This window comes from Sinohyriopsis cumingii, unplaced genomic scaffold, assembly GCF_028554795.1.
Source record: "Sinohyriopsis cumingii isolate HCF-2022 unplaced genomic scaffold, ASM2855479v2 utg000229l, whole genome shotgun sequence".
NCBI classification, from domain to species: Eukaryota; Metazoa; Mollusca; class Bivalvia; order Unionida; family Unionidae; genus Sinohyriopsis; species Sinohyriopsis cumingii.
Window position 1 is genome coordinate 3,656,019 of NW_028315879.1, and position 288,358 is coordinate 3,944,376.

At 36.9% G+C, this 288,358-nt stretch overlaps 4 protein-coding genes and 1 long non-coding RNA gene across 10 annotated transcripts; all 5 read right to left on the minus strand.

Moving 5' to 3' along the window:
• Positions 1-20,972: 20,972 nt before the first annotated feature.
• Positions 20,973-32,158, minus strand: LOC149774455 (uncharacterized). 3 transcript variants are annotated; one of them, XR_016416828.1, is made up of 6 exons: positions 31,556-32,158; positions 29,823-29,998; positions 27,125-27,308; positions 25,392-25,567; positions 22,699-22,882; positions 20,973-21,142 (listed from the first exon to the last, which is right to left on the minus strand). It is a non-coding gene; the product is annotated as an uncharacterized LOC149774455 (long non-coding RNA). The 3 variants fall into 3 exon arrangements; XR_016416830.1 differs by lacking the exon at positions 27,125-27,308; XR_016416829.1 differs by lacking the exon at positions 22,699-22,882.
• Positions 32,159-69,127: 36,969 nt separating this feature from the next.
• On the minus strand, positions 69,128-114,518 carry LOC149774456 (uncharacterized). Of its 2 annotated transcripts, XM_089945310.1 has the most exons (17): positions 114,423-114,518; positions 111,653-111,847; positions 110,803-110,949; positions 108,906-109,074; positions 106,135-106,448; positions 105,222-105,419; positions 103,502-103,648; positions 83,290-83,461; positions 82,307-82,617; positions 80,690-80,887; positions 78,870-79,016; positions 77,685-77,856; positions 76,911-77,224; positions 76,143-76,340; positions 74,465-74,611; positions 73,531-73,702; positions 69,128-71,544 (listed from the first exon to the last, which is right to left on the minus strand). In XM_089945310.1, exons 1-17 carry the CDS (start codon positions 114,513-114,515, stop codon positions 71,108-71,110), a joined length of 3,531 nt encoding a protein of 1,176 aa, XP_089801436.1. In that variant the 5' UTR covers positions 114,516-114,518; the 3' UTR covers positions 69,128-71,107. The 2 variants fall into 2 exon arrangements, with proteins under 2 accessions (XP_089801436.1, XP_089801437.1); XM_089945311.1 differs by lacking the exon at positions 80,690-80,887.
• A 14,035-nt stretch (positions 114,519-128,553) lies between these two features.
• Positions 128,554-145,276, minus strand: LOC149774457 (interferon-induced protein 44-like). Its single transcript, XM_089945291.1, has 4 exons — positions 145,229-145,276; positions 135,649-135,795; positions 134,677-134,848; positions 128,554-130,768 (listed from the first exon to the last, which is right to left on the minus strand). The coding sequence occupies exons 1-4, from the start codon at positions 145,274-145,276 to the stop codon at positions 130,335-130,337; spliced, it is 801 nt and encodes a 266-aa protein (XP_089801417.1). The 3' UTR covers positions 128,554-130,334.
• On the minus strand, positions 144,307-202,309 carry LOC149774458 (uncharacterized). Of its 2 annotated transcripts, XM_089945145.1 has the most exons (18): positions 202,169-202,309; positions 185,952-186,028; positions 179,233-179,427; positions 178,219-178,365; positions 176,081-176,249; positions 173,607-173,920; positions 172,739-172,936; positions 170,903-171,049; positions 170,308-170,479; positions 169,119-169,429; positions 167,478-167,675; positions 164,863-165,009; positions 163,668-163,839; positions 162,864-163,177; positions 162,037-162,234; positions 151,903-152,049; positions 150,977-151,148; positions 144,307-147,031 (listed from the first exon to the last, which is right to left on the minus strand). In XM_089945145.1, the coding sequence occupies exons 1-18, from the start codon at positions 202,191-202,193 to the stop codon at positions 146,598-146,600; spliced, it is 3,537 nt and encodes a 1,178-aa protein (XP_089801271.1). In that variant the 5' UTR covers positions 202,194-202,309; the 3' UTR covers positions 144,307-146,597. The 2 variants fall into 2 exon arrangements, with proteins under 2 accessions (XP_089801271.1, XP_089801272.1); XM_089945146.1 differs by lacking the exon at positions 185,952-186,028 and having other exon boundaries at positions 202,169-202,295.
• A 30,389-nt stretch (positions 202,310-232,698) lies between these two features.
• LOC149774459 (uncharacterized) lies at positions 232,699-277,484 on the minus strand. 2 transcript variants are annotated; one of them, XM_089945173.1, is made up of 14 exons: positions 277,357-277,484; positions 264,407-264,516; positions 257,220-257,417; positions 255,151-255,297; positions 254,570-254,741; positions 253,376-253,686; positions 251,736-251,933; positions 249,121-249,267; positions 247,929-248,100; positions 247,125-247,438; positions 246,297-246,494; positions 244,321-244,467; positions 239,347-239,518; positions 232,699-235,366 (listed from the first exon to the last, which is right to left on the minus strand). In XM_089945173.1, exons 1-14 carry the CDS (start codon positions 277,379-277,381, stop codon positions 234,933-234,935), a joined length of 2,745 nt encoding a protein of 914 aa, XP_089801299.1. In that variant the 5' UTR covers positions 277,382-277,484; the 3' UTR covers positions 232,699-234,932. The 2 variants fall into 2 exon arrangements, with proteins under 2 accessions (XP_089801299.1, XP_089801300.1); XM_089945174.1 differs by lacking the exon at positions 251,736-251,933.
• Positions 277,485-288,358: the final 10,874 nt, after the last annotated feature.

Below are 288,358 nucleotides of genomic sequence, written 5' to 3' on the forward strand. Positions count from 1 at the left end.
GGTCCGACGAGAGGCTGTTCAACCTGGCACGACTGCGTTCGAAGTGCAAAGTGAGGTTGGTGCTCATCAGGGAGATGCTTTTTTGCAGATGACGCGGCTCTTATGACCCACACCGAGGACGCCCTCCAGAGACTGGGAGACCGTTTCGCTGATGCCTGCAATCAGTTTGGGCTCACCATCAGCCTGGAAAAGACAAAAGTCAGCGTGCAAGATACCACCATTACCTCTTCCATCAAAATTGACAGTGGCATCTGGAAGCAGTCAACACCTTTACTTACCTGGGGTCAACCATCAGCAACACTCTCTCGCTTGACGTGGAGCTGGACAGAAGGCTTGGAAAGGCAAACACCATCATGACACAACTAACAAAGAGGGTGTGGGAAAACAATAAACGTTATGCGGGACCTTATCTAAGACAAATGCCAATGTTTAGCTTGCGGACCTAGATATTGCATTAATTTTGGTACATTGATAACAAGAAAAATATATTACTATACATATAACTTATGGTATTTAATTCAAATACTCTTTTGAGTTACCCAGTTTATTTGCCTTTGGCGCCAATGAGGTAATCAGACAGTACCCATATCACAAGGGCCAACACACATGATTTATAACAGATAATTGATGTAACCTGTTATATCCTAAGTGGCCTCATTATTAGTGTACAGGAGTCATTATCCGAAGAATGTAGGCTTTAAAACTACTCTGACCAGGCCATTTAATCCAATTATCTCGACCCGATATATTCTTTGATGTTTAGTTGTGTCGTAAACGTAAACTATCGATCAAACTAAGACATCACGACGAATGACTCAGTTTGAAATGTGTGTGTGTATGTGTCTGTGTGTGATTTGGATCTTTGACGCAGCTTTAATAGTGTTTCAGTCATATCGCTACAATGTCTGCAGTGTGGCAGTTTATAGTGATGTCGAGCACTGGGTCATCATGTCGCAGACATGTATCATGATGTCCCACCCAGTCACATTATCCTGACACCATTCCGACCCTTCCTAACACTAACCTCTTAATGGTGAGCGCCAAACGAGTCAGCTATTAGTACCAATTTTGTAAGTCTTTGGCATGGCTCGGCCAGTCAGTTTGAAATCAAAACTCCTATATGTGATTAACACTAATAAGAGCTGAGACAAGTAATTACTTTGTTGCTTTTTCTGGAGACAATGTTGCTTAGCGAAATATTAGAGATAAAGAAGACCTCGCTTATGATATTTATTTCATGGTTACTGCGACGAAATTGAAGTAAGGTATGGTCAGTAAACCTGTTAGTATACGCAAACTATGACGCTTACCACTAAGACAAAATTAGTAGCATTTAATGATCAAATGCAACAAAACTCAGAACATTCAACACGCACTTGACATAAGTTGTCGAAATTTGTGACTGAAACTCAAAGAAGTTTATCTGTGTAATCAGGGTTGGTGGCAATTAATCAGTTAATCCGTATAAGAGCAAACAATGCGTAGAACGGAGATATAATATTGATTACCGATCTATGAGAAAGGAGATGTAAGATTAAACAAACAACGTGTAAAAACGAATGTAACATAAACGAGAAACTGTTAGGGTCTTGGTAAAGTTGACGGATTTCTATTTTTCATTGAAGCAAAGCGAATAAAATATATGTACTGTGATTCATATCTTTAATATTCTGAAAATCTCCAGGGATCCGGTATAACAGGAGAAATGTTATATACATTGCTACTAATTTGGTGTCATTTGCAAGCTACAACGTTGTCTAAAACGGTTAGGTTCCTGGCAATACCTTTCCTGAATTAGGTAGAGCAACAATTAGATACATGTCATGTGCGAGGTGGAATATTTCTCTAATCTTCCCCCTAAGCATTGTATCCAAAGTGAACATAATATACCCTTTATAAGTGTTGAACATCAGTGGAAGTGAGTCAGCCTAGAGTTTACGTTATAATGTAAGTAGTGACGTGATTGCAATCACTGGAAATCATCGTTTGCATCAATTTTCACCTAAACCGACTTGCGATCGCCCTGATTTGCAATGTTTTTTGATCAAATGTTACTTGTTACTGTTATAACTGAAAGTATTCTTTTCTAATACGTCATCTGTTGTTTTGATCAGTGATCTGGACTCTTATATTTGCAAGCACCAGAAATGTATGACATCATCATGACGTCAATAGTAGGAGAAAATATAACTTAGAATATAGGTCATGGTGTTGCTGTAAACAGTTTTTAAATAAGTTAGTGGCCAATGAACTACTGGGCTAGAAATAGACAAAACTCTCTTTAGTCGTTATCACATCTATCCTTTCAAAATCTCCTCTCACTATTAACACGTGATTGAAACACACACACACACACACACACACACAGAGGTAGGTAAAGTTTGAAACGGTATGTGTGATGTGGAAAATGGTACTGAGCTGCCCTGCTAGTATATGGTGGCAACACAGCGAAGACATCACGTGCGCCCGAACTTTACAGGAAAACCCCGGACACTTGCCGTCGAAATATCATGACGGAGCAATATGGGCCAGTTATTTCCAAACTCATAAAATCAAAACCATCTTGGACACCTAGGTCATATGCACTGAAATATTGTCAAAATCTCTAGCCCAGCGGTCATAAAAATTGAAACTACCGAGAATTTGATATTATGATATATATATATATATATATATATATATATATATATATATATATATATATATATATATATATATATATATATATATATATATATATATATATATATAAGGTAACAAAAATATTTTAAACAATATTAAACAAGTCGTTATACCAACCACAGTTTCAGAAATTACTCTGTTTTGGAGTATATGGATCGTTAGGTCTATTGGTTCATGATAGACTGTCAAATGACACTGGAAGCGTGAATCAAATTGGGAAGGTTGAGTGGAAAGCAACAGGATGTAGAATATCCGAATAACATTACTATTCAATTCGCAAAAGTATATTCTCTCTCCAATTTATTCCGTTATCGCAAATGTTTGCTTTGTTCGCATTTTTCTATTCTTCTTTACCAATGTTCAGTGAGATTCTGATGTATTTCTCTTGTGTTCTGTTTACTTTCTTCCTTTTTGCACTATGTTTGTAAATATTTGTATATGTTTCTTTCTGCTTCTAAAATAAACTCTTCACGGCTGATTGTGTTATCATTTGTACACAGTACAAATAAACCCAAACTTCGATATTAAAATTAACCAATATTCAAAATGTACCATGTGATTTGATATATTTAATACAAAAAAACTATCTTACAGGTTTAGAAAATGTTTAATTTGTACTCTACAGAGATTCGAACCCACATCTGTGGGTAATCGGCACCCATCGACTAGCCTGCACGCACCAGTACATATTCCATCATGACTACATCACCCACGTTTGATGATACTGGGTCGGTATTATATGCACCAGTGCATAGCAGACACACTCTCATAGCGACCTAGTAATTAATTCTCATCTATCTACACATTCATTCCGGACTTGATCAGATTGGATAGATTTGGGATGGCTAAATTGAGTAAAGATATTATCACTGCTTTTACTATTGTTTCCTAAAGCGCTCACCGTCCGGATCACTGCCATCTCACCTCTGTCTGCGTGGGTTCGAGTCCAAGGCTCGGCTAGCGTGGGCATGTGGGAAAGCCTGCCAGTAGCTTCTCGTGGCTCGGTGGTTCTTCCCTGGGTTTTCCAGGGTTCTCCCTCCACCAGTTATACTGGCCGCCATGTATAGCCTATCTTGTGCTGAAAAATGGCGTTAAACCCTACAACAACAACAACAACAACAACTATTGTTTCAGATTTCATATTACTCAAAGGAACTGCCGCTGGACACCTTGTTGACGCCCATATATGGGTCAACAAGAATTGGTTATCTGACTTGGTCTTAGGTAAGAGACCAAGACAATCTACTATAATTCTAATAAATTGTTCGTCAAATGGAGGAATAGGCTGCAGATGAGCCTAATGTATCTTCTGATTGGGTTTTCCTACTATTTGACAAGTATGACAAGATCTGCACTATTTACAAACATCACGTTTGATTTGTGGCTTATAGAGGTGAGTAAAGATCTTGAGATAAGCCTTAATAATCCCTAAATGACCAGACAAAGGAGTTTCATGGGCCAGACTAAGTATTTCGTGTCTGTAAGATTTTTGAACTACAATTTGATTGTTCACTGACCACTCGTCACCAGCGGGTACCCCGGAAGGTCTCCATTTTATAATAAAAAGTCCATTTGTAATGAAATAAAAGAAAGGAACTTCAGTGGCTTCAATTGCACTAATGGGCCTTTGAAACAAACAGGAGATCTCAGGATCTTTTTCCTGTTCAACGACACGTGATTACCCTGATTAGAATAAAGAAAATGGGTATTTAGAAGAGGATCACTGTGATCATTATTGTCTGATTGATCCAAACAAGGAGTGCAAAAGCCTGACCGATACATGTGTCAGCTCAAGGAATACTTTCCTTATCAACATCATTCTCACGAGCTTTCTTTGCCATAGCTCGGGTGACTGCACCAGCTGGGTATACATCAGGAATTTTTTCAATAGGATCGACTTTCTGATCCAAACAAGGCTTGTCAGTTACAAGTGTATTAACCACAACCTTGTCCCCAGCTAGGACGTAGCCTAGTAATAAATGATTGTCCTCAACGGGTAAAGAAGGCACTGTTCGGACCGTCACGGGTCCTGAGACTAAGTCTGATGATAAATTAACACAATGGAGAGGAACAAAGCCGCAATCTACTCCCTGAATAAGAACACTCTCATTAGAATAAGTCTTCTCATAAAAGGGCAAAGTACCTGACAGTAAAAGACTCTGAGAAACTCCTGTGTCCCTTACAATTTTAATCGGGATGGGACTGGCCGAATTACCCAAAAGTGATATATAACCCTTCGATAAGAAAGGTTCATAATTCTCCATAATAAAAACAGAATGGGGTTTAATAGTCCCACTAAATGTATTGCTTTCAATGCGTGAATTTGACACTGACCTCTTAGAAATAATAGCATTTGGAATAGCTCTGTCTTGATTCTGATGCCTAGTTTTCAATTTGTGGCAATCAGAAATAAAGTGTCCTTTCTTCTTGCAAAAGGTATACGTAGGAAGAGACAAGGATCTTTGATCAAGCTTATCTGAAGCTTGATTGTTAAATATTGTGCCTTATTAAGATTAGGAAGGTCTTGTATTAGGCTGAAATAATTTTCCGCCAGAAGACTGCTGAGTGGAAGACTTGCCTACAAAAGGAACTTTACGAATTAAAGAATACTCATCAGCAGCACGAGCAGCATTTCCGAGGTTTCGATCTTATGCTCCTCAGGATAAATTTTAAATGTTACTATGGACACAGTTCTTCAACTCTTCAAGTAATACATGTTGTTTGAGACTTTCATAATCTGGGTCAACTTTCTTGGCTAAGCACTATCTATCAAATAACTGCTTATCTTCTCTTGAAAATTCGATATGAATTAGACCAGCGTCTTTTTTATAGTTCCAGAACATTTGCCAATAAGCCTCAGGTACTAAGACATAACCTTTTGAGATGCATTCCTTAACCAATAGTCAGCAATTTGATGAACTGACATAGAACGGTAAATATCACTAACTTTACCAGTGAGTACACTTTATAATAATTGAGTCTAATGCTCCCCGGGCCATTTCATATTTTCAGCAACTTTTTCAAAAACGAGTAAAATATTTGTCAACGTCTCTTTCTCTGATAGGTCGCACTAAGTGGGAATGTGCTTTACCCTTGCCAGCTCCATTTCTTTTATTCTACAATGATATTCCCTCTCTTCCTTCTTCCTTTGCATTCTCATCTCTCTCTCTCTCTCTCTCTCTCTCCGATTGTAACTGCATTTGTTCTTTGTGTAACTGCATTTGTTCTTTCTCTTTCTCAAATTGAATTTCTCTCTCTGAAACTGCATTTTTCTTACTTCCCTCTCTTTTTCCACTTTATTTTTTCTATCTGTAACTGAACCTGTTTTATCACCGATTCCAACTTTATTAGCTATACTTCCAGTTTCAAAATTGTTCAACCACTCCTAGATAAAATTAAGAAATTCTCTGATTTTGATGATATTGCAGAAAAAGCTTGCCGATTTCACTAAAGATTTCAAATTGTAAAATAATACTTGGAATTTAAAAAAAATAAAAAACTTTGAAAATGCAAATTTTTCTGAAATATTTTAGCCACAATTCATAAATACAAGGACGAGCAACCCGAGTTTCTTTTTTACGTGTTTAGGCTCTCATAAACAGTAACAATAACAAATAATGTAGAAAACAAGCTTTGCAAATTTGACAAATAATCTATTTCACTAGAAAAACAAAATAAAAATGAGGAAAAGAGTTTACGGTTTTCAGAATCAAATCCAAATATTATGCAAGAATACTCAAAGAATTAAAAATTTGAAGTCTTAGTAATACAATGTTCTAATGAATTTGAGTTCGAGTCCCGACGAAAATCCAAAATGGAAGGCGACGAGGTATGCAATAGCCAGTATAGTATTGACGTTTCGTCAGCTCTTTGTTTAACCATAATATTACGGTGTTTGAATTCCGAATAAAGTTTCAATAAATGTCTTTGTCCAAGAATTCTGTAATGGCACTTAAATATGATCAGGGAAAAGAATTAATCTCTTAGAATCCATATAAATCCATAAAATAGAATTTCAAATCATACAGGTCGCAACAAAATACCTTTAAGTGTCTAAGGTAAAAAGCCGAACTGGCTGGTTCATTTCAAGAAAACGGTTATATATTCTAAGTAAGACGCAAAATAGATTCCCGTATGTGTCGACGTCATCACTTTCCAGAACAAGATCAAAACGCTTGGAATGCTTAATATGACGTACTCCCAGTCAGCCTTGATTTCACTCTATCAATCCCACAATAAAAATAAATTAAAGAAGAAGTTGTTTACTCCGACTCTTACTATTTCTGTATCAAGGTCAGGAACTATGTCAGCATTAAGATCCAAATTTCTAATATTAGGTGTTTACGAAAAACAGTCAAGTCAAACCCTATTCTGGAAAACGTAAAGTTGCAATAAATAAAGTTACACTACTATAACATGTAATGGAATAAAACAAATGTAAAACTACAAATCAATCAATTAATCTAAATCAAATAGAAATCAAATCAAATATACATAACAATATTTAAACCACATACATTAAGAATAACATGGCATTCCAAGTTTTTGTAAAAAAAACCATTAGTTATACCAATACTATTGTTATAACAAATTGTGATCTGCCCTTGTCGCAAAATTACGAATATATAAACAATCTAGCGAACGTCTGCAGTTGAATCTAGATTAATTATCAGTTTCCACACATTAATAATTAGTTACGTATGAAAATAGCGAATAAAGTATTAACAATTCTTGTTTTCTAAATGAATTTAATATGGTACAAATTTTTATCACAATCCTTTCTGATATTTGTTCCCCCTCTCTACGCAGAAAAAATGTTTTAGCTTATGTACTTTATGCTGTGCAAACGTTTTTGTGGTAATTTCTTAGACAATAAATAGAAATCAGAGGTTTGTGTCAGACAAATTGTTGACAAAGTCTGTAGAACTACAACTGAAAAGATCGATACAGACAAGTTTGGGCAGACTTCACCAATACATCATCTCAATGTTTTAATTACAGGTTATTTAAAACTAATTTGGATTTACAATAAATCTATTTCTCATTACTATAACATATATCTAAAAACATAATTAAATTAGAACTTGAAATCTCAGGTTTCGTGTTGAAGCCGGTTGATGGGCTAATAAAAGATATTGTACACTCTGTCAGCCGCAAGACATGCGTCATGAATATCTTTATCTTCTGTCGTGATATTATTAATATGCTGAAAAAGTATATCTCATTTTTACATATCCAGCAGAAAAGTTTTTAAATATAATCAAATAATGAATACCGGTAACACACGACTCTTGAAAATATTCGCAAGTTTTTAAATCATATTTTCCGAATTTTGTAATCACTGTTAAGCAATTTATTAAATCACACGCTATACCAAATGTGTTGTACACATTACAACCAAAATGTAATAATTTATAAAGTGCTATATATACCTAAAACACAAATCAAGTTCTCTTTGGTGTTTATGTCTAGTTCTCTATAACTAATTATATATGCTTCTTGATATCGCTCTTAGGAATCCGGATTGACTGTGTATTTAAATGAGAATTAATTACTAGTTCGACGTGCGGGTGTATCTGCTTTGCACGCATGCTATTACCATCTAAAACAGCAATGAAGTTCTGTTAACGCATATTTGCAATTCATTAAAATTTGTTATGTATGCCTTGATTTCTGCCTAAGGATTGGCTGTGTATTTAAATGTCTTCATGCAGGTGTGTATTGTTACGGACGAATGCCAGTACCACCGACTGTGTCGCATCATATTTTGGTGATGCGTGCATGGTCGAGATGGTACGGTCGTTGGTGCGAACATGCATATCTATCTATCTATCTATCTATCTATCTATCTATCTATCTATCTATCTATCTATCTATCTATCTGTTTAGCACTGGGGCATCATGCCACATACATGTAGCATGATGTCCCACCCAATGACATTATCCTGAAACCGGCCGACCAGTCCAAACACTAATCTCTTAATGCTGAGCGATTAGCGAGGCAGCTGTAAGTGCCATTTTTATAAGTCATTGATATGACTCGGCCGGGGTTCGAACATACTCCGTCCCGCTTTTGAGGTGGACTTTCTCACTACAAACCCACCGGAGCGGTCTCCCTTGAAAGGTACTGAGGACCTTATGAGAAATGTATAATTCGGTTAGTCAACCCGAAACAAAAGGTAGAACAGCAAGCAATTATTATCTCACTTTACCAATAAACATGGTTCCATTCCATGACAGAGACCAATGTGTGTGTGTGTGTGTGTGTGTGTGTGTGTGTATGTGTGAGAGAGAGAGAGAGAGAGAGAGAGAGAGAGAGAATCTTTAGGTATGACGGAAAATGTTATGACATGTCGAGAAAGTAAAAAGGTCTGTTATTTTCAAAGTTTTTCAACCTTCTTACAAAGGAATCTTCGATACCAAACGTTTGATGCGTATGGAGGGTTGTTTGGTTTTAAAGACAATTCCTGGCCAGGGCGGGTATAGGCTCCCTGATCATCAGATTACAAATCCGCAATTCTTACTTTTGTTTATTGGTATGCTTGTACATTTATATTGGAATGTTACTAAAGAACTGCAATAGCTTCGATGTGCTACTTCTAAGTTAAGACGTTTCCGTTGTTTGTGCAAGAGTTGCACGTATGTCTTAAAGGATAAAGGTTTATACAATTTACGGCATTTAGTGTTCTTCGCACCGGCGAACAGTAACATATATGTTTGTATCAGTGAATAGTAGCAGGTGTACCTGTACCAGTGAAAAGTAGCAGGTGTGCCTGTACCACTGAATAGTAGCAGATGTACCTGCACCTTTGAATATTAGCAGGTGTAACTGTACCAGTGAATTCTACCATATGTACCTGCAGCATTGAACAGTAGCATGTGTGCCTCTACCAGTGAATAGTAGCAGGTGAACCTATTTTAGTAAATATTAGCTAGTGTGCCTGTACCAGTGAACAGTACCAGGTAAGCCTGTGCCAGTCAATAGTAGCAGGTGCACCTGTACTATTGAATATTAGCAGATACACCTCTACATGTAAGTGGTTATGATTATGGCTGCATTTTTTAACATAAGTCATCGTGTCTTTAATTATGACACATACCCAAGTTCATATGGAACACCTAATCTTTCTCTGTATGTATGTATGTATGTATGTATGTATGTATGTATGTATGTATGTGTGTTTATACGTGTGTGAGCGTGCGTGTGTGCGTGCGTATGTATGTATGTATGTATGTGTTTGTGTGTGGGTATGTATGTATGTATGTATGTATGTATGTATGTATGTATGTGTTTGTGTGTGGGTATGTATGTATGTATGTGTTTGTGTGTGGGTATGTATGTATGTATGTATGTATGTAGTATGTATGTATGTATGTATGTGTTTGTGTGTCTGTGTATGTATGTATGCATGTAGTATGTATGTATGTATGTATGTATGTATGTATGTATGTATGTGTTTGTGTGTGGGTATGTATGTATGTATGTATGTGTTTGTGTGTGGGTATGTATGTATGTATGTATGTGTGTTTATACGTGTGTGAGCGTGCGTATGTGCGTGCGTGCGTATGTATGTGTGTATTGTATGTACGTACATACGTACGTATGTATGTATGTATGTATGTATGTATGTGCGTACGTACGTATGTATGTATGTATGTATGTATGCATGTATGTGTGTATGTATGTATGTATGTATGTATGTATGTATGTATGTGTGTATGTATGTATGTATGTAGTATGTATGTATGTATGTGTTTGTGTGTGGGTATGTATGTATGTATGTACTTACGTACGTACGTACGTATGTATGTATGTTAGAAAGGAGAATTACTGCATGTAGTCTTCATGCTTTCGTCTTTCTCTGTATTATCCCCAGATCCATTCCTGCTATTAAGGTAAGACCAGCATTTTTCTCATAAAGTGGTGACTACTTATAATAAACAACTAATGCCTGTGATTCACAATGTATTTTTTGTTTTCGTTGTTAAAAACAAACTTAAAACTTTGTGACATTTAGTATAATTTATTAGATGGGACCAGATCTACGACACGCTAGCAGATTTTCTACTGCAGCAATACTATTTGATTTTGTACATTTCCTTCTGTTCCGAAGAAAAGAAATATGACTTTGCTTGCTAATAATGTATTTAATGAACTAAATAGGACATTACCTTGGCGCGCAGTTTGACCGTTAAGTTTATTGTGTGAAGATTGAGATTTAAGATAAGGATGAATCAAACTCAAACTTTAATAAACTTTTGTTTGATTGGAATTGATCGAGCATTAATAATTCTTTTGTAAATGAATAGTTTGATATGGGAATGGACATAAAAATAGTTTGCTACCCTTTGTGATTCTTTTAATTGATTTTTATTTGAAAACTGAGAGACTGATGTCATTCACTTCCATTCTTTGAGAAGAATCAGAATAATACAACATTTAATTAATAAGACTTAGAGTGAAATTGTAATCGTTTAAACATATTCTCAGTTTAACATGACAAGGACAATGTTACATAGAAGAGTGTAGCCATCCATAAAGTCAGCTTGCTTCGGCTGTTTCAGTGTTGCCGAAAGGCAACTCCTTACAATACTGCCATGTCCCTTTCTCATCTACAAAGCACCAAGGGGCTTCATATGTGTGAAACTTCCCATGCCAGCCACAGGGATGACTAGGAATACACGTGCGTCCCAGTCGAGTTATTTTTTCCGCTTCACTACAATGTTCCCATTCGGTTCCAGACGAACACCAATAACTGACGCATACGCCAGTACAGCAACGCTCCCAGTGTTTTTTGTTGTTATCTGTGTAGCACCAACTGAATTCTGAGTTTTCGTGTTTTCCGCACAGCATTCAATCCCGACACTTGGTGTTACCAGCGGTATATGAACTCATAATCCATGCGTCATTTCCAATACCATTTGAATGAACAAGGGGCACTAGGCCTAGTAGGATAAACGTGCAGAGCATAATGCTTCGAGTAAGACCTAGAATAGAACATCAATCAATTGATCAATTATTCACAGGTAATATTATTTAAGTCTATTTGAAATTTCTGTTGTCATGGGGCATGTGAATCACATTTGGATACGTGCATATTTATTTGGTGAATTCTCTATTATACTAATCCAGTGATACATAATGTAATGTTTGCTATTTCCCAAGTGATTATTTGAAGTAAACATTTACTTGACTGTGTTTAAATAAACATGCTTTTTACAACAGGGATTTTAAAAGCCTAATCAATAACTTATCACCTGATATGTAAATATTTTTTTTATGTATTATCATATATGTTAGGTAGTTACATGAGTCTCTTACTTGCTAGAAAAAAAGAGTTCTCCTTCTATGCATCTAATCCATTGAAAGAGTTTTGTGATATGTTTATAAGAATTCTGTATCATTTACCTTTATACTTTGTGTTGTGATAGCTATGAAACTGGTTGTGACTTGAGGACATCTTTATGGTTGTGAAAGTCACATTCGTTTTTTTTTTTTTGTTTTGGTTACAACATTCTTCATGTTTGTTCATGACCTCTTTACGTTAAGGTAAACATTGTATACCTACCTTTCTTCAATCATTGTAATTCCCCAATCGTAGACATTATACAATCTGACAGTGTAACTGGGTGTAGAAAATTATAATTTTAATAACCAAAACATTGTTAGGTCACTCGATCATGTTGTTGTTGAGTTTAATTATAGTGGCGTGCGCACAATTGTGCATGTGCCACTTTTTTCTGACTGCACCGCAGCCTGCTAGTTGTTCCTGGGGAAAGGTAATGGTGCCACCTCCCCCAGGCTTTTATGGGTTGAAGGAACCCTGATAGCTGGGTCTCGATATGTGGGTTCATAAAGGTTCTTTACAGTTGAATGGTTGGTTGTTATTAGTGGGAAAGAGAGCTCGGGAACAGTCCTGGTTGCTTCACATCACTGGTTTCTTGCGTATATGGTTTTTTTTTTTGTTTTTTTTTGTGTGTGTGTGTGTGTTCTTTTTGTCTTTTTCTTCTTCAAAATGTTCTAAAACGGGGGGTCTTCTATGCTGATTATAGAGATTGTTAGTAGAAATCGTATGAAGAGAGATTTTCAAGGTTATTATGGTCTAGGTGTTTAGGGTGTGCTTCCTACGTTATGTTATTTATAACGTTTTAGATATTGCCTCTTTAAGTTATTCATTTATTAATGTTGTTAGAGATTGAATGTTATTTATACTTTATTTAGCAAGAGACCGGAGTCCAAACCGATCACAGGGTTCGTTAAGGACATCTAGGACATCCGATTTTGTGGTTTCCTTAGTTTCTGATAGGTGCTTCGTACGTGAATTATTTATTAATATTTTTATAAAATTAAATGATATGTTATGGGTTTTTATGTGGGGGCTTCTAAATTTATTTAGCTAGTTACTGGGTCTTTTGGGTTTTTGTGGATAGTAATTATATTTTGTTCCTAAGTCCTGCTGAGTCTATGAATTTATTTATATTTTTATATGCTGATTGTTTATTTTTATTAGAGCCCGTACGTAACTCTAGGTATGTGTGTAACACTAACCCTAACCCTCTCTCGATCATGATACAAAGTCAAAGCATTACAAATAATCCCATAACTGATTTGGCTGGTTTGAAAGATTGATATCAAGAAAAATATATTACTATGGATATGCCTTACTGATAATTAATTCAAATACTCTCTTGAGTTAGGATATTCGCCTATGGCGCTAGTTAGGTAATCAGACAGTACCCATATCACTAGAGCCAACACACATTATCTATAATAGATAAATGATGTAAGCTGTTATATCCTCAACGGCCTCGTTGTTAGTGTACTAGAGTCATTATCAAAAGGATGTAGATTTTAACACTACGCTGACCAGGCCCTTCGATTCAATCATGTCGACCCCATATATTCTTCGGTGTGTAGTTGTGTCGTTAACAAAAAAGAGCTATCAAACTAAGACATCACGACGAATGTCTCAATTTTAAATCGAAATTCCTTTATGTGGTTAACATTAATAAGAACTGAGACAAGTAATTACTTTGATGCTTTTAGAGGGGATAATGCTACTTAGTGAAATATTAAAGATAAAGAAGACCTCGCTTATGGTATTTATTTCATGGTTACCGTGACCAAATTCAAGTAAGGTATGGTTAGTAACGCTGTTAGTATACGCAAACTATGAAGCTTACGACTGAGACCAAAGTAGTAGCATTTAAAGATCCAATTAATGCAACATGGAAATTGAACATTATATAGCCTTTTTAAGTGTTTAACATCAATCAAGGTGATTTAGCGTTGATTTTACATTATAAAGAAAGTGGTGACATGATTCCTTGACAATCATAGTGATGAACGTTTATGCTCCTAAGATCACTTCAGACTCCACTGATTGACAATGGACTTTGAGCAGATGTTATTTGCTACTGTTATAACTGAAAGTATGCACTTACCTTAATTCTAATGATTTATCCTGCCTTCTGTTATTCAGTTGGGACAAGTGTCTGTTCCAATACGTTATCTGCAGTTTTGATCAGTGATCAGGGCTCTTATATTTGCTAGCGCCAGTGTATGACGTCAACATTAAGTCACCCATGAGAGAAAGTATGACGTAGAACATAGGTCAAGTTGTTGACGTATGCAGGTTGTAAATAAGGTAATGGCCAATGAACTACTTGAGCTCACCGAAAACAGGTTAATCTCTATCCTTACTCATTGTAGTGTACAGAGTCTCATTAAAATGCTTTCAGTTTTAACATCTGATTGAAAGACAACACACAAACATATTCATACATGCATGTTTACATACATACATACATACATACATACATACATACATCGTATATAACTAAACAAAGTCGCATTGTCTTCCCTGTTATTCATTAATTTAACAATCTATCCTATATTCAGTCACTCCATCCACAGGCACAGTTATGTGTCTCTATTTCTGCAGCATGTATGCAGCAGGTTACCGAAGCATTGTCAATAAGGTAAAATAATTGCTCTTATTATACTGTAGAGTATATGTTGAGCAATTCAATCAAGATTTCAGACCTGCAGGAACATGTTTATATCAACATATTTTGTGATTTGATCAAAAATTGTCCAATTTTCGCAATAATTAAAAGAGGATATTCATGTTCAAAGTATCCCACTTTTTAAATTATAACTTTGCACTTTAGCTATAGCATGTATTCCCCACTAACAAGACTTCAATTAATTGAATTAGATTAAAAAGAAAATGCATTCCAAGGAATGTAGCTCGTTTGTACATTGCATGTACAAAGCACAAACAATATAGTTGTTCATTCATCGAATTAATGGAACAATGGGCGGAACAAGAGAAAATATAATAGTTTAGAACCATAGAAATAGTGTCTGTGCATGAACACCTTAATGCATAGAAATAGTGGTGAAATCCTAAACAATGTAATGTGAATATACAAAGCAATCGGTGATATTCATTATTATTTTCTAGATACTGCATACGTCGCGTTAAGGCTTCACAATGTATGAGTGTTTTTCTAAATTACACACTTAGAATTAGAAAATAAAGTTGTTTTAAAATGGCATATTAACCTATTATGAGAGTAATATATTTCATATCAAATGCGAGCCGTTGCTCCGTCATCGATTTAGTGTTGTTACATTTGTACTGGCTTACATGTGATGAATCGTGTAGCGAAATATCTACAAATATATGTAATATGTTTATCTCAACATTATAAAATTATGAAGCTAATAACAAAGTGTACTGTGACAACTATTGTTAGATACCATTGTCGTACTAGTACTGAACTGAAATGAGATAGTTTACTGTTAGTTATGTTTAAAATATGCGTCATGCTCAATGTTATCCATAACTCACGATAGGAAGTGATTATTATCTCTGTGCGCTTTGTGAAAATTTTAACCCACTAAGGTTTGAAGGAACGTTAACTACGAGGTAACCTATCTAGCAGGACGGTTTGCTGTGTAATATCAACATGCTCGCCAATCACTACGTCTGGATGAGAGACTACTAAAAAATATGTACCTTAGAAACCTGCCCAAAATCGAAAAAAATTAAATAGGCTAAGTCTAAAAAGAGTAAAGCTGTTAGAAGTCCCGTGAAATGATTGAGTTTTATTTTTGCCGTAACATTATGTAGATATGTTGTAATGCGACACATGCCCATTATGCACTTAACAAATTAATAGGTATTACATTGCACTGTATATGTTCAGAACGTTTGTATATTGCATATTTGATATACCAAGGTGCTCCGCTGCTTTATATCATTTTGAATAGTATGCATTTTTAATGAGTAGCTATCGAAATATTCTAATCAGCTGGAGATATCTGACCTTTCTACAACGTTAAATGTTCATATTTTATGTAATTTGCATCTCTCTAACACGTGCAAGGACACGACTAGAGGCGCGACTAGTGGCGCGATAAAATAACAACTTTACTCTTTAATTGCACAACACGAGCATACATTTTTGTGTCCTATTATATTAGTATATATTTTGAAATAAAATGTAGGAATATTTACAATATGTGTTAACAATGTTGCTGAGCTTGGCTGACTTTTTTTTTCTTCCTACAATCACGATAAGAATTACATATTTAGGTGGTGTATCAAGTGTACTTCGTGCAAATTAGATTAAATTAAAATTTGAAAGATTATGTGCGATGCAAACTTTTACTGAGCTGCCCTACTATTATATTGTGGCAACACAGCGAAGAAGTCAAGTGAGCCCAAACTTTACTAGAAAATCATCGACAGTAGCCATGGAAATATCATGATGTAGCAATATTGGCCAGTTATCTCCAAACTAATACAACCAAAATCACCTGGGACACATAGGTCATATGCACTGAAATTGTATCAAAATAACTGGTTCAGCGGTCTTCAAAATTCAACCTTCCGAGAATTTGATATTGTTATTATTTTTAAGGAAACGGATTTCTATGAAAGAAAGTAAGATATGTAGGAATAATTATAAAGAATTACAAATATACACAAAACTGAACGGATAGTGCTCTCACACTCTTCTAATGAAGAAAGCTTGGCAAAAAAAATATTTAATACAGGTCTATATTTCATCATTTGTAGGAATTAACACTGTCGCAGCTGCTGCTGCCAATGCAGCCACCGCAATTGCCGCATGGAAATACTTTTGTAAAATTTGCTGCTGTTAAGAAAAGAAACCCATTCTGAACGTTTTAGAGGATTTCTGAAAAATGATGTTAATAATACTATATTTTAAGGTGGTGGATTATTCCCGACGGATACACATGCATACTACCCTTGTCCCATCGTCACTGTTAAGCCCTGCTCTCAAAGGACATTGTAGGTTTTATATGTAACTTGAGCGTCGTCTACGATGGTATCGATTTACAACTCTTTATTTGAGAAAGTGTTACGACTAATATGGTTGTTTATATCAGCTCTTTTCACCTTCTAAGCGCCTCCTGGATAATATTCGATATGCATGTCCACTTGTCAAATTATATCCACTGGCATTATGAACAACAATTGTATACTTCAGGCTATCGGAAGAAATCATATTTAAAACATGTTTAAGAGTAAAACGTTCCGTTTGTCGCACCACTTACTGTATTCTGGCATGTGCTGGAGCGATGTAAATTAGATACATATACTAATTTTGGTTACAGGTCAAACATTTCCAATGTACTGCAGGTTGACAATATTTGAAAACCTTAATATGAATAGCATAGTGGGTAGGGTAGATGACTCTGCTAAGGCTAAGAATGGTCATTTGCCATTTTCCAAGCGTTGCGCCAAATATAACTTATCGACAACAAAAGCAATATTTCAGTTGTCATCTTCTGAGGCTTTGCCTTTTTCACATTATTTTAATTTTCCCTTACGGTTCAGCAGCAAAATGAAGCATCTCTCTTTATTAAATTCGCATCCACGCATATCAAATGCAACGATATACATTCTAGACCTAAACTTCACCCCATTCAGCATGTTGATCGTACACAGGAAGTGTTCAGGTGAATAGATCACCTTGCGTTGAAACATGAGCTGTTTCAACGATTCATTGAGGGGACACTGGAAGCTACGCAGGTGGATAAACAAATCCGCACTACACTATATTTTGTCAATTTGCTTGACTGAGTTTTGTATATGGCCGACATTGTATCACTCAATAGTGATACATTATTTTCGTCTGCCAGTTCTTAATAACAGTTAAGATGCAGATCATTCAAAATCACTCTGGAATACGCTTTGGTTAAACCAAGTTATTTTGCTGTTTTAAACTGACAATTTATATGTAATTTAATATGAGTAAAGATGCATAAATGACCAGGATAACGTTTTCTTAAGATAAACCTAAACAATATAATGGGATTACACAAAGCAGTCTGTAATATTTATTATTTTTTTCTAACTACAGGTGGAAATGCCGCCCCCGCCGTTGCCGCTTTGAAAAACCTTTGTAAAATTTGATATTGTTAAGCCAGGTCAGAACATAATGCCGTATTTGGTCTTTTTCTTACGTTTTGCATTTTGTACTCCAAGGGCAGGTAAATGACAATCTTCCGAATAGTCGTGGAATATGTTGGTACTTCATAGTCTACTGCTAGAACATTTGTTCTATTGCTTAGTCGTCTCAAAATGAAATTTTCTAAAAGTCATGGGTTACGACATGGTCCTAAAACAATCTTTGTTTCATTGAATGTATCTTTCATGAACCATAACATCGCGCTGTAATAAGACAGATAATAGAGATCTAATTATGTTACATTATTCACTGCAGTTCGTTGAAAGTATATAATCAAAATGATGCTAATTTTGCTTTAAGCCAGGAAGTAATTATACCTTTTTGGTGTCAAAGTTGTATGTAAAAGATAATTCCTGCCCAGCAGCTTAGCTCACTAAAATGTCCTTTTATATCAATATTATTACTTCGATTTATTTTTCTCTTCTGCGTGAAGAAGTTATTATTCTGTTTGTATTTATTCACAAACAAATCCTCCTCACATACTAAACAGCAGTTTTTAACTTGGGTGTCAGTAATTATATAAGTTATATTGACTACCGGACATTCTGCTGGGATATAGGGGTAGTCGAATATGAAGTTGAGGTCCATAACACTATTCGAGGTAGTTAACTGTATTATCGGTTGATTGGTTGGATGGGCAATCACATGGTTTGACAAAGGACATACCCGAACACCTAAGCTGGTATCAACATACATGTGCGTTTTAAAAATGGTTTAGGAGATACGGCTAAGAAAAATATTTTGTTTCGAAATACCCAAACATATAAAAGAAACCTATTCTGAAATTATTAGAGGTTTTCTGAAAGGTGATGTTAACAATACTATATTTCAAAGTGGTGGATTATTCCCAACGACTACACATCGTAATCACACTGCTGATCCCCGCTCTCAATTGTCATTGCAGGGTTTATATGTAACGTAAGTGTAGTCTGTGTTGAGATTTGCACCCAGTAAAGTTCGCATGAATGCCAACAATACGTTTCACATCTCTCTTATTGAGATAGTGTTACCTCTGATATGGTTGTTTATATCAGCTCTTTTCACCTTTTAAGCGCCTTCTGGATAATATTCGAGATGCAGCGCCAAGTATCAAATTGTATCCACTGGCATTACGAACGACAATTGTGTATTGCTGGCTATATGAAGATATTATGGTTAAAAGAAAAGTCTATCTCCCTGCACATGTTGTGATGTTTAAGAGTAAAACGTCGCTTTTGTCGCATCACCTGTTGTATTCTGGCATGTGTTGCAGCGATGTAAATTAGGTACATATATTAAGTTTGGTTACAGGCCAAACATTTCCAATGCACTCCAGGTTGACAATATTTGAAAACATCAAGGTGAATAGCATGGTGAGTAGGGTAGATAACTTTGCTAAGGCTAAGAATGGTCATTTGCCATATTCATAATGTTGCGCCAAATAGAACGTATCGACAACTAGATCAACATGACAGATGTCCTCTTCTGAGGCTTTGCCTATATTATGACAGGACATAGGACACAATTAATTTTACTATATGTTATCTACATTGGTTTCTCAGTACTGACCTTTCCACTGTGTGACAATCAATACAAATCATATGCTAATCTAAACTACCTTCAAAGATGACTTCACGGTGAAGTTCTCGTCAAAGGTTGACCTGCTCTTTTTTTAGATGCTGAACTGTCAACACATCACCATGTACACAGAACACACATTTCACTTCCGGAGCATCACCAAGGCCTTATTACTCACTGTGCACTGTCGCCGAAATACACACATACAACAACACCCTGAGCTCATATTATGAAGAATAAACAGTTACCTTTAAATCCCTACCAAAAATGCATAAATAAAACTCTTCTATCACCACCAAAATGAGAGAGGAAAAAATGTTCTAAAAATAGACTAGAACTACATTCGTGGGTACTGAACTGGAAGTATTAATTGTGAACCGATTCCTGACAGGGTTAGACAATTTCACCTCCATGGATAAAACTTCCATCCATGATCAAATCAATGTCTGTTAAATGCTGCTGCAAAGTTTTAAGGACTTTCATCCATGAATAGGACAGATACAGGCTTTTAGCTGACACCACTGTAACACAGACACAACTCAATTCCAAATGGCCGAATTTCAAAAATGCACAAAACTTAAAGTTTAATTGTGATTTTGCTAATCAAGATAAACACTTCAAATAAACTGTAATTAGTTTTTAGTTCTAACACCAATCTGGAAATTACTAGAAATTAAACTAGACTGTTTAACTTTCTTAGAAAATTCAATTTTAAAAAATCATACATATTTTGATATGAAAATTTAAATTTAACTTAAATTTTAATGAAATTTTAAAACCTGAAGTTGACAAATTTTGTTCTATGGCAAAGTCTCTCCAATCCTTTGTCATAAACATCAATGGTTTTCCTTATCAGGTGTGAAGCAATTAAACCAAAGCTTGTCAATGAAAGGTAACACCTGAAATCTGGTAGCATCTAAATACGCAAGCTAGGTCTAACCAAGTACATGACATCATTTCCACCCATGAAGGGGAGGAGTCTTCAGATGTCAGGCTTCCAGTAGTATTGAAGAGTTGGTGAAGTTCTCTGAAACCAAGCTAGCATGCCTTCTCCTAACTATATAAGTGAGAGAGAGAGGATGATTCTTGTATTTTACATGCAGTTATCGTAAATGAAACCATGAAAGGGTACAAGAAGAGGAAGACAACTTTTTTTAAACCTGGATATATTCCACATAACAAAGGAGTCACATATCTGACTGATAATACTCTACCAAGTTCCAGTGCTGCATCTGTTCCAGTGACAAGAAGAATGGATGCAGACAAGTTCTCTCTCACAGCAGTGACAAAGCCGACAAATGGGGGTCTCAAGTCAGTTCAGGCACCAGACTGTAATGGCACACCTGGGACTGCAAACATTCTACAACCATCATCCAAAGCAAAACTGGACCTGAAAGAGACAAATTTGAATGAGCATGATGGGACACGTATGATCTGTATGAAAAAAAATGTTGAAATGTGGAATGATATCATTCATCGCCATGGCAATCAAGTCAACATATGTGGTAGACCAGAGTTCCAAATTGCTAATGAAATAAAATGGGGACTTGCTTGGAAGCATACTATGATGTGTAAAAACTGCAGCTTTAAGTCACCAGAGTATAAGTTGTATGATGAGATAAAAACAAATAAACCTGGGCCAAATCCTGCTGCTGTAAATATGATGTTTCAAGCTGGATTACAAGATACACCAATGGGCAACACCAGGGCTAGATACTTGCTTGCAGCCACTGACATTCCGCCACCTAGCAGAACATCTATGCAAAGGGCCTCCAACCTTGTAGGCAAAGCAACTGTGGAGCTGAATGAAATGGACATGACAGAGAAGCTGAAACTAGTCAGACAAGTTAATGTTATGCGTGGTGTTCAGCATCCTGAGCAAATAAATGTTGCTTTTGATGCGAGATACAATGCCATTAGCTTTGGACATGAAAAGAAACCTGGTCAAAGTTCATCACAAGCTGTTGGAATTGCCTGCGAAACTGTTACAGAGAAGCAATACATTGTGGGAACTACAATAGAAAACAAGCTGTGTTGGACTGGAGCATGGCTGAAGGGAAAAGGTTTTGATGTGAAATGTCCAGGAGGCCATGTTGACTGCACAGCAAATCTGTCACCAGTTGCACCACATTCAGAGTATGAAATGGCAAGAGAAATGGGACAAAAATTTGTTCTGCAAGAGATTCTCATCAGACATGCAACAACAGATGGAGATGCACAGGCTGCTGCTGGCTTCCAAAATGCTTATACCATTCTGCATCCAATGTGGAAAGTAGAAAGACTGTCGGATCCCATCCATTTGGGTCGTTTACAGTTCAAACGGTGTAATTCTGCAATATTTAGTGAAAACATGTTTCCAGGAATAAGAACAAGAGAAGGAAAAAGGCTCAAACAGAAAATTTTCAGCCAAGACATTAAAGCACGTTGCGGTTTAATCTTCAAACAAATGATGGAGGACAATAGTGGTGATGTTAAAAAATTAAATGTCAACTTCCCCAAGTATTGGATGCCACTCTGCGCTGTTATTCAGGGGACTGCTCCATATGCCGGCATTATTCAAAGGTCTGTGGGGGAGGAAGTACTAACAGCTGGTGGATGCGATCAGCATACCTGGGCCCTCATCAAATGACTCATCTCAACATGACAGAAAATGATAAGAACATCCTGCTAGAAGTTCTGAAAATGAAACTCTCCTGTGATGTTGTAGAAAGATTGCGACTGAACACAAACACACAGAAATGTGAGGCAGTGAACAGATCAATCAGTGTTTCATTACCTAAGAATGTGAACTATTCCAGAAACTTTGAGGCAAGAGTGCATTCAACAATACACAGACTCAATAACAGCCTGGGATCATCACTGAAAAAAAAAGTGACACACTTGGGAGGTAAACTTTCAACAAGGACTCTGAGATCACTGGAGACAATGGATAAAGACTGCACTTACCAGCAGTTGTATCAAAAGCATCCCAAAACCAGGAAACGTATTCTAACAAGACGAGGAAATATGATACAGGCCCATCTGAGGTACAGGACACAGCAAGGCAATAGGAAGTCTGACTACTGCAAAGGACTGCTAGATACCAAGGGCGATCACTCCTATGCAAAGGTTTAGCAGGAGCCAATGGACACTGCAGACAGAAAAAGTTATGTTAATTCCATGTGCAAAATGAAAGCGCTCAAATACACCATGAATAACACATTGTACAGAAGGGAAAACTGTAGTGGGGAAATCCGTAGGTAACACAACGCATGTTATGTGCAGTTGTGTTACTTACTACCACCTGATGAGACCTATGGAGAGGTCGAAACAGTTTTCTCTGAATATGAAGACACAAATAAAGAAATTAAAAAGCAAAATAAATAAAGATTAAAAAAATCAAAATTAAAATAACATGACATGACAAGACATGACTTACTAGACTAGCTGAATGAATGAATGAATGAATGAATGAATGAATAAAAGGAAGGAAAGAAGGAAGGAAGGAAGGAAGGAATGTATTTAAGAAAGCACTGTCATACCAGCATGGTCTACTAAAATAAAGACCACACTCTTTCCTTTCTCCTTGTTACTCAACACATACATACATACATACATCCATCCATCCATCCATCCTTCCTTCCTTCCATCCATGCCAGACATACATTGATATGGATGTGGGTGGGTGTAAAGGATATATCATGATACCTGAATTTATTCCATATTACAATTTCAACTTTAACATGCAGTCAGGATAGTCACCATGGCCAATGCAATGACCATAACCTTTGCAATACTGTCTATTATTATTAATGGAATGACGCTCTAGAACCAGATGATCCACATTCACACACAGACTATTATGGCATAAATGGGATGCATCTAGCTCCTTTGGTATAGTCAGACTTCTCAACTTCACCATCAGTGCCAGTCTGTGAACATGTTTTTTCTTCCACGTGTTTGTTGTGGGATCCTTATATGACAATAGGCCATATAATCCATTGGCTGTTACATTTCCTGTCCATATTTTACAAACACTATTATGTGCTATTACAGAATTCAATGAAATTTTTGCTGACAGGCTTTCAAAAAAATCCTCCATTGCAACTTCAATATGGTGTAGGAATACATTGCTGCTAATAATAATGAGTGTCATCTCCAACAGATACCATTTCTGTGAATTTATAGGGAATTTTTTTTTTTTAATTTTTAAATTTTTTAAAATTAATTAAAAAAAAAATTAATTAATTTTTTAAAATTTTAATTATATTTTCGGATTGCTACAGTCAATATACACAAGGTGTGAAAATCTCATGTGTCTATCATTAATAATAAAAATATTATAGCAATTTAAAGTTGAATCAATGCTTCCCTGACAGGACATAGGACACAATTAATTTTACTATATGTTATCTACATTGGTTTCTCAGTACTGACCTTTCCACTGTGTGACAATCAATACAAATCATATGCTAATCTAAACTACCTTCAAAGATGACTTCACGGTGAAGTTCTCGTCAAAGGTTGACCTGCTCTTTTTTTAGATGCTGAACTGTCAACACATCACCATGTACACAGAACACACATTTCACTTCCGGAGCATCACCAAGGCCTTATTACTCACTGTGCACTGTCGCCGAAATACACACATACAACAACACCCTGAGCTCATATTATGAAGAATAAACAGTTACCTTTAAATCCCTACCAAAAATGCATAAATAAAACTCTTCTATCACCACCAAAATGAGAGAGGAAAAAATGTTCTAAAAATAGACTAGAACTACATTCGTGGGTACTGAACTGGAAGTATTAATTGTGAACCGATTCCTGACAGGGTTAGACAATTTCACCTCCATGGATAAAACTTCCATCCATGATCAAATCAATGTCTCTTAAATGCTGCTGCAAAGTTTTAAGGACTTTCATCCATGAATAGGACAGATACAGGCTTTTAGCTGACACCACTGTAACACAGACACAACTCAATTCCAAATGGCCGAATTTCAAAAATGCACAAAACTTAAAGTTTAATTGTGATTTTGCTAATCAAGATAAACACTTCAAATAAACTGTAATTAGTTTTTAGTTCTAACACCAATCTGGAAATTACTAGAAATTAAACTAGACTGTTTAACTTTCTTAGAAAATTCAATTTTAAAAAATCATACATATTTTGATATGAAAATTTAAATTTAACTTAAATTTTAATGAAATTTTAAAACCTGAAGTTGACAAATTTTGTTCTATGGCAAAGTCTCTCCAATCCTTTGTCATAAACATCAATGGTTTTCCTTATCAGGTGTGAAGCAATTAAACCAAAGCTTGTCAATGAAAGGTAACACCTGAAATCTGGTAGCATCTAAATACGCAAGCTAGGTCTAACCAAGTACATGACATCATTTCCACCCATGAAGGGGAGGAGTCTTCAGATGTCAGGCTTCCAGTAGTATTGAAGAGTTGGTGAAGTTCTCTGAAACCAAGCTAGCATGCCTTCTCCTAACTATATAAGTGAGAGAGAGAGGATGATTCTTGTATTTTACATGCAGTTATCGTAAATGAAACCATGAAAGGGTACAAGAAGAGGAAGACAACTTTTTTTAAACCTGGATATATTCCACATAACAAAGGAGTCACATATCTGACTGATAATACTCTACCAAGTTCCAGTGCTGCATCTGTTCCAGTGACAAGAAGAATGGATGCAGACAAGTTCTCTCTCACAGCAGTGACAAAGCCGACAAATGGGGGTCTCAAGTCAGTTCAGGCACCAGACTGTAATGGCACACCTGGGACTGCAAACATTCTACAACCATCATCCAAAGCAAAACTGGACCTGAAAGAGACAAATTTGAATGAGCATGATGGGACACGTATGATCTGTATGAAAAAAAATGTTGAAATGTGGAATGATATCATTCATCGCCATGGCAATCAAGTCAACATATGTGGTAGACCAGAGTTCCAAATTGCTAATGAAATAAAATGGGGACTTGCTTGGAAGCATACTATGATGTGTAAAAACTGCAGCTTTAAGTCACCAGAGTATAAGTTGTATGATGAGATAAAAACAAATAAACCTGGGCCAAATCCTGCTGCTGTAAATATGATGTTTCAAGCTGGATTACAAGATACACCAATGGGCAACACCAGGGCTAGATACTTGCTTGCAGCCACTGACATTCCGCCACCTAGCAGAACATCTATGCAAAGGGCCTCCAACCTTGTAGGCAAAGCAACTGTGGAGCTGAATGAAATGGACATGACAGAGAAGCTGAAACTAGTCAGACAAGTTAATGTTATGCGTGGTGTTCAGCATCCTGAGCAAATAAATGTTGCTTTTGATGCGAGATACAATGCCATTAGCTTTGGACATGAAAAGAAACCTGGTCAAAGTTCATCACAAGCTGTTGGAATTGCCTGCGAAACTGTTACAGAGAAGCAATACATTGTGGGAACTACAATAGAAAACAAGCTGTGTTGGACTGGAGCATGGCTGAAGGGAAAAGGTTTTGATGTGAAATGTCCAGGAGGCCATGTTGACTGCACAGCAAATCTGTCACCAGTTGCACCACATTCAGAGTATGAAATGGCAAGAGAAATGGGACAAAAATTTGTTCTGCAAGAGATTCTCATCAGACATGCAACAACAGATGGAGATGCACAGGCTGCTGCTGGCTTCCAAAATGCTTATACCATTCTGCATCCAATGTGGAAAGTAGAAAGACTGTCGGATCCCATCCATTTGGGTCGTTTACAGTTCAAACGGTGTAATTCTGCAATATTTAGTGAAAACATGTTTCCAGGAATAAGAACAAGAGAAGGAAAAAGGCTCAAACAGAAAATTTTCAGCCAAGACATTAAAGCACGTTGCGGTTTAATCTTCAAACAAATGATGGAGGACAATAGTGGTGATGTTAAAAAAATTAAATGTCAACTTCCCCAAGTATTGGATGCCACTCTGCGCTGTTATTCAGGGGACTGCTCCATATGCCGGCATTATTCAAAGGTCTGTGGGGGAGGAAGTACTAACAGCTGGTGGATGCGATCAGCATACCTGGGCCCTCATCAAATGACTCATCTCAACATGACAGAAAATGATAAGAACATCCTGCTAGAAGTTCTGAAAATGAAACTCTCCTGTGATGTTGTAGAAAGATTGCGACTGAACACAAACACACAGAAATGTGAGGCAGTGAACAGATCAATCAGTGTTTCATTACCTAAGAATGTGAACTATTCCAGAAACTTTGAGGCAAGAGTGCATTCAACAATACACAGACTCAATAACAGCCTGGGATCATCACTGAAAAAAAAAGTGACACACTTGGGAGGTAAACTTTCAACAAGGACTCTGAGATCACTGGAGACAATGGATAAAGACTGCACTTACCAGCAGTTGTATCAAAAGCATCCCAAAACCAGGAAACGTATTCTAACAAGACGAGGAAATATGATACAGGCCCATCTGAGGTACAGGACACAGCAAGGCAATAGGAAGTCTGACTACTGCAAAGGACTGCTAGATACCAAGGGCGATCACTCCTATGCAAAGGTTTAGCAGGAGCCAATGGACACTGCAGACAGAAAAAGTTATGTTAATTCCATGTGCAAAATGAAAGCGCTCAAATACACCATGAATAACACATTGTACAGAAGGGAAAACTGTAGTGGGGAAATCCGTAGGTAACACAACGCATGTTATGTGCAGTTGTGTTACTTACTACCACCTGATGAGACCTATGGAGAGGTCGAAACAGTTTTCTCTGAATATGAAGACACAAATAAAGAAATTAAAAAGCAAAATAAATAAAGATTAAAAAAATCAAAATTAAAATAACATGACATGACAAGACATGACTTACTAGACTAGCTGAATGAATGAATGAATGAATGAATGAATGAATAAAAGGAAGGAAAGAAGGAAGGAAGGAAGGAAGGAATGTATTTAAGAAAGCACTGTCATACCAGCATGGTCTACTAAAATAAAGACCACACTCTTTCCTTTCTCCTTGTTACTCAACACATACATACATACATACATACATCCATCCATCCATCCATCCTTCCTTCCTTCCATCCATGCCAGACATACATTGATATGGATGTGGGTGGGTGTAAAGGATATATCATGATACCTGAATTTATTCCATATTACAATTTCAACTTTAACATGCAGTCAGGATAGTCACCATGGCCAATGCAATGACCATAACCTTTGCAATACTGTCTATTATTATTAATGGAATGACGCTCTAGAACCAGATGATCCACATTCACACACAGACTATTATGGCATAAATGGGATGCATCTAGCTCCTTTGGTATAGTCAGACTTCTCAACTTCACCATCAGTGCCAGTCTGTGAACATGTTTTTTCTTCCACGTGTTTGTTGTGGGATCCTTATATGACAATAGGCCATATAATCCATTGGCTGTTACATTTCCTGTCCATATTTTACAAACACTATTATGTGCTATTACAGAATTCAATGAAATTTTTGCTGACAGGCTTTCAAAAAAATCCTCCATTGCAACTTCAATATGGTGTAGGAATACATTGCTGCTAATAATAATGAGTGTCATCTCCAACAGATACCATTTCTGTGAATTTATAGGGAATTTTTTTTTTTTAATTTTTAAATTTTTTAAAATTAATTTAAAAAAAAAATTAATTAATTTTTTAAAATTTTAATTATATTTTCGGATTGCTACAGTCAATATACACAAGGTGTGAAAATCTCATGTGTCTATCATTAATAATAAAAATATTATAGCAATTTAAAGTTGAATCAATGCTTCCCTGACAGGACATAGGACACAATTAATTTTACTATATGTTATCTACATTGGTTTCTCAGTACTGACCTTTCCACTGTGTGACAATCAATACAAATCATATGCTAATCTAAACTACCTTCAAAGATGACTTCACGGTGAAGTTCTCGTCAAAGGTTGACCTGCTCTTTTTTTAGATGCTGAACTGTCAACACATCACCATGTACACAGAACACACATTTCACTTCCGGAGCATCACCAAGGCCTTATTACTCACTGTGCACTGTCGCCGAAATACACACATACAACAACACCCTGAGCTCATATTATGAAGAATAAACAGTTACCTTTAAATCCCTACCAAAAATGCATAAATAAAACTCTTCTATCACCACCAAAATGAGAGAGGAAAAAATGTTCTAAAAATAGACTAGAACTACATTCGTGGGTACTGAACTGGAAGTATTAATTGTGAACCGATTCCTGACAGGGTTAGACAATTTCACCTCCATGGATAAAACTTCCATCCATGATCAAATCAATGTCTCTTAAATGCTGCTGCAAAGTTTTAAGGACTTTCATCCATGAATAGGACAGATACAGGCTTTTAGCTGACACCACTGTAACACAGACACAACTCAATTCCAAATGGCCGAATTTCAAAAATGCACAAAACTTAAAGTTTAATTGTGATTTTGCTAATCAAGATAAACACTTCAAATAAACTGTAATTAGTTTTTAGTTCTAACACCAATCTGGAAATTACTAGAAATTAAACTAGACTGTTTAACTTTCTTAGAAAATTCAATTTTAAAAAATCATACATATTTTGATATGAAAATTTAAATTTAACTTAAATTTTAATGAAATTTTAAAACCTGAAGTTGACAAATTTTGTTCTATCGCAAAGTCTCTCCAATCCTTTGTCATAAACATCAATGGTTTTCCTTATCAGGTGTGAAGCAATTAAACCAAAGCTTGTCAATGAAAGGTAACACCTGAAATCTGGTAGCATCTAAATACGCAAGCTAGGTCTAACCAAGTACATGACATCATTTCCACCCATGAAGGGGAGGAGTCTTCAGATGTCAGGCTTCCAGTAGTATTGAAGAGTTGGTGAAGTTCTCTGAAACCAAGCTAGCATGCCTTCTCCTAACTATATAAGTGAGAGAGAGAGGATGATTCTTGTATTTTACATGCAGTTATCGTAAATGAAACCATGAAAGGGTACAAGAAGAGGAAGACAACTTTTTTTAAACCTGGATATATTCCACATAACAAAGGAGTCACATATCTGACTGATAATACTCTACCAAGTTCCAGTGCTGCATCTGTTCCAGTGACAAGAAGAATGGATGCAGACAAGTTCTCTCTCACAGCAGTGACAAAGCCGACAAATGGGGGTCTCAAGTCAGTTCAGGCACCAGACTGTAATGGCACACCTGGGACTGCAAACATTCTACAACCATCATCCAAAGCAAAACTGGACCTGAAAGAGACAAATTTGAATGAGCATGATGGGACACGTATGATCTGTATGAAAAAAAATGTTGAAATGTGGAATGATATCATTCATCGCCATGGCAATCAAGTCAACATATGTGGTAGACCAGAGTTCCAAATTGCTAATGAAATAAAATGGGGACTTGCTTGGAAGCATACTATGATGTGTAAAAACTGCAGCTTTAAGTCACCAGAGTATAAGTTGTATGATGAGATAAAAACAAATAAACCTGGGCCAAATCCTGCTGCTGTAAATATGATGTTTCAAGCTGGATTACAAGATACACCAATGGGCAACACCAGGGCTAGATACTTGCTTGCAGCCACTGACATTCCGCCACCTAGCAGAACATCTATGCAAAGGGCCTCCAACCTTGTAGGCAAAGCAACTGTGGAGCTGAATGAAATGGACATGACAGAGAAGCTGAAACTAGTCAGACAAGTTAATGTTATGCGTGGTGTTCAGCATCCTGAGCAAATAAATGTTGCTTTTGATGCGAGATACAATGCCATTAGCTTTGGACATGAAAAGAAACCTGGTCAAAGTTCATCACAAGCTGTTGGAATTGCCTGCGAAACTGTTACAGAGAAGCAATACATTGTGGGAACTACAATAGAAAACAAGCTGTGTTGGACTGGAGCATGGCTGAAGGGAAAAGGTTTTGATGTGAAATGTCCAGGAGGCCATGTTGACTGCACAGCAAATCTGTCACCAGTTGCACCACATTCAGAGTATGAAATGGCAAGAGAAATGGGACAAAAATTTGTTCTGCAAGAGATTCTCATCAGACATGCAACAACAGATGGAGATGCACAGGCTGCTGCTGGCTTCCAAAATGCTTATACCATTCTGCATCCAATGTGGAAAGTAGAAAGACTGTCGGATCCCATCCATTTGGGTCGTTTACAGTTCAAACGGTGTAATTCTGCAATATTTAGTGAAAACATGTTTCCAGGAATAAGAACAAGAGAAGGAAAAAGGCTCAAACAGAAAATTTTCAGCCAAGACATTAAAGCACGTTGCGGTTTAATCTTCAAACAAATGATGGAGGACAATAGTGGTGATGTTAAAAAAATTAAATGTCAACTTCCCCAAGTATTGGATGCCACTCTGCGCTGTTATTCAGGGGACTGCTCCATATGCCGGCATTATTCAAAGGTCTGTGGGGGAGGAAGTACTAACAGCTGGTGGATGCGATCAGCATACCTGGGCCCTCATCAAATGACTCATCTCAACATGACAGAAAATGATAAGAACATCCTGCTAGAAGTTCTGAAAATGAAACTCTCCTGTGATGTTGTAGAAAGATTGCGACTGAACACAAACACACAGAAATGTGAGGCAGTGAACAGATCAATCAGTGTTTCATTACCTAAGAATGTGAACTATTCCAGAAACTTTGAGGCAAGAGTGCATTCAACAATACACAGACTCAATAACAGCCTGGGATCATCACTGAAAAAAAAAGTGACACACTTGGGAGGTAAACTTTCAACAAGGACTCTGAGATCACTGGAGACAATGGATAAAGACTGCACTTACCAGCAGTTGTATCAAAAGCATCCCAAAACCAGGAAACGTATTCTAACAAGACGAGGAAATATGATACAGGCCCATCTGAGGTACAGGACACAGCAAGGCAATAGGAAGTCTGACTACTGCAAAGGACTGCTAGATACCAAGGGCGATCACTCCTATGCAAAGGTTTAGCAGGAGCCAATGGACACTGCAGACAGAAAAAGTTATGTTAATTCCATGTGCAAAATGAAAGCGCTCAAATACACCATGAATAACACATTGTACAGAAGGGAAAACTGTAGTGGGGAAATCCGTAGGTAACACAACGCATGTTATGTGCAGTTGTGTTACTTACTACCACCTGATGAGACCTATGGAGAGGTCGAAACAGTTTTCTCTGAATATGAAGACACAAATAAAGAAATTAAAAAGCAAAATAAATAAAGATTAAAAAAATCAAAATTAAAATAACATGACATGACAAGACATGACTTACTAGACTAGCTGAATGAATGAATGAATGAATGAATGAATGAATAAAAGGAAGGAAAGAAGGAAGGAAGGAAGGAAGGAATGTATTTAAGAAAGCACTGTCATACCAGCATGGTCTACTAAAATAAAGACCACACTCTTTCCTTTCTCCTTGTTACTCAACACATACATACATACATACATACATCCATCCATCCATCCTTCCTTCCTTCCATCCATGCCAGACATACATTGATATGGATGTGGGTGGGTGTAAAGGATATATCATGATACCTGAATTTATTCCATATTACAATTTCAACTTTAACATGCAGTCAAGATAGTCACCATGGCCAATGCAATGACCATAACCTTTGCAATACTGTCTATTATTATTAATGGAATGACGCTCTAGAACCAGATGATCCACATTCACACACAGACTATTATGGCATAAATGGGATGCATCTAGCTCCTTTGGTATAGTCAGACTTCTCAACTTCACCATCAGTGCCAGTCTGTGAACATGTTTTTTCTTCCACGTGTTTGTTGTGGGATCCTTATATGACAATAGACCATATAATCCATTGGCTGTTACATTTCCTGTCCATATTTTACAAACACTATTATGTGCTATTACAGAATTCAATGAAATTTTTGCTGACAGGCTTTCAAAAAAATCCTCCATTGCAACTTCAATATGGTGTAGGAATACATTGCTGCTAATAATAATGAGTGTCATCTCCAACAGATACCATTTCTGTGAATTTATAGGGAATTTTTTTTTTTTAATTTTTAAATTTTTTAAAATTAATTTAAAAAAAAAATTAATTAATTTTTTAAAATTTTAATTATATTTTCGGATTGCTACAGTCAATATACACAAGGTGTGAAAATCTCATGTGTCTATCATTAATAATAAAAATATTATAGCAATTTAAAGTTGAATCAATGCTTCCCTGACAGGACATAGGACACAATTAATTTTACTATATGTTATCTACATTGGTTTCTCAGTACTGACCTTTCCACTGTGTGACAATCAATACAAATCATATGCTAATCTAAACTACCTTCAAAGATGACTTCACGGTGAAGTTCTCGTCAAAGGTTGACCTGCTCTTTTTTTAGATGCTGAACTGTCAACACATCACCATGTACACAGAACACACATTTCACTTCCGGAGCATCACCAAGGCCTTATTACTCACTGTGCACTGTCGCCGAAATACACACATACAACAACACCCTGAGCTCATATTATGAAGAATAAACAGTTACCTTTAAATCCCTACCAAAAATGCATAAATAAAACTCTTCTATCACCACCAAAATGAGAGAGGAAAAAATGTTCTAAAAATAGACTAGAACTACATTCGTGGGTACTGAACTGGAAGTATTAATTGTGAACCGATTCCATATTGTTTTAATTTTCCGTTACGGTTCAGCAGCAAAATGAAGCATCTCTCTTGATTAATTTTGCATCCACGGATATTGAGTGCAGCGATATAAATTTGAGACCTAAACTTCACCCGATTTAGCATGTTGATCGTATACAGCAAGGTGTTGAGGTGAATATTTCACCTTGTGATGAAGCAATAACTGGTTGAACGATTCAGTGAGTGGACACTGAAAGTTACGCATGTGGATAAACACATACGCACTACACTATAATGTGTCGATTATACTCGACTATCTCTTTGCTTGACTGAGTTTTGTATATGGCCGACATTGTAAAACTCAATAGTGATAGATAATTTTAGTCTGAAAGTTCATAATAACAGTTAAGATGCAGATCATTCAATAATCAGGACGGAATAGACTTTGATTAAACAAAATTAGTTTGATATTTTAAACTGAAACTTTATATTTAATTTAAAATGATTAAAAATGCATAAATGACCAGTATAACCTTTTCTTAACTTAAACTCATATATCATGATGTTTAAATATTCTGCTGTTTTAGTCTGAAATTAATATTAAATATTAACATTTTTGATGAATTCATGTTTCATTACACGCGTTATGTTTACACCAGTGTTTCGATGCAATAATAGCATGATGAATATATACTATTGGCATAAATCGTTTGTTTTTTCTGTTTATTGGACGTACGAACAAGTACAGCGTTCGCACCTCATACACTTAGCAATATATGAAATTTCCATGGACATCGTGACGTTGTTCTGCATTTGACTTAAAAAAATTGCTAAAGCCCGATTATGTGAAGAAAACACCGAGTACCGTACACATTCAGCAGCTATAACGTAAAGTTACAGCATGTTAAACTTATAACATGAACGTGAATGTCCTCCATTAAATAATAGTGAACCTTTTCATAATAACAACTTCCTGCAAGTCCAACATTTAGGCCGAATTGATCAGCATATACTGTGAAGTCTCGAATCTTATTTAACTAGGCTAAGACTGCCTTGTCTCTCTTACCATTCATTAATTTAACAATATGTTCTATATCTAATCCATCCATCGATTGGCACGAACATTTATTTCTATTATTCAGGCATGTATCCAACAGTCATTCGGTCTGAAAGCGTCGAATATTCTATAATTAATACAGGATATTCACGTTTACGTTCTCCGTTTTGTTAATTATTAGTTTACACTTTATCTATTGCCTATACTCACTGTACATAAACTCGGTTTTAGTCTCCAAAGAATCAGACTTTAGTTATTTTGCTGAAGTTAAAAGGAAACCGCAGTCACTTTAGCATTACTCATTTTTATATATTATTACATGTACGAGGAATTAACACCATATTCGTTCATCCATAGAATTGACGGAAAAATAGACAAAACGAGAGATAATACAATAGTTCAGAATTGTTTCTGTGCATGAACGCTTTAGTATCTGGAAACAGTTCGAAAAGGTGTGTATTGTGATTGAACACTGCTCTCTATAAAATTTGTTTCTATTTTTCTATTTACGACATCAGAGGAGTTAAACTTTCATAATATAAGGAAGTTTATGTAAATCATACGTTTAGAATTTGACAATACTGTTATGTTCACAAGCAATATTCACGCATGATCAAAGTAATATAATTCACATGAAATGTAATGCACCGTTCTCTAGTAGAAGAAAGCTAGAGGAAGGCTTACGCAAGCTGCAGAAACATCGACATGGTCTTGTGTCAATTGAATCGACTTATAAGTGATGATTCTTGCAGATATATGTCTTTAATATGTATGTAAGACATTTATCTCGAAGTTATAAAATTACAGAACTGATAACCAAGTATTCTCGAACAATTATTATTACGTACATTGTCGTAACACTACTGAATGATAGAGTTCGCAGGTAGTTCAATTTAAAGTATAATTCATATTAAATGTTGGCCATTAATGATAATTGGGAGTGATTATTATCTTCTTGCACCCTTTATTGAACATCTAAACCTTGAGTTCTCGTTGAGTAAGAGGTAACCTATTCAGTAGAAAGGGTTTCCGTGTACGACGAACATGCTTGCTTTGGTGAACTTTTGAACTTTAGGACGAACATACCTGCTTAGGTGAACTTTTAACCGACATTGTTTACCTCATCAATCACTATGCGTGGATGCGAGAAGAGAAAAATATTTTACTTCAAAACTTGCCGAAAAAAACACAAAAATATTAAACATTTAAAATGTAAGACGACCGAAGTTCTCAAATGTCTTGTGACGTAAGTGTCTTATAGTTGGCATAACGCTATGGAATGTGACGCAGGGCCATTATACTCTTATCCTACATTACACGGTATATGCTTCAGACGTTTACCTAGTACCTAGTACTTAATACATAATGCTTAGCTGCCTTTTAACATGTTGACACACACGCTTTGTTAGTGAATAGAGATCGGTATAGTTTAATAGGTTGATTGTTGTTGTTGTAGCGTTCAACGTCATTTTTCATCACAAAATATGCTATACATGGCGGCCAGTTTGACTTTTGGAGGAAGAAACCTGGAAAACCACTTGAAGAACCACCGACCCACGAGCAGCTACTGGCAAGCTTTCTCACGTACCAACGTTAGCCGAGCCTAAGACTCGAACCAACGCAAACAGGAACGAGATGGCAGTGATCCAAAGCGGTGAGCGCTCTAGACCACTCGGCCACTCAGGGCCCCTTTATTCGATTGGAAATCATTTACTATTTCCCAACGTTCAATTTGGTTATTGTATAATATGGCATTTAAAGTGTTGGCATAAAGCCATTTAATGTACCAAATTATATTGGTATATAAAATTGTGAAAAATATGAATATAAATACATTCTAGCTAACGTCTACAGTTGATTATAGATCAATGATGAATTTTCACACATTATCTATTAGTGACGTATGAAAATGACTATGAAAAGTACTAATTATCCTCGTTTTCTAAATGAGTTTAATATCGTACACATTTTGATCACAATCCTTTCTGATCGCTATTCCCCCTTCTCAAGCATAACGGACAAACTACGCATAATTGAGGGCTGAAAGAGAAAAGTAATTTGGAATGGACTTAAACCTTAAAATATAATTTACACCAAGTAACCTACAAGAATATGGTTCGTCGAAACGATCCATATGCCCTCACCTTGGGATTTTTCTACAGTGTTTATCAATGATACATAGTTGTAAACCACGTCGATATTATACAGTAAATTTCTCGGTTACGCGTTAAACAGACTAAGAGATATTTAATGTTTAGCTCTTGTTGTTATTTCATGAACATCCTAAAATGTTCAAATATCGATTAGAATTAGTTAAATATGGAAATGTCCAAACGCCTATCCCTCTCTCTCTCGACCATTGTAGCAAGATACGGGCTAAAATCAATGAAAGGAGATACTTAGGGGATTCTAGTTTGTGTCATCCCACGATACCTCTGGACTTATGAATGATGGTAAAAGTTAAGACAAACCGACCAAAGGATAAGAGAGAGAGAGAGAGAGAGAGAGAGAGATGGAGAGTTTACTGTCGGTAGTGCTGTTACTAAAGCAGAAAAATGACTTAAATCAACTGTAAATATATTAAAATATTTTTAATTAACTCTTGCTGGTCCCTTAGTTTCTATTCCACTTTAATTTCCATGAGCCGTTATTGAATGGCTCAGCGTTCATGTACATGGTGTAGATAACCAAGTGTATGTATTGCTCTAATTTTATTACTGAAGACATGTTTCGTGTTTAAATCATAAGTGTGTATAATATTGATTTTGTGAAGGTGAAGAAAAATAGAAACTAAACAAAGAAAACAATCTCAACTTATCAATACGCAAATGTGATTGTGAACAGCAACAAAAGGTATAGAACTACATTTGTAGCAGACACACTCGGGGGTTTGAGTTCATTCACTAGATCCATACACAGCTGAGTGTAACAACTGTTCAGTGGGCAACTTTTAATGAAATATTTATACATCTCGTCGTATATCGTTTACAGCGTACGTTCTATATATATATATATATATATATATATATATATATATATATATATATATATATATATATATATATATATATATATATAATAGTTACAGTATATTGGTTGTTGGTAGTTGAAAACAAGTTCGCTATGAATTATATATTAGGTGATAGGTTGATTTCGAGTAAATTATAGCATTTTCGCGCGTGAGTTACCGTTCATTGGAAGATTCCATGCGTTAGTACCAATAATATATAAAGGGCCTTTGGGTTTATGTTAATGTATCCATTAACATAAGGGGCACCCCATTGGTCTTCTTCTTGTCCTTGGGCTGCGTCTCACTGTAGGACCGTAAATCAGGACTCTTTTGAGGCATCCTTGTCTTTCTACGTAGATCCTACGTATCCATAGACTCGTGTCTGTCCTGTGGACAACTGTCCACTTGGATCGGACATGCATGGGTATGTCAGTCCAGAACATCATCGTTGACACAAGCGTAGAAGATTGCACATCGGTCCACATCTTGAGGCGCCGAGAACAGGTGAATCAATGCAGTAAACTGCGCTTATTTATAGGTAGAGGTAGGATTGAAACGGATTGAGTTTGTTGACCAATCCAAACGCGCGTTACAAAATTCAGTCAGCCCGCATCCAATCCGAAGAGAGTAGTCTGTGACGTCACGTGGTCTATATAGATTCGCTAGTGCCTGTGTGCAGTCAATCTATGCGACAGTTATTCAACATGACGGAAACTCAGAAAACGATCAATTGGGGTGCACCAGCAGTGGAGACCGCCCAAGGGAACCCCGACTTACTTTCAGAAGAGGTAAATTGGGATTTTGTGGATTTTCTTACCTCGCAAGAATTTGTTCCGGAACCTTCGTCACCTTCATTACCACACGTGGAGAATTTTAGACAGAGACAGAAAGAAGAATTGGAGAAATTTATACAGCGGCATAAGGAAGCAGAACAAGCTTTTCTCCTACAGCAACAGCAACAAGAAGAAGAGGTAAGAAAAAAAAACAAGAAGAAGAATCAGCAAAGAAACAAGAGGGTGAAAGTCAAATCGTCACGGAACTGTTGGACATTTTAGCGGAGTTAAGAAGTCTGAAACAAATGTATCAGACTTCTTTATCACGACCGAAGAGAATACGACCTTCCCGAGCTAAACACGCCAACCCTGTGACTAAGCCTACCGTACCACCCTTAGTGATTTCAACCAAATCATCATCAGAAGTAGGCCTCGGCCGTGGCAAAGGCTTAAGGCAGTTAAAGTTGATTGCTTAAACTCACCCCTACACCAAAAAAGGCCCTTTTCAGGGCCACCCACGTCTCTCGAAAAGAGATACACTTTCAATTGCCAATAACTAAAAAAAAAAACAAAAAACAACAACCCATTTTAGCCCTATAGTACGTGTCTGTGTATGAGTGCGTGAGTCTAGGTTCTTATTTTAAAATCAAAACCCGAAGACACTTACGTTATATATTTAATTTATTCTTTTATCAATATTTACAATTCAATTCACAATTCACAACCAAACACTCTAAAAAGTTCATAGACTTCTTCTGTTTCTTTGTTTACTCTCTCTGTTTTTTGAATTTCTTCACCATCACAGTCTTTTCCTCCTCTTCCTCCTCACTTTCTTCCCTTCTTCTTTTCTTCTCCTGTTTCTTTTTCTTCACCTGTCTGCTTCCTTCCTCCTCTTCTTCCTCTTCTACTTCCTCTGAAGAATCCCTCCCTTCTTCTGACTCCTCTTGTTTCTTTTTTGGGCAATCTGGAGACCAATGTCCTTTTTCTTGACAATAATAACAGGTATCTTGACTTTTGTCTCTTTTAACCCCTGTTTTTCTTTTTTGACGGCCTGGACACTCTGAAGACCAATGCCCTTTCTTCTGACAGATATAGCAAGTATCTTCACTTTTATCTCGAAAGGAAGGAGAGTAGTCCGTCGGCTGGTCTGAAGAAAATTTTCTAATGACCCCTCGCAAAACTCTGATGAAACGTTCGATTTGGCTAGTCTCTTCCATCGTTGTGCTCGGTTAGAGAGTGAAATGAATAGTGAAAGGACAAGACACACACCCTTTTATACACGCTGGTCTGCCATGACTATAAATTAGTCCATGGTGTTTAAACTTTAGTCATTTGACGTCTTTCACTCAAGATGAAACGATGCTATTCATTCAAGAAGAAAGAAGAAGAAAGTAAGAGGCAGAAACGTGATCTATCGCCTCGTACCAGGGCTGAAGTCTTGGCACAAATTCATGCCAGTGATTTTGAAGAGGACATGAGTGAACCAGAATCCAAACCCTCTAAACAAAGTTCACCACCCTTAGTCAACCCTGAAAAGTACTATTCCATTCAAGAGACGGAAAAGCGACCCTCTAGAAAATTTAGAACCACGGCTTACAAATACACGGTGAAGTTTAAAGATTTCAAGTCCGAAGTACCGTTGGAGAAAGCAGAAGGGTTCATCACCGAGATGTGGGATTCTTTACTCACCACACTCAAGCGACAATGTCAACCCAAAGAAGACGATCGCTTGAGACTTTCCATACAACACGACGGTTTGAAATCCCCTGTTTGGATCGAGTTTAGCAGCCCTGCAGAATTGACCGCTTCCAAAGTCATGGACAAGATTCAACACGTACAACAATCCAATGACCAGTTTGACATCACCGATGGAAAAGCCACACTGGACATGACCCACGTCTCTCCTCCTCAAGGGACTGGACGCAAAAGGATGTTATTGGTGGACGAGCTTCGCAGCACTAAAACAAATCTCGTCCGAATTAACAACCCTCAAGACCAGATGTGTTTAGCCAGGGCCATCGTGGTGGGACGAACCTATGTCAACAAGAACGACACGGTAGATGGAAAAGAGCCTGGGAGAACATTCGAAAATCGGACTGATCCAAACAACGAAACGAAGCAGACCTCCTGTTACAACAAGTTGGCTTGCCCAAAGACAAACCCTGTGGCATTCCTGAAATGCAAACATCGCAAGATGCCCTAGCTCCACGATACACCTTGAAAGTGCACCCTCAAGAAGTGCGTGGGCCTCTGTTGTTTCGAGGGAAAGGCTTTAAGGAGGGAAAATACATTCATGTCTATTATCACGATGACCATTTCGATACCATTACCAGTATCACTGGATTCCTGGGATACAGATATTATTCTGAGAAATGTGACTATGGCTATAACAATCGAGAGCAACACAAGCATTGTGGATCGAAATGCTCAGGATGTTTGGCCTCTCCACCCTGTCAGAGCGAAGGACAAGAACCAGTGCATTGTCCAGCTTGTCAGCGCACGTTTGTCAGCCCTGCCTGTTACCAACAACATCTGAAGACGCAAGGTTCACAGAAGAAATGTGCTTGTCAACTGCTGAGATTGTGCCCTACGTGTGGACAAGGCATATGTACCAACAGTGCCAAGGCACACGTATGTTCAGGAAAGAAAAAAATGTCACATTTGTCACCACATCGTGGACTTGGAACACCAATGCTACGTGCAAAAATATCAATCCCCACCAGAGAAAGAGGATGGACACAAGAAGAAAGGCAATTCATCTTTTTCGATTTCGAATGCATGCAAGAGACGGGTATTCACATTCCTAATTTCTGCTTAGCTCATCGAGCGTGCGAGAAGTGCATTCAAGAACCTATCTTCAGTCATTGCCCTCACTGCAGCAAGATTCCTGGAGGACGGGAAAAAATCTTTCGGGGACCAAAGAAGCTAGCCGATTTCGCCCGATGGGTCTTAGACCCCATCGACAAGACGTGGAGCCAAGAGGACATCGAACGTTATGGAGATTGTCATCGTCATGCCACGGTGATGGCTCACAATTTCTCCGGATACGATGGACAGTTTCTTCTCAGATACTATACGGAACATGGCACCGAACGTCCTAAAGTCACTTTGAACGGAGCCAAAATCATTTTCATGCAAGTGGGACAAGTACAGTTTAAAGATTCGATGAGTTACTTGGCCATGCCTTTGAGTCGAATGCCTAAAACGTTTGGAATGACAGAAATGGCTAAAGGGTACTTTCCACACTTTTTCAATACGGAAGCCAATAAACATGCTGTTCTACCCCCTTTGTCTGAGGCTCACTATTACGACCCTGACAACATGCTTACCGAACAACGAGACGCTTTCTACGCTTGGTACCAGGTCCATGCCTCCGACCCTTTCGACTTTCAGGAAGAAATGTTAAAGTATTGTCGTTCCGACGTGGACATTTTACGACGTTGCTGTGGAAAATTTCGAGAACTGTTCATGGAACACGGAGGGGTCGATCCTTTGAAAGAAGCTTGCACCATTGCCAAAGCGTGTTCCTTAGTGTACCGCCAACGATTCATGCCTGAAAACACCGTAGCTGTCATCAGTCCTCAAACGACCAACTATGTCAAACGTCAATACTCGGTCAAAGCCCTACGCTGGTTACATTACTTGTGCGACAAGAAAGACAAGTGGATTCAGCATGCCCGCAACGGAGGAGGCGAAAAGACCATCGGAACGCATTCGGTCGATGGTTGGGACTTAGAAAACCCCAAGATCGTGTACGAGTTTAACGGTTGCTTATTTCATGGATGTCCCGTTTGTTACCCTGATCGCGGCACTAAAAATCAGTTTTGACAACGAACCATGGAAGACTTGTACCAGGCCACTTGTCAGCGACGCCTAAAGTTAGAACAGGAAGGATACCAAGTGGTGGAAATGTGGGAACACGAATACGATCACCGTTTGAAAACCGATCCCGAATTTAAACGCCTCGTGGAAAGTTACCAGTTCATGGACCCCCTGAACCCGAGGGATAGTTTGTACGGAGGAAGGACCAATGCCACCTGTTTGCTGTACGCTGTACCAAGCCGACGAAGAGAAAGGAGAAGAAATCAAACACTTGGTCGTGTGTTCGCTGTATCCCTACGTGTGCAAATATTGTCGCTTTCCTGCAGGGCACCCACAATTGTTCACCGAATACATCGACCTGAAAAACATTCGACAATACGAAGGCTTGATCAAGTGCAAAGTTTTGCCTCCCACGAACATATACCATCCCGTCTTACCTCACCATTACCAAGGCAAACTGATGTTTCCATTGTGCCGTACTTGTGCCGAAACGTGCAACCAAGATCAGCCTTGTCATCACACCCAGGAAGAACGGGCTTTGACGGGAACCTGGGTCAGCGTAGAATTGTTCAAAGCTCTGGACATGGGATATCAACTGTTAGAAGTGTACGAAATTTGTCACTTTCCCAAGACACAACAATACCACAAGGGTGACCCCAGTCAGAAAGACATTTTCGCCGATTACGTGGATGCCTTTTTGAAACTGAAACAAGAAGCCCGTGGCTATCCTTCATGGTGTCACACTCCCGAAGACCAAAAGACATTCAAAGAGAAATACTGGGGACAAGAAGGCATTACTTTAGATCACATCGAGAAAAACGAAGGCAGGCGATCGTTTGCCAAAGTGATGTTAAATTGCTTGTGGGGTAAAATGGCACAACGTCCGTGTTTACCCAAGACGGAGTATGTGACAGAACCTTCCCGCTACTTTCAGATGATTGACGACAAAACCAAATTCATGAAACACGTGGACGTCGTTCGCGAGGATTTGATCTTGGTCAATTACGAAGAAGATCTGGACTTTGTACAAGACGACCCTTTTGGAAATGTCATCATTGCGGCTTACGTGACAGCTCATGCTCGCTTAAAATTGTACGAAGCTTTAGAACTGTTAGGGGAACGTGTCCTGTACTTTGACACGGACAGTTGCATTTACATCCATCACCTGAGTCAACAGCACCATGACATCGAAGGAAACCGTTTAGGAGCCTGGACAGACGAGCATCCCGACGACAAGATTCTAAGTTTCGTCAGTGGCGGTCCAAAAAAATACGGCTACGAATACCTGGACCCACAAGGAGTAGTGCACACGAAGTGTAAAGTGAAAGGATTGACTCTGAATTATCGTACCAGTCGTGTGGTCAACTTTGGGGTATTGAAAGAAGCCTTGCAATCTGGTGAGGATGAACACTTTAAAGTGATCACCTATCAACCCAACAAGATTGTACGTTTACCCACTCACCACATCGTCAGTCGACCGTTGGAAAAAGTCTATCAAATCGTGTACCAGAAGCGAGTGCGACTACCCAACCACTTTACTTTGCCGTATGGACATGTTGGTATAAAACATTGGTTGTAAGAGGATAGCCACTCACCAGAAGGATGACTTCGCCACAGCAAGAATCGAGTGAGAAACCCGATGTGAACTCCAAGTTCAAACCCTACCATTTTCCTGTTTTCTTGCCTGACTATTGTGATTGTGTTCATCGATTGGACACGTTTCAAGCATGGCCTACGGATAGGAAAGGATTACCTTCTTCTACCTTTAGCTAGAACAGGATTTGTCTACTTGGGACCTGAGTCAGGATTGGGATACGAAGTACAGTGTTTCGCTTGCGGACTGAAGTTACGAATGGATCTATGTATCTATAAAGATTCAGCTATTCTGGAAACATACTCGATGGTCTCCGCACTACCCTTACCTTTCTATAGCCTTTCCACCCATGACATTACGGTACAATGATGACGGTACCTTAGAAACGGTACCTTCCAAAACAAGACATAAAAAAGGAACGATGTACAAGCTTGAGACTGCATTGCAACTAGTATAAAAAGGGGCTATGGTCAAGATCGATAGTTCATTGTGACTACCAAGACCAAGCGAACAAGATGAATACTTTCAGAGAAACACAAAACAAGTTCAGACAGGCACACTTCAAGTTTGGGGCTTCTGAAGTGGAATGCGATTGTGAGCCTTGCGATGGGAACGATGCTGTACGTTGTGACCTTAGCGATGCCGTAAAGCATCATGGGAACTTTGTTCTCACTACCCTTATCATGGAAAGTGATGCTGTGCGTGCCAAACCTGAGGGATGCGAAAGCGATGCCGCTCGTCCTCTTGGACACTTTACTGGGTTTCATTTTAAAGGTGGATGTTCATCTTCACGTCTACCCCCCTACGGATGTCATCCAGCCCTGAGCAAACTCCTGTCCATGTCACCCAACCTTCATCGAAACGAACCTGTGAAAGACGAATATTCGTTTCCTGTGCGTTTGTCGGAATACTGCGACTTTGAAAATCGTCTTCAATCGTTCAAAGGAAAATGGCCTAAGTATCTCGGAGGACCGATCCCCGAGGAATTAGCCAGAGCAGGATTGTTCTACTTGGCCGAAGGAGATAAAGTCAAGTGCTTCAGTTGCGGTGTGTCACTTCATCACTGGGAACCGCAAGATTCGGCCTACGTAGAACATGCTCAATGGTCACCGAATTGTCATTACTTACCCTTAGTGGGACCGAGAAATTGAAGTAACTTACCATAATCTGTTTATGGATCCTTTACAAGAGAACATTCGTGCTTTGCCTGTGGAGTTGAGAGAACGCATTTACCGAGAGCTGGTCAAAATACAAGTTAAACGTAAAGAAGAATTGCATCAGTTGCGTCACCGGTGTTTGAACCACTGGTACCTGAATGCTATACAAGGACTGATACAGTTGAAAGTGTTCCATTGGACAGACATTGATCAACGACCTCCTGGTTTTAAAAAGAATTGGTTTGGTATTGATGATTCTATCTACTACATTGTAAACTTATTGCATCCAATTCCAAAGGAAGAATTAACGAATTACCAACATCTTTTTCGCAATGTCAACTTAGTGAAAGAGGAAACTTCTGAACGAATTGTAATGTGTAGATTAGTGATTAAACGATTTAGATTCGACAATGAATTAAAACCATGTCTGTGCAAACGGTTCATTTACTGTGTCCGACAAAAGAGGATTTAGTATGACCTATTCATGGATACTTTACAAGGGAACATTCGTGCTTTGCCTGTGGAGTTGAGAGAACGCATTTACCGAGAGCTGGTCAAAATACAAGTTAAACGTAAAGAACAGTTGCATCCGTTACGTCACCAGATCTTTAAGCACTGGTACCTGAATGGTGTAAGAGAACTGATTCGTCAGAAATTGTTTCAGTGGTCAGACCTTGCTCAGGACCCCGATGATCCACTTGTTCATCATTTTGGTTACTTCGAGATTCACCTAGTGCAACGCATTGAGGAAGACAAGTTAAAGGATTACCAACATATTTTACGTGGAATCTACTTAGCGGAAGAGGAAACTTCTAAACAAACTCTGACGTTTCGGTTACAGTATGCAAGATTTAGATTCCCTACTGGAGAACGAAGATGTCTGGCTAGAAAGTACGTGTATTGTTTCCGAAACAAAGAGACTATAAAAACAGGCTGCCATGCCACGACTTATGTCACGTGTAATTGAACAGATTCCGTGGAAGGAACTCAATGACCATATTCAAACCGTGGATCATTACCATCGATTATTACAAGAACTGTATCCATTCAATTTGGGTCGACAAGTGGTGTGTGTCTTAGTGACTTGTTTTCTGGGATTTCGTTTACTAGCCGATTCTTTGTGGGCTCTTTACGATCAGTACTTACCACCCCAATGGCCTTAAATGGTCACGAAAGACTACTTTTGCTCAAAGCCTTGCGTTTTCATCTGGATACTTCTCGACCTCTACCGGAAAAAAAGATTCGTCAACTTTTAGCTACCCAAGACGTGTATGACGATGTGTGTGTAGCTTGTGACTTACACCCCCATTGGACAGATGTCCGTGACTGGAAAAAAGGGGGTTTTGAGGCTTGGACCCAAGAAGTGGCCCAGTATGCACGAGAGTTGTTCAAGGAAAAAAGTCACTTTTCAACCTGTGTTAGTGACGGTGCCAGAAGAATCCGTCACCCAGGACGGGACTGTCGTGGACATGCCTGAAAGGTCATTCCGGGAGGACACTTGTGTGACCTTACCCCCTTTAGAACTGGTCAGAACTTTACCCAAAACATGTTGTACAGACACTTGTTTTTATTCCACGTTAATGATTTTCATGTGCCTTTTATCGTTGTACTTAAGCCTTTGGCTTTTATGTATTTTTGTCTTTCGTATTCATGTTTGAAACATTCAATAAACGTGTCCTGAAAAAAGTATATGAACCCTTTTCTTGTTCGTTTTCGTGTCACAAGTGACATTCCTAACACTATGGCTACTTCTGCTGTCTCTGCTCCCTCTTCCTCTACTGTCAAAGTCATCGACGAACACTTAGATCGTGCCATTTGGGAGGCTTTTTATCTTTGCCATCCCTTTAACATGCTCATTGCTGGACCTAGCGGTTCAGGCAAAACCGAATTCGTCAAACGTTTGATCGAACATAAACATCATTTGATCGATCGTCCACCTCAACGCATCGTGTGGTGTTACAAAGTGTGGCAATCGGCGTACAACCTCTTGGAGAAAGTCAAGGCGATTCCATCGTGTTTGTGGAAGGCATTCCTAAAGAAGACGACGGCATCGTCTCTGACTCCCGTCAAACCCATTTGGTCATTTTCGACGACATGTTAGGAGAAGACGAAGAAGAAATTAAACTGTGGTTCACGCACAAAGGGCATCACCGTAATGCCAGTGTCGTTTACATCACTCAAAATTTGTTTCAACAAAGTAAAGCCCATCGCACCATCAGTCTCAATGCGCATTACGTGGTCTTGTTTAAAAGCCCTCGAGATAAATCGCAAGTGCAAGTCTTAGCCAAACAGTTAGGAACGCCTTGGCTGACTCAGGCGTACGACGATGCCACTCAAACTCAACACGCCTATTTACTCGTCGATTTGAAACCTACGATCCCCGATGATTTGCGATTTTACCCACTTGTTTCACCACTGGTGCCAAGACGGAGGGCCTGTCCTGTACACGTCTCCGTCCTCGACTTAACTTCACTCAACAAAAAAATCTATAAAAACCTCAGACACTTTTCGTCTGTCTCACACAGCGTCAACATGACGTCCCTTCACTCGCATCTTCCCGTCAAATTGATTCGTGCCTTGTATGGCATCAGTCGAGAAAAAAATCCACAAATACGGACTCTTGTCTTAGAAGCTAGTCTCAAAGAAGTCTTACGATGGTTCACGTTGATGGCACGTCAATTACTACAAGGGATCATTTAGATTCCTCATCAAACCAAACGCTTTTTTTGATCGAAACAAAGTCGCTTTGACCCAACTGGCCGATCCTCGCATCGACACTCAAACCAAAAAACAAATCATTTTGAAACCTGGAGGGAGCGGTCATCATGCGCTCTCTCTTAAGATGGGATCCTAATGCTCCCAAACTTCTCCCCAAGAAAAAAGTCAAACGAAGCTCCAAGAAGAAGAAAAAGAGTCACGGTGCCAAGACCAAGTCCCCAAGGAAACCCGTGTCTCCAACAACTTCTACAGTGGCGAGACCCTCCTCTTACCAGACACCACCCCGGAAAAAGAAAAGAAGCCCCCAGAAAAAGAAACAGAGAAAAAGTCCCCAGAAAAAGAAAAGTCCACAGAAGAAAACTAGTCGCAAGAGAGGCACCTCGGCCAGGACGCAACCTTACACTCGCAAACCACGACCTGCAAAGGCGGTGATCGCGTCTCCGGTAGCCTCAGGTTCATTGACTTCCCCGTCGATGTCACCAAGAACTGAAGAGTACTTGGAGACGTTGATCACACCAAGAACTTCTCCGTTGATGACCCCAAGAACTTCCCCAGTGGCAGGTCCCTCCAATTTAGCGGCAGTGGCCGCTGCTCACAAAGTAACTTCTCCCAAAATCAAAGTTCAAGAGAGATCGGGCATGTTACAAAGTTTACTGGATTTGTCCAAGCAAGAACTGGCTCGATTTAGTCCGTTACGTACCCCTGCAGGGACGTGTCATGCCTGTCCTGAAGTTGATACGCCGTAAAGACAACCAGTGGCGACGCGTTCCAGTATAAAAAAGGCCTGTGACTAAGTAGGGGTATCAGTGTTTTTGGTGCTGAAGACTCAAAGATGTCACCCTCCAGAAAACATCCCTCTTCTAAACAACCCCAAGGAAAGAAAAGTAAAGGACTGCCTCCTCGTTTAGTCAAACATGGGGACATGTTATCTGTCCCGTCCAAAGCTTCTCCACCCCTACGAAAAAAACTCATTCAATCAGCCTCCAAAGAGGTCATCGATACCGTGTGCGAATGTTGTTTGAACGTCTTGAAAGGCACGATCCCTTTGTCCAAACACCAGAAACAATGCTTAGGCAAACATCGTCACGTTCTTCGCCAAATGGTTCAAAAGAAAATTCCCATTCGTCAAAAGAAGAAGATGTTGGTCCAACGTGGAGGCATTTTACCCCTCTTGTTAGGTCCATTGCTGAAAGGAGCCTTGGGAACCATGTTGGGAGGACTGGTGGGAGCAAGATAAAAAGGCCCTCTGAAGTCCCAAGATCTCAGAATCGACCCTTGACAACCCCATGGAAGGACGAAAACTGGCTTTAGTGCCTTACAAACGATGGATGGACTACCATCGTTGGCAAGAACAACGCACCCCGCATTTACTCCCAATCCCAATTTGAGCGAGATGTCCCAGTTACAACACGAATTTAAGTCCTTGATGGATCGCCAAGATTTGTCCGAAACAGAAAAATCGCAAAAGCACGGTCAACTCTTGCAACGATTGCAACTCTTTCACCAGAAAGCTTTAGACGAAACAGCTCTACCCACTCTGAAAGACTTTAAGACCTTGATGAAAAGTCCAGCACCATTATCACTGCCACCATCACCACTACTACCATCCCCAGGGGTCACCAGAGATGCTACCCCACGAAGACCTGAGGAAGAAGAGATGCGAGAAGTCTTTCAAACACCATCAGCAGCTCCCATTTCAAGTAAGATTGCAGCATCCTTGTTGACCCCGTCCCCCACACCCCAACGAGAAAAAATGAAAGCTTGGGTTAAAAAGATGATGTCCACTCCTCCTTCGACAGAAGTGAAAAAGAAAGAAGGGAAACCAGAAGTGAAAAAAGAAAAGAAGACCAAAGCCATTCCATTGCCACCTCCACCACCACTACCTTCGACTTCTACTCCCGTAGCCCATCAGACACGTAAATCCGTTTCCAAACCACCCTTTCGTCCCACCCAAAGTAGCATCCTTGACGAGTGGGTGACTTATTAACACACAAAAAATGGAGAAGGTGTTAGCCAGCATTTACTACGATCCCTCCCATCCTGCAGGTTACGCAGGAGTTCAAAAATTGTATCGTGCTGCCAAAACTCGACTGAAAAGTCTCCGTTTACCTCAAGTGCAACGATGGTTACAAGAACAAGCTACCTACACTTTACACAAACCCATTCGACGCAAGTCTTCCAGAAGTCGCACCCGAGTGGAAGGCATCGATCATCAATGGCAAGCCGATTTAGCCGATGTCTCTCATTTGGCAAGCTACAATCGTGGCTACAAATATTTGTTTTTTGTCATCGACGTCTTTTCCATATTTGCCTTGGTCGTGCCCTTGACTTCCAAATCGAGCAGCGAGTTAGTGCGAGCCCTGCAACGGGTGTTGAAACAAAGCGGTCGTCACCCTCTTCGATGGCAAACGGACAAAGGTACCGAATTTCTGAACCAAGCTTTCCAAAAAGAATTAAAGAAACGTGACATTCATTTTTTTACCACCGAGAATCCCGAAACCAAAGCCAGCATCGTGGAACGTTTTCAACGCACTTTGAAAGAACGCATGTGGAAATATTTTACGCATCACCGCACTCTGAAGTACATCGACATCTTATCGACATCTTACCGCACCTGGTGCAAGCGTACAACCAATCTTTCCATCGAAGCATCGGACGTGCCCCGCAAGAAGTGACTCCCGAGAACGAAGTGTTGATGTTTGAGCGCCTGTTTGGTACATCCCCGACGAGGGCTGTCCCCAAGAAAAGTGGAGTGTTGGCCGTAGGAGATTGGGTACGCATTGGCAAAACCAAACGTACTTTCGACAAAGGTTACTTACCTAACTGGACGACCGAATTGTTTCGTGTCACTGGACTAGTGCATGGCCGTCATCCTGCCGTCTATAAATTGGAAGACATGAGCGGAGAAGTACTCAAAGGAACGTTTTATTTGCCCGAATTACAACGTGTCATCAAAAAAAGAAGACGACGTGTACGACATCGAAAGCATTCTCGAACGCAGAACCCGTAAAGTGGGCAAACGACGTGTCAAAGAAGTCAAAGTACGTTGGAAAGGATATCCACCCAGTTTTGATTCTTGGATCGACGCTTCGCAAGTCATCGACTATAAAAAGAAGTGACCATCATGCCCTTTCACACAGACGCAGCTACGTCGACCACTCCTACACCTAGTTCTTCTCTGCAAGATTTACAAAAACAACCTTTGTGGGTGTGGTGTGTAGAACGTGTGCCTAAAACGCAAATCGTCTTTTTCTGCCAAATCTTCGTGGTGTATTGTGTCATCGGGGCAGCCATCGCCAATTTGAGTTTGCAACAAGGAGACAAACAGTTGTGGACCATTTCATTAAGCAGTTGCATCGGTTACCTGCTTCCCAATCCCTCCATGAAATTCTCCTCGAACGGGAACAACGGGAACCTTGTGTCCAGTGCCAGTGTCAGTCCCCACTCCAACAACAACAATAACCCCATTTTGAGCGGAGACAAGCCTCTGACGTCCAGTAACCCCTCGGACAGCCACAGAACTCTGGAATTATGAGTCACACTAACCAATTTTACTTAACCTTACCCAGAGACAGTTCCATGGAGGTGTTTCCCCACAACACGTTGTGCTGTTACACGGCCAAATTATCTCAGGCCATCCCATTAGATCACGAAGCCCATTGGGAAGTGGCTTTAGTGGAAATCATTCACCCGACCCAAGTCCACAATGTCGTTCCGAATCAAAATTCTTTTACGGTGGAAGTTCATGACGAGCAAATGCAACTGTACTTGGATACCCATAGCAAATATGAGAAGAAAACCACTAACACAAAAAATCCAAAGTGGACCGACTATCACTTGTTCATCCCCGCAGGCTATTATTTTAGTGGTCAACATTTGGTCAGCACCATAGCCTCCAGGTTTAATGTCGTGTTTCTGAAAGCTTTGGAGAGTGTCAATAAAAGTGTCACCCTGGAGTACCACAAAACAGCTCGTCGCTTCCTGATGAAATTTCCTGAGGGGCGTAAAATCATGTCTTTCTTATATTGTCCTAAATTGTTTGCCATGTTGGGCGCGGACATGGAGATGAGGAAGAAAGTAGGAAAAGAAAAAGGCGAATTGCTAGTCATTTCTGACAACGATACTTTTGCCAAGTATTTTCGTGCCCCGGTAGAACTGAACCAAGGACTGAATTTGATGTTTGTGTACTCCGATGTGGTGGAGTACAACGTGGTGGGACACACCTCCGTACCGTTACTGCGTGTCATTCCTTTCAAAGTGGATTCTGTCACGAACACTGACGAGGAAGGTGGAAACACTTATCACGTCCACCGTGAATTTGTACATCCTCACTATCTGCCTGTCAGCAAGTCTTATTTGGACACGGTCAACATTGCTATAAAAGGAGATCTGGGACAAAATATTACATTCACCAAAGGGAAAGTCACGGTGAAACTCCATTTTCGAAAACGGTTCTCTAGCGACTCGTAAGTCATGTATCCAGTGTACCGAGGGGTTGCTCGACAGCGAGGACACGGTTTAGGACATATGTTAAAATCGGCCTTTCGTTCGGTGGCTCCGGTGTTGAAACCGATGGTGACAGGAGGATTGCATGCCTTGAAAGGTGCGGCATTGACGCAAGGCAAAGAATTTCTCCAAAATGTCATCATCGACAAACAAAACCCTAAAGAAGCCTTCATGAGGGCAGGCAAAAATGTCTTGCTTCAAACGGGCAAAGACCTTTTGGGTCGACGAGAAACACCTATAAATGCTCTGCACGGTACCGAGTCCGGCATTCAGCAAGGACAAGGCAGAAAGAGACGACGAAGAAACACCCTTTCACCAGACTTCACACTTCTAAAGCTAGAAAGACAAAGAAAAGAAGAACCGTTCGAGACTTAGACGTTTTCGATTATGAAAGTATTGAGACACAGAAAAAAAATGATGCACCGAGAATCTTGCGCTTGTTTCAAGTCGGAACTGGATCTGTTTGCCATGCCCCCCACCATGATGACCATGCAAGAATCCCAGTGGGTGGAATTTCACCTCGTCTCATCTTTGACAGCCTCAGCTCCCATCGAGTTTGAAATCAAAGGACAGCCCGAAGATTACATCGATCTGAATAGCAGTCACTTGTACCTGAAAGTCAAAGCTGTCGATGAGGACAATTCGCCCCTAGATGGTGATGAGGTAATAGATCCCGTCAACAATTTCATGCATTCCTTGTTCAGTGGAGTGGACTTGTACTTGAATAACAAACTAGTCAGTAGCAGCATGAATACGTACCTTTATCGTGCCTACCTGGAAAATCTCTTGACGTACGGAATAGACGGCAAGAACACTCATCTCAATGCCTGTGTGGTATGGGAAGCTGACGAAGCTAACAAGTTTGAAACATTCGAAACTGATACAAAGGATAAAACTAAACCAAAAAATGAGGGATTTCTAGAATGAAGAGACAAAATCAAAGACGGACAGAGTTTAGAACTGATGGATCTTTTGCATTTGGACATGTGGTTGCAAGAGAAATAATTGCTGAATGGGGTGATTGTTCGCCTGAGACTGAATCGTAGCAGTGCCGCTTTCCATTTGATAGGTACTACTGCTTGCAAAACTGTCATCGAGGAAGCCAGGCTCTACGTACGACGCGTGGAAGTGTTACCTAAAGTGGGAAACGACATAAGTCAGACGTTGAGCAGAACGACCGCCAAATATCCGATACGACGCGTGGGAGTGAAAACCTTCACTATTCCCAAGGGGCAACGATCCATGATCGAAGATCATCTGTTTCAAGGACAGCTACCCAAACGTTTAATCGTTGGTATCGTGAGCAATGAAGCCTTCAACGGAGCTTTGGCTAAAAATCCTTTCTTCTTTCAACCCTTTGGCATGTCCAAGATCGAAGTCAGTCGCGATGGCAAGACCTTCTGTACCCGACCTTTCGAACCTGACTTTGACAAGAAGAATTACTTGAGATCGTACTGGTCCCTGTACGAAGCCACCGGTCAGTTAGGAACCAACACCAGTCACGGCATTACGTACGACGATTATGCAGGAGGCTACGCTTTGTGGCCTTATGATTTCACTCCAGACCAAGGCAGCGACGAGGGACATTTCCACCCTATAAAATCCGGCCAGATTCGAGTAGAAATTCAGTTTGCAAACCGAATCCCTGATGAAACGGTGAACGTCATTCTGTATGCAGAATTTGATAATACCATAGAAATCAACAGTTTGAGAGAAGTCATTCTAGATTATTAGAAGCTATGGAAGACTGTTATCCCTCTTTATCTAGTGGAGAAACTTTGGAGATGAAATGTAAGGAGACCGTAGAAGAATCCCAAGACAAAGACGAAGAGGTTGTCATGATGAAGTCGAGATGGCCAGAACAAGAAGCCCATTTAGTCTCCTGTTTTGCCAAACACTTGGTCGAAAAAAATACGGAACTGATCAAGAAAGATTGCTATGGATGTCAAAACGACCATCCCAGTCAAATTCAACACGATAAATGCCTGATGCTGAGTCAAGAAGAAAAATTGGACGAGTATCTGGGCGAAGCTTGGAGTCTCATCTCGGACGAAGTCGTGTTGCACCAGTGGTATAAAGACTTGCGTGAACATTCTTGTCCACCATTAACCACTCAAGAGATCCATCGTATCGAAGCTCTCCTGAATCAGAGTGGGGAGACGAAGCGAAGAAACGGTTATTTGTCAGACATTTTCAAGCAAAAAGTCAGGATCGAATTGATGACTTATTATTACCTGTGAAGAAAAAAAAACACACAAATGGATACCTGGGAACTTTATTACCTTTTGAACCACAGTTCGTACACGGCTTCTTGGAATCCTGTCGTCTGTGCTAAAGATGAACTCCCTCATCGTAAACCTCAAGACCATCTAGCTTATGTGATCAACACGGACGACAGTCATCTCCCAGGAACCCACTGGGTAGCCGTCTACTTTCCTCAAGAAGGATGTGTGGAATATTTCGATTCGTATGGATTGCCCCCTTTGGAAGACGATGTCATTGACTTTATGAGAAGAAATGCTCAGACCACCCAATTCAATAATGTGAAATTACAAAGCACATATTCCTTGGTGTGTGGACAATATTGTGTGTATTTTCTGCATCATTGCAGCCTGGGCTATTCCTTAGAACATTTAGTGACTCATTTTGATCCTCGTTCTTCTTCTAGAAACGATGTGAAAGTAGATCAATGGTTTTGTGACCATTATTCTTATCTTTTGTCTCAAGCTAGGAAACGTAGTGTCCATCAATGGCCTAATGACTTCCAACAGTGGAAATCACAATTTCATTCACAACGTTGTCAACCCTGTTTAAAGTAGAGTGTTAATTGAAAAAAATGTTTGCAATTTGAAAAAAATGTTTGATGTTATATTGTTGGATTATTGTTAAAAATGTTATAGTTGTTTGTTAGAGTTAAGTGATTTTGAATAAAAAATGTTGTGTTTTGAAGAAAAAATGCCTTTGTGGTTTATTTGGCTATAAGAATTTTGATTCATGCTCTTTGACTTCTTACTATCCCTCTCATGACACTCATTGAACGTTGCGGCTCGAAAACCGTGGAGGGATGTTTTCCTTCACGTCCGCGCTTTGACTTTAAGAACCGGGGTAGTTTCCAGTCAAACCATTCATTGTCGACTCATCCTCCTACGAAGATGTGCTCCAGACTAGCTAAGCTAAACGAAGCCTACGTTAATTTGCATAGGGTCAGACACAGTCTGATACCGAAGCCAGAAGAGATAGAGAATGTGAGAATGTTAAAAGTCACTGAAGACCTGATAGAAGAGCTCTTCAGAGAAGAAGTGAACAGTGAGAAAGAAGAATGGACAGAGAAGTACAGACTTCAGAGACAGCAGCAACAACAACAGCAGCAGCAGCAGCAGCAACCTGAACCTGACAGAGGCTTTGTCGATTGTCATATTGACTCCAAAGAGTTCTTCTTCTCTTTCCGAAGAAGCAGACCTATCGTCAGAAAGTCTATCATCAAAGGACGTCGCATTCTTAGAAACTAAAAGATGGCCCTAGCTTCAACTTGACGCAAGGAAAAAAACAAACAAAAAAAACCCCAGCCCTTTTCAGGACTACCCCAATCTCTAGAAAAGAAATAACAATCGATTTGCCAATGTGTGTATGTAGAGTAGTGTAAATATAAACACTAACTCTTTTCTGGTGTAATTGTATGTGTTTGTGTGGATAGTAGATAATGATCATATTTTTTTGCTGTTTGACGTGGGTGGAGAGTAGATTTGGGGTTTGATTTGATTGCTTTGCGTATGTGAATAATATATTGAAGTGATTAATGAAAATTTTTAAATTAGTAATGGGTAGTAAAAAAGTGAATGAGTGTTTCTCTTAGGTCCGCGCGTTGTTTGGTCATGATCTAGGTAATATAACTTTTGTCTTAGGGGATGTTTTCCATCACGTCCGCGCTTTTAGTATAATTGAAAGTCGCTTGGCAGTCTAGCTGCCTTTGTTGATTGATCAAGAGAATGAACACGAGACTTGCAAAACTGCTTGAACTTCATGCACACCTGGAATATGCCAGGCGTATAGTGAATGAGCTGGCTGCAGAGGCCATAGTAGAAGATGGAAGAATGAAAGAGGAGGAGAGAAGAAACAAAGAAGAGGAGGAGAGAAGAAACAAAGAAGAGGAAGAAAAGGAGAGATGAAATTTCAGAATCCCAGAGACAGAAGATTGGGATTCTGAAGCCACTTATCCCGCCTCTGCTCTCCCCCGAAAAAGAGTGAAAGGAGACTGGGGAAGAAGATGTGTGTGTGTGGTGCCAGGCCTGGAAGGTGCCATAATTAACCAGGTGTCATGGAGTTAAAAAAAAATAACAGCCCTTTTCAGGGCTACCCAATAATCTAGAAAAGAAATAGCAATCGATTTGCCAATGTGTGTATGTAGAGTAGTGTGAATATAAACACTGACTCTTTTTGTGTGTGTGTGTGTGTGTGTGTGTGTGTGTGTGTGTTTATTTGTAAGCGCTCAAGTAAGTTTGTGTGAATAGTAGATTTGGTTTCATTTTAATGTTTTGCGTGTGTGAATATTAGATTTTGGGTGTGTTAATTGCTGCTTCACGTATGTGGATAGTAGATCATATGAAATGAGAAAAGTAGGGGGATGTTTTCCATCACGTTCGCGCTTTTCGTATAAGAATCCACAGTATTCGTCGTTCAAACCATTCTACAGAGAATAAAAAAGAAGATGGCTTCAAACCAACTTGATAAAATGAAAACATTGCAAGACGTCATGGACAATTTGGGTATGATGGAGCAAATGTTAGTGAGGCTAAACGAGGATCACTATTCTTATAGTCCCTATCGAGTGAAGATGGAGATCAACAATTTAAGAAAAGTAAAGGACATGATCAATGCTCTGATGAGAGAAATAAAGGAGGAGAAGGAGGATGAAGAGGAAAGGATAAGGATGAGAGAATGGAACGAAAAAATTGAAAAAGAAGAAAATGAGAAGAGTAAGAAAGAAGAGGAGGAGAAGCAGAAAAAAGAGAAAAAGGAGGAAGAAAAGAAAGAAAAGAAGAGAAAAAGTTTAGGACAGAAAATAAGAAGCTGGTGGAAAAATAGAAGAAATTAGAAGAAGAAGAAAACCAAAGGCCCTTTTCAGGGCCACCCACATTCCTCGAAAAGAGATAGACTTTCAATTGCCTACCCCATTTTTTTAAAAAAAAATCCCCTGTTCAATTCCCCTTGTCCCTAAAGTAGTTTTTTTTTCTCGCATGTTAAATTTCCCTTGTCCCTAGACAAGCCCAAACTCTTTTCCCCACGTTAAATTCCCATTGTCCTTAGAGTGGCCCAGCAATTTTCCCCATGTTAAATTTACATAGTCCCCAGAGTGGCCCAGGGGGGTCTGTAATGCTAATTCCCATTGTCCCTAGGGTGGCCCTATTCACTACTATGGATTAATGAAAATTTGGATAGATGGTTACATGATTGAAAAAAAAAAAAACGAAGACAAGGAAAATGTTTCTTCTCGTTATATTATATTCTAAAAGTCATGATATATTTTGAGCGATTCCACAAAAATGTCAGTCTGTAGTAACGTGTTTATATCAACGTATGCTAATTTGTTAACAAATTGTAAAAGGTCAGTTATCCCTAGTAGCGGACATTCTATTTCACGTTTAATATAATATAACTTTATTCTTTATGCTTTACTTTGCTCACTGCACGGGACTCAGTTTTATCATCCAAACGAACTGGGGTTTAGAGATTTCACAGAGCTGAAAAGTCTTTGGAAAGTTGTACAATTTTATATACTGTCACCTGTTCGATGTACGAACACTATATTTGTTCCTTCATACAATTGTGCACGGAAACAGTAATGGAAATGTAAACGGTGTAATGTAAGTAAACCCAGCTAATGATTGCCGATAAGACCGTTCTCTAGTTTTCGTTGATTGTTTATCTACTTATGTATGAGGATACTTGCATTTACATGTTTTTCAAAATCTCTCTAATAGGTGTACCTCTTGGGTATTAAATTACGGAACCATTCAGCAAGTATACTGCAGCAACAATTACGTTATACCAATGTTTTAACAAATTGAACTAGAATGATTGGGTTTAAGGGTAGCTCAGTTCAAAATATAATTCATATGAAACATTAGACATAAACGATGTGTGGTGTGGAGTATTGTCTCACTGTGCCTTTTTGGTAATGTTAACCCACTGAGATTGAAATGTACTTTGATCACGTGGTAAGTTACTCCCGATAACGGGTTGCTGTATACGGTCAAGGTGTTGGCTGGGTTAACTGTTGACATAAAATATATACCTCACCAAATGCAATACCTAGATACGAGAAAATAAATATCTTTATTTTATTTTTGAACCAATATTCGATATATTTAACATATTTCTTTTGCAAGATGTAGCGCATACTTTCATAAAGCAACAAAGGCTCACGTGTCCGTTTACGATACATTTCTATAATTGTCATCGACATTGTCATTCTTTGACATCAAATCTGACCGCTACTTTCGCCTTAAGAATAGCAAAAATAAACTAAAGTTCCTTTCTTCTGTTTTTGTCCAGCACCATACCACACTTACTGAATTAAATATCTGCGGCATTAGCGTTATCACTGGCACTATCGTAATCTGATTCCGCAAACCATTCTCGGAATTAGCATAATGCGTTATAAAATTGGCTTCAAGCTGTAGTAAGGTTTAATGCAATATAATTTATTTGAAGCTTAAGATTTGCTGAAGCGCTTTCACCATTTCCTTCGCCAATAATCTCTGCTATAATAAAACAAGAAATTAGTACTTAACCTTGTTGTCGACTTCTAAATGTATTATTTAGTTAGTCTCTTATGTCAGATGCATTATTAACTTTTTTCAGCGTACGGTAGAAGGCAAAAATAATATTCCTCATTACTACTACTAGGTTAGTGTTTGGTGCTATGTAAATGGAACAAAATGTAACCAATCGATGTAGAGTGGCGCTTACAGCTATGACTTGCAAATCTGTGTTTAAAGGGATGACGTTTTATGGCATCTTTAGATTGTATGACCATGAAGCGTGGAAATGACTCCACACTATATGGTTCTTCATCCGAGTCAAATAGAGTTTTGGTGCGTTTGTTTTGATTTGGTTTGGAAATATCCATATTGGTTTTGTTAAAATTCAGCTCCTGTGCTCCCCGTCCACCATGGAGCCCAACAAAGGTACACTTTTCAAGTGCCAGGGATACACATATGCTATACGCAGGTGATACAATTACCTTTGATTAACCCCTGCAGCTACCGCAAGCCACCAAGGAATATTCTTTAGGGGCAACTGTATCAAGAGAGATACAAGAAGAAAGATAAAGAAGGTGAGTGAGTAAACAAAAGACTTCCTAGGGCTCGGCGTGCCCAGCAGATTTGTCGCGACCGGGCCCATCTCGACCACCCGTCTAAGAGAAGTAGAGGCCAGAGTAGTGTATTCCGTCGGAAGCCTCTGCTCAACTACCAGGATCCTTTCCTCCCCCGACACGTGACGCAACCCACGGCAAACAGGTTGCCTATACTTAGTTGCCTCTTACGACACGGGCCAATTCTACAACCCCGGGCCAGGAGGGGGTCACGTGATAATGAAGATGATGCATTTACTTGACACTCTTAATCACGAGCCTACTTCGAAAAATAAAATTAATGCACTAGATCTTTCATTACAGGGAACCCCTTTTTTAAAATGGACAAATATTTGTTTCTTAGTTTTCTGGATTTGGGGTATGTTACGTTCAAATGTGTTCTAGGATCTTTGTGTTGTTTATTGAACATGTGTTTAAAATCTCCTTATGGAGGATATTGAAGAATGCATACATGAGTGAGATGTCAGTTGTCTGTGGGTTGTCCAATATAATTTTGTTTATCAGTCATCGACAACCACCTGTATAATATCCTTTTTCAGATTGTAAGTGTGCATGTCTGGAGTCTTTCATGTAAGTGCAAATCTCAAACAAAATGCAGTGAATCACTCAAGATGGTCAGCCTATATCTTAATCTGTATTCGATAGCGAAATCATTAGAAGAACAACAATGCAACAACAACACACCCCGCAACGCCAATATAATGTGAACATTTGTATCTTGTGTGCTTCAAACGGTATAACAACAATATAGACACAAAATGTGTTTGCATGTTGTGCTAATTAGGACTCAAAATGTACGTTTATCGCATCACTCATCGTATTCTTACGAGTGTTAGAGACATATTTCTTATATACAAATATTTTGTTTATCCGTCATCGGCATCCACCTATATAACATCCTTTCCAGATTGTAAATGTGCATGTCTGGAGTCTTTCATGTAACTGCAAATCTCGAACAAAATGCAGTGAATCACTCAAGATGGTCAACCTATATCCTAATCTGAAGTTAATTGGCCCAGACTCCCAACTGAATGAAAGACTGGAAAGGTTTTCTTACGTAGAGCAATAAACAATTATTTAAAACATCATGGTATATACCTGGCTATGTAGTATATTGCGAAGACAAAGAAGCCTAAAGCTTTGCATTGCAAGGCATCTTAATTCTGTCATGTCAAATAAGCATCATCGTTGATCGGAAAAATTGGACTTGCGATAGTCTTATGTTTTACCTATTTCATCTGGTTTCTATTTTTATGTAAGTTTAGAATTAAAATAAAGCTCCTGACTCTTTCAGTCATAGCAATCACTCAGGTGTACATTTTCGGTCGTAAGGTTACACTAATCAGAGTCTTGATTATACAAAATAAAACCTGTACAGGTGAACAGGTTACCAGGTGATAAAAGAACGTTCCAACTTGATTGGGTTCAAAGTTCTATAATGAGGAGACTAAACTAATACTCACTTACCTCCATCATTTATATATTTCATTTATCACGACTTAAACTACCTTTGAGTCTTGTTTATCTAATTCAGTACTGTCGCGACAATAGTACATTATAATAGTTCTATCATTATACTTGTTTAACGATTTTGTACCATTGGAAAGTACATACATAAAAGCATTGCTATCTTCTGGAAATAAATTTGCTTGCTAATATGATGGGAAAGAAAAACATATTCTGGTCTCGTAGTTTTTTTATAAAAGGTTCTGATAAATATAATTAATTATTCCAATTTTAAAGGAGCACTACTGCATACTATGAAAAAGTATAAAATTCCAGGAAGCTCAAAAGGAGTGTTGTCCCTGAAAAATACAACTTTATGCCACATAAAATACATGTCAGACATTTGGACCAGAATAGATAATATATGTTAATCTTCAAAAACGGCGACTTTGATTTTCTTATCTGTATATAGAGCACATGAATAATGTTTACAATTTGAACAACAGTTACTGTAGAAACTCTTGTTTCCATGTAAACATTAACATTGTAGAAGCTGCATATCCCAGATGGATAATTGTGCATTGTGGACAAAAAGGGATTATTTAGATCATAACTAGAAGATTCGACAAAAGGCACAATGGTGCTAGACGATTCCAATATATATGGATACTGGCTTAAAGTCAGTTGATATGAGAGAGCGATGGGTATCTCAAAGCCACTAAGCAAACGCGGAGTATTATTGATCTAGAATCAAGCTTGTCCCATAATTTAGGGTCGATACTGTTATGTATATTTAATCTGCATTCTTTGTTAGTGTTTTTATTGAAATTTTTGTTTGATTATCTTATATGCTATTAATAATAAGACCTGATACTTTTGGACTTGACCGTGTCCAAAATCAAAAGTTTTCTACCTGACCTGAATAATTGATTATAATTTCGTAAGCAGCATGTTTATCTTAATATGAATCTATAAGCTTGCAAATTCCCCATGACTTGCCTGGCATGCCTATTGTTTACTACATTTTATATTTTAATTTTATTAATGGACTTCTAATTATAACTAAGGTTTTATTTTGTAAATATGTGGAGCCTTCTAAAAGCTTATTTTCCAGTCGGCAATGATATTGTTTTTGAAAATGATAATTATGACCTGATTTCGAGCAGAAGACTATATAACCTAGTTTTTTTTCTTCTTTTAGAAATTACTCACTCGTGCTGTACGATCCTAGCAGAATCAATTGTAGTAGTGCTGTGTCCAGGAACTGGAAGTGTAATTATACAGATTATTTAAATCAAGGGATTCTATTCTGAAAACACAATTTGTTCAACAAAAATAACATTCTTGGAAATATAGATTTGAATTTATAGTGAAATTGCTTAAGGATTTAATTTTGGGTTTGTGTTATTGTGATCCAGTCAAAATTGTATGGCAAACCACATCTACACTTACACGTTTGCAGCGTTGGATTTAACTTGGATCGCCACTAAAGTTTATTCACAGCATTAGGACCTGTGTCCGTAATTCTAAAATTATTATTTATTTATTTTACAACGCCGTAAGGTCCTTTTTAATTTTTTTACTTTCTATTCTACTGAAATAAACTATTAGTTGAATTTTACAAAGCATGTTGCTTCTCCGTCTTTCCCATAAGTCTGTTAAGACGATAGAGACGTAAGAACGCTTATAGCAAATCTAATTCACAATGATAGTTTACATTACTGATGAAGCAATGGATATGCATTCAATACAATGAATACAATCAACGTGGATATTGAAGATGTAGCATTATACGTTCATCTTTTGACCTTTAAGTGTGTGCACGACTGCAGTGACTGCTATGTGCATAATCAGAAAGTGTTTCTCATGTCAGTAATATTGCTTAATTCAAAGAATTGTTACTGTTAAACCACAATGTAGCTTCTTTACTCAATATTTCTTTAAAATGCATTGTATGGACTGCGGATGCATTCAACAGGATATTGTAGTTTCTGAATTTATGAATGTTTGCTTTTCTGTAACATAGTTGAAGGCCATAGTGTCGGAATATTATCAACACCAAACACACATTTGTCTTCTTCCTCTTATTTACCTCTATATCATTAGCATCATCATCGTCGTCGTCATCGTCATAATAATCTCTGCTAATAAGGTAAAATATTCAAATTGTTCCCATATCCTGGTACTTAGTGAATAATCTACAACTATGGTATCACATATTTTGTCCAAAAGCAAAAATAAGCTTAGTGATATTAGGTATTATTTCATTTGCTTTTTACAGACCTGATATTCAGTTTATTTACATTAACACTATTTGATGATCGTATATTTTTTCTCTGTTCCAATGAATCAAGATACAGTTGTGAGTGTTCATAATGCATTTATTGACTTAAATAAAATGTTGAAGTGCATTCTGACTCGTGAGTTAAATGGGTAAAGATTGACATTTTAAAGCAAAGCTGGAGCGAATGCAGTCTTCGATAAACTTCCATTGGTCTAGAATTAAGAGCTAAACGTTACGTGTTTCTCGAGCAAAAGGTTACAATGAATTAATTTGTTATGATCATTTATGTAACACCAAAGCCAAAACATAGAGAGGCAATACCCGTGTCAACCACACAGATGACTAGGAATACAATTTTATCGCGAGATGGTCATATGATAGGGCTCACTTCAATATTAACATGTTGATCAAGATGTACACCAATCATAGGCCCAGATGCTAGTACAATAATGCTCTCATGCAATGTTGTTGTCTACGTAGCACCAACTACGTATTATAATTGTCAGAGCTTGCACACACATTTTGTGTGCATATTGGTTGATTGGTTTATCTTTTGAAGCAAGAGGTACGAATACACATTATATAAGATTATGACGTTGCAGTGAATGTTTTTGTTTTGTTTGTTCTTGTTCTTCTCACAATTCCGGGATTGACTACAGATTGGGTTAGAGGTTAGCCATCTTGAATAAATCACTATATTTCGTTTTAGATTTATCGTAACATGAATAACTCCAGATATGCATCCAAACAATCTAAAAAAGATTTTTTTACAGAGATGGTTGCCAAGGACGGGTAAAGAAAACGATATGAAGTCAGGAAGGTTGTTCAAAGGATTCAAAATGAATAGAGCTGGTAATTATATTGACATGGTTTCAGTTTTCTGTTCATTATTTCAAGATGTGTAAGGAGAAAAATAATGTACGGTACGGTCCCCTCGTTCACATAGCGAGTTTTCAAGACAAACTTGTTATTATTTATGCAGTCTCTCCTATACCATCCAGGTGAAGTCATAACCAACAGACAAATGACGTCTCATTCCGGCATTCATTCTTTATTTTCTCCATACGGAGATATTAAGTACATGATAAATATCCATGAAAATTCCCTTGTGAAGAGAGCACAGATATCCTAAAGTTATCTGGTAAATAACAAATACAGTAAATTAAAACATAACGGGAACAAAGTATCAGACAAAAACGACAATAAGAAAGACCATGCAATTAATATAATGTATTTGTAACGCAAAATACCAAAACCCCGAAAACAAACTAATAAAACGTGAGCATGCACGAAGAAGGGTTTTGCCCTCTTTATTAGCACGTAAGCTTTGCTACAGAATTTTGTCATCATTGAAAATACTATATTGGCTACAATAAAGGAAATCAAACGTCTGGTTTCAGCGTACTATTGTTAAACCCAGGGACATGTCTGGTGTAGATCCATGTGCTTTCAGCAGTCACCACTCCCATGGATGCTTTCTATTTAGATAGCATGTGGAAATTCATCATATAAGTAACAATGAATATTTTCTGTAATTAGTCTCGTATTAACAAGAAGTAAAAGTAGGGCAACATACTTAGGATGACATGGTGGAGACAATGAGGCAATGTTTGTATCAATAGATAGACGGAAGAACTGAGAGATAAAAGTAAAAATAAAGGAAGAATGACGAATGAAAGGTAAAAGATTTTAGGCATATTACAATTGGAAGTCACAGTATCTACTGAGCAATTAAATCAAAAGTTGAGACTTTTAGGAAATTTTTATATCAACATATGTGCATTTGTTTCGAAATGGTACAATTTTCAGTATCATTAATAGAGGACGTTCACGTTCAACCTCTCCTTTTGATATATCAAAATTTTACCACATAGGTGTTGCCTGCGGTCAGTGCAAACGAATAAAGTGTTATTCTGCAACCAATCATATCTTAGTTTTTTTTTCGAGGTAAATGGAAAACTACCGTTCTTCCGAAAATGATGATTGTTACTATTTTTGTACATGTACTATTTAAGATCACTTTGCTTCTTCCTTCGTAGAATTAACGGTCAATGGAGAAACAATGCAACGCATGATAATTATCTTATGTGCATGAAAACAATGGTTAAATTGTAGAGCTACACTGTGGTTGAAGCCAACAATTTTTAAACAAATATATCATTAATTCTAACTAAAGCAACATGTATGTTAAACTTTTACGATGTATAAGATGTATATTAAACTTTTATGATGAATACGAGATTATCTACACACAGTATGTAGCTGTCAATACATTTATCTTCCGTTGTAATATTCAACAAGTTCTGTATGTAACATTATTTGTTATCAGAAGAGAGTTCGAGAAAAAATTGTGTTTGATCTACATCTACGTATTTTTTTGCAAAGAAATGTTTTTCAAATCAATATAAAATGTGGATCTCAAAGTTATGAATATATAGAATCGATAAACATGTATAATGAAACAACTATTATAATGTACCATTGTCGTGACAGTACTTAACTGGATAAACCGGGATAAAATGTAATTGAATCTCAGGTTTAATTCAGGATAAATCTTACCTATAAATGATGAGGGAAGGGGATTATTATTTAAGTGTGCCCATTAAGGAACTTTGAGTCCACTCAAGTTTGAACGTACGTGTATCACTTGGTAACCTATTCACCGGAACGTGTTTTATTTTTATACGATCAAGTTTCTGATTTGAGTGAACGTATGACCGAAAATGCATGCCTGAGAAATTGCGTATAAACGTTTCTCTGATAAATGGTCAGGAACCTTTTGTTTTTAGTTCTGAACTTACACCAAAATAGAAAATAGTTGTAATAGGTAAAACGTAAGGCGACCGCAGGAGTCTGAATTTTCTGATAAACTATAACGTTTATTTCACTTAACGCTAGGAAGATTCCTTGCAATTCGAAACTTTCGCTTTCTTTGTCCTAACAAGGTAATCTATACTAAATAAATAAATAAAGTAACAGTACAGGTCAATCGTACACATAGTCAGTTTTGCAGAGAAAGGTATTCAGAATGTATTTTTAGTCATAGAGAACCCTCTATCCCTTCCATGTGAAGCCAGAAACAAAGTATGACCCATATTATTGTACAGACCACAGTCAAATGACACCTCATTCATATAGTCATTATTCATGTTCTCCCTATGAAGATTGTCTGACGCGTGATAAGTAACCAACACAAATATCATTGAAACCTCTGCAACGCAACATACCAAAATTCCCCAAAACTAAGAAACAAATCCTTCTGCATGTATGAAAGAGGGTTTCCCTGTAATAAAAAGGTCTAGTAAAATAATTTTACTTTGAAGTAGGCTTGTGACTAAGGGATTCAAGTAAAGGCATCCTATTTATTAGCACGTGAGCTCTGCTACATAATTTAGTCTTTATTGGAGATATTATATCTTTTCTAGAATGAAGGAAATAAAAATTCAGCACTTAGCGAAGTTGAGATAAAGCCATGGACATGTCTTGTGTAGATCCATTTTAACTCTACGCTTTAAATATCGCCTAAGCTCACTGCACATGAACTAGGTGTTATTATGCAACCAATCAGGTTTTGGTAATTCTGTCGAAGTGAATGGAAAGCTACCGTCCTTCGAATGCTGCTAATTTGTATTTGTTTGTTACATGTACAAGATACGACAATTATATATTGAAACTCTGTAATGTAATTGAAACAAGCAATTTGTAAATAAATCTATATTAATTTTTGTAACTAAAGAAGCACGCTTCTTAACACTGTACGATGTTTAATATTTTGACTTCAGCACACACTTAGAAGCTGATAATCAAGTTATCTCCAAATGTACTATTCAATGTTTTATTAAAATAAAACTATTTCTTTATAATAAGAGAGTTCTAGCTTCGCAAGACACCTCTATAGCATTAAGACAAATAAACCTAATCGTCTTTACGGGACATCTGGCACCTGCACTCGTCTTAGGTTGTGTTTATTTCACATTTATCAATTTGTCTCTAAGTCTAGAAGTAACATACACCTCTTGACCGTTTCATATTTAGAAATTGTTCTGGTACACATTTCCGATCATACGTACACCCCAGCCAGCATTTTGACTGTATACAAACCCTATTCAGATGAATAGGTTACAATATACGTCCGTTCAAACATGAGTGGGTTGAAAGTTCCATAAAGGACATACTAAATGATTATCATTATTACCCTTCTCATTTATTGTTAACACCTATCATGAATTAAACTTATAATTCCAGGTTTTAATATACTATAAATTATAGTGAATGTCTCGACCCAATAAGTTTATCAGAGCACTTTTGTATTTTCAGAGACAATAATCACTTAAATTCAATAATTTAAAGAAAAAAGTCTCCAGCCCAAACCTACGGGTCACATCAGATATTATCCAACTTGAAAGTGCGAGATGTCATAGCACAAATGACCAAGTCGTCACAGTTACAATATTATATAGTTCTCTATTAAACCACAGGTCACAATTAGCATTTTCTATTTAAAGAAACTAATGGAATATAGCCTTCCAGAATGATCGTGGATTTTACAAAAACAAACCATAACCTGTCAAATTTACTTAGGAAATTCCCAGAAACTGACTCAAATAAACACATTTCATAATTATATTAATATTGATCCTGATACTAAACACATACACAGAGAGAATAATTTAGCTGTGTATTAGTTGTTGACATAAAATTAAATAAAATGTCAATCAGATCAAGCAAAAACCAACTCAGTTCTGGACAAGCTCAAGCCCTGTAAACAATGTTATATTACAATAGCATCTAGATAATTAAGAAAATATTAAAACTAACAAATAAACAATTAAATTTAATGCACATGACACTAGGAAGGACTCGTAACAACATTCTGAAATACATAAATAAAATCGGAAAAAGGAGACACATATAAAGTAAGTTTGCATGAAATTATAATACATTAATAAATAAATAAATAAATAAATAAATAAATAAGAACAAAATAAATCAATAAATCAAAAGAAATCATGAAGGACGTGATCAGTCATCCAAATATACATCAGTCAAAAATAGTAATACATTATTTTCCCAACCTTGAAGACAGAGGCAAATTTGGTAAGACCAATATTCGTCAACTAACAACGACATGAAAAAGCCGAAATAAAACAAAATAGTACACGGTCCCGAGCCACAACATACAAATAGTCTGCAAAACAGCTACGACTATTACACAGTAGCAGGGGCGCATCTAAAAAGGAATATTATTAGTAACAGAATATAATTAAAAAACCAGCAAACGTCAGTTAACTAATGAAAGCTACGTTAACAAATATCACAATAATAAATATTAAAAAGAAACATAATAGAAGAAGACAAACAGATCAATCAGGTTACGGTGTATCACGGTAACTAAAACCCTACACAAGGAATCAAGATGGTGAAAAGGAGGGGTCACAAAGAAGATAAGGATATAAGACTAAACGAATGCAAAGGAAAAGCAAGGCGAACAGAGGATATACATAGATTAAGAAAAAAAAAAGAACTACACTTCAAGCAGGATAAAAGGAACAGCACCAGAAATAACGAAGGAACAATAAAATAATGAGAAGCGAATGGAACTAATGAGCACATGATACCGAAAATGCGGCACAAAGAAGTGAGAAAAGAAGTACAAGATAGAAGACCACCATGTCAGAGCCTTGAGTGGACTCTGGGAAAGGAAACGAAGAAGTGAAAAACAAATGCCACCCCAACAAATAAAATAAAAGCCTCAGATTCACAGATTCACAGAAATGAAATGATGTCGCCGATGAAGAAATTTATACTCGAACATACTCCTCCCCTCGCCTCCATGAAAAACAGGGTATATATATATATATATATATATATATATATATATATATATATATATATATATATATATATATATATATATATATATATATATATATATATATATATATATATATAATAATAATAATAATAAGGAAAAAATGAAGACAATAAGCTTTGAAAATTCAATAAATACAATAAATACTTTATTTTCCTAGAATATCAAGTGAAATGTGAGAAATTAGAACTTAGTGTCTAACGAATCTAATCCAAATATAGTACAAAATTTTAAAATTAGAAGTCCTACTAATAAAAGGTCATAAATAAAACAGTTCGAATCCCGATGAAATCCAAAATTGATGACGATGACGTCTGTTGTAGCCTGCGAAATTCTCCAGTATAAACAGTTTCGTTGAATCACACAAAATAATTGTACAGTTTTTTAATTTTATATAAATTTCGACAAAAATCATTGTCCAAGAATTACTTTAAAGCACTAGTATTTCAAGTAAAAGTAATCACTTGAAATCCAATAATTTGAAGAAAATAACATCTCAGCCCAAACTGGTTACAACAACACAACTTAACGTGTCAAAAGTTTAAAACACACTAACTACTTCTATACAAAATAGTAGGGAAACAATAAAAAATAATTATTTACTAGAACGGCCACTCTTCCCGAATCTAGGTCAAAAATAAGGTTCACTGTTTCTATTGTTATATCAGTCACGTCAAACAGAATTGAACTGAATTTCTGGCAAATGTCAAATCCAGTAAACCAAATTACTTTACAATAGCATGTAATGTAATAAAAAAAAAATTCAAACTAACTAACAAACAATACAATTATATATATTTTAGACGGACCAGTACCTCTCTTGGCGCTGATCATTATGAGGTTGGTTAGGACTAGTCTGCCTGGTTTCAGCATAATATGACTGGATGGGACATGATGCTACATTTCTGTGCATTCTCATCCAGTGCTAGACATTACTATAAACTGATATACTGCAGACATAATAGCGATATGACTGAAATATTGTCATAGCTACGTTAATAATCCAAATCCGAAAAACACATTCAGAATACGTACTGTATTCATCGTACCATGGAACATCATATACATGCATAAGTAATACAGTCATAAAAGTAACATCTATGACAACAATTTAGAATAACAAAATGATAAGATAAACAAATCTCCTAATTTTAAAATAGATATTTAAAGACTTTTTGACATATATGCATCAAAACTTTAAAATTTGACGTTATGCTATCAATGTGTATAGCATAATCATTTGAGACAGATACGTGCATTGGATGAGAGCTGAACCAAGTAATGTGCAAAATGTGTTCGTAAATTTTGTTAAACCGACTTAGGGAGCTATGCGGATGTTGAAAATTAACTGGGGCTCTTATTTGGAATATTACGTGCTAAACGATGATTTCTTTCTAACAGAAACCTTACAAAAATGACGAGACTCATGTTCACTTTAACATAAGAATAATTTGAAATCGTTCAGCAAATTGAACGCGAGCATCCTATATACATCGAGCGCAAGCTTGAATGATCAACAATAACAACCCCACAGCCACAGTCCCAACACATGTTATGGAGAACATGGGATGTACTCTTTGAAAGTTTTCTGTACATAAATCAAACGATCAAAGAATGATACACTTGAATCTGCAAGACAATGCTTCAAATGTTTGAATCAATATATCCATACTTCCAACAAGTATAAGATCTTCCACAAAATATTCATTAGAAGACACAAAAGAATCAGATAATTATTTCAAGCATTCAGAAAACATAATGTTAACTAAGATATCATGACTAGGTGCAACCCGGTATAACTAATATATTAATTTTATTCTCTGGCATTTTTTAAAAAGTGTTATTAACAGCGGAAACATGTATAATCTATACTTTAGGCAACAATATACTTCTTAAAATTTAAAAAAAAGCCTATTAAAATGAAACAACGGATATGTGCATCCGACATGAAAATGACACCACAGTCTTTGTCAATGTCAATCGGCAAATCTGAAACGTCGTTTACGTGGTAAATAAATATTATGTGTCTCACATTGTTCATATGTATGAAGAGATACATATATGAAAACCTAATAGACAATATAAACGTTTTTCATCGAGATACCTCCGCCTTCACCAAATGTACTGTCTGTACATCAACATCGCAAACATTATTATGACAATAATAACCAAGGTTATTTTGACATCGGTAACCAGACTCAGCAAGGCAGCCATGCCAACACTAGCAGAGACCACAAGGATAAACTTGTTATCCAGCTCCCACCCGCTTCTAGTATCCATGACATTGTGTCGAGTAAGAGCGAATTCGTTTGCGAAAGCAAGCATCTTGTGTAGAGCCATCAGTGCCAAGTTGTCGATTTTGTCGTTCAAAAGTTCCTCGTCCTCGTAGTTTTTGATGGGCATGACATTGTTTTGAGATATGCCTAGCATCTGGGATACCTTTTCCACTGCCATTTTAATTTCCGTGCACTCATATACTCTAGCAATGTTGTAGTCAACTTCTTTGACCATTTCGTCAACCCTTGTCAACAGGACAACACGGGGGATACCTGTCAAATATATATATATATATATATATATATATATATATATATATATATATATATATATATATATATATATATATATATATATATATATATATATATATAGCATCATAATAACGTCTTTCAAATGCTACTGACAGAGAAGCACGTTCATGGCAACAACTCTCAGCGTCCTAATATCGTTTCTAATCAGGGAATGATTAGCCAATTTCAAACATTCTGTACAAATCAGTACATGAAACGGCAGAATTTTATATCAAGCTGAATCGCTCAAGATAGCTTCTGGTCATATTTATCACATGTCCAGTTTACTTGATCGCATGATCCGTTCGTGGTTACTGACAAGGGCATCCATCACAATATTATTGCAAATATGATGGTAAAATGCTGTCCTACGATTCAGTTACAGGTTTACAGCAATTATAATGTCTTAAGTCTATACCTACATAAATAGAGCATTTTGAAGTGAACCGCATATACAGTGGTACAATCATTGCCCATTATCTATAGCTCAAATAAGCCAGTTAGGTACAAATGAGGCGGTGAGTCAAGAAAGGGAACCAAACATGTAAAAAATAAATAACTTTTTATAAACAACTCACAGATTCGAAGAGATATTTTGCAAAATTTAAACTCAGGGCAGCTAACAGGGAAGTTAAAAATAACCTTTTGAAGAAAGAATCTTAATCTTTATTGAAACTATTTAATAGAGAATACAGTAACAAATTACCCATATCCCAATAACCCCTGTTGGTACTTTAGATAGGAACAATCTCTGACACACTAGGGCAGAAAACAAAAAACAAATTACAATATTATAGATTTTTAGGAACTAAAGTTCAGATAGGCATCCGTTGGGTCCAATACCGCCGATGCTACCATTATATCCGATGGCTCAGCAGGCTGTTTCAATGAAATAATCACGACTCTTCAAGATTGAGGGACATGATTGACGTTAAAATAGGATCGAAACATTGGTTTGAATGTGACACATTTAAAATATACTCATGACAAAAGAGATAAATGGGGGTCTTGAAATCTTAAAACGGCTGCAATCCCATTTAGTTCAAGATCAAAACTAACACTTGAATCCAACAAATATTTCAAATTAAAGAATAGTAAAAACATTATTAAATTCTTTATTATTTCAAATATAAAGAAAAAATATGAATCAGAAGTGTCATAAATGTTTATGGTTTTTTGGACAATACAAGTACTAATAAAATAAAATAATGAATAAACAGAAGATAAATGTTTGTTTTTAAAAAGGTAAAAGCAAACCAGGCAAATTGGTGGATTGTGTCAAAACAATGCATGCATTTCTAATGGTTCTCGGACTAATGTTTCCCCAACATTGTCAGTGTATCGATTTATATCTGATCAGTGATCGTCTTGTGCATTCGATAACGAGTGGACCGAACTGCAACTTTGCGATAATCAGAACTCAAACTTTGACACCAGAATATAAACGAAAAGTTAAATAGGGTACACAGTTGTATTTAAACAAGGTTTAAAAGAAACGAACTGTAAAAAGAACACCTGCTTTCTTATTATTTATACGACAGAGCTTAATTAAAATTATAATAATACGAAATGGACATTTCTGAGAAACCTATATCAAATGCTTCGTTATGTTATTAAACCATGTAGATTAAATACATAATATACTTTCATCCTAAACATCGCTTTCGCAGACAGATACAGCTATTTTATCAGAACACGTTCCATAGGTATAACTATGCTAGTAAAACAAGCAACTGTGCTAATTGTTAAGTACCAACTACAACTCTATCTATAATATCATAATATTGATGTGAGATAATAATATTAAGATAGCTTGTAATAATTTGCACTACTGTAATTTTTTTCAATTTTTTGTTTTTTGATATTGTATAAATTTCGATTCATCATGGCCTTTAAAGTAAGAGAGTGCATCGCGTGTAGTAGTAAAACTTGCGTCAAATACTGTTCAACAAATATGTATTGTACCCTTTTTGTTAATTCTCGAAAGTAGATGATTGAGTTTATCCCACACGGATTGAGGAATACGTTTCAACATACTTCCATCAAACACAAATACCACGCAGTGAACCATTTCCTTCAGCCCTGGTTGGTGTATAAATCCAGAGTAATCGGGAGTGATGGGCGATGAAGGATTGAACTGTTTTAAAATTAGAGAAAGAAAATGATCATTTATCATTTTCAGCATACAACAATACGGACCTTTTATGATCATAGCATAAAGCGTCTAGTTTTACAACAAACCAAAAGCATACAAAACTTTAATATATATATAAATATATATATATATATATATATATATATATATATATATATATATATATATATATATATATATATCACTGTATTAAGTAGGCAATGGGTATATCCTTGGACAGACTCTGTTAGAAGCATTAGTAATAAGTTTAGTAAATTGTTTGCTGTTTGTTTTTGACATTCTTTCATGAAACACTTAACAAGTAACTTCTGGAACCTAAATTCTAGAGTTTGCACAAACTTTTTCTGCTACTTAAATCTTTTTTAAACTGCATTATCATCTGCTTCTGACTATTTGTCAATTCTTTACTTTGAAGCTGCGAGTTTTGTGCATTTCTGCTGATGGCGGTAAAAATGTAATATTTCAGACTACACTAAACAGGCTCATTCGGCATATACAAATGTCTATTCTACTGACTACTAACTTTGACCTGGTACGAAACACACACACACACACACACACACACACACATATATATATATATATATATATATATATATATATATATATATATATATATATATATATATATATATATATATATATATATATATATATATATATATATATATATATATATATATATAGTAAGATAGATTATTCCTGCATTCAATAACTACCCTCATATGAAACATTGACACCAACCTCGTACCCGTCAGGGATATTTCCATCCACAAGGTAAACCATCTCTGTCGCATCAGGACCAAACCTTTCTTCTATGCCACATGTATCGCAGAGACAAAATTTAAGCCCTTTCCCTGTTCTTCCAGACCGAAACTGGAATTGTCGATACTGAAAGGGTTTAAAGGTTTATAATCTCTGTACTAACGTACATAAATTATTACTTACTTCCATATGATATGTTTCTGTTTGTTATAACTGTATTAATGTTTTGCTGTGTTAATCTGTTCAACAATAAATGATTTATCCACCAACATCAAATGCAATGTTTTATCAGGTTTGCTTCATGAATTATGCTGTAGATTAAGAAGCTCAAGGGGAAAAACACATACAGCTGAATGCACTAAATTGTATGCTTACACTATAAAACAGAGGTATATTGATTAATTTACAGCAAAGAGACTGATACTATCAATCTTTTCCAGTGACTAACACGTTAGGATTCAAAGTTCTTGCTTAAATACAGATATGAACATCCATTGCTTGAATTGACAGAAATGTTTCTTTTTAAAAGAAAACGTTATGGAAAATGAAACAGTCGTGTTAAACACTATATACGACAGAGGACATCAACATAAAAGAGAATGTTAAACTATCAATTATAATGTTTACAGTGCAATGCTGTTATTAGTAACACTAATATCCTTCATTATTTCCATATGCCCTATCGTAAAGAAGTGGCATGTATCATTCAATTTGACAAATATATTCAAGTTTAAAAGTAATTCTTGAACAAGGAAGAAAATTATGACAAAAGTAGGTAGATATTGTTTTCCGTTTGGGGGTATACAATATTTTGAAGATATAATATTTAGCGATAAAGTTTTAAGCTGATGACCAAATAGTATCAGAAACGAAAAGTTTTTAAATATTATAGAGAAGTATCGTTCATATAGGAAATGAACGAATAGTACTTAACATGGATAGGCCATGCACGGTGACGACCATACGAGAGACTAATGACAACGGCGATGCTATGAAAGTATGAAGGGAAAAAATGGAAGACCAAATCTGACCTGAGAAAGGTTGGTGAGGAAAGTGATGAACGAAATGGGCTGTAAACTGTTGTAAGAGGTTCTAAACGAAGCCATTGAAAAACAAAAGTATTGCCCTAGTTTGAAGGAGACCTAGAAAAATAAAATAATGATTTGTTTGAAACTATCAATAACCTGATGCAATTAAGTTCATTTCTGTTACAGATTTTGTTCCGAATTTACTTGTCATTCAGCATTGATACATGTGTTCAAATTTTGCACTAGGGTTTACTCCACCAGCATATACTGCCTGGCTATCAACATCTGAACAATAATCAGTTCAGTCCAGATATATGGCTAAATACAGTAACAACATATTCTTGCTTTAAATTAATGACATATGCTAGTGGAATATTTACACGCACAATTGCATTCAAAGGATAGATATTCATGTTATTTCACAAGACGACCAAATGTATAAGTGTCAGGTTTGTGCTAAACGCAGACATTGTATAATATTCGGCTTTCAATGATTAAACTGGTCATTGGCTATGTTTCACTGTGTATCATAAGAAGTTGCAAACAAATTGTTTTTGTGTTGTTTTATTGTGTTATGCTTTTTAATAATGGTACACCATTCTATACCAATGTTGGGGAAATTATTGTACCTCTTTTGTGACGCCGCTTGGTGTACTACCACTCACACTGCGACGGGTAATTCGGTCAGCAAAGATTGAACTAATGGTATTGCAGAAGCTAGACTTCCCCGCTTGTACTGGCCCGATCATAAGAATCCTTGCCTGAGAGAGCTTCGTGACCGGCGGTGGACTGTAGTTTTCTATTTTGTCTAATAATGTTATCCTGTTCTGTAAGTAAGTAATCAAATTCTACTTTTTAGAGAAAGTTCGTGGTCACACCTAAAGGTAATGCCTTCATTCAGCGATATCATGAGTATTCCTCGCAAAATTAAACACATATTGCTTATTATGTCTCTTTTTCTAGGATACTATAATCGGTGTGTTCCCTGACATTAGAAGAAGCATTTTTCTGAAATGGGTCATATATATTTTGAATTTTGTTTTACGAAGAGCAAACAACACCAAGAAACAAAACAAACAAAAATCATACTGTTCATTATCCCTCTCAGGAGTTCAAACTTTTATTATATGTGCCATTATTACAAAGACGGAAAATGTAATCTTGGCAGCAGTAAAATGTTTCCAAACCTGTCATTTTAAAATTGCAAATATAAAAACAAATATTGCGATCGAGTTGACAATCATGGCAGACCTGTTCTATGTATTTCAGAACATGATTCCTTTATGGTATTATTAGTTTATTGGTAAGTAGGAGTCCTGATGAAATGTGAACAAAAACTACAATTAGTGTAAGAACTTGAGAAAGTAAATAATGTAAATCCGTCTATTGAAATCTACCTCACGTGTGAAAGGTTGCGATTCTCTCCAAGGTACAAAAGAAAGCAATGATTCTTTCTTAGTTAAAAAGTCCCTTGCAAATCCAAGGATCTGATTGAGTGCACCAAGTGCTAGGATGTTGACTTTCTCGTTCATATATATCTCATTCTCGTAGTTTTTGATTGGCCAGATATTTTGTCGTGGCAGACCAATCGTATCGGACATCTTCTCCACTGCCTTTTTGACCTCCTTACTTTCAAAGACTCTAGTTAAATCTTCATCCACAGTCACAGAAAGTTTATCAATCTTTGTCAGGACAACAGCTTTGGGGATTTCTATTAAACAATGTGCAAACTTTAAAAGAAGCAAAATATTTACTTTCTCATTTTGATCTAGCGTTTATCTACTTCTCTTTATAATGCACTTTTTTTGAAACTTTCAAACTTTAAACCATTTGAAAATAAATACACATACCATGATCTATAAGGAATATTGTTCTTGATTTACAAATAATAATACTAAAATATAACTTTGTTCTGTAACAAGAGCTCCCATGTTGAGGGGTGAATTAAATTTAAATATTTGTCGATTTATGAAGTGGTGGAATAATATTATAGGTCTTGTTGCACGATAAAATACAATTTGAACCAATTACATTGATAAAACTGTATTGTCTTAATTTTTTATCAGATACATTCTTTACAACATTAAATAAATAACTCAAAGGCAAACGTTTATTTTACTGAGTCTATTGAATTGTACAACTACATGCACAAACACAAAATAGCTACATACCTCTTTTGTTAAGTTGATTTTGAAGTTTATTGATTTTTGTCCAGACTGACTGGGGAACAAGTTCCACCGTATTTGCATCAAACACAAATACCACACAGTGAATCTGATCTTTGATGCATGGACGCTTAATGAATCCGGGAATCTTGGGATCGATCGGAGATGAAGGATTGAACTAAGAGATAAGGAATGGTATAAATCGAACATGTTTTTACGAATACCTGCCGATATCAATTACAAATACCTATTTACATTAAGTAATTTTGCCGTGTCTTTTCATGACGACTTAAACGGGTAAATATTCTGTGGAGAAGTGCAAATATTCACCTCATCACGCTACAAAGTAAACCCCCAAAGCAGTATTTGAAATGTTCATGCCACGATGTTACAAGAATATAAAACTGGTTAGACTTGTATGCGGAAGTACAAATGTTTTCATGCTTTAATGTTATAAAAAATAAATTGGTCATGTAGAGACGATATACTACCTCCATTTTACGCATGGATGGTACTTTTACTTGTAAATACAGCTACTAAATGTACTTGGTAATCTTTATCTGTTACAGAAACGCTGCATGATATTAGATTAGGATTTGTTTTACTTCAAATACTTCTAGCATATAGGCCTTATCAGTTTGCATTTGTGTTGACAAATTTACATGATATGTAGAATTGGATATTTATTTAGACAAAAATAAGATATTGTAAGTTTTTCTCATATCACATTTATGACAAGTATTTAAGTACTACATTTATTTATGCATGCCATTCAAAGACCTGTCAGGTTATTTTGAAAATGAGACTTGTTTTTTTTTTTTTGTAACGGTAATGTGAATTTAATAAAATTAAATGTGAAACACTGATCTCAGAAATCATTTATTTATAAATCAAAAAGAAATTTCTACACTAACAAACCTTGTGGCTTCAATTGGATTGTTTCTTGTGGAATTTTCAAACGTCGTATATCATTTATCCTAGATAACAAAACTTTAATAATAAATCCTTTTAATGAAACATAACTCGTACACGTTAAAAGCAGCAATGACCACATTAATAGTAAAAAAGAACAACAACATATTTACATTTTATATTCTCAGAAGTCTGCGTACAAGGCAGACTAATACGAAATATATTAAGGACATTAGAGAAACTAATGCAACCTGTCTACCCTGCATTACTGAAGCATACCTGGTAACCGTCTGGAACATTCCCATCCAAAAGGTAAAGCAGATCAGTCAAACTTGGGCCTTTTGTCTCTTCTATGCCACAGGTGTCACAGAGACGAAAGTTTAACGCTTCTCCAGTCCTACCAGACTGAACCTTGTATTGTCGATACTACATAAAGAAAATGGGCATGGAACTTAGTTGGATTACGATACATTTCGACTGGCTTTAAATACACAATACAATGTGAGTGTTTGATCCTTAAGCCAGATCGTACTTTTGGAGTAGATGTTTCTTGCTTTTAATTACGTTTATTCTATAAGATATGTGGTTTAGGAAAAAGGACACAAGAAGCAATCAATACAACTAGAGCAAACTCAATAATTTCGACGCAAGTAAAACCAAGATATATTCATAAATGTTTGTACCTTATCGCACTAAACAGAAACATCTGAATATCAAAGAACCATGAAATCAAAGGACTATCAAAACCATTCAAAATTCCCATCTCTAAGGCAACACATAACTTAACAAGAAATTAATGATTAACTATTTTGTTGTATGGGTTATCTAATGTTACTGCAAATGTTAATATTCGCTTTAAGTTTATCTATTCTAAGTATGTAATATATACGTATAACGGTTTACAAAATTAATTATTATTCAAAAGTTATATTTTCCCACCCAATTAATAATTGCAATATGAATTCAAAACAAGATGATAATCATCATTTTAATTATTGAGTGCCTACACTATTCATTTTGGTGTATGTGCCATTGTCCAATATCTGTAAAGATCATGACTTTACGATTCCATGCTTGTAACATGTAATATATATATATATATATATATATATATATATATATATATATATATATATATATATATATATATATATATATATATATATATATATATATATATATATATATATATATATATATATATATATCCATTTATCCCCCTGAATCGAATACGACATATTTTATAACAATTTCACCAGGAAATAACAAAACAGAATCCCCCTTTTCGCAATTTCAATCACCATTAAGTTAAGTCCAACGAATGAATCTCTTACAGCATATGACACGTTGGAAGACTCGCTTTAGCACCGTACCTACATAAGATACACAAATTGTAGCAGAGATCATAAAGATAAAAATAAAAAAATTCAAGTTTTTCGATGGCCAGAATGGCCTTTATCCGTCAAGATATTATAGTGTCCTGAAGGTGCGCTGGAACCTAATGAAAAATCGGAAACATTTTCACTCAAAACAGATCCTGATGGGTGCTAATTACTAGCAAAATCTCTTTCTTACAATAACCTCACATAATTGTATTCAGCTGATAATGCAAACGAAGTGCTGAGATTATTCAAAAGTTTTAAAAATTTCTTTTCACCAAGTCACATTATGCTATATTTAATAGAATGACAACACTAATTCATTTATGTCTTATAGAGATCGGCACTAGAACCTGAGAAGTTTGAATATGTTTCACAAGGCTTCTAAATGTTGCGACATATTTTACTTATTTGGTTCTTGTTCACAGTTATATCTTTAATGTTAAAATATCGGGTTAATATTTCTGCTTTTATAATAAGTGTATCAGGACAGACATAATACCATCCAACACAGACAAATCTAATTAGACCGTCTCTTATGGCAATCGTTGATACCTATTATGAATTTCCCAAAATAATACATTTCAATTAGGTTAAATATTAAACCCAAACGTGTAAATAATGCAATCTCTATTGGTGAAATATACTGCAATGGGTATCATAGCTGTCCTAATGTTTAAATTTACGAAGTCAACTTTAAATTAATGATATCAACTTTACCACAGTTGTAAGACTGCTAGCAGCGCTACCAGTGTTACTCTGATTGGTGATCCGATCATTGAAAATGGAGTTTATGGTGTTAAAGAAACTGGACTTCCCTGCTCCAACTGGCCCGATCATCAGAATCCTTGCTTCAAAGACTTCTAATGAAGGCGATGGACTGAAACTCTCTATTCTAGCCATCAGATTTGCTCGAGCCTATATACCAAGGGACAAATAGTTAATCTGCGATTTATGATTTGTTGTTGAATCCATATTCTAGTTTCGCTATGTGGAATTAATAAATGAACCAGCGCAGAGATTCAAAACAAATTAGCAAATGTTTCCAGAACACACGTTATTCGTGACAACTTGTAATTTTAGCAATGCTTTAGTTGTTGCTATTCAAATCGTGAATGTTAAAAAACGTACATACTTCCAGTTATTTTTAACATAGTATCCAATTACAGCCTCACATTCCCAACAAATTAGAATGTGTAATCATTTGTGTCTTGCTTAATTATAAATTGCTAAATTATACCCTGATATTATTTTTAAGTATATGCCTTTAAATGTAAGACTTCACTAATTTGGTTTCTTATTTATTTAGTTCATTCTAGGACAATTTGATGAAATCCCTTTCGATAGTAATATATTCAGATCCACCAGTATTATCCCACCTATGCTATGCACTAACTGAAACAGTCAATGAACAACATCAGTTTAGTTTACGTTGTGTTTTCTTTAGATAGTTACATTTCAAAAACATAAATGGAATACTTTTTGCAAGTGACCATTCCTGAACCAACCGATACATTCATATTTCGGCCTCCGAAAAAGTCTAGAATTTAACTCAATGCAAATTTTATTTACTCTTTTGACTTTAAAAAGCTGCTTTATGTTTAAATGCAAATAACATTCGTAATTTCAAACCCACTCTGAACATTCAGCGAAAATTGCTTAACGATGATGTGGATAGTACAGTAGGATGCAATAACAGCTAATAGATGTAGACTTTCTACTTATGTTAAAGACATCTAATTGCTAGGAAAGTCAATGCAGAGTTTTTCAAATGAATTATTTTTGTGTTTTGTTGATCGTGATGGCTCCAATGCAGTGTTGACCTATACAAAATATTAAATATCTGAAGTCTTCAATATTTGTACATGCCGTACTCTTATTTATTCGAAATCGCTACCAAACCATTTTACCCCAACTATTATTTTAAGGAGGAAAGAAAATGTTTTAAGTCTCATGGCACTTTACCAGTTTAACTGACAGTCGGATCAGTCTATTGCATTTGATTCAGACGCAAATTATCAGATGTTATATGACATATGAGACATTCGCGAGAATGGCTGATAATTAATATCAAGAATTTTTAATGAGGCGCTTTGTGAACCCAATATTGATTTTAATCTTTTAGGTATAAATATTTCATGCATTTCTATGATACCATGCATATATATGCCGACCGGATGTGTAAGAAGTAGATTCAAATATCTTGTCTTTAATTCTTGAATCTGTACAACATTCGGGAAAGTGAAAACTTATAAATAAATAAAACATAGTCAGAATTAAATATGTCGCCAAGAACAAAGGAAAACAAAAAGTCAGGATCCATTTACGTTTCATTACCTCATGAGTAAATAATGATTCCCTCCAAGGATCAATGTGAAATGATGCTTCTTTCTTTATCAAAAAGTCGTTTGCAAATCCAAGTATCTGATCAAGAGCCAGAAGTACCAGGCTGTCGACCTTTTCGTTCAGACACACCTCAGTCTCATAGTTTTTGATGGGCCAGACATTATTTTGTGGCACGCCAAGTGTTCCAGATACATTTTCTACTGCCTTTTTGACCTTCGGACATTGAAAGACTTTGGACACGTCCTGATTAACAGCGTTAGACAGTGTGTCGATCTTTGTTAAGACGATAACCTTTGGAATTTCTGCAATTATGTTTGATATCATTTACTTCATCCCGTAACTCTCTATCTTTATACATATATATATATATATATATATATATATATATATATATATATATATATATATATATATATATATATATATATATATATACCACATACTTATTAATATCTGTTTATGTATAAAAAAAAATTCTCGTGTATTTAAATGTTCCTTTTTTACCATTCTTTGTTATCATTTATATGAAGAACAAGTAATGTATTTCAAAGCAGTTAATTTGATGACAAATATTTGGTTCAATCACATTTTTATATTAACAGAGATCGAATGTACAGTATTTTCAACGTCCTAACATTTGTATACGCTTGTTCCAATATAATGTCTAAAAGCATTTACATAAACATACTATTTGAGATCTAATCGACATCAAATTCTTCGTTAGAAACATATATATATATATATATATATATATATATATATATATATATATATATATATATATATATATATATATATATATATATATATATATATATATATATATAGATATATATAGATATATATATATATATATATATATATATATATATATATATATATATATATATATATATATATATATATATATATATATATATATATAATATTTTAAAGTTATCGCTATTATAACGCAACGAAAAATGTATGTTTACCTTTTCTGTTGAGTCCAGTTTGAAACTGGTTGAGCTTGTTCCAAATTGTTTTGGAAACAACTTGCACCGTGCTTGCATCAAGTACGAATACAACACAGTGGATCTGATCTTTCAGTCTTGGGTGGCTTATGAATCCACGGATGTCTCGATTGACAGGTGATAAAAAGTTGAACTATTGATTACGAAATGTAGAATATGAATGGAAATTGTGTGTAACTGAAGGTGAAGGATGCATCATTGAATATATGTAGTAAGTACCAATACTCATTCTTTATCACTCTTAGACGTTATTTGTGTCTCTAAAAGTCCCTAAATATTCTAGAAGTAAAGAGTGTCATAACACTGAATACGACTAACATTTCATTTTTTTTTTCATCTATATAAGTAGTAAATAGGGGCGATCTAGGGACAATGGGACTTACCATTCAAAACAGGGTCCCGGCACTCTGGGGACTATGTAAATTTAACATGGGAAATATTGTCGCGGCACTCTAGGGACAAGGGGAATTTAACATGTGAATAGAGTGTGGGTCTGTCTAGGGACAAGGGGAATGGAACATGCAACTATAGTTTGGGTCTGTCTAGGGACAAGGGGAATTTAACATGGAATTTTTTTTAAAAAAATAAAAAAATAAAAAAGGGTAGGCAATTGAAAGTCAATCTCTTTTCGAGAAATGTGGGTGGCCCTGAAAAGGGCCTTTGGGTTTCTTCTTCTTCTTCTCCTTCTTCTTCTTCTTCTTCTTCTTCTTCTAACTCCTCCACTTCTTTATCCATCCCCTTATTTTTTCCATGATTCCTTTCTTCTTCTTCTTCTTTTCATTTCCGGTATCCAGTCCGGGTGACCCATGGCTCGGAACTTCTGTTGGATTTTTATCCAGTTAGCGTTCAGTTTCTCTAGTTCTTCCTTTTTCTTTCTATTTTCTTCTTCTTTTCTATCTTTTGCCCACCTGTCCTTTATTTTCTCCACTTCTTCATCTATCACCTTTCTCATCTTTTCTTCCCTTTTTTCAATCTTTCAACACTCCTTTTGACAAAGGGCCTCTCTGACCTTTTTTCTATCTCTTCCAAGAACCTTCTTAGTTCTTCTACCTTCTCCAGGGCCTCTTTTAATGTCCCCACTCTGACATAAGGGGGATTTATTAGCCCTCTCAGTCTCTTCACTTCTTCTTCAATTAATCCTTCTATCATCTCCCTGGCTAATTTTAGTTCGTTCACGTAGTGCACACTGGTTCTTAACCTCCAATCTCTTTCAATCTTTCCAACTCCATATTCACCATCCACCATCCAAAAATAAACATGCCTTAAATCACTGAACAGTGGGGACACTTCCATCTTCTTTTTTTTATTCCTTAGAATGGTGCGAACGACGAATACTGTGGGTTCTTATAGTGAAAGCGAGGACGTGATGGAAAACATCCAACTAAAACAAAATTGATCTTACCTAGATTATTACTTAAAACGCGCGTACGTGAAGGAAAACATCCCCTACTTTTCTCATTTCATATCATCTACTATTCACATACTCTAACCAACAATAAACTAACCCAAAATCTACCATCCACACACCCAAATCATTAAAATCAAATCCCAGTAATCTACTATCCACACTAACCTATGCTAGCGATTATTAACACACAATCATATACATAAACTTATACACTCACACTAGCAAAAAGAGTCAGTGTTTATATTTACACTACTCTACATTCACACATTGGCAAATCGATTACTATTTCTTTTCTAGAGTATTGGGTAGCCCTGAAAAGGGCTGTTTGTTTTTGAACTCCAGTGACACCTGGTTAATGATGGCACTTTCCAGGCCCGGCACCACACACACCTCTTCTTCCCCAATTTCCTTTTACCTTTTTTCTTGGGAGTGCAGAGGTGGGATAAGTGGCTTCAGAATCCCAATTTTCTGTCTCTGGGATTCTGAAATTTCCTCTCGCCTTTTCCTCCTCTTCTTTTTTTCTTCTTTCCTCCTCCTCTTTCATCCTTCCCTCTTCGACAATGGTCTCCGCGGCCAGTTCATTTAGTATGTGCCTGGCATATTCCAGGTGCATCTGGAATTCTAGAAGCTTTACAATTCTGGTATTCATTGTCTTGTTAACGAATGAACAGGGTAGCTAGACTTCCGAGTGATTTTTAATTTATACTGAAAGCGCGGACGTGATGGAAAACATCCCCCTAAAACAAAATTGATCGTACCTAGATCATAACCAAACAACGCGCGGACCTAAAAGAAACATTCACTCACTTTTTTATACTGCCCATCACTATTCTAAAAAATTTTATTAAACAAATAATATACTATTCACATACGCAAAGCAATCCAATCAAACCCAAAACCCACACCTCAAACAGCAAAAAACATGATCTTAATCTACTATCCACACAAACGTACGTAAGCACTTACAAACACACACAATCATATACACAAACACATACACTCACACTATAAAAAAGAGTGTTTATATTCACACTACTCTACATACACATATTGGCAAATCGATTGTTATTTCTTTTCTAGAGTATTGGATAGCCCTGAAAAGGGCTGTGTTTTTTGTTTGCTATGGCAATCTTTTAGTTTCTAAGAATGCGATGTCCTCTGAGGATAGACTTTCTGACGATAGGTCTGCTTCTTCGGAAAGAGAAGAAGAATTCTTTGGTGTCGATACGACAATCGACAAAGCTTCTGTCAGGTTCAGGTTGCTGCTGCTGCTGTTGTTGTTGCTGTTGCTGCTGTCTCTGAAGTCTGTACTTCTCTGTCCAGTCTTCTTTCTCCCTGTTCACTTCTTCTCTGAAGAGCTCTTCTATCAGGTCTTCAGTGACTTTTAACATTCTCACATTCTCTATCTCTTCTGGCTTCGGTATCAGACTGTGTCTGACCCTATGCAAATTCACGTAGGCTTCGTTTAGCTTAGCTAGTTTGGAGCACATCTTCGTAGGAGGATGAGTCGACAATGGATGGTTAGACTGGAAACTACCCCGGTTCTTAAAGTCAAATCGCGGACGTGAAGGAAAACATCCCTCTACGGTTTTCGAGCCGCAACGTTCAATGAGTGTCATGAGAGGGATAGAGAGAAGTCAAAGAGCATGAATCAACATTCTTATAGCCAAACAAAAGACAAAGCATTTTTTTTCAAAACACAACATATTTTATTCAAAATCACTTAACACTAACCAACAACTCTAACATTTTTAACAATAATCCAACAATATAACATCATACATTTTTTTTTCAAATCACAAACATTGTTTTCAATTTACACATTATTTTGGACAGGGCTGACAACGTTGTGAATGAAATTGTGATTTCCACTGTTGGAAGTCATTAGGCCATTGATGGACACTACGTTTCCTAGCTTGAAACAAAAGATAAGCATAATGGTCACAAAACCATTGATCTACTTTCACATCGTTTCTTGAAGAAGAACGAGGATCAAAATGAGTCACTAAATGTTCTAAGGAATAGCCCAGGCTGCGATGATGCAGAAAATACACACAGTATTGTCCACACACCAAGGAATCTGTGCCTTGTAATTTCACATTATTGAATCCGGTGGTCTGAGCATTTCTTCTCATAAAGTCAATGATATCGTCTTCCAAAGGGGTAATCCGTACGAATCGAAATATTCCACACATCCTTCTTGAGGAAAGTAGACGGCTACCCAGTGGGTTCCTGGGAGATGACTGTCGTCCGTGTTGATCACATAAGCTAGATGGTCTTGAGGTTTGCGATGAGGGAGTTCATCTTTAGCACAGACGACAGGATTCCAAGAAGCCGTATACGAACTGTGGTTCAAAAGGTAATAAAGTTCCCAGGTATCCATGTTTTTATCTTCTTCACAGGTAATGATAAGTCATCAATTCGATCCTGACCTTTTGCTTGAAAATGTCTGACAAGTAAAAGGCGTTTGGCTCCGACTTCTTATTCTGGTCAAAGAGAGATTAGATGCGACGGCGCTCCAGAGACGTTAATGGAGGAGAAGAATGTTTATCCAAGCCTTTATACCACTCGTTCAACACGAATTCTATCTCGATGACACACCAAGCTTTGTCCAGATATTCGTCCAATTTTTCTTCTTGGCTCAACATCAGACATTTGTCGTGTTGAATTTGACTGGGATGATCGTTGTGACATACATAGCACTCTTCCTTGATCAATTCTTTCATTACATCTGTCAGGAATGTAGCAAAACAGGAGACTAAATGGGCTGTTCTGGCCATCTTGACTTCATCATGATAACTTCTTCGTCTTCGGATTCTTCTTCTTCTTCTTCTTCCATGGTCTCCTCACATTTCATGTCCAAAGTTTCTTCACTAGGTAAAGAGGGATAACAGTCTTCCATAGCTTCTAATAATCTAGAATGACTTCTCTCAAACTGTTGATTTCTATGGTATTATCGAATTCGGCATACAGGAGGACGTTCACCGTCTCTGTTAGATTTGTAGTAAACTGAATTTCCACACGAATCTGGCCGGATTTTATAGGGTGGAAATGTCCTTCGTCGCTGCCTTAGTCTGGAGTGAAATCGAAAGCCCACAAAGCATAGCCTCCTACGTAATCCTCGTACGAAATACCGTGACTGGTGTTGGTTCCTAACTGTCCGGTGGCTTCGTATAGGGACAAGTACGATCTCAAGTAATTCTTCTTGTCAAAGTTAGGTTCGAAAGGTCGGGTACACAAGGTATTGCCATCGCGACTGATTTCGATCTTGGACACGTCAAAGTGTTTAAAGTGGAAAGGATTTTTAACCAAAGATCCGTTGAAAGCATCATTCTCGACGATACCAAGGATCAAACGTTTGGGTAACTGTCCTTGGAACAGATGATCTTCGATCATGGATCGCAGCCCCGTAGGAATGGTGAAGGTTTTCACTTCCACGCGTCGTATGGGATACGTGGCTGTCGTTCTGCTCAACGTCTGACTGATGTCGTTACCCACTTTAGGTAACACTTCCACGCGTCGTACGTAGAGCCTGGCTTCCTCGATGACAGTTTTTCAAGCACTAGTACCTATCAAATGGAAAGCGGCACTACTACGATTCAGTCTCAGGCGGAGATTCACTCCGTTCAGCAAATACTTTTCTTGTAACCACATGTCCAAATGCAAACGATCCATCAGTTCTAAACTATCTCCACTTTTGATTCTGTCTCTTTGTTCTACAAATCCCGCATTGTGTTCTTTGGTTGTATTAAATTCGAATTCTTCAAACTGGCCTGCATCGTCAGCTTCCCATACCACACAGGCATTGAGATGAGTGTTCTTGGCGTCTATTCCGTACGTCAAGAGATTTTCCAGGTACGCTCGATAAGGGTAAGTATCCATGCTGCTACTGACTAGTTTGTTATTCAAGTACAAGTCCACTCCACTGAACAAGGAATGCATGAAATTGTTGACGGGAGCTATTACCTCATCACCATCTTGGGGCGTATTATCCTCATCGACAACTTTGACTTTCAGGTACAAGTAACTGCTATTCAGATCGATGTAATCTTCGGGCTGTCCTTTGATTTCAAACTCGATGGGAGCTGAGGCTGTCAAAGATGAGACGGGGTGAAATTCCACGCACTGGGATTCTTGCATGGTCATCATGGTGGGTGGCATGGCAAACAGATCCAGTTCCGACTTGGAACAAGCGCAAGACTCTCGGTGCATCATTTTTTGTTCTTTCTCAATAATCGAAAACGTCTAGGTCTCGAACGGTTTTTCTTTTCTTTGCCTTTCTAGAAGTGTGAAGTCTGGTGAAAGGGTGTTTTCTTCGTCGTCTCTTTCTACCTTGTCCTTGCTGAATGCCTGACTCGGTAGCTTGCAGGGCATTTATAGGTGTTTCTCGTCGGCCCAAAAGGTCTTTGCCCGTTTGCAAGAAGACATTTTTGCCTGCCCTCAAGAAAGCTTCTTTGGGGTTTTGTTTGTCGATGATAACATTTTGGAGAAATTCTTTACCGTGTGTCAGTGCTGCATCTTTCAAGGCGTGCATTCCGCGTGTCACCATCGGTTTCAACACGGGGCCCACCGAACGAAAGGCTGATTTTAACATATCTCCTAAACCGTGTCCTCGCTGTCGAGCAACCCCTCGGTACACTGGATACATGACTTACGAATCGTGAGAGAACCGTTTTCGAAAATGGAGTTTCACCGTGACTTTTCCTTTGGTGAATGGAATATTTTGTCCCAAATCTCCTTTTATAGCAATGTTGACCGTGTCCAAATACGACTTGCTGACCGGCAAGTAGTGAGGATGTACAAATTCGCGGTGGACGTGGTAAGTGTTTCCACCTTCCTCGTCAGCGACCGTGGCAGAATCCACTTTGAAAGGAATGACACGCAGTAACGGTACGGAGGTGTGTCCCACCACGTTATACTCCACCACATCGGAGTACACAAACATCAAATTCAGTCCTTGGTTCAGTTCTACCGGGGCACGAAAAAACTTGCTAAAAGAATCGTTGTCGTAAATAACTGCTGATTCGCCTTTTTGTTGTTCTACTTTCTTCCTCAGTTCCATGTCTCCGCCCAACATGTCAAATAATTCAGGACAAAATCAAATGGACACGATTTTACTCCCGTCAAATTTCATCAAGAAGCGACGAGCTGCTTTGTGGTATTCCATAGTGACACTTTTTTTGACACTTTCCAAAGCTTTCAGAAACACGACATTAAACCTGGAGGCAATGGTGCTCACCAAATGTTGACCAATAAAATAATAGACTGGGAGAATGAACAAGTGATAGGTGGTCCACTTTTGATTTTTTGTGCTAGGGGTTTTCTTGTCATATTTGACATGGGTATCCAAGTACTGTTGCAATGAATCGTCATGAACTTCCACCGGAAAAAAATTTTGATTGGGAAGGACATTGAGGACTTGGGTTGGGTGAATGATTTCTACTAAAGCCACTTCCCAGTGGGCTTCGTGATCTAATGGGATGGCCTGAGGTAATTTGGCCGTGTAACAGCACAACGTGTTGTTGGGAAATACCTCCATGGAACTGTCACTGGGTAAGGTTAAGTAAAATTGGTTTTGGTGACTCATAATTCCAGAGTTCAGTGGCTGTCCGAGGGGTTACTGGACGTCAGAGGCGTGTCTCCGCCCAAAATAGGGTTGTTGTTGTTGGATTGGTGACTGGCACTGGCACTGGACACAAGGTTCCCGTTGTTCCCGTTCGAGGTGAATTTCAGGGAGGGATTGGGAAGCAGGTAACCGATGCAGCTGCTCAATAAAATGGTCCACAATTGTTTCTCTTCTTGTTGCAAACTCAAATTGGCAATGGCTGCCCCGATGACACAATACACCCGAAGATTTGGCAGAAAAAGACGATTTGCGTTTTAGGCACACGTTCTCCGCACCACACCCACAAAGGTTGTTTTTGTAAATCTTGCAGAGAAGAACTGGGTGAAGGAGTGGTCGACGTAGCTGCGTCTGTGTGAAAGGGCATAATGGTCACTTCTTTTTATAGTCGATGACTTGCGAAGCGTCGATCCAAGAATCAAAACTGGGTGGATATCCTTTCCAACGTACTTTGACGTCTTTGACACGTCGTTTGCCCACTTTACGGGTTCTGCGTTCGTGAATGCTTTCGATGTCGTACACGTCGTCTTCTTTTTTGGTGACACGTTGTAACTCGGGCAAATAAAACGTACCGAACAGGTGCTCAAACACCAGCACTTCGTTGTCGGGAGTCACTTCTTGCGGGGCACGTCCAATGCTTCGATGGTAAGATTGGTTGTACGCTTGCACCAGGTGCGGTAAGATGTCGATGTACTTCAGAGTGTGGTGATGCGTAAAATATTTCCACATGCGTTCTTTCAAAGTGCGTTGAAAACGTTCCACGATGCTAGCTCTGGTTTCGGGATTCTCGGTGGTAAAAAAAATGAATGTCACGTTTCCTTAATTCTTTTTGGAAAGCTTGGTTCAGAAATTCGGTACCTTTGTCCGTTTGCCATCGAAGAGGGTGACGACCGCTTTGTTTCAGCACTCGTTGCAGGGCTCGCACTAATTCGTTGCTGAATTTGGAAGTCAAGGGCACGACCCAGGCAAATTTGGAAAAGACGTCGATGACACAAAACAAAGGTTTGTAACCACGATTGTAGCTGGCCAAATGAGAGACATCGGCTAAATCGGCTTGCCATTGATGATCGATGCCTTCCACTCGGGTGCGACTTCAGGCAAACTTGCGTCGAATGGGTTTGTGTAAAGTGTAGGTAGCTTGTTCTTGTAACCATCGTTGCACTTGAGGTAAATGGAGACTTTTCAGTCGAATTTTGGCAGCACGATACAATTTTTGAACTCCTGCGTAACCTGCAGGATGGGAGGGATCGTAGTAAATGCTAGCAAAGACTTTTTCCATTTTTTGTGTTTGTTTGTGTGTTAATAAGTCACCCACTCTTCGGTGATGCTACTTTGGGTGGGTCGAAAGAGTGGTTTAGAAACGGATTTACGTGTCCGATGGGCTACGGGAGTAGAAGTCGAAGGTAGTGGTGATGGAGGTGGCAATGGAATGGCTTTGGTCTTCTTTTCTTTTTTCACTTGTGGTTTCCCTTCTTTCTTTTTCACTTCTGTCGAAGGAGGAGTGGACATCATCTTTTCAACCCAAGCTTTCATTTCTTCTCGTTGAGGTGTGGGGGACGGGGTCAACAAGGATGCTGCAATCTTACTCGAAATGGGAGCTGCTGACGGTGTTTGAAACACTTCTCGCATCTCTTCTTCCTCAGGTCTTCGTGGGGTAGCATCTCTGGTGACCCCTGGGGATGGTAGTAGTGGTGGTGGTGGTAGTGATGATGGTGCTGGACTTTTCATCAAGTCTTAAAATCTTTCAGAGTGGGTAGAGCTGTTTCGTCTAAAGCTTTCTGGTGAAAGAGTTGCAATCGTTGCAAGAGTTGACCGTACTTTTGCGATTTTTCTGTTTCGGACAAATCTTGGCGATCCATCAAGGACTGCAATTCGTGTTGTAACTGAGACATCTCGCTCAAATGGGGATTAGGAGGTAAATGCGGGGTGCGTTGTTCTTGCCAACGATGGTATTCCATCCATCGTTTGTAAGGCACTAAAGCTAGTTTTCGTCCTTCCATGGGGTTGTCAGGGGTCGATTCTGAGATCTTGGGACTTCCAAGGGCCTTTTTATCTTGCTCCCACCAGTCCTCCCAACATGGTTCCCAAGACTCCTTTCAGTAAGGGGCCTAATAAGAGGGGTAAAATACCTCCACGTTGGACCAACATCTTCTTCTTTTGACGAATGGGAATTTTCTTTTGAACCATTTGGCGAAGAACGTGACGATGTTTGCCTAAGCATTGTTTCTGGTGCTTGGACAAAGGGATCGTGCCTTTCAAGACGTTCAAACAACATTCGCACACGGTATCGATGACCTCTTTGGAGGCTGATTGAATGAGTTTTTTCGTAGGGGTGGAGAAGCTTTGGACAGGACAGATAACATGTCCCCAAGTTTGACTAAACGAGGAGGCAGTCCTTTCCTTTTCTTTCCTTGGGGTTGTTTAGAAGAGGGATGTTTTCTGGAGGGTGACATCTCTGAGTCTTCAGCACCAAAAACACTGATACCCCGACTTGGTCACAGGACTGGAACGCGTCGCCACTGATTGTCTTTACGGCGTATCAACTTCAGGACAGGCATGACACGTCGTGCAGGGGTACGCAACGGACTAAATCGAGCCAGTTCTTGCTTGGACAAATCCAGTAAACTTTGTAACATGCCCGATCTTTCTTGGACTTTGATTTTGGGAGAAGGTACTTTGTGAGCAGCAGCCACTGCCACTAAATTGGAGGGTCCTGCCACTGGGGAAGTTCTTGGGGTCATCAACGGAGAAGTTCTTGGTGTGATCAACGTCTCCAAGTACTCTTCAGTTCTTGGTGTCATCAACGGAGAAGTGGATGAACGTGAGGCTGCCGGAGACGCAGTCATCACCGTGGCAGATCGTGGTTTGAGAGTGTGAGGTTGCGTCCTGGCCGAAGTGCCTCTCTTGCGACTAGTTTTTTTGTGGACTTTTCTTTTTCTGGGGACTTTTTCTCTGTTTCTTTTTCTGGAGGCTTCTTTTCTTTTTCCGGGGTGGTGTCTGGTAAGAGGAGGGTCCCGCCACTGGAGAAGTTCTCCTTGCGGACCTGGTGTTTTTCTTCTTCTTGGAGCTTCGTTTGAATTTTTTCTTGGGGAGAACTTTGGGGGCATTAGGATCCCATCTTAAGAGAGAGCGAATGATGATCCCTCCTAGAGTACGCTCCCTCCAGGTTTCAAAATGATTTGTTTTTTGGTTTGAGTGTCGATACGGGGATCGGCCAGTTGGGTCAAAGCGACTTTGTTTCGATCAAAAAAGCGTTTGGTTTGATGAGGAATCTGAATGATCCCTTGCAGTAATTGACGTGCCGTCACCGTGAACCATCGTAAGACTTCTTTGAGACTAGCTTCTAAGACACGAGCTCGTGTTTGTGGATTTTTTTCTAGACTGATGTCATACAAGGCACGAATCAATTTGACGGGAAGATGCGACTGAAGGGACGTCATGTTCACACTGTGTGTGAGACAGACGAAAAGGGTCTGAGGTTTTTATAGATTTTTTTGTGGAGTGAAATTAAGTCGAGGACGGAGACGTGTACAGGACAGGCCCTCCGTCTTGGCACCAGTCGTGAAACAAGTGGGTACGAAATCGCAAATCATCGGGGGTCGTAGGTTTCAAATCGACGAGTAAATATGCGTGTTGAGTTTGAGTGGCATCGTCGTACGCCTGAGTCAGCCAAGGCGTTCCTAACTGTTTGGCTAAGACTTGCACTTGCGATTTATCTCGAGGGTTTTTAAACAAGACCACGTAATGCGCATTGAGACTGATGGTGCGATGGGTTTTACTTTGTTGAAACAAAGTTTGGGTGATGTAAACGACACTGGCATTACAGTGATGCCCTTTGCGTGTGAACCACAGTTTAATTTCTTCTTCATCTTCTCCTAACATGTCGTCGAAAATGACCAAATGGGTTTGACGGGAGTCAGAGACGATGCCGTCGTCTTCTTTAGGAATGCCTTCCACAAACACGATGGAATCGCCTTGACTTTCTCGCAAGAAGCTGTACGCCAATTGCCACTCTTTGTAACACCACACGATGCGTTGAGGTGGCCGATCGATCAAATGATGTTTATGTTCGATCAAACGTTTGACGAATTCGGTTTTGCCTGAACCGCTAGGTCCAGCAATGAGCATGTTAAAGGGATGGCGAAGATACAAAGCCTCCCAACTGGCACGATCTAAGTGTTCGTCGATGACTTTGACAGTAGAGGAAGAGGGAGCAGAGACAGCAGCGGTAGTCATAGTGTTAGGCATGTCACTTGTGACACGAAAACAAACAAGACGAGAGTTTATATACTTTTTTCAGAACACGTTTATTGAATGTTTTAAACATGAACACGAAAGACAAAAATACATAAAAGCCAAAGACTGAAGTACAACGATAAAAGGCACATGATAACCATCAACGTGGAATAAACACAAGTGTCTGTACAACATGTTTTGGGTAATGTTCTGACCAGTTCTATAGGGGGTAAGGTCACTTAAGTGTCCTCCCGGAATGACTTTTCAGGCCTGTCCACGACAATCCTGTCCTGGGTGACCGGTTCTTCTGGTACCGTCACTAACACTGGTTGAAAAGTAACTTTTTTCCTTGAACAACTCTCGTGCATACTGGGCCACTTCTTGGGTCCAAGCCTCAAAACCCCCTTTTTTCCAGTCACGGAGATCTGTCCAGTGGGGGTGTAAGTCACAAGCTACACACACATCGTCATACCCGTCTTGGGTACTAAAAGTTGACGAATCTTTTTTTCCCGTAAAGGTCGAGAAGTATCCAGATGAAAACGCAAGGCTTTGAGGAAAAGGAGTCTTTCGTGACCATTTAAGGCCATTGGGGTGGTAAGTACTGATCGTAAAGAGTCCACAAAGAATCGGCTGGTAAACGAAATCCCAGAAAACAAGTCACTAAGACACACACCACTTGTCGACCCAAATTGAATGGATACAGTTCTTGTAATAATCGATGGTAATGATCCACGGTTTGAATATGGTCATTGAGTTCCTTCCACGGAATCTGTTCAATTACATGCGACATAAGTCGTGGCATGGCAGCCTGTTTTTATAGTCTCTTTGTTTCGGAAACAATACTCATACTTTCTGGCCAGAGATCTTCGTTCTTCAGTAGGGAATCTAAATCTTGCATACTGTAACCTAAACTTCAGAGTTTGTTTAGGAGTTTCCTCTTCCACTAAATAGATTCCACGTAAAATATGTTGGTAATCCTTTAACTTGTCTTCCTCAATGTGTTGCACTAGGTGAATCTCGAAGTAACCAAAATGATGAACACGTGGATCATCGGGGCCCTGGAAGTATTGAACAAGGTCTGACCACTGAAACAATTTCTGACGAATCAGTTCTCTTATACCATTCAGGTACCAGTGGTTCAAACATCGGTGACGTAACGGATGCAACTGTTCCTTACGTTTGAATTGTATTTTGACCAGCTCTCGGTAAATGCGTTCTCTCAACTCCACAGGCAAAGCACGAATGTTCTCTTGTAAAGTATCCATGAATAGGTCAGTCAGTACAATTCACAGTCTTCTCCTAGAGCAAAAGGTAATCCACATAGTGAATAATTTCTGACCACTGCCATTCAGGGTAACGTCCAAGAATGTCACTGAATTCTTTTGATGCAAACGGTCTAGAGTAATATAATAGGACGAATGCACTCTTGACCCAAAGAAATCTAACACACTGGTTGACTTTTTTCACTTTCCTCTTGTGAATTTCTGGGCACAAAAGTTCTACAGTGACCCATTGAGATTTCACTCTGGCAAGTCCCTGCCAAACTTCTTTGTAAATCTTCTCTTGCAGTTCTTTAGGTAATGATTCAATATTGTTTTTGAAATGAAGTTTAAATACTGGTCTCGGTGATGTCCAACATTTGACTCCTAGCCAATCTGGTTTCATCTTCTTCGTCAACGACATGGTAAGTTACTTCAATGTCTCGGTCCCACTAAGGGTAAGTAATGACAATTCGGTGACCAACGAGCATGTTCTAGGTAGACCGAATCTTGTGGTTCCCAGTGGTGAAGCGACACACCGCAACTGAAGCACTTGACTTTATCTCCTTCGCCCAAGTAGAACAATCCGGCTCGGGCTAATTCTTCGGGGGTCGGTCCTCCCAGATACTTAGGCCATTTTCCTTTGAACGATTGAAGACGATTTTCAAAGTCGCAGTATTCCGACAAACGCACAGGAAACGAATATTCGTCTTTCACAGGTTCGTTTCGATGAGGGTTGGGTGACATGGACAGGAGTTTGCTCAGGGCTGGATGACATCCGTAGGGAGGTAGACGTGAAGGTGAACATCCACCTTTAAAACGAAACCCAGTAAAATGTCCAAGAGGACGAGCGGCATCGCTTTCGCATCCTTGAATTTTGGCACGCACAGCATCACTTTCGATGATAGGGGTAGTGAGAACAAAGTTCCCATGATACTTTACGGCATCGCTAAGGTCACAACGTACAGCATCGTACCCATCGCAAGGCTCACAATCGCATTCCACTTCAGAAGCCCCACACTTGAATTGTGCCTTTCTAAACTTGTTTTGTGTTTCTCTGAAAGTATTCATCTTGTTCGCTTGGTCTTGGTAGTCACAATGAACTATCGATCTTGCCTAGGGTTCCTTTTTATATACAGACCAATACCGACGTGTCCATACGGTAAGGTGAAATGATTGGGAAGTCGCACTCGCTTCTGGTACACGATTTGATAGACTTTTTCCAAGGGTCGACTGACGATGTGGTGAGTGGGTAAACGTACAATCTTGTTCGGTTGATAGGTGGTCACTTTAAAGTGTCGATCTTTTCCAGACTGCAAGGCTTCTTTCAGTACCCCAAAGTTGACCACTCGACTGGTACGATAATTCAGAGTCAATCCTTTCAATTTGCACTGCGTGTGCACTTCTCCTTGTTTGTCCCGGTATTCGTAACCGTAATTTTTAGGACCAACACTGACGAAACTTAGAATCTTGTCGTCGGGATGCTCGTCTGTCCAGGCTCCTAAACGGTCTCCTTCGATGTCAGGCTGCTGTTGACTCGGGTGATGCATGTAAATGCAACTGTCCGTGTCAAAGTACAGGACGCGTTCCCCTAACAGTTCTAAAGCTTCGTACAATTTTAAGCGAGCATGGGCTGTCACGTAAGCCGCAATGATGACATTTCCAAAGGGGTCGTCTTGTACAAAGTCCAGATCTTCTTCGTAATTGACCAAGATCAAATCCTCGCGAACGACGTCCACGTGTTTCATGTATTTGGTTTTGTCGTGAATCATCTGGAAGTAGCGGGAAGGTTCTGTCAAATATTCCGTCTTGGGTAAACACGGTCGTTGTGCCATTTTACCCCACAAGCATTTTAACATCACTTTGGCAAACGATCGCCTGCATTCGTTTTTCTCGATGTGATCTAAAGTGATGCCTTCTTGTTCATAGTATATCTCTTTGAATGGTTTTTCGTCTTCGGGAGTGTGACACCAGGAAAGATAGCCGTTGGCTTCTTGCTTCAGTTTCAAAAAGGCATCCACGTAGTCGGCGAAAATGCCTTTCTGCGTGGGGTCACCCTTGTGGTATTGTTGTGTCTTGGGAAAGTGACAAATTTCGTACACTTCTAACAGTTGGTATCCCATGTCCAGAGCTTTTAACAATTCTACGCTGACCCAGGTTCCCGTCAAGGCCCGTTCTTCCTGGGTGTGCTGACAAGGTTGGTCTTGGTTGCACGTTTCGGCACAAGTACGGCACAAAGGAAACATCAGTTTGCCTTGACAATGGTGAGGTAAGACGGGATGGTACAAGTCCGTGGGAGGCAAAACTCTGCACTTGATCAAACCTTCGTATTGTCGAATGTTTTTCAGGTCGATGTGTTCCGTGAACAATTGTGGGTGCCCTGCAGGAAAGTGACAATATTTGCACACGTAGGGATACAGCGAACACACGTCCAAGTATTTGATTTCTTCTCCTTTCTCTTCGTCGGCTTGGTACAGCAAACAGGTGGCATTGGTCCTTCCTCCGTACAAACTATCCCTCGGGTTCAGGGGGTCCACGAACTGGTAACTTTCCACGAGGCGTTTAAATTCGGGATCGGCTTTCAAACGGTGATCGTACTCGTGTTCCCACATTTCCACCACTTGGTATCCTTGCTGTTCTAACTTTAGGCGTCGCTGACAAGTGTCCTGGTACAAGTCTTCCATGGTTCGTTGTAAAAACTGATTTTTAGTGTCGCGGTCAGGGTAACAGACGGGACATCCGTGAAATAAGCAACCGTTAAACTAGTACACAATCTTGGAGTTTTCTAAATCCCAGCCATCGACCGAATGCGTTCCGATGGTCTTTACACCTCCTCCGTTGCGGGCATGCTGAATCCATTTGTCTTCCTTGTCGCACAAGTATTGTAACCAGCGTAGGGCTTTGACCGAGTATTGGCGTTTGACATAGTTGGTCGTTTGAGGACGGATGACAGCCACGGTGTTTTCAGGCATGAATCGTTGCCTGTACACTAAGGAACACGCTTTGGCAATGGTGCAAGCTTCTTTCAAAGGATCGACCCCTCCGTGTTCCATGAACAGTTCTCGAAATTTTACACAGCATCGCCGTAAAATGTCCACGTCGGAATGACAATACTTTAACATTTCTTCCTGAAAGTCGAAAGGGTCCGAGGCGTGAGCCTGGCACCAAGCGTAGAAAGCTTCTCGTTGATCGGTACGCATGTTGTCGGGGTCGTAATAGTGAGCATCAGGTAAATGGGGTAGAACGGCGTGTTGATTGGCTTCCGTATTGAAAAAGTGTGGAAAATAACCTTTAGCCATTTCTGTCATTCCAAACGTTTTAGGCATTCGACTCAAAGGCATGGCCAAGTAACTCATCGAATCTTTAAACTGTACTTGTCCCACTTGCATGAAAATGATTTTGGCGCCGTTCACAGTGACTTTAGGACGCTCGGTGCCATGTTCCGTATAGTATCTGAGAAGAAACTGCCCATCGTATCCGGAGAAATTGTGAGCCATCACCGTGGCATGACGATGACAATCTCCGTAATGTTCGATGTCCTCTTGGCTCCACGTCTTGTCGATGGGGTCTAAGACCCATTGGGGGAAATCGGCTAGCGTGTTCGGTCCTCGAAAGATTTTTTTACGCCCTCCAGGAATCTTGCTGCAGTGAGGGCAATGACTGAAGATAGGTTCTTGAATGCACTTCTCGCACGCTCGATGAGCCACGCAGAAATTAGGAATGTGAATGCCGGTCTCTTGCATGCATTAGAAATCGAAAAAGATGAAATTGCCTTTCTTCTTGTGTCCATCCTCTTTCTCTGGTGGGGGTTGGTATTTTTGCACGTAGCATTCGTGTTCCAAGTCCACGATGTGGTGACAAATGTGACATTTTTTCGTTCCTGAACATACGTGTCCCTTGGCACTATTGGTACATAGGCCTTGTCTACACGTGGGGTACAATCTCAGGAGAAGACAAGCGCATTTCTTCTGTGAACCTTGCGTCTTGAAATGCTGTTGGTAACAAGCAGGGCTGACAAACGTGCGCAGACAAGTGAAACAATGCACTGGTTTTTGCCCTTCGCTCTGACAGGGTGGAGAGGCCAAACATCCTGAGCATTTCGATCCGCAATGCTTGTGTTGCTCTCGATTGCTATAGCCATAGTCACATTTCTCACAGTAATAACTGTATCCCAGGAATGCAGTGATACTGGTAATGGTATCGAAATGGTCATCGTGATAATAGACATGAATGTATTTTCCGTCCTTAAAGTCTTTCCCTCAAAACAACAGAGGTCCGTGCACTTCTTGAGGGTGCACTTTCAAGGTGTAGAATGGAGCTAGGACATCTTGCAATGTTTGCATTTCAGGAATGCCGCAGGGTGTGTCTTTGGACAGGCCGGCTTGTTGTAACAGGAGTTCTGCTTCACTTCGTTGTTTGGCTCGGTTCGATTTTCGAATGTTCTCCCAGTCTCTTTTCCATTCTGCCGTGTCGTTCTTGTAGGCATAGGTTCGTTCCACCACGATGGCTTGGGCTAAACACATCTGGTCTTGAGAATTGTGAATTTTGACGAGACTCGTTTTGGTGCTGCGAAGGTCGTTAACCAATAAAACCTTATTGCGTTGTCCGGTCCCTTGAGGAGGAGAGACGTGGGTCATGTCGAGTGTGGCTTTTCCATCGGTGATGTCAAACTGATCATTGGATTGTTGCACGTGTTGAATCTTGTCCATGACTTTGGAAGCGGTCAATTCTGCAGGGGTGATAAACTCGATCCAAACAGGGGATTTCAAACCGTCGTGTTGTATGGAGAGTCTCAAGCGATCGTCTTCTTTGGGTTGACATTGTCGCTTGAGTGTGGTGAGCAAAGAATCCCACACCCCAGTGATGAACCCTTCTGCTTTCTCTAACGGTACTTCAGACTTGAAATCTTTAAACTTCACCGTGTACTTGTAAGCCGTGGTTCTAAATTTTCTAGAGGAGCGCTTTTCCGTCTCTCGAATGGAAAAGTACTTTTTAGGGTTGACTAAGGGTAGTGAACTTTGTTTAGAGGGTTCGGATTCTGGTTCACTCATGTCCTGTTCAAAATCACTGGCATGAATTTGTGCCAAGACTTCAGCCCTGGTACGAGGCGATAGATCACATTTCTCCCTCTTACTTTCTTCTTCTTTCTTCTCAAATGAATTGGATCGTTTCATCTTGAGTGAAAAATGTCAAATGACTCAAATTTAAACAGCATGGACTAATTTATAGTCATGGCAAACCAGCGTATATAAAAGGGTGTGTGTCTTGTCCTTTCACTATTCATTTCACTCTCTAACCGAGCACAACGATGGAAGAGACTACCCAGATGGAACGTTTTATCAGAGCTTTGCGAGGGGTCATTAGAAAATTCTCTTCAGACTAGCCGACGGACTACTCTCCTTCCTTTCGAGATAAAAGTGAAGATACTTGCTATATCTGTCAGAAGAAAGGGCATTGGTCTTCAGAGTGTCCAGACCGTCAAAAAAGAAAAACAGGGGTTAAAAGAGACAAAAGTCAAGATACCTGTTATTATTGTCAAGAAAAAGGACATTGGTCTCCAGATTGCCAAAAAAAAAAAAAAAGAAAGAAGAGGAGTCAGAAGAAAAGAGGGATTCTTCAGAAGAAGAGAGGGATTCTTCAGAGGAAGAAAGCAGCCAGGTGAAGAAAAGAAACAGGAGAAGAAAAGAAGAAAGGAAGAAAGTGAGGAGAAAGAGGAGGAGGAAAAGACTGACGGTGAAGAAATTTAAAAAACAGAGAGAGTAAAAAAGAAACAGAAGAAGTGAATGTACTTTTTAAAGTGCTCTGTTGTGAATTGTGAATTTGGATTGTAACTATTGAGAAAAGAATAAATTAGGTATAAAAAAGGTAAGTGTCTTTGGGTTTTGATTTTAAAATAAGAACGTACACTCACGCACTCATATACACGTACTATAGGGTAAAATGGTTATTTTTTTTTTAATTATTGGCAATTGAAAGTGTATCTCTTTTCGAGAAACGAGGGTGGCCCTGAAAAGGGCCTTTGGTTAATGGTGTAGGGGTGAGTTTAAGCAATCAACTTTAACTGCCTTAAGCCTTTGCCACTTCCAAGGCCTACTTCTGGACTGCGTACTGTTGATGATGATGATGATTGGGTTGAAATCACTAAGGGTGGTACGGTAGGCTTAGTCACAGGCTTGACGTGTTTAGCTCGGAAAGGTCGTATTCTCTTCGGTCGTAATAAAGAAGTCTGATACATTTGTTTCAGACTTCTTAACTCCGCTAAAATGTCCAACAGTACCGTGACCGTTTGATTTTCACCCTCTTGTTTCTTTGCTGCTACTTCTTGTTGTTGTTGTTTTTTTCTTACCTCTTCTTCTTGCTGCTGTTGCTGTAGGAGAAAAGCTTGTTCCGCTTCCTTTTGTCGTTGTATAAATTTCTCCAGTTCTTCTTTCTGTCTCTGTCTAAAATTCTCCACTTGCGGTAATGAAGAGGGAGACGAAGGTTCCGGAACAAATTCTTGCGAGGTAAGAAAATCCAGAAAATCCCAATTTACCTCTTCTGAAAGTAAGTCCGGGTTCCCTTGGGTGGTCTCCACTACTGGTGCACCCCAGTTGATCGTTTTCTGAGTTTCCGTCATGTTGAAAAACTGTCGCATGGATTGACTACACACAGGCGCTAGCGAATCTATATTGACCACGTGACGTCACAGACTGCTCTCTTCGGATTGGACGTGGGCTTACTGAATTTTGTAACGCGTGTTTGGATTGGTCAATGAACTCAATCCGTTTCAATCCTTCCTCTACCTATAAATAAGCGCAGTTCACTGCATTGATTCACCTGTTCTCGGGGCCTCAAGATGTGGACCGATGTGCAATCTTCTACGCTTGTGTCTTCAATGATGTTCCGGACGGACATACCCATGTATGTCCGGTCCAAGGGGACAGTTGTCCACAGGCCAGACACCAGTCTGTGGATACGTAGGATCTACGTAGAAAGACAAGGATGCCTCAAAAGAGTCCTGATTTACGGTCCTACAGTGAGACGTAGCCTAAGGACAAGGAGAAGACCAATGCGGTGCCCTTTATGTTAATGGATACATTAACATAAACCCAAAGGCCCTTTTCAGGGCCACTCACATTTCTCGAAAAGAGATTGACTTTCAATTGCCTACCCTTTTTATCTTTTTATTTTTTTTAAAAAAATTCCATGTTAAATTCCCCTTGTCCCTAGACAGACACAAACTATAGTTCCATGTTCCATTCCCCTTGTCCCTAGACGGACCCACACTCTATTCCCATGTTAAATTTCCCTTGTCCCTAGAGTGCCGCGACAATATTTCCCATGTTAAATTCTCCTTGTCCCTAGAGTGCCGCGACAATATTTCCCATGTTAAATTTACATAGTCCCCAGAGTGCCGGGACCCTGTTTTTAATGGTAAGTCCCACTGTCCCTAGATCGCCCCTATTTACTACTTATATATAAATGTACCGACAACATTTTAAAGCATCATCTACTGCCTTCTTTTGTGTTGGAAATATGTATCCTTTTTTAATTTAATAGAGAACATGAAACCCGAGTCTTGTAGCAAACGTAACAATTTGTAACTACATAATGTATGTTTAACTTTAAGCGATTTTTAATGATTTAATGTATGTTATTGAAGCATACTTTGTAGCCGTCTGGAACATGTCCTTCCAACAGGTAATCCAGATCCGTCAGACTTGGGCCGCAATAATCCTCTATACCACAAGTGTCACACAGCCGAAATTTCAGAACTTGACCATTTAAACCGCATTGGACCTGGTATTGTCGATACTTAAGGAAAGTTTAGAATATGTTTCAATTAATCAAGGATACATAATGTCCTGCAGAAATGGCTAATATATTAGGAATGGTTTCAGATTTATTTCCGATGCACATATTATGATTTTAGCATCTCGAATTCATATATGTAAAGAATGGAGTTTAAACTAGGTACTATTGATTATCAAATACAACTATATAATTTACAAAATCAACATTTTGTACTTGAGAAACAAGTTTAAATATCAAGATAATATTCCCCTGACGTGTATATAACCGTATCACAGTATGTATTACAAAACCATTGAGTACATCAACTAGTTGGATGTCAGTCACTATTAACCCAATCCCCATCCAACCGATTACACCACCTAAAATGCTAAAGAAATAATTCCATCATAAAAATGGGAAAAATCTATCCACATTTATCATTAAAAATGTCTTAGAAATGTATAAAATGTATTTCGTGTGTTCACCTAAATATACCACTCAATTTTCTCTGAAATATTAACACCGTTGACATTTGTCATTGCTCGAGAACATATGACACAAAGTACACCAGATATTAAGATGTTTAAATATTTTTAAAACAAATTGCTTCTGGGCAAACGTATGGGGAAAATTCTATTCTACATTCATGATGGTACTGATTTTTGGAAGTTGGTAAATTATGTGAACTCCAATCAGTTCGGTTCAATTAAGTCTGTGTTATCAACCGATAATGTTATTGCTGAGATAGGTCCAGGAGTATCTAAATTTTAACATTCAGTACTTTATCATGTTTCTATCTTTGATATTAAAATAATTAAAGAAGAAACGGGTACACTACAAAATTTTAAGATAAACCTAAGATATGCTTTGCCGTTGAATAACATCGGAAATCAAGTTTGAAAACTTGCGAGGACAAATTAGAAATGTGAGCCATTTCTAAGACAATGGATTGAAAAACAATATTGGAAATGAAACGTGAAGTGATTTATTTTTTATTAATATAACAAATATTTAATGTGAAAGAGCTATCCTTATGTATTAAACATTTTTAGTTTTGGATATATTGACTGCTGAGCGGAACGGATGGTATACAAGTTATAAATTAAGTGAAAGTCGTCATCAGAGCGTAGAATATTAAATGAAGTTCGGCAATCGATATTGGTAATATCACATCAAAACATTTAGTCGAGTAGTTTTTTTCTTTCCTTAATGTGGAATTTTACTTTGACTTGAGAAGGAAAATTATATTACTGTTTATATTTTGCGTGCGAATAACAGAAAGCAAAGCAGAACATGCAATGAGTATGACCTCTGCACAATCGTTTGACAAAGTATTTAAAAATCATCACGGTTTAGTTGGCACCCTCATGTTCAATAACGTTATCAAACATATTCGTAAAAACATTAGACCTGTTGTGTTCACTTTACTGATTTGAAATCTAAATATTTGAGCTGAAAACAGCATGTATTACCATATAGGGCAATATACTGAATAACATGCCTACTGCTGAATATAGTTCCTCCGTTTGAAACTAAAACTGATTCGTTCTTCTAATATACAGAATGTACATTAAATCAAAGAAAGTAACCTTACCACAGTTGTGAGGCTGCTGGCCGCGCTACCAGTGTTACTTTGACTGGTGATCCGATCATTGAAGATGGAGTTGATGGTGTTAAAGAAACTTGACTTCCCTGCTCCAACTGGACCGATCATCAAAATCCTTGCCTCAGGAACATTTACTTTGGGAGGGATACTGAAATTTGCTATCTTTGTCATCAAAGTTTTTCGGTTCTGGAGGTAAATTGATACATGACGCATTAGGATGATATTCTAGCATACAAAACGGTGTGAACCTGCATGTATGATGATGTTGTCAGCAATATGAATAAGAGAATTTGACTAAGACTCTTAATTATCGTTTCAAATTCAATAGAAACAGAACAAATACAATTAATGGGACAATTCGCTTAAAATGGATTACATAATATTTATAGTCTGACCACATTTGTATTATTTTTGATTATAGTCTTGGCGTTTTTATTTGTCATGCACTATTTATCGTAAATACCCGAATCATTATTGACAATTGATTTTAGTATGACAAAGCTCTTTGAATCACACACACACACACACACACACACACACACACACACACACACATATATATATATATATATATATATATATATATATATATATATATATATATATATATATATATATATATATAAAACATCGACCCCTTAATTCCTTTTGCTTGATTTCGATAGATCTGGTTCAATTGGTAATAAAATGCAAAGTCCCATGACATAAACTAATACTTATAAACAGACTGAATCAGGGCATATCGGTTGGGAGCGGGGATTATGAAACGAATGATTCTAGTCAGAGCTAGATCAGCAATTTTTCTGATTAGCATAATTCAAGATTTCATTGCACCGCATTAGAGTCAATAATTAACTCTATGGAACAAACGCATGACATTTATTTGTTTCAAAACAATTACCTTTTCGTTAAAATCAGGCGCATCTCTCCAAGCTCTAGCACTAACAGATGAATTTTTCTTCACCAAAAAGTTATCTGCAAAATCAATTATCTGGTCTAGGGCAACTATTGCCAATTGGCTTATTTTGTCATTTAAAACAATTTCATTCTCGTAGTTTTTGATGGGGTGTACAGTATTGATCGTCATTCCAAGCATCTCGGCTACATCGCTCACAGCCGCTTTGACCTTCGGGCACCGAAACACATCGGTAAGATCATCCTTAACTGTATTCGAGAGTTCGTCAACTTTAGTCAAGAGGACGACCTTTGGAATTTCTGCCAAAATAAAGCACACGCTAATTGTATCTGAATGCAAGCTGATTGTTAATTTATAACTTATATCCAGTGGCCTGTATTAAATACAATCTGCTCTAATCAGACTGTGCCTATAAAGAAGAAAGTGGCACTAGAAAGGACACATAGCAATATAATTGAGAAGAAAGGAGTAAATGTGACAATCTGGGCATTGATATAATGAGACAACACACTCTAAGGAAAGGAGGAAATATAACTAGTTCGGTGATATGCTTACCGTGAGATACGTCACATGGCGGTGTTCAAACTAAGGCTCTGAACCTTCTGAAGAATGTCGTTTTGCATATTTTAGATCCTATGACCTGGACTTTCTCTACACTTTGGTTTATGATATTGTAGTGCATTTGTATGCCTTATGCAAAGGTTGGTATATCGTACCTTTATAACTTTCTTTTTATGATAACAATTCACATTTAATTAAAAAGATGGGGGTTGGCGATATTTGTCTAAGATGTCTCATCATATGTGCCACCTTACTTTGTTTACTCATTTCCCCGTTCAAACCAGGCTTGTTCTCGATCAATGGTTGTTACCGAGTTCCAAGTTACGTTATGGCCAAATCAAATATTGTGGATGTAGCGAGATACTTCGGATGAGCTTGAACGTGGTTTGAAATGTTCATTAAATCTCTTTTTCATTGTCAATTCCGTGTCCACGATATAGTGGTGATTGCACTGACTTTCACCATGTGCGTTACACTTAATGTGTTATGAGACTTATCATTTGGTTCTTGTTGTTTTAGGGTTTAACGCCATTTATTCAGCAAAAGATACATGGCGGCCATCATTAATGGTGGAGGAAGAACTTGTGGAAAACCCCGGAAACAACCACCGACCCACGAGAAGCTACTGGCAAGTTTTCTCACATACCAACGTTGGCCCAATCCAAGACTTCAACCTCCGCAGATAGTGGTGAGAGGGCAGTGATATTTAACAGTGAGCACTTTAGACCACTCGGCAACTCTGGACCCCGACTTTGGGTGACCTAACATCTGTCTTAGGGTTCGATACGGTTTAAAACACATATTAATTTTGTGTCGCTGGAAAACGCCCTTCAAGTATAGGGAATTATCCGGAATTCGATGAACCTGATGTAATCTTTGTTGAACAGGACATAACGGTTTACATACATACATACATACATACATACATACACACATGCATGCATGCATGCATGCATGCATACATACATACACACACACACACACATACATACATACCATACATACATACATACATACACACACACATACATACATACATACATACATACATACATACATACATACATACATACATACATGCATACATACATACATACATACATACATACATACATACATACATACATGCATACATACATACATCATACATCATACATACATACATACATTTTAGGAAGACATTTAAATGCATCATCGTACGGGTCATATTATGAACATGGTTTTTAGTCATTTGAAGGACTTGAATCTAACATCTGACGAAAGGTGTTTGCTAAAGTCATAGGTATATAATTGAAAATAAAAAAATGCTTATCTTTCCCTAAACCAGACGATTAAACAATATTCGCTGTTGTGGATTATGATACAACTGACATTATTCAAATAATTAAACAAACTTAACCTAGGTTGCAAAGAGTTGGACAATAATAGGCATCTTCCAAATATCAAAGTACCAATTTAAAGTAGTAGGAAGGTACGCTTTGCATGATGTTAAATATAAAATATGACACTAGTTATATTTATATATCAACCAAACTCTTGGTATTCAGAACACGTTCTGCTTCAACTGACCGTCGGCACCCATGTGTATATATATATATATATATATATATATATATATATATATATATATATATATATATATATATATATATATATATATATAATACAAATCATGTGACGAATAACATTTATTTCAAGTGACTGGATAAAGCAAGGGATCAAGATTGTAATCGATTGATTAAGATAATTGTAATACTCTGACATCTGAACAGTGCAAGACTAGTATCTAGCTAGCCTAAGCACTTTCAACTCTTAATGAGTCTTTTTCAAAGGCAAATACAAAACATAGACAAGACATGTTTTCTTTTCAATAATTCTCTAACTTTGCTTATTAGTCACCCGATAGCCTATAATTACAACTATAACAATGAAATATCCGGGATATACTTTGCTCGTACATAAATTAACATAAAATAACAGATGTCGCTATGGCTCATCGATTTATAGGTCAATTTGCAAAGACAACGGTTTTTCTGTTTTATCTGTTTGTCTTTTCTATGTTTTTATTTGCCTTTGAAAAAGATTAATTAAGAGTCGAAAGCCCTTAGGCTAGTTAGATACTAGTTTTGCACTGTTCGTAGTCAGTTTATTACACACACACACACACACACACACATATCGGAAGGTATTTATACCCCTTTTGTTTAGTTTACGCTGAACTTTCTGTAATTGATTCAGAATCTTAGATCCAAGAACATGAAGCGAGCTTGCATCTAAAACAAATACCACACAGTGAGCCTGATCTATTAGTCCGGGCCGCATATTGAATCCTGCAATTTTGTGATCAACGGTGACAGATGAAACCTGCGCAAAGGGTGTAAAAAAGATGCATATATATATATATATATATATATATATATATATATATATATATATATATATATATAATTCTCAAGATTCGTGAACTAGCAAATACATTAGTCTACACTGAGTACAATTTTTGTCATATAATTGCATAATCGCGAAATTATGGCGTGTAATGTGACTCTCTTATGGTTGTGAGCGATATTGTGTTCCAGCGTTTGCAAGAAGACAAGAAGAGGGTTTCCTGAAATACGATCATTAGATTGAAAGCAAAATATAAAACTTTATAAACATCCATGCCAGACAAACAAGATAAACATTTGTCCTTACGTCCGTATTCCCATCTTTGGAGCATAGGCATTTTCAAAAAAGGAAAAAATAATAATTTCTAAATTGTTTATTTTATATGTTAAATGTTCTGATTAATAGTGAAGCAATCACAGTATACAGATGAATCCAAACGAAAACTACATGCCTGTTGAATATGACTTATTAGGAAGCACGTTTCCGACACGTTACCAAATCTTTTCGAATACAGTATTGAATTACCATGTTTTAAAAACTGTACAGATAAATCATAAACATTATTGTCCATGTTTATCCCATATTTCTTTTCAACCATAAATTTATCTTTGATTCTCACCTAAGTTTCAGAATATTTTTCAAACGTAGCCATATATGAAACTGGTGACCAATATGTGCCTATTGCTATTATAAATTCGTCAAGGTCAATAATGTTGTCTACTAGTTTATACATCCATCTACCTACCGTCATGCTTTCGGGTCTGTCATAATTTAGATTTACTTTATTAAAATGAGACATAACCAGTTTCAATACTTTTTAAGGCTTCTGTCTTTCCTGTTAATTTAACTATTCGTTCAGAGATAATGTTGTTTCTAATGAGTTTCATTGACATATTAGAGTAGATATTATATATTCACAGTCTTCAATTTTAATATTGTGGATGATTTATCCAATTGTTATCCACACTTTTGTTTCCAACGTAAAGCTACAAACTGTACTGTTAAAGACATATCTACGAAATGTGTTAGACGCGCCAGACAAGTGGTGTTGGGTGTTACATTTTCGGTTTACATATCTTTAGTGTCCACATTTTAATGTCCTACATCCTATCTTTCCTTTCCCCCATTGAGCATTCGAAGATGTACACTTTAGTGTTTGGATCTCTATCACATATATAATGATATTACAAATTCTTCAGCGTCAGTAAGATTGTCAACGTGTCTATCATTACATGCACCTTCAGTCAGGCTTAAGAGTGTGACTAGTAAATTGAATTTATATTTTTCTATTGAGACATAGAAAATGTTAATGTTTTAAAGGTTTGTGTATGTCTTGTCAGTCTAATCATTCTTTAAGTAGCGCGACTTTCTGTTGTAAAAATGGTCCAGCAGATTTCATAACACCCCAGTGAAAGTGCATTTGCACTAAATATTCATAGTTTATATCTGCCGTTTGCTTTCTGAAAAGTCTTTTTCAGTTTCATATCTTTATTTGTTTCCCGTCATCTGTTCAGCTGTCAGTCCACTTAACACAGCAAGGCAGAGAGGAGATAAAGGTAACTTTGAGATTCAACGTGTTAGCTTATTTATATGATCTTAAATGACGGGTAACTGAAGAGAATTACAAAACGCTATAATGCTAAAAATTATAGAAAATATGTGTTAATTTTTGCTTTCTGTCTCTTGCAGTGTTCGTCCAAATACCTGGCATCCATCGGGCAGGTTCCCATCTATTAAATACATTATATTCTGCTCACTGGGCCCAAAATCATCCTGTAACCCAGGCGTATCACATAGGCGGAATCTTAAACAACCATGCTTTCTTTCTGATTGAATCTGGTGTTGCCTGTACTATAAAGACACAGATCACAAATTACTTCTAGACTGGGTTAAATTTCGAATAGTTAAACTTTGCAAGAATAATAAACAGTTTCAAATTTATTTTCTTCTTTAAAATTTTATTGTTTTTTTTGTGTGTGTTAAAGTTTGCTCCTTATGGATTACTCATAATTCTGCTAGGAAATAAGCAACAATTAAGGGTTAAACTGTCATACGCAATATCAGTCCCTCAACCACTCCACGGCCCAATAATGTCAAGGACATGAGGACGATCAGCTAGTAAGATATACGTATTAAGTATAAACATTATATCTCGAGTTAAAGCAGCAAGGTGTTTGTATCGAAGATGTTACACAATAGAAGAAAACATATTCGTGTATAAACCGCCTAACCCATTAACGAGGAAAACAAGATGAAACAAAGTACACGTTAAGGGAAGCAGAACCGATCAATCGCATGGCTTGGGCCTCATGTAATAGATTGTGTTGCAAAATCAAATGCATATCCTTTAATCTCCATTTCACGAGCCATTATGTATTGTTTGAATCAGAAGATGTCTTTCTCCTGCCACTACTAAACATCATATGATTAGTTTGGACTTTAAGAAGGAAGGTCCAAAACTGAGGTCAACAGATTACGTGCGACTTCAGTTACTAAACAAACTGTGTTGACACAAGACCCAGTTACAAAATAATTGACACGAGAGAAACTTTACCACTGTTGTTAGGCTGCTGTAACATTTCCCGCTGTTAGTTTGATTGGTGATCCTATCATTGAAAATCGAGCTGATGGTGTTGACAAAGCTGGACTTTCCTGCTCCAACTGGTCCAATTATTAGAATTCTTGCCTCTGGAACGTTCAAAGCAGGATGTGGGCTGTACTTTTCTATTTTGTCCCTCAATCTATCCAGCTATTGTGAAGTAATATATATATATATATATATATATATATATATATATATATATATATATATATATATATATATATATATGTGTGTGTGTGTGTATGTGTGTGTTCAAAACGGCATCACGTGACCGTTGTCAGTGGTTAATATTTTCTCTTAAAGAATTGGAAAAAAGTATTTAATATTGATCTACTTTGAAATGTTATTTTAAACAAACAACAATAGTCAATGTAATGGACTTTACGAGACAGGTGCATATGCATGGAACATGCTGTATTTTTCATCAAATTAATCTAAAAAGAACTATTATTCTCTTCTTGAATGCCTATAATTGATTTAAAAACAATAAGTTATCTTCTAAATTTTGTTTCAATGCTATGTCTCACCTGTTTTGCCGGTAAGTAATCAAAATTCTATAATCGCCATGATAGTAATAAATGAAGATTATGGCAACAGCATTTTATTGTAGGTAATAAGATAAGTGAAAAAATTAAAAGCATTATGTATAATGACTATACATGTAACATTGCATAGAAATCGTTGTTATATGTAAATTAAAACATAAAAGCAATAATGCATAAAAAGTACTTGTCGGTTACTTTGATGTATGTGTACCTTGTGCCTGAACTGATTTTAAACGTTAATGCACATATAAAATTGTTATGATTTAGTATGCAATATTGCATGTGATCACTATGATCTACTCTTGATAATAGTTAATAGTATGTGCCAGGACGTAATTCGATAGGATTGGTCAGCGGACATGTGCAGTTCTGCACAGGTGATACTTAGCATGTCGATCTACTTGCACGAACGAGTTTCTGCCTGCACTGCCAAAGTAATTCATAATCCGGATACATCTAACTTCAGTATTTTTGAAAACTATTATACATGTATTCCTACAAATGTTTGCTGCTAACATTCAATATAAAACATTTCATACCTTGGGTTTTGTGTGGAAAACAGACCGATCAAACCTACAGATTGGATATATACGTGTGTATATTGTTTGTTGGCAATTTAGTACAATTCTGGTCCAATAGTGTCGAAAAAACATTAAGTATATACTGCCTAGTGTCTGTGGATTAACACCATACAATTCATGTCAGCTTTCAAAGGAAAGCCAAAGAAGCAGTTAAGATTAATTATTTGAAGGAAATCATTTTGTTTGTTTGTTTAAAGCTGTTTATTTTATATGTTTCTTTTAATTATCTATACTCCCCCCCCCCAACTACTCAGGCAAATAAATAAAATATAGTATAATGATGCCCTTAATAAAACGTAATTCCATTTGGAACAGCGTATACCGTCGTGCTGCGGACACATTTCCCAGTTCTGATCTCTTCCTCAATTTAGCTAATGTAGACAATCCAACAGTGTCGGACACAATACTGTTTCATTTGGTATTCCGGTCTTTAGATATGAAATATTAATATGACCAGGGAATGTATGATCAATTTGTGAGACTCTTGTAAAATGTACTACAATCTAACAAGCAAGTATACCACCAAATGGCATGTGTTTGCTGCATAAATCTCGAGAAACATCTCCTGTGTATTATGTCGAGGGCAATGTAGGTGTCAAGATATTGAAAGTAATCATGCAGATACATTGTCAAACAACCCAGATTGATATACCTTGTAGTAGGTGATTTTAAAGCTAGCTCGGTTTCAAATCCTTTGCATTATGTATCCGGTCATAAGTTCAGTCGTGTATTTGGTGCAACACACCCTAAGTCAGTGATAATTTTGGTGTACCTCAAAACAGTATTGGTACCAAACGCAATATATTTAACCTTCATCTCTAAAATTTTCATGTAAATATTCAGAACATTTATTCAATTTTAAGCAATCTGATGACAAAGGTAGTGACGTTACCTTCATTTCTTCAGTGTGTATGACATATTGGGACATGTAATATAAATTACTGTTTTTCATTCTATTGTCAATTAAAATATAGAAATGTTGCAGAAATAGGACACGCGTTCTCGGTTCTCGCTATCTAATGATGACGAAGATAATGGTGGAGACGATAATGAAGAATACAATTTGTATAGAGACTGGATACTGTTTTAACGGAATTTAATCTGAAAGAAAACATTTGTGATAATTATGTTTTGAGGCTGTTCAGGTTTAGAGATTTACATCAGCAGCAGCGATAACTAATAGGAAGCAAAATAATAAGGGTATGTTTAGGAAATATGATAAAATATGTAATTACGTAACAATAACCACTACTCGTGTTACTGGATCTCAGGAGTTGGATTGTTTTACAAATTTACTTGCTGTAGATGGCGAAACTACTTTATGTGTTCAGGAAGAGAGCAAACATGAATTGAATCATAGCATTTATGAAATTTAATCAGACAATTACTAGAGAAGAAATTAAACAAAATATTAAAACCATTGCTGCCGAAAACACTAGCAGATAAGATAGCATGGGAATTTACATGTTTAAAGAAACTTGCATGAATATGTAATACTTTTTAACGATTTTGTTTGATGAGATGTTTGAGTACAGAATAACTCCATAAGAACGTTGTTAGACTTAAAAATGAATCATAATAAATCCACATTTTTACCTCGGAATCCGAAAATTCAAGTTCTCTCCAAGGTGAAATTCTAACAGGTAGTACAGGCATTGGTTCATTTAGAACAGCCTCTGTCTCTTTCATGGGTTCTGGAAAAAGTAATGATCTTAATCAGAATATTTATGTCAATTATAATCGTTCTTATATATATATATATATATATATATATATATATATATATATATATATATATATATATATATATATATATATATATATATATAATTCAGAGCGATTCAGTGAGTGTGAGAGAGTGAGACAGAGACACAAAGTGAGAGACACACACAAACAGCCACACAGAGAGATATTGGGGCTTTTTTTATCACACTTACTATAGGGACGAATTTACTTGTATTTATTAATCTAATTATAACATTTTTCAACTAAACCTTTAATAAGTTTATTCCTTTTTGGATACAGATCGATAGCATGTCGCAGAAGAAGTGTTGTTCCAACTGATTATGTAATGAAGCGATTTACTAAAGCAATATCATGATATATATATATATATATATATATATATATATATATATATATATATATATATATATATATATATATACATATATATATATATATATATATATATATATATATATATATATATATATATATATATATATATATATATATATGGACAATATACTTAATTTGATCAGCAATTAAGGGGTGTAAAAGCGTATATTTGGGATTTATCTAAATTGCTTTACTAATGTACTGTGTAAAATGCACAGAATCTTTCATCACTGACAGAAGCTCATTATTTGCACGCTAATTCAATGTTCAGTAAACAAAATGGTAATGTGCTTGAAAGCAATTAAGTAAATGAAGCCGTAAGAAGACACTACTCTCCAGCCTGATCTGTGTTTGTAACAAATTAAATCAGACACATACATATAGTTCTAGAATGCCTTGCAACACGACCTGACAATTTTACTTCAGGGAGGATTCAATAATTAAGTAGATGACTGCAACAGTTTCAGACATTATGTCTGATCAATATATTAAAAAGTTATTGTCATTCTTGTTTCTTATTTATAAAAAGTAAAGCGGGGTACAATTATGAAAATAATTAAAGTTGTATCTATCTTACAATACGCGGATGATAACCGAATCACTTAACTACGGAGAGATGAGATGAAGCTGGCAGTAATGTTATTTTAATTGTCAGTGTCTTTAGGATTATACACAAAATGTAGATCATGTTGACTTATTAAAAAGGTAATTAATGTTTCACTCGTTCCCCATGAAACTGGTCATGGTGACATTTAGCTCATCACGTAATTAATCATCTTTAGAATTGATGTCGTTAATCATCTTCTGTTTAACCTCTATTGATTTTCAAAATGTTATATCTATATATATATATATATATATATATATATATATATATATATATATATATATATATATATATATATATATTCAACTGTCGCCATAGATTTTGATTCAAGTTCGATTTAACCAAAGCTCTGAACGTTTAGCTGCTTATTCATGCGAACATTCTACATACATGTCGTGTCTGAGATCTTTACGACTAAGGTTCGAGGAACTTCTTTTGCTTTCTTACGGTTTGTAACTGATCCAAATACAGTCGATCAAATTGTTTGGGTACGTTCCAGTTAATCTTCCATTATCTTTCCCACGCATTAATCTTTGATTTTTCCTACGTCTTTTGTAGGTATTACTAAACATTGGATAATCTTTTGCATACTAAGTGGTATCAAAACCATTTATTCAAACTTGGTTCAGCCATTGCATCGTACAAAGATGACCATCTGGAGTAATGTACAAGAGCAACATGTCCTCGGTTTGATCTTGTAATAATAAAGCTCGATCATAAGAGGCTTCGACACATCTACCACTGAATAATCGAAATGGATTGGCTATGTCAACGTCAGCTTCAACTTTTTGATGTGGACAGCTACAAGTCCACCTTCAAAGCTCTCTGGCGAAATGGACCTTACTTAAACGCATTCCCAATCACAGATACAACTTCGGGTTAAGTACGTGGACTACATAGATCGTTTACGTCCAAAGATTTTGAACAAGTTTGGAGCATTTAATAAACTGCCGTCATCTTTCATCCCCCATACACACTGATACGGGGACGGCCAACTGCAAGACTCCACCATCACTTCTGGAGCTATTGCTTACTCGTAATGGACATGATGATGCAAGTCGGGGTATTCCAAGTCAAGTGCAAACAAATATATTTTGTATCTATATATATCCCCTTCTTGGCCATCCATACATGTTGGTGATGAAAAGATATATGTTGTAATTTTGAATGGATGGCTCTATCATAACGGTAGCTTGCCATCGAAATCCCGCCCCAGATTCCTCGTTCAAAACATGGATACTGATTAATGTCAGTGAGTAATTCCAACTCAACGTTGTTTCTATGCAAAAATGCATCCAAAGCTATTCTTGGGAAAACACAGTGCGCAAGATCGAGAATGTACACAGATGGCTGTATCACGAAATATATCAGTACGCAAATACAGATCATGATGTCATTAAGGTTTTACGTTCTAATACTAGCCAGATATTGTTTGCATGTGCGTAGTATTTAGAAGAAACACATTCACTAAGCACGATGAATGAAATACCTCGATGTGTGGTAACTGCATTTCGCCAAACTTGTGATAGTGGCTGATGCACTAGTATGGATAGATGCATTTCTAGTTATCAGTTTCAACATTTTAGGGTTACCGGTACCAGCTAGGTGGTTTTGAATCTATTGAACTCGCTTTCTAACATCATGTTACTGACGGCTTTGTCCAGCTGAAAATGAGAAACTGTGGCGAATCAATAAACTGCAGTTGTCCCTGTGTAAACATCATGTATTTGTACACGTTGTTCATCTTAACGCTTATCGGAGCATTGGACGCTATTGCTAATGATTGCATAATAAGTAGTCATCATGACTGTGCACGTTATGAAACACTGCTAGAACTTTGTTTGCACAAAATGGTGACTCTAGATTGTATGAGCTTTTAGCCGCTCCTTAATACGCACCAGTGGTATCAGAGTCAACTCAAACTTTCACTTCCACTGCTATCAGTCACACACTAACCATCACAGACACAGGAATGACAGACCCCATCAAACTCACGAGTGTAATCATTAGCCATTATCATGTTTGTCGACAAGGCAAGTTGTTGCCGTATCCATTGTGAATCCGAGCAATTCTAGAAGTTCTACTACCTAGTCCTTGCCACGGTATAAAATCGGTTGTTCATTTTGCAAGTATAATGTCACTACAGTGTAAAAATGCTAATGAGGCTTGTACTACAGCTTAAACTGAAGAAACCCTATATAACTATCTCTGGTCGTCTACCGAAATGTCAAATCACATGCGACACTTTCATTTTTCCGTCAATGGCAGTAAATATTAAACTATTGATCTCATGATTATGATTTGCAAACCATCTGTCATTAAGTTGCACCGGAAATTTATATTACCAAAATTGAGTTTGCATTGTTTGCAATTTTGAGGTTCAGCTGTATTATCGCTTGTTAAATGCCTCAAAAAAGAGAGCGCCCATCTGAAATATTCATTGTCATCATTTACCATGGTGGAATACACGCTGGCGCTGTGATGTAACTCAATCAGCGATAAATAAAGTTCTGGGATAAACGAAGGTGTAATATCAATAATCTAGAAAGTATCCATCCGTAACCTTCTCTGAAGTAATTTTCCAATTTATCGAGGCTTCTTGCATAACCTTCATTGATTTCAAAGTTTTTGGTGTCTTTATTAATCAGTGTAAACAGGCACCTCTATGAAACCATAGTTATGATGTTAAAGATGTTGTCAAGCCATATTTGTATACATTGCCAAGTAGTGTTATTTCCACACTGAGACAAATTTCATCCTTGATTATTGACGGCAATGTTGTCCGTGCCTTATTTATATGATTCTCGGAAGCATATTTCATTAAAGTTGTATAGTCCCTCTTCTTGGCTTGTATGCGCTTGGAATAACCGCACAATATTCGTGAAGATCAAGAGAGCGTATTTACAATTTCAATTCTGGATCTCTAATTGTGTACATACTCGACTGCATCAGCGTCGATAGTTACCGCGATGCGTCAGTGGTTTTGTTCATTGTCAACGATACATACAATTTCTGTTCGTTTTGGTCCGTGTGAGAACTTTAATATTTAGTCGTTCTGCTGTAGTTACAGTCCGATGCGGTTCGACAATAATACCTAATAACACAAGTATGTCAGCTGTTCTTATTGCTATTTTCATGTTACTGTTGCAATCGGCTGTGGCTGATCCTGAGGAAGTCGTTGCACAATTATCTGTTGCTCTTTTGCGAGCCATAATAAGTCAGTTATTCCAGCTGTTCCTATATTGCTTGGTATTTGTATGCAACGATTTTGCGCGAGTTGTCTTAATTGAATCACAGTTGGCATACTGATTTAAACGGAGAATAATTGTTTATTTGCAGAATTAGTAAATATTTTGAGTATGTTTACTCTAACAGGCCCAAAAATATCAGTCGCTTTGATCCTAACTATTATTTCATTTACATATATTTCTATATTGTTTCCAAAAGTACTGATGTAGGATGCTTCTTCTATCCTAGGTATTTTTTAATTTAGTTCAAATATGCGTCTTTTAAGTCTTTGCGTGCGCGTATGATAATGGTTGCAAATAGAGTCGCATAGTCGGCGAAGAAGTATACACGATTCGACTCTGATTCCACATTTAAGACATAGTCTAGCACCTCAGCCAACACGTAACGCGTTCAAATGTCATTGATGGCATTCGTAACGGCTATTTTTGCAGAAAAGTTCATATTTACTAAGACATACAACTCTGCATTAGTTGCGTCTTAATATATATATAGTCTTTAACTAAATTTTATACTGCGTCACTCTCTGGTCTTATTTTTATTAGGTATTTAAATGTTTTGGCAAGAAACTAAATGTTTTGGAAGCAAAGGATAGTACTCAAATTAATTCTCATAAAAAATACTTTTAAATGTGATTTTTAACTTTAAATGAAGCCCTGCTACATAAACAGGCTCATCTTTCCGATCTGGGATCTATAGACATCATTACCTCAAAGCCTAAATAAGTTCAAATTATCTGTAATCCACAACTATACAATAGCATACCATCACGTTTGAATAAATATCCAATTATCGCAAACGTTTCATGTCATTTATGAAAATAATCAATATTTCTTCAATCAATCAATCGCAAATTAATCACATGTTTTTCGGTTTCTCCTTAAGGCCGGTGAATTTATATTCCATTGAGATATTAATGCCATCATCAACTGTGATTATATTTTTGTTGTTGATGATTATCTAATATAAACAAATTCGATCAACTTCTGCTGCAAATTACTGTCAATAACAGCGTTTGTTGTAGAATAATCTAGTAATGCCTTTATTGGAATTCTTACCTCACGCTAATATTATTTTTAACATAAATACTGGAAACTTATATAAGTTGTTGTCATTCAAGGTCATTCATGGTACACTCCTGATTCTTCGTTTCAAATATATTTTTTTTACTGCAGAAATGCCTGCAAAAACACATTATCTGTCGTACAAAGCACGTTTTCTTTAAATCCGTGTAGCTTATATGAGCACGGGAAAGTGTGTCGTCGATAATTTGGAAAACAAATAAATTACTAAATACAACCTGATCGTATTACAAAAGATCTAAACCTAGGTTATATTCTAAAGCACATAAATGAAAAGATGGTATTCTACAACCCTCATAAGCTCAACATGCTAACAAATTCAGATGATATCACATCGATATGAGTTTTCTAAAAAGCTTGCCTATGTAGCACGTAATCGGGCCACATTATGCCGGTCTGTAATTTATGGATGTTACAAAATAGAGAACTGAGAGGTCAGCATATGATTACCATAATGATTTAACACATATGTGAGTTTATCAGTTTTCATCATGTTATTACTATCGGCGAATTAAAAGTTACTATCATCATTAAAATCTTAATTTGCTAAACTCATTGGTAAACCTATAGCAATTTATACGGACGCACAGTTTATGGGGTTTGAGGGGGGAATGCATATTTATTCAATGGACAAACGTTATAACCAAATTCAATGTTTATTTTTCAAACTGTTTATGCTTGTATCCATTTTGAGGTATATGTCGATGGCTTTGAACATACATGTGGTAAACACGTTTTACCATTCGTTAAAAGTGTCAATATACAAGCAAGAACCGGAAACTAACTATAAATATTCGCTCAGTTGTATATGGATCTGCTATTTGTTGTTGCTACGTCTCTTAGTGACGTCCCAATACTCATACAATCTATTAGGTGTGTCATTCTTAGTTTGTAGGTAAAGCGAATGCACGCAATGTTATTTAGAACCTATATGGCTCCGGGAACAACAGGTGGTGATAAGTCATCACCGTCCTTGTCACTTCCAGTAGAAAACATCTTCGGTCGCTTCCTGATTATCACTGATTGCACAAATAATACTTTCCATATTTGGTATCGTAGATGCGACAATGTCACTATTGGAAATAAGCTGACCAGATAAATCGGCATCCTCGCTATCAAACACATAAGGGGGTAGCGCAATTAAATGCTTTACGGGCTAACATCATTACAGTCAATGTTGCGACTGTTAATGATATCTTGTCGGTCACTAAACCTTGCCTTAAGAAAACATTTTGGAACACAGCCCAACCAAACATCAAGCATACTGAGTTAGAATAGTATGTTCCTCTCTCAGTCAATATCTATATCAATGCTCTCGGGGTAGATTTGGAATAGAAGACGTCTTGCAGATTTCAAAATGAAGATAACGCTTTGGAAAATGAGAGATTTGATATAAAATGTACTCGACTGTTTAACACACAAGTGAACAACTATATCTAGAGGATGTTTCAGAATTATTTGGCTTTAAGAGCACAACACAAAACATTCGTCATGTTTTGACTGCATTTAACCCATGAACATAAAAATCGATTACGAATGAGGTGAGAATATCACGGTTTTATGCTTTACACCTCTTTGTTACACCGTTGTTATTTTGAATGTGGTGTGATTAGCACGCCTTTCCCAGGTCTAGGACCGCTCTGGTGGCTTAGTGGTTAGAGCATTTGCCTCGGATACGGGATGTCGCAGGTTCTGACAACGGCCGAGTCATGCCAAAGCCATAAAAATGGTACCAACAGCTGCCTCTCTTGGAGCTCAGCTTTCAGAGGTTAGTATTAGGGCTAGTCGGCCCTTTGTCAGGATAATATGACTGGGTGGGACATTATGCTACATGTTTGTGGCATGAAGCCCTAGTGCTAGACATCACTAAAACTGTCATACTTTAGACATCGTGGATATCTGACTGAAAATTGGTAAAGCTACGTTACAAATCCAAAACACACACACACATTGCCATGTTTTTGTTACACCTTTGTTTTGTGAACGACAGACATTAATTTTAATAGAGAAAACGTTGCTTCACGGAAAGTAATGGAAAACACTAAAACACGCATAAGATTCCGCCGAAAATAGCTTCATTGATTTCTCGTATATTTAAACATTGTGCAAGTCCATGCTCTAACTGTTATTAACACTGTCTGACACCTTGCTATTTTGTAATCACACATGATAATCAATTACAATATAATTCTAATTCATCATCCTTATCATTATCATCATCATCATCTTGTTATTATTATAATTATTAATATTATTATTATTATTATTATTATTTATAGTTGAAGTAGTAGTACCTGATTAAAAGATAGTTTCAAAACTTGTTGCACGAGAGATGTGGAAAACAATCCTATAAATAAATTATAACTAGTACCGTTACACAGGAAATACAAAAACACCAGTAAAATACTTTCGGATCATTTTCTAATTGTAAAGCTGCACAACACCTGTACATCTGACATTTGAGAACATAGATTGTATATCTTCAAGGATTGGGATCACGTTGTTTACTCAGACAAACAGGGTATTAAATATACTAAATTCAATTGATTCCTACCCTAAATGGTATGTACTTCGAGTGTAACTTCTTTATTGCGATATTTTTTATGTCTATATCCTGCCGTAAGGGTAGAGGGGTGGTAAATCACATGCAGAATAACTATGTCTTGTGGGTAGTTAAACAGTTAGCCATTCCAAACATGACATTGTTAACATACTTGCTGATAGCTTCTCAAAAAATTCCTCATCCTCTAATTAGAAGCATTCAGAAGATTAAAAACTCACAAAGAAAAGACACGGTTGAAATTCACATCGAATAACTCAGAAAGTTATAATCAACCGTTTACAATGTATCAGCTGAAGGAATCTCTGAATAAGGCCCACGATACATCCACTGGGCCTGACGAAATACATTACCAGTTTTTGAAACACCTCCAAGAACCTTCATTAACAGCCCTTCTAGAAATTTTCAACAATTTATGGATTACTGGTAATGTACCAAAATCTGGAAAGAGGCAACAGTAATACCAGTTCCCAAACCCGGTAAAGACAGCGCAGATCCTAACAGCTATCGACCAATTGCACTCACAAGCTGTGTGTGCAAAACAATGGAACGAATGATCAATTCTCGGCTTGTCTGGTACTTGGAAACTAATAATTTAATATCTCCTTTCCAAAGTGGCTTTCGATATGGCCGGAGCACCAATGATCATCTGGTTAGACTGGAAACATTTATTCGCGATGCATTTATTAAGAAAGAACATTTAGTAGCGGTTTTCTTTGATTTAGAAAAGGCCTATGACACGACATGGAAGTACGGGATACTAAATGACCTGAACGATCTAGGTCTAAAAGGCCGTCTGCCCTCTTTCATATCCAACTTCCTCTCAGACAGAGAATTCAAAGTACGAGTGGGCTGTACTCTCTCCGATCTCCACGAGCAAGAGATGGGTGTGCCCCAGGGCAGTATTTTATCTGTGACGCTCTTTAACATCAAAATTAATAGCATCACCAAGTGTTTGACTCCTGGTGTGGATTGCTCGTTATACGTTGATGATTTTCTAATATGTTATCGGTCAAAGCACATGCATACAATTGAAAGACAACTGCAGCAAAATATAAACAAAATTCAAAATTGGGCCAATGCAAACGGTTTCAAATTCTCGAAATCATAAACGGTATGCATGCATTTCTGTCAGCTACGAAAACATCACGATGAACCGAACCTCACGCTGGAAGGAACACCTATTCCAGTTGTTGAGGAAACCAAATTTTTAGGTATAATCTTTGACAGAAAACTGAACTTTATTCCACACCTAAAGAACTTAAAAGCTAAATGCTTAAAAGCACTTAATCTACTTAAAGCACTTAATCTACTTAAAGTAGTAGCGCACACTGACTGGGGTACTGATAGAAAAGTCATCCTAAATTTATACAGAACGTTTATTCGCTCCAAACTGGACTATGGTTGCGTTGTGTATGGTTCAGCCAGAAAATCGTATCTTAAAATGCTTGATCCAATTCATCATCAGGGAATAAGACTGGCTCTGGGAGCATTTAAAACATCCCCGTGTGAAAGCCTTCTAGCTGAGGCGAATGAACCACCGTTATCGCATCGTAGAGAAATGCTTTCCGCACAGTATGCTCTCAAATTAAAATCAAACCCTCTGAATCCTGCTTTTTCGGCTGTTTTTCAACCCAAATACAAAACTTTATACGAAAATAAACCAAACGCCATACCTTCCTTTGGCATTAGAATATCATCCAGCCTTGACACTACAAATATAGATCTTTCTAAAATTCAGAAAATATCCATCTCCGAAACACCACCCTGGCTACTTAAACAACCAAAAGTACGTTTTACGCTACACGATGGAAAAAAATCCGAAACAAACGCTTCCGTCTTCCACAACTCTTACCATGAACTCCTCACCGAATTTAAAAACTACACCAGAATTTACACTGATGGATCAAAGGATGAGGAAAAGGCTGCTGCAGCCTTTGTTTGTGGAAATCACACAAGTTCGCTTACCAAATGGAGCATCAATTTTTACAGCCGAAATCAGAGCAATAGACCTTGCTCTGCAACATATAGAAAAGAACCGCATTTCAAACTGTATCATCTTTTCCGACACGCTATCAGTACTCCAGTCACTACACAATAGAAAACTCGAGAACCCATTATTGAAAAACATACTTGTAAAAAATACCGAGCTGAGTGTCTCCCACAATATAATATACTGTTGGTTACCTAGCCACATTGGCATTAAAGGTAACGAAAAAGCAGATCTCGTTGCTAAAATGGCCCTTTCTCAAGAACCATCTAATTTTAAAATACCATATACTGATTTTAAACCTTATATCAGAAAGTTCTTACGTCAGAAGTGGCAGGCATCATGGAATGATGCTGTAAATAACAAACTTCACGCAATCAAACCAACTCTAGGAGAATGGACTCCTTCCTACAGAACCATTCGTAGGGAGGAGGTAGTCATTGCAAGAATCCGAATTGGTCATACTTATATCACCCACACCCACATACTAAAAGGTGAAGACCCACCAGAGTGCGTTTCTTGCAATGAACCATTCACTGTCAAGCACTTTATGATAGAGTGCTTTGACCTACAACCTACGCGCGATCGTTATTACATTGTGCATGACATGAAAGAACTTTTTGATAATATAAACATCACTCGTATTATAGAGTTCTTGAAAGCCGTAAATATTTACTCTAAACTCTGACTTTTATGCTATCACCTTGTGCAGTTTTATGCAATATAAATACCGTCCCATTTTAATACCTATTCATCTTTTTTACATCTCCCGTTGATCGGGAAGCTTTATTTTGCACCGTTACCATCTTACCGTTTTTAATTTCAACCATTTGTTCTTTTATATCGCTGGTCGATGTAGAACCTTTTATAAGTTTTAAAAGATTATACAAGTAACACTTTGTTTGGCGCTAAATAGCCTAAGAGTGCTGATGCGCCGTTAAAAAAAAACAATCAATCAATCAATCAATCAATCAATCTAAACTCTGACTTTTATGCTATCACCTTGTGCAGTTTTATGCAATATATATACCGTCCCATTTTAATACCTATTCATCTTTTTTACATCTCCCGTTGATCGGGAAGCTTTATTTTGCACCGTTACCATCTTACCGTTTTTAATTTCAACCATTTGTTCTTTTATATCGCTGGTCGATATAGGACCTTTTATAAGTTTTAAAAGATTATACAAATAACACTTTGTTTGGCGTTAAATAGCCGAAAAGTGCTGATGCGCCGTTAAAAAAACAAACAATCAATCAATCAATCGTTCATGATTCCTACAATTCAGGAAAGAAAAGCCAACATAATAATAATAAGACGAACATCACTGTATGGAAAAGACAAAGGATACTAGAATTATCCAATAACTGCAAACTAACCAAATCAAATAATCCGTCTTTTAATATTGCATTTTTTAAAAGTCTTCTAACTGTTTGAACAAATATTATAAACGGAAAAGATAGAGGAGACATATTTATAAACAAAGTATTGTTGTGAATTTGCATGAATTGATGGTGAGCACTAAATTGAAGTTTTCTAATCGTTTTTACGTATGAAATTTACTGCAGTCGTGTGTAGATCTTTTGCATACAATCACACATAAGGATTTCATGGCTAATTTTGGGTTCAAATTTAGGTATGAAAGACAGTTGCCAATTAATTTGGATCTTGCACGTAATGTCATATATGTGAGGAACATGTGGTATCTAGAACAAAACACAATAAAAGCATGCGATGCAACAATATAAATACCAAAGTTCCAACACGGTGTTCGATCTGAATGGATATTGCAGGTGTATAGCGAAAGATGTATGGGTGATTTTTACGAAATATAAATTTAATCTGGTTATGTATCTCCTTTATGTTTTCACTTCTCATGATATCACTGACAAATCCCAGGTAAAGCATATATATATATATATATATATATATATTCAGAACTATTACATATGCATTAGCGGTCCAACTTTGAGAAAGAGAGCTCAATAAGAGGAAAGCATGAAATTATTGTTTCCTTTTGACTTCATTGAACAATATATCGGAAATTGCAAAAAAACTAGTAAGTTAAACCAATTCTAAAATTAATCCAAAAAACATGCATCAGTTTCCTGAAGTAAACGAGGGAATAAGCAATGTTGTATATTTACCCCAGTCATTTGTGGAACAAGTAATTTTATAAAAGTGATTTGTCTTTACCAGATGTTTCCTGTGTTTCTTTCTACTTCATAATGATCTAGGCTTGAGGTGTTTTATTTAGGACTATAATATGAACCGCAACATTAAGTAGCTGTGTTTTTATATGCGATGTACTCTAATGTGTAATGTTTGTATTCTGAGTCACCAACCGGTACATTTACTAAATTTGTGGCATCAGAATAACTGCTAATTGTATCTGTCCAAATTACCTTCTGTAACATACAATATATTTTTGCATTGACACCCACAAACGCGTGCACGCACATCACTTCTCACACAAAATATGACAGAACACATACAAGATATATAGAATTGTTAATATTTTATTATATGTAACGAAGGTGATTTTAATCTATCTCAAAATATGTCTAGATTAAATGTGGAAAAAATGAAACATTATGGCATCAATACCAGTCAAAACTGTGTAGGCATTTTGAATACCCAACATTGCGTGTAACGGTTCAAAGATTCATTTTTGAAAGGAAGCTGTCTTGAAAGAAAACGTTGGCACAATATTTGCTCAGACACAAGATATATTGAACAGATCTGAATATACAGAGAAATTTCTAGGATCTGGCGAAATGATGTATTACGTATATTGACAACGTCATCTAGACTGCAAATCTCTCCATATTCGGCTGATTTAAAGGTACTTTGTTACAACATTCTTCTGTGTTTTAATTTATATAGCAAAGGCATTTTTGTCCGCGAACGCACGTATCGCTGACATTAAATAATCACATATCAGCTGGACGTATTGACACATGCTAGTAAACTCTGGACTGACGCAAACAGTAACACGGTTAAGACGTAATCTTGTTGACCAGAAGTAGAATGGAAGAAGAAAAGGCAATTAATAATGTCTTTTGCATTAATAAAATTGGAACGATAAGTGCTTGAAAATCTCTCGATGCCCTCCACTAAGTGATAGATTCATTCAAAATGTGCACTCCACAAAAAAGAGATATCAAAGCTTTAAGAGCCATCAAGTTTTAGTCACATACTGGTTGAGCTCGAAATTGTATGTAAGGAAAGGGTAGTGGCCCAGAGAGCTTATTCAAAACGGATATTTAAAATTGTTAACATGTCACACCAGGTACTGTATTTTTCATTCTTGATGGTAAATACTTTTTTAATAATTAGTTTCTTAAAAGTTTTAACTGATATTCTTTATCGGTTTCGCAATATAGCTGACATAGGTAACTTTCACCCTAGGTAAGATCAACATACTTCAACAAAAGCCGAAACAAGTTATAATGGCCCCCGAGCCACAACAGACAAATAGTCCAAGAGGTCGAAAGACACTGCTTTATAGCAACGACTACTAAACTTTCGCTGGGGTGCTTCAAAATATGCACCATAATAGTAACACAATAAAACAATCACTCAACTAATGAAGCCTAAGTTAACCAATATCATAATCATAAATATAAACAAATAATCACAATGGAAGCAAAATCTATGAAATGGTCATTCAGCTCATGGTGTATAAATGACACTGAAACCCAGGCACAAGGAATCAACATGGATAATAGGAGGAATTAAAGAACGAGAATCATAATAGGAGATCAAATCAATGCAATAAGAAAGCAAGTCAAACGGATATAAAGATGATCATGAAAAAGAATTAATCGTCAAGTACAAAACGGGGAAAAGCACCAGAAATAACGAAGAACTAGAACAGAAGAAGAATGATAAACAACATGAAGTAATGAGCAGAATCAAAGATAAATGTGGCACAAAGAAGAGCAGGAAAAGAAGTAGAAGACAGAAGACAATCACGAATGAGTCTTGAGAGGACTCAGGTAAATAAAGTCAATAACTGACAAGCAATTGCCACCCCAAAACTTAAAAGAAAAGCCCCAAATGCAAAGAAAAGAATCGCCATCCCTAAAAAATAGACCATACTCCTCACCCCCCCCACCCTCACCCCGAACACAGGTTTCATATACTAGATAAACAAATACAAAAATCCCGGTGCATCTAAACGTTGCACACATTATAGCATAAATAACTGCCACCGTCCGCCCCCATCCACCCACCCACCAAAACACACAATTATCACACAGAGTTCTTATTCTCACCAAAGAAAGCCCTATTTAGACCAAAAACTTGTTTGGCCATGAAAGACTCTACTTGGTTACCCTACCAACTCATGATGATCAACACCCAATTTAAGATTTAACAAATGGACAGCTACTGAAGTACAAATAGTACACGAAAATAAATAAGCTATTGTATAATAGGAAAATTTACATGAAATACATGAATTAAGAAGCTAGTGATACTTTTGTGGATGGTGACGGTTTTCAGAAAATGAATCCTGACGGCCTTCACCTGAAGAAGACACATGGGGAGTTTCCGGGCGGCTGGCTCTGGTGGCATGGTAATAGCGAATAATCGCACAGCGCAAACGCGTACAAAATAACCAGTAGTACATGCCAAACGGAAAACGACTATAACCCAAAGAAGCAGCCGTACCTAGCTTTGCGCTCAGCATTAAGAGGTTATTGTTAGCCAAGGTCGGTCTGATGTCACCATAATGTGACTGGATGTGACATCATGTTACATGTCTGAACAACGACGTCCTAATGCTAGACATCACTATAAATTGCCAAACTGCATACATCGTAGTGATATGACTGATAAAATGGTTATAGCTATGTTAAAGGAACAAAATCACAAAAACACATTTAAGATATGTACTGTAGTCATAGAACCATCGAGCATCATACAAATTCACAAGCAATGCAGTTATATAAAGAACATCAATGCTAAAAAATTGGAAATATTCACAACTCTCATATTTGTAAAATATATATTTTAAGACTCTAATTGACAAATACACAACAAAAAGATAACTGTTCAAATTATTTGCTCATTGTGTATAATATAAGCATTTGAGATAGACACATGCATTGGATAAGTACTGAAACATGGAATGTGCAAACAGTATTTGCCACTAATTTTTGAACTATGCGGATATTCAAAGTAAACTGGGCCTTTTATTTGGAATATTAAATACTAAAAAATGATTCTTTTCTAACAAAAACATTTAAAGATGTTGAGACTATTTTTACTTTAACAGGAGAATACTTTCTCAATCATTCAGCAAATTGAACTAAAGCATACTAATTTGCATCGAATTCAAGTTCGATGGATACAAAATTACAATCGACATCCACAGCCACTACACGGAATATACTTATTTCAAGGACTTTGCACAGTGCTCACATAAATCCAAGCAACAAACCATAAATTTGATTCAAATTAAAGATGATTTCACTAACTTTGAGCATACTTAAAATATGCAGTGTTGTTTACAATATCGTGTCTGGATGCCCAATATTATTGTTAGAACTTAAATTTTAATCATGTTGAGTGTTTCGCATTTTCGAAAGTGTTCTTAAAAGTCGAAACATGCATAAACAATCAAAGAGGCAAGCAATATATACTTTTGTAAAATGCATAAAGCCATTTAAAATGAGACAAATAATATGTTTTCATACATAAATAAAGCCTCTTAAAAAATAACCAATATGTGTTTGCGACATGAAAAAATGCAATCCAGTCCTAACCACTGCAAATGGACAAATCTGAAATGTCTTTTGCGAAGTAACTACGTGTTATGCATCGCACACTGTCCAGATATTTGAAGAAATACTCTTACAATACACACAGTTTCATCAAGATATAACCTCCGTCATCAAAGATACAGCCTGTACATCAACATTGCAAGCATTGTTATGATAATAAAAACCAATGTTATTTTGACATCGGTAATCAGACTCAGCAAGGCAGCCATGATAACACTAGCAGAAACCACAAGGACGAACTTGTTATCCAGGTCAAACCCGCGTCTAGCAGCTTTGGCATCAAGATGATTAAGAGCAAATTCGTTTGCGAAACCGAGCATCTTGTGTAGAGCCAGAAGTGCCAAGTTGTCGATTGCGTCGTTCAAAACCTCTTCCTCCTCGTAGTTTCGGATGGGCATGACATCCTTTTGAGATATGCCTAGCATCTGGGATACCTTTTCCACTGCCATTTTGATCTCCGTACACTCATAAACCCTGGAAATGTTATAGTCAACTTGTTTGACCATTTCGTCAATCTTTGTCAACAAGACAACACGCGGGATACCTGTCAAATATATAGATCGACAGATAGATTTACTAAACAACATCCTAACACACCTAACAAATATTATCATCTTTAAGTTTTATTTCGTGGTTGTGGACGATATCAGAATATCTTTACATAATTATTGAAACCAAAACTATAGCTATGTTATATGTAATTTGTCCTTTGTTTTACAAAAGTATAAGTTTCTATCGAATTCAATAACTCATAACAGCTTCGTCACATAATCTCAGACGTGGTAGTTATAGACAGGTAATGGGAAAGTTAACAAAAGTCTTGTAAATATGATATTAACATGCTACCTGGTTGCAATTGCAGCGTTTTAAGCAATTTAAGTAATTTATTACGATATCAGTGTAAATGGAGCATTCTGTGGCGTACGGTATATACAAAGAGAGTCATTGTACCATTAATTATAGCTCCAATCAGAAAATTAGGTACAAATGAAGAGGCCAAAAAGCAGAACAAAGTATAAAACATATATCAAGTTCGAAAAAATGCACCGATTCAAAGACATAAAAGGCAAATTTGAACTCAAGGTGATAATTCAAACTAATGTTTTGAAAAATAAGCGATAACCAAAAATATGGAAAATCAGAAAAATAGTCAAGAAACTTACAACAATAGGTGGAAAATGTGGCACATTTTTGAAAACGAAAATAGTCCAAAATCTTTTTGCAAAGAGTTCCAAAGTCGAGAAAGGCCCATAAAATGGTTGTAGATGAACATACTGATCTGTAGATGACAGTAGGTGCAGAGATATCGCATACAAACAAATGTAAACAACTAATTAAAATAAAACGGAAAATAAAATGGAAACAACGGGGAAAATATTAACTGAAGTCTTGGGTTTGAATATCAAAGCTGGTGAGATCGATGCTGCAGTACAGTACCATAGGCATATAAAAGAGAACAAACCCAGTTGTCGGACAACTGGTAAAACGGTACACTGTTTGACAAAGTGAAAGACCACGCAAGGATCAAGGCTAAAAAAATGGGAAAATGAGAACATCGAACCAGCCTCTGGTTCTGGGGTCCGTTTTGAGAAGAAGAACGTTTGCTTTGGCAAGAATGGAATTCAGTCTAATGGGGAAGATGATACTTATCAGATCATTGAAACTCAATGCTATAAAATGCATTGTCGATTCCATAATCTTTAATTACTGATATATAAAATAGCAGATGTATCACAATTATATAAATTTTACATGGATTTCCTGGCGGACAATAGTAGCAAAAATATATTGTTTAAAAGACAGTGTAAGGCTCAGAAAATATTATATCAAACAGTTATAAGCAAATTTCACTCATGTCACATCACATCAACATTGGCAAAACAGTTATTTTAATAGGCATTTAACCATTCGTTTATTTTAATCCAGCTTGCTCTATCCCCACTTATGGATTCATTCACTCTTATTCTCGTTTGTTCTCTCTCAACTTCTTTCTTTCTAGTTAAGATTTTACAACGACTTCAAATCGCTCATATTACCAGAAATGGCTGCTACAATTCTAACATCTGAAACTCATTTGGATTGAAGGGGAAGAAACAATTACCACCAGCAACGTATGAATATTACCATAACAAAGAAAAGAAAGGATATTATCTGTTTCAATACCATATGCTATTGTGTGTTAATTCCGGTTATTATTTAGTGACTGACATAAAGATTGAGCCCAATTCACAAACGATGAATACTTTTGTAACGACGAAGTCGACAGATTATACTATTGCTGTGAGAAGACAAATGAACCTTACACATCCAAGAATGACATATTGAAAACTAGCATTGTTCTTTATGTTAATTGTCATAGAAGTCAAATATCAATGTTAATGTTAATGAATCCATCACAGCATTGCACCTTTGGTGGATATATTTACCAGAAACATTTAAGAAGCACGAAACATTATTTGAATTTATCACCATATAATGAATATATTTACCAAAGCTTTTTATTTGTTACCACCATACGGCGAGCGAATGGCAAAATGCAAATACAAACTCTATCACCAAAATTAAACACTGCTTCAATAAAAAGCACATAAGATATATATATATATATATATATATATATATATATATATATATATATATATATATATATATATATATATATATATATATATATATATATTATATATAAGCATACTCTAACTACCGTTCACTTTGAGCAGCATCCTGAATTTGCATCCTGAATTATATCAACGTCTAGCTAACTACATGTTCAGGATGACTAGATGTCGATGGAATTAACTAATTCCTTTCCCGCATGAATTATATCAACACCACTTGCATCGATCTACGCGGCAACACCACTCATTCAATGCATACTGCACAATGAATGTTATATGGACATGTAATCGGCCATGATAAGCTAAAGTTATTTAAAAATCATTTTCTGAGGCGGGACTAATCGTTTGATGGAGACATCAAGTGCCTCAGGTAAATAAATATGGCATTGTATAAGTCTCCATGAATAATGACAAGAAGCTGAGTTAAACCACTAATGGATATGTTGACTAAAGATACAGTCACAAAACTTGCAACAAATAAATATTAGCAAACCATGGGTATAAACAAATTTAACATTTTAAGACTAAAAAAATAGAAGCGTTATTACATTTGGCTGGTAAACGTTACAAGTAATATAATGATAAATACAGAGCAGGAACGTTTTTAGAATTATTGAACTATTAGGACCAAAATGCAATTGTACGAGATTATACATTCGAACAATTGTAAATGGGACGTATGTGAAGTATTATTCAATTGTCAGAGCAATGCCGGTATTTCGCATGGTTCTAGGACGAACACTTCAGCAACACTGTCAGTGTATTATGTTTTATCTGATCAGTTATTGTCATGTACATTTAATGACAACTGAGCCTTACTGAAACTTTGTGATAACTAAAATGCAAATATTGACGCCAGCATGTTTATACTAGAACATAAATGAGAAGTTAAAGCAGCTATACAGTAGGATTTAGACACAGCTTAGAACAAACGAGCTGTACAGTTGGATTTAAACACAGCTTAGAACAAACGAGCTGTACAAAAGAACAGATGTTTCTGATTATTTAACAGAACATTTAGCATGCAAGAAATCTTGCATTTTGAACAAGGTGTTTTTCCTGGAGTGTAGTGTCTAATTTGCTATAAATGTAACCAACCATCCCCAACCCCCCAAAAAAGAAAAGCGATGTATACGCAGCTATTCCTATCAAGTTTATTGCAGTACCAAATGTAATAGTGCATGTGTAGATATCTTTTCTCCGATCTATTAAGAACGACGTTAAGGAATCCATAATAAAATGAACGACGCACATCAAATTTTGCTATGACAGCCTCCTCCTCAAACGAGTAGGTAGCTGGTAAAATAAATTACCACATGATAATGTTAGTGGACGAATAATGCTAATTTATTTAAGATCAGCCAACTGATAAATAAACGAGACGATATACCAAATTTAAGCATAGAAATAATAATTCTATATTTTTAAATTAAAATTATAATAACAAGAACAAATGATTTTTCTCTCAAAACTGTATCAAATGTTTGGACAAATTATGAAAACAAGCATATTCCATGCATAATGCGCTTAAATCATAAAGAACACTTCAGCTAATAATTAAAAATACTTCATCAGACATGATAACTACGTGTAACTAAGCTGGTGTTATATAACTGTGTTAACTAATTCTGATATCTTCTAATTAGCACATACAACCGTACAATATTATAATATCGTATGATTTATGTGACAACATTATCATGAGCACATGTAATAACTTGCTCTTATGCAATTTCTTTTATCTTTATAAATTTGGCTATCGTTCATACTAAGATTGTCTCGTTAGCGTTTCGTCAAATATGCGTCAGGTATATTTTTTAAAAATATATTGTACCTTTTTTGTTTATTCTCAAAAGTAGATGATTGAGTTTATCCCACACGGATTGAGGAATACGTTCCAACGTACTTCCATCAAACACAAATACCACGCAGTGCACCATTTCCTTCAGTCGTGGTCGGTGAATAAACCCTGCGTCTTCGGGAGTGATAGGCGATGAAGGATTGAACTGTTTCAAATAATATATAACATGATCCGTTATATTTTTCATTATACAACAATATTAAGGGTATTTTATCAAAACAAGTCATCTGGTTTTATGACAAACAAAAAAACCTTTTAAATTTAAACACCTTAAAATATAATATTGCATTACTTTCTCAATAAGAATATCCCTTGGACATTCTCTGTTAGAATCGCTTTTAAGAAGTTCGGCAAATTATTTATTGTTTCCTTTGGATCTCCTTTCAAGACTTTTTCTTAGAAAAAATAATTGTGGAACCTACATTTTAGTTATTACAGACTATTATTCTGCTAGTTAAATCCTTCTTTCCAAACTAAAGATCATCTGCTTCTTATTGTCTACAAGCAGAAAGTTTGTAAGTGCTTAAAGAATAGTTCTTATCAATGCAGTTAGCAAGAATCATTTCAAATCATATTTATCTCAGTGACGTGCGCTTCAACAGCTCAGGAAGATGCTACCTTTTGACTTGGAAATAAACATACATACATACATGCACACATACATACATACATACATACATACATACATACATACATACATACATACATACATACATTCATACATACATACATACATACATACATACATACATACATAAATACATGCATACATACATACATACATACATTCATACAAACATGCATGCACGCACGTACGCACGCATGCACACACATACATGCATACATACATACATACATACATACATACATACATACATACATACATACATGTAATATGAAGATTACTCATGCAATAATTACTCTCATATGAACTTTGATACCAACCTCGTACACGTCCGGGATATTTCCTTCCACAAGGTAAACCAGGTCTGTCGCATCTGGACCAAATCTTTCTTCTATGCCACATATATCGCAGAGACAAAATTTAAGCCCTTTCCCTGTTCTTCCAGACCTGAACTGGAATTGTCGATACTGAAAGAGTTGAAAGTTTTATAATAATTTTTAATTACTGAGGTTAATACGGACTTCGATATGACAGGTCTCTGTTTGAAATATCCCTATTAATGTGTAGACTCTCGTTCCGTTTTGATCCGTTCAAAATTAAAATAATTTGTCCACATACTTAATAAGAAAATATTTAGCTCATTGTTTTTTCTGGGAAATGCAATGATTTATTCTTGCAGATTATGAGGCAGGAGGAGTTGTTGTTGTTGTGAGGTTTACCGCCATTTTTCGCACATGATAGGCTATGCGTGGTGACCAGTATTAATGGTGGAGGAAGAACCCGGGAAAACCCCCGGTAAGAACCACCGACCCACGAGAAGCTACTGGCAAGCTTTCTTACATACCCACATTGGCCGAATCCTAGAGTCGAACCTACGCAGACCCCTGCGGGTCCGGGGTTGTAGAATTGGCCCGACGTGCCTCGCTACGTGTCGTAAAAGGCGACTAAGTAGAGGCAACCTGTTTGCCGTATGTTGCGTCCCGTGTCGGAGGAGGAAAGGATCCTGGTAGTTGAGCAGAGGCTTTCCCTGCAACACACTACTTTGGCCTCTACTTCTCTTAGACGGGTGGTCGGGGTGGGCCCGGTTCCGACAAATCGGCTGGTCACGCCGAGCCCTAGGAGGTCTTTATTTACTCTCTCACCTTCTTTATCTGTCTCCTTGTATCTCTCTTGATACCACCGTTGCCCCTAAACTCTCTTAGAAGACTTCCTAGAAGGCGGTAGCTTAACGGGTCAATCGGGGGGTAATTTTACCGACCTTAGAAATTGGCGACTTCAGGGTCAATCAAAGGTAATTTTATCAACTGAGTATGGCATCTGTGTATCCCTGACACTTGAAAAGTGTCCCCTTGTTGGGCTCCTTGGTGGGTGGGGAGCACGGGTGCTGAATTTTTAATCTAGCCATCATGGATAATTCCAAACAAAATCAAAATAAAAGATCGAAACCCTTATCAGAGTCTGACGATGAACCATGTAGTGTGGAGTCATTTCCACGCTTCATGGTCATACAGTCAAAAGATGCCACGAAACCGCTTGCCGCACTATCTCCATTTGTCATCGAAAAGACTATCACAGGATCGATTGGCACACCTAAAAGTGTTAAAAAGTTGAAATCGGGTTGTCTTCTTATTGAGTGTGAGCGACGAGGTCAATCAGACAATATCAGGAAAATGAAAACGTTCTTTGATATCCCAGTAAACTCATTCGCTCACACCACACTGAATACGTCCAAAGGCGTGATTCGCTGCCGTGACTTGGCTGGAGTCACCGACGCTGACATCATCGAAGGAATGAAAAATGAAGGTGTCACTGCAGTCCGACGAACACGTATTAAACGTAATAACAATCTGCAGGACACCAACACCATTGTACTCACCTTCAACAGGCCAACTGTACCCAAAGTGGTAAAAGTTGGCTTTTTGCAAGTAAAGGTAGAGATTTACATTCCCAACCCCCTTCGGTGTTATAAGTGTCAAAAATACGGCCATCACGAAGACCGCTGCTCCAAGAGCCAAATATGTGGCCGATGCGGAGACAATGCTCATCAGGAATCTGATTGTAGAGCAACTCCGCATTGTGTCAACTGCGGAAAAGAGCACCACGCAAATTCCAAGGATTGCGATACCTGGAAACAGGAGAAGGAAATTCAGAGGGTAAAATACACAAATAATATTCCCTATCCAGAAGCCAGAAAAATTGTACAGGCAAAAACAGCCCATCCTGGCCCATCCTTCTCCACTGTAGTGAAGAGCAATCCTAAAACAACGAAGGACGCTCAAACACAAACAGAAGCACCCGATTCAACACCAAATTCAAACACCCCCCATTACCAAGCACAGAAAAACACGGCATCTACTCAGACTACATTTAATAATACCCAACAACCTAAATCACCAAAGAGTAAAAAATCTCACGGAAACAGGCAACAAAAGGGGTCAGATGACCCCATCAAACTTTATAACAGGTTTGGAGACATCGAGAGCATGGATGCAGAAGCATCTGCTCCATGCGCCCAAGGGAACTCCAGACCTACAAACAAAAAATTCACCCCCGTACTTCCTCCAGAGAAATAACAAAACAAATTCCGTCTGCGAAAGGTCTAACCTAGCTCCACAATCTTTAATTTAAATTTATAATGAAAAACACTATCATACAATGGAATTGTCGAGGACTTAAAGCAAATTACAATGATATTCTCCTGCTTTTAAACGAACATGATCCTGCGGTACTATGCCTTCAAGAAACATTCTTGAAAGATACAGACAATATCACATTTAAAAACTACTCCCTGTTTAACACCTGCTCTCCAAATGTTGATAGGGCATCAGGAGGAGCTTCTGTTATTGTAAACAACAGAGCTCCTCATAGCTTCATTCATTTAAACACCAATTTACAAGCCATTGCTGTAAGCGTCACTCTACATCGAGTGATTACATTTTGCTCTATTTATTTACCACCAAACACTAACCTAGTACCAAACGAACTCGACAATCTTGTTCAACAGCTTCCCGCACCCTTTGTTTTACTTGGGGATTTTAATGCCCATAACATTTTATGGGGATCAAATCATATAAGTGACAGAGGTCACAAAGTTGAAGACTTTATTTCTAGACACGATCTGTGTCTATATAATACCAAAACACCTACATATTTACACCCAGGCACGGGTACATACACAAGCATCGATTTGACAATTTGTTCTCCTTCTCTGCTTTTGGACTATGAATGGAAGGTCGCTGATGACCTTCACAGCAGTGATCACTTCCCAATCTTTCTTGTAAATCTTAACTCTACAGGCGATGAAGTAATTCCACAATGGAATTTAAAGAAGGCCGACTGGGCCAAGTTTGAAACACTCTGTAAAACTAGGCTGAATGAGGATACAGTTTTCAATGTTGACGACACCATTCAGCATTTTACATCTATTTTAATAGCGATTGCAGAAGAATCCGTTCCCAAGTCCTCGCCATATTGTAAAAGAACCCAAAAACCTTGGGTCACTAAGGAATGTAAGGAAGCCATTAAACTACGCCGAGAAGCATTAAGGAAATTTAATAATCAACCGACGCCCGAAAACTTAAATATATATCGCATTACCCGGGCCAAAGCTCGCCACATAATCAAAGAAAGTAAAAGAGCATCATGGAAGAAGTATGTTTCTTCTTTAAACTCTCGTTCCTCTGTTAAAAAAGTTTGGGACACTATACGCAAAATAAACGGAAAGAGAAAGCAAAACCCTCTCCGACATCTGACACTGAACAATAACAACTTTAGTTCAAAACGTGACATTGCAAATATTCTTGCTGACAGTTTCTCGAAAAATTCCTCATCATCTAATTATTCAGAAGCCTTCCAAAAACTTAAAACTCAAAAAGAAAAGGCACGTTTAAAATTCACATCCAACAACTCGGAAAGTTATAATCAATTGTTCTCACTATCGGAGCTTAGGGAGGCTTTAGATAAGGCCCATGATACATCCGCTGGGCCTGACGAGATACATTACCAGTTTCTGAAACACCTTCCAGAATCATCATTAACATCTCTTTTGAAACTCTTCAATGATTTATGGATTACTGGTAATGTACCAAAAATCTGGAAAGAAGCAACTGTAATACCAGTCCCCAAACCCGGTAAAGATAGCGAAGACCCCAACAGCTATCGACCAATTGCACTCACAAGCTGTGTGTGCAAAACAATGGAACGAATGATCAATTCTCGGCTTGTCTGGTATTTGGAAACTAACAATTTAATATCTCCTTTCCAAAGTGGCTTTCGATATGGCCGGAGCACCAATGATCATCTGGTTAGACTAGAAACATTCATTCGCGATGCATTTATTAAGAAAGAACATTTAGTAGCGGTTTTCTTTGATTTAGAAAAGGCCTATGACACGACATGGAAGTACGGGATACTAAATGACCTGAACGATCTAGGTCTAAAAGGCCGTCTGCCCTCTTTCATATCCAACTTTCTCTCCGACAGAGAATTCAAAGTACGAGTGGGCTCTACCCTCTCAGATCTGCACGAGCAAGAGATGGGTGTGCCCCAGGGCAGTATTTTATCTGTGACGCTCTTTAACATCAAAATTAATAGCATCACCAAGTGTTTGACTCCTGGTGTGGATTGTTCGTTATACGTTGATGATTTTCTAATATGTTATCGGTCAAAGCACATGCATACAATTGAAAGACAACTGCAGCAAAATATAAACAAAATTCAAAATTGGGCCAATGCAAACGGTTTCAAATTCTCGAAATCAAAAACGGTATGCATGCATTTCTGTCAGTTACGAAAACATCACCATGAACCGAACCTCACACTGGATGGAACACCTATTCCAGTTGTTGAGGAAACCAAATTTTTAGGTATAATCTTTGACAGAAAACTGACCTTTATTCCACACCTAAAGAACTTAAAAGCTAAATGCTTAAAAGCACTTAACCTACTTAAAGTAGTAGCGCACACTGACTGGGGTGCTGATAGAAAAGTCATCCTAAATTTATACAGAACGTTTATTCGCTCCAAACTAGACTATGGTTGCGTTGTGTATGGTTCTGCCAGAAAATCGTATCTTAAAATGCTTGATCCAATTCATCATCAGGGAATAAGACTGGCTCTGGGAGCATTTAAAACATCCCCCTGTGAAAGCCTTCTAACTGAGGCGAATGAACCACCGTTATCGCTTCGTAGAGAAATGCTCTCCGCACAGTATGCTCTCAAATTAAAATCAAACCCTCTGAATCCTGCTTTTTCGGCTGTTTTTCAACCCAAATACAAAACTTTATACGAAAAAAAACCAAACGCTATACCTTCCTTTGGCATTAGAATATCATCCAGCCTTGACACTACAAATATAGATCTTTCTAAAATTCAGAAAACATCCATCTCCGAAACACCACCCTGGCTAATTAAACAACCAAAAGTACGTTTTACGCTACACGATGGGAAAAAGTCCGAAACAAACCCTTCTATCTTGCACAACTCTTACCATGAACTCCTCACCGAATTTAAAAACTACACCAGAATTTACACTGATGGATCAAAGGATGAGGAAAAGGCTGCTGCAGCCTTTGTTTGTGGAAATCACACAACGCAAGTTCGCTTACCAAATGGAGCATCAATTTTTACAGCCGAAATCAGAGCAATAGACCTTGCTCTGCAACATATAGAAAAGAACCGTATTTTAAACAGTATCATCTTCTCCGACTCGCTATCAGTACTCCAGTCACTACACAATAGAAAACTGGAGAACCCATTATTGAAAAACATACTCGTAAAAAATACCGAGCTGAGTGTCTCCCACAATATAATATACTGTTGGTTACCTAGCCACATTGGTATTAAAGGTAACGAAAAAGCAGATCGCGCTGCTAAAATGGCCCTTTCTCAAGAACCATCTGATTTTAAAATACCATATACTGATTTTAAACCTTGTATCAGAAAGTTCTTACGTCAGAAATGGCAGGCATCATGGAATGATGCTGTAAATAACAAACTTCACGCAATCAAACCGACTCTAGGAGAATGGACTCCTTCCTACAGAACCATTCGTAGGGAGGAGGTAGTCATTGCAAGAATCCGAATTGGTCATACTTATATCACCCACACCCACATACTAAAGGGTGAAGACCCACCAGAGTGCGTTTCTTGCAATGAACCATTCACTGTCAAGCACTTTATGATAGAGTGCTTTGACCTACAACCTACGCGCGATCGTTATTACATTGTGCATGACATGAAAGAACTTTTTGATAATATAAACATCACTCGTATTATTGAGTTCTTGAAAGCCGTAAATATTTACTCTAAACTCTGACTTTTATGCTATCACCTTGTGCAGTTTTATGCAATATAGATACCGTCCCATTTTAATACCTATTCATCTTTTTTACATCTCCCGTTGATCGGGAAGCTTTATTTTGCACCGTTACCATCTTACCGTTTTTAATTTCAACCATTTGTTCTTTTATATCGCTGGTCGATATAGGACCTTTTATAAGTTTTAAAAGATTATACAAATAACACTTTGTTTGGCGTTAAATAGCCTAAAAGTGCTGATGCGCCGTTAAAAAAACAAACAATCAATCAATCAATCGTTCATGATTCCTACAATTCAGGAAAGAAAAGCCAACATAATAATAATAAGACGAACATCACTGTATGGAAAAGACAAAGGATACTAGAATTATTCAATAACTGCAAACTAACCAAATCAAATAATCCGTCTTTTAATATTGCATTTTTTAAAAGTCTTCTAACTGTTTGAACAAATATTATAAACGGAAAAGATAGAGGAGACATATTTATAAACAAAGTATTGTTGTGAATTTGCATGAATTGATGGTGAGCACTAAATTGAAGTTTTCTAATCGTTTTTACGTATGAAATTTACTGCAGTCGTGTGTAGATCTTTTGCATACAATCACACATAAGGATTTCATGGCTAATTTTGGGTTCAAATTTAGGTATGAAAGACAGTTGCCAATTAATTTGGATCTTGCACGTAATGTCATATATGTGAGGAACATGTGGTATCTAGAACAAAACACAATAAAAGCATGCGATGCAACAATATAAATACCAAAGTTCCAACACGGTGTTCGATCTGAATGGATATTGCAGGTGTATAGCGAAAGATGTATGGGTGATTTTTACGAAATATAAATTTAATCTGGTTATGTATCTCCTTTATGTTTTCACTTCTCATGATATCACTGACAAATCCCAGGTAAAGCATATATATATATATATATATATATATATATATATATATATATATATATATATATATATATATATATATTCAGAACTATTACATATGCATTAGCGGTCCAACTTTGAGAAAGAGAGCTCAATAAGAGGAAAGCATGAAATTATTGTTTCCTTTTGACTTCATTGAACAATATATCGGAAATTGCAAAAAAACTAGTAAGTTAAACCAATTCTAAAATTAATCCAAAAAACATGCATCAGTTTCCTGAAGTAAACGAGGGAATAAGCAATGTTGTATATTTACCCCAGTCATTTGTGGAACAAGTAATTTTATAAAAGTGATTTGTCTTTACCAGATGTTTCCTGTGTTTCTTTCTACTTCATAATGATCTAGGCTTGAGGTGTTTTATTTAGGACTATAATATGAACCGCAACATTAAGTAGCTGTGTTTTTATATGCGATGTACTCTAATGTGTAATGTTTGTATTCTGAGTCACCAACCGGTACATTTACTAAATTTGTGGCATCAGAATAACTGCTAATTGTATCTGTCCAAATTACCTTCTGTAACATACAATATATTTTTGCATTGACACCCACAAACGCGTGCACGCACATCACTTCTCACACAAAATATGACAGAACACATACAAGATATATAGAATTGTTAATATTTTATTATATGTAACGAAGGTGATTTTAATCTATCTCAAAATATGTCTAGATTAAATGTGGAAAAAATGAAACATTATGGCATCAATACCAGTCAAAACTGTGTAGGCATTTTGAATACCCAACATTGCGTGTAACGGTTCAAAGATTCATTTTTGAAAGGAAGCTGTCTTGAAAGAAAACGTTGGCACAATATTTGCTCAGACACAAGATATATTGAACAGATCTGAATATACAGAGAAATTTCTAGGATCTGGCGAAATGATGTATTACGTATATTGACAACGTCATCTAGACTGCAAATCTCTCCATATTCGACTGATTTAAAGGTACTTTGTTACAACATTCTTCTGTGTTTTAATTTATATAGCAAAGGCATTTTTGTCCGCGAACGCACGTATCGCTGACATTAAATAATCACATATCAGCTGGACGTATTGACACATGCTAGTAAACTCTGGACTGACGCAAACAGTAACACGGTTAAGACGTAATCTTGTTGACCAGAAGTAGAATGGAAGAAGAAAAGGCAATTAATAATGTCTTTTGCATTAATAAAATTGGAGCGATAAGTGCTTGAAAATCTCTCGATGCCCTCCACTAAGTGATAGATTCATTCAAAATGTGCACTCCACAAAAAAGAGATATCAAAGCTTTAAGAGCCATCAAGTTTTAGTCACATACTGGTTGAGCTCGAAATTGTATGTAAGGAAAGGGTAGTGGCCCAGAGAGCTTATTCAAAACGGATATTTAAAATTGTTAACATGTCACACCAGGTACTGTATTTTTCATTCTTGATGGTAAATACTTTTTTAATAATTAGTTTCTTAAAAGTTTTAACTGATATTCTTTATCGGTTTCGCAATATAGCTGACATAGGTAACTTTCACCCTAGGTAAGATCAACATACTTCAACAAAAGCCGAAACAAGTTATAATGGCCCCCGAGCCACAACAGACAAATAGTCCAAGAGGTCGAAAGACACTGCTTTATAGCAACGACTACTAAACTTTCGCTGGGGTGCTTTAAAATATGCACCATAATAGTAACACAATAAAACAATCACTCAATTAATGAAGGCTAAGTTAACCAATATCATAATCATAAATATAAACAAATAATCACAATGGAAGCAAAATCTATGAAATGGTCATTCAGCTCATGGTGTATAAATGACACTGAAACCCAGGCACAAGGAATCAACATGGATAATAGGAGGAATTAAAGAACGAGAATCATAATAGGAGATCAAATCAATGCAATAAGAAAGCAAGTCAAACGGATATAAAGATGATCATGAAAAAGAATTAATCGTCAAGTACAAAACGGGGAAAAGCACCAGAAATAACGAAGAACTAGAACAGAAGAAGAATGATAAACAACATGAAGTAATGAGCAGAATCAAAGATAAATGTGGCACAAAGAAGAGCAGGAAAAGAAGTAGAAGACAGAAGACAATCACGAATGAGTCTTGAGAGGACTCAGGTAAATAAAGTCAATAACTGACAAGCAATTGCCACCCCAAAACTTAAAAGAAAAGCCCCAAATGCAAAGAAAAGAATCGCCATCCCTAAAAAATAGACCATACTCCTCACCCCCCACCCTCACCCCGAACACAGGTTTCATATACTAGATAAACAAATACAAAAATCCCGGTGCATCTAAACGTTGCACACATTATAGCATAAATAACTGCCACCGTCCGCCCCCATCCACCCACCCACCAAAACACACAATTATCACACAGAGTTCTTATTCTCACCAAAGAAAGCCTTATTTAGACCAAAAACTTGTTTGGCCATGAAAGACTCTACTTGGTTACCCTACCAACTCATGATGATCAACACCCAATTTAAGATTTAACAAATGGACAGCTACTGAAGTACAAATAGTACACGAAAATAAATAAGCTATTGTATAATAGGAAAATTTACATGAAATACATGAATTAAGAAGCTAGTGATACTTTTGTGGATGGTGACGGTTTTCAGAAAATGAATCCTGACGGCCTTCACCTGAAGAAGACACATGGGGAGTTTCCGGGCGGCTGGCTCTGGTGGCATGGTAATAGCGAATAATCGCACAGCGCAAACGCGTACAAAATAACCAGTAGTACATGCCAAACGGAAAACGACTATAACCCAAAGAAGCAGCCGTACCTAGCTTTGCGCTCAGCATTAAGAGGTTATTGTTAGCCAAGGTCGGTCTGATGTCACCATAATGTGACTGGATGTGACATCATGTTACATGTCTGAACAACGACGTCCTAATGCTAGACATCACTATAAATTGCCAAACTGCATACATCGTAGTGATATGACTGATAAAATGGTTATAGCTATGTTAAAGGAACAAAATCACAAAAACACATTTAAGATATGTACTGTAGTCATAGAACCATCGAGCATCATACAAATTCACAAGCAATGCAGTTATATAAAGAACATCAATGCTAAAAAATTGGAAATATTCACAACTCTCATATTTGTAAAATATATATTTTAAGACTCTAATTGACAAATACACAACAAAAAGATAACTGTTCAAATTATTTGCTCATTGTGTATAATATAAGCATTTGAGATAGACACATGCATTGGATAAGTACTGAAACATGGAATGTGCAAACAGTATTTGCCACTAATTTTTGAACTATGCGGATATTCAAAGTAAACTGGGCCTTTTATTTGGAATATTAAATACTAAAAAATGATTCTTTTCTAACAAAAACATTTAAAGATGTTGAGACTATTTTTACTTTAACAGGAGAATACTTTCTCAATCATTCAGCAAATTGAACTAAAGCATACTAATTTGCATCGAATTCAAGTTCGATGGATACAAAATTACAATCGACATCCACAGCCACTACACGGAATATACTTATTTCAAGGACTTTGCACAGTGCTCACATAAATCCAAGCAACAAACCATAAATTTGATTCAAATTAAAGATGATTTCACTAACTTTGAGCATACTTAAAATATGCAGTGTTGTTTACAATATCGTGTCTGGATGCCCAATATTATTGTTAGAACTTAAATTTTAATCATGTTGAGTGTTTCGCATTTTCGAAAGTGTTCTTAAAAGTCGAAACATGCATAAACAATCAAAGAGGCAAGCAATATATACTTTTGTAAAATGCATAAAGCCATTTAAAATGAGACAAATAATATGTTTTCATACATAAATAAAGCCTCTTAAAAAATAACCAACATGTGTTTGCGACATGAAAAAATGCAATCCAGTCCTAACCACTGCAAATGGACAAATCTGAAATGTCTTTTGCGAAGTAACTACGTGTTATGCATCGCACACTGTCCAGATATTTGAAGAAATACTCTTACAATACACACAGTTTCATCAAGATATAACCTCCGTCATCAAAGATACAGCCTGTACATCAACATTGCAAGCATTGTTATGATAATAAAAACCAATGTTATTTTGACATCGGTAATCAGACTCAGCAAGGCAGCCATGATAACACTAGCAGAAACCACAAGGACGAACTTGTTATCCAGGTCAAACCCGCGTCTAGCAGCTTTGGCATCAAGATGATTAAGAGCAAATTCGTTTGCGAAACCGAGCATCTTGTGTAGAGCCAGAAGTGCCAAGTTGTCGATTGTGTCGTTCAAAACCTCTTCCTCCTCGTAGTTTCGGATGGGCATGACATCCTTTTGAGATATGCCTAGCATCTGGGATACCTTTTCCACTGCCATTTTGATCTCCGTACACTCATAAACCCTGGAAATGTTATAGTCAACTTGTTTGACCATTTCGTCAATCTTTGTCAACAAGACAACACGCGGGATACCTGTCAAATATATAGATCGACAGATAGATTTACTAAACAACATCCTAACACACCTAACAAATATTATCATCTTTAAGTTTTATTTCGTGGTTGTGGACGATATCAGAATATCTTTACATAATTATTGAAACCAAAACTATAGCTATGTTATATGTAATTTGTCCTTTGTTTTACAAAAGTATAAGTTTCTATCGAATTCAATAACTCATAACAGCTTCGTCACATAATCTCAGACGTGGTAGTTATAGACAGGTAATGGGAAAGTTAACAAAAGTCTTGTAAATATGATATTAACATGCTACCTGGTTGCAATTGCAGCGTTTTAAGCAATTTAAGTAATTTATTACGATATCAGTGTAAATGGAGCATTCTGTGGCGTACGGTATATACAAAGAGAGTCATTGTACCATTAATTATAGCTCCAATCAGAAAATTAGGTACAAATGAAGAGGCCAAAAAGCAGAACAAAGTATAAAACATATATCAAGTTCGAAAAAATGCACCGATTCAAAGACATAAAAGGCAAATTTGAACTCAAGGTGATAATTCAAACTAATGTTTTGAAAAATAAGCGATAACCAAAAATATGGAAAATCAGAAAAATAGTCAAGAAACTTACAACAATAGGTGGAAAATGTGGCACATTTTTGAAAACGAAAATAGTCCAAAATCTTTTTGCAAAGAGTTCCAAAGTCGAGAAAGGCCCATAAAATGGTTGTAGATGAACATACTGATCTGTAGATGACAGTAGGTGCAGAGATATCGCATACAAACAAATGTAAACAACTAATTAAAATAAAACGGAAAATAAAATGGAAACAACGGGGAAAATATTAACTGAAGTCTTGGGTTTGAATATCAAAGCTGGTGAGATCGATGCTGCAGTACAGTACCATAGGCATATAAAAGAGAACAAACCCAGTTGTCGGACAACTGGTAAAACGGTACACTGTTTGACAAAGTGAAAGACCACGCAAGGATCAAGGCTAAAAAAATGGGAAAATGAGAACATCGAACCAGCCTCTGGTTCTGGGGTCCGTTTTGAGAAGAAGAACGTTTGCTTTGGCAAGAATGGAATTCAGTCTAATGGGGAAGATGATACTTATCAGATCATTGAAACTCAATGCTATAAAATGCATTGTCGATTCCATAATCTTTAGTTACTGATATATAAAATAGCAGATGTATCACAATTATATAAATTTTACATGGATTTCCTGGCGGACAATAGTAGCAAAAATATATTGTTTAAAAGACAGTGTAAGGCTCAGAAAATATTATATCAGACAGTTATAAGCAAATTTCACTCATGTCACATCACATCAACATTGGCAAAACAGTTATTTTAATAGGCATTTAACCATTCGTTTATTTTAATCCAGCTTGCTCTATCCCCACTTATGGATTCATTCACTCTTATTCTCGTTTGTTCTCTCTCAACTTCTTTCTTTCTAGTTAAGATTTTACAACGACTTCAATTCGCTCATATTACCAGAAATGGCTGCTACAATTCTAACATCTGAAACTCATTTGGATTGAAGGGGAAGAAACAATTACCACCAGCAACGTATGAATATTACTATAACAAAGAAAAGAAAGGATATTATCTGTTTCAATACCATATGCTATTGTGTGTTAATTCCGGTTATTATTTAGTGACTGATATAAAGATTGAGCCCAGTTCACAAACGATGAATACTTTTGTAACGACGAAGTCGACAGATTATACTATTGCTGTGAGAAGACAAATGAACCTTACACATCCAAGAATGACATATTGAAAACTAGCATTGTTCTTTATGTTAATTGTCATAGAAGTCAAATATCAATGTTAATGTTAATGAATCCATCACAGCATTGCACCTTTGGTGGATATATTTACCAGAAACATTTAAGAAGCACGAAACATTATTTGAATTTATCACCATATAATGAATATATTTACCAAAGCTTTTTATTTGTTACCACCATACGGCGAGCGAATGGCAAAATGCAAATACAAACTCTATCACCAAAATTAAACACTGCTTCAATAAAAAGCACATAAGATATATATATATATATATATATATATATATATATATATATATATATATATATATATATATATATATATATATATATATATATATATATATATATATATATATATATATATATATATATATATATTATATATAAGCATACTCTAACTACCGTTCACTTTGAGCAGCATCCTGAATTTGCATCCTGAATTATATCAACGTCTAGCTAACTACATGTTCAGGATGACTAGATGTCGATGGAATTAACTAATTCCTTTCCCGCATGAATTATATCAACACCACTTGCATCGATCTACGCGGCAACACCACTCATTCAATGCATACTGCACAATGAATGTTATATGGACATGTAATCGGCCATGATAAGCTAAAGTTATTTAAAAATCATTTTCTGAGGCGGGACTAATCGTTTGATGGAGACATCAAGTGCCTCAGGTAAATAAATATGGCATTGTATAAGTCTCCATGAATAATGACAAGAAGCTGAGTTAAACCACTAATGGATATGTTGACTAAAGATACAGTCACAAAACTTGCAACAAATAAATATTAGCAAACCATGGGTATAAACAAATTTAACATTTTAAGACTAAAAAAATAGAAGCGTTATTACATTTGGCTGGTAAACGTTACAAGTAATATAATGATAAATACAGAGCAGGAACGTTTTTAGAATTATTGAACTATTAGGACCAAAATGCAATTGTACGAGATTATACATTCGAACAATTGTAAATGGGACGTATGTGAAGTATTATTCAATTGTCAGAGCAATGCCGGTATTTCGCATGGTTCTAGGACGAACACTTCAGCAACACTGTCAGTGTATTATGTTTTATCTGATCAGTTATTGTCATGTACATTTAATGACAACTGAGCCTTACTGAAACTTTGTTATAACTAAAATGCAAATATTGACGCCAGCATGTTTATACTAGAACATAAATGAGAAGTTAAAGCAGCTATACAGTAGGATTTAGACACAGCTTAGAACAAACGAGCTGTACAGTTGGATTTAAACACAGCTTAGAACAAACGAGCTGTACAAAAGAACAGATGTTTCTGATTATTTAACAGAACATTTAGCATGCAAGAAATCTTGCATTTTGAACAAGGTGTTTTTCCTGGAGTGTAGTGTCTAATTTGCTATAAATGTAACCAACCATCCCCAACCCCCCAAAAAAGAAAAGCGATGTATACGCAGCTATTCCTATCAAGTTTATTGCAGTACCAAATGTAATAGTGCATGTGTAGATATCTTTTCTCCGATCTATTAAGAACGACGTTAAGGAATCCATAATAAAATGAACGACGCACATCAAATTTTGCTATGACAGCCTCCTCCTCAAACGAGTAGGTAGCTGGTAAAATAAATTACCACATGATAATGTTAGTGGACGAATAATGCTAATTTATTTAAGATCAGCCAACTGATAAATAAACGAGACGATATACCAAATTTAAGCATAGAAATAATAATTCTATATTTTTAAATTAAAATTATAATAACAAGAACAAATGATTTTTCTCTCAAAACTGTATCAAATGTTTGGACAAATTATGAAAACAAGCATATTCCATGCATAATGCGCTTAAATCATAAAGAACACTTCAGCTAATAATTAAAAATACTTCATCAGACATGATAACTACGTGTAACTAAGCTGGTGTTATATAACTGTGTTAACTAATTCTGATATCTTCTAATTAGCACATACAACCGTACAATATTATAATATCGTATGATTTATGTGACAACATTATCATGAGCACATGTAATAACTTGCTCTTATGCAATTTCTTTTAATTTTATAAATTTGGCTATCGTTCATACTGAGATTGTCTCGTTAGCGTTTCGTCAAACATGCGTCAGGTATATTTTAAAAAACATATATATTACCTTTTTTGTTCATTCTCAAAATTAGATGGTTGAGTTTGTCCCACACGGATTGAGGAATACGTTCCAACGTACTTCCATCAAACACAAATACCACGCAGTGCACCATCTCATTCAGTCCTGGTCGGTGAATAAACCCTGCGTCTTCGGGAGTGATAGGCGATGAAGGATTGAACTGTTTCAAAATAAAAATATAAAATGATCCGTTATATTTTTTATTATACAACAATATTAAGGGTATTTTATCAAAACAAGTCATCTGGTTTTATGACAAACAAAAAAACCTTTTAAATTTAAACACCTTAAAATATAATATTGCATTACTTTCTCAATAAGAATATCCCTTGGACATTCTCTGTTAGAATCGCTTTTAAGAAGTTCGGCAAATTATTTATTGTTTCCTTTGGATCTCCTTTCAAGACTTTTTCTTAGAAAAAATAATTGTGGAACCTACATTTTAGTTATTACAGACTATTATTCTGCTAGTTAAATCCTTCTTTCCAAACTAAAGATCATCTGCTTCTTATTGTCTACAAGCAGAAAGTTTGTAAGTGCTTAAAGAATAGTTCTTATCAATGCAGTTAGCAAGAATCATTTCAAATCATATTTATCTCAGTGACGTGCGCTTCAACAGCTCAGGAAGATGCTACCTTTTGACTTGGAAATAAACATACATACATACATACATACATACATACATACATACACACATTCATCCATACATACATACATACATACATACATAAATACATGCATACATACATACATACATACATTCATACAAACATGCATGCACGCACGTACGCACGCATGCACACACATACATGCATACATACATACATACATACATACATACATACATACATACATACATGTAATATGAAGATTACTCATGCAATAATTACTCTCATATGAACTTTGATACCAACCTCGTACCCGTCCGGGATATTTCCTTCCACAAGGTAAACCAGGTCTGTCGCATCTGGACCAAATCTTTCTTCTATGCCACATATATCGCAGAGACAAAATTTAAGCCCTTTCCCTGTTCTTCCAGACCTGAACTGGAATTGTCGATACTGAAAGAGTTGAAAGTTTTATAATAATTTTTAATTACTGAGGTTAATACGGACTTCGATATGACAGGTCTCTGTTTGAAATATCCCTATTAATGTGTAGACTCTCGTTCCGTTTTGATCCGTTCAAAATTAAAATAATTTGTCCACATACTTAATAAGAAAATATTTAGCTCATTGTTTTTTCTGGGAAATGCAATGATTTATTCTTGCAGATTATGAGGCAGGAGGAGTTGTTGTTGTTGTGAGGTTTACCGCCATTTTTCGCACATGATAGGCTATGCGTGGTGACCAGTATTAATGGTGGAGGAAGAACCCGGGAAAACCCCCGGTAAGAACCACCGACCCACGAGAAGCTACTGGCAAGCTTTCTTACATACCCACATTGGCCGAATCCTAGAGTCGAACCTACGCAGACCCCTGCGGGTCCGGGGTTGTAGAATTGGCCCGACGTGCCTCGCTACGTGTCGTAAAAGGCGACTAAGTAGAGGCAACCTGTTTGCCGTATGTTGCGTCCCGTGTCGGAGGAGGAAAGGATCCTGGTAGTTGAGCAGAGGCTTTCCCTGCAACACACTACTTTGGCCTCTACTTCTCTTAGACGGGTGGTCGGGATGGGCCCGGTTCCGACAAATCGGCTGGTCACGCCGAGCCCTAGGAGGTCTTTATTTACTCTCTCACCTTCTTTATCTGTCTCCTTGTATCTCTCTTGATACCACCGTTGCCCCTAAACTCTCTTACTTTATCTTTCCCTTTTCCAAGTCTTAGAAGACTTCCTAGAAGGCGGTGGCTTAACGGGTCAATCGGGGGGTAATTTTACCGACCTTAGAAATTGGCGACTTCAGGGTCAATCAAAGGTAATTTTATCAACTGAGTATGGCATCTGTGTATCCCTGACACTTGAAAAGTGTCCCCTTGTTGGGCTCCTTGGTGGGTGGGGAGCATGGGTGCTGAATTTTTATTCAAGCCAAAATGGAAAATCAAAAAAATCAAAATAAGCGTACCAAAACGGGAACTGACTCAGATGATGAACCATGTAGTGTGGAATCGTTTCCTCGCTTCATGGTCATCAAATCAAAAGAAGAAACCAAACCCCTAGCCGCACTATCGCCATTTATAATCGAAAAGACTATTCTTGGATTAGTCGGCAAACCAAAAAGCGTTAAAAAGATTAAATCAGGTGGTCTGCTTGTGGAGTGCGAACGTAAAGCACACACTGAGAACATTCAAAAAATTAAGGTATTTCATGACATCCCAGTGACTTGTTTCGCACACACATCTCTAAATACATCAAAAGGCGTCATTCGTTGCCGTGACTTGGCTGGAGTCAGCGACAAAGACATCGTAGAGGGGATGAAAAGTGAAGGTGTCACTGCAGTTCGTAGGATTCGTATCAAACGAAACAACGATCTGCAAGACACCAACACCATTATACTCACCTTCAACAGACCAACGGTACCTAAAGTTGTCAAAGTTGGGTTCTTACAAGTTAGGGTTGAGGTATACATACCAAATCTCCTCCGATGCTACAAATGTCAAAAATACGGTCATCATGAAGACCGCTGTTCCAGAAACCAAGTATGTGGACGATGTGGAGACCCTTCTCATCGGGAATCCGAGTGCAAAGCCACTCCGCATTGCGTCAACTGCGGCAAGGAACACCATGCAAATTCAAAAGATTGCGATATATGGAAACAGGAGAAGGAAATCCAAAGGATCAAATACACATCCAACATCCCGTATCCAGAAGCCAGGAAGCTTGTACAAACTAGAACATCACTCCCCGGCCCATCCTTCTCAACTATAGTAAAGAGCAATCAAAAAGCAACGAAAGACGCCCAAACCCAAACAGACCCACCTGAATCCCCTTCCGTCTCGAACATATCGCATTACAAACCCCCAAAAAACTCAACATCGACGCAAACAACGTTCAACAATCCTCCACCATCAAAATCACCAAACAGTAAGAAAAAGTCGACAGCAAATAGGCAGCAAAAAGGGTCTGATGGCCCAATAAAACTGCACAATAGGTTTGGAGACTTTGAGGATATGGATGCAGAAGAATCTGCTCCATGTCCTCAAGGTGGCTCCAGACCTAACAACAAAAAATTCACCCCCGTACTTCCTCCAGATAAATAACCAAAGACATTGCCTCCGCGAAAGTTCTAACCTAGCTCCAGAATCTTCAATATTAACTTGTAATGAAGAACTCCATCATACAATGGAACTGTAGAGGACTTAAAGCCAACTACAATGATATTCTTTTGCTCTTAAACGAACGTGATCCTGCAGTACTATGTCTTCAGGAAACATTTTTGAAAGATACAGATAACATCACACTTAAAAACTACTCCCTGTTTAACAACTACTCTCATAATGTTGACAGAGCCTCAGGAGGAGTCTCTGTTATTGTGAACAACAGAGCCCCTCATAGCGTCATCCCTCTAAACACAAATTTACAAGCCACTGATGTGAGCGTCACTCTGAATCGGGTGATTACCTTTTGTTCTATCTACATACCACCAAACACCAATTTAGTAACAAATGAATTAGACGACCTTGTTCAACAACTCCCCGCACCCTTTATTCTACTCGGTGATTTTAATGCCCATAACATTTTATGGGGTTCAAATCACATAAGTGACAGAGGTCACAAAATAGAAGACTTCATTTCCAGACACGATTTGTGTCTATATAATACCAAATCACCGACATATTTACACCCAGGAACTGGTACATACACGTGTATTGATTTGAAAATTTGTACCCCATCGCTGCTTTTGGACTATGAATGGAAGGTCGCAGATGACCTTCACAGCAGCGATCACTTCCCAATCTTTCTTGTAAATCTTAAATCTACAGTCGATGAAGTAATTCCACAATGGAATTTAAAGAATGCCGACTGGGCCAAGTTTGAAACACTCTGTAAAACTAGGCTGAATGAGGATACAGTTTTCAATGTTGACGACACCATTCAGCATTTTACATCTATTTTAATAGAGATTGCAGAAGAATCCGTTCCCAAGTCATCGCCATATTGTAAAAGAACCCAAAAACCTTGGGTCACTAAGGAATGTAAGGAAGCCATTAAACTACGCCGAGAAGCATTAAGAAAATTTAATAATCAACCGACGCCCGAAAACTTAAATATATATCGCATTGCCCGGGCCAAAGTTCGCCGCATAATCAAAGAAAGTAAAAGAGCATCATGGAAGAAGTATGTTTCTTCTTTAAACTCTCGTTCCTCTGTTAAAAAAGTTTGGGACACTATACGCAAAATAAACGGAAAGAGAAAGCAAAACCCTCTCCGACATCTGACACTGAACAATAACAACTTTAGTTCAAAACGTGACATTGCAAATATTCTTGCTGACAGTTTCTCGAAAAATTCATCATCATCTAATTATTCAGAAGCCTTCCGAAAACTTAAAACTCAAAAAGAAAAGTCACGTTTAAAATTCACATCCAACAACTCGGAAAGTTATAATCAATTGTTCTCACTATCGGAGCTTAGGGAGGCTTTAGATAAGGCCCATGATACATCCGCTGGGCCTGACGAGATACATTACCAGTTTCTGAAACACCTTCCAGAATCATCATTAACATCTCTTTTGAAACTCTTTAATGATTTATGGATTACTGGTAATGTACCAAAAATCTGGAAAGAAGCAACTGTAATACCAGTCCCCAAACCCGGTAAAGATAGCGAAGACCCCAACAGCTATCGACCAATTGCACTCACAAGCTGTGTGTGCAAAACAATGGAACGAATGATCAATTCTCGGCTTGTCTGGTATTTGGAAACTAACAATTTAATATCTCCTTTCCAAAGTGGCTTTCGATATGGCCGGAGCACCAATGATCATCTGGTTAGACTGGAAACATTTATTCGCGATGCATTTATTAAGAAAGAACATTTAGTAGCGGTTTTCTTTGATTTAGAAAAGGCCTGTGACACGACATGGAAGTACGGGATACTAAATGACCTGAACGATCTAGGTCTAAAAGGCCGTCTGCCCTCTTTCATATCCAACTTTCTCTCCGACAGAGAATTCAAAGTACGAGTGGGCTCTACCCTCTCAGATCTGCACGAGCAAGAGATGGGTGTGCCCCAGGGCAGTATTTTATCTGTGACGCTCTTTAACATCAAAATTAATAGCATCACCAAGTGTTTGACTCCTGGTGTGGATTGCTCGTTATACGTTGATGATTTTCTAATATGTTATCGGTCAAAGCACATGCATACAATTGAAAGACAACTGCAGCAAAATATAAACAAAATTCAAAATTGGGCCAATGCAAACGGTTTCAAATTCTCGAAATCAAAAACGGTATGCATGCATTTCTGTCAGTTACGAAAACATCACGATGAACCGAACCTCGCACTGGATGGAACACCTATTCCAGTTGTTGAGGAAACCAAATTTTTAGGTATAATCTTTGACAGAAAACTGACCTTTATTCCACACCTAAAGAACTTAAAAGCTAAATGCTTAAAAGCACTTAACCTACTTAAATTAGTAGCGCACACTGACTGGGGTGCTGATAGAAAAGTCATCCTAAATTTATACAGAACGTTTATTCGCTCCAAACTGGACTATGGTTGCGTTGTGTATGGTTCTTCCAGAAAATCGTATATTAAAATGCTTGATGCAATTCATCATCAGGGAATAAGACTGGCTCTGGGAGCATTTAAAACATCCCCGTGTGAAAGCCTTCTAGCTGAGGCGAATGAACCACCATTATCGCATCGTAGAGAAATGCTTTCCGCACAGTATGCTCTCAAATTAAAATCAAACCCTCTGAATCCTGCTTTTTCGGCTGTTTTTTTTAACCCAAATACAAAACTTTATACGAAAATAAACCAAACGCCATACCTTCCTTTGGCATTAGAATACACTGGTCAACAGTGAAATCATTACTGACTTGAAAAGGCCCTAATCTGTAGTATTTTGGTGTGCCGAACACGAATATAACCGTGAAAAATTTGTATTGGCTCTCGTTTTGAAGATATTCATATACCTCATTTTCTATGTTTCACTGTGTAAATTTCTCCAGTAGGACTGCAGCAACATCCGGAATAATGATGTAACATTGCATAATACCATCATGCTCACATCATCCACAGTTGATTGCATCATTTTCTGATGCAATGCAATACTAATGCCATGCGGCTGCTGAAGTAAGTTGACATCAGCAGTGTACTATACATGTGTAGGCCTATTATACTAATGCCAGGCGGCTGCTGAAGCTGACGTAAGCAGTGTACTATATAAAGCCCAATCAGATAGGTTCAGCATTTAAAATATTTTAGACGTTGTGCGAGACAGTTCAAGCTACTGTTACATAAAACTTATTATTTTATCCATTTACGTACAATAAAGAACAGTAATGCCTCGAAAGTGTGTTAATACCGCGGACAATTTTTGCTATATTTGTGGGGAAGTGACATTTGCCAACCAGAAGAAAAGTATCAATTCTCAAGTGAAGAAGGCATATCATCTTTACTTCGGATGCAAGGTTGGTGACCAAGACAAGCCTTGGGCTCCGCATATATGCTGTGCTACATGTACAACACAGCTTTCACAGTGGTTGAATTGCAAAAGGTCATCAATGCCGTTTGCAGTCCCAATGGTGTGGAGAGAGCCAAGCAACCACCTAAATGACTGTTACTTCTGCTTGGTTCCTCCTCTTTCCGGCGGAATAACGAAGCGAAAGAAGTCGAGAATAGTCTACCCAAACATTCCGTCTGCATTGAGACCAGTTCCACATGGTGAGGGACTTCCTATTCCAGAACCTCCAGCAGAATATTCTCTTGATTCATCTGACGAAGACAAAGGTGAGTCGACCTGTTCTTCTCCTGGTCCATCAGCATGCAGTGATCCAGATTTTCACTGTGGTGCATCATCAACCCCACACAGAATAACACAGGAAGAACTAAATGACCTGATTCGTGATTTGGACTTATCAAAGAACAAGGCAGAATTGCTAGGATCAAGACTCCAACAATGGAATCTTCTAGAAGAAGATGTCACAATTACTGCATATCGAAAGCGCCACCAGCAATTGGAGCCTTTCTTCAGAAAGGAAAGTAATCTGATATTCTGTTCCGATATTGAGGGCCTCATGAATGCTTTAAAAATCACTCATGACCCACAAGAATGGAGACTATTTGTGGACTCTTCGAAACTGAGTCTCAAGGCTGTGCTTTTGCACAATGGAAACATTCTTCCATCTATTCCAGTAGCGTATGCTGTCCACATGAAAGAGACATACGATAACTTAAGGCAGCTACTGAATTCCATTGAGTATAACAAGTACAGCTGGCACCTCTGTGGTGATTTGAAGGTAGTTCCCCTTTTAATGGGACTGCAGCAAGGATATACAAAATACATGTGTTTCTTATGCGAGTGGGATAGCCGAGCAAGGGAAATGCACTACATGAGGAAGGAATGGACTCACAGGCAGAATGTAGCCATTGGAGAGAAGAATATCCAACACCCAGCTCTGGTTGAGGCTCAGAAAATCTTGCTACCACCCCTTCACATCAAACTAGGTTTGATGAAGAACTTCGTGAAAGCCATTGACCGGACTTTGCCAGCATTCCGATACCTGCATGAAAAATTCCCTCGACTCAGCGAAGCAAAGATTAAAGAAGGAGTTTTCGTGGGTCCTCAGATTCGAGAGCTTTTCAAAGATGACCGGTTCAACAACTTGCTGGAAGGTGACGCGAAACAAGCATGGAATGCTTTTCGCCTAGTTTCTACAAACTTCCTCGGAAATGTTAGGGCAGAAAACTATAAGGAACTAGTAGAAGACATGTTGATGAAGTATAAGAAACTTGGCTGCAATATGTCTCTAAAGATTCACTTCCTTCATTCCCATTTGGATTTCTTTCCTAGCAACTGTGGTATTGTTAGTGATGAACACGGCGAACGTTTTCATCAAGATATCGCAACAATGGAACAAAGATACCAGGGAAAATGGTCCACTACAATGCTGGCTGACTACTGCTGGACACTCCTCAGAGATGCTCCCGAACAGCTGTACAAGAGACAGGCGAAGAAATCTAAGATGTAGTCAATGACTTGATTTTTTATAGGTAGGCTATTACAGTTGACCTTTTACTATTGGAATGCATTTCGTTATGTAAACATTAATTTCTTGCAGATTACAAAAAAACTAGAGCCAATTTTGCAATTTGACTGTCATATTCGTGTTCAGCACATAAAAATTGATAAGAATTGACTAGTTTTATTTCAGTAACATGACTTTTGTAAAAATTTGTTGTCCAGTGATATCATCCAGCCTTGACACTACAAATATAGATCTTTCTAAAATTCAGAAATCATCCATCTCTGAAACACCACCCTGGCTAATTAAACAACCAAAAGTACGTTTTACGCTACATGATGGAAAAAAATCCGAAACAAACCCTTCTGTCTTCCACAACTCTTACCATGAACTCCTCACCTAATTTAAAAACTATACCAGAATTTACACTGATGGATCAAAGGATGAGGAAAAGACTGCTGCAGCCTTTGTTTGTGGAAATCACACAACGCAAGTTCGCTTACCAAATGGAGCATCAATTTTTACAGCCGAAATCAGAGCAATAGACCTTGCTCTGCAACATATAGAAAAGAACCGTATTTTAAACTGTATCATCTTCTCCGACTCGCTATCAGTACTCCAGTCACTACACAATAGAAAACTGGAGAACCCATTATTGAAAAACATACTCGTAAAAAATACCGAGCTGAGTGTCTCCCACAATATAATATACTGTTGGTTACCTAGCCACATTGGTATTAAAGGTAACGAAAAAGCAGATCGCGCTGCTAAAATGGCCCTTTCTCAAGAACCAACTGATTTTAAAATACCATATACAGATTTTAAACCTTGTATCAGAAAGTTCTTACGTCAGAAGTGGCAGGCATCATGGAATGATGCTGTAAATAACAAACTTCACGCAATCAAACCAACTCTAGGAGAATGGACTCCTTCCTACAGAACCATTCGTAGGGAGGAGGTAGTCCTTGCAAGAATCCGAATTGGTCATACTTATATCACCCACACCCACATACTAAAAGGTGAAGACCCACCAGAGTGCGTTTCTTGCAATGAACCATTCACTGTCAAGCACTTTATGATAAAGTTCTTTGACCTACAACCTACGCGTGATCGTTATTACGTTGTGCATGACATGAAAGAACTTTTTGATAATATAAACATCACTCGTATTATAGAGTTCTTGAAAGCCGTAAATATTTACTCTAAACTCTGACTTTTATGCTATCACTTTGTGCAGTTTTATGCAATATATATACCGTCCCATTTTAATACCTATTCATCTTTTTTACATCTCCCGTTGATCGGGAAGCTTTATTTTGCACCGTTACCATCTTACCGTTTTTAATTTCAACCATTTGTTCTTTTATATCGCTGGTCGATATAGGACCATTTATAAGTTTTAAAAGATTATACAAATAACACTTTGTTTGGCGCTAAATAGCCTAAAAGTGCTGATGCGCCGTTAAAAAATAAATAATCAATCAATCAATCAATCGAACCTACGCAGACAGATGTGAGATGGCAGTGATCCGTACCGGAGAGCGCTTTATACCACTCGGCCCCTCGGTGCCCCGGGAATGAGGAATAAATACACTGTCGAATGCACGTGATAGCATGCGTACAGGATCCAAAAAGGTCTCGTGATAAATCTACCAGGTTGAGTGTCTATTTCTAATCTCATATTTGGGATAACACACTAGGATTTTAACTTTTAGCTTAAATCGAACAATGAGTAATAAATGTATTATTTACAATAATGTTTATTTTTTTTAAAAAGGGAAATATTATGGAAAATTAAAACAATCGTGCTAAACATTATACGCGACTGAGGACACGTAACAAAGAAGAATATTTAAAAAATCAATTATAACGCTTGCTCTTCACTTCTATTCTTAGCAACATTAATATCTTTCATAATAGTCATATTCCCTATCGACAAGAATTTAATTTGAGATAAATGTTCAAGTGTGTATGTAATATTTGAATAAGGAATAAATTGACGAAACAATAGGAAAATATTGTTTTTAGTTCTGGCTAGATAATGTTTTGAGGATAACATATTTGAGTAAACTATTCAATTTGCTTTGGCCATATAAATAATTTCTCAAACGAACAGCTTTTTGAATTTTTCAGAGAACGTACCGTTCGCGTAAGAAATAAAATGAAATAGATACCTATGGATAGGCCATGCTATGCAACGACGATACGAGAGAATTATGACTACTCTCATCATATGAAACCAAAAGGAAAAGGAAAAAGTAGAAGACCAAAGAGTACCTGGCAGAAAATGACGAGGAAAGAAATGACAAAGTTCTGCTGTAACATATGGAAGAAATTCGAAACGAAGCCACGTAGTAAGTATCGGCCTCATCTGCCAGAGATCAAGAAACATATTAACGACGTAGCTAATTGTTTACGTAAAGAAATATAAATTTCCTGATGCACTTAAATAATGTATTATGTTCCCAATCTAATTGCCATTCAGCATTGTTACATATGTTCCAGTTCTGCACAAGGTATTACTCCTTTAGCATATACTGACTGCATAGCAACATTAGCAACATCTGAACAATAATCCGTTCAGTCAAGATATATGGCTTAACACAATAACACTATATTCATTCTTTAAACTTATGGCATATGCTCGTGGAATATTTACGTGTACAATCGCAGTCAAAGGATTAATATGCACACTGTTTCACAAGAAGACCAAATCTTATTAAAAGGTGTGAGGTTTTTGCTCAAAGCAAACATAGACTGTGATTAAACATAATCTACGACCTAAAGTGAACAAACTGGTAACTTGTTATGTTTCACCCTATATCCTAAGAAGTCGCAAGGATTTTCTTTTGTTTTGATTTGTTATGCTTTGTAAGAATAGCGCACCATTCTACAACAATGTGGGGAAACTAATTTTACCTCCTTTGTGATACTGCTTGTTGCACTACCACTCACACTGCGATGGGTAATTCGGTCAGCAAAGATTGAATTAATGGTGTTGCAGAAACTAGACTTCCCCGCTTGTACTGGCCCGATCATAAGAATCCTTGCCTGAGAGAGTTTCGTGACACTCGGGGGACTGTAGCTTTCTAGTTTGTCTAATAATGTTAACTTGTTCTGTAAAGAAGTAATCGAATTCTAGTTTTGTTTACTAAGCAACCTATAAAGGAATGTTCGTGTACAAAGAGGCAAACTATTTAGTGACAGATCGTGGTAAAAATAATGACTTCATTCAACGATATCATCAGTATTCCTGCAAATATTTGTTTTAAAAAAATTGCTTATTTTGTTTTCTCTTTCAGGTTAGGATGCTATAATCGTTGTGTTTCTCTCACAGTAGAAAAAGAAGTATTCTAAAATGGGTCTCACATATTTCGAAGGTAACGAAAAAAGAGCACACAACAATAACAATCAAAAGAAACGAAAACATGTCGATAATTATTCTTATCAGTTATTCAAATATGTATTCTATGTGCGATAATTACAAATACGTACAATGTATTTATTACAGCATACAAATGTTTTCATAGCGGTATTTGTTTTCAAATTACAAATATGAAAATAAATATTGCAATTTAGTGGACTATTGTGGCAGATCTGTTCCAGGCATTTCATAACATGATTCCATTATGGTATTATTTAGTTTATTTGTAAATGAGAGTCATGTTAATAGGCAGTGAAAAAAGCTCCAAAGAGGTTTAGAACTTGAATAGCTAAGTAATATATTTATAACTATCAAAATCTACCTCACGTGTGAAAGGTTGCGCTTCTCTCCAAGGTACAAAAGAAAGCAATGATTCTTTCTTCATCAAAAAGTCCCTCGCAAATCCAAGGATCTGATCGAGGGCACCCAGTGCGAGGATGTTGACCTTCTCGTTTATATATATCTCACTCTCGTAGTTTTTGATTGGCCAGATATTTTGTCTTGGCAGACCAATCGTATCAGACATCTTCTCTACTGCCTTTTTGACCTCCTCACATTCAAAGACCCTAGACAAGTCTTCTTCCACAGTAACAGCCAGTTTGTCAACCTTAGTGAGGATGACAGCTTTGGGGATTTCTACCAAACGATTTACAAACGTTAAAAGAAGCAAACTTTATCTTCTCTCACTTTTGTCTAACGTGTTTTTAAGGAAAAGAGCCTTGAATACTTCTCTACATTTATCACACATATTTGGAAACGTTCAAGCCTTAAAACATTTCGATATAGACAAATATACCACAATCTATAGGGGATATCTTTTTTTGTAACAAAATATGGTGTATTTGTAAAGAAATGATTTCATATTGATGGGTAAATTAAACTGAAATGTTTGTCGATTTATGAAGTGGTACAATAAAATAGTCATTATCCGGTGGCACGATGAAATAAAACTTAATCCAATGATACTGATAAAAAAATATATTGGCTTACTTTTTATCACATACATTGTTAACAAAATTAATAAATAATTCAAAGGGAAATGCTTATTTTAATGTGCTTATTGAATTGGTGTAAATACAACTACATGGATTCGAATTTTTACGTTAAACACAGAATTGCTACGTGCCTCTTTTGTTAATTTGATTTTGAAGTTCAGCTACTTTTGTCCAAACTGACTTGGGAACAAGTTCCACAGTACTTGCATCAAACACAAACACCACACAGTGAATCTGATCTTTGAGACGTGGACGCTTTATGAATCCGGGAATCTTGGGATCGATCGGAGATGAAGGATTAAACTAGGTGATAACAAATGGTATAAATAAAACATGTTATTATGAATGACTGTCGATATCACCTACAAATGCCTAATTAGGTTAAGTAATCTTGTGGTGTCTTTTCGTGATAACTTTAACTGGTAAATCTTCTGCGTAGAAGTAAAAATGTTCATATCATCACGTTACAAAGTAAAACTTCAATGCAGAATTTGGAACGTTATAGCGCGAGATTACAAGGTTATTAAATTGGTAAGACTTCGATGACTAAGAACAGCTGTTCATACCATCGTGTTATAAAAACATTGACCATGTGCATAATACGTACCACCACCCTTGGTACGCCTGGCAGGTACTTGTACTTACACCTGTACCTACTAAACGTATTTGTTAATCTTTATATTTTAAAGAAACACTGCATAATGTTTTGAAGTAAACATGAGATGTACGATTTTTACTTCAAACGGTTGTAAGCATATACGCTTTGCCTGACTGTATTTCTGGACTAATTTACAAAATATGGTGACTTGGATATTTGTGTAGGCATAGATATTGTAAGTTATGCTAATAGTACATTTATAAACCAGTGTTTAAGTGCTACATTTATTTACGCATGCTCATCGACGCACTGTAATGTTTTTTTCGAAAATGAGGCCTTTTCTCTTTCGATATTAATGTGAATTTAATTTAGTAAAATTGTATTTGCATCCTATTGATCTCTGAATTCATTTCTTAACAAATTAAAAGAGTATTCAATTACTAAAAAACATTATAGCTTAAATTTGACTGATTCTTGTGGAACTTTAGAACGTCATAAATCCTCTATCGTAGATAAAACAACTGTAATAATAATTGTTTTTAATAAAATACAAATCTGACATATTTGAAAGCAGTATGTACTGCATGATTGGTCACGTTAAATATAGTCAAGCAGGATAATAACATTTCATATTATCAGACGTCTTTGTAAAACAGACTAATACGAAATATATTAAGGACATTAGAGAAACTAATGCAACATGTATGCCTTGCATTACCGAAGCATACCTGGTAACCATCTGGTACGTTCCCATCTAAAAGGTAAAGCAGATCAGACAGGCTTGGGCCGTTTGTCTCTTCTATGCCACAGGTGTCACACAGACGAAAGTTTAGCATTTCTCCAGTCCTCCCGGACTGAACCCTGTATTGCCGATACTACATAAAGAAAATGGGTCTGGAACTAAGCCATATATTGGGTAAGATTTTGATATTTTTTGACAAACGAGGTAATGCATACTACTGTATGAGTGTGGGATTCTTAAGCCTGATAGTACTTATGGAGTAGATATTTCTAGTTTATAATTGAATTTCTTCTAAATGATCTAGCGGTTTAGACAAAAGGACAATCAAGACAATCAGGAAGAGCAAAATCTATAACCGCTTTTGACGCAACAAAACAAGGCTAACTCGTAAATGTCTGGACATTTGCGCACTAGGTGGAAGCTTCTGAATATAAAAAAAATATATAATCGATGAACATTTGGAACCAAGTGGAATATCTCAAATCTTTGGCAAAACATAACCTGATAAGAAAGGAATAATATGGTGTAACGATACGCAAGATGTGTATAATATCTTAGGTGCCCAAAACCTAGAGATAGTTAAAGAGAATTTGAATTACATACATGCGCGAGATGGATAGACAGCATGGACGCTGATATACCAAATTTTTCCCAATTGTGTATTATTAAAATCAAAGCACTGATGTGAGAAGATTGATACCATTAGAGCTAACACAGTATGTTTTGCATGCCGTCGGGTTGCGGTTGATTTCCAAGGGAAAGAAAGGGACAAGCAACAAATGATACGAAATAGTATAATATTAATTTGATGCTTTGATCTGAACAAACATTTCTTCAGCAGAAAAGGACACCTATACAAGCTAAATATATACTATAAATATGTATATGCTACACAAAGTGAAAAAGCCATGAAGGAATAATATAAATTATAAGCAAGACAAATATGTACTGAGAGGATAATAAATTGCATGACAACATATTTGAAACGTTGTGTGCCTGTGGTGATGATAACAAGAACACATATAATTACATATTTTTTTTGCAAAGACCGTATAAAACTGGGTAATAAATTGGTACAAATTCTAAAGTATCTTTGTGTAGGTATGACTAAAACTATATTGTTGTATAGTCATATGCTTCTACTGAGACTGTTAATATTAGCCTGCAATTACATATTTCAAACATGCATTAAAGACATAAAACGCTTTATATAATTATGGTGTTTTCAAAAGTGTTTTTCTCCACATGATCATTATCGAGTTAGTTATGGAATGTCTCCTCTTTTTGTTTTGGTATATGTGCTCTTGTCCAATATGTGCCACTTTTGTCACATTATCCATTTACGATTCTATGCATGTAATCTCTCACTCTCTCTCTCATATTCTCTGAATCGGGTATGCTTATATATATTAGTATAAATTCATAATAAGTATGTGCCGCTATCTATGTAAATGCCGCAGTGATAGTTGGGAATATACTTATACAAATTCTGACTGATGTATGGATAAAGTAAACTCTGCGAGAGAGGTTGGAAGAAAAACAGATACCCCATGAGTCATTAACTTTTAAAGGTTTCATTATTTGCATTTACTCAGCATATTTTCGCAGTAATTAAGTTATTGCAGAAATGTCATGTACTGTTAAAGCGGTATCCCTTTAAGAGAATGGTCATTGTTCATTATGCGTATGCTTGTGACTTGTAGCAGCAACGACGTCCAGTATACTTATTTCATCAGGAAATAACAAAACACAATCTAAAGTTATAACTATTTCACCAGGAAATAACAAAACACAATCGAAAATAAGAAATTTCAATCACCTCTCTAGGTGACGTACAACGCGTGGATGTCCTATAGCATAGGACATGTTTGAAAACTTGTTTTATCTCCGTCCCTACACTGGATATACAAATTGTAACAGGAATTGTGAATTTAAAAATGAGAAATTAATGGTTATGAATCGCCAAAAATGGCCTTGAGCTGTCGCGTTATGCTAAGGTCCTTAAGATCCACTTAAACCTAATGAAATATCGGGAACATTTTCACTCAAAACAGTGCACAATCTGTTTCTTGCAATAGTCACATTTATCTTCTACGGTTGACAATACAAAAAAGCGCTGAGTATTCAAAACGTTTAACACTTCTTTTCAATTTCGATACATCATGATTTATTTAATAGAACTAAAACACTCTACTATTTATATCTGATAAACATCAGCGCTAAAACCTGAGAAGACTGGCTGCTTTAGGTAATATTTAAGACATATATTTGACATGTGCTAATTGGTTCTTATTTACAGTTTTATCCTTCGTGCTAAAAGATCGTGTTGATTTCGCTGATAGCTATATCAGGACATAGCGAGAGTATCATCCCACCCAGAAAAATATCATGTTACCGTTTCTTGTGGCAAACAGTGATAAATGTTATGAATTTCCAAAATTAGACAATTACGTGTTTCAAATTATTCACCTGTGTTAAATATAAACCAAAAAGTTTAGATAATGCAATACTATATTGAACAAATGTACTTCCATGTTAACAATAGATTTTCTAATGTTGTAATTTACAAAATCTGCATTAAATTAATAGCATCAACTTTACCACTGTTGTAAGGCTGCTGACAGCGCTACCAGTATTACTCTGATTGGTGATCCGATTATTGAAGATGGAGTTTATGGTGTTAAAGAAACTGGACTTCCCTGCTCCAACTGGTCCGATCATCAGAATCCTTGCCTCAAAGACTTCTAATGCAGCTGGTGGATTGAAACTTTCTATTCTAGCCATCAAACCTGCTCTAGTCTATAGATAAATGGACAAATAGTTAATCCGCGATACACGATTTTTTGCGGAATCGATATTCTAATTTTTCTCAGAACTAATACATGTACCAGCGCATATATAAACAAAAAGATGAACAGATTCTTCAAGAGCAAAGGTTATTCGTAACAACTTGTAAATGTTAAAAATTCTTAAGTTGTTTGCTATATAAATCTTGAATGGGAACAATATTACATACTTCTCGTTACTTTTAGCATGATATCTAATTACAGCCTCTAATTCCCAACAAATAAGAATATGTAATTATTTGTGTTAGTCTTAATTTTGTATTGCAAAATTGTTTCTCGATACTGTTTTCTAATATATGCCTTTGCCTATAATACTACACTAAATACGTTTTTTTTATATATTTTCGTCATTCTTCCACAGTTTGATGAAATCACTTTCAATAGTAATAAAGTCAGATGCACCAGTATTATCTGACCTATGTTAAGAACCACCTTGAACATCCAATGTAGAACATCAGCTTAATTAATGTTGTGTTTTCATGAGATAAATGCATTTTAAAGACACAAATGGCATACTTGATGCAATTGGCTATTACTGAGCCGTCCGAATCATGCTTGATTTATCTTCCTCAAAAGTCTAGAGGTTGAGCGCAATTCAGATTTGCTTCTCTCTGATTTAAAAACGCTGCTTTATGTTTCAGTGCAAGTAACATTCGTATTTGCTTTGCAAATCGCCCGGAAAATTCCGTGACAATTGATTAATGAAATTGTATTGGCTACAATATGACGATATAACAGCTGATAGACTCTGAGTAGCTACTTATGTTAAAGACACCTAATTGTCAGCAGTCACTGTAGCGATTGTCAAATAAAATATTTTTGCGCTTCGTTCATGAGGATAGAAATAATGCAGTATTGATCTATAAACAATAATGTTTGCAAAAGTTGTACACATAGTACAGTCGCTTATATGCAGCAACCGTACTCTTATTTAGGTGATGTTTCCCTGCTTTCTAAATCGCAATCCAATTATTGTACCCAAACAATGAATTATAAGGTGGAAAGAATTTATTTTGAAGTCTGTTTGGACATTATTATTTTATCCGACCGTCCGATATGTCTGTTGTATTTGCATCAGACGCAAATTATCAGATGCTATATAATATTTGTTCGAGTGAATGACTGCTAATTCATATCCACATTTTTTAATGAGGCACTTTTGTTGATCCATATTTTTTGAGGATCTTCTAGACTTCAATAATTCATGTATTTTAATACGGTAACAAGCATATATATCGAGACAAGATGTGTAAGAAGTAAATTCAGATGTCAGGTATTGAGTCTGTACATCATTCGGGAAAGTTTAAAATAAATAAAACCAAGAGTCAGAATTTCATATATCGCCAAGAAACAAACAACAAAAACAAAACATCAGGATCCATTTATGTTTCAATACCTCATGAGTAAATAATGATTCCCTCCAAGGATCAATATGAAATGATGCTTCTTTCTTTATCAAAAAGTCGTTTGCAAATCCAAGTATCTGATCAAGAGCCAGAAGTGCCAGGCTGTCGACCTTTTCGTTCAGACACACCTCAGTCTCATAGTTTTTGATGGGCCAGACATTATTTTGTGGCACGCCAAGTGTTCCAGATACATTTTCTACTGCCTTCTTGACCTTCGGACATTGAAAAACTGCGGACACGTCCTCATTGACAGCGTTAGACAGTGTGTCGATCTTTGTTAAGACGATAACCTTGGGAATTTCTGTAATTATATTGATAGATAGATAGATAGATAGACAGACAGATAGATCTGTGTGTATACAATCAGGTTTGTTTTCAACATCTTGTTTTGACCAGTTACTGTCAAAGGCAACTTTTATTTTATCCAATGCTATGTTGTTTTTTTTTAAGTTGTATGATAGGGAACAAAAATGCTACTAAAATCTGCACAAATTAAAGAAGGAGCTTACCAAACGTTTTGCTCTACTTGCATTATTTGCAAGTTTACTATTAAAAAATGATTTGCAGTTCCGTCTATGTAGATGTTTAACAAGTAGGTAAAGTAATTTTCAACCGAGTGATAAACAGGTATTAAAGTCGCTTTTATAGTAGTTAAGTACTTGTGATTTACAGATAACGTCACGCAACGACTATTAGCAGTATTTATACTTAATGTATGTTGCTGAAGATCCATATCAAACATAGTTGATTGTGCGAGGTTTAATCGTATTTACAGCAACCACTTGTAACCTGATATACATAATTTACCAGTTTATATTTGGCATGTACCAAAATATTTGGTAAACAGGACCGCAGCAACTGTATATCTTTCTCGTGTATTTAAATGTTTGTATTTTTCCTTTTTGTATTATCATTTATATGACGATTATAAGATTATATAAGGCAAGTTAATCTGATGACAGAGGATTGTTGGAGTTAAATTTTTTAATCAAGTCAGACCAAACATATACAGTATTTTCATGGTCCTAAATGAAAGATTTAAAAACATAAATAAGCTCGTTAATCTAATCGACGTGAAATTCACCGTTAAAACACTTTGGTCATAAGGTTTCAACGTTAGTTATATATAAAAAATTATACAGTGAGCGACATTATGATGCAACGAAAAATATTTTTTACCTCTTCTGTTGAGTTCAGTTTGAAATTGGTTGAGCTTGTTCCAAATCGACCCAGAAGCAACTTGCACCGTACTTGCATCGAGTACGAATACTACGCAGTGGATCTGGTCTTTCAGTCTTGGGTGGCTTAAGAATCCACATGTGTCTCGATTGATAGGTGATGAAGGGTTGAACTAATGTTTACGAAAGGTAGAATATGAATGGTAAGTAGGTGTAATTAAAGGTGATGGATGAAATATAAAGTACATTTCGAAAGTATGCAAAACTCATTATCTATCACTCTTAGCTGATCCTTGGCTCACTAACGCCCTCAAATATTCTGGAAATGTAGACTGTCATATCATTAAATACAACATGTATCGTGGACAATGGCAAACAACGTTTCCCCTCTCTAGACATCAAATGTACCAACATTTTTATTTGAAACATTGACTACTGCCTTCTTATATTTCGGAAATATTTATCCTTCTTCTATCTAATACAAAATAAGAAATGTGATTATAGTAGCAAATGTAAATATATGCCGTTGTAGCTAGACAATTTACATTTAACTTTAAACTATATTTAATGATTTAATATACATTACTGAAGCATACATTATAACCGTCAGGAACATTTCCCTCCAACAGGTAAACCAGATCCGTCAGACTTGGGCCTTTAGTCTCCTCTATACCACAGGTGTCACACAGCCTAAATTTCAGAACTTGTCCATTTAAACCGCATCGTACCTGGTATTGTCGATACTTCAAAAAAAGTTTAGAATATTTTTAGATTAATCAAGTATGCATAATGTAGCGCAGAAATAGCTATATTTTAGGAATGATTTCAGAATTATTTTCAATGCACATGTTGTGATTTCAGCACCTCGAATTCATATACATAAAGACTGGAGGCTGTACTACAAACGATATCTGTATCAAGCAAAATTATCTAATGAACAAACTCAACATTTTCAACTTGGCAAACACGTTTTGACATCAAGATAAGATTGCCGTTACAGGTCTCTAAACATATCACAGTACCAAAGCACTGCGTACATCAAATGCTAGTATGTCAATCATTATTAACCAATTACGAGTTCTTCGTCCACCATTAATACTGGCCGCCATGCATAGCCTATCGTGTGCTGAAAAATGGCGTTATACCCCATAAGAACAACCCCTCCCCATAACAATAGAAATGGAAAAAAGTAACTATGTAAATTTATCATTAACATGTTGTTTAGAAATGTATAAGTTAATGGTATGTCATGTGTCTACCTCAATATACATGTATCAATCATTTTTCTCTGAAATATAAAAGCCGTTACCATTTGCCATTGCTTCCTTTGATCTATATCTAGAAAGATGACACGCTTTCGAAAACACATTGTGACACAATGAGCACGAGATATCAAGATGTTTAATGCTTTCAAAACAAGTTGCTTCTGGGCACACTGAGTCATTTCTAAGACAATGACTTGAATATATAAACAATAGTGGAAATAAACGTGGAAAGCTTTATTTTTATTAATAGATTAACTAGTGAATGTGAAATAGCGCTTTATAACTATTTAATATATTTCGTTTTGGATATATTGGCTATTTGGCGGAAAGGATTTCATTGACAGTCTTGATCAAGCTTTGAATATTAATTATAGGGCCATCAATCGATATTGGTAATATTATTACCAAGAAATTTAGTATAGAAGTTGTTATTTATAATGCGCTATTTTACATAGAATTGAGAAGGAGAATTAAGTTACTGTTCATATTTTCCATACCGCTCCGGTGGCCTAGTGATTAGAGCATCTGCCTCGGAAGCAGGATGTCGTGGGTTCGATCCCCGACCGAGTCATACCAAAGACTAACAAAAATGGTGCTAACAGCATCTTCGCTAGGCGCTCATTATTAAGAGGTTAGTGTTAGGACTGGTCGGTCTGGTGTCAGGAGAATGTGACTGGGTGGGACTTCATGCCACATGTCTGCGGCATGATGCCCCAGTGCTAGACATCACTATAAACTGATACACTGCACACATCATAGCGATATAACTGAAAAATCGTTAAAGCTACGTTACAAATTATTCTATCTATCTCTCTCTCTCTCTCTCACACACACACACACACACATAGTCTCCGTGCGAAGAACAGAAATCACAGAAGAACATAAATGGATACGACTGCAAAATAGTTTGACAAAGTTGTTAAAAATTATGGCGGTTTACTTAGTGTCATCATGTTCAAAAAAGTTATCAAAAACATTATACCTAATATGTTCTCTTTCGTGATTGGAATTCCTGATGTGAGATATGAAAACATCATTTATTACAATAAATAACAATACATTGAAAACCATGCCTACTGTTGAAAATAGTTCCTGGACTTGAATCTAATACTGATTCGACTCTTCTAATATACAGAATGTACATTAAATCAAAGAAAGTAACCTTACCACAGTTGTGAGGCTACTGGCCGCGCTACCAGTGTTACTTTGATTGGTGATCCGATCATTGAAGATGGAGTTGATGGTGTTAAAGAAACTAGATTTCCCTGCTCCTACAGGTCCAATCATCAGAATCCTTGCCTCAGGAACATTTACATTGGATGGTATACTGAAATTTACTATCTTTGACATCAACGTTGTTCGGTTCTGGAGATAAATTGATACATGATGTATTTGGCTGATATTCTATCATTCACGATAAACCGATATGAAGATGCACCTATGATGATACTGTCGGCAATATGACTGAGAGAATTGGATCAATACGTTAGTTATCGTTTCAATATGTCTATTTTGAAGTTTGCACAGCAACAATCGAAACAAACTGAACAAGTATAATTACATTTAGAATTGTCCTTGAAATGAACCATGTTTCATTGTGGATTCAATTATTTGTCCAAATGGATTAAATATTATGTATAGAATGACCACCTTTTTATTACTGTTGAGTATAGTCTGGCATTGTCATTTGCCTTGCATTCTTTATCGCAAATACCCTTATCATTACTGACAGTTGATTCTATTATGACGAGGCTGCTTCAGTCACTCTTATTACATATAAACGACGACCCTTTACGTTTTTCTGCTAGGTTTTGATAGGTCTGGTTCATATGATATTAAATTTCCGTGACATAAACATATATATATATATATATATATATATAAATAGACGGAATAAGGGTATATCAGTTTCCGGGGATTATTTGACAAATAATTCTAGTTAGAGCTAAATAAGGTATTGGTCTGATTAGCTTCAGAGCCAGATATTAAAACTATGCAATAAATTGAAATTATTGATTTGTTTCAAAACAATTACCTGTTCGCTAAAATCGGGCACGTTTCTCCAAGATTTAGCGCTGATAGATGACCTTTTCTTCACCAAAAAGTTATCCGCAAAACGAATTATCTGGTCTAGGGCCACAAGTGCCAAATGGCTTGTTTTCGCACTTAAAACTATTTCATTCTCGTAGTTTTTGATGGGGTGTACGGTATTGATCGTCGTTCCAAGAATCTCAGCTACATGCTTCACAGCCGCTTTGACACTCGAGCACCGAAACACATCGGTAACATCATCCGCAACAATCTTCGAGAGTTCATCGATTTTTGTCAAGAGAACGACCTTTGGTATTTCTACCAAAATAAGAGCACACGTTAATTATATCTGAAATCCAGTTGATTGTTCCGCCTATGAATCATATCCAGTGGTTCGTATTAAATGCAAATGACTCGAATCAGAATGCACCTACAAACAAACTATAGCACCAAAACAATTCATAGCAATATAATAGGAAAGAATATGAATACATCTGAAAATCTTGGCCATCATATAAAGAGGCAACACATTTGTTCGGAGGGGAGGAAATATAATAGGTTTGATGACCTTTAAAACAATGATGTTAGCATTGTTAGATTCTATGGCCTGAATATTGTCCGAATTTTTGTTTATGTTATTGTACTGTATTTGCATGCCTGATGTGGAGTTTTGCATTATCGTAACTTTATATCTTTTGTTTCGTGATCATACTTTCATTTAGATAAAAGGATATTTCCCAAGAATTTTTGTCTAAGGAGTTTTGTCTTATCATGTTTGGCACCTAACTGTGGTTCAGCATGATATAGGAAGGAGTCTCCTACCATAGTTAAGGTTGCAAGATTCTACTAGTAGGACGCAATGATTTTTGAGAGAGTGATTGACATTTAGATAGACTTAATCAATGAGGAAGATGATATATTGTTAGACGCATTTCTTGGAAATTTGGCGAGTGCAATAGTTTCTTTGTACAATAACAATCAATCCCTAGCATAATAGCAAACGCGTAGTATATTATCGTTTAATAGAACAAAATATGTGCAACGATTTGTCATAGACGTGTCCGAATATGTTATTGCTACTCTATTTAGAATCTAGATAACTTATTAATTTTCACACTGCTTACCGCAAAAACATGTTTGTCAATCATCGTTTAATCCATTCATCATGATGTACAGCGAAAGAGTTAGATTTGTATGGTCTCTCTATAACAGTACAGTATATTCTCTTAGAGAACATCCGATTATTATAAATTACGTATTAAGAGAATCCTTTTTATTAGAAACTAAATCGATAATTAACCATATTTATCACGAATCAGAAAGTATACATCGTGTTTCTACAATCTGTAGATATTTGCCAAATTGTTGTTACCTTTTAGTGCGAAAATTACGTATCATATCAATTACAATCCAAGCTTACCAAGTAAATATCAACAATTGATCAAAAGATGCCACGCGTAAATATATTTCATACCATTGCTTCCTCGAAGTAAATATTTACAGAATGACAATTTTGATACTAAGTGAAAACAGTTCCAATGCATCTAAAGATTTATTCTTATAGCTATGCATAACTAATTACTACACTTTGTCGATATGATCGTAAAATCCAGAATTCCTTTTTTAGTTCGGAATGGTATTCTGTGCAGAGTTTCAGGATCAAGAATTATACTGAAACTGTTAAACCACATGATATTTCTGTTTACTACAAAATAAAGTCAGAGAGCCAACATTACATACATACATACATACATACATACATACATACATACATACATACATGAATACATACATACATACGCGCACCCACGCAAGCACTCACACATACATGCATAGAAATATACAAGCATTCATTTGTCTTGTTATCATTTCTTTAAATTTTCCATTTGTGTTTTTCTTGTCATTTTGTTGGAATAGATGCGTTTAATTGAATTAACTTATTCATAAACTTTCGGACCAATTATAGGGGAATTCTCAAAGATTTTCCAAAAACACATAAAAAGTATTGTCTTTTCTATTCAATAGTCATTAGTAACCATGTAACAATATATGCCTGACGTCCTGACACTTGATATGACATTAGCAGTATCAGCAAATGTTCAAAGAAGGCGAACTCCATAGTAAGCCAAAAGATATCTAATTCCAAAATTTCCTAGACATAATTATGTGATTGTACGTATGTATAGCCTTGATTTATCAACAAAACCCTTAGCATTCAGAACACTTTCCAATTCAAAACATAAACCTTAGTGCCCTGGAGCTAAAAAACCTTTTACAAGAGTGATGAACTAGTAAGTGTTAGAAAATGGCAATGAGGACGGTGATTTTTACGTTCTTCTTCTAGAAAGCGTTAATGAATGAAAGCATGGATAAATTGGGGTCGATCTTGCCATATGCGCAGCTTCTTTTTCTCGGGAAAACCTTTTAAACAATATATTAAAGGATTGAAAAGTGATAAAAATAGGTAAGTATGTGTACCCCTCTCGTTTAGTTCACGCTGAAGACTGTGTAATTGGGACTGAATCTTATATCCAAGAACCTCAAGCGTGGTTGCATCCAACACAAATACCACACAGTGAACCTGATCCTTGAGTTCCGGTCGTTTATTGAATCCTGCAATTTTGGGATCAACGTCGACAAATGAAACCTGGACAAAGTGTGTAAAACATATATATATATATATATATATATATATATATATATATATATATATATATATATATATATATATATATATATATATATATATATATATATATGTAATGCTTAAGATCGTGATCTATCAAATATAGTAGTCTACACTAGTATTTTCTAGCGCTTGCAAGAAACGGGTTTAGCTCAAATGTGATCAATGGATTGAAAGCAAATTATACAACTTGAAACTTCCAATGCCATACAGGTAAGACAAATATTAGTCCTTAACATCGTATTTGCATTTTTGGACAATAGGTAATTTGATAAAAATAATTTGTATAAGTTAAAGGTTATGTATAATAGCAAAGCATTCTCTATATACAGATGAGTGCATACGAAAAAGGAATGTCTGTTGAACATTTCTTTATTAGGAAAAGATTTTCCGAAATGTTACCAACTCGTTTTGAATACAATATTGAAGTACCATGTTTTAAAAGCTGTACAGATAAATTTTAAGCATCATCGTTAAAGCTGCATGTTTATTTCCGCATAACAAATTTGACGGAAGATATACAAATGATTGTCGTCCGTCAGTCCGATGTACTTTCGTTTTCTGGGCATAACAACATAACCGTGGAAGATCTATCTGTAAAACCATATCAGAGTGGAGGCCCTATTGTGCCATTTAGCTATTCACAATTCTTGAAGTTCAGTATTTCCAATACTTTGCATCCATCCACAATTTTGTTTCCTGGGTAAAAATTCAAATTGTATAGTTCAAGATATGTCTATGAAATGTCTTACATGTATTAGATTAGTGGTGTTAGGTTTCACATTTCCTGTTAAAATATCTTCAGCCTTCACATTTTAATGTCTAATCCATCTTTCTTTTCAACAATCGATCCGTCTATGATTCACACTTCAGTGTCAGAATCTTTATCAAATATACGCACATTATAGACTGCTGGTCAAGACGTGCCTAATACTATTTTATAAATTCGTCATGGGACAATAATGTTGTCTACCAGTTTATTTATCCATCCACCTACAGTCAGGCTTTAGAGTCTGTCGTAATTTAGATTTAAAATTATTCTAATGAGACATAGCCAGTTTTAATTATTTTCAAGGTTTCCATCTTTCCTGTCAGTTTAACCATTCTTTCAGAAACACTGTTGTTTATAATGAGCTTAAGAGACACATCATTTTAAATATTTGGGATGATTTTTTCCAGTTATTTCCAGCCATCCGTCTGAAATCCACACTTTTGTTTCCAGAGTAAAGCTACACACTCTATTGTTTAAGATATCTTTATGAAATTTTTTAGACGCGTCAGTCTGGTGGTGCTGGATGAAACATTTTCTATTCAAATATATTTAGTGTCCACATTTTAATGTTCTGTCTATCTTTCCTTTCAACCATAGATTCGTCAAAGATGCACACTTTAGTTTTTGGATCACGATCACACTTACACATATAGTGCTATTATAAATCCTTCAGAGTCAGTAAGGTTGTCAATCGGTCTATTCCATGTACCTACATTCAAGCTTTAGAATGTGTCTAGTAATTTGGACTTGTCTTATTCTATTGAGACATAGAAAATGTGTATATTGTAAAGGTTTACGTTTATCTTTTCAATCAAACCATTCTTTAAGATACAAATGTTTCTGTTTTTAAAATGATCTAAAAGATTTCAAGACATTACAATTAAAGTGCAATGATAATATGTCGGTTGCTTACTGAAAAGTCTTTTCTCAGTTTCATTTCGATAATTGTTTCCCTCCATCTGTTCAGCTGTCCCTCCATCTAACATAGCATGGCAGGCAGGATATAAAAGTAGCTTTGAGTAAGATTCCACGAGTTAAACTACGGGATCCTAAATGCTAGGTAATCTTGGCGAATTATGAAAAATCTGAAAATGTTACAAATTATCTAAACTAAGTAATAATATTGTTTTCTGTCTCTTGATATTTTCGTCCAAATACCTGGCATCCATCTGGCAGTTTCCCATCTATTAAATACATTATATTCTGCTCACTGGGCCCAAAATCATCCTGTAATCCAGGTGTGTCACATAGGCGGAATCTTAAACCACCTGGCTTCCTCTTCGATTGAATCTGATGTTGTCTGTACTAAAAATACAAAGATCGCAAATTACTTATAGCACTGAGTTAAATTTAGTTTGTTAATATTGCACGTATCATAAACACTTACAAATTTATTTAGCTCTTTCAAATGTTTATCCGTTATGTGTGTGATAAAGTGTACTCGCTATGAAATACTTGTAATTCGGTTAGGTAATAGTGCAAATATTGGGGGTTAAGCTACCATACACAATAGCAGTCCCCCATCCACTTCACCGGCCAATAATATTAATTTCAATATTATGAAAACACAATTCAGGAGAGGATGACAATCTAGTATTAAATACTTATTGTGTATAACAATTGCAGCACGAGTTATAATAGCAAAGTTCATGTATTGAAGATGTTACGAGGTAACAGGAAAGAGACGCGGATTAGTTTAAACACATCCTAACCGATTAACGAGGAAGAAAGGTTAAACAACGTACAACCTAGGGGAAGCAGCTGAAATGATCAGGAGGATGGTTTTGACCTTGTGTAATAGCTTGTGTTGCAAAATCACGTGAATATCTTTTATTCTTCATTTCACGAGCCCAGACCTTCTGAGATGTTATCCGACTGGTATGCGTGCCACCACCCCTTCCATCAGGTATATATATATATATATATATATATATATATATATATATATATATATATATATATATATATATATATATATATATATAAGTATGTATTGTTTGAATCAGAAAATGTCTTTACTCGTGCCATTACTAAACAACATAACATTAGTTTAGGCTTTTAGAAGGCAATTCTACAAATAAGCTAACAGATTACGTACGACTTCTTGAACTAAATAAAATTGTTTTAGTGGAAGCTCCAGTCATATAATATTTGACAAAAAATATACCGTACCACTGTTGTTAAACTGTTATAAGTTGTCCCGCTGTTAGTTTGATTGGTGATCGTGTCATTGAAGATCGAGTTGATGGTGTTAACAAAGCTGGACTTCCCTGCTCCAACTGGTCCAATTATTAGAATTTTTGCCTCTGGAACGTTCAAAGCAGTGCGTGGGCTGTAGTTTTCTATTTTGTCCCTCAATCTATCCAGCTATATTGTAAGTAATAAAAATATTTCATATAAAAACTATTCTGCTATTCAAAGCGCCTTCATATGCGCTGTGTCAATGGTTAATATTTTCTGTTTAAAATTTTTAATAAAAATACTTAATAGTGATCAAAATTTGAAATGCAGCGAACAGTTTGAGAGAGACACATACTCTGTCCTAATTTTTGTCTTAATGTTATGTCTCACTTGCCGGTATGTAAATTAAAACTATATGATCGCCAAGTTAGTAAGAAATGTAGGTGTATTGTAGGCAATAAGTGACTAAAGTAAAAGCATCATTTATAATAACTTTACATGTTAATTTCTGTAGAAATCTCTCTGATATATGTAAATTAGAAATTAAATAAAATCAAAGAAGTATTAATCGTCCATGTCGGTTATTTTGATCTACGTGTACCTTGTGCATGTGGTGAGTTTGTATGTTAAAGCTGGTATAGTGTTATGGCTTGGTATACAAAATATGCCTGTGATCACTATGCTCTACTTTTGAGAGTAGTTAGTACAACGTGCAAGGACCTAAATAGATCTGATTGGTCAGCGGTCATATGCATTTGTGCATACTTAACAATTCCATCTCCTTGTACACGAAAAGTGTTTTTGGCCTGCATTGCCAAGATAATTCATAATCTGGATAAATCAAACTTTTGAAATTTTTGAAAACTCTATTACACTCGTATCCCTACAAATTATGGAAGCTAAGATGCAATAAAAAACAATTCGTAACTCAGTTTTTTGTGTGGAAAACAGAGTCCAGTCAAACCTACAAAGAATATGTATACATGTGTATATTGTTTAGTGGCACGTCATTACCATTCTGGTCATACAGTGTCGATCAAAAATTAAGTATATACTGTCAAGTGTGTGGGGGTCGACACTAAAACATACATGCCATCCTTCTGAAGGATGTCAACGAGATAGTTAACATCAATTAGTAGAAGGTAATCAGAGATGGGGGGGTTCTTGCTTTTTTGTTTGTTTTAAGCTATTTATTTTATACGTATTTATTGATCATCTATATCCACAAACTATTCAGGCAGAGAAAACGCAAATAATACCCCATCAATAAAACGTAATTACATTTGGGATACTTATCTATGTAGGTCATCGTGCTGGGGACACCATAATCAGGTTCTAATTTCTTCCTCGGTTAAGATAATGTAGACAATCCCATGTTGTCTTTATATTCGACGTGTTTGGCACACAAATTCCTCTTTTAGAGTGAACATTTTTTATTTGTGAGATTGAGAAAGACAATCCAATAAGGAACGTATTCAAGTATTCTTCAATCTCCAGGAATATAGAATCCCCAAAACAGCGTATCGGATATATCAAATTTAGTGATAGCTTGGGACATAAAACAAATATCGGAAGACAGGCGGCTACTGTTACGATGGTAATCATCAGCAACCATATACGAAATATGGCGATCAACGTAGGGAGGATATGTAACTTTTGACTGATGGGAAGGAGGTCAAAATACATGCAACACAGAGTTGGTGTCATATAGAGTCAATGATCTAAAGTCTAATACTACAAAGGCTGCTGTCGAATTATGAAGGTCTAAAAGAGTAACAATGACATTGACATCAATAAATATTGTACATCATGTCATATACTTGTATTTTATGAAACATGAATTACTGCTAAGCACGAATTTGATGATTTCCTGTCACTTTATAACCATTATTCTTCTATCATGCTGAAGAGACATAGGATCGGTAGAAGATCGTTTGGTATTACGGTCTTTATACATGAAATCTTGATATCACAAGGGAATGTATCATAAATTTATGAAACTCTGGTCAAATGTACTATAATATTTAATAGCTAGTAAGTTTCGTATTATACTACCAACTGGCGTGTGCGTTGTGTGTAAATCTTTAGAAACATATTCTATGTATTATGATGAGGGCAGTGTTGGTGCCGAAATATTTGAGAGTAATTTTGAAGGTCCTTTGTCAAACAACCCAGATTTGTATATCTTGTAGTTGGTAATTTTAAAGCCAACGCGGGTTAAAAATTCTTAGCATTACATATCCTGTCACGAGTTCATTTGGAATCAATACACCCAAGTCATTGATAATTTTGATACACCTCAAAAAAGTAAAGATACCAAACATAATATATTTTATCCTTCATCCATATACTTCTCGTGCAAATATTCTGGACATTTAATCAGTAGTAGTCAATCGGATGACAACATTGGTAACTTTACCTGCATTTGTTCAATGTGGATGACATGTTGTTTTATGAAATATAAATAACTGCATGTTTTTCATTCAATTGTCAATTAAAATATAGAAATGTTGCAGAAATAGGACAAATGTTCTCGCCAATTGATGATGAAGATGAAAATGTGGAGGCGGTAATGTAGATTAACAGTTTGTACATATTGTTGGACACAGTGTTTTTGGAATTTAGCCTGTAAAAACGTTTGTGATAGTTCTAATTTAATGAAGCTTAATTCAGGAGAGTTACATCAGCAGCAACGATTACTAAGGGGAATAAACGATTAGAATGGGATACATTACCAAGTATTATGTACAGAATATATGCATGCTTGACAACTTTGAATAGACATCTGCAAACATTTTTAAAATCATATTTAGGAAAAGGAAAGATGTTTCTTTTCAAAAGCAGTGCAAACTACTTGTCCGGTGGCAAATTAATAATGTCATGTTTGGAACAATGATAAAATATGAAACTACGTACAATAAACCCTGCTCATATTAATGGATCTTAGTAGTTGGATTGTTGTGGAACTTTACATGCCGTAGATGTCGAAACTACTGTATGTGATGTTGAAGCTTGCAAAAAAATTAAATGAATCATAAACTGTATGCAATTTTAAATGCGCGAATTGCTAGACAAAAAATTGTAAAAAGAATCCAAACAGTATTTCGGCAGGAAAATCTGGGAGACCCTATAGCATGGTCATTGATATATGGAAAACACTTGCATGAATATTTCTTGTTCCTTACTGATTCTGTTTAATAAAAAGTTTGATTAAGGTATAACTCCACACGAATGAGGCTAATGCATACGTTATTATATTTAAAAGGCCTAATTCAAACTAATTCAACAATTACAGAGACATTTCGTTAATACAAGCATTGTTTAAAATATTCACTAAACGATTTGATACCATATTAAATGAACGGTCTGACCGGAATAATACCATGAGTCAGAACCAATTTTGCGCAATAGATGCTCCAAGTCCCGATCATATATTTAGAAGGGCGGTTGATATTGTTGGTTTTTCTTGTTCATTTTGCTGTACCATTTTATGCCATATCTCATATTAACTGTTTGGTCTCGTTATTAGGGAAAAGTGTTCATTGTAAATTTATGTATAATTTGAAATCATATACTTAAGTATATTGAGGTTTAATAGGTTATTTTTCCTGTCAAGTAGGTACAAGGCAGAGTCGTATTCGCAGTATTTAATAATGATCTTTTTGACGCAACATGCGTAACATGTCATCATGGCACTTTGGTAAATGATAACATATAGGTTATATTTGCTATTTGGCATCCCGATTATGTAGCTACAATTTATTAAAGACAAGAGCAAACATTCTTTACAAATTTGGTCAAAATTCAGGTATGAACACTAAATAATTCAAACGAAAGAAAGTGCTTTTACCAAGGGTGGAATATTCGTTACCTGTGTCTCCTTGTATAAATATACAGAGTTAGTTGTTAAACACAAACTGGTACCAAAAATACATTGACTGCCCAGGTTAGCAAATATTTCCAATTTATTTCTAGATATTTACTGGTTTAGTAGGTTTTTAAATTTTAGCTTTTGTGCTTTGGTTTTGTATACGGTACCTATAACTCTCACAAACAGATTATTGAAGAAGATGTACAGCTTTTCCCTTAGTATGTAATGACATGTTGCACTTACTGTTACAGGATAAATAACTTAAGAATACCACTACTATGCCGACGTTCACACGAAAAGAGCTAGACACGATTGCTTATCATCCTTGCACATTCTGTTTTCACCACAATTGGTTTTGGGTATTTGTTTCCGATACAATGTAAATTATACTCACCTATACTAAGAAAACGTATGTTTTATATCGATAAGATTGTTTGAAAAATTAACCATTTTATGGTCAGCTGTCCAAACACTATCATTTGAACGGAAATATTCTTAGAACCTGTCGCTTTTATGATAATTGATTAGTCATTCAGCCGTTCATGTTTGGATGACATTCATCAGACAAAGGTTTCCAATTGCGTCAAGCGATGCTGTGATGGATGATAAAGACAAAATGGTGTTTCCATAGTCTCTGATTAAGGTTGTGCTGCAACATCATGTGGACTTTCTAGAACGGTTATCGAAGTATCTGGATAATTCCCAGAACAGGGGTCAATGTGGGTTTGCAACTTAGCCTTACAAATGGGTATGAGTAAGTGCCCCAAAAGAAGTTATTTGTTACAAACTATGGCCTCTATCTGTTCAAGGTCATTATATTTGCCCTTTGTAACTTGCCTCTACTTTTGAATGTTATATGGGCTGAACCATGTACAGTCTTTATTGAAACATCAGTCGTGTCCATTTTGGATGAAATCATGAAAGATTTCGAACCGATTTTACAGCGTGCGCTAGAAGTGCTTCAGCGAGTGCTAGATTCTGGCTTAAAACTGAGTCCAGGAAATTATAGTTTGCTCCAAAGCAGTGTTCTTAATTTGGGGGATATTATATTCTACGATAGGTGTCCACGGGGATAAAGGTGGGATCAAAGCCATTAAGTACTGTCCTTATTCAATACACATCAAGAAAGTGATGAACTTTGTAAGCGTATGTTTTCACTTGCCGAACATTCATTCGAGAATTTGCTGATGTCGCAGGGCCTTTGACGGTAATGACAAAGAAAATTGGCAATTTGAATGGAATGATGCAGACGAGGTGCATTGGGTACTCTGAATTCCAAGTTTCTTCGAGCCCTGTTCTAACTCACTGCGATCCATCTAGCTTTGACTTCAATCTGGATACGATGTAAGTAACCTTTTTTTCAGGGAAATGCTCTCCCTTGATCAAGGTGGGCAGCGGAAAGTTACAGTCTATTGCAGCCGTACGCTTGGCAAACCAGAGAGGATTATTGCGTCTCGCATAAAGAACTACATGCAATTGACATCGCTATCAACTAAAGTCTTTGCTTTTTGTACAAAACACATCATCTGTAAAGAGTATTGCTCATTAGGATGACTCACTAACTTCAAAGACGTCAAAGGAAAAATCACATATTGACACGAAACTCCTGGGACATATGATTTTGAAAACGCCACCAGCATATCACATAATGCATTAGGTAGATTGTTCACGTTGCGTAAATGTTGGAAATAAAGTTGGGAGTGTATTCCAAAAACTCCAGGAAAAGAGTGAAAAATTCCTCACTGTGAGATTATGAGAGGTACTAAGGGAGAAAGCTGCAAGTAAGATTCCTAGCTAATTATAGGATTACATAAAGGAACAATGAGGAAAGCTCGGCGAGAAGACTGGGACATCGAATACATAATTATCATTACGGAAATGTGTAAAGAGCAGTTAAAATAGTATGAAATGTCAGTGGAGAAATCGACAGATAAAGCTATATGGTCTCAATTGGAAGCAGTTGGAATTTAACAATAACTCAGACATACTTAAACGTTTTTTACATTAAAAGAGTCGCATTTGAGTTTGAATCAATCTTTGCTTTTATATGGCATTATTTCTTAGGAAGAATGAGATAAAAACAGAAACAGCAGAGCGTATTTCAGAACACACGATTAAGTCTATGGATATAATAGTTCACATTGCAAGAATTTGTTTCACCACCCACAGACATCCACATTTTAAGTCCGTGAAACTGATTAAGACAATGATTTAACAACAGGCGTGAAACAGAACTCAGTATTCTGACGTTGGATAATTGAATGCTTATACAATGATATAGTTTAAGGCACATGATAAATATACGTTCCTATTTAAAAGTGCTTAATAAACGAAACTTCATGCAAAACAGTTTAACGAATCTTCCACGTTCTAAGAAAACCAGCTTCCCGAGTCTGGACATGTATCTTTATATTAGTTTTCTATTCAGATAGTTTCGAAGAATTATACAAAGTAAAATAAGCAGTTTTGTTCTTTTTTCTTAATATTTATATTATACGCACAACAATTTACTGCATAGTTTTGCATGCGTTCACGCACGTGTACGATAACAAGGAAAATCATATGTGGTTTAACATAACCAAGAATTTTGCAGAAAGAAGCCATTTGATACTAAATAGAAACTAGTAACTGAAGACGGCTCATATATACTACTGGTTATCATTCTGTCCAATGTCTAATAAGACAATATCAATTATAATAAAAATTGTCGATATTAATTCGTTACAGCTAACTTCAAACCCAAAGATGAAACTCTCTCCAAAATGTAATGATGACAAGCCGAACAGGCTTATGTCATTCTTGGGCTTTAAAAAATAAAGATGATAATCTTCAGTTTTACCTCGGAATCCGAAAACTTAAGTTCTCTCCAAGGTGAAATTCTAACAGGTAGAACAGGCCCTGTCTCCTTCTTGGGTTCTGGAAGAAGTAATGATCTTTATCATAACATTAATGTTAATCATAATCGTTCATATATATGTAAAGGCTAAATTCAGAGAGAGAGAGAGAGAGAGAGAGAGAGAGAGAGAGAGAGAGAGAGAGAAAGAAAAGAAAGAAAGAAAGAGAGAGATTGCGGCTTTTTAATCAAACTTACGATAGTGATAAATTTACTTTTTAGTTTTTAGCTTATTTGAAAATAACGTACGTTCTCTAAACCTTTAAATAATATATTACTCTTTGAATACATATGGAATACATGTATATAGCATTTAGCAGAACAAGTGCCGTTCGAACTGATTGTGTAATGAAGCGGATTAGTATAACAGTTACATGCATTACATATATAGACCTTATGATCGTTTTAATCAGCAAGTGCAGGTTAAAAGTGGGTATACATGATTCCTTTAAATTGCTCTACTGATGTACTGATAGGGGATCTTCATTTGCATGTTAATATAATGATCAGTAATAAAATGGTTAATGTGATTATATGCAATGAATTAGATGAAGCCCTAAGAAGATGCCATTCTTCATGCCAGCTTTGTATTTGCAACAAATTAAGTCAGACAGATATGTAAATGTCTTGAGAAAAATTATTTTTACATGACCTGAAATTTAATTTCAAGGAGGAGTCACGAATGTTTAATCTCCCTGCAAAAGATGGATTTGTCAATGAGCTATTGTCATTCCTGTTTCTTTTTTCATAACAAGTTGTGAAACTAGGTCAAGCCGTATCAAACTTAAATACCCAATTAACCGAATTACCTAACTATGAAGTAGAGGCCATATGAGGTTTGTGGTAGTTTTATTTTAATCGTCAATGTCTTTAGGATGCACAAAATGTATATAACATGTTAATAAAGTTATTTAAAAGGTCAATAAATGTTCCTCCGTTCCCTTTGAAACTGATCATAGTGACTTATAATTCATCCTATAGTTAATAATATTTAGAGCTGATGTCATTAGTGATCTTCCGGTTAACCTCCATTGATTATCAAAATGTTCTAATAAGGATGACATTCGGCAAATGTTAAAAACGTAAAAAGTAAATACATTACCCCATATCCTAATATATGTGTCAACGGCTTATAAATAAATATTTAAAACACACACTGTCTACAAGTTTGTATTTAGAATCATTCCGCTATCGACCAGAATAGTTACCTAAAATAAATGTTCTGGCAATCAATGAATGAATAGTAGAATCGTTTTAAAAATCATTATTAATAAAGTTTTATTACAAGTCTTCCAATAGTTTTAACATTTGTTTGTGTAATCTCTACCAAAAAAACCACTAGTGATATGGGGGAATTTCATCTCATACTCATTTACCATAATGTACTGTACTTAAAAATATTTCCTTTCAAAATATCACCCAGATGTTTATGTCTGAATACAGCAACGTACAGCTTCAAATAGAGAACCTAAGAAATCCTCAACCTAGCTAAATTGGTTCTGGTTTGGCGGTGTTTTACGGTATGGCAACACACATATTTAGTCGCAATTCAAAGCGACTAAAGTACCTTGCCCAAGAGAACATCATTATAGCAGACCCAGGCAAATGCCGCGACCTCATCACTGCGATCAGAATCCATCCTTATGTGTAATGATGAATGTAATAGTAAACACAAAACCCAAGGATGGTAAGTACCCGTCCGGATATATTTTGAGTCCTTTGAACTGAATTTCACATCCGGCGACCAATGACACAGATTTCGTGTATATGAACAATTCTTAAACACTATTGTCTTTGCTGAACTAGTTACTGACGATCTACCCCAATGGCCATATTTGTAACGATTGGCACTCTACCCCTCTTGCCAGTAAAACCAATGCCATGAATAAATATGTCAGGTTTAGGTGTATTAAACACATCTCTGACAGCGGTGAAAACAAGTGGACATTTTAATTATATCAATCCTTATACCCTCTCCTTAAATGGTTAATACGCTTCTGAATACGCCCCGTGAAGTTATTACTCGTGGTCGTAATTGTATGGTCAAAAGCACCTCAACAACCTTTGCATCCACGTATTGCTCCATATCAGCATTGGTAGTATCAAAATATTCCTCGACGCAACAGAACCTCTGATATCCCAATCTTCGGTGATTTCAGCAACAACGCCTCATATTCTCACAACAATATCTTGAACGTTTACACAAAACAGCTTTACCACTGGTGACAATAATGTAACTGTGTGCATGGTTTCGAAAATAGCCTTGCCAACATCCCTTTAAAACCTGAATATATGACGGAGAGAAATCGCACATGAAAACTATAATGACTGTCCTTTAAGATGTCTTCAACGCGCTGACAATTTCGGGTTGTAAGTCAGGTTTTTAATTCGCATAGCGGCATCGCAAACACCAGGTACATGAGGTGTACCAGCGGGTTGTGGGCTCCTGAAATAATTTTGCTATGTCGATCCCGGAAATAATCAGTCAGATAAGCATGTTCCTTTGCTTCCTTGTGAAACATCAAAGACGGACCAACCCATCTTCCTTAGTCATCAACTTATCTGAATAATCCAATAATCGACATAAGAATGTCAGCGTTACACAAACATGCTTCAATTTCCGTTTCATCAACATGTGTTTGAAGAACTCTGTTTGGTCTTCTTGTACATATTATGGCGATTAAACCATACTTTTGACCCGGTTGTATCCATGTATTCGCGTAGGTGATCGCGTGCGGCTTAGATATGTCGGTTAGCAGACTCTGCCTTAGCATAACTGGCAATTTCCGTCATTGTATATGTTTAATTTGGTGATTTAATTGTTTTATTCGAACCATTTAATAGTTTACGCAGGTTGAACCAGAGACTATGGTCAAACAATATTGAGGAAACTCTGCGACACCTCGGTGACTTCCTCAAACATATTCCGAAACTCATCACAACAGGAATTGAGGACACAACAGGTCCAATGAATGTTTGCGCGAGGTTGTGTCTTTCTCAAGCATCACATCGTAGTACACTACAAGATTATTCACTCCCGAATCATGGTCGTTATCAATGGCAGGAGCTTTATCAAGTATGGAAAATAAATTAACGGTGGAAGATATGGTGGGCTAAGGCTCTACCGTAGAATATCTGAGTACATCATAACATGGTTGATCGTGACCGAAAACACAATTAGGTACAACCGATTACATACCAACCATATCAAAATCAGGATCAAGCATCTTAAATAATTAAAGCGCGACCTACGTTTTGAAATACGTTAATGTGCTTCAGTGGTTTAAACTTTGCCTGTGTGGAGAAATCAACGACATTAAATGCATCAGAGATTTCCAAAGTGAAGAATTTCCTTTTTAATGATGCCTTTTACATGTCACGCAATTGCTGTATGATACGATCATATCTTCTCGTACTGCAGACCTGGGTTCAAACACGTAATTTTAGCGATGCGATCACGGAGACTTGTGTTCGGTTTTCACATTTATTAAAAAGATGTCATTCATGTCGCTTCTGTTTCATTAAAGCTACTGGGAACATTGTGGAGTAAATGTCCTGTTGATAATTATATATGGCTTTAATCGGGGCCTTAGATACAAGTAGTACTTGTACAAGTCAGGATATACGACCTGATTCTAACAATAGGCCAAGGCCTAGAGAAGAAACGGCGTCGATGTTGCAAGTAACCGATATGACCTCGTATTGCATAGTATAATTTGATATGCGTTTCAAAGTGACACACAGGTCTGAACTACTGATCAAACTAACAACGGATAGTTTGTAACTAAGACCGCATGAACTAAGTAATAAACGAAGAACGTCGCAGAAACCACTGAAGCGATGACGGGAACATAACAACGACCTGGTCGAACGAGGCGTGCAACAGAACAAATATCACAAATACAAAAGCAGTTAGAAAACATGCAAAACTATGTTGTCAAGGCACTTGCGAATCATCCACAACAGAGCTACCTAAGTACAACTCGAAGTTAGACACATCGGTTCAAATATTTAAGGAACTCGCAAGGAACCCGATCTTTACTCATGCCCTAGAATTTGTCGCTAATGTTATCTGGTCTAAATCAATTTGCAAATCAAATGTTGGAGAGGGAAATACAAGCGATTACGCACCAGTTTTCCCTCGAAAGGAATAGTGACGAATGGGTATTTGAAACAGCTATACAGGAATATGATTATGTAGAAATATTTTCACTAAAGGTCGTTGATCTCCAAAAACTATAGGCAGAAAATCCCAAACTATAGTGGGAAAATTTTAATTGTATATACAAACAAGTGTTTGAAAAATCTACATGAGGTATAGTTTTACGGGTGACCCTCACGAATAGGGGTTACATCCCGAGGAAGAATAACTCATCATTGGAGGAAGAATCAACTAAACATCGAGAACGTCTCTGTGGTTATGCACGCAAACGTGGAACAATTAAATGTTCCATACCAAATTAAGATTCCAAGTCAATAGGGATCTGTAGACCAGCAACACATACCTGTTGGATTGGCGGAAAGCATTAGTGGGATCAATTTGTACTGGTAACAATGCAGCAGAAATTATTAAAGAGGCCGCATCGATTTGTCAGCGGTTGCTAATCAACGATATCATAGACCTGGGAACTGGTGTTGTTAGCACCGGAACTCAATGAAATCCACGATGAGTTCTGAGGCTATTGAAACTCAACATTTGGAGACTCTGTCTGCCTTTTAAACGAAAACCATGCTGTATTTTTGTAAATGCAACCAAGAGTGTGACCTCAATGATTACAATATCATAAACACTTCCAGAACTGCCCGTATCAAAACCACAAAGTAGACCATTTGTGCTAGATGTATCTCAATACATCCGAGCTGATACATAACTAGCACGAAGATTTATTCTAATTGAATATTGCACTAATGCGCTAGCGGATGTCATTGGACACCAATTCAAAGAAGATTGACAATCGCGTGGTGCCCGTACTTGTAAGTGATTAATACGTCGGGAAATATCCATCGCAGGGTGTCAAGCAGAGGCAAGTCCACTTCGGTACAACAGTACGCATCCAAAAATATTTTCGCGACAGGATCATATTAGCTGAGTTTGCGAATTTTCGTTATTTACGCGAACATTCTATATACATGTCATGCTTGAGATGTTTACGACTAGTACTGGAGAAACTCATTTGGCTTTCTTACTGCTTTTACCTGAACCAACCACAATCGACTACATTTTGGGGGCACAGTCCCACTCATTCTTTGATTAGATTTCCCACAATTTGGTATTTGAAATTTCCTAGAATTTTTGTTGGTGTTCCTTAACTGTGGATAATCATTCGGATACTACGTGGTTTCAAAATCGCTTATCCAAACTTGGTTAAGCCCTGTCATCGTGCTCATCATCGGTAGTAATGTTCAGAAGAGACAGGTCCGTATCCGTGTACAGAGTCTTGATGTTGTCACCGTACCACAGTTTCATCGGGTTATAGTTAAACTCGATCATAAGAGACTTCGACAGATATACCAGAGGTACAGCGAAAACGATTGGCTTTGTCAACATCAGCTTGACGTGTATGCTGTGGACAGCAAAGAGTCCGCCATTAAAGCTCTTCGGCAACCCAAAACACCCGACGCGCATTACTTACACGCATTCACAACCGCAGATACAACTGAGGGTTACGTAAATGAACAACATATTTGGTTGAAGTCCGAAGATTTGGGACACGCTTAGTGCATTTGGTAAACTTGTGTCATGATTCAGGGTATTCCAAATCAACTGCAGACAAGTATATTTGGCATATTTTTATTTTTTTGGTATGCTGATACATTTTTCCAGTTCTTGTCCATCCATACAAGTTGGTGATGTAAAGAGACACGTATTTTTGGAAGGAGATCATATCCATCCACGCCTGTGTTGGAGGTTCTAGAATAGCGGTGGCTTGCCATTGTAATCCCACATAGGATTCCTCGTTCAAGCACGAATGGTGATCAATTTCAGTAATTAATTCTAACTCAACCTTGGTTTTATACAATAATGCGATCTAATGCATTCCTGGGGAATGCAAACAGTGCGTGCGATCGAAATGTGCATACGCTTAGCTGTATCCCGAAAGACATTCGTGAGCAAAAACACATCGGCGCGTAAATTCAGATCATAATAGTGACTAAGGATGTACATACTAATGCGAGCCAGATATGTTTTGCATGTGCGTATTTGTTGGCTGAAATAAGTTCGCGAGGCAACAATGAATTGAATGCCTCGATCAATAACTGTACTTCGGTAGAACTGTCCTAGTCACTCATGCAGTAGTATGGATAGATTCCTCTTCTAGTCATCAACTTCAAATTTTCAGGGTTGATGGTAAAATATTCACTATTAAATTTTAACCGATCGCATTTGCGTCCTTACGCCAGGTTACAGAGGACTTTGATAAGGCTGGAATTGCGAAATTTCAGCGAATCATTTCATGCGGTTGTCCAAGGGTAAACGTCATGTATTTGTACACGTTTTGAAGATGACGCTTAGAGGAATATTTGACGCCATTGCTACTGTTTGAATTACAAAGTGGCCATCATAACTTTAATGGATATGAAACACTAAGTCAATTCGTGCTTGGTTGGGACAAAATAAAACTATAGATTGTATGAGCTATGTGCAGCTTGTTGTTGTTGTTGTTGTTATAGGGTTCGACGCCATTGTTCAGCACAAGATAGGCTATACATGGCGGCCAGTATCAAGGGTGGAGGACAAACCCGGTAAAACCCCGGAAAGAACCACCCACCCACGAGAAGCTACTGGCATGCTTTCTTACGTACCCACATTGTCCGAACCCGAGACTCGAACCCATGCAGACAGAGCTAAGATGCAGCTCCTTAATACTTACCAGTGATATGATGGTTGTCTCTAACTTGGGAACTTTCAGTTCCTTTGCTATCAGTCACAAATGAAACATCAACAGACACAGCAATGACTGCCGCAGAAAACTCACGTATGTCATCATTAGTCAGTATTATCTTTGTCGACAAGGCAAATTGTGGTCTGCAAGACATCAACACCATTATACTCACCTTCAACAGACCAACGGTACCTAAAGTTGTCAAAGTTGGGTTCTTACAAGTTAGGGTTGAGGTATACATACCAAATACCCTCCGATGCTACAAATGTCAAAAATACGGTCATCATGAAGACCGCTGTTCCAGAAACCAAGTATGTGGACGATGTGGAGACCCTTCTCATCGGGAATCCGAGTGCAAAGCCACTCCGCATTGCGTCAACTGCGGCAAGGAACACCATGCAAATTCAAAAGATTGCGATATATGGAAACAGGAGAAGGAAATCCAAAGGATCAAATACACATCCAACATCCCGTATCCAGAAGCCAGGAAGCTTGTACAAACTAGAACATCACTCCCCGGCCCATCCTTCTCAACTATAGCAAAGAGCAATCAAAAAGCAACGAAAGACGCCCAAACCCAAACAGACCCACCTGAATCCTCTTCCGTCTCGAACATATCGCATTACAAACCCCCAAAAAACTCAACATCGACGCAAACAACGTTCAACAATCCTCCACCATCAAAATCACCAAACAGTAAGAAAAAGTCGACAGCAAATAGGCAGCAAAAAGGGTCTGATGACCCAATAAAACTGCACAATAGGTTTGGAGACTTTGAGGATATGGATGCAGAAGAATCTGCTCCATGTCCTCAAGGTGGCTCCAGACCTAACAACAAAAAATTCACCGCCGTACTTCCTCCAGATAAATAACCAAAGACATTGCCTCCGCGAAAGGTCTAACCTAGCTCCAGAATCTTCAATATTAACTTGTAATGAAGAACACCATCATACAGTGAAACTGTAGAGGACTTAAAGCCAACTACAATGATATTATTTTGCTCTTAAACGAACGTGATCCTGCAGTACTATGTCTTCAGGAAACATTTTTGAAAGATACAGATAACATCACACTTAAAAACTACTCCCTGTTTAACAACTACTCTCATAATGTTGACAGAGCCTCAGGAGGAGTCTCTGTTATTGTGAACAACAGAGCCCCTCATAGCGTCATCCCTCTAAACACAAACTTACAAGCCACTGCTGTGAGCGTCACTCTGCATCGGGTGATTACCTTTTGTTTTATCTACATACCACCAAACACCAATTTAGTAACAAATGAATTAGACGACCTTGTTCAACAACTCCCCGCACCCTTTATTCTACTCGGTGATTTTAATGCCCATAACATTTTATGGGGTTCAAATCACATAAGTGACAGAGGTCACAAAATAGAAGACTTCATTTCCAGACACGATTTGTGTCTATATAATACCAAATCACCGACATATTTACACCCAGGAACTGGTACATACACGTGTATTGATTTGACAATTTGTACCCCATCGCTGCTTTTGGACTATGAATGGAAGGTCGCTGATGACCTTCACAGCAGTGATCACTTTCCAATCTCTCTTAACAATAGCAACGTTACAATTGACGAAGCAGTTCCACATTGGAATTTAAAGAAGGCCGACTGGGCCAAATTTGAAACACTTTGTACAACTAGACTTAATAGGGATACTGTCTTAAACGACAATAACCCTTTTCAATATTTTACTTCTGTTTTAATCGACAATGCAGAAGAATCCATTCCCAAGTCCTCACCAAACGGTAAAAAACTCTCAAAACCATGGTTCACAAAAGAATGTAAAGAGGCCATTAGACAACGCCGAGAAGCACTGAAAAATTTTAATAATCGTCCAACACCCGAAAATTTAACTAAGTACCGTATTATTCGGGCCAATGCTCGCCGCACGATTAAACAAAGTAAAAGAACATCATGGAAAAAATATGTTTCAACTCTAAACTCTCGTTCCTCTATAAAGAAAGTTTGGGACACGATCCGCAAAATCAATGGAAATAGGAAATACAATTCCTTTCGACATCTCAAAGTAAACAACAAGAATATCAATTCCAAACATGACATTGTTAACATACTTGCTGATAGCTTCTCAAAAAATTCCTCATCCTCTAATTACTCAGAAGCATTCGGAAGATTAAAAACTCACAAAGAAAAGACACGGTTGAAATTCACATCGAATAACTCAGAAAGTTATAATCAACCGTTTACAATGTATGAGCTGAAGGAATCTCTGAATAAGGCCCACGATACATCCACTGGGCCTGACGAAATACATTACCAGTTTTTGAAACACCTCCCAGAACCTTCATTAACAGCCCTTCTAGAAATTTTCAACAATTTATGGATTACTGGTAATGTACCTAAAATCTGGAAAGAGGCAACAGTAATACCAGCTCCCAAACCCGGTAAAGATAGCGCAGATCCTAACAGCTATCGACCAATTGCACTCACAAGCTGTGTGTGCAAAACAATGGAACGAATGATCAATTCTCGGCTTGTCTGGTACTTGGAAACTAATAATTTAATATCTCCTTTCCAAAGCGGCTTTCGATATGGCCGGAGCACCAACGATCATCTGGTTAGACTAGAAACATTTATTCGAGATGCATTTATCAAGAAAGAACATTTAGTAGCAGTTTTCTTTGATTTAGAAAAGGCCTATGGCACGACATGGAAGTACGGGATACTAAATGACCTGCACGATCTAGGTCTAAAAGGCCGTCTGCCCTCTTTCATATCCAACTTTCTCTCCGACAGAGAATTCAAAGTACGAGTGGGCTCTACCCTCTCAGATCTGCACGAGCAAGAGATGGGTGTGCCCCAGGGCAGTATTTTATCTGTGACGCTCTTTAACATCAAAATTAATAGCATCACCAAGTGTTTGACTCCTGGTGTGGATTGCTCGTTATACGTTGATGATTTTCTAATATGTTATCGGTCAAAGCACATGCATACAATTGAAAGACAACTGCAGCAAAATATAAACAAAATTCAAAATTGGGCCAATGCAAACGGTTTCAAATTCTCGAAATCAAAAACGGTATGCATGCATTTCTGTCAGTTACGAAAACAACACGATGAACCGAACCTCACGCTGGATGGAACACCTATTCCAGTTGTTGAGGAAACCAAATTTTTAGGTATAATCTTTGACAGAAAACTGACCTTTATTCCACACCTAAAGAACTTAAAAGCTAAATGCTTAAAAGCACTTAACCTACTTAAAGTAGTAGCGCACACTGACTGGGGTGCTGATAGAAAAGTCATCCTAAATTTATACAGAACGTTTATTCGCTCCAAACTGGACTATGGTTGCGTTGCGTATGGTTCAGCCAGAAAATCGTATCTTAAAATGCTTGATCCAATTCATCATCAGGGAATAAGACTGGCTCTGGGAGCATTTAAAACATCCCCGTGTGAAAGCCTTCTAGCTGAGGCGAATGAACCACCGTTATCGCATCGTAGAGAAATGCTTTCCGCACAGTATGCTCTCAAATTAAAATCAAACCCTCTGAATCCTGCTTTTTCGGCTGTTTTTCAACCCAAATACAAAACTTTATACGAAAATAAACCAAACGCCATACCTTCCTTTGGCATTAGAATATCATCCAGCCTTGACACTACAAATATAGATCTTTCTAAAATTCAGAAAACATCCATCTCCGAAACACCACCCTGGCTAATTAAACAACCAAAAGTACGTTTTACGCTACACGATGGAAAAAAATCCGAAACAAACCCTTCTGTCTTCCACAACTCTTACCATGAACTCCTCACCGAATTTAAAAACTACACCAGAATTTACACTGATGGATCAAAGGATGAGGAAAAGGCTGCTGCAGCCTTTGTTTGTGGAAATCACACAACGCAAGTTCGCTTACCAAATGGAGCATCAATTTTTACAGCCGAAATCAGAGCAATAGACCTTGCTCTGCAACATATAGAAAAGAACCGTATTTCAAACTGTATCATCTTCTCCGACTCGCTATCAGTACTCCAGTCACTACACAATAGAAAACTGGAGAACCCATTATTGAAAAACATACTTGTAAAAAATACCGAGCTGAGTATCTCCCACAGTATAATATACTGTTGGTTACCTAGCCACATTGGTATTAAAGGTAATGAAAAAGCAGATCGCGCTGCTAAAATGGCCCTTTCTCAAGAACCATCTAATTTTAAAATACCATATACTGATTTTAAACCTTGTATCAGAAAGTTCTTACGTCAGAAGTGGAGGCATCATGGAATGATGCTGTAAATAGCAAACTTCACGCAATCAAACCGACTCTAGGAGAATGGACTCCTTCCTACAGAACCATTCGTAGGGAGGAGGTAGTCATTGCAAGAATCCGAATTGGTCATACTTATATCACCCACACCCACATACTAAAAGGTGAAGACCAACCAGAGTGCGTTTCTTGCAATGAACCATTCACTGTCAAGCACTTTATGATAGAGTGCTTTGACCTACAACCTACGCGCGATCGTTATTACATTGTGCATGACATGAAAGAACTTTTTGATAACATAAACATCACTCGTATTATAGAGTTCTTGAAAGCCGTAAATATTTACTCTAAACTCTGACTTTTATGCTATCACCTTGTGCAGTTTTATGCAATATATATACCGTCCCATTTTAATACCTATTCATCATTTTTACATCTCCCGTTGATCGGGAAGCTTTATTTTGCACCGTTATCATCTTACCGTTTTTTAATTTCAACCATTTGTTCTTTTTATATCGCTGGTCGATATAGGACCTTTTATAAGTTTTAAAAGATTATAGAAATAACACTTTGTTTGGCGCTAAATAGCCTAACAGTGCCGATGCGCCGTTAAAAATCAATCAATCAATCAATCAAAGCAAATTGTGGCCGTATCCAATGTGACATCGAGAGATTTTATATATTTTTTCTGCCTTGTCCTTGCCACGGTACAACATTAGTTGTTCAGTTCACACCTCGCATCTGATGACAGTACAAAAAATACGCCTCAGTAACACAACTTGAACTGTATTTGATAAAACCTCATGTAACGATCTCTGGTCGTCTACAGGAATGTTAAGACATTTCAAGACCCGGTAAATCACATATGGGACTTTCATATTTCCATCCATTGCAGTAAATACCAGATTGCTTTTGCTGATCCGGCATTATTGTCGGCTGTGGTTTTTCACTGATTCCGGCACAGTAAAAGTTATGATTCCCAGGCAACTGTCGCGTTCTAAAGGCATGCATGCAAAAAGTCTGCATAAAAACGTTCAGTCATCCGCAAAATATCCATCGGTAACGTCCTCTGGAGTAATTTTGGAACTTTTCGAGGATTCGTGCATAACTTTTATCGATTTCATTGTTAATAGTCTTCGTGTTTTTATAATTCAACATCACACTAGAACCAATGTGAAATCATGGCTATGCTGTTAAAGATGGTATAAAGCCTTCTTTGGTTACATGGCCCGGCATTGTAAATTCCACACTGAGAAAAATGATAACCGTGATTCCTGAAGACATCATTGTCCCACCAACGTGCTGCGGCGTAGATATGATTCCCGGAAACATACTAAGTAAAGTTTTACAGTGTCTCTCCTTGGCTTGTATGCGCTTGGAAAACCTCACAGTAATCGTGACGATCACGGGAACGTTTTTATAATTTTAATTCTGGAATTCTTTGTTGGCGAACATACTCGAATGTATCAGTGACGATAGTGGCAGCGATGCGAAGGTGAGTTTGTTCATTCTCGACGATACGTGTGAGAATTTTAATATTTAATTGTGTTGTTGTTGCATAAGATCTCGTACAGTCTGACGCGGTTCGACTATAATACATAATAACGCAAGTATGTCAGCTTATATTGCACCTATTGGTATTTTCATATTAATCTTGATATTCTAATTGACTGTGGCTGATCCGGCGGAAGTTGTTGCTAAACTAAACGTGGTTTATTTGCGAATCGTAATAACCCAAGTATGCCAGCTTTTCCTATATCTTGCGGTATTCGTATTCCATGATTTCACGCGATGTGCCTCAATGGAATCACAATCCGCACACTGGTTTAAACGGGAAATAATTGTCTACTTGAAAACTGGGTCATTTTTGGAGCCGTTTTACTTTTCCAGGCTCTTAAAATGCATTCACCTTAATCCTAGCTATTATTTCATTTACATCTGTATCATTTCCAACAGTGCTGACGCCGTAAGATGTTTCTTCTATTCTAGCTATTATTTAATTTAGTTACGTTATAGGTCTGGTGAGTTTCGCCTGCGCGTGCGACAATGATCACGAACAGATCCGTTTGATCGGCAAGAATATCTACGACACCTAATGCTCATTCCATATTTAAGACATAGTCGAGCACCTCGACCAATACGCAACACCAGCAAGTGTTATTTACAGTATTGCATTCGTAATTGCTTGTTCATTTGCAGAGTTAATATTTTCTAAGTCATACGACTTTGCAATAATTGCGTCCCAAGATACTTTTTGTCGTAAATTTATCACATATGTTTCTCGTATTTCTTCTCAAAGTCGGTGAATGTATATGCGATTGAGATATAAACGCTATAAAAGCCCTGTCATTAATTTATTTTGGTAATCTTTTTCTGCTATAAAAATACTCTCACAAAAACACTGCTAGAGACTATTGTTAACAACATTGTGTTTGTTATAGTAGTTACCTCCCTTACTCTAATATACAACCCAGTGTAAATACTGACAAATCAATGATGAGAGCAATAATAATAATAATAATAATAATAATAATAATATATTAATATAGTAAATTAGATATTTGCAACGTGATATTTGAGGCAAATGTCTACTTTTGTTTATATAATCTGTGTATTTCGAGAAGACATGTCAATTGTTTACATCTATTTTTCATACTGAAATCTTATCTCACGCTCATATATGTTATGAATTTTATATATGACGTTGTGTTCTAGTTCTTCCTTTCAAACGAGTACTTTCTAATTCAGAAGTTCCTGTAAAAACACATGTTTGGTCGCACAAGGTGTAAAATGTGAGTGTCTGGCAATCAATGTAGGCTATGTTAGCACGGAAGAGTCTGTCGTCAATAACTGAGAAAAAATAAATGACTAAATTCAAATCCTGGAAAGAAATAAAAGATTAATTCAAAACCAGTCGGATTCCAGAAAGAAATCTAAAGCTAGGTTATATACTTAATCAAAATTAACAAAATGGTAGACCTATAGCAATTTATATTATATATGATTTCTAACACTATTAACATATATTTGAGAACATTTCACGGTGACTGTGAAATTTATTACAATATAATGTACAAGTGCTATCATCAAATTCATAGTTTATTTTTCACACTGATTATTTTCGTATCCATTTAGATCTGCTTGTCGACGGCATTGGACATTAACATGTAGTAGACACGTTTTAACATTCGTTGAAGGTATCGATATACGTGTTCCAGCCGGAAGAAGAAAAAAATATTAAATTTTCACCTGTTTGTTTAATGATCTGAGATTTTGTTTTTGCATACGTATTTTAGTGACGTGTCAATGCTAATACAAAGTATCCGGTGTGCCATTTCGAGCTTGCAGGTAAAGATAATGTACGCATCGGTATTTAGAAGCTAGATGGCTCCAGATACAACAAGTGGCGCTAAGTTATCACAGTTTCTAGTCACTTCCTGTTAGCAGCTAATTCGGTGGCTTCCTGATCACTAATTTCATAAATAGTATGTTCGATTCCTGGTACTGTAGATGTCATAATGCCACTATTGGGAGAAAAATGATCAGAGAAATCAACATTCTCGCTATCAGACCGATAAAAGGGTAGCGCATCTATTACAGTAGCAAGGCTAGTAACATTGCAATCACTGTTGCTACTGTTAAGGACATCTAAACCCTGCCTTAAGAAAACATTTTGGAACACAGCTCAAGTAAACAGAAAGAATCCTGAATTGACTGAGGATAGTATGTTTATTTCTCAGTCAAAATCTGTACCAAGACTATCGGTGTAGATTAGGACTAGAGACTCCATTAGTCATTTCAAAATGAAGATGAATCTTTAGAAGACGAAATAGATTTACTTTAACCTGTACATACGGGTATACAACGATATCTAGGCTATATTCTTCGGTTTCAAGAGTACAAAATAAAACATTTGTCATGCTTTAGGATACATTTAACTCCTGTTCTTAACTTAACAATTACGAATGAGGTGTGAATATCATGCTTTTGTTGCTTTACACCTTTTGCTGTACTTTTGTTATGATGAATGTAATGTGATTATCGCGTCTTTGTTAAATCTTTGTTCACTGAACGACAGCCATTGATTTTAATAGAGAAAACGTTGCACCACAGACAATCTCCAACGTACTAAGACACACATAACTTTAAGTCAAAAATTAGATACCGCCGCAAATAGCTTCTTTGATATCTCGTATATTTAATAATTGTGTTAAGTCCATGCTGTAACTGTCACTAACACAGACTGATAGCTTGCTATTTTAGAATCACCCATAGTAAGTAATAACAATTTAATAATAATGCTTCTTCTTCACCTTCATCATCATCATCATCATCATCATCATCATCATCATCTTTATAGTATTAGTAGTAGTAGTATTAGTAGTATAGCTGAAATAATAATAGTACCTGACTATAACGTTGTCACAAAACTTGTTGAACGATAAGTGTGGAAAAAATCCATTAGAATAAATTATATCTAGTACATCTTGCAAATAAAACTACTATTGAATTAATCCCTCTGATTTCAAGACCCTGTATCAGGTTGAACTGTGTCGAAAATCACGAGACGTTATTCATCGTTGTGACCGGTTAATTGAATCAATATTAATGGTAGTATTACATGTGTATGAAGGGGGCCCCGAGTGGCCGAGTGGCCTAAGGCGCTCACTGTAATGGATCACTGCTATCTAACCTCTGCCTGCGTAGGTTCGAGTCTCGGGCTCAGCTAATGTGTGTGCATGAGAAAGCTTGCCAGTAGCTTCTCGTAGGTCGGAGGTTCTTTCCAGGGTTCTTCCTGGGTACTGACCGCCATGTACAGCCTATCTTGTGCTGAAAATGGCGTTAAACCTTATAACAAACAACAACAACATGCGCATGAGAAAAGGAAAGGAAACTCAGGCCATGACCACCACATATTTTCAAAGATTATTATTTGTTCTTTCAATATTTCCCTCCTCGTTCATTTGGCATAAATAGTCATCACAACCCTTCAAAGTATGTAAATGAAATGCATATCACATACCTGGCGTGCTGTAGAATGATCCCATTCTTACCCACGTTTCTAAGGTAAATCTCGTTTTTTACGTTTCTTCTATGCTTCTCTTAGTGTCCTTTCAAGGGCGACAAAATAGTTTCGTTCGAGGCCGTTTATTTATGGTCTCAACATTCGAGTTTTTACTTTCGTTTTCGACTCTAAGAAAAAATCACGAAGGTAAGATTTAAGTCTAAATCGATTAAGACGCATGCATGTCAATATGCAATTGTACAGTGAGCGTTGCCTTCGTGATAAACTACTAAAAGGTCAAACATGTCATTTATTATCGAGGCAAGTATATTGTTTGCTTTAGACCGACAGTAAATCGATAAAATCCCCGTTATTTCAGTTGAAATTATATTTTATCACCGTGACTCAGATACATAAAAGGGAAACCTTCTAAATAATTTTTATCAGCAATCTTGTTCCTGATCCAAGCACCTGGCAATTCTATTACATCTCTCTTATCTGAAGTATTGGGAGGTTGAAGCTGTGTTTATTTGATGACCAGTCGACTGAACCCGTTATTGATAGCCTTTCGGCTGAATTCGTTATGGATAGCCGGTCGGCTGAATTTGTTATTGATAGCCGGTGATGTTAATTTAAATCCTGGTCCTACTCCTGCAGCACATTTAGCAGTTTCTCATGTGATTTTTCACTCTTCCCTCCCCTTTCAACCCGCTTGAACTTTTACAACACTTTTCTCTCCTCGCCAATATGTCCAGAGCATAAAATCTAAATAAGATAAATGCATACTGATCTTGGCTCACTGATGAAGAACCGATTCAGCCCAACTATTCCATTCGGCCATCTAATCCCCCATTCTAATCCTTCAATCTCACCCCAATCCAACAAGACATATAGAGAAGGTGACAGCCAGGGTGGTCTTATTAAATTATGCTAAAGTATATATACCGCTGTTGACTGACTATATCAACGCTCTTTCTTTCTAACATGTGTTTTTAATACATATACAATGTGCTGCAATCCCAGAAAATTTATTGGATACACTGGAACGATTTAAATTTCTCTCCTAGGTTGCTGAACGTCATAAGTCTTTTGTTCGCAGGTCCAGGAAACGTCTGGTGTGCTAGCTTGTCTCCTCTCCTCGATGAACTGGGTAGCTACCTCTCCTAGCTATATATGGAGGATTTCCTCGCTGGGCTGCTCTTCCCTGGCTTGCTACCCTCGTAGACTGTCGCCCGCTGAATCGGTGTACTTTTTACTTCCTGATGGTAGTCCGCTCGTTTCTACTACTCGACTTCGGTGGAATGGTAGGTTGGTGAGCAATTGTGTTTATACTGACACGTATATGCAACTATACCCCTGGCTTCCTAATATCTAGTAGCATGCTCATCATTAGCTGAACGTGGCGGCGCAGGAATCACATGTGACCCTCTCCCCTCTTCCTACCACAGCAGGCACTCCGACATTGATGCCTCCATGACTGGTGTATGACTGAAAATGAGTGGTCAGACTAGTGAATGCAACCTATAATATGTCTAAAGCAAAGACGTGGTCGAAATCATTTCGTTCAATTCGGCACGCGGTGAAGGCAATCATTGCTAAGATGGCTGGAGAGAAAGATCATATTCATAGAGTTCTGTTTTCAGTATAAAAAAGTCTAAACAATATTTTTAATCAACATGTTTAATAACAAACAATATTTTAAACATGAACACTTTTACAATTTTGACAAGTTAATCCTGACCTCCAATGATCTGTAAATTTGCCATCGATGCGCACTGTTTCTCAGCTAAAGACAAGAAATAGCCGTAATGTTCATGAAACCATCTTCCTAGTTTGTCGTTATTTGTAGAATATTGTCCTTTGATTTTAAATGATTATTGGTTCAGTTAGTCAAAGATGACATAGAATAAAATTCTCCCCATTGGGATTCATAGATAGTCATAATGGTGGGTAAAAAGGCAGACAGAATGAATTCTGAATATTCGCAAGAATTTCGGTGCGTCAGTATTTGTTTCATTGCATCAGTTTTTGTTTCAGTTATTATTAAAACTCTTTCAATCCTCTGGCTGTTCCTCTTTGTTACGCGCTTGTTTAACTTGTTTATGAGATATGAAGGGGTTTCAACGTCTCTTTCTGCTTCGTCATTGGTGTTGCCTATGAAGAAGTAGTAATGCCTTGGTTAGAAGTGTTACGCGAATGTATCGGGGTGTCTAGGCTACATAAAATGTGTTTTTTTTTCCAGTTTGATTTAACACTTTTTTTTCTGCTCGCACGAAGGCTTCTTTGGCATTTTGTCGACAAGGGGAGTTTAGAAGAAATTACTGTGCTTTCTTCAAAGTGTCATCTTTTAAGGTATGCTATCCCCAAGGCATCATTGGTTTTAAAGTGGGTGCTACCGTACAAAAAGCTGATTTTATCATATCTCCAAAACTAATTGGTTGTTGTCAAGCGGTTTGTTTGGTATACAAGATACATTGGTCAAAATTCACTGGAGAGGCATTTTCAAAAATAGGTGGATATTCTCTTCAACGAACTTTCACTTCCTCTGATCACGAATACCTACAGTACGTGTTCTTCCATCAATAATGCTTTTGATATCTCCTTTCTTGCCACTAGTTTTAACTCCAGGAATTTAATGCTTCCTTTTAACAAATCATTCATCATGTCGTTCAGTTGATAAAGAGGAGGTACACGGCTACATACTTGTCCAGTGACAATAAACATTTCGGTTTTCTAGTTAGGTAAATAACTTTTGTCATAGGTGCGTCTGTTTCTTCCAAAATTAGAAAACAATTAATATTAAGATCCTTTGTTTATTTGGGGCATTATGTGACTTTCCAAACAATAAATCAATCACCATCACTTCGTTTTCTAGGTTCACGTTTTCTGGTACACGTCCCATACTTTCTTAATAGTATTGATTGTAAACTTTGACGAGATGTGGTAACACGTCAATGTAACGAATAGTGTATTGATCTGTATAAGAAGTTCCGCATAACGTTCTTTCATAGTTCTTTGGAAACGTTCCTCTATACTGGCGTTCCGTATTCTCCGTGGTCAAAAAGTGAATGTATATTTTTTTCAATTCTTATTCAAAAGCTTTGCTAAGACAGTTGGCACCATTTGTTTGCTGTCGTAAAAGGTGGCAACTACTTTGTTTCAAAACCAGGTTTAAAGCTTGTATTACCAGGGACATGTTTGAAAAGTCAAAGGAGCGACTCAAGCTGATTTTGAAAACAAAACGCATCGTTGACACAAAACAAATATTTGTAACCACGACTGTTCGTTGCAAACAATGAGAGACATCAGCTAAATGGGATTTCCAGTCATGCACAATGCAACCCGCTATGGTTTGACATCTGGCACATGTACGTCAAATGGGTTTGTGCAAAGTGTACGTTGATTGTTTTTGTAACCATCGTAGCACCTCCTGTACGCGCTTTTAAGAACGGTGCAATTTGTACACTTCTCCGTAACCAGCAGCATTTGCTGAAGGTTGTAAATGCCAGCTGAAATTGGCCCCAATGCTGTTCTTCAAAGCATTGCCCACTGTTCACAGATTCGGATGGTATGGGTTAGGCTGGACGTGTCCGATGAACCAAAGAGGTCCGATACAGTAGTGTGAAATAGTTACTTTGTTATTGATGGGTTATTTCTCATGTCTTTACATGTTACTTTTTATGTTTCTACCGAAGGTGTCAACATTATCGTTTTACGGAAGTTTTCGTATATTATTGCCTTCTAATAGGGGAATATGTAAACAAGAATGTTGAAATTCAGCTGAGTGTGAAAGCAGATGGAGTTTGAAACACTATTATCGTTTTTATTCTTATTCCATCCTTGTTACCATGTCTGTCGGTTTTCATGACACACTTGAAATATCTCTAAGTAAGTTAAGCTGTTTCGTTCAAACCTTTCTGGTGAAGTATCGTTGCGATGTTTCTATTTCTGACAAGTCAGGTCGATCCAACAATGATTGTAATTCTTCATGTGGCAATCTCGTTCTGATAAGGAATCGGAGGTAAATGTGGTATCCAGTGCTCACTGCAACGATAGAGTTCCACCAGTAACTCAAGTGAGCTTTCGTTTTCCATAAGATTTAAAGATACACGTATGCTGTCTAGGCAGAAATGGTGTCCTTTAAACTTTTTGTTTTCTACTTTCTTTTCTCATGTAACCTCCTACAGTTGGCCCGGCAAATGATATTAGCATGGTACAGAATCCTCCACGTTTAACTAGTATTTATTTATTTATTTGTCTGATGCCAATGTTCATTTCAACATTTGGCGAGGAACATTCTGATGTTTTCCTAAGCTATGTTTATGTGTCTTGGACAAATGTACCTATCTGTGAACACATTCAGACAACCTTCACACAAGAGATACATGATTTCTTTAAGTGCTTTTTGAATGATTTGTTGTCTCCGAAGAGAACTGAATTTGGTTAGTACCGATGAATCATACCACTGCTTAGCTATAAGAGAAGGGGCTCCATTCTCTTTACTTCGTTGGATGACGATTGTGTCCTTGGAGGACGACAAGTGTGGTGGGCTCTTCGTTTTGGTGACAAATTGTATATCATACATTTTTTATACCGGAACTCGTCTGGACTGAGTGTCGCCACTCCTAATCAACGGTATGATTGACACCACTCGACGGTTAGGTGATTTCAAAGAACTAAATTGAGATACCTCTTGCTTTGGAATATCCAGTACACTTTGTAACAGTAATGTCCTGTCTTGGATTTATGTCGTGGAGGAGGACACACTTTAGTTGCACCAGCGGCTAAAGAAAAAGAATACGTAGACTTCGTCCCTGCCGCCGAAGAAGAAGAAGTTCCTTTATAAATGGGTTTCTTTTTTCATCAAATTAGGAAACACGGGTGTTAGGTTTTGCAGGCATGAATTATGAAGTAGAAGTGATTGGGAAAGGAGACAGCACCACTGAGCTGCGCGACGCGGTTTTCTGGAATATGTAAGCTTCCTAGCAGCAGAGCATCCTCTCTTTCTGGCAGAATATACCTTTTCTGGGGGCGTTCTATCTCCTTGGAGCTTTTCGTTTCTTGCGATACAAACTTACTGTCACCTCTCTTCTTTGGATGTCATTTGGTGGAGGATTTGACTTTTGTCTTTATTTTAGCTTCGGAATCAGGATCCCATTCCAAAGGAGACGAATAATGACACCTCCTAGAGAACCACTTACACCAGGTCTCAAAATGATTTGTTTAGTATGAGTATCAATTCTTGTATCTGCCACTTGTGAGAATGTCACATTATGCTTTACAAACAAGCGTTTGTTGTGACGAGGGATGTGACGGATGCCCTGAATTAATGAACGAAGACCACCAATGAATACCATCGTAGGATATCTTGAAGACTGACTACTAACAAATGCGCACGGACCTGTGAATTTCGTTCGTGACCAATTCCATGCGGTCGGCAAATTAATTTTGCGGCAAGATGAAATTGACAATAAGTCATATGGACTTATATTTGAAAGAAGTGCATGCTATTTTTATAGGTTTTGTTTCAGTGATACGCCAATGACAGACCTTCCTTCTTGACACCAGTTGTGCTTAAACAAACTTTTACGAAATGTTAAATAATTTGCAGTAGTGGGTTTTAAATCGATGAGTAAATAAGCATGAAGTGCTTAAGTGGCTTTGTCATAAGCATTCTTCTGCTAATGTCCTTTCCATTTGGTTATAACGTTCACTAGAAATGTATTTTTTGGACTTTTAACCAAGACTATATAATTGGCATTGGGACTGATTGTGCGATGTGCATTTATGTGGTGTTATGAAGGTGTGTGCTAATTTATCATAATAATAGAATGATGTCCTTTCTGTATAAATCAATGTTTAATTTCTTCTTCGTCTCCTAGCATGTAGATAAGAACAAGATGTGTTTGACTTAAATCAGACAAGATCACATCTGCATCTTTAGGAATGCCATCTACAGACGAAAATCATTCTCACTGACGTTCTTCAAGCATTGTGTAAACCGATTGCTACTCTTTGCAGCACTACACGATACATTAGGTACCCAATCAAACAATTATGACGTGTTCGATCAAACGCCTTACTAATGCGGTTTTGCCTGAACTACTCAGTCCAGCAATCAACATATTAAATGGATTGCGAAGGTACAGTGCCACCCAACTCTGGCGTTCTAAATTCTCGTCATTCATTTTGAGAGCAGAGGAAGAGGAGGGTAACTAGGATGTAGTCATACATATGATGTAAACAATTATGATAGCGACATCAATGGCGCAGTATATTTTATACATTTGACACAAGTTTAATGTTTGTGGAAAGTAGCAACATCAAAACATAAATGTTTACATTTCAAGAATTAAAAAACGAAACGCCAATAAGACATAGGTGAATACTTATATCAATACAATACATGATATAATTACCGCATCTTCATATAAATAAGTCAGTGTACAACATTCTAAATCAAGGTTTGACCAATACAGTATAGGTACAACGTTTGTAGTTATTTTATCCTTCACACAATTCACTGTCACAAATTTCTCCTCCATGAATGTTTTTCCTTCCACATTAAATTCTTCCTCATTATTCATATTTTACAATGATAAAATGGACGCCATGGATTAATAGGCTCGAGGAATCTAATCGAAAATTTTGTGTCGTTTTTCATGACATACGTTTGTTGACAGCACTCACTTCCAATAGTGGTTTCTTTATGTAATTGCCTTTCTTTTGGAGTGTGCTTTCTGTTTATTTGTTTCGGAAAAGAGAATTCAGAGATACTTTTTTTTCATGCATTTTGCCCCACTTATACCTCAACTGTACTTTGTTTTGAACATGATGTCATCATGCTCTCCTCGTCAGTCGACCCATTTATGTCCATATGAACCTTCAATGTGCACTAAACTCATTGGCGCTCCATACTGCATTGTGCACTAGACTTAGCGAAATGGGATTAAATTTATCTTTACTTAAATGTAAACAGAAGTGAAGAAATAAACATTTTTCAAAGCATGCAGGCGAAGACCAGAAGAAGAAAGAAACAGTATCTCCAGTTCGCTCTTTCCTTCCCAGCAATTTGAAACCTCTTCCGTTAATTTGGAAAACTTAATTCAAATTACTATTAAATTGTCCACATTGGAGCCTGGTCAATAACTCGGTATTGCATTATGCAATACCCAGTCAGTATGAAGACTGGAAAGGCGTGCATATATATTTATCTTTATCAGTAGTTAGGTTACTGGCGTCTTTCCCGTAACAGAAACATGGCTACATAATCAGCTGAAGAGCCAAAGTATGTGGACCTTAAACATTCCGGTTCCTCCATCAACTCGCACCAACGCCACCCTTGCAGATTTGAAATTCCTATCATCGCAAAGAACTCTGTAATTCTCTGTCGTAACCACTACTTTAGGTTCCGAATACATTTTACTTGAAACGATCCAAACCACACTCACAATAAAACAAACGTCAGTCGATTTTTTCAACTCTACCACCCTCCTTCAAGTGGAAAGAACATGTTGACTGAACCTCTCTTTTTGGAGCAGTTTTCTGACCTCGTGAATCATGGATATTTAAAGGTGGCGACCGCATTATGTTTTCTTTCACGTTGACTGTCCTGAAAGCCCATGCACATTAAATCACATTTTCAAATTCAAACAGTCAGCTAGTCAACCCAAATATATATATATGGTCACATTTTAAAGTGAATCCTTCAAACAAATGATGTAAGACTGTTTTCTGAAGACCATCTTCATGCTGGAGATAGTGAAGTTTTTATGTCAAATGACGTAGGCAAGTCAAGAAGAGTAAGGAGGGCAGGACTGAAATATTTCCTCTATCAAAAGCAGAGAAGATGCTGTTAACTACTTTCGAAAGGGCTGATTCAGTACTATAGGAAAGGCCATATGCAGACTGTACATTTCTTAAAAGAATATTTGATTTCATATGAGACACAAGTTGGAATAGAACAACCTTTTCTCGGATTTGTTAAATGAATAAGAGGTTGGGAAACATTAAAGCCCAGTTCTTCTATAATTTGGTATTACACAAGGCTCTGTTCTCAGCCCCGTTCTCTTTAATTTATACACGCATCATCTCTCAAGTTTTGTAGATCGACATCCCTGTCTCACAGATTGTACGCAGATGACAATCAAATATACAAATCTAGCTGCCCAACTGACGTTAAAGCTACAACCCAAGGCGAAGAGGGGTGCATTTTCGAGCTGAGGTCCAGTAAAAAGCTGCAGATGAATGATGATGGAACTCAAACTATCCCAATCACCACTCAAAGACTTCTCATTCACATCGTTTACCTCAGAAAATAAGTATCAGCATTACACCAACTTACACAGTCCGAACGAAAACTAGCTGTCATTCTGGACAGTACGCTCTCATTACACCAACATGTAGCTCAGATGAATCAGATCCATTCATAATGTTCTTTCTGTTGATACTAATAAAACACTGGTATGTTCCTTAGGCGTTTTCATCACAGGACTATTGCGATTCACTTCTACCTGGTTTTACTCGGTATCTACTACAGAAACTTCAAAAGTTTCAAAACACGGCTGCTTTGATCATCCTTTGAGTACGAAGAAATTATCACACCTCCCCCTGCTCTGTAACTTTCACTGGCTGCCAGTTCAGTCCAGAAACAAACACAGAATATGTTCACTATGCTACATTTCGTTAACTGGCTCTAGTCTAATACACCTATAGGTCTGACCTCACAAATCTTACGCTCCTTTTCTTACACCCTAATTTTCCTGGTTCCCACTGTTAAAACGAAGTCATTAGAACAACGTTATTTTGCGTACCAGGTCCAGCTACCTGGAATGAATTGTCCGTAAATCTTAGACAAAAGGCACTGTGATGTCATTAAAGAATGATCTTAAAACTAAGATATTTCAACACAAGAACAGACCTAATACCTTAAAAACTTAATGATGATTACGTCCTTACTTATTGTCTGCATGTTTTCGTTTTGTAATTTTATGATGTTTGTTATTGCAAATATTTTCCTTGAAAATGTTTTTTATGTTATATAATATTGTAAAATTTTTTTATAGTTTCTTCATATTAGGCGCTGCTGTACTAAGGTCACATTATCATTATTATTATTATTATTATTATTATTATAGTAATGTGATCTTCCTTCCTTTCTGTTGGATTTAACTACCACATTTTTTTCTTACATTTTCTTTCACTGGAACAATTACACAAATATTTGGTATATTATGCCACTTCTTTTTTCCTAATATCAAAGCCAAAACATTTTCAGCCAAGTATATCTTTTCAGTCATGCATCTTTTGGAGTACAGTATAAGCTACACATACTTTTTGGTAAGCAGGTGAAGTCGCTAAAGCGCGACGAATCTATTCTCACACACAGGTATAGAAGTATCGATCATGAATTGCAACAGTTTTAACGCAATGCGTGTATCAAAACATGGTCCTCAATTCAATGGAATCACGGGTGGTGGAAACAATTGTTGTGAAAGATCTTAGCAATGTTCTAAGTACTGAACACTCTCATTTACTTCCTTCCACGGAATATGTTGCACTGCTAAAGTTAAAGGTCGTGAAATGATAAGCTGTTATATCCAGGTAGCGTCTTGTGTCTGTCATAGTGTCGGCCAAACAAAGCAGTAGTCGGATGATGTGGTAATAACAATAGCTAAAGAATGGAAAAATGATTCTGAGTTTGTGTTTCACTTGTACCTTAACAAACATTTTGTAAATGCGTTACCATAGCACCAAAGGCAGAATCCGAATGTGCTCTTTTAAACTAGTCATTTACGGGTATGTATTTCATTGTGGTGAAATAGTCACATGCTTGTCCAATGCAATCCGGTGGCCAAGGATATCGCAGCTGTTCATTTATTACCTCACTACAGACCATACGTCGCAAAGTTTCGTCGTGACGTGATACTTCTTGTAAACGTTTTTGGTATTCCACTAATTGGTCAACCTTTTTCTGGAATTCTTTCCAAGGAGTTGCATCACTCCTACATGGTAGGTGTAAGTCTTGGCATACAATCTCTTAAGAGAGGCAGTTGAATGCTGATCAATGACTGACAATTAGTGCACTTTTGACATAATCAGTCATCTTATATACTCAGATACCAGTGGTCAAAACATGTGTAATAAAAGATGTGATTGTGCTTTGAATTTCACTTTTAACTTGACAAACTCCTTGTAAATGCTATCTCGTAGCTCATGATCCAAACTACGATGATCATGTTATTTTAAACCAACCAAAGGAAGGTGGTCACAGTGCGGATACCATTTGGCATGATCCAGGTAAACAGTCTTTATATATATATATATATATATATATATATATATATAGAGAGAGAGAGAGAGGGGTGGGGGGGGTGGAAAGTTCAATTCGTATATTATGATTACTTCTATGATAGTTATTGTGTATAAGGTAACTTCAAAAATGGGTTTACCAGTGTTGCACATTTTTGTAATTCACACATTAGCAATATTTACCTTTTACATTGTAGAATGTAAATATTTATCACTATGAAATTATGCGCATGCATTTTAAATTTTCGTGCTGTTTGTAAGATTCTGACAGAAAAAACGATTCCGTGAAAGCTTATGTTCCACGTGCTGCATTACTTGTTCAAGAAAAGAGAATTAAAGTTATGTACTTCCTATGAACTTGATAGGGATTTGATACGCCTAATATAAATCACATCCGCACGGATTTAAATACCGTATGTACACGCTTGTAAGTCTAGTCAAACTGCAAGCATGAAAGATCCTGATGTGCCGTAGCATAATGCTCTTGCTGATCAGGGTCTATGTTGTTTGTTCCACTGATTAGTCCTAAAGAACTGTACATACACAAATCTGGAAGCCCGTTATACGACGGCAAATCCGGATCTGTGCAGTTTGCAGTTCGATTTGTTTTATAAAAGAGTACATACGGTAGTGCTTTTTGTCGTTAGTTTTGCATATTACTAATAGCATTGGCCTATTTCGTCAATATCTTTCATTCTAAAGTTAATTTGTTTATATTACATGTTTCTCCCAATGACAAAATATAACGAGGTTTCTCTACCAGATAGACAGAATATTGAAGAGTTCCAGCAGAGTTATTTCCCCCTAATATCGGGCATCGTCCTTGCTATTAAAATGTTTTCGTCTACAACAACAGTCGATTCACTTAACTTTGGTTAAGGAAGTCTGTCTATCTTTTGTGTTTTTTTAATGGTACTACATACCGGCTTAATCCAGCTATCTCAGATAACGTAAGCGGAGATTTAAAAACATAGCTACTCAAAAGTGAGTACTAGAACATGTGCAGTACTTGGATACTCTAATATGAGATATACGATTTAATCGGTGTATATGATGACAGGAACACACACACACACACACACACACACACACACACACACACTAATACGAATACACAAATATTCTTTTAACTGTTTGCTGTCGGTTCTATTCCTATGGATCAATGATGAATTTCCAATCAAAAATTATTAGTGACGTATGAAAATAAGGAGAAAAAGTAATAATAATCCCCGTTTGGTAAATGATGTTTACATGGTACGCAATTTCATCAAAGTCCTTTCTTTTTCCGTTTTTCCCTCCTCTCTCATGCATAAGGGATAAAATACGCAGAAATCGGGAGTGAGAGAGAAAAATAATTTGGGCTGGATGAAAACCTTGAAACTGAACTTGCACCAGGTAACTTACAAGAACTACGGTTTGTCGTAACGGTTTATGTAAATTTCCCTTGGGATTTATCTACAAGTACAGTGTTAATAATAATCAATGATACAATTTTTCTACAAAATTGCAATAGCCTGTCTTGGTTACGGAGCACACGGAATGTAATGCTTTGATGATTTGTTTTTGTTGTTCTTTCCGTTTCTTAAACCTATTATAATGTTCTGAAAATCGATTATTATTAATTGAACATGAAAATGTCCAAACGCCCTCTCTCTCTGTCTCTCTTTCTCTCTCTCTCTCTCTCTCTTGTTGAATTTTATTTGCATAGTATGGTATACCTACATCTTGCATATATATTCATATTTACATAAGACAATGGTAACAGTAAGTACACTAGCATTTTTCAAAATCATTTTGCCATGAGCAGTTGTACTATATACGCCGATCAGAAAGCCTTTAGCCACGGGTTCTTGCACCATTTACGGCAATAATAAATTATTTTGCCACCGGTACTTGTACCATTTACGGCGATCAAAAGATATTTTGCCATGGATAATTGCACCATTTACCGCAATCAGAAAGTATCCTGCCATGTATAATTTTACCATTTACCGCAATAAGAAATCATTTTGCAATGGATAATTGTACCATATACGGCAAACCGAAAACATGAGTATATTCTGCTAATACAAGCTCTAGTTTAAAACCTCTCATGCAAAGAAAATTTTGGATTTTAAAAAGAAACTGGAAACGATTAGAAACAAAGCACATACTAGTAAATAATAACAGATTTACAGTTCTCTGATCAATCTGGATAAAACTTGATAAGTTTCCATTTAGACTTTAGAATGAGAAAATTATGGACATTGACACAGTTAGTGTACATTTTTTAAAATGGTACGATTATCATTTGTTAATGTTTTCGATTAACTGTCATTTATTGGCATCGCTCGAACGCCCTGGTTGCACCAAACTCTCTCTTTCTTCCAAATCGTTCAAACTAACAGCAGCAGGTTCATTCTTTGCAGTGCTTGTATTCCGCTTTTTACTTTTCTTACTAATTTCACACAGTTTTCTGCGCCATTGTGTGTAGCCCAATAACCCCATGAAAATATAGTACCCAAGAACCAATGACATCCACAAAATGCTGTCTTTTCTAACATAGTCCAATGTTTCAAGTTGTATGCACTTTGAATGAGAAGCATTGGCTATATCTAATGTTCTTTCCTGTTCAAATACACGAACACAGACAGTGTACGTAGTTCCAACTTGCAAGTTCTTGACGGTAAACTGGTTAATTTCTGGAAGGATTATGTTCGAAACAAATTTTCCTCCCTCAACAAAACATTCCACCTCAGATCCCAGAACGTATGTTTGCCATTGATCGTTTGCCATTCTCCACTGTATCGTTATTGAGGACATAGAACTGTTGACCCACGTGATATCTAAGTCAGACAGCACGCGCGGATTCGGTCCGGACAAGACGCGAGAGTCACCTGATTGGTTGGAGTTGAGTTTAGGTGGGATAATTGAGTATATCCCCGTTGTATAACTATTGGAAGATACATTTTGTCCAGCAGCTTGACAAAGATTGGGGAAGAATTGAAGCCAGAAAAATAAAATATACAGGATTCCCACATATCGGATGGTAGGAAGAATCATGCTGATTGTCGTCCGACACCTGAAAAAGACATTGATCTACATGGAAAATTCGACAATACATACACAATACCTGAATTTTGTCTATTCGATTGCATTTCAAATCAAAAGAAAGCAATAATTATTAAAAGAAAAGACTGCTCATTAAATATGTGTGCATGCGTGCAGGTTGGTATGTAGGCACATACATATGAATATAGCCAGGTAAAGAGACAGACAGGCACACGTACATATATACACATTAAACCACAGGTGTATAATCTCATCCGAGTAACTTCTGTTAATATTATCATTATATTTATTTGCAACCGCAATATAGGTCACTGTTGTCATTACACGTTTATGTGTAACTGCTATACAGGTCACTGTTATCTGTAATTGATATGCAACAAAACTAAAACTGACATAGCTTGAACCATCTTGAGTCTAGTACCTATGGTTTTCGTTACTATAGGAACAACATTGTTAGGCTCAATAGGAGCCTAACTTGAAAATGATCACATCAGAAAAATAGTTTAAAACATATATAAAAAGTACATTTAGACGAAGACTTGAAGAACAAAATGTGGCTGAGCAGTTCCACTGCAAATTGCAATTTCATTATTTACTATTTTACAATTTATTTCATGCATAAACCAGGTAAAATTATTTTCTTTCTTATGTTGGTAAGACGACGTACTATTTATTTACTCCACGTCACATATTGTTCTATTTTTTTCATACAATCTGAAGTCAAATAAGAGTATAGTATGACTTTTTAATCATGCACCCGATATACCCCCCCCCCACGTTTAGTTCCCTGAACTGAGGTGACTTGTAATGCTGATATGGCGTTCCCCATGTAAGAATGTTAGGACAGGATATATATATATATATATATATATATATATATATATATATATATATATATATATATATACGGAATTAAATAATTATTCTGCTTTTGCAGTGATGTAGTGAGTGTTGACGATGTTACAAGGTAGCGAGAAATATGAGCCACCATACACATCGTGGTTCATTTCCTGTCTTTTGTTGCATTGCAGTCTATGTTATGAGAAATAAGATAGGATCCGTTCATCTTGTTGGTGTACTCCTCCGCGAAGACGATGGACTTTTGTTTAGATGACCTAAGGGTCAAAACAACCTTACGGCAGCGGTATATTCTGAATGCGTTTGAGATGTATGGCGCGTGCAACTTTCAATATTGGAAATAGTTTGACGATAAGAGTAATTTCCATTTTGCAGGGTTTCGTCCCACTATGTATCGAGGCCGAGAACATGTCATCGTGAGCTCGTTGCATTGTAACACCCCTTGCAGTCCAAAATGGTTTCGATCTGTCATCATCGTTTTTCTCGTACTCTTTGAGGAACATGGTGTATTCCTACCAAGCCGTGATTGCCAACTGTATTAGTTTGTTAGAATGAATAGACAGAACGCAAACGGCCTCGGTTGGACAGCTATTTCGTACCTTGATGAAACGCATGATACAGATAGGCCAAATATACAAGAAACTTTCCTTTCTTACTTTTAGAGTGGCACACAGTTCATATTCACTGAGAGTCGGCAATGTATCTTACATATAGCAATGTGTTACATAATCTAATCGGTGAATCCTTAAAAAAGAATCAATATGTTTATCCTGATTAATCGTGGAGACCTTTCAATACCCGGAACATTTTACCTTAAGCCATTAGATAGCAACACCACAACCTGAACTGCGATCTCACAGGCACCTATTAAAGTCTGCGTTCCCTTGACGTTTAGAAATAATGTCCGATAATTATTTGTAGCAGCCTATCAGATAAAGCTTTGCTTTTCGTGCATAATTTATCGTTTGAAAAGATGTTCCAAATCACATTCGTTACTCAAGAATGGTTGATGAAGCAAAAGGTCAGAGGAACATGGTCTTATATCGGTGCCTGAAAGATGTACTTGTTCAAAAATGAATCTCAGTTTTAATAATATTTAACAAACAAAAGTTAAAATTGTTACAAAGATAAAACTGTTTGATTTTTCGTTAGATAATAAAGCCAGCAGGTGAAGCAGTCTTGCTGTTTTCCTGAACGATTACTTTTAAATAACATTTAATCTAGTACAAATAAGGAAATATATATTCCTGTTTATGTTAGTGTTCAGTGATGTTCTTTTAAAGTCATTCCTAAAATGAACGTTCATATACTACAGCTCTTAGTGAAAATGAAGGAAAGAAAATGAATATATATATATATATATATATATATATATATATATATATATATATATATATATATATATAAAATTCATAAAGAGTTATGATGCATTGCATACGTTTCTATGGATTGTAAAAATACCAAAATGCTGTGGGCATTTCTACAACACAGTATAGGGTATTGCTGAATGAATTTCTTTCCTGTATATAAAGGTGCAGTTCGGCTGATCAGTTATTTATTAGGACGTGTTAGGATTTTAGTGCTACTGTCGACACATACAGTATTTTTTTGTGAAAGAAACAACCTGATTATATCATTGTAATCGCTAGCTATTGTGTGTCAAACATTGCAAGTGAAATTACCAATTACATATCGGAAAAATCACATACGTATTTGTAAGTAATACATTTCAATGAATAATTAACCAATATGAAACAACAATACTAAATTTAGGAACTTTCGACAGGCGAAAGCTACATTTCACTGTTACGTGAAAATATAAAGCGTCAATACAGGAGGTTTAAACTGCCACTCCGAATAATGTTTTACTGTGCTTTCAGTTTGGAGATCTCCACCATGTATATTTAGATCCTACACGGTTTGATGAATAATTGGCAGTATGTACGCAGCAGCAGGTTTTTATTAATAATTTCACGAAGAGTGTGAGTTTGATTTATTGAACGAAGCTTTTAAAACAATTCAGTCATATCGCTACGATGTCTGCAGTGTGGCAGTTTATAGAGATGTCTAGCACTGCATCATCATGAGGCAGACACGTAGCATGATGTCCCACCCAGTCACATTATCCTGACACCACGCTGACCAATCCTTACACTAACCTCTTAATGCTGAACGTCATGCGAGGCAATTGCTAGTATAATTTTTATAATTCTTTGTTATTACTCGGCCGGGGTTAGAACCCGCGTCATCCAGCATCCGAGGCGGACGTTCAAACAATTTAGCATACCAGAGTGGTGATGCGCGAAGAGAAAAAAAATAAATAAAAAAATTCGTACTACAGATTTGTTAGCTCATGCAGGACGTTTTTAATTGCATACTATGTTTTTGTTAAAGTTATACTGATGTGTGTTAAAAATATTACCTGTCGAAAAAGGGGAAAACATACCGAAAGAGACGGTCCTGTAGCGTTGGCCATTATACGTACAATGCGAATAAAATACAAGGACTTACCTCCAATTTTACAATCTAAAAGGCTACTGCAAGAAGTACAGTTCAAAGGAGACAATGCTGCCACTCCCCCATCCACAGTGTATTTTTGTCAATGACATTTAGTCTATTTACAGTAGAAATAAGTATAATCCTTCAATCAACATAAACACTTTTCCTTAGATATATTGGTCTTCACTGATATGTATTCACTCAATCTCAATGTAATATGCATAGGCAAAAAGCAATCGTATGTTGGAGAAGCCTGGATCAATCGCGGCGAGTCGTACATCCCAAAGCATTAATATCTCTCACTTCCGCCATCAAAGAGCAAAGCGCTCAACGAAGTGCTGTTCTCGTTAAATCTGTATTGATCGAAGCCGTCAGAAGCAAAATGCGCCGGTTTGAAGTTACTGTGGCGCAAAGAAGCCTGACAAAATGGGAGGACTAATGTTATATGCTCTACGTATTATCGATCAGAAGTGGAGCAGACATGGTTAATCGATCTTCAGATATCGCCGAATAAATTGAAGCAAATGTCAGTGCTGCATATTTTGCCAGACAAGTGGAAGATATATATGAATATAATTATATTAACATTCATCAACAAAGTTGCATATCGATTTTCTAGCCATGATGAAGTGTGGAAAAAAGCTTTTCATTTGGGGAGGGAGGAGGAGGCGCATAATTTCTAAATCAACATTTAAATTAGACGATATAGTGACTAAAAATTTACATTTGCATATAACTCATGTAATCTTGCTTTTGTATGATATGTCGTATTTTCCAAACAAATCGCCACGTAGATTAACATATACAGTAACGTAGTATAACCCTGCATGTTTAATTTTTTAGATACATTTAATATATGCTTATACCCGACGGACTTACAGTCAGCACCTTTATCCCACTAGGTAGGGGACGGGATGAGTGCTAAGTGTATGTGGTGTTGGGAGAGTGATTGAAATTAAATGTACCTTTGCGTACGTATAGAAAAACACACAACTGTAGTCCAGATTTTGAAGGCTTCTACAAATTGTTTTTAGATAAATTGCAATGACATTCGCCGTCAAGCACACTTTAACGCGTGCACGTGCGACAAGGAAGTTTATATTGTCTTGCAGCATCAGAAAGGAAATGAAGACGGTATGGTAAAGAAGCTGTGCAAAAATGGCTGCAAGGGGTAAGAAGATGAAACGGTACTATTTGGAGCACCGATGGGAACTGTATGCTACTGTATGAAACAGTACACTGATGCGGTAGCATGGAAGGTCTAAATGGCACAGACATTTTAAAAATTACATGCTGTCGTGAAAGGCCTAAACGATGACGAACTTAGTATATAAAAAAAACATGCTAACGTGCAAGGCCTAAAAATAACATGATAACTTGTAAGGCCTACATGACACAAATTAAGTAAAATTATCACGAAAACATTTAAGGCCTAAATGATACAATTTTTTTTAAAGTATTATGCTAGCAAGTAAGGCCTACATGATACAGACTTTGTAAAAGTATCATGCTAGCATGTGAGGCCTACATGACACAGACTTTGTAAATGTATCATGCTAGCGGGTAAGGCCTACATGACACAGACTTTGTAAAAGTATCATGATAGCATCTGAGGCTTACATGACACAGACTTTGTAAATGTATCATGCTAACGGGTAAGGCCTACATGACACAGACCCTGTAAAAGTGTCTTGATAGCATGTGAGGCCTACATGATACAGACTTTGTAAATGTATCATGCTAACGGGTAAGGCCTACGTATAAAAGTATCATGCTAGCATCTGAGGCTTATATGACACAGACTTTGTAAAAGTATCATGCTAGCGTGTAAGGCCTACATGCCATCATCATCATCATCATCAGTCTCGTGACCTAGTGTGGTCGTTGAGGCACTGTGCTGCTGAACATCTGACCAGTTCCCTCCACTTGTCTCGATCATGTGCCAATGCCTGTGTCTCCGCAAAACTTTTCCTGGTCCATTCTGTGATGTTGTCAGTCCATTTTTTTCTCTGTCTACCTCTCCTTCTGCCACCCTGGACGCTGCCCTGCAGGACTGTTGTGGATAGACTGTTGGCTCTAGTGACATGGCTATACCATTTCAGCTTTCTCTTTTTGACGGTGGTGAGGAGGTCCTCATATTGGCCTACTTCGTGCCTGATGGTATTACGCACTTCTTCATTTGTGATGTGGTCCATGTAAGAGATGCCAAGGATGGTTCTGTAGCATCTCATTTCAAGTGACTGGATTCTTCGTTGTAATTCTGCTGTCAGGGTCCAGGCCTCACATGAGTACAGAAAGACTGAGATGACTAGAGCTCGCAATAGTCTGATTTTAGTTTTCAGACAGATATTCTTGTCTCTCCAGATGGGTCTTAGCTTTGACATAGCTGCCATTGTTTGTGCTGCTCTTGACAAAATTTCTGCTCTTGATCCCTCTTCAGTGATTATGAAATCAAGATATTTGAACTGGCTCACTGTTTCCAGTTCATGTCCTCTGACTTTAATCTTGGCTGAGATTTGTTTGCCACTATTTGTCATCAGTTTTGTCTTCTCAGCGCTTATCTCCATGTCAAATCTGGAAGATGTTTCATCCAGGTTCTTCACTAAAGTGGCTAGTTCGTCTTCACTGCCTGCCAGCCCATCAATGTCGTCTGCAAAACGGAGGTTGGTGATGTTACGCCTTCCAATGCTGACTGTCCCACAGTGGTTTTCCAGGGCTTTGCTCATGATGCGCTCTAAGTAGATGTTGAAAAGCGTGGGTGACAGGAGACATTCTTGACGCACTCCCACTGTTGTATGGAACCAGTCCCCCACAGCACCTTGGGCAATTACCGCACTGGTAGCCTTGACGTACAGCTGCTTGATGGTATTGGTTAACTTTTGACCCATGTTATACTTCTTTATTGTGGCCCACAATGTCTCATGCCACACTCTGTCAAAGGCCTTTTTGAAATCTATGAGCAGTGGCAGATGCTTTATCTGCTCGGGAAATGGACGCACCCGCCCATCCACGAGTCTCCTGCTGCCTTGCAGGTCGACTTTGGTTAGCCAAAGGCTAAGGGAGTAAACCCTAAAAGAAAATCCGGAGTGGAGACCCTAAGGCAGCTGGACGATGTACTACATCCCCTTCTGGCAACTCCTTGGTCTGGAGAGGGATGGGCTCCGCCAGACGACTTTTGCCCAAGACACACTGATAATGCTGGACAAATCTACATGACACAGACTTTGTAAAAGTGTCATGCTAGCATGTGAATCTTACATGACACAGACTATGTAAAAGTACCATGCAGCTGGTAAGGCCTACATGACACAGACTTTGTAAAATTATCATGCTAACGTGTAAGGCCTACATGACACAGACTTTGTTAAAGTACCATACTAATTTTTAAGGCCTACCTGATAAGGATTATGTAAAACCAACACGTTAGCAGTAAGAAGAAATAAAAACCTTTACCATTATAGGAATTGGAGGAGACAGACCCTACTAGAGTAGTATGTACACGGTCCGAAGAGAAGCAAAAAAATGCAGTTAGAAGCTTGCAAAAACGAAGCAGACAGTTTACAGAAGACAGTTATGAACAAAATAAGAGGAATAACGCAACTGCAAATAAACACTCTCAAAACAAGACTGACTTGGATAAGACTGAGGAAATGTATGATAATTTTATAAGACTGTTAAATATGCGTGGACTATTAGGGAAACTCATAAACTACTTTCTTTTCAGTCACAATGAACGTTAGAAGGCTTACCTTTTTGCTGGTAAAGATTAAGAAAGAAAATAAAATTTTAATTAAAACAATTTTTACTTGACCTTTGCAAGGATTCCTAAGCATACAAGGAATTCCAAAGTTACAATATTCTATAAATACATATAAAATGGATGGATAAAGAAAAAAGGTGTAATTTAAAGATAAGTTATCTGATGTTTAAACAAGTTCGTTGACTTGAGGATATTGTTCGGGCCCCTGAGTGCTTGAATAGTCTAAAACTCTCACCATTACGAATTATTGCCACATCACCTGCGTCTGCTTAGGTTCGAATCTAGGGCTTGGCCAAGGGGGTACGTTAGAAAGCTTGACATGAGCTTCCTGTGGGCCTATGGTTCTTTCAGTTGTTTTCCCTGGGTTCGTCCTCCACCAGCCTATCTCATGCTAAAACAAGGTGTTAAACCCCACAATAACCAGAACAGCGATATTGGAAATGCACTAGTAACTTTGAATTGTGATTTCCTAGTATTCTAGTATATTCCTATACTAGATGTTTATGTGGCAAAACTGCCACTGTGATCAATTTCTTTGTTGTTTTTATCATTTGTTGTGATCTTGAATCCTTTACACGAGATGATTCAACCCAAAAATATGACTCGCCAGAGGTCCCGATATCCTTACTACTTGTAAGTCAGAAATTAATTGCTGTAGATGCAACACTTATTACACTACAGTAAGGATAAAGTTTACTGCAATTATCTGAAATCTCTTCCACTGGCTTGATTATAATTAACATGTTCCCTGTATACAGGTAAGATGGACTCCACCAAATCTGTTTGTTGCTGCAGTAGATTATCTCCCTTCCGCTATGATGTTGCAGGTCTGGAGAGGTTCAAATATAACTTAAAGAGGATTGAAAAATCATTTCTTTAAAATTGTTCGTTTTATGGGTACAATTCACAGTTCTGTCAGAGAGAGTGGTATTTGATCTTCTGACTGAGGATTAAGATTCACGGTTCTGACAGAAAAAAATGACAATGTATATTTGTGGTATGTTGCCGAATATTATGAAGCATGGTACTTCTTTTCCGAAATGTTTGAAAGATTTTGCGTACTTGAGTATTGAACGAATAATCCGAATGCTAATTATATTCAAATACCGAAATGGCTAAAACAACAGGAGGAAAAAACAAGGCGCATTTGAAATGGAACGTGTGTGTGTGTGTGTGTGATTCGGATGTTTAACGTAGCTTTAACAATTTTTCAGTCATTTCGCTACGATGTCTGCAGTGTGGCAGCTTATAGTGATGTCTAGCACTGGGCATCATGCCGCAGACATGTAGCATGATGTCCCATCCACATTATCCTGACATCAGACCAAACAGTCCTAACAGTAACCTCTTAATGCTGAGCACCTAGCGAGGCGGCTGTTAGTGCCATTTTTATAAGTCTTTGGTATGACTAGGCCAGAGTTTGAACCCGCGACCTCCCGCATATCCGTCGAATGCTCTAATCACTAGACCACCAAATGGAAATTAAGAAAAGGACTGTCTAGCTGTCTAAAGACTGAAAGTACTTGATAATATTAAACAAGAAATGTAAGCTTCTATTTCATAGAACAGTTGATTTTATTTACCGAACTTAAAGCAGGCTAATGAAATAGCTTTCAATTATGCTGGAAATGCTACAAATTTATCAAAGTGTACAATTAAATATCATTGCTGAGTTAAATAGTGTTTTACAAACCAGCAAACTTCATATTGACCGACAAGCGGAGGTCAGTATTATAGACCTACGTGCCCATACAATGTCAAAATCACAGAAATAAAGGTTTCTATTTGTATTATCTCATGATTTATAGTAAGAAAATAGTAATTTAATTTATTTTAGCTTATAATTTATAGTGTAAAAGTGCAATTTAATTTGATTTATCTCATTATTTACAGGGGAAAAAGCAATAGAAGTTGTTTTATTTCGTGGCATATGGCAAGAAAAAACCCAATTTAATTTGCTTTCTAAGTGCATACGTGGCATTTCAACTTCATGACCCTTAGAATTTAATGTTATGAAGTTACCTAAAGGTCATGACGATCAAGACCCTCCAATATTAATAATTGCCGCGCGATATGAAGTATATTGCATGTCACGTGACGTCATGTCATCCAATGAAACCCATATCAAACAAGAATTATATAATAAAGACTAATATAATGTACTTACATCATTAACTATGTTATTTCCTGTTATGAAACGTGTGTGATGTGGAAATTTGTGGTAAGGATTTATTGACTTAAACAAGATTATAACCATGTGCTATAATGACGTAACATTTTCTTTGTGGTTCTGGACATATCAAGAGATTTTCGCCACACGGGACCTTCCGTTTCGGGAATATTTGACGCATCTCCTCTGTTATGAAAACACCAGAATCAAATTATTAAAGAGAATTAAAGTGATATAGGAAATGATATATTTTATTACCGTGCCCTAAAGTGTAATCGAGAAAAGAGTAAGGTGGATTGCATAAATATTAAGTAAATAAATAAATATGATACATATGAAGTAAAGATATTCACAAAAGCGTGATAATTATGAATTTTGTCACACGCTTTATATTGATAAATCCACATTGATATATGTCATCTAAGGTTAAAAATAGATAATATTGCTAATGTTGAGTAACTTAATTTTGAAAACGATTAGACAAGATCAATGATTTCTGCTTTCGAAGCCTTGGTGGAATTTTATTCAAGCATTTTGTTCCTGTATGAAACACTTAAAACTGTTATGACATGACGCATTAGGAATCCGCTTGAACACAAACAAACCTCGCTAAATCCAATTTAAATTTATGGCTTACTTCCTGCAACTATCTCTTGTCACGTCATGGGGCGATATTACTACAAGTATATATTATTTGTAAAACAAAATAAAAACTCGACTATAATATAATCGATTTCATATACTAAAATACTTTATTTCCAATTAGTTGTTCCCTAGGACAATTTTGCTAATATCGTAGGAGGACGTACAATATAACTTTTTTAAATAGATGGATATCTAGCTCCGAGCCCCCAGTCAGCAATGCCAATGGTCTAGATGGATAGTATACAGTCGATTCAAGCCACAATCGATTCAAAGGTCGGTCGCCAATGTCTTGGCGACATTCTCCACCCCATGTAAGTTGTGCTTACGAGGGCTCTCTTCACAACGTGACGCACACACACACACACACACACACACACTACGCCTGAAAATAAAATCGGGATTTTATTTCGCGGAATTTGATCCGAAGTGAAAATATGAGCAGTTACTCGCAATATGAAAGACAAAATCATAACGACACTACATGCTCATTACGGACACGAATATAAAGCACGACATATAATTATCTACTAAGTGATCTATGCAGTTTCGGCGTTCCTACTCATGAAATCTGCAATTACATTATCGGTGTCCTTGACGTATCTGATCTTCATCTGGTACTGTTGTAAGAATAGCGGCCATCTCATCAAGCGCCCATTCGATAGCTTCGCCTGTGCGAGTTACGCGAGTGGTTGATGGTCGGTCTCCAATATAAACTTCCACCCGTACAAGTACCGCTTGAACCGTGATATCCCGAAAACGATTCCGATACATTCCTTCTCCGATACGGAGTAGTTCTGCTCTGCTGCATACAGTTTCTGACTGCTATAGACGGCGGGAAAAAGCGTCCCATCGTGTTCTTGTAGTAACGCTGCTGCAAGACCCGTATCACACGCGTCAGTACGCAATACGAATTCTTTGTAAGATCCGGTAGACGCACAACAGCGTCAGATATCAGTCTATCCTTAAGAGTTTGGAAAGCGTGCTCACACGCATACGTCCAAATAGCTTTGTTTAGGGGCCAGTTTCCTGGTAAGATTAGACAACGGTCTCGCAATTGCACTGAAATTGGCCACATAATCTCCCGTAATATCCGGCCAATCTCAGAAATGACCTTACTTCGGTCTTCGTAGTGGGACGTGCAACCGTTTGAAACTGCTCCACCTAAAACTCTTTTTTGACAGTATGCACGGACTCAGAGTGTGTCCCAAATAGTCTAGCGTCCGGAATCCAATATGACATTTTGAAGGACGAGCCGTCAATATCTCGGCTAGCAGAGTTAGGTGTTCACCCCATGCCTCTGTGGTTAGCAGGAGATCATCCATACAGTTTTGAACAATCCAATCGTGCAAGTGTTCCAATAACTTCCTCATCATTCTCGTGCAGTCGATCGGAGCGTGCTGGATTCCAAAAGGCATAACTAACCATTGGTAGGTTCCGTCGGGTTTAGCAAAACTAAGTTTTGCCCTCTCATCCTCTCTGACAGGAATTTGCCAATAGCCCTTCGACAAGTCCAGCTTCGAGAAATATTTCGCCTTCGTCACAGAGGCGAAAATATGTTCCGGGTCAGGTAGCAATTATGTCACCTGATTCAGTTTCCTGTAGTCGACGAAAAACCGATGGGTGCCGTCTTTCTTCTGTACTAAGATTGAAGGGGATATGTACGGGGATTCGACGAGTTTGATCACTCACAGAGCAATCATCTGTTCAATTTCCTTCTGCAACACTTGGTGCTTCGCGTGTGACAAAGAGTAGAATTTCTGTTGAACTGGCCCGTCGTCCACTAGCTTGAAACCGAACTCGACAAGTGACGTTCGCCATGGTATCTCCGTAATCATATCGGAATACCCAGCCAGCAAGTCTCTACCTCTTCTCGCTGCTCCGTAGTCAGAACTGGATGGCATACAACATCCAAGGGTATCTCAGCGCTCGTCAATGGACAGCTCGGACCGGTGTTTCCGTTCTCCGCGTCGCCTTCTGTGTCTTCGGTGACGATCGTGGCGACAACGAAATCGGTAGGGGCCTCTCTTTCCTGGTATTTCTTAAGGAGATTCGCGTGGTGCACCTTATCTTTAATCGGTAGTAGTATCCGATAGGTTTGAGCCCCAAACCTCTCGGTTACGACGCAAGGCCCTCTCCAAGATACCTGAAGCTTGTTGTGCTCTTGGGGCAGCAGAAACAACACGTTGCCCCCTACCGCACACTGTCTTGGTTTCGCGCGCTTATTGTAATACTTCGCCTGAAGTGGCTTCGCTTGCTTGAGGTTCTCCTGTGCTAACGTAAAAACTTTTTCCAGTTTGTTGCGCAGGTCATCAATGTACTGATAGGTAGTAGTACGTACCTCTTTGACAGCGCAATCGTCAGTCCTCAGCTGCATCTGAACGGCGATGGGGCCAGGCACGGTCACCCATATAAGAGTTTAAAGGTAGAAAAACCTAACCTCTCCAGCGGTACTTCCCGACATTCGAAAAGCATGGAAGGAATACACAGATCCAAATCCTCGGGACAGCCCTCATACAACATCTTAAGGATGTTTTTCAGAGTCCCATTAGACCTTTCAACCAGTTTGTTGCACTGGGGATGATACAGTGTGGTCGTGTGATGCTTAATCAACATCAGTCGATTCACCTTTCCCGTCAAGCGACTTGTCGGGCACTCCGACTCGTGACCAAATCCCAAGGAACTCGCAGCGACCATTTCCTAATCGATATTGCGCAACGCGACCGCCTCCGGATAGCGTGTAGTGTAATCAATGACCGTTAAAATATACCGTTTTCGTTGCGCAGACGCGGATTTTATAAGTCCGATCAAAGTCATCGAGAAGCGGCGGATGGTCCATCGATAAGAGGAGTATTTCCCAACGGAACTGGTCGATGATCCTTTTTCGGCGCCATTCTCTGACACTTGTGTCATGAGAGACCAAATCTCTTAACATCTCCCTGGACCCCTGGCCAGTATAATCCTTTGACAAGAAGGTCATGCTTCTTCGCAATTCCCATGTGTCCTCCCATGAGACTTTGATTCGCGAGCTTCAATACTTCTCCTCGCTTCTCCTTATTTACGACGACTTGCATGAAGTGCTCGTCTCCTTTCCTGGAGTGGCGGTACAAGATCCCCTTCTTGTAAATAAACCTCAACTCGTCTTTCGCAGTTCTTTCCTCTGTCCCTTCTTTAGCGTGTTTATGCAACTGCGTCACTGTTAGACCTTCTTGCTGAAGTTCCTTCAACTCGGCTGGTAGTACGTTTCCATTCGGAGACGACGTAACTTCCATCGGTGTCGACTTCGCCTGACGATTCTTGGACTTGTTGTCCACAGCACTCACCGGTGTCGGTGTACAGGTTTCATGATTAGGTTGCGGAAACATATAACGACATCATAGTATGACGTCATGTGACAACCCAGACAAGAACGCGGCTTCGATTTTCCCTTTTACGTAAGGTGACTCGAGATCAATGACGGTAACTGGTAACGAGTCACGCGTGTTGTTAGTGTACTGTTCCTCAATTATCTTTTCTGTATGGTCCTCTGGCTTCACATACTTTTTGTCGATAAGGGCGGAGACACAACACCCAGTGTCGTAGATGATGGTGGCACCTTCCCCATTGACGGTGGCGGATGCAAGGTTTACTGATTTACAGATCGCCTCGGTCCCACGTTTCTCCCTAGCAAATTCCCCGGGCGCTTGCAGTTGTAGCACTTCAACGGCTACCGTTGTCTTGCATAACCTTTTTCCGTGGTTGAGGCCCGTCCGGGTCGTTAGGTGGAATATTTAACCCGTAGATCCACTTCCGACCTTCCCGTCCCCCTGACGGTTACATACCTCAACCAAATGGCGCGACGCATTGTAGAGGGGTCTGTCCGTACCCCCAGAAACTCTGGTCTTTGATTGCGCCTGTTCGTATCTTTCCGCCATGCTGACAATATCTTCAAGCGTCTTATGCTCCATTACAGCTTAGAAAACTGCTAACTCTTGCCGGCATGTATTCAGGACGTGTTCCTGCAGTATCGCTTCACGTAAGCCTTCATATCACCGGATGACCTCTGCCATTTTCATCCACTTCTCAAATAATCCGTAAACTCTGGTGTGAAACTGAGAGTGTGTCTACGTTTTCTTTTCGTTGACTCTCGAAGAAGTTTCTGGTATGTTTCGGCGGTGAGTCAAGAATAGCAAAGAACGGATCAGTCGTCCATTCCCTACATGATTCGAGCAGGTGTCATCTCTATCTTCTGTTCTAACTGCTACTCATAATCTCTACATCTCGAGAGTGTGAGTGAGCTCTCTCTCCTTGTCGGCTGCTCGTCGGTCTGCTTCCCTCTCTTTCGCGGCAGCTTCTATCCTGGTCAGCTCTTTCTAGGATACTCTTTCTTTCTCAACAGCTTCTATCCTGTTCAGCTCTTTCTGGGTCTGCCTTTCTGCTTCTTTCTCAACCGCTTGTCATTCGGCTTCGTTCCCCGCCTTCCATACTTTTATTCGTTCATCGCGTAACTCGTAACCTAAATCTTCACTGCCAAAAGCACGACAGAACACATACAAGAGTTATAGAATTGTCAATATTTTAGTATATGTAACCAAGGTGATTTTAATCTATATCTCAAAATATGTCTAGATTAAATGTGGAAAATAAACGAGCATGGCATCCATACCAGTCATAACTGAGTACGAGTATGCATTTTGAATACCCACCATCGCGTGTAACGGTTCACAGCCCCTCATTTTTGAAAGAAAACATTTTTTGAAAAAAAACGTTGGCATACTATTTGCTCAGACACAAGATATATTGAACACATCTGAATATACAGGGAAATTGCTAGGATCGAGTCTTAGCGAAATGATGTATTCCGGATATTCACAATGTCATCTAGAATGCAAATCTCTCCATATTCAGCTTATTTAAAGGTACTTTGTTACAACAATCTTTTGTATTTTAATTTCTATAGCAGAGTCATTTTGTGTCCGCGAACGCACGTCTAGCCGACGTTAAATGACCACATATCAGCTGGACGTATTGGTGTAGTAAACTCTGGACTGACGCAAACAGTAACACGGTTAAGACGTAATCTTGTTGACCAGAAGTAGAATGGAAGAAGAAAAGGCAATTAATAATGTCTTGTGCATTAATAAAATTGGAACTATAAGTGCTTGACATTCTCCCCATGCCCTCCGCTAAATGATGGATTCATTCCAAATTTGCACACAACAAAAAGGAGATATAAAAGAGTTTTAGTCACACACTGGTTGAGCTCGAAATTGTATGTAAGGAAAGGGTAGTGGCACAGAGAGCGTATTCAAAACGGAAATTTAAAATAGTTAACATGTCACACCAGGTACTGTATTTTTCATTCTTGATGGTAAAGGCATTTTTATTAATTAGTTTCTTAAAAGTTTTAACTGATATTTTTTATCGGTTTCGGAATATAGCAGACATAGGTAACTTTCACTTTTGGTAAGATCAACATATTTCAACAAAAGCCTAAATAAGTTATAATGGCTCCCGAGCCACAACAGACAAATAGTCCGAGAGGTCGAAATACACTGCTTTATAGCAACGACTACTAAACAGTGGCTGGCGTGCTTCAAAGCATGCATCATAATAGTAACACAATAAAACAATCACTTAACTAATGAAAGCTAAGTTCACCAATATCACCATCATAAATGTAAGCAAATAATACAATGTAAGCAAAATCTATGAAGTTGTCAACCATGTTATGGTGTATAAAAGAAACTGAAACCCAGGCACAAGTAATCAACATGGATAATAGGAGGAATTAAAGAAAGAAGATCATAATAGGATATCAAATCAACGCAATAGGAAAGCAAGTGAAACGGATATAAAGATGATCAGGAAAGAGAAATAAACGTCGAACACAAAAAGAGGAAGAGCATCAGAAATAACGAAGATTTAGAACAGAAGAAGAATGATAAACAACAAAAAGTAATGAACACGTTCAAAGACAAATGTGGCACAAAGAAGAGCAGATAAAGAAGTAGAAAACATATGACAACCATGACTGAGCCTTGTGAGGACTCAGGGAAAAAGGTCAATAAATGACAAGCAACTGCCACCCCAAATAATAAAAGAAACGCCCCAAATTCACATAAAAAATTCGCCATCCCTAATAAATAAACCCAGATTAGACCATACTCCTCATACCCACCTCACCCCGAACACAGGTTTCATATACTAGACAAACATATACAAAAAACAGGCGGATCTAAAAGTTGCACACATTATAGTATACATAACTGACACCCTCCACCCCCATCCACCCACCAAAACCCACACAAGTATCACATAGAGTTCTTATTCTCACCAAAGAAAACCATCTTTAGACCAAAAACTTGTCTGGCCATGAGAGACTCTAATTTTTTACCCTACCAACTCCTGATGTTCAAAACCCGATTTAAGAGTTCAAAAGTGGATGGCTACTTAAGCACAAAAAAAATGTGACGAACCTTTACGAAAAATACTTGCACAGAGGACTCGAAAATAAATAAGCTATTGGATGATAGGAAAATTTACACCTCAGGAGCATTCGAGTCGAATGTGCGCATCGTATGTTTGGCGGTAAGTGAGGGACAGTCCGGTACAAATAGGAAACTGGACATATATATGAAATACATGAATTAAGGAGCTAGTGATACTTTTGTGGATGGCGACGGTTTTCAGCCTAGAAAAACATGAATCCTGACGGCCTACACCTGAAGAGGACACATGGGGAGTTTCCGGGCACGTTTGCTACCGGTGGCTTGCTCTGGTGGCATGGTTGTTGTTGTTGTTGTTGTTGTAGGGTTTAACGCCATTTTTCAGCACAAGATAGGCTATACATGGCAGCCAGTATTAATGGTGGAGAAAGAACCCGGAAAAACCCCGGAAAGAACCACCGACCCACGAGAAGCTACTGGCAAGCTTTCTCACATAACACATTAGGAGAATCCGTGGTGGCATGGTAATAGCGAATATTCGCACAGCGCAAACGCGTACAAAATAGCGAGTAGTGCATGCCATTATTAGGTAAACGACTATAATCCTAAGAAGCAGCAGTACCTCGCTTGGCGCTCAGCATTAAGAGGTTTGTGTTAGCCATGGTCAGTCTGATGTCACCATAATGTGACTGGATGGGACATCATGCTACAAGTCCGCGGCATGATGTCTCAGTGCTGGGCATCATGCTAAATTGTCAAACTGCATACATCGTAGCGATATGACCGACAAAATGGTTATAGTTATGTTAAAACTCCAAAATCACAAAAACACATTTAAGATATGTGCTGTATTCATAGAAACATCGTGCATCATACAAATTCACTAGCAATGCAGTTATATAAGTAACATATATGATAACAAAATGAAATATTCACAACTCTCATAATTATAGGTTACTGCATTTGTATGGGAAAATATGAATGAGTGTTTTGGATGGAATACTGTACGACCTTGGGAGTGCAGTATATCCATCCGACAAAACAAGTTCAAATTTTCCCATACAAATGCAGTAATCTTTTTATTATATGCTCATTTTCTCATTCTATCCACGGCTTAATTATAGAAACAAAATATACTACAAGAAACAACGTAAATGAATGTGTGCCGTATTCCAAACTAAATACACAAGCACAAATTCATCATTGCAAAACAACAACATTATTAATGTGCACATAACTCCGCCAAGATAAATTTGAATTTTTCGCGCGCTAGACATAAGTTTTGAAAGAAAATGGACTTAACATTGAAATTTGGAGTCATATTGTGTATGAATGGGCAGTGCAACAAGTTTTCCATTTGATCTGGAATGAATCGATTTTTGTACTTTTGTCGAGTCTATGAAATTTCGTGATTTTTGACTGGATTCATCTGTGCAAGTTGTACATGAAATACATCGGATTAAAGCAGCGCGGGCGAAGCGTGTTTACATCTGCAAGTGTGTTTGTTCTGTCATTGACTATTTGAATTCATAATGAGGGAAAATATGAAGTGTTTCAATTGCAATTATCTAAAAGACGCTATTGAATTTAATGTTTATTTCATTTTGAGTTCAGTAAGGAGGATGTAATTGCACTTGGAATATAGTCGAAATTACAGCACAATTTCGAAATGTGTAATCAAGCTTGAGAACTCATGACATGGCTCATGTAATTCGGACTTGCAGAACTAACAACGTACATTTTCGGAAATTAAGAATGTAAAACTCTAACTTTCTTTTTTGCCGTTCTCATTATCACCTAAAGAAAACAATTTATGCCTTTATATCTTGCATATTATTTGTAGGTGCCAAGCAATTTTATGAAAGCTGACGTCTATCACCAAAATCCGAAACATTGCATCAAACAAGTTACCGCGGAATGTAGCAAAGCAGCTAGTATGTGGCAGTCCACAATACGTCTTCTTTAGTCCATTCAGAAACAAACTTAATCAGCCAAAACGTAAAGCGTCTGCTGCACGAGAGTACATGATTTGTTTACAAAGTAGTTCCTAATACACTATTGGACACACATGTCCGGCGCATGAGTGCAATATGAAGGTGTGCAATATCCTAAATTACTGAACGATTCTGACAATGTAAAGTTAACGGATAAGCAAATGAGCATATATTTCTAAAATATATATTTTTCAGACTCTATTAACAAATATACAACAAAAAGACAAATGCTCAAATTACTTGCTCAGTGTGTATAATATAAGCAGTTGAGATAGACACTTGCATTGGATAAGTACTGAAGCATGCAATATGCAAAAAGTATTTGCCACTACCTTTTGAACTATGCGGATATTCAAAATAAACCGGGCCTTTAATTTGGAATAATAAGTACTAAAGGATGATTCTTTTCTAACAAAAACATTTAAAGATGTTGAGACTATTTGTACTTTAACAGGAGAATAAGTTTTCAACTATTCAGGAAATTGAACTAAAACAAAATTATTTGCATCGAATTCAAGTTCAATGGATAAAAAATTACAATCGACATCCACAGCCACTACAAGGAATATACTTACTTCAAGGACTTTATACAGTGCTCACATAAATCCAGCCAATAAACCATACATTTGATTCAAATTACAGATGCTTCCATTATCTTCGAGCATACTTAAAATATGTAACATTGTTTGCAATATCGTGTCTGGATGCCCAATATTATTGCTATAACTTATCTTTTAATTATATTGTGTTTCGCATTTTCGAAAGTGTTCTTGAAAGTGGAAACATGCATAAACGATCAAAGAGGCAAGCAATATATACTTTTGTAAAATGCATAAAGCCATTTCAAATGAGACAAATAATATGTTTTCATGCATAAATAAAGCCTCTTAAAAATAACCAATATGTGTTTGCGACATGAAAAAATGCAATCCAGTCCTAACCACTGCAAATGGACAAATCTGAAATGTCTTTTGCGAAGTAACTACGTGTTATGCATCGCACACTGTCCAGATATTTGAAGAAATACTCTTACAATACACACGGCTTCATCAAGATATAACCTCCGTCATCAAAGATACAGCCTGTACATAAACGTTGCAAGCATTGTTATGATAATAAAAACCAATGTTATTTTGACATCGGTAATCAGACTCAGCAAGGCAGCCATGATAACACTAGCAGAAACCACAAGGACGAACTTGTTATCAAGGTCAAACCCGCGTCTAGCAGCCTTGGCATCAAGATGATTAAGAGTAAATTCGTTTGCGAAACCGAGCATCTTGTGTAGAGCCAGAAGTGCCAAGTTGTCGATTGTGTCATTCAAAACCTCTTCCTTATCGTAGTTTTGGATGGGCATGACATCCTTTTGAGATATGCCTAGCATCTGGGATACCTTTTCCACTGCCATTTTGATCTCCGTACACTCATATACTCTGGAAATGTTATAGTCAACTTCTTTGACCATTTCGTCAATCTTTGTCAACAAGACAACACGCGGGATACCTGTCAAATATATAGATCGACAGATAGATTTACTAAACAACATCCTAACACACCTAACAAATATTATCATCTTTAAGTTTATTTCGTGGTTGTGGACGATATCAGAATATCTTTACATTATTATTGAAACCAAAACTATAGCTATGTTATATGTAATTTGTCCTTTGTTTTACAAAAGTATAAGTTTCTATCGAATTCAATAACTCATAATAGCTTCGTCATATAATCTCAGACGTGGTAGTTATAGACAGGTAATGGGAAAGTTAACAAAAGTCTTGTAAATATGATATTAACATGCTACCTGGTTGCAATTGCAGCGTTTTAAGCAATTTAAGTAATTTATTACGATATCAGTGTAAATGGAGCATTCTGTGGCGTACGGTATATACAAAGAGATAGTCATTGTACCATTAATTATAGCTCCAATCAGAAAATTAGGTACAAATGAAGAGGCCAAAAAGCAGAACAAAGTATAAAACATATATCAAGTTCGAAAAAATGCACCGATTCAAAGACATAAAAGGCAAATTTGAACTCAAGGTGATAATTCAAACTAATGTTTTGAAAAGAAGCGATAACTAAAAAAATGGAAAATCAGAAAAATAGTCAAGAAACTTACAACAATAGGTGGAAAATGTGGCAAATTTTTGAAAACGAAAATAGTCTAAAATCTTTTTGCAAAAAGTTCCAAAGTCGAGAAAGGCCCATAAAATGGTCGTAGATGAACATACTGATATGTAGATGACAGTAGGTGCAGAGATATCGCATACAAACAAATGTAAACAACTCATTAAAATAAAACGGAAAATAAAATGGAAACAACGGGGAAAATATTAACTGAAGTCTTGGGTTTGAATATCAAAGCTGGTGAGATCGATGCTGCAGTACAGTACCATAGGCATATAAAAGAGAACAAACCCAGTCTAATAATAATCATATTTGTTTTGTCGGACAACTGGTAAAACGGTACACTGTTTGACAAAGTGAAAGAACATGCAAGGATCAAGGCTAAAAAAATGGGAAAATGAGAACATCGAACCAGCCTCTGGTTCTAGGGTCCAGTTTTGAGAAGAAGAACGTTTGCTTTGGCAAGAATGGAATTCAGTCTAATGGGGAAGATGATACTTATCAGATCATTGAAACTCAATGCTATAAAATGCATTGTCGATTCCATAATCTTTAGTTACTGATATATAAAATAGCAGATGTATCACAATTATATAAATTTTACATGGATTTCCTGGCGGACAATAGCAGCAAAAATATATCGTTTAAAAGACAGTGTAAGGCTCAGAAAATATTATATCAGACAGTTATAAGCAAATTTCACTCATGTCACATCACATCAACATTGGCAAAACAGTTATTTTAATACGCATTTAACCATTCGTTTATTTTAATCCAGCTTGCTCTATCCCCACTTATGGATTCATTCACTCTTATTCTCGTTCGTTCTCTCTCAACTTCTTTCTTTCTAGTTAAGATTTTGCAACGACTTCAATTCGCTCATATTACCAGAAATGGCTGCTACAATTCTAACATCTGAAACTCATTTGGATTGAAAGGGAAGAAACAATTACCATCAGCAACGCATGAATATTACCATAACAAAGAAAAGAAAGGATATTATCTGTTTCAATACCATATGCTATTGTGTGTTAATTCCGGTTATTATTTAGTGACTGATATAAAGATTGAGCCCAGTTCACAAACGATGAATACTTTTGTAACGACGAAGTCGACAGATTATACTATTGCTGTGAGAAGACAAATGAACCTTACACATCCAAGAATGACATATTGAAAACTAGCATTGTTCTTTATGTTAATTGTCATAGAAGTCAAATATCAATGTTAATGTTAATGAATGCATCACAGCATTGCACCTTTGGTGGATATATTTACCAGAAACATTTAAGAAGCACGAAACATTATTTGAATTTATCACCATATAATGAATATATTTACCAAAGCTTTTTATTTGTTACCACCGTACGGCGAGCGAATGGCAAAATGCAAATACAAACTCTATCACCAAAATTAAACACTGCTTCAATAAAAAGCACATAAGATATATATATATATATATATATATATATATATATATATATATATATATATATATATATATATATATATATATATATATATATATATATATATATATATATATATATATATATATATATATATATATATATATATATATATATATATATAAGCATACTCTAACTATAGTTCACTTTGAGCAGCATCCTGAATTATATCAACGTCTAGCTAACTACATGTTCAGGATGACTAGATGTCGATGTAATTAACTAATTCCTTTCCCGCATGAATTATATCAACACCACTTGCATCGATCTACGCGGCAACACCACTCATTCAATGCATACTGCACAATGAATGTTATATGAACATGTAATCCGCCACGATAAGCTAAAGTTATGTAAAAATCATTTTCTGAGGCGGGACTAAGCGTTTGATGGAGACATCAAGTGCCTCAGGTAAATAAACATGGCATTGTATAAGTCTCCATGAATAATGACAAGAAGCTGAGTTAAACCACTAATGGATATGTTGACTAAAGATACAGTCACAAAACGTACAACAAATAAATATTAGCAGACCATGGGTATAAACAAATTTAACATTTTAAGACTAAAAAAACAGAAGCGTTATTACATTTGGCTGGTAAACGTTACAAGTAATATAATGATAAATACAGAGCAGGAACGTTTTTAGAATTATTGAACTGTTAGGACCAAAATGCAATTGTACGAGATTATACATTCGAACAATTGTAAATGGGACGTATGTGAAGTATTATTCAATTGTCAGAGCAATGCCGGTATTTCGCATGGTTCTAGGACGAACACTTCAGCAACACTGTCAGTGTATTATGTTTTATCTGATCAGTTATTGTCATGTACATTTAATGACAACTGAGCCTTACTGAAACTTTGCGATAACTAAAATGCAAATATTGACGCCAGCATGTTTATACTAGAACATAAATGAGAAGTTAAAGCAGCTATACAGTAGGATTTAGACACAGCTTAGAACAAACGAGCTGTACAGTTGGATTTAAACACAGCTTAGAACAAACGAGCTGTACAAAAGAACATATGTTTCTGTTTATTTAACAGAACATTTAGCATGCAAAAAATCTTGCATTTTGAACAAGGTGTTTTTCCTGGAGTGTAGTGTCTAATTTGCTATAAATGTAACCAATCATCCCCAACTCCCCCCCCCCCCACAAAAAAAAGCGATGTATATGCAGCTATTCCTATCAAGTTTATTGCAGTACCAAATGTAATAGTGCATGTGTAGATATCTTTTCTCTGATCTATTAAGAACGACGTTAAGGAATCCATAATAAAATGAACAACGCACACCAAATTTTGCTATGACAGCCTCCTCCTCAAACGAGTAGGTAGCTGGTAAAATAAATTACCACATATTAATGTTAGTAGACGAATAATGCTAATTTCTTTAAGATCAGCCAACTGATAAATAAACGAGACGATATACCAAATTTAAGCATAGAAATAATACTTCTATATTTTTAAATTAAAATTATAATAACAAGAACAAATGATATTTCTGTCAAAACTGTATCAAATGTTTGGACAAATTATGAAAACAAGCAGATTCCATGCATAATGCGCTTAAATCATAAAGAACACTTCAGCTAATAATTAAAAATACTTCATCAGACATGATAACTAGGTGTAACTAAGCTGGTGTTATATAACTGTGTTAACTAATTCTGATATCTTCTAATTAGCACATACAACCGTACAATATTATAATATCATATGATTTATGTGACAACATTATCATGAGCACATGTAATAACTTGCTCTTATGCAATTTCTTTTAATTTTATAAATTTGGCTATCGTTCATACTGAGATTGTCTCGTTAGCGTTTCGTCAAACATGCGTCAGGTATATTTTTAAAAAAAGTATATATTACCTTTTTTGTTCATTCTCAAAAGTAGATGATTGAGTTTATCCCACACGGATTGAGGAATACGTTCCAACGTACTTCCATCAAACACAAATACCACGCAGTGCACCATCTCATTCAGTCCTGGTCGGTGAATAAACCCTGCGTCTTCGGGAGTGATAGGCGATGAAGGATTGAACTGTTTCAAAATAAAAATATAAAATGATCCGTTATATTTTTCATTATACAACAATATTAAGGGTATTTTATCAAAACAAGTCATCTGGTTTTATGACAAACAAAAAAACCTTTTAAATTTAAACACCTTAAAATATAACATTGCATTACTTTCTCAATAAGAATATCCCTTGGACATTCTCTGTTAGAATCGCTTTTAAGAAGTTCGGCAAATTATTTATTGTTTCCTTTGGATCTCCTTTCAAGACTTTTTCTTAGAAAAAATAATTGTGGAACCTACATTTTAGTTATTACAGACTATTATTCTGCTAGTTAAATCCTTCTTTCCAAACTAAAGATCATCTGCTTCTTATTGTCTACAAGCAGAAAGTTTGTAAGTGCTTAAAGAATGGTTCTTATCAATGCAGTTAGCAAGAATCATTTCAAAACATATTTATCTCAGTGACGTGCGCTTCAACAGCTCAGGAAGATACTACCTTTTGACTTGGAAATAAACATACATACATACATACATACATACATACATACATACATACATACATACATTCATCCATCCCCTCTGCGAAAGGTCTAACCTAGCTCCACAATCTTTAATTTAAATTTATAATGAAAAACACTATCATACAATGGAATTGTCGAGGACTTAAAGCAAATTACAATGATCTTCTCCTGCTTTTAAACGAACATGATCCTGCGGTACTATGCCTTCAAGAAACCTTCTTGAAAGATACGGACAACATCACATTTAAAAACTACTCCCTGTTTAACACCTGCTCTCCAAATGTTGATAGGGCATCAGGAGGAGTTTCTGTTATTGTGAACAACAGAGCTCCTCATAGTTTCATTCCTTTAAACACCAATTTACAAGCCATTGCTGTAAGCGTCACTCTACATCGAGTGATTACATTTTGCTCTATTTATTTACCACCAAACACTAACCTAGTACCAAACGAACTCGATAATCTTGTTCAACAGCTTCCCGCACCCTTTGTTTTACTCGGGGATTTTAATGCCCATAACGTTTTATGGGGATCGAATCATGTAAGTGACAGAGGTCACAAAGTTGAAGACTTTATTTCTAGACACGATCTGTGTCTATATAATACCAAAACACCTACATATTTACACCCAGGCACGGGTACATACACATGCATCGATTTGACAATTTGTTCTCCTTCGCTGCTTTTGGACTATGAATGGAAGGTCGCTGATGACCTTCACAGCAGCGATCACTTCCCAATCTCCCTTGTAAATCATAACTCTACAATTGATGAAGTAATTCCACAATGGAATTTAAAGAAGGCCGACTGGGCCAAATTCGAAACACTCTATAAAACCAGGCTGAATGAGGATACAGTTTTCAATGTTAACGACCCCATTCAGCATTTTACATCTATTTTAACCGACATTGCAGAAGAATCTATCCCCAAGTCCTCAGCAAACTGTAAAAGAAGCCTAAAACCTTGGCTCACTAAGGAATGTAAGGAAGCCATACGGCAACGCCGAGAAGCCTTGAAAAAATTTAACAATCATCCGACGCCCGAGAATTTAAGTAAATATCGTATTCTCCGGGCCAAAGCTCGCCGCACAATCAAAGAAAGTAAACGAGCATCATGGATGAAATATGTTTCCTCTTTAAACTCTCGTTCCTCAATTAAGAAAGTTTGGGACACGATCCGAAAAATAAACGGAAAGAGAAAGCACAATTCTTTCCGACATCTAAAAGTGAACAATAACAATCTTAGCTCAAAACGTGACATAGCAAATGTTCTTGCTGATACATTCTCTAAAAATTCGTCATCATCTAATTATTCCGAAGCGTTCCAAAAATTGAAAACTCAAAAAGAAAAGTCACGTTTAAAATTCACATCCAACAACTCGGAAAGCTACAACCAGCTGTTTTCACTATCAGAACTTATGGAGGCTTTAGACAAGGCCCATGATACTTCCGCTGGGCCTGACAAAATACATTGCCAGTTTTTAAAACATCTTCCAGAATCATCTTTAACATCTCTTTTAAAACTCTTCAATGATTTATGGATTACTGGTAACCTACCTAAAATATGGAAAGAAGCAACAGTAATACCAGTTCCCAAACCCGGTAAAGATAGTGAAGATCCTACCAACTATCGACCTATTGCACTCACAAGCTGCATGTGCAAAACAATGGAACGAATGATCAATTCTCGGCTTGTATGGTACCTGGAAACTAACAATTTAATATCTCCTTTCCAAAGTGGCTTTCGTTATGGACGGAGCACCAACGATCATCTGGTTAGACTAGAAACATTCATTCGAGATGCATTTATCAAGAAAGAACATTTAGTAGCGGTTTTCTTTGATTTAGAAAAGGCCTATGACACAACATGGAAGTACGGGATACTAAAAGACCTGCACGATCTAGGTCTTAAAGGCCGTCTGCCCTCTTTCATATCCAACTTCCTCTCCGACAGAGAATTCAAGGTACGAGTGGGCTGTACTCTCTCAGATTTGCACGAGCAAGAGATGGGTGTGCCCCAGGGCAGTATTTTATCTGTGACACTTTTCAATATCAAAATTAATAACATCACCAAGTGTTTGACTCCTGGTGTGGATTGCTCACTATATGTTGATGATTTTCTCATATGTTATCGGTCAAAGCACATGCATACAATTGAAAGACAACTACAGCAAAATATCAACAAGATTCAAAATTGGGCTAGTACGAACGGTTTCAAATTCTCGAAATCAAAAACGGTATGTATGCATTTCTGTCAATTACGACGACACCACGATGAACCTAAACTCACGCTGGACGGAACACCTATTCCAGTTGTTGAGGAAACAAAATTTTTGGGTATTATCTTTGACAGAAAACTGACTTTTATTCCACACCTAAAAAACTTGAAAGCCAAATGCTTAAAAGCACTTGACCTACTTAAAGTAGTAGCGCACACTGACTGGGGTGCTGATAGAAAAGTCATCCTGAATTTATATAGAACGTTTATTCGCTCCAAACTAGACTATGGTTGCGTTGTGTATGGTTCTGCCAGAAAATCGTATCTTAAAATGCTTGATCCAGTTCATCATCAGGGAATAAGACTGGCTCTGGGAGCGTTTAAAACATCCCCGTGTGAAAGCCTTCTAGCGGAGGCGAATGAACCACCGTTATCGCATCGTAAAGAAATGCTTTCCGCACAGTATGCTCTGAAATTAAAATCAAACCCTCTGAATCCTGCTTTTTCGGCTGTTTTTCAACCCAAATACAAAACTTTATACGAAAATAAACCAAACGCCATACCTTCCTTTGGCATTAGAATATCATCCAGCTTTGACACTACAAATATAGATCTTTCAAAAATTCAGAAAACATCCATCTCCGAAACACCACCCTGGCTAATTAAACAACCAAAAGTACGTTTTACGCTACACGATGGAAAAAAATCCGAAACAAACCCTTCTATCTTCCACAACTCTTACCATGAACTCCTCACCGAATTTAAAAACTACACCAGAATTTACACTGATGGATCAAAGGATGAGGAAAAGGCTGCTGCAGCCTTTGTTTGTGGAAATCACACAACGCAAGTTCGCTTACCAAATGGAGCATCAATTTTTACAGCCGAAATCAGAGCAATAGACCTTGCTCTGCAACATATAGAAAAGAACCGTATTTTAAACAGTATCATCTTCTCCGACTCGCTATCAGTACTCCAGTCACTACACAATAGAAAACTGGAGAACCCATTATTGAAAAACATACTCGTCAAAAATACCGAGCTGAGTGTCTCCCACAATATAATATACTGTTGGTTACCTAGCCACATTGGCATTAAAGGTAACGAAAAAGCAGATCTCGTTGCTAAAATGGCCCTTTCTCAAGAACCATCTAATTTTAAAATACCATATACTGATTTTAAACCTTGTATCAGAAAGTTCTTACGTCAGAAGTGGCAGGCATCATGGAATGATGCTGTAAATAACAAACTTCATGCAATCAAACCAACTCTAGGAGAATGGACTCCTTCCTACAGAACCATTCGTAGGGAGGAGGTAGTCATTGCAAGAATCCGAATTGGTCATACTTATATCACCCACACCCACATACTAAAAGGTGAAGACCCACCAGAGTGCGTTTCTTGCAATGAACCATTCACTGTCAAGCACTTTATGATAGAGTGCTTTGACCTACAACCTACGCGCGATCGTTATTACATTGTGCATGACATGAAAGAACTTTTTGATAATATAAACATCACTCGTATTATCGAGTTCTTGAAAGCCGTAAATATTTACTCTAAACTCTGACTTTTATGCTATCACCTTGTGCAGTTTTATGCAATATATATACCGTCCCATTTTAATACCTATTCATCTTTTTTACATCTCCCGTTGATCGGGAAGCTTTATTTTGCACCGTTACCATCTTACCGTTTTTAATTTCAACCATTTGTTCTTTTATATCGCTGGTCGATATAGAACCTTTTATAAGTTTTAAAAGATTATACAAGTAACACTTTGTTTGGCGCTAAATAGCCTAAAAGTGCTGATGCGCCGTTAAAAAACAAACAATCAATCAATCAACATTCATCCATCCATCCATCCATACATACATACATACATAAATACATGCATGCATGCATGCATACATGCATACATACATACATTCATACAAACATGCATGCACGCATATACGCACGCATGCACACACATACATGCATACGTACATACATACATACATACATACATACATACATACATACATACATGTAATATGAAGATTACTCATGCAATAATTACTCTCATATGAACTTTGATACCAACCTCGTACCCGTCCGGGATATTTCCTTCCACAAGGTAAACCAGGTCTGTCGCATCTGGACCAAATCTTTCTTCTATGCCACATATATCGCAGAGACAAAATTTAAGCCCTTTCCCTGTTCTTCCAGACCTGAACTGGAATTGTCGATACTGAAAGAGTTGAAAGTATTATAATAATTTTTAATTACTGAGGTTAATACGGACTTCGATATGACAGGTCTCTGTTTGAAATATCCCTATCGATGTGTAGAATCTCGTTCCGTTTTGATCCGTTCAAAATTAAAATAATTTGTCCACATACTTAATAAGAAAACATTTAGCTCATTGTTTTTTTTCTGGGAAATGCAATGATTTATTCTTGCAGATTATGAGGCAGGAGGAGTTGTTGTTGTTGTGAGGTTTACCGCCATTTTTCGGCACATGATAGGCTATGCGTGGTGACCAGTATTAATGGTGGAGGAAGAACCCGGGAAAACCCCCGGTAAGAACCACCGACCCACGAGAAGCTACTGGCAAGCTTTCTTACATACCCACATTGGCCGAATCCTAGAGTCGAACCTACGCAGACAGATGTCAGATGGCAGTGATCCGTACCGGAGAGCGCTTTATACCACTCGGCCCCTCGGTGCCCCGGGCATGAGGAGTAAATACACTGTCGAATGCACGTGATAGCATGCGTACAGGATCCAAAAAGGTCTCGTGATAAATCTACCAGGTTGAGTGTCTATTTCTAATCTCATATTTGGGATAACACACTAGGATTTTAACTGTTAGCTTAAATCGAACAATGAGTAATAAATGTATTATTTACAATAATGATTATTTTTTTTTAAAAAGGGAAATATTATGGAAAATTAAAACAATCGTGCTAAACATTATACGCGACTGAGGACACGTATCAAAAAAGAATATTTAAAAAATCAATTATAACGCTTGCTCTTCACTTCTATTCTTAGCAACATTAATATCTTTCATAATAGTCATATTCCCTATCGACAAGAATTTAATTTGACATAAATGTTCAAGTGTATATGTAATATTTGAATAAGGAATAAATTGACGAAAAAATAGGAAAATATTGTTTTTAGTTCTGGATAGATAATGTTTTGAGGATAACATATTTGAGTAAACTATTCAATTTGCTTTGGCCATATAAATAATTTCTCAAACGAAAAGCTTTTTGAATTTTTCAGAGAACGTACCGTTCACGTAAAAAATAAAATGAAATAGATACCTATGGATAGGCCATGCTATGCAACGACGATACGAGAGAATTATGACTACTCTCATCATATGAAACCAAAAGGGAAAGGAAAAAGTAGAAGACCAAAGAGTACCTGGCAGAAATTGACGAGGAAAGAAATGACAAAGTTCTGCTGTAACATATGGAAGAAATTCGAAACGAAGCCACGTAGTAAGTATCGGCCTCATCTGCCAGAGATCAAGAAACATATTAACGACGTAGCTAATTTTTTACGTAAAGAAATATAAATCTCCTGATGCACTTAAGTAACGTATTATGTTCCCGATCTAATTGCCATTCATCATTGTTACATATGTTCGAGTTCTGCACTAGGTATTACTCCTTTAGCATATACTGACTGCATAGCAACATTAGCAACATCTGAACAATAATCCGTTCAGTCAAGATATATGGCTTAACACAATAACACTATATTCATTCTTTAAACTTATGGCATATGCTCGTGGAATATTTACGTGTACAATCGCAGTCAAAGGATTAATATGCACACTGTTTCACAAGAAGACCAAATCTTATTAAAAAGTGTGAGGTTTTTGCTCAAAGCAAACATAGACTGTGATTAAATATAATCTACGACCTAAAGTGAACAAACTGGTAACTTGTTATGTTTCACCCTATATCCTAAGAAGTCGCAAGGATTTTCTTTTGTTTTGATTTGTTATGCTTTGTAAGAATAGCGCACCATTCTACAACAATGTGGGGAAACTAATTTTACCTCCTTTGTGATACTGCTTGTTGCACTACCACTCACACTGCGATGGGTAATTCGGTCAGCAAAGATTGAATTAATGGTGTTGCAGAAACTAGACTTCCCCGCTTGTACTGGCCCGATCATAAGAATCCTTGCCTGAGAGAGTTTCGTGACACTCGGGGGACTGTAGCTTTCTAGTTTGTCTAATAATGTTAACTTGTTCTGTAAAGAAGTAATCGAATTCTTGTTTTGTTTACTAAGCAACCTATAATGGAATGTTCGTGTACAAAGAGGCAAACTATTTAGTGACAGATCATGGTAAAAATAATGACTTCATTCAACGATATCATCAGTATTCCTGCAAATATTTGTTTTAAAAAAAATTGCTTATTTTGTTTTCTCTTTCAGGTTAGGATGCTATAATCGTTGTGTTTCTCTCACAGTAGAAAAAGAAGTATTCTAAAATGGGTCTCACATATTTCGAAGGTAACGAAAAAAGAGCACACAACAATAACAATCAAAAGAAACGAAAACATGTTGATAATTATTCTTATCAGTTATTCAAATATGTATTCTATGTGCGATAATTACAAATACGTACAATGTATTTATTACAGCATACAAATGTTTTCATAGCGGTATTTGTTTTCAAATTACAAATATGAAAATAAATATTGCAATTTAGTGGACTATTGTGGCAGATCTGTTCCAGGCATTTCATAACATGATTCCATTATGGTATTATTTAGTTTATTTGTAAATGAGAGTCATGTTAATAGGCAGTGAAGAAAGCTCCAAAGAGGTTTAGAACTTGAATAGCTAAGTAATATATTTATAACTATCAAAATCTACCTCACGTGTGAAAGGTTGCGCTTCTCTCCAAGGTACAAAAGAAAGCAATGATTCTTTCTTCATCAAAAAGTCCCTCGCAAATCCAAGGATCTGATCGAGGGCACCCAGTGCGAGGATGTTGACCTTCTCGTTTATATATATCTCACTCTCGTAGTTTTTGATTGGCCAGATATTTTGTCTTGGTAGACCAATCGTATCAGACATCTTCTCTACTGCCTTTTTGACCTCCTCACATTCAAAGACCCTAGACAAGTCTTCTTCCACAGTAACAGCCAGTTTGTCAACCTTAGTGAGAATGACAGCTTTGGGGATTTCTACCAAACGATTTACAAACGTTAAAAGAAGCAAACTTTATCTTCTGTCACTTTTGTCTAACGTGTTTTTAAGGAAAAGAGCCTTGAATACTTCTCTACATTTATCACACATATTTGGAAACGTTCAAGCCTTAAAACATTTCGATATAGACAAATATACCACAATCTATAGGGGATATCTTTTTTTGTAACAAAATATGGTGTATTTGTAAAGAAATGATTTCATATTGATGGGTAAATTAAACTGAAATGTTTGTCGATTTATGAAGTGGTACAATAAAATAGTCATTATCCGGTGGCATGATGAAATAAAACTTAATCCAATGATACTGATAAAAAAATATATTGGCTTACTTTTTATCACATACATTGTTAACAAAATTAATAAATAATTCAAAAGAAAATGCTTATTTTAATGTGCTTATTGAATTGGTGTAAATACAACTACATGGATTCGAATTTTTACGTTAAACACAGAATTGCTACGTACCTCTTTTGTTAATTTGATTTTGAAGTTCAGCTACTTTTGTCCAAACTGACTTGGGAACAAGTTCCACAGTACTTGCATCAAACACAAACACCACACAGTGAATCTGATCTTTGAGACGTGGACGCTTTATGAATCCGGGAATCTTGGGATCGATCGGAGATGAAGGATTAAACTAGGTGATAACAAATGGTATAAATAAAACATATTATGAGTGACTGTCGATATCACCTACAAATGCCTAATTAGGTTAAGTAATCTTGTGGTGTCTTTTCGTGATAACTTTAACTGGTAAATCTTCTGCGTAGAAGTAAAAATGTTCATATCATCACGTTAAAAAGTAAAACTTCAATGCAGAATTTGGAACGTTATAGCGCGAGATTACAAGGTTATTAAATTGGTAAGACTTCGATGACTAAGAACAGCTGTTCATACCATCGTGTTATAAAAACATTGACCATGTGCATAATATGTACCACCACCCTTGGTACGCCTGGCAGGTACTTGTACTTACACCTGTACCTACTAAACGTATTTGTTAATCTTTATATTTTAAAGAAACACTGCATAATGTTTTGAAGTAAACATGAGATGTACGATTTTTACTTCAAACGGTTGTAAGCATATACGCTTTGCCTGACTGTATTTATCTGGACTAATTTACAAAATATGGGGACTTGGATATTTGTGTAGGCAAAGATATTGTAAGTTTTGCTAATATTACATTTATAAACCAGTGTTTAAGTGCTACATTTATTTACGCATGCTCATCGACGCACTGTAATGTTTTTTCGAAAATGAGGCCTTTTCTCTTTCGATATTAATGTGAATCTAATTTAGTAAAATTGTATTTGCATCCTATTGATCTCTGAATTCATTTCTTAACAAATTAAAAGAGTATTCAATTACTAAAAACATTATAGCTTCAATTTGACTGCTTCTTGTGGAACTTTAGAACGTCATAAATCCTCTATCGTAGATAAAACAACTGTAATAATAATTGTTTTTAATAAAATACAAATCTGACATATTTGAAAGCAGTAGGTACTGCATGATTGGTCACGTTAAATATAGTCAAGCAGGATAATAACATTTTATATTATCAGACGTCTTTGTAAAACAGACTAATACGAAATATATTAAGGACATTAGAGAAACTAATGCAACATGTATGCCTTGCATTACTGAAGCATACCTGGTAACCGTCTGGAACATTCCCATCTAAAAGGTAAAGCAGATCAGACAGGCTTGGGCCTTTTGTCTCTTCTATGCCACAGGTGTCATACAGACGAAAGTTTAACGCTTCTCCAGTCCTCCCGGACTGAACCTTGTATTGCCGATACTACATAAAGAAAATGGGTCTGGAACTAAGCCATATATTGGGTAAGATTTTGATATTTTTTGACAAACGAGGTAATGCATACTACTGTATGAGTGTGGGATTCTTAAGCCTGATAGTACTTATGGAGTAGATATTTCTAGTTTATAACTGAATTTCTTCTAAATGATCTAGCGGTTTAGACAAAAGGACAATCAAGACAATCAGGAAGAGCAAATCTATAACCGCTTTTGACGCAACAAAACAAGGCTAACTCGTAAATGTCTGTACATCTGCGCACTAGGTGGAAGCTTCTGAATATAAAAAAAAATATATAATCGATGAACATTTGGAACCAAGTGGAATATCTCAAATCTTTGGCAAAACATAACCTGATAAGAAAGGAATAATATGGTGTAACGATACGCAAGATGTGTATAATATCTTAGGTGCCCAAAACCTAGAGATAGTTAAAGTGAATTTGAATCACATACATGAGCTAGATGGATAGACAGCATGGACGCTGATATACCAATTTTTTCCCAATTGTGTATTATTAAAATCAAAGCACTGATGTGAGAAGATTGATACCATTAGAGCTAACACAGTATGTTTTGCATGCCGTCGGGTTGCGGTTGATTTCCAAGGGAAAGAAAGGGACAAGCAACAAATGATACGAAATAGTATAATATTAATTTGATGCTTTGATCTGAACAAACATTTCTTCAGCAGAAAAGGACACCTATACAAGCTAAATATATACTATAAATATGTATATGCTACACAAAGTGAAAAAGCCATGAAGGAATAATATAAATTATAAGCAAGACAAATATGTACTGAGAGGATAATAAATTGCATGACAACATATTTGAAACGTTGTGTGCCTGTGGTGATGATAACAAGAACACATATAATTACATATTTTTTTTGCAAAGACCGTATAAAACTGGGTAATAAATTGGTACAAATTCTAAAGTATCTTTGTGTAGGTATGACTAAAACTATATTGTTGTATAGTCATATGCTTCTACTGAGACTGTTAATATTAGCCTGCAATTACATATTTCAAACATGCATTAAAGACATAAAACGCTTTATATAATTATGGTGTTTTCAAAAGTGTTTTTCTCCACATGATCATTATCGAGTTAGTTATGGAATGTCTCCTCTTTTTGTTTTGGTATATGTGCTCTTGTCCAATATGTGCCACTTTTGTCACATTATCCATTTACGATTCTATGCATGTAATCTCTCTCTCTCTCTCGTATTCTCTGAATCGGGTATGCTTATATATATTACTATAAATTCATAATAAGTATGTGCCGCTATCTATGTAAATGCCGCAGTGATAGTTGGGAATATGCTTATACAAATTCTGACTGATGTATGGATAAAGTAAACTCTGCAAGAGAGGTTGGAAGAAAAACAGATACCCCATGAGTCATTAACTTTTAAAGGTTTCATTATTTGCATTTACTCAGCATATTTTCGCAGTAAAATTAAGTTATTGCAAAAATGTCATGTACTGTTAAAGCGGTATCCCTTTAAGAGAATGGTCATTGTTCATTATGCGTATGCTTGTGACTTGTAGCAGAAACGACGTCCAGTATACCTATTTCATCAGGAAATAACAAAACACAATCTAAAGTTATAACTATTTCACCAGGAAATAACAAAACACAATCGAAGGTAAGAAATTTCAATCACCTCTCTAGGTGACGTACAACGCGTGGATGTCCTATAGCATAGGACATGTTTGAAAACGTGTTTTAGCTCCGTCCCTACACTGGATATACAAATTGTAACAGGAATTGTGAATTTAAAAATGAGAAATTAATGGTTATGAATCGCCAAAAATGGCCTTGAGCTGTCGCGTTATGCTAAGGTCCTTAAGATCCACTTAAACCTAATGAAATATCGGGAACATTTTCACTCAAAACAGTGCACAATCTGTTTCTTGCAATAGTCTCATTTATCTTCTACGGTTGACAATACAAACAAGCTCTGAGTATTCAAAACTTCTAACACTTCTTTTCAATCTCGATACATTATGATATATTTAATAGAACTAAAACACTCAACTATTTATGTCTGATAAAAATCAGCTCTACAACCTGAGAAGATTGGCTGCTTTAGGTAATATTTAAGACATATATTTGACATTTGCTAATTGGTTCTTGTTTACAGTTTTATCCTTCGTGCTAAAAGATCGTGTTGATTTCGCTGATAGCTATATCAGGACATATAGAGAGTATCATCCCACCCAGAAAAATATCGTGTTATCGTTTCTTGTGGCAAACAGTGATAAATGTTATGAATTTCCAAAATTAGACAATTACGTGTTGCAAATTATTCACCTGTGTTAAATATAAACCAAAAAGTTTAGATAATGCAGTACTATATTGAACAAATGTACTTCCATGGGAATAATAGATTTTCTAATGTTGTAATTTACAAAATCTGCATTAAATTAATAGCATCAGCTTTACCACTGTTGTAAGGCTGCTGACAGCGCTACCAGTATTACTCTGATTGGTGATCCGATTATTGAAGATGGAGTTTATGGTGTTAAAGAAACTGGACTTCCCTGCTCCAACTGGTCCGATCATCAGAATCCTTGCCTCAAAGACTTCTAATGCAGCTGGTGGATTGAAACTTTCTATTCTAGCCATCAAACCTGCTCGAGTCTATAGATAAATGGACAAATAGTTCATCTGCGATACACGATTTTTTGCGGAATCGATATTCTAATTTTTCTCAGAACTAATACATGTACCAGCGCATATATAAACAAAAAGATGAACAGATTCTTCAAGAGCAAAGGTTATTCGTAACAACTTGTAAATGTTAAAAATTCTTAAGTTGTTTGCTATATAAATCTTGAATGGGAACAATATTACATACTTCTCGTTACTTTTAGCATGATATCTAATTACAGCCTCTAATTCCCAACAAATAAGAATATGTAATTATTTGTGTTAGTCTTAATTCTGAATTGCAAAATTGTTTCTCGATACTGTTTTCTAATATATGCCTTTGCATATAATACTACACTAAATACGTTTTTTTATATATTTTCGTCATTCTTCCACAGTTTGATGAAATCCCTTTCAATAGTAATAAAGTCAGATGCACCAGTATTATCTGACCTATGTTAAGAACCACCTTGAACATCCAATGTAGAACATCAGCTTAATTAATGTTGTGTTTTCATGAGATAAATGCATTTTAAAGACACAAATGGCATACTTGATGCAAATGGCTATTACTGAGCCGTCCTAATCATGCCTGATTTATCTTCCTCAAAAGTCTAGAGGTTGAGCGCAATTCAGATTTGCTTCTCTCTGATTTAAAAACGCTGCTTTATGTTTCAGTGCAAGTAACATTCGTATTTGCTTTGCAAATCACCCGGAAAATTCCGTGACAATTGCTTAATGAAATTGTATTGGCTACAATAGGATGATATAACAGCTGATAGACTCTGACTAGCTACTTATGTTAAAGACACCTAATTGTCAGCAGTCACTGTAGCGATTGTCAAATAAAATATTTTTGCGCTTCGTTCATGGGGATAGAAATAATGCAGTATTGATCTATAAACAATAATGTTTGCAATATTTGTACACATAGTACAGTCGCTTATATGCAGCAACCGTACTCTTATTTAGGTGATGTTTCCCTGCTTTCTAAATCGCAATCCAATTATTGTACCCAAACAAAGAATTATAAGGAGGAAATAATTTATTTTGAAGTCTGTTTGGACATTAATTTTTTATCCGACCGTCCGATATGTCTGTTGTATTTGCATCAGACGCAAATTATCAGATGCTATATAATGTTTATTCGAGTGAATGACTGCTAATTCATATCCACATTTTTTAATGAGGCACTTTTGTTGATACAGATTTTATGAGGATCTTCTAGACTTCAATAATTCATGTATTTTAATACGGTAACAAGCATATATATCGAGACAAGATGTGTAAGAAGTAGATTCAGATGTCAGGTATTGAGTCTGTACATCATTCGGGAAAGTTTAAAATAAATAAAACCAAGAGTCAGAATTTCATATATCGCCAAGAAACAAACAACAAAAACAAAACATCAGGATCCATTTATGTTTCAATACCTCATGAGTAAATAATGATTCCCTCCAAGGATCAATATGAAATGATGCTTCTTTCTTTATCAAAAAGTCGTTTGCAAATCCAAGTATCTGATCAAGAGCCAGAAGTGCCAGGCTGTCGACCTTTTCGTTCAGACACACCTCAGTCTCATAGTTTTTGATGGGCCAGACATTATTTTGTGGTACGCCAAGTGTTCCAGATACATTTTCTACTGCCTTCTTGACCTTCGGACATTGAAAAACTGCGGACACGTCCTCATTGACAGCGTTAGACAGTGTGTCGATCTTTGTTAAGACGATAACCTTGGGAATTTCTGTAATTATATTGATAGATAGATAGAGAGATAGATAGACAGACAGACAGACAGATAGATCTGTGTGTATACAATCAGGTTTGTTTTCAACATCTTGTTTTGACCAGTTACTGTCAAAGGCAATTTTTATTTTATCCAATGCTATTTTTTTTTTAAGTTGTATGATAGGGAACAAAAATGCTACTAAAATCTGCACAAATTAAAGAAGGAGCTTACCAAACGTTTTGCTCTACTTGCATTATTTGCAAGTTTACTATTAAAAAATGATTTGCAGTTCCGTCTATGTAGATGTTTAACAAGTAGGTAAAGTAATTTTCAACCGAGTGATAAACAGGTATTAAAGTCGCTTTTATAGTAGTTAAGGACTTGTGATTTACAGATAACGTCACGCAACGACTATTAGCAGTATTTATACTTAATGTATGTTGCTGAAGATCCATATCAAACATAGTTGATTGTGCGAGGTTTAATCGTATTTACAGCAACCACTTGTAACCTGATATACATAAGTTACCAGTTTATATTTGGCATGTACCAAAATATTTGGTAAACAGGACCGCAGCAACTGTATATCTTTCTCGTGTATTTAAATGTTTGTATTTTTCCTTTTCGTATTATCATTTATATGACGATTATAAGATTATATAAAGCAAGTTAATCTGATGACAAAGGATTGTTCGAGTTAAATTTTTTAATCAAGTCAGACCAAACATACAGTATTTTCATGGTCCTAAATGAAAGATTTAAAAACATAAACAAGCTCGTTAATCTAATCGACGTGAAATTCACCGTTAAAACACTTTGGTCATAAGGTTTCAACGTTAGTTGTATATAAAATATTATACAGTGATCGACATTATGATCCAACGAAAAATGTTTTTACCTCTTCTGTTGAGTTCCCTTTGAAACTGGTTGAGCTTGTTCCAAATCGACCTAGAAACAACTTGTACCGTACTTGCATCGAGTACGAATACTACACAGTGGATCTGATCTTTCAGTCTTGGGTTGCATAAGAATCCACATGTGTCTCGTTTGATAGGTGATGAAGGGTTGAACTATTGATTACGAAAGGTAGAATATGAATGGTAAGTGGGTGTAATTAAAGGTGAAGGATGAAATATAAAGTACATTTAATAAGTATGCAAAACACATTATCTATCACTCTTAGCTGATCCTTGGCTCATTAAAGCCCTCAAACATGCTAGAAATATAGTGTCATACCATTAACTATAACATGGATCCTGGACAATGGCAACCAACGTTTCCCTTTTCTAGACATCAAATGTACCGACAACATTTTTGTTTGAAACATTGACTGCTAGGAAATATTTTTCTTTCTTCTATCTAACACAGAACAAGTAATGTGACTCTAGTAGCGAATGTAAATATGTGCTGTTGTAGTTACACAATTTACATTTAACTTTAATCTATATTTAATGATTTAATATAAATACTGAAGCATACATTATAACCGTCAGGAACATTTCCCTCCAACAGGTAAACCAGATCCGTCAGACTTGGGCCTTTAGTCTCCTCTATACCACAGGTGTCACACAGCCTAAATTTCAGAACTTGTCCATTTAAACCGCATCGTACCTGGTATTGTCGATACTTGAAAAAATGTTTAGAATATATTTAGATTAATCAAGTATGCATAATGTCGCGCAGAAATAGCTATATTTTAGGAACGGTTTCAGAATTATTTTCAATGCACATGTTATGATTTCACCACCTCGAATTCATATACATAAAGGTAGGACTACGAACGATATTTTTATCAAGTAAAATTATCTAATGAACAAACTCAACATTTTCAACTTGGGAAAAATGTTTTGACATCAAGATAAGATTGCCGTTACAGGTCTCTAACCATATCACAGTACCAAAGCAATGAGTACATCAACTACTAGGATGTCAGTCACTATTAACCAATTCCCAATCTCACAGATCACCCCACCTAAAATGGAATAATGTAACTATATAAATTTATCATTAACATTTTGTTTAGAAACGTATAAATTAAGGGTATTTCTTCTGTCTACTTCAATATACATGTATCATTCATTTTTCTCTGAAATATAAAAGCCGTTACCGTTTGCCATTGATTCCTTTGATCTATATCTAGAAAAACGACACGCTTTCGAAAATATATTGTAACAAAATGAGCACGAGATATCAAGATGTTTATTTTTTCCTCTCAAAACAAGTTGATTCTGGGCACTCTATAGTTGAAAATCGCTTTCTAAGATCATGAAGGTAAGGTATTTGGAACTTGGTAAATTATGTGAACTCCACTCAGTTTTGTTCATTTAAATCTGTGATATTTACAGATAATGTTTATTTTTTAGAAAGGTCCAGGGGTGCATAATGTTAACATTGAATACTTTATTCTTTTTTCTGTGTCTGATAAAAATATCATCTACAGATCAAACTTCTGCATTATCAATGTTCAAGATAAACATGAAATATGATTTGATTTGAATACTAATGGAAAACGTTTGTAAATGTACGTAACCAAATTAGAAATATGAGCCATTTCTTCACCAATGACTTGAACATAAAACAATAGTGGAAATAAACGTGAAATGCTTTATTTTTATTAAAAGATTAACTAGTGAATGTGAAATAGCGCTTTATAACTATTTAATATATTTCGTTTTGGATATATTGGCTATTTGGCGGAAAGGATTTCATTGAAAGTCTTGATCAAGCTTTGAATATTAATTATAGGGCCATCAATCGATATTGATAATATTATTACCAAGAAATTTAGTATAGAAGTTGTTATTTATAATGCGCTATTTTACATAGAATTGAGAAGGAGAATTAAGTTACTGTTCATATTTTCCATACCGCTCCGGTGGCCTAGTGATTAGAGCATCTGCCTCGGAAGCGGGATGTCGTGGGTTCGATCCCCGACCGAGTCATACCAAAGACTAACAAAAATGGTGCTAACAGCATCTTCGCTAGGCGCTCATTATTAAGAGGTTAGTGTTAGGACTGGTCGGTCTGGTGTCAGGAGAATGTGACTGGGTGGGACTTCATGCCACATGTCTGCGGCATGATGCCCCAGTGCTAGACATCACTATAAACTGATACACTGAACACATCATAGCGATATAACTGAAAAATCGTTAAAGCTACGTTACAAATTATTTTCTCTCTCTCTCTCTCTCTCTCTCTCTCACACACACACACACACACACACACACAGTCTCCGTGCGAAGAACAGAAATCACAGAAGAACATAAATGGATACGACTGCAAAATAGTTTGACAAAGTTGTTAAAAATTATGACGGTTTACTTAGTGTCATCACGTTCAAAAAAGTTATCAAAAACATTATACCTAATATGTTCTCTTTCGTGATTGGAATCCCTGATGTGAGATATGAAAACATCATTTATTACAATAAATAACAATACATTGAAAATCATGCCTACTGTTGAAAATAGTTCCTGGACTTGAATCTAATACTGATTCGACTCTTCTAATATACAGAATGTAAATTAAATCAAAGAAAGTAACCTTACCACAGTTGTGAGGCTACTGGCCGCGCTACCAGTGTTACTTTGATTGGTGATCCGATCATTGAAGATGGAGTTGATGGTGTTAAAGAAACTAGATTTCCCTGCTCCTACAGGTCCAATCATCAGAATCCTTGCCTCAGGAACATTTACATTGGATGGTATACTGAAATTTACTATCTTTGACATCAACCTTGTTCGGTTCTGGAGATAAATTGATACATAATGTATTTGGCTGATATTCTATCATTCACAATAAACCGATATGAAGATGCAGCTATGATGATACTGTCAGCAATATGACTGAGAGAATTGGATCAATACGTTAATTATCATTTCAATATGTCTATTTTGAAGTTTGTACAGCAACAATCGAAACAAACTGAACAAGTATAATTACATTTAGAATTGTCCTTGAAATGAACCATGTTTCATTGTGGATTCAATTATTTGTCGAAATGGATTAAGTATTATGTATAGAATGACCACCTTTTTATTACTGTTGAGTATTGTCTGGCATTGTCATTTGCCTTGCATTCTTTATCGCAAATACCCTTATCATTACTGACAGTTGATTCTATTATGACGAGGCTGCTTCAGTCACTCTTATTACATATAAACGACGACCCTTTACGTTTTTCTGCTAGGTTTTGATAGGTCTGGTTCATATGATATTAAATTTCCGTGACATAAACATATATATATAAATAGACTGAATAAGGGTAAATCAGTTTCCGGGGATTATTTGACAAATAAATCTACGTGTACCTTGTGCCTGTGGTGAGTTTAGATGTTAATGCTGACATACCGTGTTTAAGATGTTAATGCTGACATACAGTGTTGTGGCTTCGCATACAAATATACCTGTGATCAAGATGATCTACTTTCGAGAGTCAGCGGTCATATGCAATTCTGCATATTTATTAATACTTATCAATTCGATCTCCTTGTACACGAAAAGATTTTTTGGCCTGCATTGCCAAGGTATTTCATAATGTGGACAAATCAAACTTTTGAAATTTTTGAAAACTCTATTACACTCGTATCCCTCGAAATTGGGGCTGCTAATATACAATATAAAAACATTACATAATTCGGAATTTGTGTGGACAAGACAGTCCAGTCAAACCTACAAAGAATATGTATACATGTGTATATTGTTTAGTGGCACGTCAGTACCATTCTGGTCATACAGTGTCAAACAAAAATTAAATATATACTGTCAGCTATGTAGGGGTCGACACTAAAAAATTCATACCAGCCTTCTGAAGGATGTCAACGAGATAGTTAACATTAATTAGTTGAAGGTAATCACTGATGTGAGGGTCGTGCTTTTTTTGTTTGTTTTAAGCTGTTTATTCTATACGGTTCTATTGATCATCTATATCCACAAAATATTCAGGCAGAGAAAACGCAAATAGTACCATCAGTAAAACATAATTACATTTGGGATACTTATCTATGTAGGTCATCGTGATGGGGACACCATACTCAGGTTATAATTTCTTCTTCGGTTAAGATAATGTAGACAACCCCATGTTGTCTTTATATTCGACGTGTTCGGCACACAAATTCCTCTTTTAGGGTGAACATTTTTTTATTTGTGAGATTGAGAAGGACAATCCAATAAGGAACGTATTCAAGTATTCTTTAATCTCCAGGAATATAGAATCCCCAAAATAGCGTATCTGATAAATCAAATTTAGTTATACCTTCGGAAATAAAACAATTATCGGAACCCAGGCGGCTACTGTTACGATGGTGATCATCAGCAACCTTATACGAAATATGGCGATCAACGTATGGAGGACATGTAACTTTTGACTGATGGGAAGGAGGTCAAAATTCATACAACACAGAGTTGATGTCAAATAGAGTCAATGATCTAAAGTCTAATACTACAAAGGATGTTGTTTGCGTTATTGAATTATTGACATCAATAAGTATTGTACATCATCTGATATACTTGCATTTTATAAAACATGAATTACTGCTAAGCAGGAATTTGATGATTTCCGGTCAGGTTAAAAACAGTATTCTTCTATCATGCTGAAGAGATAAAGCATCGGTAGTAGATCGTTTGGTATTACGGTCTTTACACTGAAATATTGATATCACAAGGGAATGTATCATAAATTTATGAGGTCAAATGTACTATAATCTTTAAAAGCTAGTAAGTTTCGTTTTATACCAACAACTGGCGTGTTCGTTGTGTATAAATCTCTAGAAACATATTCTATTTTATCAAACAACCCAGATTTGTATACCTTGTAGTAGGTAATGTTGAAGCCAACGCGGGTTTAAAATTCTTAGCATTACATATCCTGTCACGAGTTCATTTGGAATCAATACAACCTAAGTTATTGATAATTTTGATACACCTCAAAAAAGTAAAGATACCAAACATAATATATTTTATCCTTCATCCATATACTTCTCGGGCAAATATTCTGTACATTTATACAGTTGTAGGCAATCGGATGACAACATTGGTAACTTTACCTGCATTTGTTCAGTGTGGATGACATTTTGTTTTATGAAATATAAATGACTGCATGTTTGCATTCAATTGTCAAATAAAATATAGAAATGGTGCAGAAATAGGACAAATGTTCTCGCCAATTGATGATGTAGATGAAAATGTGGAGGCGGTAATAAAGATTAACAGTTTGTTAAAACGTTTGTGATAATTCTATTTTAATGCAGCTTAGGTCAGGAGACTTACATCAACAGCAGCGATAACTAAGGGGAATAAACGATTAGAATGGGATACATTACCAAGTATTATGTACAGAATATTTGCATTGTAGTCAACTTTGAATAGACATCTGCAAACATTTGTAAAATCATATTTAGGAAAAGAAAATATATTTCTTTTCAAAGGCAGTGCAAACTACTTGTCCAGTCGCAAATTAGTAATGTCATGTTTGGGAACAATGATAAAATATGAAACTACGTACAATAAACCCTGTTCATATTAATGGATCTTAGTAGTTGGATTGTTGTGGAACTTTATATGTCGTAGATGTCGAAACTACTGTATGTGATGTTGAAGCTTGCAAAAATATTAAATGAATCATAAACAGTATGAAATTTTAAATGAGCAAATTGCCAGACAAAAAAATTGTAAAAAAAAAATCCAAACAGTATTTCGGCAGGAAACTCTGGCAGACCCTATAACTTGGTTATTGATATATGGAAAACACTTACATGGATATTTCTTGTTTCTTACTGATTCTGTTTAATAAAAAGTTGAATTAAGGTATAACTCCATACGAATGAGGCAAATGCATACTTTGTTATATTTAAAAGGCTTAATTCAAATTAATTCAACAATTACAGAGACAGTTCCTTAATACAAACATTGTTTAAAATATTCACTAAATGATTTGATACCATATTAAATGAACGGTCTGACCGTAATAATACCATGAGTCTCAACCAATTCTGCGCAATAGATGCGCCATGTCCCGGTCATATATTTAGAAGGGTGGTTGATTTTGTTGATTTTTCTTGTTCATTTTGCCATGCCATTTTATGCCATATCTCATATTAACTGTTTGGTACCGTTATTAGGGAAAAGTGTTCATTGTAAATTTATGTATAATTTGAAATCATATACTTAAGTGCATTGAGGCGTATATTAAGGTTTAATAGATTATTTGTCTGTTAAGTAGGTACAAGGCAGAGTCGTATTCGCAGTATTTAATAAGGATCTTTTTGACGCAACATGTGTAACATGTCATATGGCACTTTGGTACATGATAACATATACGTTATATTTGCTTTTTTGCATCCCGATTATGTAGCTGCAATTTATTAAAGACAAGGATAAACATTGTTTACAAAGTTGGTCAAAATTCAGGTATGAACACTAAATTAATTCAAACGAAAGAAAGTGCTTTTACAAATGGTGAAATATTCGTTAACTGTGTCTCCTTGTATAAATATACAGAGTTAGTTGTTAAACACAAACTGGTATGGAGTGGAACCAAACATACATTGACTGCCCAGGTTAGCAAATATTTACAATTTATTTCTAGATATTTACTAGTTTAGTAGGTTTTTAAATTTTAGCTTTTGTGCTTTGGTTCTGAAATCTGGAGCTACGATCATTCAGTAGTAATGGAATAAGTACAGCATACGTTTTGTATACGGTACCTATAACTCTCACCCACAGATTATTGAAGAAGATGTACAGCTTTTCTCTTAGTATGTAATGACATGTTGCACTTACTGTTACAGGATAAATAACTTAAGAATACCACTACTATGCCGACGTTCACACGAAAAGAGCTAGACACGACTGCTTATCATCCTTGCACATTCTGTTTTCACCACAATTGGTTTTGGGTATTTTCTTCCGATACAATGTCAATTATACTCACCTATACTACTGATATTTTCCTTTAAAGTCTTTTATAATCAATTTACTGAAGAAAACGTATGTTTGATATCGATAAGATTGTTTGAGAAAATAACCAGTTCATGGTCAGCTGTCCAAACACTATCATTTGAATGGAAATATTCTTGGAACCTGTCGCTTTTATGATAATTGATTAGTCATTCAGCCGTTCATGTTTGGACATGCATCAGACAAATGTTTCCAATTGCGTCAAGCGATGCTGTGATAGATGATAAAGAAAACATGGGGTTTCCTTAGTCTCTGATTAAGGCTGTGCTACAACATCATGTGGACTTTCTAGAACGGTTATCGAAGTATCTAAATTCTCAGCACAATTAGTTGATTGACTTTCTTTTATAATTCAAACACGTGTTTGACCAATATAAGGTCGACTTGGGAAAAGCAGATCTAGTGAAACACTCAATCGACACCATAAATGTCACACCAATTCGCCAACGTCCTTAACGAATACCTCTTGCACAGCCTAAAGATATGAACAACCATACTGAGAAAATATTAACACTGACTGTGACTGAGCCACCCGAAGGTCCATGGGTATCGCATATTCTTCTTATTAGGAAAAACAATTTGTCGACTAGATCTTGAGTCGACAATAGAAAAACTCGAGTGAAGATAAGGGCTCTTTCTCCGTTTCTAGCATAGACGACACTTCAGAGGTCAATGTGGGTTTGCGGCTTAGCTTTACAAATGGGTATGAATAAGTGCCCAAAAAAAGTTATTTTTAAAAACCATGGCCTATATCTGTTCAAGGTAATTCTATTTGCCCTTTGTATTGGCCTGCTACTTTTGAATGTTATTTGGGCTGAGCCATGTACAGTTTTTATTGAAACAAACTTCGTGTCCATTTTGGATGAAATCATGAAATATTTCGAAACGATTTTACAGCGTGCGCTAGAAGTGCTTCAGCGAGTGCTAGATTCTGGCTTAAAACTGAGTCCAGGAAATTATCGTTTGTTCCAAAGCAGTGTTCTTTATTTGGGGGATATTATATCCTACGATAGGTGTCCACGGTTAGGATCAAAGCCATTAAGTACTGTTCTTCTTCAATACACATCAAGAAAGTGATGAACTTTGTAGGCCTATGTTTCTACTTACCGAACATTCATTCGAGGATTTGATGATGTCGCAAGGCCTTTGACGGTAATGACGGAGAAAACGCAATTTGAATGGAATGATACATATGAGGTGCATTGGGTACCCTGTAATCCAAGTTTCTTCGAGCCCTGTTCTAACTCACAGCGATCCATCTAGCTTTGACTTCAATCTGGATACGGTGTAAGTAACCTTTCATTCAGGGAAATGCTCTCCCTTGATCAAGGTGGGCAGGAAAAAGTTAAAGTCTAGTGCAGCCGTACGGTTGGTAAAGCAGAGATTATTATTGCGTCTCGCATAATGAACTACGTGCAAATGACATCGCTATCAAATAAATTCGTTGCTTTTTCTACAAAACACATCATCTGTAAAGAATATTGCTCATTAGGATGACTCACTAACTTCATAGACGCCAAAGTAAAAATCACATATTGACACGAAACTCCTGGGACATACATCCTTGAAAAGCCACCAGCATATCACATAAGCGTTGGGTAGATTGTTCACGTTGCGTAAATGTTGGAAATAAAGTCGGGAGTGTATTCCAAAACTCCAGGAAAAGAGTGAAAAATTCCTCACTGTGAGATTATAAGAGGTACTAAGGGAGAAAGCTGCAAGTAAGATTCCTAGCTAATTATAGGATTACATAAAGGTACAATGAGGAATGCTCAGCGAGAAGACTGGGACATAGAATACATAATTATCATTACGGAAATGTCTAAAGAGCAGTTAAAATAGTATGAAATCTCAGTGGAGAAATCAACAGATAAAGCTATATAAATTTAATTGGAAGCAGTTGGAATTTAACAACAACGCAGACATACTCAAACGTTTTTTTACATTAAAAGAGTCGCATTTGAGTTTCAATCAATCTTTGCATTTATATGGCATTATTTCTTAGGAAGAATGAAATTAAAACAGAAACAGCAGAACGTATTTCAGAACACACGATTAAATCCATGGATATAATAGTTCACATTGCAAGAATTTGTTTCAGCACCCACCGACATCCACATTTTAAGTCTGTGAAACTGATTAAGACATTGATTTAACAACAGGCGTGAAACTGAACTCGTATTCTGACTTCGAATAATTGAATGGTTATACCATGATATAGTTAAAAGCACATTATAAATATGCGCTGCTATTTGAAAGTGCTTAATAAACGAAACTTCATGCAAAACAGTTTAACGAATCTTCCACGTTCTAATAAAGACAGCTTGCTGAGTCTGTACATGTATCATTATGTTAGTTTTCTATTCCGATAGTTTCGGAGAATTATACAAAGTAAAATAAGCAGTTTGGTTCTTTTTCCTTAATATTTATATTACACACACAACAATTTACTGCGTATTTTTGCATGCGTTCATGAATGTGTACAATAACAAGGAAAATCATATGTGGTTTAACATAACCAAGATTTTTGCAGAAAGAAGCCATTTGATACTAAAAAGAAACTATTAACTGAAGACGTCTCATATATAATGTTGGTTATCATTCTATCCTATGTCAAATGAGACAATATCAATGATAATTAAAATTGTCGGTATTGGTTCGTCACAGCTAACTACAAATCCAAAGATGAAACTCTCTCCAAATTGTAATGTTGTCAAGCCAAACACGCTTCTGTCATTCTTGGGCTTTAGAAAATAACGATGATAATCTTCAGTTTTACCTCGGAATCCGAAAACTCAAGTTTTCTCCAAGGTGAAACTCTGACAGGTAGAACAGGCCCTGTCTCCTTCTTGGGTTCTGGATGAACAGGCCCTGTCTTCTTCTTGGGTTCTGGAAGAAGTAATGATCTTTATCATAACATTTCTGTTAATAATAATCGTTCATATATATGTAAAAGGCGAAATTCAGAGAGAGAGAGAGAGAGAGAGAGAGAGAGAAAGAGAGAGAGAGAGAGATTGCGGCTTTTTAATCAAACACACAATAGTGATAAATTTATTTTTAATCTTTTAGCTTATTTGAAAAAGAAAGTTTTGTCCTCTAAACCTTTAAATAATATATTACTTTTTGAATACATAAGAAACGCAAGTCTATAGCATTTAGCAGAACAAGTCCCGTTCGAACTGACTGTGTAATGAAGCGGATTAGTATAGCAGTAACATACATTACATACAGGGACCTTATGATCGTTGTAATCAGCAAGTGGAGACTAAAAGTGGCTATACAGGATTCCTTTAAATTGCCCTACTGATGTACTGATAGGGGATCTTCTTTTGCGTGTTAATATAATGATCAGTAATAAAAAGGTTAATGTGATTATATGCAATGAATTAAATGAAGCCCTAAGAAGACGCCACTCTTCATACCTGCTTTGCATTTGTAACAAATTAATTCAGACAAATATGTACATTTCTTGAGAGAAATTATTTTTACATCACCTGAAATTGAATTTCAAGGACGAGTCACGAATTTATAACCTGACTGCAAAAGATGGATTTGTCAATGAGCTACTGTCATTCCTGTTTCTTTTTTATAACAAGTAATTGTTGGGTACAGTTTATGCCACTATGTCAAGTTGTATCAGACTTAAATACGCGATTAACCGAATTACCTAACTATGAAGGAGAGGCCATATCAGGTTTATGGTAGTTTTATTTTAATTGTCAATATCTTTAGGATGCACAAAATGTATATAACATGTTAATAAAGTTATTTAAAAGGTCAATAAATGTTCCCCCGTTCCCTTTGAAACTGATCATGGCGACTTATAATTCATCCTATAGACAATAATGTTTAGAGTAGATGTCTTTAGTGATCTTCCGGTTAACCTCTATTGATTCTCAAAATGTTCTAATAAGGATGAAATTCGGCAAAGGTTAAAAATGTAAAAAGTAAATAGATTACCTCATATCCTAACATATGTGTCAACGGCTTATAAATAAATATTTAAGACACACACTGTCTACAAGTTTGCATTTAGAATCATGCCGTTACAGACTAGAATAGACACCTAAAATATATTCCAAGTCTTCCAAAAGTTTTAAAATTTGTTTTTGTAATCTCTACCAAAATAAAACCCCACAAGTAATATTAGGGAATTTCACCTCATACTCATTTACGATAATGTACTTTATTTAAAATATTTCATTTGAAAATATCACCCAGATGTTTATGTCTGAATACAGCAACGTACAACTTCAAATAGAGAACCTAAGAGATCTTCAACCTGGCTAAATTGGTTCTGGTTTGGCGGTGTTTTACGGTATGGCAACACACGTATTTAGTCGCAATTCAAAACGACTAAAGTAACTTGCCCAAGAGAACATCATTATAGCAGACCCAGGCAAATGTCGCAACCTCATCACTGTGATCAGAATCCATCCTTATGTGTAATGATGAATGTAATAGTAAACACAAAACCCAAGGATGGTAAGTACCCGTCCGGATATATTTTGAGTCCTTTGAACTGAATTTCACATCCGGCGACCAATGACACAGATTTCGTGTATATGAACAATTCTTAAACACTATTATCTTTGCTGAACTAGTTACTGACGATCTACCCCAATGGCCATATTTGTAACGATTGGCACTCTACCCCTCTTGCCAGTAAAACCAATGCCATGAATAAATATGTCAGGTTTAGGTGTATTAAACACATCTCTGACAGCGGTGAAAACAAGTGGACATTTTAATTATATCAATCCTTATACCCTCTCCTTAAATGGTTAATACGCTTCTGAATACGCCCCGTGAAGTTATTACTCGTGGTCGTAATTGTATGGTCAAAAGCACCTCAACAGCCTTTGCATCCACGTATTGCTCCATATCAGCATTGGTAGTATCAAAATATTCCTCGACGCAACAGAACCTCTGATATCCCAATCTTCGGTGATTTCAGCAACAACGCCTCATATTCTCACAACAATATCTTGAACGTTTACACAAAACAGCTTTACCACTGGTGACAATAATGTAACTGTTTGCATGGCTTTGAAAATACCCCTGCCAACAAAACCTGAATAAATGACAGAGAGAAATCGCACATGAAAACTATAATGACTGTCCTTTAATATGTCTTCAACGCGCTGACAATTTCGGGTTGTAAGTCAGGTTTTTAATTTGCATAGCGGTATCGCAAACACCAGGTATGTGAATTGTACCAGCGGGTTGTGGGCTTCTGAAATAATTTTGTTATGTCGATCCCGGAAATAATCAATCAGATAAGCATGTTCATTTGCTTCCTTGTGAAACATAGATTGACCAAACCATCTTGCTTAATCATTAATTTATCTGAATAAGCCAATAATCGACATAAGAATGTCAATGTTACACAAACATGCTTCAATGTCCGTTTCATCAACATGTGTTTGAAGAACGATGTTTGATCTTCTTGTACATATTATGGCGATTCAACCATATTTTTGACCCGTTTGTATCCATGTATTCGCGTAGGTGATCGCGTGCGGCTTAGCTATGTCGGTCAGCAGACTCTGCCTTAGCATACCTGGCAATTTTCGTCGTTGTATATGTTTAATTTGGTGATTCAATTGTTTTATTTGAACCATTTAATAGTTTCCGCCGGTTGAGACAGAGAATATGGTCAAAAAATATTGAAGAAACTCTGCGACACCTTGATGACTTCCTCAAACATGTTCCGAAACTCATCACAACAGGAACTGAGGACAAAATACGTCCAATGAATGTTTGCGCGAGGTTGTGTCGGTGCTCAAGCATCACATCGTAGTATACGACAAGATTATTCACTCCCGAATCATGGTCGTCATCAATGGCAGGAGCTTTATCAAGTATGGAAAATAAATTAATGGTGGGATTAGGCTGTACCGTAGTATATCTGAGTACATCATAACATGGTTGATCGTGACCGAAGACAATTATGTACAACCAATCACATACCAACCATATCAAAGTCAGGATTAAGCATCTTAAATAATTAAAGCACGACCTTAGTTTGGAAATACGTTAACGTGATTCAATTTGTTTAAAATTTGCCTGCGTGGAGAAATCAACGACATTAAATGCATCAGAGATTTCCAAAGTGGAGAATTTCCTTTTTATTGATACCTTTTACATGACACACATTTTGTTGCATGATACAATCATATCTTCTCGTACTACAAACATGGGTTCAAACACGTAATTGTAGCAATGCGATCACGGAGGAGACTTGTGTTCGGTTTTCACATTTATTAAATAGATGTCATTCATGTCGTTTCTGTTTCAGTAAAGCTACCGGGAACATTGTGAAGTAAATGTAATGTTGATAAATATATCTGGCTTTAATTGGGTCCTTAGATACAAGTAGTACTTGTACAAATCAGGATATACGGCCTGATTCTAACAATAGGCCAAGGCCTGGAGAAGACACGGTGTCGATGTTGCAAGTTACCGATATGACCTCGTATTGCATGGTATAATTATTGCATAGTATAATTTGATATGCGTTTTAAAGTGACATACAGGTCTGAACTACTGATCAAACTAACAACCGATAGTTTGTAACTAAAACGAAGAACGTTGCAGAAACCACTGATGCGATGACGGGAGCATAACAACGACCTGGTCCGACGAGGCGTGCAACAGAACAAATATTATAAATACAAAAGCAGTTAGAAAACATGCAAAAGTATGAGGACAAGGCACTTGCGAATCATCCACAACAGAACTACCTAAGTACAACTCGAAGTTAGACACATCAGTTCAAATATTTAAGCAACTCGCAATGCACCCTATCTTTACTTATGGCTTAGAATTTGTCACTAATGTTACCTGGTCTAGATCAATTTGCAAATCATATGTTGGAGAGGGAAATACAAGCGATTACGCACTAGTATTCCCTCGAAAGGGATAGTGACGAATGGGTATTTTAGGAGCTGACTGCTTTGAAACAGCTATACAGTAATATGATTATGTAGAAATATTTTCATTAAAGGTTGTTCATCTCCAAAAACTATAGGTTAAAAATCCCAAACTATAGTGGGAAAATTTTAATTGTATATACAAACAAGTTTTAGCAAAACTTACATGAGGTATAGTTTTACGGGTGACCCTCAAGAATACAGGTTACATCCCGAGGAAGAATATCTCTGCATCGGAGGAGGAATCAACTAAACATCGAGAACGTCTCTGTGGTTGTGCACGCAAACGTGGAACAATTAAATGTTCCATACCAAATTAAGATTTCAAGTCAGTAGGGATCTGTAGACCAGCAACACATACCTGTTGGATTGGCGGAAAGCATTAGTGGGATCTATTTATACGGGTAACAATGCACCAGAAATTATTAAAGAGGCTGCATCGATTTGTCAGCGGTTGCTAACCAACGATGTCATAGACCGGGGAACTGGTGTTGTTAGCACAGGAACTCAATGAAATCCATGATGAGTTCTGAGGCTATTGAAATTCGTTTGGAGACTCTGCGTTTTGAATGAAAGCCATGCTGTGTTTTTGTAAATGCAACCCAGAATGTGACCTCAACGATTACAATATCATGAACACTTCCAGATTGCCGGTAACAAAACCAACAAGTAGAGCATTTGTGCTAGATGAATCGCAATACATCTGAGCTGATACAGAACTAGCACGAAGATTTATTCTAACTGAATATCGAACTAATGCGCTAGCAAATGTTATTGGACACCAATTCAAAGATGATTGACAATCGCGTGGTGCCCGTACTCGTAAGTGATTAATACGTCGGGAAATATCCATCGCAGGGTGTCAAGCAGAGGCAAGTTCACTTTGGTACAACAGTACGCATCAAAAAATATTTCCGTGACAGGAGCAGATTAGCTGGGTTTGCGAATTCTCGTTATTTACTCGAACATTCTATATACATGTCATGCTTGAGATCTTTACGACTAAGACTGGAGAAACTCATTTTGCTTTCTTACTGCTTTTAACTGAACCAACCACAATCGACTACATTTTGGGGGCACAGTCCCACTTATTCTTTGATTAGATTTCCCACAATTTAATATTTGAAATTTCAAATTTTTGTTTGTTGGTGTTCCTTAACTGTGGATGATCATTCAGATGCTACGTGGTTTCAAAATCGTTTAACTAAACGTGGTTAAGCCCTGTCCTCGTGCTCATCATCGGTAGTAATGTTCAAAGAGACAGGTCTGTATATGTGTACAAAGTCACGATGCTGTCACCGTAGCACAGTTGTGTCTGGTTATATTTAAACTCGATCATATGAGACTTCGACACATATACCACAGGTACAGCGAAAAAGATTGGCTTTGTCAACATCAGTTTGACGTGTATGCTGTGGACAATAACAAGTCCGCCATTAAAGCACTTCGGCAACCCAAAACACCTGATGCACATTACTTACACGCATTCACAACCGCAGATACAACTGCGGGTTACGTAAATGAACAACATATTTGGTTGAAGTCCGAAGATCTGGGACACGCTTAATGCATTTGGTAAACTTGTGTCATGAATCATCAACGATTGCACACTGATACGTGAACGGCCAGCCAGAGGACACTACCAATACTTATGAAGTCATTGGTTAATCGCTATGGATAAGATGAAGCTCGTGAGGGTATTCCAAATCAACTGCAAACAAGTATATTTGGCTAATGTTTAGTTTTCTTTCTTTGTTTTGTATACTGACACATTTTTCCAGTTCTTGTCCATCCATAAAGGTTGGTGATGTAAAAAGACACGTATGTTTGGAAGGAGATCATATCCATCCACGCGAGTGTTGGAGATTCTAGAATAGTGGTGGCTTGCCGTCGTAATTCCACAGAGGATTCAGCGTTCAAAACACGAATGATGATCAGTTTCAGTAATTAATTCTAGCTCAACCTTGATTTTATACAATAATGCGATGCAATGCATCCCTGTGGAATGCAAACAGTGCGCACGATTGAGATGTGCACACGCTTAGCTGTACCATGAAATACATTCGTGACCTAAAACACACCGGCGCGTAAATACAGATCATAATAGTCACTAAGGATTTACATACTAATGAGAGCCAGATATTTTTTTGCATGTCCGCAGTTGTTGCCTGAAATAAATTTGCAAGGCAATGATGAATTGAATTCCTCCATCATAAACTGTGCTTCGGCAAAATTGTCCTAGTCACTCATGCAGCATTATGGATAGATGCCTCTTCTAGTCATCAGCTTCAAATTTTTAGGGTTGACGGTAAAATATTGACTGGTAATTTTAACCGATCGCATTTGCGTCCTGACGCCAGGTTACAAAGGACTTTGACCAGGCTGGAATTGCAAAACTTCAGCGAATCATTTCATGCAGTTGTCCAACTGTAAACGTCATGTATTTGTACACGTTCTTGGACATGGCGATTAAAGGAACATTTGACGCCATTGAATTATAAAGTGGCCATCATAACTTAATGGATATGAAACAATACGTCAATTCGTATTTGGTTTGGACAAAATAAAACTATAGAGTGTATGAGCTGTGTGCAGTTCCTTGTTGTTGTCGTTGTTATAGGGTTCGACGTCATTGTTAAGCACAATATAGGCTATACATGATGGCCAGTATCAACGGTGGAGGAAGATCCAGGCAAATCCCCGGAAAGAAGCACCCACCACGAGAAGCTAATGGCATGCTTTCTTACGTACCCACATTGTCCGAACCCGAGACTCGAACCCACGCAGTCAGAGCTAAGATATGCAGATCCTTAATACTTACCAGTGATATGATAGTTGTCTCTAACTTGGAAACTTTCAGTTCCTTTGCTACCAGTCACAAAGGAAATATCAACAGACACAACACTGACTGCCTCAGACAACTCGAGTATGTGATCATTAGTCAGTATCATCTTTGTCGACAAGGCAAATTGTTGCCGTATCCAATGTGACATAAGAGATTTTGCATATTTCTTCTGCCTTGTCCTTGCCACAGTACAACATTAGTTGTTCAGTTTACACCTCGCATCTGATTACAGTGCAAAGATACGCCTGAGTAACGCAACTTGAACTGTATTTGGTAAAACCTCATGTAACGACTTTGGTCGCCTACTGGAATGTTAAGACATTTCAAGACCGTTTAAATCACATATGGGAATTTCATATTTCCATCATGGCAGTAAATACCAGATTGCTTCTGCCTGGTCCGGCATTATTGTCGGCTGTGTTTTATCACCGATTCCGTCACAGTAAAAGTTATGATTTCCAGGCATCTGTCGAGTTCTAAAAGCATGCATGCAAACGTCTGCATGAAAACGTTCAATCATCCTCAAAATATCCATCGGTAACGTCCTCTGGAGTAATTTTCGAACTTTTCGAGGATCGGTGCATAACATTTATCGATTTCATTGTTAATAGTCTTCGTGTTTTTTATAATTCAACATCACACAAGCACCAATGTTAAATCATGGCTATGCTATTAAAGATGGTATAGAGCAATCTTTGGTTACATGGCCCGGCATTGTAAATTCCACACTGAGACAAATGATAACCATGATACCTGAAGATATCATCGTCCCACCAACGTGCTGCGACATATATATAATTCCCAGAAGCATATTGAGTAACGTTTTACAGTGTCTCTCGTTGGCTTATATGCGCATGGAATAACCTCACAGTAATCGTGACGATCACGGGAATGATTTTATAATTTTAATTATGGAATTCTTTGTTGGCGAACTTACTCGAGTGCATCAGGGACGATAGTGGCAGCGATCAGAAGGTGAGTTTGTTCATTCCCGACGATACGTGTATGAATTTTAAGATTAAATTTTGTTATTGTTCCTTAAGCTCTCGTACAGTCTGACGCGGATCGACTATAATACCTAATAACGCAAGTATTTCAGATTTTATTGCGCCTATTGGTATTTTCATATTAATCTTGATGTTCTAATTGACTGTGCCTGATCCGGTGGAAGTTGTTGCTAAACTAAATGTGGTTCATTTGCGAATCGTAATAACCCAAGTATGCCAGCTTTTCCTATGTCTTGCGGTATTCGTATTCCATGATTTAACGCGAGGTACCTAAATGGAAACACAATCCGCACACTAATTTATACGGGAAATAATTGTCTACTTGAAAACTGAGTCATTTTTGGAGAAGTTTTACTTTACCAGGCTCTGAAAATGCATTCACCTTAATCTTAGCTATTATTTCATTTATATCTGTATCGTTTCAAGCAGTGCTGACGCCGTAGGATGTTTCTTCTATTCTAGTTATTATTTAATTTAGTTACGTTAAAGGACTGATGAGTTTCGCCTGTGAGTGCGACAATGATCACGATCAGATCCTCATGATCGGCAAGAATATCTACCTGATGCTCATTCCATATTTAAGACATAGTCAGGCACCTCGACCAACACGCAACACCAGCAAATGTTATTTACAGTATTCGTAATTGCTTGTTCATTTGCAGAGTTCATATTTTCTAAGTAATACGACTTTGCAATAATTGCGTCCTAAGATATTCTTTGTCGCAAATTTACCACATAAGAATCTCGTATTTTTTCTCAAGTTCTGTGACTGTATATGAGATATAAACTCTATAAAGGCTCTGTCATTAATTTATTTTGGTAATCTTTTTCTACTATAAAAATACTCTCACAACACCACTGCTATAGACTATTGTTAACAACATTGCGTTTGTTATAGTAGTTACCTCCCTTACTCTAAAATACAACCCAGTGTAAATACTGACAAATCAATCAAAATTTCTCAATTTAAGAAAATAATCCTAGCTTACATCAGTTAACAAAACCACATAACTAATATATTTCAAGCATGTATATATATATATATATATATATATATATATATATATATATATATATATATATATATATATATATATATATATATATATATATATATATATATATAAGAGCAATACTAATAATAATAATAATATCTCATATGTTAGTATAGTAAATTAGATATTTGCAACGTAACATTTGAGGCAAATGTCTACTTTTGTTTATATAATCTGTGTATTTCGAGAAGACATGTCAATTGTTGACACATATTTTTAAAGTAGCATGATCTAGTTATGACCATACTGAAATTCTTATCTCACACTGATGTAAGTTTAAACAAAAATACTGAATTTTATTTATGACGTTGTGTTCTAGTTCTTCCTTTCCAACGTGTATTTTCTAATTCAGAAATTTCTGCAAAAACACATGTTTGGTCGCACACGGTATAAAATCTGAGTGTCTGGCAATCAGTGTTGGCTATGTTAGCAAGGAAGAGTCTGTCGTCAATAACTGAGAAAAAATAAATAACTAAATTCAAAACCTCGAAAAAAATAGAAGATTAATTCAAAACCAATTGGATTGCAGAAAAAAATCTAAAGTTAGGTTATATTCTGAATCAAAATTAACAAAATAGTAAACCTATAGCAATTTATATTATATATGATTTCTAACATTATTAACATATATTTTATAACATTTCACGGGGACTGCGATATTTATTATAGGAACAAATGATCATAGTTGGGTATTTATCGATGTGTAAATTTTACCTAATCACTCACAAAGTAAATAAAGTCCAAAGGACCATTTAATCCTTATAATTCCAATTTAATTACTTTCTAACATCAGGTCAGCAGATGTAACCACAAAACATTTATTTTTATGTACATCGAAATTTTCTTTCATTATCCTCTTAACTGCGGTAGAATACATAGCCCTATCTTCTCCTAGATTCATCGATTCTTTATACAGTGATACGGGGTAGAATGTCATTGCGGGTTACATACTAAACGTGTGTTTAACGTTGCGTTATTTCACTTCATTTTGAGCGGATGCATGTCAAGCTGCGGGTTAATTTCAAATTTATATTATACCTCAAAGAAGTTTGACTTGCTCGGGTATCTAACTGATTATTTACATCATTCTGAAATTCCAGATAAACATAATTGGAAAGAAATTGTAAGGTCAAAAATTGTTGGTCTTGAAAATAGCCTCTGGAGAGTTCGTATGTCTAATCAAGCAGATTTTGATAGATTCTCTTCGACACACGAACATTTACGACCTGCCTCAGTGTGGCAGTCGGCTAAAACCAGACAACAGACTAAGGTATTTACATATGTACTAAACTATGGGCTGCTGTTCCACAAACACAGCTTGATATGTGTATTAGATGTGGGAATGTTTATACAGACTTGATACTTCATTGTTGTGTTAGTTGTCCTTATATGTCGAACTTTCGAAATTCTTTCTGGGATGTTCTTACTGATAAATTTCCCCTGAGATTGCACATTACGTTATTTAATGCAGAAGATGAGCTGCAACTACAATATCTTTTAGGTAAAAGGTTACCATCAGGAGTAATCGACAAAGAAAACTCCAAGCTATTCGTCCTGTATGCAGCATACTTTGTCATGCAGTGTGCAGCTATCTTCTGTAAATAAGGTACTGAAACTTGCAACTTATGATTTGACGAACACTTTGTTGATTGATATTGTGTAAGAATTTGTATTCTAATATAGAATATTTATTTTTTTTTTTTTTTTTTTTTTTTTTTTTTTTTTTTTAAAATATTTATTGATTGTATTCAGATGATTTATTCTTATATCATGTAATCTTCCATGGAAGGAAAAAATAAAGATGATGATGATGGTCATGCCAGTGATATACTGTTATGATCAATATATTAAAATATAAAAATGATTGTTGCGGTTAAACTAGGAATATTCCTTTGTTTTGAAAATTACGTTTGCGTATGGCACGTGTTGCTATAGCAACGTCGTTGTTACTTTCTACGCATTCCCATCTTTCAAAAGCAAAATCGTGTCCAGTTTTAGTAACATCCCTTGGTTGACATATGATCCTGACCTTTAATAACCGCTGCTGTAACATGTTGTCGAGGCGAAATGCAATAATTTCCGAAGATTGGCTTCTAAAGTCTGCCATTGCCTTCTTCGGCAAAAGGGATCAGTGTTGCAGGAAGGTCTGTGCAATTACATTGACTTAACTTCTAATGGTCGATTCTAAGCTGTGGCTTGTCATTTTTTATCGGAAATCACAGGAATGGATGGGTGGGAGCTTGTTTTTAGTATTGTTAGGGTGTAAGGCGTTGATATAGATAAAACTTCACATCAAATAGTTTGGTAACAGGGAATCAAAAGTAGTCCGCAGAATTTACCGATGTGTAAAAAACAAATCCAGATAAGCATCACGTGACCCTTTGCATCCAATCAACGCGTAGAAGACGCAGTCAATTTATAATAATTGGAATTATTACAATATAATATACAAGTGTTGTAACCAAATTCATATTTTATTTTTCAAACTGATTATTTGTTTTTATCCATTTAGATGTGCGTGTTGACGGCGTTGGGCATAAACATGTGTTAGACAAGTTAAGGACATCTGTTCGGTCACTAAACCCTACCTTAAGAAAACAGTTTGGAACACAGCCCAAGTAAACAGAAAATATACTGATTTGATTGAGGATAGTATTCTTATTTCTTAGTCAATATCTGTACCAAAACTATCGGGATAGATTAGGATTAGAGACTCCGTTAGTCATTTCAAAATGAAGATGAATCTTTAGAAGACGAAAGAGATTTACTTGAACCTGTACATACGGGTATACAACGATATCTAGATACTCTTTGGTTTCAAGAGTACAAAATAAAACGCGTCATGCTTTTGAATATATTTAACCCGTGATCTTAACTTACCAATTATGAATGAGGTGTGAATATTACGCTTTTGTTGCTTTACACCTTTTGTTGCACCTTTGTTGTTTTGAATGTGGTGTGACTATCACGTCCTTGTTATACCTTTTTTCACTGAACGACAACCTTTGATTTTAATAGCGAAAACGTTGCACTGCAGACAATCTTCAGTGTATAAAGACACACATTACTTTAAGTAAAAAATTAGATACCGCCGCAAATAGCTTCTTTGATATCTCGTATATTTAATAACTGTGTAAGTCTATGCTGTAACTGTCACTATCACTGAGAGCTTGCTTGTTTAGAATCACCCATAGTAAGCAATAACAATTTAATAATAATGCTTCTTCTTCACCTTCATCATCATCATCATCATCATCATCATCATCATCATCATCAGCTTTATAGTATTATTATTAGTAGTGGTAGTAGTATAGCTGAAATAATAATAGTACCTGACTATAACGTTGTTACAAAACTTGTTGAACGATAAGTGTGGAAAACAATCCTGTAAAATAAATTATATCTAGTACGTCCTGCAAATAAAACTACTATTAAATTAATCCCTCTGATTTCGAGACCCTGTATCAGGTTGAACTGTGTCGAAAATCACGAGAGGCTATTCATCGTTATGACAGGTTAGTTGAATCAATAGTAGAAATAATATTACATGTTTATGAAGGGGGCCCCGAGTGGTCTAAGGCGCTCACTGTTACGGATCACTGCTATCTCACATCTGTCTGCGTAGGTTTGAGTTTCTCGTAGGTCGGTGGTTCTTTGCGGGGTTCTTCCTGGGTACTTACCGCCATGTATAGCCTATCCTGTGCTGAAAATGGCGTTAAACCCTATAACAACAACATGTGCATGAGAAAAAGAAAGGAAACTCAGGCCATAACCACCTCATATTTTCAAAGATTATTATTTGTTCTTTCAAAATTTCCCTCCTGATTCATTTGACAAATATTCATCACAACCCTTCAAAGTCTGTAAATGAAATGCATATCACATACCTGGCGTGCTGTGCTTTGCTCCCATTCTTACCTACGTGTCTAAGGTAAATCTCGTTCTTAACGGTTCATGTATGCTTTTCTTATTGTCATTTCAATGGCTACAAAATCGTTTAGTTCGAGGCCGTTTATTTATGGTCTCAACATTCGAGTTTCTACTTTCGTTTTCGACTCTGAGAAAAATTCACGAAGATAAGATTTAAGTCTAAATCGATTAAGACGCATGCATGTCAATATGCAATTGTACAGTGAGCGAGGCCTTCGTGATAAACTACTAAAAGGTCAAACATGTCATTTATTATCGAGGCAGTTATATTGTTTGCTTTAGACCGACAGCAAATCGATAACATCCCTGTTGTATCAGTTGAAATTATGTTTTATCACCGTGACTCAGATACATAAAAGGGAAACCGTCTACATAATTTTTAGCAGCAATCTTGTTCCTGATCCTGGAAATTCTATTACATTTCTCTTATCTGAAGTATTGGGAGGTTGAAGCTGTGTTTATTTGATGACCAGTCGGCTGATCCCGTTATTGATAGCCTTTCGGCTGAATTCGTTATGGATAGCCGGTTGGCTGAATTTGTTATTGATAGCCGGTGATGTTAATTTAAATCCTGGTCCTACTCCTGCAGTACATTTAGCAGTTTCTCATGTGATCTTTGAGACTCTTCCCTCCCCTTTCAACCCGCTTGAACTTTTACAACACTTTTCTCTCCTTCACCAATATGTCCAGAGCATAAAATCTAAATAAGATAAATGCATGCTGATCGTGGCTCACAGATGAAGAACCGATTCAGCACAATTATTCCTTTTGGCCATCTAATCCACCATTCTAATCCTTCAATCTCACCCCAATCCAACAAGAAATATAGAGAAGGTGACAGCCAGGGTGTTGTTATTAAATTTTGTCAATTATAGATACCAGTGTTGACTGACTATATCAACGCTCTTTCTTTCTAACATGTGTTTTCAATACATATGCAATCCCAGAAAATTTATTGGATATACTGGAACGATTTAAATTTCTCTCATAGGTTGCTGAACGTCATAAGTCGTTTGTTCGCAGGTCCAGGAAACGTCTGGTGTACTAGCTTGTCTCCTCTCCTCGATGAACTGGGTGGCTGCCTCTCCTAGCTATATATGGAGGATTTCCTCGCTGGGCTGCTCTTCCCTGGCTTGCTAGCCTCGTAGACTGTCGCCCGCTACGTCAGTGTACTTTCTACTTCCCGATGGTAGTCCGCTCGTTTGTACTACTCGACTTCGGTGGAATGGTAGGTTGGTCAGCAATTGTGTTTATACTGACACGTATATGAAACTATGCCCCTGGCTTCCTAATATCTAGTCGCATGTTGATCATTAGCTGCACGTGGCGGCGCAGGAATCACATGTGAGCCTCTCCCCTCTTGCTACTACAGCAGGCACTCACACATTGATGGCTCCATGACTGGTGTATGAATGACAATGAGTGGTCAGGCTGGTGAACGCTACCTATTATATGTCTAAAGCAAAGACGTGGTCTAAATCATTTCGTTAAATTCGGCACGCGGTGAAGGCAATCATAGCTAAGATGGCTGGAGAGAAAGATCATATTCATAGAGATCTGTTTTCAGTATAAAAAAAGTCTAAACAATATTTTTAATCAACTTGTTTAATAACAAACAATATTTTAAACATGAACACTGTTACAACTTGGACAAGTTAATCCTGACCTCCCATGATTTGTACATTTACCATCGATGCGCACTGTTTCTCAGCTAAAGACAAGAAATAGACATAATGTTCATGAAACCATCTTCATAGTTTGTCGTTATTTGTAGAATATTGTCCTTTGATTCCAAATGATTAGTGGTTCAGTTAGTCAAAGATGACATAGAATAAAATTCTCCCCATCGGGATTCATAGATAGTCATAATGGTGGGTAAAAAGGCATACAGAATGAATTCTGAATATTCGCAAGAATTTCGGTGCGTCAGTATTTGTTTTAATTGCGTCAGTTTTTGTTTCAGTTATTATTAACACTCTTTCAATCCTCTGGCTGTCCCTCTTTGTTACTCGCTTGTTTAACTTGTTTATGAGATATGAAAGGGTTTCAACGTCTCTTTCTGCTTCGTCATTGGTGTTGCCTATGAAGAAGTAGTAATGCCTTGGTTAGAAGTGTTACGCGAATGTATCGGGCTGTCTAGGCTACATAAAATGTGTTTTTTTTTTTCCAGTTTGATTTAACACTTTTTTTTTCTGCTCGCACGAAGGCTTCTTTGGCATTTTGTCGACAAGGGGAGTTTAGAAGAAATTACTGTGCTTTCTTCAAAGTGTCATCTTTTAAGGTATGCTATCCCCAAGGCATCATTGGTTTTAAAGTGGGTGCTACCGTACAAAAAGCTGATTTTATCGTATCTCCAAAACTAATTGGTTGTTGTCAAGCGGTTTGTTTGGTATACAAGATACTTTGGTCAAAATTCACTGGTGAGGCATTTTCAAAAATAGGTTGATATTCTCTTCAACGAACTTTCACTTCCTCTTGTCGCGGATGCACACAGTACGTGTTCTTCGATCAATAATGCTTTTGATACCTCCTTTCTTGCCACTAGTTTTAACTCCAGGAATTTAATGCTTCCTTTTAACAAATCATTCATCATGTCGTTCAGTTGATAAAGAGGAGGTACACGGCTACATACTTGTCCAGTGACAATAAACATTTCGGTTTTCTAGTTAGGTAAATAACTTTTGTCATAGGTGCGTCTGTTTCTTCCAAAATTAGAAAACAATTAATATCAAGATCCTTTATTTATTTGGGGCATTATGTGACTTTCCAAACAATAAATCAATCACCATCACTTCGTTTTCTAGGTTCACGTTTTCTGGTACACGTCCCATACTTTCTTAATAGTATTGATTGTAAACTTTGACGAGATGTGGTAACACGTCAATGTAACGAAAAACCAGATTTAAAGCTTGTATTACCACTGAACATGTTTTGAAAAGTCAAAGGAGCGACTCAAGCTGATTTTGAAAATAAAACGCATCGTTGACACAAAACAAATATTTGTAACCACGACTGTTCGTTGCAAACAATGAGAGACATCAGCTAAATGGGATTTCCAGTGATGCACAATGCAACCCGCTATAGTTTGACATCTGGCACATGTACGTCAAATGGGTTTGTGTAAAGTGCACGTTGATTGTTTTTGTAACCATCGTAGCACCTCCTGTACGCGCTTTTAAGAACGGTGCAATTTGTACACTTCTCCGTAACCAGCAGCATTTGCTGAAGGTTGTAAACGCCAGCTGAAATTGGCCCCAATGCTGTTCTTCAAAGCATTGCCCACTGTTCACAGATTCGGATGGTATGGGTTAGGCTGGATGTGTCCGATGAACCAAAGAGGTCCGATACAGTAGTGTGAAATAGTTACTTTGTTATTGATGGGTTATTTCTCATGTCTTTACATGTTACTTTTTATGTTTCTACCGAAGGTGTCAACATTATCGTTTTACGGAAGTTTTCGTATATTATTGCCTTCTAATAGGAGAATATGTAAACAAGGATGTTGAAATCCAACTGAGTGTGAAAGCAGATGGAGTTTGAAACACTATTATCGTTTTTATTCTTATTCCATCCTTGTTACCATGTCTGTCGGTTTTCATGACACACTTGAAATATCTCTAAGTAAGTTAAGCTGTTTCGTTCAAACCTTTCTGGTGAAGTATCGTTGCGATGTTTCTATTTCTGACAAGTCAGGTCGATCCAACAATGATTGTAATTCTTCATGTGGCAATCTCGTTCTGATAAGGAATCGGAGGCAAATGTGGTATCCAGTGCTCACTGCAACGATAGAGTTCCACCAGAAACTCAAGTGAGCTTTCGTTTTCCATAAGATTTAAAGATACACGTATGATGTCTACGCAGAAATGGTGTCCTTTAAACTTTTTGTTTTCTACTTTCTTTTCTCATGTAACCTCCTACAGTTGGCCCGGCAAATGATATTAGTATGGTACAGAATCCTCCACGTTTAACTAGTATTTATTTATTTATTTGACTGATGCCAATGTTCATTTCAACATTTGGAGAGGAACATTCTGATGTTTTCCTAAGCTATGTTTATGTGTCTTGGACAAATGTACCGATCTGTGAACACATTCGGACAACCTTCACACAAGAGATACATGATTTCTTTAAGTGCTTTCTGAATGATTTGTTGTCTCCTAAGAGAACTGAATTTGGTTAGTACCGAAGAATCATACCACTGCTTAGCTATAAGAGAAGGGGCTCCATTCTCTTTACTTCGTTGGATGACGATTGTGTCCTGGGATGACGACAAGTGTAGTGGGCTCTTCGTTTTGGTGACAAATTGTATATCACACATTTTTTATACTGGAACTCATCTGGACTGAGTGTCGCCACTCCTAATCAACGGTATGATTGACACCACTCGACGGTTAGGTGATTTCAAAAAACTAAATTGAGATACCTCTTGCTTTGGAATATCCAGTACACTTTGTAACAGTAATGTCTTGTCTTGGATTTATGTCGTGGAGGAGGACACACTTTAGTTGCACCAACGGCTAAAGAAAAAGAATACGTAGACTTCGTCTCTGCCGCCGAAGAAGAAGAAGTTCCTTTATAAATGGGTTTGTCTTTTCATCAAATTAGGAAACACGGGTGTTAGATTTTGCAGGCATGAATTATGAAGTAGAAGTGATTGGGAAAGGAGACAGCACCACCGAGCTGCGCGACGCGGTTTTCTGGAATATGTAAGCTTCCTAGCAGCAGAGCCTCCTCTCTTTCTGGCAGAATATGCCTTTTCTGGGGGCGTTCTATCTCCTTGTAGCTTTTCGTTTCTTGAGATACAAACTTACTGTCACCTCTCTTTTTTGGATGTCATTTGGTGGAGGATTTGACTTTTGTCTTTATTTTAGCTTCGGAATCAGGATCCCATTCTAAAGGGGGCGAATAATGACACCTCCTAGAGAACCACTTACACCAGGTCTCAAAATGATTTGTTTAGTATGAGTATCAATTCTTGTATCTGCCACTTGTGACAATGCCACATTATGCTTTACAAACAAGCGTTTGTTGTGACGAGGGATGTGACGGATGCCCTGAATTAATGAACGAAGACCACCAATGAATGCCATCGTAGCATATCTTGAAGACTGACTACTAACAAATGCGCACGGACCTGTGAATTTCGTTCGTGACCAATTCCATGCGGTCGGCAAATTAATTTTGCGGGAAGATGAAACTGACAATAAGTCATATGGACTTATATTTGAAAGAAGTGCATGCTATTTTTATAGGTTTTGTTTCAGTGATACGCCAATGACAGACCTTCCTTCTTGACACCAGTTGTGCTTAAACAGACTTTTACGAAATCTTAAATAATTTGCAGTAGTGGGTTTTAAATCGATGAGTAAATAAGCATGAAGTGCTTAAGTGGCTTTATCATAAGCATTCTTCTGCTAATGGCATTTCCATTTGGTTATAACGTTCACTAGAAATGTATTTTTTGGACTTTTAACCAAGACTATATAATTGGCATTGGGACTGACTGTGCGATGTGCATTTCTGTGGTGTTATAAAGGTGTGTGCTAATTTATCATAATAATAGAATGATGTCCTTTCTGTATAAATCAATGTTTAATTTCTTCTTCGTCTCCTAGCATGTCGATAAGAACAAGATGTGTTTGACTTAAATCAGACAAGATCACATCTGCATCTTCAGGAATGCCATCTACCGACGAAAATTATCTCACTGACGTTCTTCAAGCATTGTGTAAACCGATTGCTACTCTTTGCAGCACTACACGATACATTAGGTACCCGATCAAACAATTATGACGTGTTCGATCAAACGCCTTACTAATGCGGTTTTGCCTGAACTACTCAGTCCAGCAATCAACATGTTAAATGGATTGCGAAGGTACAGTGCCACCCAACTCTGGCGTTCTAAATTCTCGTCATTCATTTTGAGAGCAGAGGAAGAGGAGGGTAACTAGGATGTAGTCATACATATGATGTAAACAATTATGATAGCAACATCAATGACGCAGTATATTTTATACAGTTGACACAAGTTTAATGTTTGTGGAAAGTAGCAACATCAAAACATAAATGTTTACATTTCAAGAATTAAAAAACGAAACGCCAATAAGACATAGGTGAATACTTATATCAATACAATACATGATATAATTACCGCATCTTCATATAAACAAGTCAGTGTATAGCATTCTAAATCAAGGTTTGACCAATACAGTATAGGTACAACGTTTGGAGTTATCTTATCCTCCACACAATTCACTGTCACAAATTTCTCCTCCATGAATGTTTTTCCTTCCACATTAAATTCTTCCTCATTATTCATATTTTACAATGATATAATGGACGCCATGGATTAATAGGCTCGAGGAATCTAATCGAAAATTTTGTGTCGTTTGTCATGACATACGTTTGTTGACAGCACTCACTTCCATTAGTGGTTTCTTTATGTAATTGCCTTTCTTTTGGAGTGTGCTTTCTGTTTATTTGTTTCGGAAAAGAGAATTCAGAGATACTTTTTTTTCATGTATTTTGCCCCACTTATACCTCAAGTGTACTTTGTTTTGAACATGATGTCATCATGCTCTCCTCGTCAGTCGACCCATTTATGTCCACATGAACCTTCAATGTGCACTAAACTCATTGTCACTCCATACTGCATTGTGCACTAGACTTAGCGAAATGGGATTGTATTTATCTTTACTTAAATGTAAACAGAAGTGAAGAAATAAACATTTTTCAAAGCATGCAGGCGAAGACCAGAAGAAGAAAAAAAACAGTATCTCCAGTTCGCTCTTTCCTTCCCAACAATTTGAAACCTCTTCCGTTAATTTGGAAAACTTAATTCAAATTACTATTAAATCGTCCACATTGGAGCCTGGTCAATAACTCGGCATTGCATTATGCAATACCCAGTCAGTATGAAGACTGGAAAGGCGTGCATATATATTTATCGTTATCAGTAGTCAGGTTACGGGCGTCTTTTCCGAAACAGAAACATGGCTACATAATCAGTTGAAGAGCCAAAGTATGTGGACCTTAAACATTCCGGTTCCTCCATCAACTCGCACGAACGCCACCCTTGCAGATTTGAAATTCCTATCATCGCAAAGAACTCTGTAATTCTCTGTCGTAACCACTACTTTAGGTTCCGAATACACATTATTTGAAACGATCCAAACCACACTCACAATAAAACAAACGTCAGTCGATTTTTTCAACTCTACCACCCTCCTTCAAGTGGAAAGAACATGTTGACTGAACCTCTCTTTTTGGAGCAGTTTTCTGACCTCGTGAATCATGGATATTTAAAGGTGGCAACCGCATTATGTTTTCTTTCACGTTGACTGTCCTGAAAGCCCATGCACATTAAATCACATTTTCAAATTCAAACAGTCAGCTAGTCAACCCAAATATATATATGGTCACATTTTAAAGTGAATCCTTCAAACAACTGATGTAAGACTGTTTTCTGAAGACCATCTTCATGCTGGAGATAGTGAAGTTTTTTTATGTCAAATGACGTAGGCAAGTCAAGAAGAGTAAGGAGGGCAGGACTGAAATATTTCCTCTATCAAAAGCAGAGAAGATGCTGTTAACTACTTTCGAAAGGGCTGATTCAGTACTATAGGAAAGGCCATATGCAGACTGTACATTTCTTAAAAGAATATTTGATTTCATATGAGACACAAGTTGGAATAGAACAACCTTTTCTCGGATTTGTTAAATGAATAAGAGGTTGGGAAACATTAAAGCCCAGTTCTTCTATAATTTGGTATTACACAAGGCTCTGTTCTCAGCCCCGTTCTCTTTATTTTATACACGCATCATCTCTCAAGTTTTGTAGATCGACATCCCTGTCTCACAAATTGTACGCAGATGACAATCAAATATACAAATCTAGCTGCCCAACTGACGTTAAAGCTACAACCCAAGGCGAAGAGGGGTGCATTTTCGAGCTGAGGTCCAGTAAAAAGCTGCAGATGAATGATGATGGAACTCAAACTATCCCAATCACCACTCAAAGACGTCTCATTCACATCGTTTACCTCAGAAAATAAGTATCAGCATTACACCAACTTACACAGTCCGAACGAAAACTAGCTGTCATTCTGGACAGTACGCTCTCATTACACCAATATGTAGCTGAGATGAATCAGATCCATTCATAATGTTCTTTCTATTGATACTAATAAAACACTGGTATGTTCCTTAGGCGTTTTCATCACAGGACTATTGCGATTCACTTCTACCTGGTTTTACTCGGTATCTACTACAGAAACTTCAAAAATTTCAAACACGGCTGCTTTGATCATCCTTTGAGTACGAAGAAATTATCACACCTCCCCCTGCTCTGTAACTTTCACTGGCTGCCAGTTCAGTCCAGAAACAAACACAGAATATGTTCACTATGCTACATTTCGTTAACTGGCTCTAGTCTAATACACCTATAGGTCTGACCTCACAAATCTTACGCTCCTCTTCTTACACCCTAATTTTCCTGGTTCCCACTGTTAAAACGAAAGTAGTAAATGGGGTCACTTTAGGGACAATGGGACTTAGCAATTAAAAACACCCTGGGTCACTTTAGGGACAATGGAAATTTAACATGGAGAAAAATCGTGGGTCACTTTAGGGACAATGGGAATTTAACATAGAGTTTGGGTCTGTCTAGGGACAAGGGAAATTAACATGGGGGAATAGAGTTTGGGTTTGTCTAGGGACAAGGGGAATTGAATATGGGATTTTTTTAATTTTTTTTTTAAAAAAGTTTTTTAAAATTTAAATTTAAATTTAAATTTAAAAAAGGGGTAGGCAATTGAAAGGCTATCTCTTTTCGAGAAATATGGCTGGCCCTGAAAAGGGCCTTTGGGTTTTCTTCTTCATCTTCTTCTGCTTCTAATTTCTTCTTTTCCTCCACCAACTTCTTATTTTCTCTCCTACACTCTTTCTCTTCTTTTCTTTCTTTTTTTCTCCTCCTCTTCTTTCTTCTTGTCTTCCTCCTCTTCTTTCTTCCTCTTCTCATTTTCTTCTTCTTTTTCAATTTTTTCGTTCCATTTGCTTATTCTTATCCTTTCCTCTTCATCCTCCTTCTCCTCCTTTATCTCTTTCATGACACCACTAATCTTGTCCTTTACCTTTTTTAAGTTATTAATTTCCATCTTTACACGATGGGGACTATAGGAATAATGGTCTTCAACGAGTCTTATTAACATCTGCTCCATCATTCCTAAGTTGTCTAAAACGTCTTGCAATGTTTGCATTTTGTCCATTTGGTTAGAAGCCATCTTTTTTGTAGAATGGTTTGAACGACGAATACTGTGGGTTCTTATAGTGAAAGCGCGGACGTGAAGGAAAACATCCCCCTAAAACATAAAATTGATCTTACCTAGATCATGACCAAAGAAACAACAACGCGCGGACGTGAAGGAAAACATCCCCTACTTTCTCATTTCATATAATAAAACCAAAACTATACTCTCCACATACGCTAAGAAACAATAAACAAACCCATAATCTACTATTTACACAAACTTACGTGAGCAGTTACAAACACAAACACAAACACACAAAATAAACAATAAAGAAACCCATAATCTACTATTCACACAACCATACCTGAGCTCTTACAAACACCATCACACAAACACATACCCTCACATTTTTTTCAAAAAGAGTTAGTGTTTATAATCACACTACTCTACCTAAACACATTGGCAAATCGATCGTTATTTCTTTTATAGAGTATTGGGTAGCCCTGAAAAGGGCTGTTTTTTTTTGGAACTTCATGGACACCTGGTTAATGGTGGCACCTTCCAGGCCTGGCGCCACATACACATCTTGTCCCCCAGTTACTTTTTACCTTTTTGGGGGAGAGAGCAGAGGCAGGATATGTGGCTTCAGAATCCCAATTTTCGGTTTCTGGGATTCTGAAATTTTTTCTTCTTCTCTCCTTTTCCTCCTCCTCTTCTTTGTATCTTCTCTCCTCTTTGTATCTTCTTTCCTCTTCTTCTTTATATCTTCTCTCCTCCTCTTCTTTGTTTCTTCTTTCCTCCTCCTCTCTTATCCTTCCCTCCTCCACAATGGCTTCCGCGGCCAGTTCATTTAATATGCGCCTGGCATATTCCAGATGCACATGAAGTTCCAACAGTTTCTCCAGTCTCGTGTTCATTTTTGGTGTTGATCAATCAACAAGGGTAGTTGGACTGCCGAACGAGTTTCAATTTATAGTGAAAGCGCGGACGTGAAGGAAAACATCCCCCTAAAAACATAAAATTGATCTTACCTACATCATGACCAAAAACAACAACGCTCGGACCTAAAAGAAACACTCACTCACTTTTTTATGCTACCCATCACTATTTTAAATTTTTTTATAAATCACTTCAATAGACTATCCACATACGCAAAGCAATCCAATCTAACCCCAAATATACACCTCAAACACCAAAAATGACATCATTTTAATCTACTATCCATACCACCTTACTTGAGCACTTACAAACACAAACACACAATCACATACCCTCACATTTTTAAAAAAGAGTTAGTGTTTATTTTCACACTACTCTACCTACACACATTGGCAAATGGATGGTTATTTCTTTTCTAGAGTATTGGGTAGCCCTGAAAAGGGCTGTTTTTTGTTTGCTATGGCATTCTTTTTAGTTTCTAAGAATGCGATGTCCTCTGAGGATAGACTTTCTGGCGATAGGTCTGCTTCTTCGAAAAGAGAAGAAGAACTCTTTGGTGTCGATACGACAATCGACAAAGCCTCTGTCAGCTTCAGGTTGCTGCTGCTGTTGTTGTTGTTGCTGCTGTTGCTGCTGTCTCTGAAGTCTGTACTTCTCTGTCCATTCTTCTTTTTCCCTGTTCATTTCTTCTCTGAAGAGCTCTTCTATCAGGTCTTCAGTGATTTTTAACATTCTCACATTCTCTATTTCTTCTGGCTTCGGTATCAGACTG

Excerpts from the sequence above, each read along its gene's own strand:
- LOC149774456 (XM_089945310.1), bottom strand. The coding sequence starts at position 114,515 with ATGAAAGAGACAGAGGCTGTTCTAAATGAACCAATGCCTGTACTACCT. Across the intron at positions 83,462-103,501 it reads ATGTTCCAGACGGCTACAAA|TTCAACTTTTTATCACCTGT; the intron begins GTATGCTTCAAT and ends CGTAATCAATAG. Across the intron at positions 74,612-76,142 it reads CAAGCGGCGTCACAAAAGAG|TATCGACAATTCCAGTTTCG; the intron begins GTACAATAATTT and ends AAACCCTTTCAG.
- LOC149774457 (XM_089945291.1), bottom strand. The coding sequence starts at position 145,276 with ATGCCACCAGAGCCAGCCGCCCGGAAACTCCCCATGTGTCTTCTTCAG. Across the intron at positions 135,796-145,228 it reads TCCCCATGTGTCTTCTTCAG|TATCGACAATTCCAGTTCAG; the intron begins GTGAAGGCCGTC and ends CAACTCTTTCAG. Across the intron at positions 134,849-135,648 it reads ATATCCCGGACGTGTACGAG|TTCAATCCTTCATCGCCTAT; the intron begins GTTGGTATCAAA and ends TATTTGAAACAG.
- LOC149774459 (XM_089945173.1), bottom strand. The coding sequence starts at position 277,381 with ATGGGAGCAAAGCACAGCACGCCAG. Across the intron at positions 247,439-247,928 it reads AAATCAAATTAACAAAAGAG|AAATCCCCAAAGCTGTCATT; the intron begins GTACGTAGCAAT and ends ATCGTTTGGTAG. Across the intron at positions 244,468-246,296 it reads CAAGCAGTATCACAAAGGAG|TATCGACAATTCCAGTTCAG; the intron begins GTAAAATTAGTT and ends CAACTCTTTCAG.
- LOC149774458 (XM_089945145.1), bottom strand. The coding sequence starts at position 202,193 with ATGGGATCATTCTACAGCACGCCAG. Across the intron at positions 173,921-176,080 it reads GCGTGAACTAAACGAGAGGG|AAATACCAAAGGTCGTTCTC; the intron begins GTACACATACTT and ends TTATTTTGGTAG. Across the intron at positions 163,178-163,667 it reads AAATCAAATTAACAAAAGAG|AAATCCCCAAAGCTGTCATC; the intron begins GCACGTAGCAAT and ends ATCGTTTGGTAG.